The 288,358-nt window shown below is 37.2% G+C and overlaps 4 protein-coding genes and 3 long non-coding RNA genes across 12 annotated transcripts in view; 4 read left to right on the forward strand and 3 right to left on the reverse strand.

Annotated features, from left to right (window-relative positions):
* Window positions 1-39,870: 39,870 nt before the first annotated feature.
* Window positions 39,871-230,165, forward strand: fras1 (Fraser extracellular matrix complex subunit 1; the record flags this gene model as incomplete). The annotated part of the gene is given in 71 exon segments (NM_001130840.1): window positions 39,871-39,978; window positions 42,102-42,194; window positions 42,597-42,756; window positions 45,999-46,132; window positions 48,261-48,344; window positions 53,555-53,656; window positions 54,607-54,798; window positions 57,868-57,906; window positions 60,996-61,143; window positions 67,653-67,799; window positions 70,472-70,606; window positions 87,051-87,188; window positions 89,356-89,496; window positions 92,535-92,675; window positions 95,026-95,193; window positions 104,374-104,511; window positions 105,566-105,709; window positions 108,406-108,561; window positions 114,370-114,516; window positions 115,780-115,926; window positions 126,497-126,637; window positions 128,354-128,494; window positions 128,651-128,791; window positions 130,347-130,617; window positions 133,669-133,753; window positions 138,692-139,012; window positions 154,643-154,802; window positions 154,918-155,093; window positions 158,796-158,912; window positions 160,506-160,620; window positions 161,921-162,058; window positions 162,820-162,852; window positions 166,504-166,635; window positions 168,691-168,819; window positions 169,041-169,288; window positions 169,382-169,533; window positions 173,464-173,626; window positions 173,719-173,851; window positions 174,715-174,899; window positions 177,564-177,720; window positions 178,518-178,781; window positions 181,050-181,238; window positions 181,345-181,464; window positions 181,581-181,760; window positions 186,224-186,348; window positions 191,622-191,762; window positions 194,441-194,668; window positions 198,134-198,247; window positions 198,409-198,559; window positions 200,667-200,826; window positions 200,924-201,092; window positions 201,592-201,838; window positions 203,190-203,534; window positions 205,238-205,398; window positions 205,505-205,652; window positions 206,549-206,754; window positions 207,419-207,575; window positions 210,077-210,277; window positions 210,361-210,548; window positions 210,915-211,190; window positions 213,855-214,087; window positions 215,599-215,759; window positions 216,916-217,130; window positions 219,931-220,081; window positions 220,208-220,315; window positions 223,988-224,147; window positions 224,713-224,829; window positions 226,080-226,246; window positions 226,326-226,531; window positions 228,033-228,179; window positions 228,400-230,165. Coding segments are annotated over 71 exon segments (11,811 nt in total), but the record flags the coding sequence as incomplete, so codon positions are not given.
* On the reverse strand, window positions 119,205-125,638 carry LOC147844076 (uncharacterized). Its single transcript, XR_015491515.1, has 3 exons — window positions 124,881-125,638; window positions 124,231-124,306; window positions 119,205-120,434 (listed from the first exon to the last, which is right to left on the reverse strand). It is a non-coding gene; the product is annotated as an uncharacterized LOC147844076 (long non-coding RNA).
* LOC147844077 (uncharacterized) lies at window positions 120,485-124,058 on the forward strand. Its single transcript, XM_087253824.1, has 3 exons — window positions 120,485-122,004; window positions 122,383-122,506; window positions 122,656-124,058. The coding sequence occupies exons 1-3, from the start codon at window positions 121,504-121,506 to the stop codon at window positions 123,069-123,071; spliced, it is 1,041 nt and encodes a 346-aa protein (XP_087109950.1). The 5' UTR covers window positions 120,485-121,503; the 3' UTR covers window positions 123,072-124,058.
* Window positions 181,761-188,812, reverse strand: LOC141385562 (uncharacterized). Its single transcript, XR_015491500.1, has 4 exons — window positions 188,615-188,812; window positions 186,190-186,331; window positions 183,976-186,105; window positions 181,761-183,925 (listed from the first exon to the last, which is right to left on the reverse strand). It is a non-coding gene; the product is annotated as an uncharacterized LOC141385562 (long non-coding RNA).
* On the reverse strand, window positions 215,619-217,494 carry LOC147844078 (uncharacterized). Its single transcript, XR_015491516.1, has 2 exons — window positions 216,301-217,494; window positions 215,619-215,804 (listed from the first exon to the last, which is right to left on the reverse strand). It is a non-coding gene; the product is annotated as an uncharacterized LOC147844078 (long non-coding RNA).
* Window positions 230,166-230,798: 633 nt separating the features above from the next.
* anxa3a (annexin A3a) lies at window positions 230,799-236,609 on the forward strand (the record flags this gene model as incomplete). Its single annotated transcript, NM_001004632.2, is given in 14 exon segments — window positions 230,799-230,886; window positions 231,235-231,261; window positions 232,291-232,341; window positions 232,451-232,538; window positions 232,681-232,775; window positions 232,859-232,972; window positions 233,401-233,491; window positions 233,579-233,658; window positions 233,750-233,806; window positions 235,582-235,675; window positions 235,759-235,854; window positions 235,933-235,991; window positions 236,075-236,197; window positions 236,367-236,609. Coding segments are annotated over 13 exon segments (1,023 nt in total). The 5' UTR covers window positions 230,799-230,886; window positions 231,235-231,246.
* Window positions 236,610-241,448: 4,839 nt separating this feature from the next.
* bmp2k (BMP2 inducible kinase) overlaps window positions 241,449-288,358 on the forward strand; it is a 65,530-nt gene continuing 18,620 nt past the window's right edge. For 2 of the 6 annotated variants that reach the window (XM_087251835.1, XM_087251836.1), the window contains exons 1-15: window positions 241,449-242,366; window positions 266,869-266,987; window positions 267,071-267,176; window positions 268,865-269,007; window positions 273,291-273,412; window positions 275,793-275,874; window positions 276,706-276,838; window positions 277,874-277,977; window positions 278,117-278,196; window positions 278,285-278,409; window positions 278,525-278,715; window positions 281,907-282,047; window positions 283,484-283,638; window positions 285,206-285,373; window positions 285,504-285,623. In XM_087251835.1, the coding sequence (XP_087107961.1) occupies window positions 242,222-242,366; window positions 266,869-266,987; window positions 267,071-267,176; window positions 268,865-269,007; window positions 273,291-273,412; window positions 275,793-275,874; window positions 276,706-276,838; window positions 277,874-277,977; window positions 278,117-278,196; window positions 278,285-278,409; window positions 278,525-278,715; window positions 281,907-282,047; window positions 283,484-283,638; window positions 285,206-285,373; window positions 285,504-285,623 (1,934 nt within the window). In that variant the 5' untranslated portion in view covers window positions 241,449-242,221. 6 annotated transcript variants of the gene reach the window in all.

A 288,358-nucleotide genomic window follows, 5' to 3' on the forward strand; every position in this document is an offset into this window, starting at 1 on the left:
TGTTGATTCATACATATAACCCTACTTAAAAATTAGGTTTTCTCATAATGTATTTTTATTGTAGTGAAAAACAAAACTGCTTGATATTGTATTTGAATTTTTTTTTCTGTAAAAGGCCTCTCATTGCGTGATCCATTACTCAAGTAGAAGGCAGTTATAGTCCACTGCAGTTGGTCGAAGTCCTAAAACTCTCCTAATCATACACAAAAACACTAGCTGTGTTTTTTATTTTGTAGCTGCAGTGCCGTGTTTGATGTGTTGCCAGTGGATTGTGGTGCTCTTTTGTGTGTCTGGTCTGGGTAAGATGCCTGCAGTTCTCTGGAGGGCAGCCACTTATCCTGCTATGTGTGTCCAGGGACTTACCCAACGTGTGACACATGCTAGGTAGCAACAGCGTTAGTGCTAACACTTGATGCCATGCTTCACTGCCTTTCTCTGGTATTTTTCCCACTTAAATTCCTCATAAAAGGTCACAGGTTGTCTGAGGAAATCCACAGCAACAGTAAAACCTGAGATTGCCTCATGTCAGGGCACCTTCAAAGTGTGGGACTTTACCATTTCGCATTGTGATTTCAGTCTTTATACTTTTATGCCCAGTTCAGTTGAAAATGCTTAGTACAAACACCAAAATACCAATAATATTTTTAAAATGCACACGAAGGGGCTTGCATCTTTACCTGTGGCTACAGCTTTCATTTTATTTTCTGTTTTGAGCCAGTTTCCTTGGGAACACATTATCTGCCATTTATGTAGCAGATAATATGATTTTTATTAGATTTTCTTTGTGCCTGCAACAGTACTTTCATGAAAATCAGTTGCTTTTACATATGTGCCAGTAAAATATGTCAGCAAGTGTCCTGACAACCTGACATCTGCATATTTATATTATCTTGCATGTTTATATTCTCTGCCTTTTCTCAACTTGGATTTCACTCATTATCCAAGCATTCAACAACCTTCTCATATAAAATTAAAACCAAAAGCAGGATAATGTGGCATTGTCTCAGTATTTTACTTTCCGAGTTGTGTTTCACAACTTCTATGGTTAACCAAAATAATCTTGGCTACCATTGTTCAGCATAAATGTGTTTTTTAAGCTTCTATCAGGTTTATACATGCTAAATTGTTAAGAGACAATATTTATGTTACATTAAGCCATACAGGTCTCAAAACCCAGGCTACCATTTGAAATAAAGTTTAACAAAAAACTGAATTACAGTAGTATAAGTACCAAATAAAGTACATCCAGGTAGTTGTAAATGCACAATAAGCCCAAAAGGCTTATCAGCAGCCCAACACAAAACAGGGGCTGTTGTATAAGCCTGAAGGGCTTCTTTCTAGTAAAACAACTGTCTAGACATACTTTATTTCACTGCCCATATTTCATGGCTCCTTGCCATAAAATTACACACAAAACATTGTTCTAAGTCATAATAGTTCATTAAATCTTTGATCAAATGCAAAGCTAAGAGAAGCAAAAATGGATGAATGGAGCATACACTAACCTCTATACTGTTCTGCCACAAGATGGTGCCAAATAAGCAAAGGCAGCTAACATTCATTTACACTGATGAAGGGTAGAGTGTTGCTGAATAACTACTGAGAGATTTCAGCTGCTGTCTGGGTTTTCACTGCCTTTCTATGCCTCCCTTTCTTCATGTGTTCAATACTTTTTCCCTGTGTCATTAATTGTAAACTAATTAGATATCTTTGCATAAATAGATTTTTTTGGTTGTTACCAACATCCGGTAAAAATTTCAAGTCAACTTTTAGAAATATGTTTTCTGAGAAAAAGGGTGACATGATGAAAACTTAATAAACACTATAATTATGAATGCGTATTTACTGGTGTTCAAGATTATTTAAATACATGAGCCAGTGATTTTAGTTCCAGTGGTTGTTACCTGGAAGTAACATACCTTGGAATGTTGTGACTGACTAATCAGAATCAAGTTTTTCTAAGAGCCATGGAATATTGCAAATTTCAAATCAATAACTGAGTAGTAGTGCTGTACAACCTATCAAAACTAAACAGAGGTTGTTAGTGTTTTACTGCCACTACTGTTGATTTTACCAGGCACTTGAGATGAATTCTAACCATAGTTTAATTTTAGTATTTGCAAGTAGCTTTACAGAGATGCACTGTTGGTAAAGGCATGCTATACCACTGAGACTATGTGGGACTTTCAAAAAGTTGAATAGAGATATTTTAGCTATTGAGATACACTCAAACATAGTGAATAGTTCTTTTTCTGTTAATTGCTTCTAATCTACTGTAAATAATATGGCATTTGCGGCAACTTTCAATAACCTTTCCTTTTTGTGTCATAGAAAGATACAGTCCATAGATGCTTTCAATCTTTTTCTTTGTGCACAATCACAGCTATAGAGCAACTGTTCAGAGCTATTTGCAGAACATCAGGTCAGGGAGAGATGTAGTAGCATGTGTTACATTCACTGTTGTCGCTCTCGCAGCAAGCTGATGGACCTGCTTTTTGCGAATGTTTGCTTGTCAGACTGAGTAAGCACAGAATTGAAGACACAGCCTGGAGCCTGTCCATTTCTCTTTTCTCTTCCTGAGGCTCTTTACCCTTAGGTTTTTTTCTGTTTCTATTTGTTTGGGCCTCTTAGTTGTAACAAGCATACTTTTATCACTAGGGACATTGTTAGAAGCAGTGCACGAGAAGGTCAGGTTTTTTTGTATCTTGCAGCATGAGTTACTGCAAACATAAGGTAATTAAGGTGAACTTTGATTAACCAGGCTCAGGGAGGTTAGGGCTCAGATGAACTGCGTACATCTCTGTCTATGAGAGCAGCTTCACTTCCTGGGAACAAGTGCTTTTGAAAACGGCTCCTTGATAGCGCTGTTAGGAACAAGAGTGTTTTAATCTCAAACAGAACTTCAAAGCCTTCCCTTGAGGTCTGACTAGATTAAAAAGTTGGGTGTATTATTAAATCAGAACTTTTTCCATCAGCTTTTGTCCTTCACAGATGTTTGTATACCTGCTTTCAGACATTGACTTGAGCCAGGTGAATTGCATATATGACCCATGCTGAAAAATAAGTAAGAAAGAGCATGATCTAATTACGTGCTAAATTGAGACTAAATTGAGGATTTTTTTGTTGCTGTTTGGAGATTTGATCTGAAGAAAATCTTTACATAACTAAAAAATGCGTTTACTAATTGTTTTGACAAAATCTTTATTACATGTCTTTTTATATTAAAATATTAAATGTATATAAAATTAGTCATTTGGGAAATGTGTAACCATAAGGGAGTTCAAAAGTTCCCTGTGCAGCTTTATTCAGAGTCGTAAGACAGGCAATGGTCAAACACAGGAGTAAACAGGCACATATAAGAAAATCCGAAAGCTTGGTCGGGTCACAGGCAAATACTGGATAAAGGCAGCAGACAATGTAACAAAGAGAACAAGACAAGGGTCAAACACAGAGAGACTAAACCTGGAAAACACTTTGTAATGTTACAGGGTATAAACCAACAAGACTCAGCAATGTGTGTGAGAAAGTGAGCAGTTTATATAGTCTGAGTAATCAGTCCTTGAGCAGCTCCCAACTGTGTTTGTGTAATAAAAGGTAAACTGGAACAGGTGTTAGTGAAGTGCATGACAGGATATGTTTATAAGGTGACAGCATTGTAGTCCGGGTGATACTGAATGTTTTCCTGCGGTCTATAAAGGGTTAGATCGCTAGTTATTGTGACAGTTTTGTTTATTGCCTTGACCTATTTCCAACAGAGGCTCTTTCTGAAAAAGTAGCATTATATACATTTCTGGAGACTCCCAAATACGTCCCAGGAGGTAATTTTTTTTTGCAGTTTTTGCAATCTAGCAATCCAGAAAAAGAAAAGCCCTCGCCTAATTTATTTACCACGTTTTCAGATTTTACCACATTCTCACATTATTTACTTGCTTATTTATTTTTTGGCTTTTGTGTTTGTATTACCCACTTTCTGGAACCGCTCTTTGCTGGAATTTAACTCTGTCATCGTGGTCAACTCATCTCTGCGACTCAAGTCCTCTGAGTCCTCTAAGTCCATACGTACTTCTAGCTACATAATTTGTTATATCCAGAAATGTATATGGGGTACGTTTTTAGAATGAGCCTGTGTTGCTTATTTCCCTATTCCATTTCTTCTGATTAAATCATTTGAATGAATGATTTGTTGACATACTTTATTATCCTGACACAAGAGGATGTACATGTTGCAAATTCTGATGGCTGGAAGGTACACACACACATTACACATTGCAACGGACTCAGTTTATGTAAAAAAACATTCGGATGCAGTGAAATTTGTCACACATTTATGATCTGATAAATTCTGAAGTGATTGAATGTGATGTGATTGCAATTCAAATTCAGATAAATCGACAGATCATGAGCTCATCAACCATTGACTTCATAAGTTCCTCTCACACAGTACAAGTTATGACCATACAAGTTTTCCATGTGACATCTCCCAATGGGAACAAAATCATATACAAGCTCATATGACAGCTTTATGCCCAGCTTTACATGTGCATCAAATAAACACAGGCTGCTCAGGGTTCACACTCGCTTTGCTACCAAGTTGAATCATTGTCTTTTAGGAATTATTCTGTTGGTGTTTTAATCAAGATTGTCATGGTGGTCTTTTATAAACTAATCATTCATAATTAACCTTCCTGGTGGGATTGTTTTGAAACCCCCAGAAAACTTTAACTTGATTGTTCTCAACATTGATACTTCATTTGTTGACTGTCGACAGTTTAGGCCTTTTTTTGACATCTTCCAGCAAAAGCCACATGTAATTTCCATAAAAATATTCATCAGCGTTTGTTTTATGTTTTTATTCCTGCAGCTTTCAATAAAATTTTAATTGCAATTTGGGTCTCTTTAGGCCATATAGACCATGATTTTGCTCTCTGAGACAAATTTTGCAAGTCCTTAAAAGTTCTTCTGATCCTAGACCAAAGTCTTTGCTCTTTGATTACTGGTTTGACATGCTCACCAACATCCAATTGACCATTGCGATCATATTTCACATCCTCTGAAATTCTTTCTGTCAGAAGTTTTAAAGTGTGTTAAGATGTTCAGCCTCAGAACTTCATGAATGAACAAAACAGTTCCTAATGTATTCGTTTTAGAACGGATCTCTTATAGCTTAACCATTGAAAATCTGATGATTAAAATCTTATAAAATTATACTGTATGTGACTTTTTCACTCTCTGTATGAAGCACATTGCATGAAAAATGACTAAGCATGTCCTCTGTCTAGTAAGATTTAATCTGGAGGCCATTTCCCCAAAGCATTGTTTGCAAACTATAATCTCAATTTGCCCACACAGTTTAATGATTTAGTTTTTTCTCAAACCTAACAAAATGACATTACAAAGCTGAGTAAGTGGAACATTATTCCTATTTTTGCTCTACAGAAGAAACAAAAGTCATACGTGTTTAATACAACTAAAGGCTGAGGGGATTCTTTCTCTTTAAGTTTATAGTGAGATGAAATTTCACAGCCCAGAGTGTTAGGGATAATAGAGGTCAGGTTTGTTTGTATAGTCTTAAGTTTGTATTGTGTGTGTGGGGGCTGTTGTTTGCTCAAGCTTTACACATTTACTTATAGTTAAGCTATAATGTCTCCTGTATGGATTTTCGCCTTCTTCCACAGAGCTGCATTGTGTGAGGGCATGGATGACATTTGCAGGAGAAAATTTGCATGAGTTGAGTATTGCTTGAATAGCTTGTTTGATATTGATGCTGGAAGTATGATAGTGAGTGTTTCTCAGACTGCATGTAAGCTCACTCTAGCCTTTGGCTCAGCTCCACCAACACATTCCCATTATTTACATCTTTAGCATTGCTAATGCTGCTTGTTCCTTTTCCCTCAAGTACCTGACTATCTCTGAGGTCTTCGCTCAGGGCAAAGTAGACTGGAAATTATCTTTCAACGTTACCCTGAGATGACTTCTCCTCCGTCGCTGTATTTTCTCCCTGTTTTTTGTTTTTTTTTTCAAAATGATTTCATTTTCTTCTTGCAAGAAAATGCTGTTTCCACATTTAAGATAAATTTCTTTTTTAAAAACTAACAAACTTCTTAAAATACTCCCATTTACCCTCCTGCAGTAGTTTTGTTTTTTTTTTTACAAATTGTGAGCATTTTGTAGAACGCTCGCTTTAAAGTTTCCATGTCAACTCAAGTTTTATCATGTGACTCACTGCATCCTGATGATTTATGTATGTATTTTTTTTTCCACTTTTTTGCAAATATTGACAAACTTTCAAATTATATTGTGAAATATCCAACCTGATCTCATGAGGAAACTTAATGATTCCTCATGTATTATAATTTGATGTTTTGTCAGTTTAGTGGCTAACTCTCACAAATTCCTACAAGTTCAGTCTTAGGAAAATGTGAGATTTTAAAAAGGAGGCGTGGCACTCAACCACGCCCCTAAACCCAACCGTCATTGGGGGATAAGCAAATCATATTAAATTGTACAAATTAGATCAAACAAATTCATACAAACTAGCCACTAAATGCCATGAGATTGTGTTGGACATATCTAATAATATTCTTATTTATTCCAGACTAAAATCATTTAAAGGGCACTTATGATACTTTAAAGGGCACTTATGATAAAATTCATCATTTGTAAGCTGTTTAAACAGAACTGTGTGTAGGTATATAGGTCATATTGGGGATATATATTTAATTTAATTCATCTTTGTTTGTATAGCACTTTTACAATGTAGATTGTGTCAAAGCAGCTTTACATAGAAGATTATAGTGAATTGAAACAGTGTCAGTTTAGTTTTCAGAGTTTTAAATTCAGTTCAGTTTAGTTCAGTTCAGTGTGTTTTAATATTCACTGCTGAGAGCCTAAACACTGAATAGTAATCCATCAATAAAATAAACACAAAAAGTCTCTTTTTAAAAAAATTTTGACGTTAAAATAGGATCCAAATCCCTTCCATTTTGAAGCCCACCACAACATAGTAGTCTGGTTTCCCCTTCCACTGAATTGATCGACAGCTGCTTGTCTCCACCATAACGCATATAATCACCTCAACAAGACAGGACGTGTACAAAGCGACTGGGATTGAAAGATCTGTTGAGCTCTCTGTGATCATCAATCATCATCAAATGTGAATGAGTTTTACTAGTTTAAAACATTTTTAAAACAGTGCATGTTTGTAATGAATTACAGTGATTTTACAGTCTTTACTATATCAACACAGCAGCAAATTGAAACAATTATAATAGAAGACGCTTCAATCCTGGTTTGTGAACGTTAAATAAGGCTTATTTTGTATGTTAACTTAACAAATATCAATACAGCAGTGTTTATTAATGTGTATCCTCTCACATTTGTGTGCAAAAACAGTGCTAAGTTAAAAGCAATTGCTGTGTGTGTGTATCCACTTTGTGTGCATTTGTGAACTTTGTTACGGCATTGTGCATGACTTGTTGCAGAAAGACTTTAATGAACTCCACAACAAATGCATCAAATAATCATTGGGAAAGTTCTTACTGTGGTATTTCTCACAAACGTTACGTGATATCTGCTTCATGTCTGTCACTGTGCTGTTTTTCTGACACAGCTGAGGTGGAGTTTGAGATACACTCTGACTGGCACGTGGGAATAGTGGGCAGGAAAAACTAGCATCAAAGCACAGGCAACTAAAACAGCTACATTGTGTTCAGAGCAGAAAATTATAATATTCACAAAGGTCTAATAAATAATCTGATGGGTGTTTTAAGATGAAACTTTACAGATACATTCTGGAGACACAAAAGACATCTTCAATCTTGAAAAGGTGGTCAAATATGTGCCTTGTAAACAGCTTAATAATGATCATATTAGTTCATCTATTAAACTTGCCACTATATTAGTCTGCACTGCAGGAGAGAGATTAGAGCTGCTGGATTTACAACATGTTATTTCATTCGTCTTCTCCTGAAAAACATAAGTAATTTGATGTACAACTATAAAATAAATATAATTATTTCACTAATACCATTGTACTATTGTTACCACATCTTAATATATTGTTTTGATTATTGCTTTTCAAGGCATTGGACATATTTTGTTTTCAAACTGCTCATGTGTACAGTAATACTTGTTTCTAATGCTGCATTCACACCAGAGGCCGAAGAAGCGTCAAGTGTCAAGCACGAGTAATTTACATGTTGGGTCAATGCAAAGACGTGAATAGACATCCTGCGGCACGAATGATGCGGTACTGGAGAATGACGTAGCGCGAATTGAACATTTTGCGCCTTTGACGTGCGTTTCATGCGAATCACTTAAGTTTGAAAACTGTGTCAGTCATGTTAACAAATGAAGAGCTTGCTCTAGTAGGGGCATGCTTATGACACAGCGCCTGTTGTTGGTGTCCCGGGGGGAAATCCTCCTGCCTTCACTAACAACAGTTCATCAAACTGGGCTCAGCTTAGTCAGAAGCACTACTGAATATTTCCATCATCCAGGCTAAGTTTTGGAGGAGTTTATGACTCCAGACACGGCTCCAAACGAATCGACGCTGTTTTCAGCCTTCATAAAGCACATAAACACAGTTATTTTCTCAATAAAATTCATGTTAGCCATTTAGCGACAAAGCTAGAGTCAACCAGCAGACAGAAGCCCTGCCCATCACACGAATCCGCAACTGTTGTGAAGTGAATTTTACTGCAAAACCTTGGTTTTGGTTTGATGTTTGGCTGTTGCAGGCTGTGAAAAAACTTGACTTATTCAGCATATTGATATGTAACTGTAATCCGGTCAAGAGCTCCCTAAAACTATACTCTAGCTGTGAATTTCTCTAAAAATAATTGACACACATTGTTGACACACATTGACACAAATTACAAAAGCTTGCTATTAGCAAATTATTCATATGCAATTTAAAAATAAACTTCTAATTTGCAGCTTATTAGTAGTCATTCAGGAAATAATAATGTTTAGGCATTGGGTACAAAAAGGGATGTAGAATAAGATAATGCAGAACATGTACTTTATAATAAGCAGCCAATATCTTAATAATGGCATGTTAACAAGTCACTAGTTAATAGTGAGAATTGGTTCTTAAACTCAACTAAAATAATTGTACACTTTACACAGTTAGTTATCCATTGCGAATCAAGCATTCGACAGCCCTGTAATATAAATAAACAACATTCACTTTAGACTGATTTTATATTTGATAAGTCCTAATGTGAACTGATATTTCCCTACGTGCACTTTTTATAGCCCTTCCATGTACGCAATCTCTTATTTAGAAAGGCTGTTTGAAGCAAGCATCCAGCACAGTATTACTGCTGCACTGGGTCCTTTATACAGCACAAGGCATCTGAGGCATATAAGCATTGGCTGTTTTCTTTATGGAGTCACAAATAGCTGGCTCGCAGTATCATATTTGCCTTTCAAATATAGGCCAATCCATGGCGACCTCACTACAGTCATTAGTCTGCTGGCACCCAGCAATCAATGAGAGGAATGCTATACATGCGCCGCTCTCATTCAAAGCAAACGAGTCTCTGGAATGTATTTTATACATTATGGACATGTAATAAAACATGGCCTAACTATAAGAACTCTTTATGTAAAGGGCAGGAATGGGAATGTAGAATTTTTCATATCTTCACATCTTCACCTTATGTACAGTTTTCACAAAAGTTAAAATAGAAACATATTTCCTGCCGTGGCGCCAGGGTCAGCTGTTTTTCCTGATACACTCAAAGCCATGCTAAAATAATCTCCGGATAGTAACAGGAGTATCACAGGGTTTGCTAATTCCGGATAGGACTGAATTAAATATAACAGAACACCTGCTTTAGCAATCCAGAGAGCGTAGGTATTAGGTGAAGCATCGTTCTTGTAGAAAATGCATGAGCTCAGCATGTGCTTTAATGTACCGTAAGAAGTCAATATTACACTGGACTGAATGGAAATTGGTAATATGTTACTGTAGGACTGGTTAGATGTTTTTTGCTTTTCATTTTTTTTCTCACTTGGATTTGGTGTGTGGTATTGATTTTAGCTTGACCTTTTAAAGATTTCGATGGGAGAGAACCAAATGAAATAGCAGCGTTCAGATCGGACGGTAGAGACTCAAATCCATCTTTGAAAACATCACTTTAAATTTGTTAAACCTACCCTTCAGACTTGTAAACTCTGAGAGCATCTGGGCTGTAAGCTATAAACCGTCCCAGAGATACCCGAGTCAGTCTATTCTTACATTTCCAATCTGACACATTGATTGAAACAAAACACTTCTGTGTCCATGAGGCTCTGTGCTTGCAGGATAATGCACTGTAATGGAAAGGAAATGAGTGTGCCATCCAGTGCCAGTCAAACATTTACCTGAGCAATTTTTAACCTTGTATAGTTCTTTGCTCATACAGTATATATAGAGTGCACAGCATATATGAGTACACTTCCCACAAATATCTAATTTAAATGAATAATAATAATAATAACAAAAATAATAATAATAATAATACTACTAATAATAATAATGCTTTACAATATTATATCTGTGCACATACATTAGAATAGTCAGTACTGAAGCCAAATCTGGAGCTAATCTGAGTAATTTATGGTAATGGTTCAAAAATTTGCAGGGAAAAAAATATACATTATTATTATTATTTTTAATTAGTATTAGTTTTTTCTATGCCTGTACCATTTCAATTTTTTTAACATGTTAACGTTCTTTTAAATCTGTTGTTTCTTTGGTGCTTCAAAAACATAGCCCTATGTACATTTCTGGAGATTGCAGATTACAGTATGTAGCCAGATCTGCGTTAGGCTTCATTTCATCTTTAAAATGAACAATATAGTGCGGTGTCACAGATGCAGAGAGTTGAGCACAACAATGGGGTTCGAGTCTGGTAAAGAACAGTTCCAGAAAGCAGGTTTGACAAAAACCAAACCTAAAAAAAATAAACATGTAAATAACAGAGTGGGAATGTGATAAAATCTGAAAATGTAAATATCTTTCCTTTTTCTTGATTGCTTTTTAAAACACTGCCGTTGGGTTTAGGGAAGAGGGTGGATGCTGGTCAGTCTGTGCTTTTTTAAAACACTATTGGTTGGGTTTAGGGAAGGGGAAGGGTGGGGAGAATCGGTTGATTGGTCAGTCATTCAGTCAATTAGTCGGTCGACAGCGGCCTCTGATAAATTTACACTAAAACTGCTGGCAAAAATGGCACTCGCGAGAGAAAATTTGAGATCTGAAAAAGCATACACAGCGGCCTTTGGTGGATTTGCGAAAACAAAAAACTGCAAATAAATGTAGTTCCTGGCATCTTTTTGGTACTCTCCAGAAAAGTATATAGGGGTACATAATCAGAATGAGCCTGGGTTTTATTTATCATATACAAATTGTTGATCGCCCACTTTAATTATGTTCTGTTTTTGCTTTCATATATATCACTGCAGAAAGCAGTTTCGACAAATGAGACACATTCAAACTGATAAACTGATGTATGTGCAATCGAATAGAAAATTAAACGGAAAGAAAATGAAAAGTTTTAATGGCGACCCTGTTGTGTTCACTCAGTGATTCGTTCTTTAATCCATCTGTCTATGATTGCTGGCACAGAATCAGGCTCACTGAAAATCAGCTAACGGAAATGTTTAATTGTGTTTGCGTACCTGAATTCTTCATGACCTGAAGGCACAGCTGTTGTGTCAAATGCACACATACTCTCCTGTCACCGCAAATGCATTTGCCCCATTATGACTGCCATGCTTGTGCAGTCAGGTTGGTGTTTAGGATCCACAAACACAGCAGGAAGGTAAAAGAAAAGGTTCCACAATTATTTTATACCTCCAGGGAGAAATGTAGTTAGAAGAAGAAGAAAAAAACTGATTAAGGGCAAATTCTTTTGCAGAAAAATCACTAGCTCTCTCTGAACACCTACTCAGTTATTTATGAAATTTGCTATACAAACTCTTTCAGGGCAAACAGCAGAAATCTAGAAGTACATGGAACTTTTCTGAGGCAAACATTCAGGCGCTTTCTGTATAAATATTTTATAATTTACACAACGGCATGTGAAAAGTATGTGTTATTTTGAATTTGCATATCTGACCATGCACTGTTGCAGCTATATGTGGACAGTAAAACCAGACTGTAGCAAATGTGGTGCTAGATCAGTCTCAAAAATAATACATTTACAAAATGAAATTCATACATGCACAGCACAATTCACATTTACAAAATCCAATTTGTAAACTGGATTTGTGTATTTTCAAATTGTGTTTTGAATTTATGAATTTGATTTGTGTTTTTGAATCATGTTTTAAATTTATGAATTGGATGTGTATTTTCAAAACCTTTTTGAATTTACGAATTGGATTTGAAAATAACTAATTGGATTTGTGTATTTTTGAATCATGTTTTAAATTTAAGAATTTGATTTGTGTATTTTCGAACCATGTTTTGAATTTAGTAAATTGATTTGTATGTTTATGAATCGTGTTTTTAATTTGCGAATTGGATATGTGCATTTTCTAATTGTGTTTTGAATTTACTAATTGATTTGTGTGTTTGTGAACTGTGCTTTGAATTTACGAATTGGATTTGTGTCACACCTGGGTTCTCTCAGAAAGGCAAAGGATTGCAGGATTTATCAAACATGTAGATTTATTTATAAACACTCACTTGGAAGGACATAAAAAACACAGGAGACTCAGGAACAACACAGGTTGTGGATGACGCACAACCAAGAATACCGGACCACCACTAAACAACACACATGACTATAAATACATAGGACATGATGACTATGATGACACACAGGGGATAAATGCAGGTAAAACTGATGAACATAATGAAATGGCGGGAAACAGAACAAAGGAGCACATGGAGAAGGTCATATGACGAAAACACAGGGGCCTGACAATTTGTGTATTTTCGAATGGTGTTTTGAATTTACTAATTGGATTTGTATGTTTATGAATCATGTTTAACATTTATAAATTGGATTTGTGTATTTTCAAATAGTGTTTTGAGTTTATTATTTGGAATTATTTGTTTATGAATTGTTTTTTTAATGTATGAATTTTGTTTTAAATGTATGAATTGTATTTGTGTATTTTCTAATCATGTTTTGAATTTACGAATAAGATTTGTGTGTTTATAAATCTTGTTTTGAATTTATAATTGGATTTGTATATTTTCGAATTGTGTTTTGTTTTTACAAATTAAATACGAATTGTGTTGTGGACCTATGAATTGTATTTTGTAAATGTATTATTTTTGAGACTGATCTGACTCCATAGTAAATGGCACTATAAATACCCCATATAAGTGAAAACAAAAAGGAGTAACATTAATTTTGAAAATTTGAAACACACATAAGCAAACATAATGTAAATGGGTGAGGGACAAAATACCGTGAAAAAAATGTGGATAGCATAATTCATTGGTCTATTTAAGGCTAAGGAATTAACTGAATGTATTTTTTTTACTCTGTAGATATTACTTTAATTTCATCTGTGTGCAGTTAATATGCAGTGTGCAAACTGCTTTGACTAACATGGTTCTTAGGCATGCTGGGCTGTGATTCCTACAATTTATCAGTTGGTAGTGTTGGTAACTGACTTCAAACTCAAGCTGTGCGTATCATCTTTTATTCATTGAACTCTCAGATTCCAGCCTCTCATATGCAGACAGAATGAGAGGGAAGATGTTGCTTGCCACATATGGTGAGAGAACAGGTCAGTTGCATAATGAAGCTCAATGATAATGTTTGGACTGGTTGATAGGTACAGTAGTTTGCACTATTTTGAAATGGCAGGTCAAGCATCTCAATAAATAGGGATTGTTTTTGTAAGCAGCTATTTTAGATGAGCTTAGTTTTAGTTTTTTGTTCACTTTTGTTAGGTTTTTAATTTACTTAATTTATTTATTTGCTTACTTATTTGTTTGCTTTTGATTGGTGTGATGCATTACCCAAACAGCTATTAATAGCAAACAGTTATTTTAGCTGATGCTAGTTCATGTAGTGTACTTTATTTACTTTTTTAGTATTGGCCTGATTTTGTTTGTTTTTACTTCATTCACTTTGACTTGCTTTTGTTTATTTTTTTGTTTGGCTTACTATTGTTTTGGTCACTTTGGTTTATTTGTTTCGTTTTGGTTGCACCATTGTTTGCATTTGATATTGCTTTATTAAATAGTGCTTTTATTCGCTTTTGTTGTGTCTTTGTTTTTTATTTGTTTTGTTTTTTTTGCTATTTGTTGCTTTTACTTTGCACACGTTGTTTAGTTTGTGTTTTAATTTTTTTTACTTGGTTTGCATGTATATTTTTTTTCTTTTTCGCTTGCTTTTTGCTTTTTTGTCTGATTTTTTTTCTATTTGTGCTTCTGAGTGCTTTGTTTATTTTTTGCTCTTTACATTTGTTTTGTTTGATTTGTTTTTCCATTTATGGCTCATTTTTTTTTGTTTTTTTTGTTGTTGCTTTTTTAGCTTTATGTTTTTTTTTTTGTTTTTTTAGCTTTTTGCAAATTTGAGATTGTGATGTTCTTTGATGCTAAATTGCTTTTAATTGTTTAAATTAAACTTACTGAATTATATTAAAGTGCTGTTTACACCATTTCTGCATTTTAAAATCTCTGCAACAGCTGGAGGTTTGTAGTCCACTGCATGTTACTGCAATGTTTACAGTGATGGTCCTTTACTTCCAGGTTTCTTCCCACCGCAGCCTTGCTTTGGTTCTTTAAAATGGCGGTTGCGTGAAATAAGCGTATAGAGTCCCCATCAATATACTGGGGCATTAGGCCCTACGTAGACCGCAGTTTGAGTGCCCCCTACTGGCCTCACTAACACCACTTCCGGCAACAACCTAGTTGTCCCATGTGGTCTCCCTTCCAGGTACTGACCGGGCGCAACCCTGCCTAGCTTTAGTGGGAATTTAGTTTAGTGGGAACCCTGCTTACCATGTGAGAATTGCAGAGAGCTAACTGCTGGCAAAAATATTGTTTTTGATGAATATGTTTTTTGCTTTTGTTGGTTTGCACAGTTCAATTTTGTTTACATTTGTTTTCTTTGCTTTTTATTTGCTTTTTTGTTTACCTTTTGATTAGTTTTTGAGCAAAGAACACCACAAATGTGTTGCAGACTCATGACTGACAACTTATAAGTTATTTTTTATTAGCACAGATTCTGCTGTATATATACATTTTACACATGATGGCTTTGCCTCTTGGAGAGCTCCTCATTAACAACCTATTCTTGTCAGCATTCTCTCGTGCAAGTTATACTTCAGCCGTGAAAAAGTGAATTGTACCAATGACCTGCAATACCCTTTTTAATCCCAAACATATGCTTATAATCCTCTTAGTACAGGCCTTTTTTTGTCAAATGTCTAGCTCCCTTCCAGTCCCTCCATGAAATCTGCAGGGAGTAGAGATCGCTTCATTGCAGTCGTCCTCCAAGTTTGACATCCATCTGTCTCCAGCTCTCCAGCCCTCGGTGGGGTTTGGCTCAGCCTCAGACCCCTTGAGTCTTGCTCAAAGAGTTCTTGTGATTGACTGCAGTTTTTTCTTTGGAGGAAGCCCGCTTGTGGCCTGCTTTTTCTGATAGGCTACTGCTGACCTTTAAAGCTGTCAAAGCACTGGGCAATTTGTAATCCATACATCCTTATTTTTCACCCCATGGCCCAATTTTGGCCTGGTCTTTTCTCAGGTGCTCCGTTTCTATGGTAATGCATACAATTTGCAGCATCACAGTTTGCACAGGCTAGTCTGGCAAAGATGAAAGATCTCAAATGTGGTTACAGTGTCATTTATATACAAACGCGAAATGCAAGCAACACTTATGACTTCAGAAAACAACCTTTTTCAGAAAGTATTGATTGCTACGGGTGCGAATATGATTTTGTTTTGATTCACAAAAATGCCAGAATGTTTGAAGAAAGGTTGGTGAGAAGTAAATCAATACATACAGTGCTTATTGTTCTTGAGCAGAGCACTGTTTACATAGACTAGTGCACTTTAGTCGATAGTCTGGGGCAGCAGAGGTCCCCAGCAGAGTGTTTGTCAAGCCTTTTGTTTTCATTTTAAAATTTTTGGTTGAATACATAAATAAACAGTTCAGGGTGATGGGGAAGTAGGAGAGTCTATAAAGCTAATATAAAAGTGCTGTTTGTAAACACGTTTTAAACACATTTTAAGAGGTTTCTTGTTTATTATTATATAAAAAAATCTGCTGTTGGCAGATCCAGGATTCAGGACTCAATTCCTAATATACAATGTGTGAATTATACATTGAGGGGGGACAAACTATCTGGGGGAGGGGGGACAAACTATCTGTCTAATTTGACTTTACTTTTAAGCTATATGTAGAAACAATTCAGACTGTTGAATGACTTTTTTCTCAGATAGTGAATACGTTGGGCCCTATCATACACCTGGCATAATAAGGCGCAAGACGTGTTTGCTGTGACGTGTTGCTATTTTCAAACCAGTGCAACACTAATTTTCTCGGTTTCCACCATGTTGTTTAAATAGCAAATCCACTTTGTGGACTCATGGGTGTTAGAAAAGAGGTGTGTTAAGGCGCATTGTTGGCAAGTTGCTATTTTGAGAAACTAAAATAGAGTATGCAATAATCCAGCTGAAAGCAGGTCTAAAGTCCTGCTCAGAGCACGATAATTGTGCGCCTCGCTTACAGATTGCTTAAAACACGCAAGATGTACAGGAATACACAAGAGATTTTCCACTTACAAAGTCCACCATGAAAGGGAATGTGAGATGAGACTCTGATTGGTTTATTCTCAAAACACACCTATAACTCATTAAGAGAATAACCTCAACGCTGTTAGACTATGAGCCACAGCGCAGAGCAAAATTTTTCGTCCTTAAAATAGCAAAAGTGGATTTGGACACGCCATTAATGTTTAATGTTCGCTTTAGACTTTGCACCTAGATCGTTAAAATAGAGCCCACAGACTGATTGGCGCGATTATGCATTCACAATGGTATGAACCATTATAGAGGTGGTCAAATGGATAGCTATTATTGTATTTATTAACATTATCATTTAAAATACAGATCAGAGGGAACTTTTCTCAGTGTCAAAGGGTCATACATCTTGTTTTTATGTTTTTCAGGGAGGTTAAACTTTAATATAATAATTCAACTGCTCAATAACTCAACAACAGTAGTAAACTTTATTAAATCATGCATCATGTATTAATACATTATTTGTATGCTGTTAAAATAAAACTATATTGCAGCTTTATTATTTCAGTTATAATGAAATTGACTCTGCAAGTCATTTCAAATGACATTAAAATATCAAATATGTGATCATAAAGAGACATCTTCCATCCCTAAACATTTGAATGCTAAGGTGGATGTAATTTATTTTTTAAACTACATTTATATTTATGGAGGAAAAAAAACTGAGCAAGATAAGAATGACTGAACTACCTTGCTTATGAATTTGTTAGATCAACCATCCAGCGTATAGATGTTAAAAATTAACAAAAGAAACACTGCCTGCATTCCTCAGGGTCAGAAGCAATACATTTAAAGTGGTTCTTTTCTCCTGGCAAAACTCCTGCATTGTTTGACTGAAACTGCCCTAAGAACGGGTTTGACACAAAGCCTTTTTTTTTGTAAATAATTCACCATCACTCTTTCTTGATCTAAAGGAATGTCTTCACCTGAACCATCTAGAGAGCGTTTTTGTTTACACAGGTAGAGCCCAGGTGAACAGATTTACCTGGCGAGAGTGCAGTGGTGTTGTTTTCCCTGTAGTCTTTCAAGGTTTAATTATTTAGTATGGTGTGTTGAGCGTAAGTGCCTGTTGAGGTGAAGTGAACTTTGGTGTTTTAAATATGTCACAGTTGTTCCCTGGATGGCGGAAATGCCACGTAAGTTTTGTTTTTTGTATTCGTGATGTACACAAAAGTCACAATTATGTAGAAATATTCTGTGAAAGAGGTCATTCACCACATGGACATGATTCTGTCATCATTAATTCATCTTTTTTTTTTTTTTTTTTTTTTAAAGTCCTTGGAACACATAGGCTTTTTCACTGAAAGTTTTGAAACTTCCATTAAGACACCAGTAAATCCATGTGAATCAAGTGGTTTAAATGGTTAGTTCACCTTAAATAATTCTAAATACCTCATCATTTACTCTCACTCATGTGGGTTTTAAAATTCTATGAGTTTCTTTCTTTTGTTAAACATGAAATAAGATGTTTTGATGAATGCTGGTAGCTGGATTCTGCTTCAGTAGTAGCAAAGAGCATAGAATCACGAAGAGGTGACACTCTTGTGCAATTTGGGAAACCGGCCCTTTTGGAATGAAAACTCCAATAGAACAACAGCATATTATAAGTCTGTGAAATAAACTATTAAAAGTGCAGATGATTGTGATTGTAAGTGTTGTATTGTCGTCTTTCAGGTTGTATCTCAGCGTTAATGCGCTTTTTAAATAAATAAATAAAAAAAAAGCAGCTGCTTGCCATCAAGACAGCAATAAGATCCAATGGCCAGCTGATCGCTTTCACTCCAAAATGGCGTAATCCGAGGCTGTAGCTGGACTCTCTTTCATTGAAGTTATCTTACACTACAATCAAGTTAGCTTATTAGTTTTTGCAAATTTAAGTGGATTGAACATAAAACAAGAGACACTTGCTTTATATGGAACATGTTTAGCTTTGGGGCGAGGCAGTGGCGCAGTAGGTTGTACTGTCGCCTCACAGCAAGAAGGTTGCTGGGTTGCTGGTTCGAACCTCAGCTCAGTTGGTGTTTCTGTGTGAAGTTTGCATGTTCTCCCTGCCTTTGCGTGGGTTTCCTCCAGGTGCTCTGGTTTCCCCCACGGTCCAAAGACATGCAGTACAGGTGAATTGGGTAAGCTAAATTGTCCATAGTGTATGAGTGTTTCTGTGAATGTGTGTGTGGATGTTTCCCAGAGATGGGTTGTGGCTGGAAGGGCATCCGCTGCGTAAAAAAACTTGCTGGATAAGTTGGCGTTTCATTCCGCTGTGGCGACCCTGGATTAATAAAGGGACTAAGACGACAAGAAAAGGAATGAATGAATGAATGTTTAGCTTTGGCTTTCATTCTCATGTAAGCATCTATAATCATGACTCACAATGCTATACGATTCACGATTTAGTTTTGATTCTTTTAACAAAATTATTTGAAACAAATTTAAGGTGAAGAGCTCTTTCATTTTTTCTTAAATGCTGTACATTTTTTGCAAGATAATATATTTTCTGCCATAGCTAAATTGCTATTTAAAAATAAAAAATAATTATAATAACACAAACTAAAGAAGACTTAATTAATATAAACACTCTAAAACTGTGACTGTGCTGGGATTTTACTTTTTAAAAAGAAATATCAGCTTGTCTAAGTTTTCTTTTCTTTGCATATTCACAGTGTCCTCTGCTAAAAAAAGCTCTTTCACTGAGGACCGTTTTCTAAAGCAGAGAGTGGTGTGTTGTCAATTGGCCCTTTGCTCCACGGGACTGACCACTGGCATAAATAAACTGATAATAAAATTATTAATTATATAATACCATAGAGACAATAGTAAAGCATGATTAAGAAGGTGAACAATTAATATTACTTGTATAATTAATTAGTATAAGTATCAGATGATACACTTAAGAAGAGATAATCTTTAACAATTTAAATATTCAATAATAATAAGAAACCTATTAAAATACGCATCATCTGATATGTAAAGGTTAGGGTAAAAATAGTTTAATACCTGCTTCTGTAACAGAACAACTTTCTCTTTCAGTCTGGAAAACATCTTCAGGCTTTCGCTATGAAAACACTGATGCACCTTGTGATCTCTGCAGCACTCGGAGCAAGCAGAGGTGTAAATCATACAGTCTGCATGGTTTGGCTTATTATTAGTATTTTTGCATATAGACGTCTGTGACAGTAGTTTTTCATCATATTTGTTGTTTTGTTAGTCTATGTAAACGTCTTTTTGCAGTAACACTTAAGTTTGTGTTCTGTCTGGCGCACTTCACCGCTGTCATTTTACTCTGCCACCCCACCTCTTGCATGTCGCTCATGTGCAGGTAAAGCGAGTTGCGTCTGTAGCCACAGCTACATGTATCGTGACTCAGTAAAATGTATAGTGATTCATTCAACATTTCTTCCAGTTGGAAATGTCACATATTTGATTACATTTTCAACTGGCTCACAGTGAATCGTTACACACATGATAAGCAACTTAAACAAAAGGTCAAACATGCGCGTAATATGCAAAAACAATTGTTATTGGCTCAAACATGCTCATGTGACACAAAAGTGTTATCCTCATTGGGTCTCAAATGACAAACAAGCAGATTTAGCTTTTATGACCAAATGTGAAATGCTATAACCGTTCGACCAAAATGTCCTGAAAAACACGTTCAAAGAAGAGAAAGAAATATCTCAGATTTAATTTGTAAAATTATCACATAATGTTTATTTTGCATTGAACTAACCTTTTACAGTAAACAAAACACTTTTGACAGGGGAAAGCCATGTTGAGTTTCATTAGCGGCACAAATGTTTAAGTATCCTAAAGTCCCCAAGATATCCAACTAACCATATGATTTTGTTACACTGTTAGCTCACATTTTTCAGTTGCTTTATCAGATTACAATTCAGAAATTGGTGATGGCTAACATATTTAACTACACGGCTCCAAATGTCAGTTTTGGCAACAAACAGAAATGGTGAGGAGGAGATGTCTGTTAGCTTGTAATAACACTCCCCAAACAATTTCCCTAATCTTTTCCATAATCCGCTATTGTGTCATTTAATATTTTGATAGGAGCTGTGTCACAAGACGAAATAAATAACGGTCACAGCTTCCAGTTCATGGGGACTTTAAACAAAACTCTTGAGATTTTTCATAATTTTTTCGGATCTGTAAGACATAAAGGGTAAATTACTGAGAATTCTTCATGATGGATTTGATCATGTTGCTTTCCTGCTTAATTTCACCTTTACTTTTATTAAATCATTTTATTGCCACTTGTATGCCCTAATACACACCAACTGTATCAATGGCTTCATAATTCATCTTCTCTTCAGTAAAACTGAAAGCTGCTTTTTTTCTGTAGTCATGTATCCTGTCATTTAAATGCAGTCAACTAAAATGTCCACAGTACATCTGGCAGCTCTATAAATTCTGAATAGCTTTTGAAATACTCTCTTAGTTACGAGACCCTATCCCTATTTTTCTGTAAAGATTGACACTAATGATGAAATCTTGCCATTTAATGAGAGTAATAAGTGTAACTGTCGTGCATTTACGGCTTCAGAACAGTTAAGCGATAATTACTTTGCTCTAGAGGTTTTCAAGTCATCTGCAAAAGGAAATTTCGTAGATGTAAGTGGGAAATAGAGTGAATAAAAAAAGACAGCCTTCTTTTGCCTTTATAAAACCGAGCACATGGAGAAATATATTCAGATGACAATTTAGAGATGAAGGTGATAATCAGATATTCAGCAGGCTAATTATCACATTTGCTTAAAAATATGTTGTATTTGGTGCTGGCTATTAAAATAACAGAGAATTAAATCTACCCTGGGGCATTTCAATTAGTTTTGATAGGAAAAGCAAGCTTAATTAGAACATGCTATGAACAGTAGTTGTAGAATTTCTCCCTTCAACATTTCATTTATGGTGTTTTTTTTTAGTTGCTTTAATTTTCCTAAACAAGATATGATGGTTTGAGCATATCTGTGCAGTGACAAATAGATTTAGACGTCCTTTTTGGCAACCTTTTAGTCTCACCGCTTGCCTTGCAAGAAATTTGCATATAATCATGCTTGGCTGGCATAAGAACGAAGTTGTGTAGAAGGCAATTGAAGTGAAGAGACTGAATATATTTGAATGTATTTGTAGCACAGATTTATTCAAAGTAACATGTTGCTGTCTTCAACACACCAACCTTTCCTGAAACATGTTGCCAGATGTCCCTCATGCATTTTACATCATCCTGTTAGTAAGGAGAGGGTCACTGGAGCTTTTTTTTTACATGTCCACCATGCGCAGGGATTTCAGAGTGATCATGTTCTGTAACAGATCACTAATTAATCTATGTGTAGTTTTGCTGAATGCTTTTTTATTTATTTATTTTTTTTTGGATCACGATGATCCACAATTTTTTGTTTATTAGCACCTCATTCACGTGGTGTGGGGCTTTTTTATTTACATAGTTAAATATGTAGAAGATAGGAGTAGCTTGGGTCAAGTATCCATCCATATACACTAGTGGTTCTCAAAGTGGGAGTCAGAACCCCCAGGGGGGGGGTCGCGAGACAATGAGAGGGGGTCGCTTGGTGATTTCCAAAAGTGTCATATATTTTATTAAACTATTACTATTAGAACTATCATATTTTATCCATAACCTGCAGAATATAAAAATAGTTTTAACTTATACTTAAATATACTTAATATATAATTAATATTCAAAAGTAAAAAAAAAAAAACAAGCAAATAAAAAGTCATTAGCCTTTCATTTTTTTTTTTGGGATTATTATGCTAGATTGACATCACAGCAATAGTGCTAGTTGCAGCAGATTGATTATACGGTACAATATTAAACTATGTCACCTTTATGGCACTCACATACATTAAAAATAAAGGCCACGACTGAACATGGAGGATGATCTTCAAGTGGTTCCAAGTCTCCAAAATTAGACCAAAAAATAGTCTTGTGATATAAACAATGTGCTTATCATTCTCATTAAGATTAATATTAGATTAAACAAATGAATAATAGTTCATAAAAAATAGACTGTTGCACTTTTTTGTGTTGTTAATAAGCTTGTTTTTATAGTTCCTATTGATATGTGTGCACCATTGTGTGCAATATTTGTATGCTTATAACCACTTCTGAGCATAGAGGGGGTCTCGAGTCACTGGTGTTGTTATTTTAGGGGTCGCGGGCTGAAAAGTTTGAGAAGCCCTGCACTGGACATCGCATATTGACCCTAAGCATGCATCAATACAGTCGCCACATTTGTACAGTGCTCCCAGGACCAAAGTCATTAAACCGCACTTAGTCAATCAAGGCTAAAGCCAATCTGAAGATGCTGGACTTCTGTGCTTTGTACAGGTGTAGTAACGAGCTAACAAAGAAAACAAAGCACAAGGGCAGAACATTTCATAGGTACAGTAAGATATGTATATATATTTTTTTTTGTTTGTTTTTGTATGTTACAAACCTTTGTGCTCAACAAGGAACATTATTGATGATAATAATCACTTAATGCACTTATCATGAGGCAAATTAGCACCAACTTGCACTAAATACTAGGCTTATGCTAGTTTTGTTGAATAAAATCAGGAAACAATGTAAATGAAATATGACAACAAGATTGCTACTGCATTGCTAGTAACTCGTATTATTATCGGCTAAGTGAAGTAACAGCTAGTTTTTGAGTGACTTGAGGGTGCCTGATAACATAACAGTGCCTGCACCTCAATGTGCATACTTTCCACAATAAATTATTGAATATTACAAATTTTATATACAGTTTAGATCAGAAAGGTGGATGTGCACATTGAGACGCAGGGATATTGGTGGTTCACACGAGTCATTTATAACAGAAATTCATTTACAAATGAATATCTTCCTCCCTTAGAATTAGAAGTGAAAGCAGGAGAGTGGGTTTGTTTCAGGACATGGATTAGATCAAGTTTAACAGGGAGGGAGGATAATACATTTCCATGCACACTAACACACACACTTTGTTGGCAATACCCATGCTGTCACTTATCCATCCATATAGAAAAAGTGATTATAATTTTTGTAATTTAAAAAAAAGATTTGCATACTGACAATCCCGATCATAGATGTAATTGTTTACATATCTATGACTCCGGATGGCCAGTCCTTAATTGCACCCTTTGTCCCACATTCATTTCAAAGGAGCGCTACCCTGTACTAAAATCTATTGACAAAATCTTTCCAATAGAAAACAACAGCGTAGGCGACATCTGTCCATCATTCGCATCTGTCCATCATTGTTGTTCAAAGTAAATAAAGTATCATGCTTAATGATCTTAGATTTAATATAAAATTTTAGTAAAAATCTAAAAAAATGATTTTTATTTATCAAAAACCATGACACCAGTGTACCAAACCATGAATCCACTGTATCATATTTAAAAAAAAATGCATTTTGCGAACCCCTACACCATGTAAAGGTTTGTAAACAGCAATGAGCATACGTTATACAAATGTAAACAATCAATCTTATGTGCATTTGTGCATGAGTGTGTCTGTTAGTTTGTTGTCCAATAAAATGACGTTTAAACATCAACATCAATGGTAAAAACATTTACCGTATACATTTCTTAATGCACATGAAAAAAGTCACGTGGGGTTACCTCAACGGGTGATGGGATTGGTTTACTGGAAAAACCAGTGGACTGATCTCATCTTAGATGTTGTTCACTGTAAAATATCAGTGAACAACAAATCACTGTTATCCAGTAACTTGCCTAATTACCCTAACCTGCCAAGTTAACCTAATTACCCTAGTTAAGCCTTTAAATGTCACTTTAAGCTGTATAGAAGTATTTAGAAAAATATCTTGTAAAATATTATAAATATTATTTACTGCCATCATGGCAAAGAGAAAATAAATTGGTTGTTAGAAATGAGTTATAAAAACAATTATGTTGAGAAATGTGTTGAAAAAATTTTCTTTCCGTTAAACAGTAATTGAAGAAAATAATAAACAGGGAAGCTAATAATTCAGGGGGCTAATAATTCTGACTTTAACTGTATATACTGATCACATATAGGCATACTTGATTCGAAATGTGTTTCTTTAAGATTTTCACTCACTCGCTCAACTATTCCACTGCGGAATTAACCACCAGTTACTTTGGCATATGTTTTATGCTGTGGAGACCCTTCCAGCCGCAACCCAGCACTAGAAAGGCTGATCTTAAGATCTGTTATTCTGTGGGTCAGGTTGCTGTGGCTGTAACTGTGTCCGTCATCCCCTGCTCTGCTCTAGTGAACTCAATTGGCTAAGGACACGATTTAGCACACTCTCTAATTGAATTAGTCTGTGCAATGGTTCGGTTCTGGCTGATATCTCACTGTCTAAATCAAGGCCAGCTCTATTTGGACTCAATTACCTTCCGCTCGCTTGGCTACCAGACTTTAGTTTACAGAAAGGAAACAGGAACATTTACGCTTCAGTTTTCGGAATTTAAGTTATCAACTTAAACAACGAAGATAGTCGTTTTTAAATTCAACTTTAATCGCCACCATGGTTATTGCTTATTCAGTACAGAGTCATCTGATACTTAAGAATGACACAGACACAGAAGATAAATAGTTTTCTTCTCCATAGACAGTCTTTAATCATCCGGTGCACACAAGAGACCGTTTGTCTGTGGCTAATGGTGTGTATCTGAACTGCACCTGAGTGGCCCACCAAATATGTCCCATTACTTCCCCAGCAGATTCATCAAATCTGTTCTGTCACACAAACTCTAGTGTTTTCTGGAGATTTCGCAGGTACATCTTACCCACAGTGTGCTTTTGTTAGCCAAACATGTCAATTGGACCAGATCCAGACCTAGTTTTAGCTTCACCAACACGTGTCCTTATTTGTCGATTCTTCTCATAAGTAATTTAAAGCAGGACCGGAGTTCATTCAAGCTTACTGTGTGTTTCAGGTAACACAATACATCAACCAAATAGCCTTTTTGACAAGGATAATCACTCTGGCTTTATTTTGGGGAAAAAATGTAAATGCCTGTAAAACGACCTGTTAGTGTTTAGTAATCTGCAGTTTTAAGGACAAACGTATCTGAAATTGGTAAAAACCTTTTGTACCTTTTGTAAGTTGCTTTGTATAAAAAAGCATCTGCTAAATGAATACATGTAAATTTAAAGTTAAAATGAAAATAAAAAATGAGTAAAGTTTATTTGTAAACTAATTTCAAGAGGATCACATGCTTATGATTGACCACAGCTGGTCCCTTACTAGTTATCAAATCATTTATCAATCAGGTGAATCCAAACTTACATAAATAAGCAGATTTCCTTACCCTAGTTGTCTTTGTCTTGAATCCCCCATCCACCCATGCTCCTTCCCCTCTTTCCTAGATTAATCCATACAAGGTGGGAGAGTGGCTCAGTAGTCATTACTATCGCCTTATAGCAAGAAGGTCACTGGTTCGAGTCCTGGCTGGGCCAGTTGGTGTTTATGTGCAGAGTTTACATGTTCTCTCTTTGTTTGCATGTACTCCCACAGTCCAAATACTAACTACATACTTTATATATAACACTATAAGTGAATTGAATAAACCAAATTGGCACAGTATATGAGTGTTTTAGTACAGGGCATTCACCACATATCGTCACCTTAGAATTATAAGGTTCTATATGACATTTTTGTCAAAAATAAGTTATTGAAATATTCTTAATAAATGACAACTTATTTGCATTATGGGATGTTTTTTTTATAAGTTTTTTACATTTTAAGGCTTTTTATTTCAAAAAACAAATGTTACACACAAAGGTGACGCAGTGGCGCAGGTAGTGCTGTCGCCTCACAGCAAGAAGGTTGCTGGTTCGAGCCTCAGCTGGGTCAGTTGGCGTTTCTGTGTGAAGTTTGCATGTTCTCCCTGTGTTCGCGTGGGTTTCCTCTGGGTGCTTCGGTTTCCCTCACAGTCTAAAGACATGTAGTACAGGTGAATTGGGTAGGCTAAATTGTCCGTAGTGTATGAGTGTGATGTTTCCCAAAGATGGGTTGCAGCTAGAAGGGCATCCGCTGCGTAAAACATATGCTGGATAAGTTGCGGTTCATTCCACTGTGGCAACCCCAGATTAATAAAGGGACTAAGCCGAAAAGAAATGAATGAAAGAATGGTACACACATACTGTTTGTTATGGACTGCAAAAACTTTGGAGCTCAATATCGCAAATTCATTCAGAACGCAGATAGAACCATATAATTCCAAGGTGACGATATGCTGGGATAGTTGGCAGTTCATTCCACCCTGAAAACTCCTAATAATCAAGAAATAGGCTGAATGAATTAATTCAAGGGAGCACTCGAGACCTAGCTTAGACTCTCCTCTCTTCCAATGAATGATAATTTATTAATTATCATATCAAATTTTTAATAAAATATTTATGTTAATATAAAACAGTTTAAACTAGATTTTACATTAAAATGGCTGTAAAATAATTATTAAATTAAATCAAAGTGTTATCATCATTAATTCAAAGTGATAAGCTCCAAAATTCTCTTAATACAATTATTTATTTCAGTTGTCTTATTATTGTAAATTTTCCTTTTAAATTCATGTTACTTATTGTTTCAACTTGATTTCAATAAATTTCTTATGATACATGTTGATAAAGTTAGTATTTATTTCATTAATATTTATCATTACAATTAATGAGTATATTGTAAAAGTACTTAACTGTAAAGTACTTTACTGTAAAAATGCTGCAATCTAAAAATATTTAGTTTAATCAAATTAACTTTTCTAATCATCTCAGCTTAGTCAAACTGACTAAAAATATACATTTTAACTGTAACAAAAAAACTTGATTGACTAATTAAAATTAAAGTAACATCAAATTTGTTGTCAGGACCTCATTGATTGACATATAGTTTTTTTAGCAGTATGGAATGAAACCATGACAATGTTAAAGTCACAATATTACAGCAGAAGATTCTTTAATTAAATAAGATTTTATTCAAGTCTTTATTTATTTCAAATTTAGTGTTTTTGATTTTGCCAGTTTATTTATTTATTTATTTATTTATTTATTTATTTATTTTACTTAATTTCATCTTTATATTAACTTCCAAAACAGTTAATAGATTAGGTTTCAGTGCTGCTCCTAGTGGAAATGTGTTGTGACAACTCATATTTAATTTAAAGTCTTAAACGCCACAGCTAACAAATAGCTCAAATATATAATTTCATTAGCTGGATGTCAGTTATAATTTTATTACAAGCACACACTTCTGTGCCCTAATTTGTTCAGCTGACAAAAAAGTCATTATCTTAAATGCATTGCTCGCTCAAAAAATGCTTCAAAATCCTCTCAGTCATTACTGAAACCACTTATTAAAAATGCAGTACTTCAGGGCTTTGCTAACTCGCATAACCCACAATGCAATACGAACATAATGTCAGTGAACAAGAAGCAGAAGCTTAGATTCTAGATGGAAAAGTCCTAAGGTATTTCCACCTAAGGTGCAGAGTTTGTTGACTCAGGCTAATTAAAGTTTGCTGTGTTTTGACTGGTTTGATAAGATTATGATTTATGAAATGTCAGGGAAAAACAGAGGATTTGTGTTAAAGTTTTTTTATTTTTTATTTATGGTTTAGATAAGATTTCACAGCACACTTCTCCTATTTAATTTTGCAGTTCTTCTATCAACACCAGGCTTCATTAATATAGTTTATATCACATTCATGGTATATCTAAAAATATTATAATATGAAGTTATGAACTTAAAAGTTAATTATGATTTTTTTAAATTAGCAGCTTGTCAGATCCAGTGATTAACTTCCTTTTTGTACAAAGTAAATAATAGGCAGAATATATATTTTTTTAAATGTCCTTTTGTTTCACAGAAAGCAAAAAAAAAAAAAATGTTGTAGTAATGTGAGAGGAACGCTGACAGCTGAGGTGCAGATCCAGATGCAGGTTTATTGGTGAAGTACGGTCAGTGAGCAACAGTTAACACAGGGGCAAACTAAAGTATACAGGGAAATCCAGAGTCATGGTCATACAACAGGCAGATGGTCAAAAATGCAGGCAGCAGACAGGAACTAACATGGCATGGCATAGCATAGCAAGGCAAGGCAAGGCAAGGCAAGGCAAGGCAAGGCAAGGCAAGGCAAACACATTGTAAAGTTCTCTTTTCAGTTAAACAAGACTCAGCCCTGATTTGTGTGTGTGTTGGTGTGTGTGTGCGATGTATAAATAGTCCTAATAATCAGTTCATGAGCAGTTCCCAGCCGTGTGTAATCAACCGAATGAGCAACAGGTGCATGTGAACGGTGCATGACTGGATATGTAGTTCTTTAAAGTAGCAGATTTGTAGTTCCCCTTCGGTTGGGGAACTTCAGTGCCATGAATGGGAGGATTCGGATCAGAAGCCGCTTATCTGGAGAGTATTGAACGGGCCAATGAATGAAATTAATTGGCAGCGTAAGCTTGCGCAGGTGTGCGACATCTGCAATCATCTCAGCATATAAGCACACCTGAAGCCAGCAGACGCCATCCTTTTCGCTTCAGATCCTTTCTGAGTGAGTCGATGAGGGTTCCTCTTGCTGATCAGCACTTCAGAGCGAACGAGTGTGTCTCCCGGTCCAGAGTGGGTCTTCGCGGTGGCAGACGGTCGAGCTGGGTTACTCCCTTGCCTGCGGTTCTTTGGGTCCGGTCCTCCAGAGCGGTGCGTATAGTTGCAACTTTCCTAAAAGAGCAACACAGTCGTGCAGCACGTCCTTTTCAGGATGGCGCTCCGACTGTGCGTTTCTGGATGCGGGGGTTTCCTGTCTCCGGATGATGGACACGATCACTGCATTGCATGTTTGGGGGTCCAGCATGTTAATGCGGTGCTCGCGGGCGGTTCATGTCGTCATTGCGATGCCATGACCGTTGCACAGCTAAGATCGCGGCTAACTTTCGCAAGAGAGCAAGCCACCCCAGTTGCCTCCTGTTCTAAAAAAGCAGCGGGCGCTCGGGCAGATCTGAGGGTTTCAGCGGGAGCTAATCCGCCGCCCACGGGCTCGCGGACCTCTCGCTCCTCACGGCGCTCCATCCAAGCTTCGGGTGGTGAGAGTGATCCGTCTAACCAGATGGTAGCTCTCACACTCGCTGACACCGGAGATCAGATGTCCTCCGCGGCATCGGAGGGTGGGCTTTCACTGTCCGACGAAGATCCGGACCCGCTCGCCCCCTCCGGGCAGGTGAGCGCTGTCAAATCGGATCCTGAAGCGGACATGTTAGCCGTGCTTTCCCGGGCTGCTTCGGCCGTGGGGTTGGAGATGGTTTATCCCCCAGCTCCGCGGCCGGACCGACTAGATGGGTGCTACGTAGAGGACCAGAAGGCGAAGCCTTCGAAGCCTCTCGTCCCCTTCTTCCCGGAAGTGCACAGTAGGCTCACGCAGTCCTGGAGGGCACCTTTCTCTGCCCGTGCTGCGAGTGCCTCCGCCCTCACCGCCCTTGACGGCGGAGCTGCCAGGGGGTATGAGGCGATCCCGTCAGTGGAGCGCGCTATCGCGGTCAATCTTTGTCCGCGCGGCGCCTCTACGTGGCGGGGTTTGCCCCGCCTCCCGTCCAAAGCCTGTAGGTTGTCTGCCTCCCTCGGAGCCAGAGCTTATAAGGCTGCGGGCCAGGCTGCTTCTGCTTTGCACGCGATGGCCACCTACCAGCGCTACCAAGCGCAGGCGCTGGCCGAGCTGCACGAGGGCGGGTCCAACCCAAGCTTATTACATGAGCTGCGCACCGCGACCGACTATGCTCTTCGGACTACTAAGTCCGCCGCGTGTGCGCTGGGGAGGACGATGTCCACACTTGTGGTTCAGGAACGCCACCTCTGGCTAAACCTGGCCGATATGCGCGACGTTGACAAAGTTCGCTTTCTTGACTCGCCCATATCCCAGGCTGGCCTGTTCGGCGACACCGTCGGTGAATTCACCCAGGAATTCAAGGCGGTGAAAGAGCAGTCGGATGCGATGGGCAATGTCATCTATCGGCGTGGCCGTAAGCCCGCTCCGCCCGCCGAGCCATCCACCTCCGCTGTTCCTCGCCGAGGGCGCCCGCCAACGAGTGCTGCCCCGCCCCCGCCTGCGCCTCCGGCCAAGCGGGCGCGGCGTTCACCTCGAAAGCAGGCAGCCCCTCCTGCCCAGGGCGCCGTTAAGTCCGGTAAACGGACCGCGAAGCGTCCCTGAGACAGGCCATCCGGAGAAGAGGAAACTTGCTCTTTCCCCGCTGGAGGGCGGGGCCCCGATAACAACGGTACTTTTCAGTGCCACCAAAACATCAGTAAAAGAGCACTTTTTCCCTTCCCCGGATGTGACTGCACGAGTTCTGCCAGTCCGGGACGCGCTGCCTTCCGGCTCGCAGACTCTACGTGCTTCGCCAGTGGCTCACGAGCGCTGGGGGGACGGTCTCCCTTCCCTCAGCCCTCCAGCCCCCTCTCCGGAGTCAGGGTGCGGAGCCAGAGCGAATCGCTCTCCTCCAGCTTTTCCGCGGGACCCTCGTGCTTCCCGGATCAGCACACCCACTCCGCGCTGCCCCACCGCTGGTACGTCAGCGATTGTAGCGATGACTCCATTAGCGAGGGCTCTGCCTGCCTGGTTAGCGCGGGCCAGCCCCTCGCGGTGGCTCATACGCACAATCAGACTCGGTTACGCGATTCAGTTCGCGAAACGGCCCCCCAAGTTTACGGGCGTGTATTTCTCCAGGGTCAACCCCCTGTCCGCCCCTGTCTTGCGAGAGGAGATTGCTGCCCTCCTGGCGAAGGGTGCAATCGAGCCGGTTCCTCCAGCCGAGATGGAGAGTGGGTTTTACAGCCCATACTTCATCGTACCCAAAAAGAGCGGTGGGTCACGGCCAATCCTAGATCTGCGCGTTTTGAACCGCTGTCTGCACAAACTGCCGTTCAGAATGCTCACGCAGAGGCGCATTCTCCAATGCGTTCGTCCTCGGGATTGGTTTGCAGCCATAGACCTGAAGGACGCGTATTTCCATGTCTCCATTCTTCCACGCCACCGCCAATTTCTGCGGTTTGCGTTCGAGGGTCGAGCGTGGCAGTACAAGGTCCTCCCCTTCGGGCTCTCTCTGTCTCCGCGGGTCTTCACCAAACTCGCGGAGGGTGCCCTAGCGCCCCTTCGGCTCGCGGGCATTCGCATACTCAATTATCTCGACGACTGGCTGATTTTAGCCCACTCGCGGGAGCAATTGATTATGCACAGGGACGAGGTGCTTCGGCATCTCCGCCTACTGGGGCTTCAGGTCAACCGAGAAAAGAGCAAACTCGCCCCCGTGCAGAGGATTTCTTTTCTCGGGATGGAGCTGGACTCGATCACCATGGTAGCGCACCTCTCCGAGGAACGCGCTCGCCTGTTGCTGAACTGTCTGAGGGAGCTCGACAGCAAACTAGTGGTCCCACTGAAGTTCTTTCAGAGGCTCCTGGGGCATATGGCATCCGCAGCCGCCGTCACGCCGCTCGGGTTGCTCCATATGAGACCACTTCAGCACTGGCTTCACGATCGGGTCCCCAGACGCGCATGGCACGCGGGCACACACCGGGTCTCGGTTACTGCGCTGTGTCGCCGCGCCCTCAGCCCTTGGAACGACCCCTCGTTCCTACAGGCCGGTGTGCCTCTAGGACAGGCGTCCAGCCATGTTGTTGTTTCAACAGACGCTTCCAACACGGGTTGGGGGGCCGTGTGTCGCGGGCATGCGGCTGCGGGCCTCTGGAAGGGTGCCCAGCTGCATTGGCATATCAATCGCCTAGAGCTGTTGGCAGTGTTCCTCGCTCTCCACCGCTTTTTACCGGTGCTGGAGCGGCAACACGTGCTGGTCAGGACGGACAGTACGGCGGCGGCGGCGTATATCAACCGCATGGGGGGTATGCGCTCTCGCCGCATGTCTCAGCTCGCCCGCCGTCTGCTCCTCTGGAGTCACCCGCGGCTGAAATCGCTGCGCGCCATTCACGTCCCAGGCACGCTCAATCGTGCAGCCGATGCGCTCTCACGACAGCTGTTACGCCCTGGAGAATGGAGACTCCACCCCGAGTCTGTTCAGCTGATATGGGCGCGATTCGGGAAGGCCAGATCGATCTGTTTGCTTCCCCCGAGAACGCTCACTGCCAGTTGTTTTTTTCCCTGACCGAGGGCTCTCTCGGCACGGATGCACTGGCCCACAGCTGGCCTCGGGGCATGCGCAAGTATGCGTTTCCCCCAGTGAGCCTGCTCGCGCAGTTTCTGTGCAAGGTCAGGGAGGACGAGGAACAGGTTCTGCTAGTTGCGCCCCTTTGGCCCAACCGGACCTGGATATCAGAGCTCTCACTCCTCGCGACGGCCCTCCCCTGGCGGATCCCTTTGAGAGAGGACCTACTCTCTCAGGGACAGGGCACCATCTGGCACCCTCGCCCCGATCTTTGGAACCTCCACGTGTGGTCCCTAGACGCGAGGAAGACTTAGGTAACCTACCGACTGCGGTGGTTAATACCATCACTCAGGCTAGAGCCCCCTCCACGAGGCGCCTACGCCCTGAAGTGGAGTCTATTCACTGAATGGTGCGTCTCTCGCAGAGAAGACCCCCGAAATTGCCAGATTAGTGTTGTGCTCTCTTTCCTTCAAGAGAAGTTGGACAGCAGGCTGTCGCCCTCCACTCTCAAGGTTTACGTGGCCGCCATCTCCGCTTATCATAGCGCGGTAGCTGGCGGCACCGTGGGAAAGCATAACCTGGTCATCCAGTTCCTTAGGGGTGCTAGGCGAATTAATCCATCTCGCCCCCCTCTCATGCCCTCTTGGGATCTCGCCCTCGTTCTCACGAGTCTGCGATCCGATCCCTTTGCGAATCAGTATCTCTAAGATTTCTGTCCCTGAAGACAGCTCTGCTGGTTGCGTTGGCCTCCATCAAGAGGGTCGGGGACCTGGAGGCATTTTCGGTCAGTGACTCGTGCCTGGAATTCGGGCCGGATTACTCTCACGTTATCCTGAGACCCCGCCCCGGTTATGTGCCCAAGGTTCCTACCACCCCCTTTAGAGATCAGGTAGTGAACCTGCAAGCGCTGCCCCCGGAGGAGGCAGACCCAGCCCTTTCTTTACTTTGTCCAGTTCGCGCTCTGCGCATTTATGTGGACCGTACTCAGAATTTTAGATCATCTGAGCAGCTCTTTGTCTGTTATGGCGGTCGGCAGCAGGGAAGTGCCGTATCGAAACAAAGATTATCCCACTGGATTGTGGATGCCATTTCACTCGCTTATTCGAGTCGAGGTCAGCCGTGTCCCCCGGGAGTACGTGCACACTCCACTCGGAGCGTTGCATCCTCTTGGGCGCATGCACGCGGCGCCTCTCTAACAGACATCTGTAGAGCTGCGGGCTGGGCGACACCCAACACATTTGCAAGGTTTTACAATCTGCGAGTGGAGCCGGTTTCCTCAAGGGTATTAGGTAACCCTTTGGTGATTGAGGAGACAACTCGGTAGGGTGTTGAAACTCGCTTGCTGCGCCATTCTCCCTAACACGGAGGTACGTGCGCCTTTTTTATCTGTCAGTAAAGTTCCCCGTCAGGTGAGCCCTGCAGATTCCTCCGTGGCCCCCAGCACTGACTCAGCGGAGGAGTCACTTGCTGGCCCACTACGTTGTAGGTCTGCCCGCTGGTCAGCCCGCGTTTTGGGTATAGGTGCCTGCTATGCGTGATCCCCACTAGGCGATCCCATATGCTTATTCCGCCACGGTTAAGTCCCCCCCCTGGGCGGACCCGTGTCTTCCCTCTCCGCTAACCACTCTTTGCTATGCGTACTCCCCCTTTTTAGGGCTAGTCCATAGGTAAATTCTGCCATCTATCCCCCCCTTGGGTAACGGATGGCCTCCGCAGCGTCCTCCCTATCGGGATTGCACGCTTCCCAACGTACTGTCGTATTTCCTAGAATTATCTAGATGCTCACGACTTCCCAAAAAATATATCTAAATCCGTAAAACTTCTGTTGAAGTAGGATAAATTAGGGCCAGGGACACGTTGGAGGACCGCGCCCCCCATGATGTGGGTGCGTCACGCTTGCTTGACTATCTCCTCATCGGGGGTGTTGGTAAGGTGCAGTCATTATGGCGCTTTCCATATTCTCCCATTCATGGCACTGAAGTTCCCCAACCGAAGGGGAACGTTCGAGGTTACAGAAGTAACCCTTCGTTCCCCGAGGAGGGGAACGGAAGTGCCATATTCCGTCGCCATAATGACTGTCCCTTAGCTGTTTGAAAGTCTCTTCAGCTTAAAAGGATGGCGTCTGCTGGCTTCAGGTGTGCTTATATGCTGAGATGATTGCAGATGTCGCACACCTGCGCAAGCTTACGCCGCCAATTAATTTCATTCATTGGCCCGTTCAATACTCTCCAGATAAGCGGCTTCTGATCCGAATCCTCCCATTCATGGCACTTCCGTTCCCCTCCTCGGGGAACGAAGGGTTACTTCTGTAACCTCGAACGTTCTTCAACAATCTGCACAGGCAGTTGTCATATAAATGTTTATTTTTTTTGTAGCCATGTTTTCAGACATTTATATTCATTTTTAGACAACACAATACCAATACCATGCTCTAAATAACAATATTTTTATTTGAAATTTGAAAGAAGTATCATTATACTTATATTAAATAAATTATTATTAAATTATTATTAAATAAATGAAATCCCCAAATAATCCAAAGTAACCACATGATTGATTTTGTTAGCTCACGTTGCTAGTTTTGTGGTGTTCTCTAAACTGCATCACAATATGAAAAAAATAACAGTCACAGCTTTCGTTTCATGGGGACTTTGATATTTTAATCAAACCCCTAACTTATAAATACTAAGAAATGGATGAATTTCAATATCTTTACATGTTTTTTTTTTTATTATTACCACAAATGATGCCATCATTTACTCGTTTCTTCTGTTAAACACAAAAGAAGATATGTTAAAGAAAGTTAAAAAAAATGCATTGACTTCCATAGTATCAATGGCCAATTGTGCTTTTTTCAAAGATATAAAATATCTTAAAATATCTTTTGTTTGTGTTTGACAGAAGAAAAAAACGTATAGTTTAGAACCATTTGAGTGGACTTCTTGGACATACAAAATCCTTCAAAAATCACTATATTATTAATTTATTGATTATTATTATAATTAATAATAATAATAATAATAATAATGGTAAAAGTAATAAAAACAATAATGACTGGAGTAATAACTTTAAACTATAATAAAAAAGCAGTTATTTCAATTTTTTATTTAACAATTTAATGATTTCTTTACATTTCTTACATGCCGCATTGATGAACAGATTAATAATAAAAAGCATGAAAAAAAACCTAACCCCAAACTTTTGACTGGTAGTGTATAAATTGATCTTTACATGTGCATTGTTACATTTTCACATTTTAGCTTAAGGTGTCACATCATGCATCAGAAATCATTTTACAACGCTAAAAACTGAGACTATAACATGATTCTGGACCTCTGGAAACCACCGACTGTTTTCTGAGATTTTGAGTGTGCTCAGATCTCATCAAGACCATTCGGAGCCGCACAGGGGCCATTCGCCATTAAGACATCTGTTGCAAGCGTCACTTCAGAGGTTTGGTGCTGTGCTCAAACGAGCAACCCATCAACACTTGCTCAAAATGTCAGTTTGACATGCTGGCTCCTCAGGATAGCTGTCACTGTGTGTGATTTATAATGCGGCTGTACAGAATTTATGCCCTGAAAGAGCATATTTAAGTTTTGTGGGCATATATCTGTTACATACATAGACTTACTATAATGATAGACTTTGATTTAATAACAGACTTTGATTTAATAACGGAGTTAATTATTTTTTTTTTTTTTGTATGAGTTTCAGAACATATTCTTAAAATCAGACATTGATTTCTTACGGTTAAATTCACTGTAGTGATTTTGATTGAATTGTGTTTATTACAACATAAAAATAGGCTACATTGCATGCATCTCCTCACAGTTGAAGCACTGCTTGTTAGATGATGAATATCAGTGAGGAAAGAGTTTATTTTTAGACTTATATGTTACCTTTAGATAAAACAGGCTTTTTGAAGAGGTGATTTACTGACGCTTTATGAGTGCTATATTGAGCCTGCAGGCTCCAGTTATAATCACCAACACTACAAAGTGCAAAACAGCGTGTAAAATTTGAATAAAATAACTTTATAGCAGATACTATATCTACAAGCAGCTCATTATGATGCAGAATATCAGAGAATATGCCCATTTGTGGTGTTTTTTATGCTTCTGTGGAAGTATATGCTATTTGGACATTTTGATCCAAGATGAAGCAAATACAGTACATGTGTGTGGGCATTTCTCGAATTATTATGAAGATTCAGTGCATAGGAGGTTCAATTTATGTGCAATCCTACACCAAAAAAAAAAATATTATTATTTTAGTAAGGTGCTAGAAGTGTCCTAGAGTATGTCCTTGCACGAACTCTACATTGGTTCCTAATTATCATTTGCTGTCACATTCTGGATGTCTATAACAGGGTGAAACTTTCAACCTACAAGGAAGTCAATGATTAATGTATCTCTGTCTCTCTGACCATAAGAGATAAAACACCTGTTATCATTTATAAGTCATCAGATCACACCAAAAATTTGGCTAATATCATCATGTAGCCTGAAGCAAGCATATAAGTAAAGAGACTACATCGCAGAAATAAGTTTAAAATTGGACACAGTCTGGTATAAACTACTCAACAACTGCCGAACGAATGCAAAGTTGAAGTGAAAATCCCTTTTTAAAAATAGCTGTGTCATATTTTATGATTTAACTGGATGACAAATGGTGTCATGTTTATTGTGTGTACTAGGCAAGACTGACATACACTCCAGTAAGATGACATCTGAATGAATAAACACAAATTTTTACTGTCATGCAATGCTGACTGCTTTTTATAAATACAGACTTGTTCCTATATCCAGGTAGGGACTCTCATAGATGTAATAATGTTCCTGCTATACAAACTGGATGTTCTATCCCTCTACTCCTAAATCCAACCCTCACATATTTTGACAATTTTTTCAATTTAGTCATTGACCATATTAATCTTGGCTTGTGTTAACTAGGCATGGGACGATTTACCATTTACCGTGTTTTGAAAAAGTCTGGATTAAGTGGTTTAAAAGTCTTAAAACCACAAAAATGTTCTGTTATACCAGGGGTGTCAAACTCAATTCCTGGAGGGCCGAAGCCTTGCACAGTTTAGTTCCAACCCTGCTCCAACACACTTACCTGTAGGTTTCAAACAAGCCTGAAGGACTCAATTAGTTTGATCAGGTGTGTTTAATTAGGGTTGGAACTAAACTGTGCAGAGCTGCGGCCCTTTTGGAACTGAGTTTGACACCTGTGTGTTATACCATTCTTAAGGTACATATAGTTTTTTTTTTTTTAAATGTGTTTCTGTGTTATTTAAACTAATAAAGACAGCAAAAGTCAAGGATCTATTTCAATTGTTTAGTCTGACATGTTTACTGTTGCAAATTATTAGTGGGGTTTGCTTCCACTTTTGTTAATCTTCATATTTATTCTTCTTCTTCCTTCTTCTTCTGTGCGTTTTTTGGGCGCGCAACTAGTCCCACAGTTTTCACCACAGACCCTTGAAAGTACCGTCAAATTGTGCGGTTTTATCAGGGATATGTTGACTTTTATAAGGGGTCTGGGTTCCCCCATAGACATAACATAGGGACGAACTTTTGATAAATCACAGCGCCAAGTGTGAATTTCGGGGAATTATGAGATTCACAACATCTTAAATGGGTTGCAGCCTGGGTAAGAACACATTCCGCACGGGGGTATAAGTTTTACTCCTGAGGTGCTAGGATGTCCCAAAGTTTCCCATTGACTTAACATGGGCCATTGAAATCCATTCATCCCATTGACTCCCATTATAAATGTCACACATCAATAGCATTACATAGGATTGTCATACAGTCATAGGGGTGGGCACATTTGACTCAGGCAACTAAACAGGGTCTCAGTATGATAATGAAGCTCTCAAGCCACGCCTCCAAACTGATCCCATAGTCTGCCATTAAAAAAGGTCCGGCTCAAGCCATTGCAAATCATGTTAGCATGATGCTAACCCAATTAGCATGTTGTTAGCATTATGCTAACACAATTAGCATCATGCTAGCTAGCTCCCTGCTAATCATGTTAGCATCATGCTAGCAACTTGATTAGCATGATGTTAGCATAATGCTAACACAATTAGCATATATATTTTACCCTAGCGAATTGTTATGGGAAACCCCACTCACGTTTTCTTTAGGAAATGTACAATTCTAGTTATAAATGTTTCCTAAAATAAAATATACTGTATTTTGTTTAATTGGGAAAAAAAATGTTTTTTTTTTACCCAGAGATTTTAAAATAACTTATTTCAGAGCACTAATCTCAATACCGTGAAACCGGGATATTTTTATTCAATGTTATTATACTGTGAGAAACTTATGTTGACTTGCAAATTTATGTTAATCAATGCAGCACAGTGTTTGATTCATAACATTTTTTTTAAAACTATTTTAAAAGCACTTTGTTTGAGGACCAGTTCAAACTCTCACAGTGTTTTCTGTCTGTTTGTGTGTGCTTAGAGTAGCTCAGTAAAAAGGCTACATTGACTTTAAAAGTATAGGCTCCCGCTCTGTTTTACCTATCTGTTCATCTGATACCCTTTTAAAAGAGTAGGTCCCTCAGGGAAGACTGTTAATACATCTTAAAATGCCAAAACGACCTCTTTTAGTCTTATCTGTTGATGCTCTAACATTTATTGTAGAGAATGAACATGTCTGGGGTTAAATGCAAGATAAATTCAGGCTTTCTAACACACCTAACAAAAAAATCACATCAAATATTGTGATAAGAATTCATTACTGGTCAGATCTGTTTCTGGGTTCTTCATTATATCGGATATATAGACACTGATATCTCTGACTTGTCTTAATGCTGCCGTCTCCATATGTAATGATGTCAAGGCTTGGCTTTTATGGTGTCGTGTCATTCGCAATTCATGCCCCATAAACTGAAAGATGACAGTATTCGGTGTGCATGGATTTATGTCTTTGTACTTTTCTTCCTGTTATAGAATAATACATCATGGAAACCAGACACCTGTCAAGACTGCATCTGCTACAATGATATTGTCATCTGCAAACCCACGCGCTGCCGAAATCCCCAGTGTGACTTTCCGAGGGTAAGAATGAAGTATTTGCTCACAGGCCATTAAAACAGGGCAATAACAGTGCCTGGATAAATGAATGCATTGGAATATACACAGCCAATTAAACATTAATGCTTTCGGTCCAATTAAAAGCAACCAATACTAAGAAGCAAATGGTTCAAACCACGAGGGCTCTATCAAGTATTTCTGTCAGTATTTGTAAACATTATTGATCCCAAAAGGTTTCTAATGGACTTCATTTACAGATACAACAGTTAGTTTTGGTCCTCGGATCGAATCACCTAAATGGTGTTTCAAGAGTGTTTGTATATTTCATTGTCTGGTATAAACATTTGTGTGTGGAAAAAGTAACTGTGAGTTAGTCATTTAAAAATCCATAAATATATTCTGAAAGGATTCTTTATTTGCATTGATGGATCCATAAATAACTTTAACATCTATAGCACATTTCAGCTCCAAGGTTGTTTTTGGTGTAAAAATGTTTTACTAAAATATTATGAGCTGTTCACTGAAACATTTTCAGGGCAATCTCTTCTATGGCTTCACTGCAAAAACATTCTTTTTAAAACTTTATTTTCAAAATTAATGTGCTAAAATGTGCCAATGAATGTGCTAAAATAGTTATGTAAATATACTTATAGGATGTTTTAGGGAATAAACATTGGTCCCTATAGAAGTGTTTATCTTGTGGAGATGTCAAAAACACAATGTAATTAAATTACTGCCATTAGAACAAATGAAAAGTGTGTTTTAAAACATTTTTTTTCTTGTACAGTTCATATGTAACTGTACACAATTGTAAATTTTGTAGTACAAAATAAACAAAAATAGCAATACGACAGACTAATAGAGATCTAGAAAAATACAACTGTGCATAACAAAGTAAACTGTAAATCTAAAAATAAAATCTCATTCAAAATATTAATGAATACTTAAAGGTTACTTTGAAAAAAATACTTAAAATGTATAATATATATTATTAATAATAATATTCACACACACACACACACATATGTTCAGGGCTTGATCTTAACTGGAATGAGTTGCCGTTGTATATTAGCCAAGCCTCTTCCATTATTGTTTTTAAATCTCTTCTTAAAACACATGCATGAGAAGTTGACATTTTATGTTTATTTCTTTATTTTATTTCTTTATGTACTTGCTATGCTTTGTTTTACTCCCTATTGTCAGCACTTTGGTCAACTGTGTTGTTTTAAAGTGCTTTATAAATAAAATTGAATTAACTTATTTGATCACCAGCCAACATTACAAGCCACTCACCATTTCCACTTCGCCACAATTTAGTTCGTTAGGAAAATATATTCTAAATGCAGAACTTTAACTTTGGCATGCTAAAATGACTAATAGATGACTGAAAATGACTTTTTTGAGTTTTCCACATGCCTGCTCGTTCGTTTAACTTTTTTGTGCTGTATATGATCTTGCTCAATGAGCATGAGGAAATGGGTTGTGGTTTTATAGTGTCGCATTCTAATTAGTTTTTTTTTTCAAATGACTTTTTTCTATAGCCACACCAAAAATAAAAAAAAATAAATAAATTAAAAAATATTATATATAATAACACTCGTACGCATCACATCACCTGAAATCAGCCTTGACACCGAAGCCCTTGTCGGTGCATCAGGATTGCCTGTGCACGTGATCATCCTCTCATATGGTATTCACCTGCTTTCTTTTGCTCACGCAAACACAGTTATTATTGTCATCTTTCATGCTAGCCCCTCATTGAGCAATCCTTATTGTTGAACTCTACTTTTAAAGAAAACTACAATTTAAAAATTCTCTTCAACCAGCCAAAGTGGCTTTTGGGAGTGACTGTCTAACCCACTACAGCTAAAATCTACCCATATATCTACCATATTTACCATATAGTCAATGTCAGCAAGGTTACAAACATATAGTTGCTTGAGTGATAAAATGTTGAAGCATATAAAAAATAATATATAAGCATTACTGTTGTTACCGTAGATTCATTATTATTTCCCTTTGGTTCTGAATTAAACCTTTTCTGAAGTGATCAGTAATTTTTGTAAACTCATCATGTGCTTAATATCTTCATTTAAAGCTATATGTTTTGCATGCTAATCCACCTCTCTCTCTGGATGTTTTTCTAGGGTGAGCGTTTAAGAATCCCACCTAACAAGTGTTGTCCTGAATGCTTTGCGCCGTCGCCCGGCATCTGTCACCATGAAGGACTGGTTTATGGGGTAAGCAACGCTGCTTATGATGACACAGCTCCTCCACTGAAAGATGCTAAAAGCCTCATCCTGTCCCTTGGCGAATCTTCCCACTTTTTTTGCTTGAGCACCAGCGGCTCGTTGATTGCTTGATTTTGTGCACAAAAGCGTTCTTGTTTGTGTTCCACTCTTCACAGACAGAGAGAGCTTCTCTTTTTGTCCCAATCACCCCCTTTTTTAAAGAGCCACTTGGTGCTGTGTTTAAAATTCTAGCAGCGTAGCTTCCAAGTCAAGTAGCATTTGCTTTTGGGAGCAAACTGTGTTGGCATTGGGGCTCTGAACAATAAATATTACAGTTTAAAAGTCAAGCCACCAATGATATAAACACGTCGCTTTAACCAGGTATTGATCTACTGCTCGTTCTCTCCTCAGCATGATAGTCAATGGAGTAACTCCAAATGTTCAGTGTGCACATGTGCTCATGGGAAGGTGACCTGTGGGCCACGCGCCTGTCCTCCTCTCAGCTGTGGGAAAGACCAGAGTCCTTTTATCCCAGATGGAGACTGCTGTCCAGTTTGTGCTCATAATGGAGGTACAGTAACTGCAATCACACACACACACACACACACACTCAAACAGACAGCATGAAAGGATACTACATTGTTTTGTGAAAGTGATTGCTCTATTGTTTTTTTTCCAAAATTTGTTAAGTAACAAATTGAAAATAGAAAAAAAAAATGTGAGGTTGTATTTAGCCTGAGACCCAAAATAAAAAATTGACTCATCATGTTTTTACCCTGAAGAGTTTCTACATCTTTATAATTTATTAATATATTTATTTATAAATCTAAATTTTTTTTGATGAAAGCTAAAGACAGTATTTGGAAGAATGTTGGAAACCAGTAGCCATTTTCTTTTTGGTTTAATCCTTTTATTAATCAGGGGTCCCACAGCGGAATGAATCGCCAACTTAATCAGCATATGTTTTACACAGCTGATGCCCTTCCACCCGCAATCCCATTTTATCTGTTCACACACACACACCTGTTCCAGATCACTGATTATGACACAGACAGCTGAAGCTCATCACTGAATCATTAACTGAACCATAGACACCTCTCTATGCAACACACATTGTTGAGTATTGTTTACCCTGCGTAGCACGACAAATCGCTATCCATTGTCTAGTTTTCCCGTGTTTTGATCTTTTTTGTTTGTGTACTGTTTTTTGATTCTTTGCTGCCTCGCCTGACCTTTAGCCTGATTTTTGACATCATTTTTGGATTAATAATAATAATTGTTTTGCTCCTGTGTTGATCATTGCCTGTACGACCTGTCTTTAATAAACTGTACTTGGATTCATGCTTCTGCTGTTAGCATTTGCTTCGTAACAATTAAAATGAAGAAAAATAGATTTTTTAATCAATGATTTACATGCCAAAGTTGACATAAAATTGTTTTTTTTTTTTATTAATCTTACTGAACTTATTATAAACAGTTTGTTTAATGTTTTGTTTTTAACTTTATTCACATTGTCATTTAATCCAGGGGTTCACAAAATTTTCAGCCCGTGCCCCCCAAAATAAAAATGCCAGTGACTCGCGAACCTAACATTTCTTGGAGGTGGTTTCAAATATTCAAACATTGCATGCTCAACATTAGGTCTATGTAAAAACTAGCATATTGACAACACAAAAAATTACAACAGTCTAACAGCCATATCATTTATATAGTAATTTACTAATTTGTTAAATTTAATATTAACCTCACTTAAAGAGACTTGTGGGCACAACGTTTTTTTATTGTTTTTTTTGTTTGTTTTTGTTTTAATTTTGAAGACCACCACTTAGAGATCTTATTTGATTGCCATCAAGGTGTCAGAACAATGGCAGATTGCTTCAAGGGGTGCTCCACTAAAATATCATATTTTAAACTTTAGTTGATGTGTAATGTAGCTGTGTGAACATAAACATCTGTAATGTAAATATCATGTAATACACTCAAAGTTCAATGCAAAGGGAGACATTGGCTTTTACAGAGTTAGCTTAGCTAAGCCTACAGTGAATGATGTTTGGGAACTACAAAAAAAGATCAAGGTTAGTGAGATCACAAGGGCTTACGGTTACGAACATTCACCCAGCACATACACCCCCACAGCAATGGTGTGTGGCCCGAGGCGCTGTTATGTTGTAGCAGAGAAAGCTAAAATGTGGTCCAAACGCTGCTTTTTCCACAAAGCTTCTTCTGTTTCTGTATTTGGCCCTCTAAAGGACACAACACAAAGAGAGATGTGCTTAAAATTAAACTTTAATTATTCCAGAGGATTAAAAAAATAAATATAGCTAGCATTTGACAAAGGAGAGCTTCCAGAATCTATCATAGTACAGTGCTGGATTCGGTTAAAACTCCTCAAAGAAGGAGCAGCTCCAACCATAATAGATGAAGCTGTGGATTGTGACCCCCAACCTGTGAGTGTTTTTCGTTGTAAAAATCAATCCATTACATGCATAGTGTCTAGCGTTAACTGTTTGTTGTAGCAAGGATGTAAACAATGGGAAATGCTGTTTGGCATTGCTAACAATTTATCTACAAATTCATGTATATCCATCCAAACTGGTTTAAACACCCACAATCTTCACCAGCGATGCAGTGTCTCTCTCTGCGCCCGCTTTTCGTGCGTTGCAAAAGATATGTGAATGTTTTATATTAATTACTAATGCGTATTTCGACACTTATTTTAGAGAGCAGGCCTATTTTGTTTTAGAGAGCAGGCGTGAGGTTCAGCTGTGTCCTCTGTGTCATTTTCTGCTTGTTTCAGGCACAAACTGATACTGCTAACAGCTACTCTGACAGTGTTTACACTGTGCAAAAATGCATGCTTTTTGGCGTGTGAAACTTTTCCTAGTGACGTGGAGCTGATCCATATATCATTCATTTATTCATTTTCTTTTCAGCTTAGTCCCTTTTTCAATCTTAGTGGAATGAACCACCAACTTATCCAGCATTTGTTTTCACAGCAGATGCACTTCCAGCTGCAACCCATCTCTGGGAAACATCTACACACACATATTCACACACATACACTACGGACAATTTAGCTTACCCAATTCACCTATACCACATGTCTTTGGACTGTGGGCGAAACCGGAGCACCCAGAGGAAACCCACGCGAACACAGGGAGAACATGCAAACACCACACAGAAACGGCAACTGACCCAGCCGAGGTTCAAACTAGCGACCTTCTTGCGGTGAGGCGATTGTGCTATCCATTGCGCCATCGTTTAGCCCCGATCCATGAATAGCACCGCATTATGTTAGCTGACCAATCAGAGCCTCCTGAGGGCGGGCCTTTTGGAGGAAATAGGAAATATGACAGTTGTTTTCATGTTTGCTGAGTAGCTGTATATAAGAGTAAGATATATATAAAAAAAAAATAACGTAAACAACTGAAGCACACATTGCTTTACATCTTATAAACACAACTCTTAAAAATAAATAAAGACATTTTAAAAACATTTAAATTATGATTTTACAGATGTGTTTGCCGTCACTAGTAGCACAGATATTACACACATCTGCTTATAGGGGAGTTTTAGAGTCATGACGTAAATAGCAATTCACATTGTGCCTCAGATTCAGCTTGCCCCTCTCTCTCTCTCTCTCTCTCTCTTTATGTTTTTCTGATTGCTTTAAAACATTTGCTTTTCTTAGCTATGTTTGTCCCAAAAGGGTTTTATCTGCTTCACACTGTCATAACCCATCATCTGTGTTTTTTTTTTCTTTAGAAATTCCAGAATAATTCTGCTATTAAAATGTTCTTTCTCACTTTACAGTCTCTTGCTCCTGGGAAGGCCGTGAGTACAGAGATGGGTTGGAGTGGACGTCAAGCCCCTGTACAAAGTGCCGGTGCAGAAACGGACACACTGAATGCCTGGTGGCTGAGTGTCAGCCGGTTACATGCAAAGTGGTCAGTAACAACACTGAACTGTCAGCTGGGCCTTGTGTTTTGATCTCTCGGCAACTGCAAAGGCAAAACACAGAGCAGCTTGTCTAGATGTGTAAATTGCTGTTATCTCACACAGCATCTTCGCACTTTAAAGAAAAAAATACACTTAAGATGGCTGCTGTGGTGGCCAGAAGTTTATTATTTAAAAGAATATGATAGCAACATATTTGAATTCGAAAAAAAAGATGTCCAACATGTTTTTAAAGTGTCTTTTTAATAGCTGGAAAATATGTATTTAATTTAACTGGCATACCATTAAAATGTCAATTTCATGAAGGACTAAAATCTGTTTTGCACCATTATGAAAAACAGATCAGCTTAAAAAATGAAAGACCCATTATAAATCAAAGCTTATCATAGCACAGAGGAAATGTCAGTTTAGGGGGAGTTTCAGCAAATTATAAGATGACTTACTTGACTTACTTGATAATGAGAAAGCCACATAATGAGTAAAATCTGATCACAAGTAGCTCACAGAGAACTGAAGGAATGTCAATTTAATTGTTTTCTCTGTGAATTAAAAGACAGGTGATAATAAGAAAGCCACATGATGAATCACATTTAAAAGTAATAGGGTTTATGCACAGCTAGCGTTTCTTCCCATACCAATAAACTTCCACTGAATGGTTAATGTGACTTTTTAAAATTTTATACTGTTCCTTTTACAGCATCGATGGTGTAATGTGATTAAAATACAATCAGTTAAATACACTGCAGCATTCATTTAGTTTTAAATGAAGTTGTAAAACGAGATGAAAAGCCTTTTACACGCACGTGCCATCAGGATCAGCAGTCTATCACAGAAACTCCATTGAAAATACTGGGGTAAAATAAATGTCAATATTTTAAAGGCATGAAACAGGAAAAAAATGTAATTTAATGCAGTGCTTTTTGTACATTTTGAGACCCACTTTATATCATATATCATTCAGGCAGTGAAGATAGCTGATTTTTAAAGAAAACAGACCTTAAAACTGCCGATTTTGTAGCATACAGTTCACCAGAAGCGAGGTTGCTAAAATATTAAAAGTTCTTCTGCACACTTCTGCATAATTATTAACAAAGAATTGAAGGAATGTGAGTTAAACAAACTTTCACTTTAAATGATAAAATTTACAAATTTTTACCTTCATAAATTGCACATTCAACTATAAAGTTACATTGAATTTATATTCATCATCATCATTTAATATAGGAACTTGCCATGAACCAATTAACAGGTGTTTACATTTTTTTTTTCTAGAGTTTTACTCAACTTTTTTTCAACAATTTTAAATATCACAAGTGGAACCGAAGTGTTGTACAAAGAAAGCAAACAGAAAAAAATCAGATGATGAAGACAACTTACAAGACATTTTTTAAAACAACAGAAAGCAAATAAGTTTTTATTGCACTCTGGAATAAAGCCAGTGTTGGAGAAGATTTTAACAGACAGTGGAAGGTCATTGCAGAGTCTAGGAGCTGCAACAGAGAAAGCTCTAACACCTTTATATTTTAGCTGAGAACGCAGAACTGCAAGCACAAAGAGATCAACTGGCTTCTCCATATCTTCAAAAATAAGGATGGATTTGAGTCTAGATATTGATCTAAGGAGGGGAAAAAAGATTCTGAACAAAGTGATAGAAAAAATAGGCCAGTGCATGATTTTGTTTTTTGGGAAGTGATTGAATTGTTTATAAGCATTGCTTACAAATTAAAGGAATATTGACAAATGGGCGAACTTAACGGTAAAAACGATTAGCACAGATACATCATTATTACAAGAACTACTATATACATATAAAATTAAGAAGAGTACATTTTGATTTCATGGCAGCTTTAAGGTCACAGTCAAAGAGTTTCTCACATTAAACAGTTTTTTTCACACCTTATTACTGAATAACATGACTTCTGTTTTATCCTCATTCAGTTGGAGAAAGTTATTTGTCAAGTGACACCTCACCTCTGACAAACTTAAAGAGACCCTTTATGATGTTACAGTCTTTTATTTTATAATTGTGGTCATTTCTCATAGTGTAATTCTGATTTATATGTTGTCAGCTGAAAAGTTGTTTAAACAGCATGCGGTTTGTATTCTTTCTATATGCAGAATGAGAACCTGGTGGTTCATCCAGGACAGTGCTGTCCACAGTGTGAGCCAAATCCCTGCATGGAGGCTGGGAATGAGTACAAGGTAAGCCGGAAAACTGATTAGAGGAAGGTGAAATATACACAGAGATCTGAGGACAGAGGAAGATTGAGAGCGACAGATGTGATAATGCATGTATGTATTATGGAAGACCTTTTGCGAATGGATAGAGTGGGTTAAAGTGCGCTCATCATTCATATTGTGACAGATGAGGAGTTGAAGAAAGAGCTGTGTGTGTGTGCTGTCGTTTCTGCCTTTGCCAATTCCCTTCCTTCCGTAAAGAGTTTCTCTTTACCCTGTATTATCTTTTGATTCTCTTTCAATCATTCACGTTGTATACAGTTGAAGTCAGAATTATTAGCCAGCCACCCTTTGAATTTTTTTTTTTGAAGTATTTCCCAAATTATGTTTTACAGAGCAAGGAAATTTTAACAGTATGTCTGATAATATTTTTGCTTCTGGAAAAAGTCTAATTTGTTTTATTTTGGCTAGAATAAAAGCAATTTCTAATTTTTTAAACACCATTTTAATGACAAAATTATTAGCCCCTTAAGCTATATTTTTCTTAATAGTCTACAGAACAAATCATCATTACACAATAACTTGCCTAATTACCCTAACCTGCCTAGTTAATTAACCTAATTAACTAACCTAACCTAATTATCCTAGTTAAGCCTTTAAATGTCACTTTAAGCTGTATAGAAGTGAACTTGAAAAATATCTAGCAAATATTATTTACTGTCATCACAGAAAAATAAAATAAATCAGTTATTAGAAGTGAGTTATTAAAACTATTATGTTTAGAAATGTGTAGAAAAAAATCTTCTCTCTCTTAAACAGAAATTAGCACAAAAAAATAAACGGGGGCTAATAATTCAGGGGGGCTAATAATTCTGACTTCAACTGTATATTAATCTCTCAACTGACTTTTCATGAGTTTGCTCAACTTGCGGCTTTAGTACAAACAGTGCTTGTAGATCGCTGAAGCATTAACAACGTAGCTGTGAACAATAGTAAGCTGTGTAAAGTAAATTAAAATAACCATAAGTGAATAAATTAACTGTAGTGGGGAATAAAATTAAGTATTTGCTATATTACATAAAACCAATTATGGGCTAAAATATGAAACGCAGAGTTAGAGGAATAGTTCAAGCAAAAATGGAAAAGCCTGGATTATTTACTCACACACTGACTCAGTCACACAATCTCATTATAACGTGAAGCGGGGCACTGAAAAGGGAGGTGTGGATCCAAGCACAGGTTTATTAAGCAGAGATGGTCAGGCAATTATCAACACAGGGGCAAACAGATGTACACAAAAAATCCAGAGTCGTAGACAAAAAGGCAGGCAGCAGACAACGTAAAACAAACAAAACAAGGCAAGGTTAAAACCCAGAAGGCAAGGAAAACATCGTAATGCTCACAGTAAATTTTACAAGACTCAGCCAAGCCTTTGTGTTTGTGTGCTGTATAAATAGTCCAACTAATCAGTCTTTGAGCAGCTTCAGTTGTGTGAGTGTAATTAATAGAGACTTGGAGCGGGTGTGTGTTGCATGACCAGACTTGTAGTCCATATACTGGTGGAATTGTAGTTCTTGTAAATGTGAATGTTCTCCAGCAAGTTTGGGCTGAAATTTGGGTTGTAATACTCCAACATTTATCATTAGTATCTGACTGCAGACTTGCATATTCAAGCTGAAACATTCTGTCTCAGACATGCTGTCTCAGACACAATGCACTCAATGGAGCAAGTGAAGTAACTATGAGGGGTAGGATTAGGGTCGGGGTTAGGTGTGTGCATTAAAGGGTCACAAAACACCAAAACACATTTTTTAAGATGTTGACAGTCATATATGTGTCCCACATTGCCAAAACCTCTATTAAGACACATAAATTTGACAAAAAAAAGTGAAAATTGGTTGTCTTTGCATTATTTTGAGCAAATTCGTTCTTCCGGTTTGAAAATAAATTTTGAAGCTAGGAATTCTAGCGTGGAGACAAAACGTGAAGCCAATCACCTCGGAGTGGACCCACAGAAAAATAATAAACAAAAGATGCACTCTAACCAAACACCCAAATAGAACTACACTAACTACTAACTACACCTAATAAAATAACCGAAATAAAAATACAAAATCTACCTCTACCTTCCTAACTAGTTGTGAAAACAGAAAAAAATATTTACAGAAAAGAAAAACGTGGTGTCCAACCCCTACTGCCTCTTACCTTGTACAATATTTAATATTTACAACCAACAAACAAACAAACAAACCATAAACAAAATAATAGGAGGGGGAAACACGAATGGATATACAACAAAATGTCAAAACTTATACACCAACACGTGAAACACAATCAACAATAACACTTAGCAACAAGCATAGTTTTATCGCACACCAAACTCAAAACAACATGCCAACCAAAAATCACTCTCCCGCCCCATGCCCGTTTTCCCTTTCTAAACGATGCCCTGGGTAACTTCATCCAATCCAATGGCACCTCATCTGCATAACTAGGGCGGGGCCTGCAGATGTAAAGAGAGGGAGAGAGAGAGAGACAGACAGACATAGAGACTCACACACCTGCCAACGCAACAAAAGACATTGCATGCAACTCCACTTGCATCTGCACCTGCTCTGCTTTTAGAACCTTCTGCCTTTTTTTAAAGTGCACACACTTAAATGTCTCTGTAATAAGTGCCAAGCACCAGAGCCAATAAACACTTCTATTAACATGATAGTTAATTCATATCAATGTTTTTAGTGATTATTTTTAAAATGATTTTGTTTGATCCCCTCCGTCCTGATGATGTTGTAACATCTCTGCAATACCAGGAACTCTCTTTAGATACACAGACCGACGTCCCCATAATCTCTCATCAGCATGTCATTTCAGGCTGTTTCTCTTTTGGCGCGTTTGAGCAATCACGTCCCACTCAGCAGAATTCAGCTCTTTTGATCATTGTGAATTGTGTGAAAGCAATGCAAGGATTTTGAGAGGATAACATTCACCAGTCTTTTCATCTCCTACTTGTCTCGTTCTCTACAGCGTCATCTGAATTTGTCATTTATGTTAAATTAATTATGTGCTGTAATGTGTTCTTCTGCTAAAGCTTTGAACAGCTTTGAGATGCCATCTGAATTTTCAAAACTGCACAGAGGCATCAGTGGTGTAGCTAATTTTGTCATTTTACTATATGTATTTTCTGGGAAAGCTCTATATGTTGTCAAGCCATGCCAAACTGCAATAAGGTCAATTAAGGCACACTGGTGTATTCGCTCCATTTTTACAAACATTATAAAAAAGAATTATAGTTCCCTTTTACTCATGTTACAGTAGGAAGGAATTTAAAATATATTAAAATAAATAAAAGTGGCAATCACTATTTACATTTATTAATAAACTCAAGCTTAAAAAAAACCTATACTCTGTTTGCACCTGGTATTTAGATGCTTTTATCAATCTGATCAATCCAAGTGGATGATACTAAATGGAGGTGTAAACCAAGTCTGAAACCACTTTCAGAGGTAATTGAAAATGCTGCATGATGTAAATTGTCATGTGTTTCAGAATCCTTCTTTCTGCTTACAATCTCAGCTCCTAAACATTACAGACATGCACACTAGGTAGGCAGTAGTGTTAGTGCCCTTCTAAAGAAGAAAAAAAACTACCTTGGTCACTGTAATAACTTGAAACTGAAATAAGTAATGATTAATCAAAAATTACTGAAAATTAACAAATGAAAATCAGATATTGCTTTCAAATTGTGTTTTAACAGAAGCCCCGAAAAAGGCAAACTAATGTGGTTAATGTGCGTGACACACTGCGCCACCGTGCCTCCCTAAAAACAATACCTTAACATTTTTATTGTTTAAATTTTTATTAAACAGGCATCACATCAATCACTTTAAATAGTCTATACACGTCATTAACCATAGTTATTACTTTCTAAAACAATGCAATGCACATGAACATGAACAACTGACCTTGTAAAACATTTAGCATCCGTGTACTGCAAAAAACAACAACAACATAATACCTTATAGCAAGTAATTTTCAACCAAGGTTTAATGTAAAAACAATAATAATAATATGAATTATATAATATTTATTTATTTATAATAATATATAAATATAAGTTTATTTATTATTATATGCATCTTTTATAATATCATGCATTATATAATCATATAAATATTATTAAATGTATTAATGTTAATATATTAATATATTATAATAATATATTATGTAATAATAATTTTCCCAGAGATGGGAAAAAAAAACTTGCTGGATAATTTGGCGGTTCATTCCGCTGTGGCGACCCCGGATTAACAAAAGGACTAAGCCGACAAGAAAATGAACCTCAGTTCAAACCTCGGCTCGGTTGGCGTTTCTGTGTGGAGTTTGGATGTTCTCCTTGCCTTCGCGTGGGTTTCCTCCGCTTTCCCCCACAGTCCAAAGACATGCGGTACAGGTAAATTGGGTAGGCTAAATTGTCCGTTGCTGGATAAGTTGGCGGTTCATTCCACTGTGGCGACCCCGGATTAATAAAGGGACTAAGCCAACAAGAAAATGAATGAATGAATTTAGAAATTTTGCACATTAAAGAATATTTAAAAAGCTTTCAAATTTATTATGCTTATATCTGATAATGCTTAAGTTAAGTTTTCTCAGTTCCCTCATCACCATTCTCTACTATTAACATGCTTTAGACACATGACCACTCAAAAGTTGTAAATACATATTACTGTAAGTCAAGATTACTTGAATCTATTAAGTTTAATAACTTTATGTGCAAAAAAGTTGGGATTACTTGTTTAAATATTGTGAGGTAAACAGATTTATTCATAATAAATTAAGTGCATTTTATATTAGTGAGAACAGCTATTGCTCTTTATAGAATAAAAAAGCCAGATTAAAACACCGGCTCTAAACAGGAGCGTGTCTCACTCATCTGCTTGTGATCCAATCACCTAACTTAATACCTTGCATGAAAAGGGCTTAAAAAGGGGGAAATATGCGACATAACGTCTCTCGTGTTCACACTTTGCATGTTTTGCTTGCGCTACGTTAATTACATATTGCATAATTGCATATAAATCTTCTTGTATTGTAAGTCACAACCTGTTCTAGGTGATACAAAAACATTTACTTGTTTTCCAGAAACAGGGCTCATTTGGAAACACACAAGCCATTTGTGTACATATTCCCTAATGTCACTGAATTCCTAAAACTGTCTGCATTTGTGTTTTTAGCATGGCGAGCAGTGGCAGAGGAGCAGCTGTACAACCTGTGTGTGTGATCGTGGTCATTCTCACTGTCAAACTGAGAAGTGTCCTCCTCTCCATTGCGATAAGGTCAGCAGAAATCCATTACATTATAACACTTCAAAGAGAGTCACTTGACCAGTAACAGTACTGAGAAGATGAAGAAGAAGAAAAAAGCTGATCACTAACTGACATGTCTTTCACAGTTTAATGCAATCTCACTTTGATTTTCACGCTTCTTTAGCCTGAAAAGTGGCAGGATTTCATCATCCAAGATTGTTTGCACCATACATTTAATATTTTGTCTGGTGCTCTGGGGTGTTTTCTATCTCAGTCTTTTGCTTTCATATGAAATTTATGATCTTATGTAACTGTGCTTTAGAACAATACTCAGCAGGAACAGACCCTTCATTTTTATATCTTATACCTTAATAAGTATGAATCCTCAAAGAGCGTGAAATTGCCCCATAAATTCAAAATGAGAATTTGATGGCTTTTAGTTCACGACTGTTAGCTAGAATCCATCTATAAGCTAGAAGTTGACAACTTTCACTTGTAGCGGTTACACAGATTTAAAACTTAGTTTTCTTCTTTTAGTCTGCTGGCTGTGTTCCTAAAAAAGGGACAATCTAATTGCTTTTAATTAGCCATTGTGTTCATAAGCTCAACAAAAAGATGTGTGATTGGTTATTATTCTGAGATCTGTAAGAAATCAACTTGCGTAGATTTAAATGTGATACTATAAATTGAGTTTCCATTCATTTTTATTCATCCAATTATTTTCCTTCGGCTTAGTCCCTTTATTCATTAGGGGACCCTTTTTACAAGACTGTATAACACATTTAACGGTCATCATATTCTTAAATCCTTAAAAGTATTTAATATTTGATTTATAAAAACCAAATGATCATATATATTATTTTTTATTTACTTTTATTTTTTAATTATTATTTTTTATTTAATTTGTATTTATTTTATTTTATTTTCTGATAACATATTTATTACATTTTAGAATGCATGATATGTTGTGTTCTCCTCAGGGTCAGACGAAGGTCAAGCGAGCCGGCCAGTGCTGTGAAGACTGTGCCACATCTAAAGGCAGCTGCCTCTATGAGGGCATTGTTCGTTACCATGGCGACATGTGGAACGGCACAGGCTGTGAGTTCTGCATGTGTGAACGGGGTCAGGTGCTGTGCCAACGGGTCGAGTGCTCCAGATCAGAGTGCCCACGGGTATGTGTACACACCTTATAGAGAGCACATTTCAATGCAGAGCCTTCAGCAGGAACACACGTTGATCTATTCAAGCTGAGCTGTTAGATGCCCTATATACCACCATTAAAAAAATATGTTGACAATTAATAGGGCAAAATATACCAGGCCAGTCTGAAATCTTGATCTATGTAGTCATTTGTCCCAGTTATGAGTTATAACTTTATCCAATCAATATATTCACTGCTTCTCAATTAATCATAAGGACCTTTGAAAGCTTGGGCACTGTGGCGGAGATTTATCACTTATTAATTGTATTTCTGGCCTGAATCCAGGATAGTTACTGTAAAGGTTATTCTTTAAAGAAGGAAATTCTGACTTGAAAGAGTTTTTGAAAACATCTCTGGGGTCATGGCAGAAGTTCATAAGTTTATTCATGGGTTTCGGTCACATGAATAGTGCAGAGACCTGGAGGGCCGAATATCTATCGAAATGCAGTACAAACCTGTCAAGTTTCCATTTGTTTCAAGCCACGGATATTTAGATCACCTCTCAAAAAGCAAAAAAAGCTTTGAACGAAAATGCAGGGTTTGGCCCTTTGTGGTCCCTATACAGCATCTGCTGCAGTATTTCAACATCAAAATCCCTGACTCATTTTATTAAGACAGTGATATTAAATGATAGAAGTCACTGGACCCTTTTCACAAGACTGTCATGATACATTTAACGGTCATCAAATCCTTGAAAGTATTTAATATTTGATTTATAATCATGCCTTTTTTTATGTATTACAGTTTTTTTTTACAATTGTTTTGCCACAAATTTCAGAATTAAATTAGAAGTATTTTACATTACTGTATGTAAGAAAGCCCAATCACAGCACCACAACAGACCAATCTTAGGCCTGGATTCACATGGAGCTATTTCTTCTCTTAAAGTTTTTTACAATCGTTTTGTCACAAATTTAAGAACCCTGGTGTCAATTTTCAAAACTCTTGACACAAAATTCACCACTATTACCAGAATTGCACATTTTTGCAAAATCTCTCTTTTTTAAATGCTTGGATATAATACACACAAGTCAAAGATACTGTGTTCATTGAACTAAGATCACCTATTCAATAGAATACAATTAAACATCAAATTGATTCCATTTCAAAATGCAACTCAAACATTATATTTAAAATAAATATGTATTCATTTACTTAACATAATGTTATTATCAACTGATACAAGCATTTAAAATAATAAATAACTGTTGCATTACTCTTGATGTGTAGAAACTGACGTACAACATTACAGATGATGAAAGTTTCAGGATAGATTGAATGACATCAGTTACCACAGAAGATGGCTTAACTGGACTACATTATCTAAAGATTTCATCTTGATTCATTTTTAGTCTATATTGTTTTTTTGTTCCATGTACCACCTTTACAGACAATGTTTTCATATTTTACATTACTGAACTGTATGTAAGAAAGCCCAATCACAGAAGACCAACATCAGGCCTGGATTCACAATGACAGAAGGTTCTTTCCAAGATTTTTGAGTAATGAAAACATTGTGATGTAGAGGAGAACCTGTGACCAAATCCATAAGACCAGACTGATGGAAGCACAGATCCCAAAACAGAAATCTGATGTATAGAAATACATGCAAATGACATATGTGACATAATAGTTCATAAGAATTTTAGATACATAAAATATGTCATACACGTCAAAATATTTAAATTTTCAAAATTTTTGGAATTACATCTGTGCACCCATATGTTAAATGTGTTCGCCATATAAAACAATCAGGCTTTTTTTTTACGTTTAATGCATAACAATATTGGTTACTGGGACTCTTAATAGAAATTATAGAAATTAGAAGTTTGGACTTTTTTGTATTGTGAAGAGTAAAGCTGCAGTCACATTAGAGTTTGAGCTTAAACAAGCCTATTAGGCATTTTAAAAAGCGAGCGATTGCTTCATGTTTTAAATTTATATCCAGAGAGGTCATGTTTTGATCCTCGTTTGGTCTCACGCAGTCAAGTGATGCGGTTTCGCAGGTCAGAGTTCACCCTAGCTTGAACTTTGCACCACTGCACCCTGCGAAACTTGACGCATGACCCTGCGTTTCCGGTCTGACGCATTTGCGTGCGTATGAATGGATGTCTATGGGAGGAAAAGCCCAGTGTGACTGCAGCTTAAATAGTGAAAGAATGTTAATTTTTGGGTTCAATATATCCTTAAGTAAAGTTTCACAAGCTGATTTCAAAAGCAGCACATGATATGATTGAACGCGGCTGGTCTGCCATCCGTAATCATTAGTCAGCCAATCGGATTAATCCAAACTCACTATAAATAGCCCATCTAGCCTTACGCCCTCATATTCGTTCTATGAAGAATTCTCTATTCACCCCATTTTCCCCATTTCCCCTTTTACCAAGAAGAGCTTATGAGAACTACCTGATCTCCTACCCCCTTACATGCTGGTGCCCTGGGCTCAATTATCTCTGAGCTTTTGGTTCTCTTCTGGGACAGCATGCCAAACCTGCTAATAGTATCAAGTGATATCTAAGTGTGAACTCTTTGATTTTTTTTTATTTTTATATAAACTGGTGTATATACTTTAGTTGACTTTTAAATAGTGAATAGTTTCAAGCAGCTGTTTTGGTTAAACTTTTTTGCAGAGTCCTGCATTAATCAAATGCATTAATCAAATGACAGCTGATGTTCACTGAATTCGAAGTAATAGAATGTCTGATTAAACAACAGCGAAGCATAACAGATGCTTCTATGTCATTTTGAAAAACATTGATCAAACCGTCTCTCCCATCTGTAGTTCCATATTTCACTGACATCTGCTGATCTGCATGTAAGACCACCATGACTTTGGCAATTGTTACGCAGAAACCAAAGATTCTCCCATGAATGTAAATGACTATTGATAACAGCCCCCTATAAAGAAGCTCTGAGGTACAATTGGAAATGTGATGTAATTAGAGATTTGTGGCTCTGTGTCAGACAGCTAATCATTCCCCTGGGGCTGTTTTCATGCTGAAATTAAATGAGCTCAAATTTCGCACCTTGTGCCAGGGAGAAAAACTGGTCCATTTGCCTGGAAAGTGCTGCCCAGAGTGTAAGACGACAACCAGTTCCTGTACATATTCACAGCCAGACCAAAAGGTATGAAGCGTTTGTTGTTTTCTTGTCATATATAATGACATTATATATACAACTATGGGAAGAAAAACAGAGATACCTGTTCTGCTTTTCTGGGTTTACTTGATATTTCTTCCAAATCTAAAAAACAAATGTTGCTATTTTGAGCCGTTTTGATGCATGAAATAGCACAAAAATAGGTATGAAATTTACTTTAGAAGTTATTAAAATTTAACCCTGATGTGACATTTCGTCACCTTGGAATTATAAGGTTCTGTCTGTGTTCTGAATGATTTTGAGATTTAGAACTTCAAAGTTTTTGCATTCCATAGCAAACAGTATGTGTGTAACCTTTGTTTTTTAAATAAAAAGTTGTAAAATGTAAACAACTTATAAAAAAAAACATCCCTTAATGTAAATAAGCTGTCATTTAATAAGAATATGTCAATAACTCAATTTTGACAAAAATGTCAGATAGAACCTTATAATTATAAGGTGACGATTTGTTATTCTGACCAATAACAAATGACATTTTCTGAATTGTTCAATAAATAAAATAATTCATTTTGTAAACAAACAAAAAACATTGCCTTTCTATTTGAATGTTGTCATTTTTTAAGTATTCCTCTGGTTCAAAAGCTGAATTTTAGTAGCATTACTCTAGTCTTCAGTGTCACATAATCCTTCAGAAATTATAAAAATGCTAATTAGATGTTTTGGAAACATTTATTATGTTAATCAAGATTAAAAACTATATATAATACTATATACTAATACTATTAAATGCTATATACAACAGTTCTGTCTGGTTTTTTAATCTGATTGGCCGTGAGATATTCTGCAAATAACAGCATTCGTCCAACCTCTCAACCCTTCACCCTTTTGTATTACTCCGCCCACATACAGCGACAAGCAGAGGACACTTTACAGTTTGACAAATATTGCTGCTGTTAGACCATAGATATATACATTAGATGTCGCCTAGAGGAATGCGTCAATAGAGCCGCCATTTTACTACAGGGTAGCGCTCCATTGAAATGAATGCGAGACCAGGGTACAGTGGAGGACTGTGTCCATCCAAAGCCAGAGATATACACATATACACATATATCTACCTGTAAGATCAGGAGTTTTCCTGGATGTTAGTATGCAATTTAATTTTTTTTTTATTACGAAAATTATCATTTTACATCACTTTTCTACATTGATGGATCAGTGATCGCACTGGCATTTCTGACAAAAAGCTTGTGTTTGTGTGTATGGAAATGTACTATCGACCCTCCCTGTTAAATTTGATCTAATCCGTGTCCTGAAACACACCTTCTCTCCTGCTTTCACTTCTCATACTGACGGAGGGTGCGACTCCGTTATGAACAACTCATTCACTAACTGACAATAATACACGTATCTGGCACTGCAGCATCTCGTTGTCATATTTATTTTGCATTGTTTGCTGATTTTATTCAACAAAACTAGCATAAGCCGAGTATTTAGTGCGAGTTGGAGCTTCTTTGCCTTATGGTGAATGCTGTAGTAAGTGACTGTTATCATCAATAACGTTACCTGATTAGCACAAAAGTTCAGAACATACAAAAACGTAAAAAACTTAATCTTACCTATAAAATGTTCTGCCTTTGTGCTTTGTTTTCTTTGTTTGCTCGTTACTACACCTGTAGAAAGTGCTAAAGTCCTGCATCTTCACGTAATAACACTGTCTTGTCTGGTGCGGTTGAATGACATTTGTCCTGGGAGCACTGTACCAATGTGGCGGCGCTATTGACGCATGCTCAGGGTCCCTATGCGATATCTAGTGTATATATCTATGCTGTTAGACAACATAATGTACTTTTGAAGCTTTTAAAGGCAAGAATGTAGTTGTTTAGGTTGCAACTATGCAGTTTATTTAGAAGGATAGTGCCTATTTTAAAATATTTATAATTTCTGAAAGTATGCCAGCGACCATTAGCCTATTTTTGAGCAAAGACGGTTAACGATGTTCATCCACAAGATGGCGACAGAGAGGCATATTTTATTCAAAGATAACAATGCAAATCCAACTCGATCTATTTTGTCAAAGCAAGTCTCCTTGTATAATATATCTACTGAAAGACAAAAAATATCTTTACAAACTGTATTGTAAATAAATCAACATTTTAATGTTACCATTGTTATTATATCACAATAATATTACAGATATTCATTTAAAAACTGAATTAATAAAAATGTACACACTTTCACACAAGTCAATAGATAGACTTAATGATGGGCTAAAAATCTGCGAAAATCTGCAGATTTCTGTTCACGCAGATTCTGTGTGGCCCTTTAGACATTACGCTAGAGAATCATTCAAACACTAGCTCTAAAGTGATGTTAGTGAATGAGCAATGGCTTCTGCTGTTCGGACATCAGCTGCAGATGTGAATGAATGTTGGAAGAAAATAGTTCCTCTTACAAAAGGGTTCTGAGACTTGTGCTTGATTTTCTCTTTTATACACATGATTATTTCAAACTATTGTATAAGTGTGTGTGTGTGTGTGTGTGTGTGTGTGTGTATACACACACACACACATATATATATATATATATATATATATATATATATATATATATATATATATATATATATATATATATATATATATGTGTGTGTGTGTGTGTGTGTGTGTGTGTGTGTGTGTATTATATATATACATATATATATATTTTATGTATACATACAATTATTTTTTAAATATAAAACAATTTTATAATGTCTCATGTCACTTTTGATTAATTAAATGTGTCTTTGTTGATTAAATTAATCAATAATAGTTTCATAAGAAACTCAACACAAGCCTTTGAACTGTAGTGCTTTTGATAGTAATGAAGAGCGCCATGCAAAATCAATACCACAATCAATCAGTCTGACTGTCTTTGTCCATTTAGGGGCAGAAAGCCATCAAGAGTTTTAGACGTCTCTCTGTAAGTAAACATAAACATGGTTTGCAAGATCAATAGACTCTGTTAAATCAGATTTTTGTCTAAGATAAATTGTGTGTTTGTGTTTTTGTCTTTCGTCGTTCTCAGAATCTAGAGATTGTCAGAGAAGGGTTGTGTCGAGAGTGCCAGTGTCAAGAGGGTCACGTGACCTGCTACCAGCACTCCTGTCCCACCTGTCCACTGGGAACACTAACTATACCTCACCGGGAGCAGTGCTGTCCCGACTGCAATCCAGGTGAGGAGACCTGCATCCATGTTTGTGCCTAACAGCAATGATGTAAGAAGCTACCATATTTAGGCAAGGCAAGTTTATTTGTATAGCACATTTCATACACACTAGTAATTTAAAGTGCTTTACATCAACAGGATTAAAGAAGATAGGTATACAAGAAAATAAAAGTGTCAAAAACTATTAAAAGCAGATAAAAGCAGATTAACGTGTGCTAAAACAGATAATAAAAGAAAGAAAGAAAGAAATTTACTTGATCCCAATGATCTGAGTGATCTGTTAGGTTTGTATTCAGTGAGCATATATGTTATGAATTGAGGTGCTGGGCCATTTAGTGATTTATAGATAAGTAATAATACCTTAAAATCTATTCTGAATGTAACTGGGAGCCAGTGTAAAGGCCTGAGGACAGTTGTGATGTGCTCTGATTTTCTGGTTTGGGCCAGAATTCCTGCAGCAGCATTTTGAATGAGCTGTAACTGTCTGTCTCACTTTTTGGGAAGGCCAGTAAGGGGTCCATTACAGTAATCCACTCTACTGGTGATAAAAGCATGAACAAGTTTCTCTATGTCTTCACTGGAAACAAAGCATCTCATTCTTGCTATGTTTTTGAGATGATTGGAAGCTGATTTAGTTACTGCATTGATATGACTACTGAAATTCAAATCCAGAATCACACCAAGATTCTTCACCTTATTTTTTTGATGTTTGACCCATAGAGCCAAGGTATACGTTCACCTTGAGAAACTTTAAAGGAATGATTCATGCCGAAATATAAATTAACTCACATTTACTCATACTCTGTCGGTTCTAAAATGCTTCATGAGTTTCTTTGCTGAACACAAAAATAATTATTTAGATAAATTAAGGCTGGTAAATTTAATTTAATTTAATTTAATTTAATTTAATTTAATTTAATTTAATTTAATTTAATTTAATTTAATTTAATTTAATTTAATTTAATTTAATTTAATTTAATTTAATTTAATTTAATGAAATATTAAGTCTTGTCAATTATTTATATTCTATAACTCTGATGATTTGAAGTGCTTCTTTTATCCTCACTGGTAAGTCACTATGGATAAAAGCATCTGCTATATGATTAAATGTAAACATAAATGTAATGCCTGCCAGTTTTCAACATCCTTGTGTTTAACTGAAGAAGTACAATGTATTTTGCTCCAATAAAATCAGTCAGAAAAATAATACTTAAAATTTACACAAGAAAGTTTAACTTATTTACATCAAAATACATTTAATCATTTAGCAGTTGCTTTTGTAAAAGATGAAAAAGATCATTAAATTACTCTACCTCATTATTATATGGTTTAAAAAATGTATTTCCCTGAAAATCTTTCTTTATCAGCCCCTAAGGAACAATTCCTTGACCATAAAGACAAAACCCAGTTGATCTCAGTGGAAGAGGGCTGAGAGTTATAGTATTAGATTATGTTCTGGTTAGATAACACGGTTCTTTAGCTCTGCAGCACCCATGAGACTCAGATCCGCTGTATCTACTAAATTTCCCCAGTGACTCCAAGAGAGGCTCTGAGAAGAAACATACATCTTACTCTCTTTCTCTTAGAAAAGAAAAAATGTTTATGTTTACATTTTGCCTGCCTATATAGATAAACAGTTTGTTTATATGAAGCGAAAAGAGAAATTGGGCATCTATAAGTGTGTGGGTTGACCGCTTGGCATCTCTGTGTTTATGCTTATGAGATTATGATAATGTGGCTTCTAAATACAGCACTCAAATAGTATAATGTCTTATAAGCTTTGGACAAGAATTAAAAACAAAACACAAGCACATAAACACAGGTTTGTTTTTTGTGAATTGTAGGGACATTCCATCAGCAAAAAGGTTTTTATACTGTACAAACTGTACATTCTAACACCCTACAACAACCCTACAACTAACCGTTACAGGAAAGCTTGTTAATATTTACTTTCTCAAAAAACAGAAAGAAAAAAAACTCATTCTGTTTAATACGTCACATTTTCCTTGTAACGTCTGTGTTATTCCCATACAACTTTGTTTCCTGATACATGTGTGTCACAAACACACACACACACACACACACACACACACACACACACACACACACACACACACACACACACTAGGGCTGTGCAAAATGACAAAATGTAATGTATGAACATAATAAAAAGTCAATTGTTTTATATTATCCTTGTTTATTTTGATATATATATATATATAATTTATTTTGTGATGTTGAAGTATACCAATACACTGGTTATGGTAATATGCATTATTTCTATTTTTTTCGTAATCTTACAAGCATCTATGGGAATGCAGGCATATATGTAAATTACAGCTTGGTAAAAAAGTTATTAAATAATTGTAATTTGGCATTTTTTGCAATATTTTATGCCTGATGTGCAATCATTGGTTTTTGAAAATTGTTTTATATTTTATTACTATTTATTATCTATTTCTACTATTAAACATTTTCTAGTTTTAAATGAACTGAATTTATCAAAGTATATACTTTAAGTTGTAAAAAAAAGAAATAGTCATATGATCAGTGTGTGTGTATATATATGTAAACTTGTGATTGTTTAAATTTATAGAAAATGTACACTCAAATTTACACTCAATAGCAACTTTATAAGGTATACCTTACTAGTACCGAATTTGACCCCTTTTATCCTTCAGAACTGCCTTAAACTATCGTTGCATAGATTCAACAAGGTACTGGAAATATTTCTGAGAGATTTTAGTCCATAATAACATGATAGCATCACGCAGTTGTTGCAGATTTGTCAGTTGCACATCCATGGTGTGAATCTCTTGTTCCACCACATGCCAAAGATGCTCTATTGGATTGAGATCTGGTGACTGTGGGGGCCATTTGAGTACAGTGAACTCATTTTCATGTTCAAGAATCCAGTCTGAGATGATTCGCGCTTCATGACTTAGCTCGTTATCCTCTGTGGTCATAAAGGGATGGACGTGGTCAGCAATAATACTCAGGTAGGCTGTGGCGTTGACACGATGCTCGATTGGTAGTAATGGGCCCAAATTGTGGCAGGAAAATATTGCTCAGGCACACACGCTTCCTATGCAAGTAATTTCATTTACAATCGACACCTGCACCTGTCACGTCATTTGAAATCAACACAAATAAACCAAAAGTAAGTTTCCAGTTCGTTTGCGTTGCCAGTGACGATGTTGTCAAATAATTCTAAGTAGCCTACTTCCATTGTACATGACAGACCCCCCCCTCCTCCGACGCCCCAAAAAGCAGTTAGTATATCATTAGATGATTACATGCTATGCTATGATGTAAATTTACCAAAGCAGGCTACTATTACCATTCATACCAGCAAAGCTTATTATTTATATCAACTAAATATCAGTCTAAATATACACACAAGGTATTCTTCCACAGTTATGAATAAAAAACACCAGGCAAATTTGAATTTTAGTTTTTATTTTAAACATTTCAAAGAGTTGTAGTATTACAACTAACAGATATGCATTATGGACTTACAGCAATGATTCTTGAACGATGAAACTATTCTTTATAACTATTCTTGATAAGTTAGGACGTCTGTGCAGGAGTCTTTACATGATCCTAGCCCAGTTTTATAGGTCCTCTAAACATGTTGAGATCGACTCGATAAGGGAACGTCTCGACTCGGAAAAAAAAGCGACTCAGATGATGTGTAACATTACTGCAGAGCTGTTGTAAGGCAAGCATTCGTGGTTCGTTACGATCTGTTTACGTAACTATAGCAACTGTGGCGCCCGTTGCCATATGTTGCCAGAAACCACAGTGAAACGCTTAGAAAAGAAGGCACTTGAGTAAGGGTGACACATAAGAAGTTTGTTTTAACGATCTTAATGAAATCCGTTATTTCTGAGTATTTTACGCCTCAGATACACCCTAAAGTTAAGTTACTGAAGGACTTTCACCCCGGTGGCGATTGTAAATGACGTCACTTGCAGAGGAAGCGCGGTTGCCTGAGCGTGCAAGTCTGAGCGTGCAAGCCTGGAGGTGCAGGTGCAAATCTGCAGCCAGGCTCTATTGACACCACCACCAGCCTGAACCGTTGTTACAAGGCAGGATGGATCCATGCTTTCATGTTGTTGACGCCAAATTCTGACCCTACCATCCGAATGTTGAAGCAGAAATCAAGACTCATCAGACCAGGCAACGTTTTTCCAATCTTCTATTGTCCAATTTTGGTGAGCCTGTGCGAATTGTAGCCTCAGTTTCCTGTTTTTTAACTGAGAGGAGTGGCACCCAATATGGTCTTCTGCTGCTGTAGGTCATCCGCCTCAAGGTTCGAAGTGTTGTGGGTTCAGAAATGCTCTTCTGCATACCTCAGTTGTAACAAGTGTTATTTGAGTTACTGTTGCCTTTCTGTCAGCTGGAACCAGTCTGGCCATTCTCCTCTGACCTCTGGCATCAGCAAGACATTTGCGCCCACAGAACTGCCGCTCACTGTTAATTTGATCTTTTTCAGACCATCCTCTTTAAACCCCAGAGATGGTTGTGCGTGAAAATGTCAGTAGATCAGCAGTTTCTGAAATACTGAGACCAGCCCATCTGGCACCAACAACCATGCCACGTTCAAAGTCACTTACTGCAAATCACCTCTCTTTCACATTCTAATGCTCGGCTTGAGCTGCAGCAGATCGTCTTGGCCATGTCTACATGCCTGAATGCATTTAGTTGCTGCCATGTGATTGGCCGATTAGAAATTTGCATTAATGAGCAGTTGTATCTAATTAAGTGGCCGGTGAGTGTATATCGTTGTCATTGACTTAGCCCTGACACACACGCACACACACCTTCTATGTTTATAAAAAGCATTATTAATCACATATGGTAAGTAGCAGCTTGAGTGTTGCTATAGCGTGTTAGCTGGTTAATGTCCAGATTTGATCAATACGGCGAAGGCAGTGTGAATGCATTCACAGCCACTTCACCATTTGTTAACTTGACTGCCTGTTGTGCGGAACAGAAGGAGCGCAGCATCACTGTTTTATCAGATACTTTGTCGGAGGCGTAATGACTTGCAGTGCTACTGTGAGAAATGCTGCGATTCAGAGGGATTTACTAGCTAGCGACCTTGTTATAATACATTTGCACTCAAAACAAGTAGATTTTTCAAATCGATAGGAAGTCTCAAAGGTCAAAGCAGTAAAAAATGCTTACTTCAACTGGAAAACGGAGGGCTGGATAGTTTTTCACCAAGAGTTATCGATTCGCACACCAAAGTATTTAATTAAAAGTGATTTATGGGGGGATGTCAGGAAATAATAAAGACTTAGGGCTTTCATTTTCTTCTTACGGATTTGAATCTAGGCTTGTGCTCAAGTCCAGAACTTGTGAATGACCATCAGATAGTCAACAGTGCACCTTTTTGTGTGCTACGCTGCCCTATTTCTATGCCTTATGGATGAAGCCAAACACCTGCAGCCCAAAGTTCTTAGCAAGGGCTTTACCAGCTCATTAGAGACTGTAATTAATGCTTGTGCCAAAGAGTGGTGCCAAAGAGGACTATAGTTAGAGGCGTGAGTTTCATTTGGACCATGTGGAGATGCTATGAGTGCCTTATTAGTATCAATGGCTGGGTGGGAGATAGAGTGGTTCATTTGCATCACTATGGATGAACTTATAATCATGTCAAGCAAGCAGTGGATATGAAAAATTATTGAAGAAATCATGTTGACAGTAGGCATATATCAAACACAAATAAATGAATGATATTTGTTATGTTACATAGGATTTCTGTTTAAAAAAAATTAAATGTTATTTTTTAAAATTTTCTTTTGGTGTTTAAAAAAAGGTTGATTATTAGTTTTTCATACCAAACCTTGATACATTTTATTCAAAATAAAACAAAATTTTAAGCAAAACAAAGAGAGAGTCAGCAAAAAATATATGATGCAAAAAATATTTTACAGCACAACTGTTTTATATAACAATAGCTAAGAGCATAAATGTAAACATGTAAATTAGAAGTTTAAAATTATAATACTTTACAATAGCAGTGCTAATTTTATTAAGTAAATGTAACCATAAAAACAATGTGTACATGGTTGATAATAAATAATTAATGCAATGCATTTCCAGACAATCCACAAAACACAATTTTAACACTCAAACAACATTTGATAAAACAAATAGTTGCACTTTTAACAGGTTATTAGCTGTTCAGTATTCTCTAATTGCCTAAAACACTTTCTTAATTGGCAAAATGAATCAAAGTATTCACAATAAATATTGTATTCCTAATTTTAATAGGTGAATTAAGTCATTTTTGACATTTGGTTTTGTGCGATGCTTTAGTAAAACACAAATTTATTATCACAGCTGCGAGTCAGTTGATTCTTTCGCATTAGAGCAGAGCTGATGATAATGATTGGCGAAGTCTGTGAATGATGGTAATTAGTCGAAATGAGTGTTTGTAAACAGTTGCTTGATGTGTCCTCAGAGGAGTTTACAATGTGTGTGTGTGTGTGTGTGTGTCTGCAGAAGTAAAGTGCCACGAGGACTGTCTGACATGCTCTGGCACACCGGATCACTGTGCCAGCTGTCGAGACCCTTCTGCCCTGCTAATGAACGGACGCTGTCTGCAGGCCTGTCCTCAAGGCTTTTTCGCTCAGGGCAAGGTTTGTGCAGGTAGAGACACACTTTTCTTTTTGTATTTTGCAGGTGTACTCCTGCAACCCTTGCTCCATTTTGTTTAATAAATTGTTGTTCAACTTGTGGTTTATTTAAGTGGAGAATTAGAGCTCACGCAGGAAAAATACACATTTAAAAAAAACGTCATAAAAAATAAGTTTTGTAATTCAAATCTATAGACACAAATTAATACTAAAAGATAAAGTATGACCATAGACCATTGGATATTTTCTTTCCATTGGGCTGAACAAACGCTTGTTTTTAAGCCTAAAAAGGCCAATTTATTTGTCATTCCAAAGCATCTTTACAAAATGTTCACATTATTACGTTATAGTCGAAGTCAGAAAGGTGTTGAGTATACATTGGACAGTAAATCGGTCAAGCATATACATAGTTAACCTGCATTTATGTATTTTTTTTAATGAAATCATCTGATCAAAGCCTCTAAATCCACAAATGCATACAAATGTTTTTGTCTGTAGCATATTCATTCATTCATTCATTCATTAAGTCATGTTAGCGTAGCCTCTAAATACGGAAGTCAGATTGCAAATAGTATCTTCTATTACATTTTGAACTGAAATTCTTCAAACTAAAAACTGTTTATGTTTATGTTATGTACCTGTCTATGTTTATCATATGCATTATTATTCACATATTAGCAATTTGCGTGTAGATAGTGCTAGCTGTTCACTGGCTAATTTCCAGATTTGATCAATGAGTACGTTCACATAGACACCAATAATCCGATTTTAATGTGATCAAGACAATATTCTGATTAGAGTCTACCATTTAAACAGTGATTTTTGCTTAATTTAATGCGATTAAGGTTATAATCGGACTAAACAGAAATTGAATTAATACATGTGAAGTAGGCCAGTTTTAGACGCATTCATGAAGTACAGTAAACACCTTAATCAAACTAGTGTACCACCATTGTGTAGGATTTTCACCAAATTTTGCGACAGGATAGTATATACACATGAGGCTGTACACCGCGAAATGTGAAGGTTTTTTTTTCCAGCAGTTCATACTCGCATCTATTATCTCATTTGTCACGGGGGCATGCGTGAAATGTTTCTGAATGAAAGTGAAAGCTCCAAACTGCAGTCACATTTGACAAATGAAAAAACTCCCCAAATCACATAAAATTCCGGAGGTAATGTGGATAGCGTGCTTACGCAATAACATTAATCTATCTATGTGCTATAACTTGTAAAACGGAATCATGAAAGGAGCATTTAAAAAGCAACTCATGTAAACACCATCATATTATTGTCTTGTTCAGATTAAGGCAAATAATTCAATTACTGATGTAAATGTAAATGTAGTCACTGTCTAAAGGATTCACAGCCACTTCACCATTTATGAATGAACAGATGCAGTCTTTAGTGTTTTCTTTTTCTCACAGGGCATAGTTTGTGCAAATACAAACAAACTTTTTTATTTATTTTTTTAAATGTATTTTGCAGTTGTACTTCTGCAGCCCACGCATGTGTTCTTGAATGAACTGCCATTCACTTTATCCTCCTCATTCCTTTTTTCTACTAGACACTTAATTTTTACACCATGGTATTTGAAATCCTCAAAACGCCCTCTGCTTTGGGTTAAGTCCTTAAATAGCTAATCCTATAGCTTTGTTGGCATATGTGTCAGTGTTTATTCTCGCTCTATATGTGGATGTGCATATACATGCATATGAGTAATGTTTGTCACAGCGATTTCAACAAGTCAAAACACAGACCTAGGATCCTACACTGGAATTCCCCCCTTATACTTTAGCTGGCTGCAGCATCATTGAACGAATTTCTTATAGTCAGTTATTTAGGTCAAGATACTGCAGATGGAATAGTGTTAAAAATAAGAATTGTGGTTCTAAATCTGAAAACATGAGCATTGCTTGATTTCAGGATCTTGTTTAAACAAATTTATTTTAGACATATTAAGGTGTCACTGTTTTTTTCTTTTCTTTTTTTTTCAAACAGACAGAAAAATAATACATTTGCACATTTATCTTAGCATAATTGGACAAATTTCTTATAGTTACTTTTATGGCAAAATACTGCAAATGGTGAAATTAATATACAAATAATTGGCTAATTTGCATATATTTCTAGCACAGAAATCTGAACCTTGTATGAATTCAGGTTATTTTTTTTACATTAAAATAAGTCATATTTTGGGTGGAATTTTATTTTATCTCTTCATAATGCTAACAGAGAGAACAAAAAACATTGACAATCAACATTTGTTGTAGGATGAAAGGTTGTATACAATCAGGCAAATTATGTGTGAACAATCATTCAGAACACAGATATGACTAAAACCGTGAAGTTTGGTGTATTTAAATGCTTCTGAAGAGATTTAAAGTTCAGTGTAAGAGAAAACAATCATTATGAGAAAACAGCCTTTGAAATATGCTCTGTAATTGAAATCTACACAAACAAATTGATAAAGAGCAACAGAGGAGTATTTTGAAAGCTTTCTTTCAATTTAAATCATTTGCAAAAAGCCCAAAAATGTCAAATTGACAGGCGCATGTTTCGCCTTGAACTCTTACACATGATTTCATGTTTTTGTGTTCTGCTTTTTCATATTATTTTAGTATTACAGTCACAAACTGTATCCCCCCAACCCGTATCACCCTTGTGTTTCTGTTTTTCTGCCAGCCTGCCAGCCGTCATGTGCCACCTGTGAGAATGACTTTGAATGCACAGCGTGCGGTGGGTCGTTTCTGCTCAGTGGCAGGCAGTGTGTGGCCACCTGTGAGAGAGGTCTGTTTCAGGCCCACACACACTGCCTCAGTAAGTCAACTGCTGTTTACACTTCATTCCCTTTTATTGTCTTGACTTTCTGTGATGCTGTTTACTTCTGCTGCTTTGTTGTTGTTTACATACCAGTGTTAAAGAAAGTGCATCTACAGTGTTGTGACAGCAGGTAGCTGAACAGAAAAGATGGCAGTAATGCTTTGACAACATGGTTTCAATGCTTTTGTGGAGCTACTATAAATAAATGTTGCGCCAAAATCTGTAATGTCTATTGTACAAATATAAAATGTTCTATGGCAAGTATATACTGTACAGTGCATCCGGAAAATATTCATAGTGCTTTTTATGTTACAGCCTTATTCCAAAATGGATTAAATTCATTTATTTCCTCACAGTTCCTTACACAATACCCCATAATGACAATGTGAAAAAAAGTTTTTGAAATTGTTGCAAATTTATTAAAAATAAAAAAAAACTAAAAAATCACATGTACATAAGTATTCACAGCCTTTGCCGTGAAGCTCTACATCGAGCTCAGGTACATTCTGTTTCCACAAATCATTGTTGAAATGTTTCAGCAGCTTAATTGGAGTTCACCTGTGGTAAATTCAGTTGATTGGACATGATTTGAAAAGGCATACATCTGTCTATACAAGGTCCCGGGGTTGACAGTGCATGCCAAAGCACAAACCAAGCATGAAGACAAAGGAATTGTATGTAGACCTCAGAGACAGGGTTGTCACGAGGCACAAGACCGGAGAAGGTTACAGAAACATTTCTGCTGCTCTGAAAGTTCCAATAACCACACTGGCCTCCATCATCTGTAATTGGAAGATGTTTGGAACCACCATGACTCTTCCTAGAGCTGGCCGGCCATCTAAGCTGAGTGATTGGGGGAGAAAGTCCTTAGTCAGGGAGGTGATCAATAACCCGATGGTTACTATGTCTGAGCTCTTCTGTGAAGAGAGGAGAACCTTACAGAAGGACAACTATCTGTGCAGCAATCTACTAATCAGACCTGTATTGTTTGAGTGGCCAAACGGAAGCTGCTCCCCACCTGGAATTTGCCAAAAGGAAGGACTCTCAGACCTACTGAAACAAAGTTCTCTGGTCTGATGAGGCATTGGTGTTGGAAGCATCATGCTGTAGGGATGTTTTTCAGCTGCAGGAACTGGAAGACAAGTCAGGATAGGGGGAAAGATGAAGACAGCAATGCCTGCTTCAGAGTGCTCTTGACCACAGACTGGGGCGATGGTTCATACACCAGCAGGAGGATGACCCAAAACACACTGCCAAAATATCAATGGAGTGGTTTCACAACAACTCGGTGAATGACCTTAAGTGGCCCAGCCAGAGCCCAGACCTAAATCCTATTAAACATCTCTGGAGAGATCTAAATATGGCTGTACACCTTTGCTTCCCATCCAACCTGATAAATCTTGAGAGGTACTGCAAAGAGGAATGGGCGAAAATTCCCAAACACAGGTGTGCCAAGCTTGTGGCATCATATTCAAAAAGACTTGAGGTTGTAATTGCTGCTAAATGTGCATCAAAAAAGTATTGAGTACTTGAGTACTGATGGTGTTTAACCATCTAATTATGTACAAATTGGACGATTTACTCATGCAAGGCATGTCCGATGTGAAGGCCCAATATATAATGCCCAATTATTAGTTAATTAGTGAGACTAATAGTGGATGTCTATGTAGATCCCAGTATGCAAATGGGAAAACTATGTAAAAAAGCACTGTTGTTTGGATGAGAGATTAAGGCAAAAGTTCTGACTCTCTGTGGTCAATATAAATGGCCTCTTAATAATCCCCATTCTTCGAATGGCTCTGCCACCCTCTATATGCTGTGGTGAATCTGCTGGAGCCTTTGTGCTGTGACTACCATCACATTATCAAAGTGGATTCTGTAGTGAATTACAAACCTGTTTAAATTCCTCATTCATCAATTCTTTCAGATTAAGCTTCATTTACTTCCCTGGTAACCAAAAGTGCCACAGATTACATTTAGATTTTTAATTCCTGTTGTACAACATTTTGCGTAACTCTAAAAGGTCAATTTGGCCTTTGCTATTAAAGCCAGATGGAGCATTATTGCACCTGCAGTGCTTTCACTCCTTGCATAAGAATCAACCTTAAGACGTGTGTACCTGGTGCCTTGTCAAGCCTCCTGACTCTAGCAATCCAATCTGGAGGGAATCACGCATTAGTGGCCTGCTAACTGGTCTGTGACTGGGAGCACTAGACTATACGGCAATTACTGCAGTCCCCGCTCTCATTCAATTTCACACTTTAATAAGCCTCTCCCACAGATTGGACAGTATTGTTCTACAAGAGACAAGATGGAGACCAAATATCCAGCTTAGATTGAGCATGTTATGGTGGATTTATCAAGAATGAGTCTTAGTGGGCGACTGAATGTGGATAGCTTTAATTTGGTCAAGTTGTTTTGTTTTACATTCTGACTGAGTACAAATGCAAACCTGTTGAAGTTAATACTGTTTGTTAGCTAGAAATGTGGGAGGCCTTAAGATGTTCCTTTATCCTCAAAGTGGCCCTTGATTATGATTTCACTTTTTTAACTTTACTTTATAATGTTGCTGTTTGAGCCTATAACATCTGCAAATGGTACAATGCTCAAGGTTCAGTTCAAATGTAGATATTTTATATTACAGAAAGGGATAGTTCAACCAAACGTAAAATTCTGTCTTCATTTCCTCAATCTTCGCTTGTCACAAACCTGTTTAATTTTTTTTTCTGTTGAACACAAAACAGTTATTTCAAGTTATTTTGGAAAAATTCTGAAAACCTTCTGCCATCGACTTCTATAGTGTTTGTCAATGGAAGCAAAGAGCATAGAATCACCAAGAGGTGACACTCTAGTGCAATTTGTGAAACCGCCACTAGATGGCGCGGCGCGCATTTTGGAATGAAAACTCTGATAGAACAACAGCATATTATAAGTCTGTAAAATAAACTGTTAAAAGTGCTGCAAATTGTGATAGTAAGTGTTTTGTCATCTTTCAGGTTGTATCTCAGCTTTAATGTGCTTTTTAGATAAATAAATTAAAAACAAAGCAGCTGCTTGCCATCACGACAGCAATAAGATATAATGGACAGTCGATCACTTTCATTCCAAAATGGCGGAATCCGGGGCTGTTGCTGGGTGCTGCTTTTGCAATGTAACATTCTATTGAGTGTCACCTCTTGGTCATTCTATAAGGTCTTTGATGGAAGTCAATGGTTACAGTTTAAAAAAAGCCTTTTTCAAAACATCTTATTTTGAGTTCAACAGAAAAAAGTAAAGTTATAAAGTTATGGAACCATTCGAGAGAGAGAGTAGAATGAATAAATGTTCATTTTTGGATGAACTATCCCTTTAAAGCCAACCGCACAACAAACATGGGTACTGTAGGGACTAAAAAGAGCTTCTTCCTGAGTTTAGCTGATTAAAATGTCACTATGATCTGCTTATAAAGATATATCATGCTGTAGCACGCACCAGTTGTAATTCTGGCTCCTTTCTTTTAATATAATGTACAACTCGACATATATTTACATCAAATATTAACTCAGTGGTAAAGTTATGCTCATGAGATACCTCACTTGTTCATTAGAAAAAAAGTACAATAGTGTCATATGCTTTAAAGCCTTGCTGGTTAAACATTATATTCATGTGTTGCTATGCACTTTTTTTTCTGAGTCCACTTCTTATTGTTCTATAATTGTCAAAACCACATGAGATATACATATAATCACATTTGGTTATTGTGTCTAAAGTGAAGGTAATCAGTAAAGAGTACCAATCTTAAAGTGACAGCAGATTAATGAATAAACATGCTGCCTTTGTGGAATAAATCACCTAAAAAATGTATTCAGTCAATATTTCCTCACTCTGATGATGTCCCAGATCTGTATTAATTACTTAATGAACGCTAAGGAAGACATATTGAAGAATGTGAGACCAAAAAGTTGCTACCTGTAGTAGAAAAAAATACTGTGCAAGTCAGTGGGGAGCAGCAACTATTGGGTTTCCCGGTACTATTCATTTATTCATTTACTTTTTGGCTTAGTCCCTTTATTAATCTGGGGTCGCCACAGGGGAATAAACCGCCAACTTATCCAGCATATGTTTTACGCTGCGGATGCCCTTCAAGCAACCCATCCCTGGGAAACATCCATACACATTTTTTCGCACTCATACACTACGGAAAATTTAGCATACCCAATTCACCTGTACCGCATGCCTTTGGACTGTGCGGGAAACCGGAGCATCCTGAGGAAACCCATGCAAATGCAAGGAGAACATGCTAATTCTACACAGAAACGCCAACTGACCCAGAAACGCCAACAGGCTCGAATCAGCAACCTTTTTGCTGTGGGGCCACTGTGTTGCCCTCCCAGTACCATATTATTATTTAAAATATCTTATGTTTAGTATAAGGAAAAAAAACTCATTCAGGTTTAAAACAACTTTTTAGTGAGCAAATGATGACTTATTTATTTATTTATTTTTTTGATCAACTCTCCTTTTAATGTTAGTAAAACAACACACCATTTATTTTTTTTTGTTTATTAAATGCTCCTAAATACACCCACTGTACCTAAAATATAAACAGCTGTTTATTTTATTTGTATAGTATATGTGTTTGTAATGTGAATCGTTGTTCTTTATTTTATCTTTATTATTTAAAAAATATATGATAAAGATATTAATCTTTGCCCATTTTGACCTGAATGTCTGCCATTCTTTTTTTATTATTTATTTTGTTACTGAATTTGTTTTTAAAATAAGAAAATTTGTTTGGCTGTAGGTGGTACAGTGGCTCAGTGGTTAGCCTCACAGCAAAAAGTTTGCTGGTTCAAGTCCAGACTGGCTCAGTTGGCATTTCTATGGGAAGTTTATGTTCTCCCTGTGTTTGTGTGGGTTTCTTCTGGATGCTCCAATTTCCCCCATAGTCCAAAGACATGTGCCATAAGTGAATTAGGTAAAGCAAAATAGCCTGTAGTGTGTGTGTGTGTGTGTGTGTGTGTGTGTGTGTGTGTGTGTGTGTGTGTGTGTGTGTGGGTGTGTCTGTATGGGTTTTTTCCAGTACTGGGTTGCAGCTGGAAGGGCATCTGCTGCGTAAAAAAACATATTGCCAAAATAGTTGGCGGTCCATTCCGCTGTGGCGACCCCTGATAAAAGGGACTAAGCCCAAGGAAAATGAATAAATGAGTTTGGCTGTACTGCTCAGACAATTTTAAAATAGTAAAACCAATATCACAAGCAATCAAGATAATAATTGTGAATTGGGATGTTCATGACAAACATTGTAATCTCCTATTTTAGCCATATCACCAACACACAATTTACATAAACCTTCCTCACAAGCATTATATTTCCTCTAAAATGACTACACAGTGTGTCAATTAGAAGACTCATGACCAACTGACCAATCAAAGCCTATTGTGCATTTCTGAGGGAGCAGGTTCAGGGAAAGGGAGGAGAAACAGTGAGAATAAAGGTAAAATAATTGAGAAAAAAAAAAAATAAAAAAAAAAAAAAAAATATATATATATATATATATATATATATATATATATATATATATATATATATATATATATATATATATATATATATATGAACATGTTACAATGCAACCCATAAACACAATCAACCCCCCAAAATAGCACCCCTCTGCCATTTTTTTTTTTTTCTAATTTCCAAAGGCATTATAATTGCATGTTTTGTTTATTATATCTTATATAACACTTTCATTACTATATTCATTGTACATGACACTACTTGGCTATCTTGAAATGTATACTTTCACATCAGCACCTATCAAGAATTCTTGCAAAACTTTAAAGAGTTTTGCTGACAGACGTTCCCAAGTGTGCTGTCACAAATTTTTCTCGTACACAGAGCTTTTCCAAACCCACTAGACATGGTTACCTACGTCTCTTGTTCACACTTTGTTGTTGGCTGTCAAAATATTTGGTCCTATTCCAGCTTCTCAGGGTTCTGGGCCAGTTTGGTGCCAGTTTGTGTGAGAGTTTGTGGAGAGGTGCCATGTAGAAGCGTGAATGTTGTACAGCGGGCGTCGTGCCCAGACTCCTGCTTTAATCCCGAGCACTAGATTCACAAAAAGAATGTGAGAAGGTGTCTTGTGACCTCATTGCTGCACAGCATAATTAGAGACTGCTTTAACAGATTCACAGGTGTTCATTGCAACTTAAATTGTACTGAAACTGTTATGTGTGAACTGTTTATCATTGCACAGTGCCCAGTATAAAGGAGTACACCATGACATTTTCCCCTAAAGAAATTAAATGAATTCTTTCTAAAAACTTGATAGTTGGTTTCACATTACATTAGTCAGTGCTAAAGGCAAAATTAGAATGATTCTAACAAAATATTTTAAGATCATAGTGCAAAAGTAAGTACACCTACAATAGCATAGAACATTGAATAAAATTGTATTTCTTGCCTTACTGCAAGAAGATCGCTGGTTTGATTCTCGGCTGGGTCAGTTGGCGTTTCTGTGTGGAGTTTGCATGTTCTCCCCATGTTGGCGTGGGTTTCCTCCGGTTGCTCTGGTTTCCCCCACAAGTCCAAAGACATGTGGTATTGGTGAATTACGTAAGCTACATTGTCCATAGTGTATGTGTGAGAATGAGAGTGTATGGATATTTCCTGGTACTGGGTTGCTGCTGGAAGGGCATCCGCTAAAACATATGCTGAATAAGTTGGCAGTCCATTCTGTTGTGGCGACCCCAGATTAATAACGGGACTAAGCCGAAAATGATTGAATGAATGACTGAATAAAAGCATGAATAAAAAAATAAATGCAAACAAAATATTACATGTTAGCTGGGACTAATTTCAGAGGCTGCATCCTCTTAAAGATGCATATGAAGGGCTTTTTTTTTTTTAAATCGAAGGATCTTTAAATGCAGGCTAAAAATTTGTAATCCTTTCCCAGGTAATGAAAGACACAACCGGTGGATCCGTTGTGACCTCGAACATCCCAAAACTCATTGTGTGCTGCTAACGGCTGGACGTTTTTTAAAAGAAAACTCAGGATTAAATGAATTAGGTTTTGTTTTACTTAAATATCTAAACACATGTTGAAAAACAAAAAGAAAATGACATACAGTCTTACTTAAAAGGAATTTTACAGACAGTTTACATTTTTATGTGTACATGTATGGATCGAAGGAAAGCTTTTGTAAGCCTTGTTTTGCCTTCAGATCACTTAAAATAAGTTTTAAAATCACTTTAAAAAAAAAACCATTACAATTTTTTTACCACTTATTAACAGCAGCTGTTACAGTTGCTAGATGATGAGATCTTACCTCTGTAGGCTGGATCATCTTATTTCAAAATGCTCGATTCGGCCTGTGTGGAGTTTGAAGGTCTTTGAAGTCTGCATCCTTCTGAGGCAGCTTTAGTTGTAGGGTGTAAAAAAAATTATATGAATTAATATAAATATTTATATTACCACGTCTTTTGAAATGTGGTGTACTATGGGCTCTATTTTAATTGTAATAATCTAAATGCAAAGTCTATAGCGCATAGCGCAAAATCATTAAGATCGTGTCTGAATCCACTTTTGCTATTTTAATAAAAATAGGAAAAATAGGCTCTGCATATTTTAGTTGTGTTGCACCACGGCACATTTGGTATTTACAAGGCGGACTTTGTACATGGAAAAACGGAACCATTTACTAGCCAGAAAACAGTTAAACAGACCATCTGCAGCATGAGGTTAAAGAACAAGCCTCCTCCATTCGGCCTCTTTACTTTCTCTTTACTTTACTTTTAACTTTACTCCTTTTGTGAATAAGGAAGCTGTACGCTGTAAGCTGAAGTGTTGCACGCACTCCACTAAAGACATCCATTAGCCTACATATTTAATTTCGTTTGTTAAGTGCGAAGATTTGTTTCAAAACTATTTCTAAATTCAGTTCTAATTTCCCGCAAACAAATAAATGATCAGTAATAATGAAGTGTGGTCAAAAAACACACATTCTCCAAAAAACAACAGATGAACAAATCTAAACTTGTTTTTATGAAACAAATATAAATATGCATATAATAAAAAATACTGCTAATAATAATAGTATTATAATAAATGTGAAGGCATGGAGGTAGTGGTTTTTATATTTATGTAGAAAATAATATTTTTTGTAACATTTTAATCCTTTAATTATTTTTTTCATATATTTGTGTATTGCTGTACATCCTGTGTGTATTAAGCAATGTGTGTTTTGGACCTGCATAGATAGTGCTCTGCACTGAACTTTAGACCAGCTTTCAGTTGTTCAACGGCGCGGCCTATTTAATTTAATTTCATTTTTGTGTCGGCTTAGTCCCTTTATTAATCCGGGGTCGCCACAGCGGAATGAACCGCCAACTTATCCAGCAAGTTTTTATGCAGCGGATACCCTTCCAGCCGCAACCCATCTCTGGGAAACATCCACACACACATTCACACACACACTACGGACAATTTAGCCTAACCAATTCACCTGTACCGCATGTCTTTGGACTGTGGGGGAAACCAGAGCACCCGGACGAAACCCACGCGAAGGCAGGGAGAACATGCAAACTCCACACAGAAACACCAACTGAGCCAAGGTTCGACCCAGCGACTTTCTTGCTGTGAGGCGACAGCACTTCCTACTGCGCCACTGCCTCGCCGGCGGTCTATTTCATTTTCAACGCACCAGCAATGCACCTTAACACACCTCCTTTTTAGAACGGAACACCCACAAGTCTACAAAGTGGTGCAAATGGATTTGCTATTTAAACAACATGGCGCAAAACCTGAAAATTAGGGTTGCACTGGTCACAACAAAGGTAACAATGTAACAAAGGTAACAACAAATCACGCCAAACAGGTCTTGCGCCTTTTTGCGCCAGATGTATAATAGGACCCTAGTTGTTTTAATATAGAATAACAACATAGAGTAACGTTCGAGGTTACAGAAGTAACCCTTCGTTCCCCGAGGAGGGGAACGGAAGTGCCATGAATGGGAGGATTCGGATCAGAAGCCGCTTATCTGGAGAGTATTGAACGGGCCAATGAATGAAATTAATTGGCAGCGTAAGCTTGCGCAGGTGTGCGACATCTGCAATTATCTCAGCATATAAGCACACCTGAAGCCAGCAGACGCCATCCTTTTAAGCTGAAGAGACTTTCAAACAGCTAAGGGACAGTCATCATGGCGACGGAATATGGCACTTCCGTTCCCCTCCTCGGGGAACGAAGGGTTACTTCTGTAACCTCGAACGTTCCCCTTCGGTTGGGGAACTTCAGTGCCATGAATGGGAGAATATGGAAAGCGCCATAATGACTGCACCTTACCAACACCCCCGATGAGGAGATAGTCAAGCAAGCGTGACGCACCCACATCATGGGGGGCGCGGTCCTCCAACGTGTCCCTGGCCCTAATTTATCCTACTTCAATAGAAGTTTTACGGATTTAGATATATTTTTTGGGAAGTCGTGAGCATCTAGATAATTCTAGGAAATACGACAGTACGTTGGGAAGCGTGCAATCCCGATAGGGAGGTCGCTGCGGAGGCCATCCGTTACCCAAGGGGGGGATAGATGGCAGAATTTACCTATGGACTAGCCCTAAAAAGGGGGAGTACGCATAGCAAAAGAGTGGTTAGCGGAGAGGGAAGACACGGGTCCACCCAGGGGGGGGACTTAACCGTGGCAGAATAAGCATATGGGATCGCCTAGTGGGGATCACGCATAGCAGGCACCTATACCCAAAACGCGGGCTGACCAGCGGGCAGACCTACAACGTAGTGGGCCAGCAAGTGACTCATCCGCTGAGTCAGTGCTGGGGGCCACGGAGGAATCTGCAGGGCTCACCTGACGGGGAACTTTACTGACAGATAAAAAAGGCGCACGTACCTCCGTGTTAGGGAGAATGGCGCCGCAAGCGTGTTTCAACACCCTACCGAGTTGTCTCCTCAATCACCAAAGGGTTACCTAATACCCTTGAGGAAACCGGCTCCACTCGCAGATTGTAAAACCTTGCAAATGTGTTGGGTGTCGCCCAGCCCGCAGCTCTACAGATGTCTGTTAGAGAGGCGCCGCGTGCACACGCCCAAGAGGATGCAACGCTCCGAGTGGAGTGTGCACGAACTCCCGGGGGACACGGCTGCCCTGCTGCCGACCGCCATAACAGACAAAGAGCTGCTCAGATGATCTAAAATTCTGAGTACGGTCCACATAAATGCGCAGAGCGCGAACTGGACAAATTAAAGAAAGGGCTGGGTCTGCCTCCTCCGGGGGCAGCGCTTGCAGGTTCACTACCTGATCTCTAAAGGGGGTGGTAGGAACCTTGGGCACATAACCGGGGCGGGGTCTCAGGATGACGTGAGAGTAATCCGGCCCGAATTCCAGGCACGAGTCACTGACCGAAAATGCCTCCAGGTCCCCGACCCTCTTGATGGAGGCCAACGCAACCAGCAGAGCTGTCTTCAGGGACAGAAATCTTAGAGATACTGATTCGAGTGGCTCAAAGGGATCGGATCGCAGACTCGTGAGAACGAGGGCGAGATCCCAAGAGGGCATGAGAGGGGGGCGAGATGGATTAATTCGCCTAGCACCCCTAAGGAACTGGATGACCAGGTTATGCTTTCCCACGGTGCCGCCAGCTACCGCGCTATGATAAGCGGAGATGGCGGCCACGTAAACCTTGAGAGTGGAGGGCGACAGCCTGCTGTCCAACTTCTCTTGAAGGAAAGAGAGCACAACACTAATCTGGCAATTTCGGGGGTCTTCTCTGCGAGAGACGCACCATTCAGTGAATAGACTCCACTTCAGGGCGTAGGCGCGCCTCGTGGAGGGGGCTCTAGCCTGAGTGATGGTATTAACCACCGCAGTCGGTAGGTTACCTAAGTCTTCCTCGCGTCTAGGGACCACACGTGGAGGTTCCAAAGATCGGGGCGAGGGTGCCAGATGGTGCCCTGTCCCTGAGAGAGTAAGTCCTCTCTCAAAGGGATCCGCCAGGGGAGGGCCGTCGCGAGGAGTGAGAGCTCTGATATCCAGGTCCGGTTGGGCCAAAGGGGCGCAACTAGCAGAACCTGTTCCTCGTCCTCCCTGACCTTGCACAGAAACTGCGCGAGCAGGCTCACTGGGGGAAACGCATACTTGCGCATGCCCCGAGGCCAGCTGTGGGCCAGTGCATCCGTGCCGAGAGAGCCCTCGGTCAGGGAAAAAAACAACTGGCAGTAAGCGTTCTCGGGGGAAGCAAACAGATCGATCTGGGCCCCCCCGAATCGCGCCCATATCAGCTGAACAGACTCGGGGTGGAGTCTCCATTCTCCAGGGCGTAACAGCTGTCGTGAGAGCGCATCGGCTGCACGATTGAGCGTGCCTGGGACGTGAATGGCGCGCAGCGATTTCAGCCGCGGGTGACTCCAGAGGAGCAGACGGCGGGCGAGCTGAGACATGCGGCGAGAGCGCATACCCCCCATGCGGTTGATATACGCCGCCGCCGCCATACTGTCCGTCCTGACCAGCACGTGTTGCCGCTCCAGCACCGGTAAAAAGCGGTGGAGAGCGAGGAACACTGCCAACAGCTCTAGGCGATTGATATGCCAATGCAGCTGGGCACCCTTCCAGAGGCCCGCAGCCGCATGCCCGCGACACACGGCCCCCCCAACCCGTGTTGGAAGCGTCTGTTGAAACAACAACATGGCTGGACGCCTGTCCTAGAGGCACACCGGCCTGTAGGAACGAGGGGTCGTTCCAAGGGCTGAGGGCGCGGCGACACAGCGCAGTAACCGAGACCCGGTGTGTGCCCGCGTGCCATGCGCGTCTGGGGACCCGATCGTGAAGCCAGTGCTGAAGTGGTCTCATATGGAGCAACCCGAGCGGCGTGACGGCGGCTGCGGATGCCATATGCCCCAGGAGCCTCTGAAAGAACTTCAGTGGGACCACTAGTTTGCTGTCGAGCTCCCTCAGACAGTTCAGCAACAGGCGAGCGTGTTCCTCGGAGAGGTGCGCTATCATGGTGATCGAGTCCAGCTCCATCCCGAGAAAAGAAATCCTCTGCACGGGGGCGAGTTTGCTCTTTTCTCGGTTGACCTGAAGCCCCAGTAGGCGGAGATGCCGAAGCACCTTGTCCCTGTGCATAATCAATTGCTCCCGCGAGTGGGCTAAAATCAGCCAGTCGTCGAGATAATTGAGTATGCGAATGCCCGCGAGCCGAAGGGGCGCTAGGGCACCCTCCGCGAGTTTGGTGAAGACCCGCGGAGACAGAGAGAGCCCGAAGGGGAGGACCTTGTACTGCCACGCTCGACCCTCGAACGCAAACCGCAGAAATTGGCGGTGGCGTGGAAGAATGGAGACATGGAAATACGCGTCCTTCAGGTCTATGGCTGCAAACCAATCCCGAGGACGAACGCATTGGAGAATGCGCCTCTGCGTGAGCATTCTGAACTGCAGCTTGTGCAGACAGCGGTTCAAAACGCGCAGATCTAGGATTGGCCGTGACCCACCGCTCTTTTTGGGTACGATGAAGTATGGGCTGTAAAACCCACTCTCCATCTCGGCTGGAGGAACCGGCTCGATTGCACCCTTCGCCAGGAGGGCAGCAATCTCCTCTCGCAAGACAGGGGCGGACAGGGGGTTGACCCTGGAGAAATACACGCCCGTAAACTTGGGGGGCCGTTTCGCGAACTGAATCGCGTAACCGAGTCTGATTGTGCGTATGAGCCACCGCGAGGGGCTGGCCCGCGCTAACCAGGCAGGCAGAGCCCTCGCTAATGGAGTCATCGCTACAATCGCTGACGTACCAGCGGTGGGGCAGCGCGGAGTGGGTGTGCTGATCCGGGAAGCACGAGGGTCCCGCGGAAGAGCTGGAGGAGAGCGATTCGCTCTGGCTCCGCACCCTGACTCCGGAGAGGGGGCTGGAGGGCTGAGGAAAGGGAGACCGTCCCCCCAGCGCTCGTGAGCCACTGGCGAAGCACGTAGAGTCTGCGAGCCGGAAGGCAGCGCGTCCCGGACTGGCAGAACTCGTGCAGTCACATCCGGGGAAGGGAAAAAGTGCTCTTTTACTGATGTTTTGGTGGCACTGAAAAGTACCGTTGTTATCGGGGCCCCGCCCTCCAGCGGGGAAAGAGCAAGTTTCCTCTTCTCCGGATGGCCTGTCTCAGGGACGCTTCGCGGTCCGTTTACCGGACTTAACGGCGCCCTGGGCAGGAGGGGCTGCCTGCTTTCGAGGTGAACGCCGCGCCCGCTTGGCCGGAGGCGCAGGCGGGGGCGGGGCAGCACTCGTTGGCGGGCGCCCTCGGCGAGGAACAGCGGAGGTGGATGGCTCGGCGGGCGGAGCGGGCTTACGGCCACGCCGATAGATGACATTGCCCATCGCATCCGACTGCTCTTTCACCGCCTTGAATTCCTGGGTGAATTCACCGACGGTGTCGCCGAACAGGCCAGCCTGGGATATGGGCGAGTCAAGAAAGCGAACTTTGTCAACGTCGCGCATATCGGCCAGGTTTAGCCAGAGGTGGCGTTCCTGAACCACAAGTGTGGACATCGTCCTCCCCAGCGCACACGCGGCGGACTTAGTAGTCCGAAGAGCATAGTCGGTCGCGGTGCGCAGCTCATGTAATAAGCTTGGGTTGGACCCGCCCTCGTGCAGCTCGGCCAGCGCCTGCGCTTGGTAGCGCTGGTAGGTGGCCATCGCGTGCAAAGCAGAAGCAGCCTGGCCCGCAGCCTTATAAGCTCTGGCTCCGAGGGAGGCAGACAACCTACAGGCTTTGGACGGGAGGCGGGGCAAACCCCGCCACGTAGAGGCGCCGCGCGGACAAAGATTGACCGCGATAGCGCGCTCCACTGACGGGATCGCCTCATACCCCCTGGCAGCTCCGCCGTCAAGGGCGGTGAGGGCGGAGGCACTCGCAGCACGGGCAGAGAAAGGTGCCCTCCAGGACTGCGTGAGCCTACTGTGCACTTCCGGGAAGAAGGGGACGAGAGGCTTCGAAGGCTTCGCCTTCTGGTCCTCTACGTAGCACCCATCTAGTCGGTCCGGCCGCGGAGCTGGGGGATAAACCATCTCCAACCCCACGGCCGAAGCAGCCCGGGAAAGCACGGCTAACATGTCCGCTTCAGGATCCGATTTGACAGCGCTCACCTGCCCGGAGGGGGCGAGCGGGTCCGGATCTTCGTCGGACAGTGAAAGCCCACCCTCCGATGCCGCGGAGGACATCTGATCTCCGGTGTCAGCGAGTGTGAGAACTACCATCTGGTTAGACGGATCACTCTCACCACCCGAAGCTTGGATGGAGCGCCGTGAGGAGCGAGAGGTCCGCGAGCCCGTGGGCGGCGGATTAGCTCCCGCTGAAACCCTCAGATCTGCCCGAGCGCCCGCTGCTTTTTTAGAGCAGGAGGCAACTGGGGTGGCTCGCTCTCTTGCGAAAGTTAGCCGCGATCTTAGCTGTGCAACGGTCATGGCATCGCAATGACGACATGAACCGCCCGCGAGCACCGCATTAACATGCTGGACCCCCAAACATGCAATGCAGTGATCGTGTCCATCATCCGGAGACAGGAAACCCCCGCATCCAGAAACGCACAGTCGGAGCGCCATCCTGAAAAGGACGTGCTGCACGACAGTGTTGCTCTTTTAGGAAAGTTGCAACTATACGCACCGCTCTGGAGGACCGGACCCAAAGAACCGCAGGCAAGGGAGTAACCCAGCTCGACCGTCTGCCACCGCGAAGACCCACTCTGGACCGGGAGACACACTCGTTCGCTCTGAAGTGCTGATCAGCAAGAGGAACCCTCATCGACTCACTCAGAAAGGATCTGAAGCGAAAAGGATGGCGTCTGCTGGCTTCAGGTGTGCTTATATGCTGAGATAATTGCAGATGTCGCACACCTGCGCAAGCTTACGCTGCCAATTAATTTCATTCATTGGCCCGTTCAATACTCTCCAGATAAGCGGCTTCTGATCCGAATCCTCCCATTCATGGCACTGAAGTTCCCCAACCGAAGGGGAACAATTCTTGTAAGACAAATGTATCACATAAAATAAATCAGTAGATATAAAGCTTTCGGTTTTTAAAAAGGAAATCATCACAGTTTTCTCATACTTATGCTTTGACATGAGTAATTTTTCCTCATTTTAAAGGTTTGCTGTGGACACGAGCTTGAATTATGCAAGAACTGTAATATTGAGAAATGGTATAGCAATTTGAAACAACTGTTTCCTCTTTGAATATATTTTAACGTGTCATTTATTTCTGTGGTGGTAAAGATGGTGAATTTTTAGCGTCCATAAACATCAGTGTCACAGCATGCTTTAGAAATCATTTTAATATGCAGATCTGCAGCTCAAGAAACATTTGTTATCTCTGTAAAAACTTACATGATTATTGGATGATGATTTATGTTAAAACCCCCTTTTTCAGGACGTTTTAAGGGAACAGAAAGTTCAAAAGAACATAATGGTAAAATAGATATAATATTGTATATAGAATTTATATGCACATTTTTAATAACAATAACAAATGCTTTACTTTGACCTTAAAACAGTTTAAAAATGAATACCTTTCTAACATCAAATCTAGAAAATGTTACTTAATAATGCCAGACATCAGGTTTTGTTCAGAAATGTAGTATAATACACTTTATTTTGCTGCTTGACAGGATCATAGAAAAATGTTTGTCTCACAGTTAGGTGATTTTGAAGGTGTGCTCAGCTTTTAACCTTTCCTTCATCTTCCTCTCTTCATCTCTCTCAGTTTCTTGCTCTCTTTTTTGTCTAAAGGAGAGATAGCAGACTGATTAGATTTTCAGACTCCTGAGATAAATTTATATAGAGCAGTTCAGTAAATTTGCCTAAGAGAGATTGAGCTTGTGCCTAGGCTATCCAAATTTAGGTCACTTATTTCATCAAGCAAATACACAGATAGGAAAAACTAAGGGAATAACTCTGCATATTTACCCAAAGTCCAATCAAGCCTTTCTGAATGCCTTTGAAATTCATGGCCGGCTGCATTCGAAAACAAATACAGGTATAATTATGAGCAAGGGTTTGCGTTTGGTGTATAATCATCGCTGTATAAAGCATGATATTGTTTGAACAGATCTGAGTGGGTGATTATAGAAAAAGGTTATTATTGGGCTTGTGTTATTTTGTTTGGATGCACATATGTAGCATCTGCTATATGTTTTTGTGTCCTTTAAACAATGGGATTTTATATATGTAAGCGAGTTCTTCAGGCTTTTTCTGTACCTTTTACAAGCTCCCTCAGAAAGGTCATCTTTTGTTCTTGTCTGAATGACATGTTTTCTCTCGCTGCCAAAGCAACGTCACTTTTATTCCTCAAAGAAAAGCCAAACAAGGACAGAACTGAAAGTAACCTTGTAAAGCCTACGTAGGCTGCTTCTTTAGTTTTCTGCAATCACTTTAGTTTTCAACATGTTATTTAATTCTTTCCTTTTTAGGTTGCCATGACTCATGCTCATCTTGTCAGGGGGCGGGGCCTCAGGATTGTTTGACATGCTCAGACTCCTCCCACTTACTGAAGGATGGATACTGTGTTTCAGACTGCGGCCCAGGCTTTTACACAAGTCAAGGCAACTGTTACGGTATGATGAGACAAATTCTGTTAGTTATTTATTGATTTTGTGTGAGTTTCATTTTCTGTTGGTCAGAAGTGAAATTAAGCATGTTTATACATTTTGGTTTATAGAGGTGTTATTTGAAATGGCATGTTTTGGGTTTTATCATATGCTGTTGAATATAATATATGACTTTTCCTTACATTTTCTCCATGCAGTTGTTGTTAACTGTGGTAGTTGTTGCTTTCACATTTCATCTTTAAGTGTGTATTAGTTCAAACAGAGCTGAAAAATATCACATTTAAAACACATTTCCTTGTCAGACGTCTCCTAGCCTTTAGGAACATTCAGATCCTCAAACATTTAGGCCACATACACACTTTAAAGTTTGACAACGACATTTATATATGGGATTTAATTTCCTTGACTGTCTCTCTAACGCTGTTGTCACTGCAATATCATTTCTACTATTTTTGACCAGTTTAACGGTACCAAACATAACTGTTAGGTTTGGAAGACTGCTTCAAAGAGTTCAGTCTTGCAGTGTTGCTAAGGCTTGCATGACTCATAAATCAGTCAACATCTAAATATACATTTATTTATTTAGGAGATGCTTTTACTTACAAATGGAAATTAAAGAAGCTCTTCAAACCATTAGAGAGCAGCAATACATACAGTATATGCCATGACAAGTGTTAGTTTACTTAGTTTAGCAGTTTTATTATTATTATTTTTATTATTATTTTTGTTGTTATTAGTAATATTATTATTAGTAGTAGTAATAGTAGTTGTAGGGTGTTTCTTTTTTCTCTAAAAAAACCTTTTTGCAGTTATACGTCTTTTTAAAATTTAATTATGAGACTTAAATACTGCATTTTATTGGCATTTTATGCACTATTTTTAGCTGAATTAGCTTGTCGTATGGTCATAATAACCACACCTTTTGATGTACCAAAAATATTTCTTACTTCCTTTACCCATAGTTACCCATATTACTTTCTGCAGTTATTTTTGTTGACTTAATTAAAAGAGACACATCTCTGATGTTTAAATATGTCACTAACAACTAGTTGTTTAGTTTAGTTCTACTGTACACATAAAGTAGAATATTTGCGTATGCAATTTTCAGGTGTAAACCAGAATTTAAATTTGCTGATATATTTTTTTCTGATATATATGCTGATATATTATATTTGTCATCCAAGATGTTCATTTTTTTGTAAAAAGGGATTGTGTGAAGCCCTTTGAAAACTGCAATTTGGACTTTCAACCTCCACTATATGTAGAAACATCCAGGAGCTTTTTTCTTCAAAAACCTTCATTACTTTTTGACTGAAGAAAGATAGACATGAACATTTCGCATGGCATGGGAAAGAATAAGTTGTCTGTAAATGTTCATCCTAAAGTTTAACTATCTTTAAAAATCAGGTGTTTGCTTTTGTCACTTTTGAGAATTACAATGTGTATTTGTACAGAAGAGGATTAAGCTCTAAAACTGACAACCAAATCTAGCTGCAAAGTGTATGTGACCTTACTAAATATAATATGTAAGCCATTTTAAAATCTGTTTGCTTGTCAAGTTTGTGTCATGTTGTCCACCGGCACTCAGTGTTTTTTGTAGTTCATTGTATTTGATTATATTGAGTAAGCATTTTGATTGGCTTGACTGGTTATGGCATTTTAATGACCTTTTTCATTGTTTGTTGATGATAACACCATTCCTTGTACTGTAATGACAAAGCCTGCTTCCCAAACATCCCCCTGTCAACACGACAGCAAATGCAGAATGACACTCTACATGTCTTCTTTATAGTGGAGAACTTAAGCTGCCACACATCCAGCTTGTCTGTTTATCAGAAGTAGAAGTGTGCCGATGGGAGTTTGTTGGGTTTCTGACTGTGGGTAAAAATAGCTTGTGGTTTGAGCATTTATACTGTATTTTGTATTGATATGCTGACTTGAAGGTTCTTAGGCTTTTCTATATTTGTTTGCTCTATTTTTAATTGAGGTTTCTCATAAGTGTTTCTCACAAAACCTCAAATTATTTTAGTCATATGAGGTTATACTAAATTAAAAAATAAAGAAATCTTGTAAAACGTGTTTCTATAAAAATAAAAGTGCGTTTTATTTACAGCATTGCAGTGTAGCTGTTTTATTTATATCAGATATTTGATTTATTTATTTGTAGCTTGTGACCCTTCCTGTGCAACCTGCCAACCTGACAGCCCCAGCTGTATGAGCTGCCCTGCAGAACATGCACTGCATCATGGGAAATGTGCACCACAATGTCCAGCGCAGTATTACAAGGATGACCACGGCCGATGCCAAGGTGAAAAATGATCTATTACTGTTTTTATATTTTGTGCAACACGTAGGCTTACTGGCAACCAGAGGCTCATAAATCTCTTTTGTAGCGAATTGAAAACATATTCTTCATTCTGAAACCCATTTTCTCTGCCAGAGATGCTGTTTGGAAAGTTTCCCTGTCATTTGGACTCGATCCGTTGAAATGTCTTACCTTGGTTTTTTCCGCAAAACCGCAGGGCCTAGAATATGATCATTGTAGTGCTATGCTCGATTAATTTTAAAATTACATTTAATACCCTGTCAAAACCTAATCCTGTGGTGTTTAGTCAATTAGCATTTTTTTTTGCCAGGCACCTTTATCTTTCTAGCTGATAAAAACAGCATAGAGTGCAGTAGCTAGAAAAATGCAATCAATTGTTTTGAAGACGTTCGAAAGGTGAGCTGTGGTTGTATTCACTGAGAGTGAAGGTGATTTGATGTTTCCCGATGAGCCTGTGTTACTCAACGGTTGTTAGCGTGGAATGACATACCTTGGAATGTTGTGACTGACCAATCTGAATTGAGAATTCCAGATAGCAGTGTAAAAGGTAAGGGATGAAGTACACCCATGTGTTTGTTATCTCAGAATAAAGACCATATGCTAATTTTAACATTGGGCTGTTATATAAGACTGAAGGACTTCTGCGAAAACAACCACCTGGATATACTTTATCCCACGTATTACACGGTTACATGCCACAAAACATAAAAATTAGACATTGTTCTGAGCCAGTTTATTAATTCTTTAATTAAAGGTTAAGTTTACAAAAAATAATTGGCTGAATGGAACATACACTAACCTACATACAATTCAGTCACAAGATGGCGCCAAAAAATTAAAACAGCCGTGAAACAGACATAATAGTATCTAACGGCAGACTTGCATCGAGTAATTGGCGTGACCCACAGCAATTACTTTGCGTAGTCGTAAGTTGTTACTTCTGCGTACTGTTTGTGTTGCTCTGCAGTAACACTTCCAAAACGCTATCTGGCAGATAGGCGTTTATGTTCCACTGTGTCAAGATTCTTCGCGTGTGTTTTGTTTTTTCCGAATGCTACTTTAACGTACAAGTAGCTAAAACTCGTTCATTCTGAGGCGGGAGCCGACGGACTTGCAACATCATTAATCATATGGTAAACACAAAACAACAGTTTCCATCTGGAGCTACTTCACAGGACTCAACACTTGTTCCAACGGGTTCACGCGGCTCTCAGTCCCGCTCACACTGGTCACAGTTACCCAAGCCGACCATTCACAGAGCTTGCGCTATGTGTCGTTGCAATGTGTAGTTACTTTTTTGAGAGTTGCACTTGATGCAGAAGTATAAATCAGCCCTAAGACTTACAGTCTCAGACATGCAATCTATGACACAATGCACTCAATGGAGCGAGTGACGTCACTGTGAGGGATAGGGACGGGGTTAGGTGTGCACAGTAAAATCATTTCATTTCATATTCATATATCTGAGATTACATTGTGTCTGCATTCAGAACCTTCTCAAAGACAAGCATATACATGGACAGTTGAAGTCTTAATAATTAGTCCCCCTGAATTATTACCCCCCCCCACCCTCCCGTTTTTTTTTTTATTATTTCTTTTTAATGGAGAGATATTTTTTTCAACATATTTCTAAACATAACAAAACTAAACTAATAACTGATTTCTAATAACTAATTTAGTTTTATCCTTGCCTTGATGACAGTAAATAATATTTGACTAAATGTTTTTCAAGACACTTCTATACAGCTTAAAGTGACATTTAAAGGCCTAACTAGGTTAATTAGGTTAACTTGGCAGGTTAGGGTAATTAGGCAAGTTTTTGTATAATGATGGTTTGTTCTGTGGACTATCAAAAAATCTGGCTTAAAGGGGCTTATAATTTTGACCTTAAAATGTCATTATGTTAAAATGATATTATGTGAGATACTGTGAAAATTTCATTGCTCTGTTAAACATCATTCAAGAAATATATATATTTTTTTAATTAAAGGGGGGGCTAATAATTCTGACTTTAAATGTAGATATATTATTGAAAATGCTGCTCTAATTTTATTGAAATATTTTAGATTATTATTAGATATTTTATTCTTCAAATTGTTTTCATCAGACAATTTTTAACTGTCATATTACAATCTGTCACCTATCTCAAAGCAATTCGTAACTTTAATTTCGTGGCTAATTCCCATTCATTTGTATGATATCATTCATACATATTAGATTTGATCATCTCCAATGATGGTAGGATAGGGGTGGGACTTGGGGGCATGCCTCCTTTTAAAAATTGTACTCATTCATGTGAATTAGCTCTTTTCTGACAATACAGTGCTCAGCATATATAAGTACACCCCTCACAAATCTCATTTAAATTCATATATTAATTGAAAGCTTTACAATATTATATTTGTGCCTATGCATTAGATTGGTCAGTACCGGAGCCAAATCTGGAGCTGATCTAACAAGATAATTTAACAGTCCAAAAACCAGTACACCCAAATCTATATGTTATAGAAAAATAATAAATATAAATTTATATAAGAGTAAAAATCAAGAGAAGCAAAATGAGGTGTACTCAGTTATGCTGAGCACTGTATATAACATGGTTACATTTACTTATTAACATCCACTAGATAAATGCACATATCTGCACTAGACAAGTCACTCACACTTTTTCAGCTTAGCCCCTGATTTATCTGGGGTCGCCACAGCAGAATGAACCGCTAATTATTCTGGCATATATATATTTTTTTTATGTAGCTGATGCCCTTTCCAGCCGCACAATAGACAAGTGTGAAATCAATTTAAAAACATATTACACTATGAACCTCACGAGAATTTAAACAAACTAAGAAGCTCCATAAGTGTTATGGCTCTCCCCTACTCAAGAACTCATACAGTTTTTAATGAAATTGCCCCTGACAGGTTATATGTCAGAAGAGGTCCATGGTGCTTTATTTCCACTTCGGTCTTGTTAGCTGTTTTGTAAATCGCTGTGCTGATTGATTCGTCTGTTGTTTCTCCAGCTTGCCACAGTTCGTGTGCGTCCTGCTCGGGGCCTGCTGTGTCTCACTGCACCTCCTGCTCAAAGGCTCTGATCTTGAACCAGGGCCAGTGTGTGGAGTCCTGTGGAGAGGGCCTGTTCTCCAGAGCGGGACACTGTCACAGTACGACTGCATTTATTCAACTCTTACATCATAACGTTCTGAAAACTGGGTCAGGATAAAACAAGATAGATCACAGATGCGCTGTTCTAAGGAGTTTAGATGGCTTATTACTAAACAGCGCATCTGATTTGACCACTCGCTAAATGATGCAACACATCATTAAATATGAATTTTAAATTTGGGTAGAGAACACACAGTTTATAGTTGAATATAGACAGACAAACAGACAGACAGTACAGAAGTTGGGGAGTTTTTAGTTCAGTAGTGGTTTAGTGTGTTACCTGTAGTCATTAAGTATGGTTGTCCCCTGCCCCAGTGTGTCAATCACTGCTGCATTGCGGGTGAGTGTGTGTGTGTCCTGAATACAGATAACTTACACTGCCTCAGTGTCTAGATTTAGACCATTTGTTCATAAAAGTATAAGTTTTGTAGAATGGATATAAAATGAGGCTGTAGATAGCACAAAACCTAATTAGTACTGTTCAAAAGTTTGATATTGGTGCATTTTTTAAGAAATGTATACTTATATTAAGCAAGGTTAAATTAAATTGATGAATTGGATTTGATTGACTGATTGACATTGATTGATTGATTGATTGATTGATTGATTGATTGATTGATTGATTGATTGATTGATTGATTGATTGATTGATTGATTGATTGATTGATTGATTGATTGATTGGCGATTACTCATGTGAGGGTTAATTTTAGAATTTGTAATTTTAGGAAATAATATTTCATTGAAATACATATAGGATTTTATTTACTCAATAAACACTAAGCCTGGAAATACTAATGTTTCTTGAATTTAAGTGTGGAGAAGAGGTTGATAGATAAAAATGAGGGGAAAACAAACATGCATTGTAAAAAAAACTTATTCTTATTCACTCAACTTTTGAAAACGTCAGCTGCACTGACCTAAAATTATTTGTCAAGAATAAAAAAAAAACATTTAGTTGGCTTAACATAAGATTATTTATTAGTTTTCTGGAGAGGTGAACTACTCAGTAACAGAACTTTTTAAGTTGTGCCAACTGAACTTTTTTTGTCCGCAGAACTGGAATGTCTGAAATTGAGTGAACAAATAACAATCTCTATTTCCTTTTGTTTTTTCTCTTTGCACGAAACAAAAATTTCTAAAGTGAACAAAAAAGAAATATTTTGCAAATTGGTACTTTAAAATAATACGTTATAAGAACAAACAAACATAGTTTATCAAAAAAAAAACCTAGACACAATTAGAATTATAAACAGGACAGAAGGCAAAACAATAACAACAGTAAACAAGAACAAGAGAAGGATCAAAACATGGCAGAACAAACAGGGGAAATGCTTTTTAATGCTTCACATGGAAAAAACAAGACTCAGCAAAGAGTCTGTGTGAATGAGGTGTAAACTCTAGTCCCAGTAATCAGTCCATCATGAGCTTCCAGCTGTGTGTGTGGATAATCAGAAGGAACCAGAAACTGATTCCTCCATTTGAATTATAGTTTGAGCATTTTATTTGGCATTTAATTATTACAGGATTGTACTGAGTTGTTCATGAAAATTATATATCAAATACATTCATTTCATTTCTCAATTGAGAATGCATTTTGATTTATTATTTAATTGAGATTAACTCACCTTAAAACTAACAGATTGGCAGGAGCCTTTTTTGGCTTTCTTTGGCTTTCTTTTTAGCTTAATGAAGACCGTTTTGATTTAGGTTAAGTAAACAATTTTAAATGTAGTTGTACAGATATTTTTACTGATTACCATGATTTAAATTTAAAAGTAATTTAAACTGTTTTCCAGTTGCATTTTTTACAGTGTATGGATGCTTGCATGAAATCTGAATATTATTAGTTATCTAGATGTAGTCTAAGATCACCTTAACAAAGCAGCTATAAAATGTATGAGATTTAAATTAAAAATCATATAATTGTATCAGTGCATCAGTCTAAAGTGATTATGTTAATGCAAAATCAGTTAAATGTACAGTTTAGTTCACCTAAAACTGAACATTCTGTCATCATTTGCGCAGCATTTGCTTGTTCCAAATCTGTTTGCCTTTCTTTTTTCCATTTGACACACAAAATAAGATGTTTTAAAGACAGCTGGAATCCTGTAATCATTGACTTCTATAGTATTTGCTTCTCCTACTAGGATTACAGGTTTTCAGCTTTTTTCAAAATATCTTATTTTCTGCTCTGCAAAATAAAAAACTCATCAAGGTTTGGATGCACTTGAGGGCGAGTAAATAGGGAGAACATTTTTATGTTTGCCTGAATTATCACTTTAAAGACATACAATATTTCCATCTCGATACTAACCTGTATTTGTGTGCATGAACTTCTTTCTGCGCAGGTTGTCATTCGTCCTGTAGGGTCTGTGTGGGTCCAGACTCCTCAGACTGCACACAGTGTGTCAAAATGGAAGAGGTGCTGCAGCCTCAAAATGGACATGTCTCTCACGGGTCCTGCATGTCCGCCTGCAGGCCACAGCATTACCTTGAAACAGATCGGACCTGCAGAGGTGAGCAAACAACTTCCTTTTATTTTTAATCTGAAGATAAATAGGCCAGGCATAGAGTAGATAAACCTTTTATTTCAACAAACTGTAATTAGTTTTTTTCTGAAAAAATGTCTGTAAAAAAATCAATGATAATGGTTAGCTTTGATGTCTGTCTACGGGTTTCAGAAATATTCAGCCAATGGTAAGCTTAAAAAAGAGCAAATAAAAACTTATAGCTCCACTCTGTTAACATTTTGTGAATTGAATTGAATTTTATTTAACAGATTTTAGACAAGCTGTACAAAAATACAAGTATCCCATAAATTAAAAAAAAAAAAACTGTTGAAGATAAAAACACAATAAAGCCCTGGGCTTGTTTCCATTGCGGTCCTCGCTGTTAAATAAAACAATGTATGGCTTCAATATACCAGTGATGCATAAAACAAACAGTATCTCCAAATTTTAAAACAGGAACAAAATAATTCACAAATGCATTCCTTCATTCATTCATTTTTCTTTTCGGCATAGTCCCTCTATCAACCAGGGGTCGCCACAGCAAAATGAACCGTCAACTTATCCAGCATATGTTGTACACAGCGAAGGGCCTTTCAGCTGCAACCCTATTCACGATCAAGTAACATATAAAATAAAACATCATCGTCCACCATGCAAACTAAATATCCTCCTCAAACAACCATCTTTTGATCACTTTTTTTGAACCTCCTTAAATCTTTTATTCTCTTGATTGATTTGGTAATTTCTTCCACATGATTGCACCTGTATATAATAAAATTGTTTTTTTCCACTAGATCTCTAAATTTAAATAAACAAATATTAAAATCCCAACCCCTAGTACTGTTTGAATGCTGTTGCCTCACTTTTTTACCAGATAACTAGGATCCACATTATTACACATTTTACGTACCATTCCCAGATAAAAAAAAAAAAAAACATACTCTATTACACACAGTTTGCGGGGTTTTTTTGGACTGGAAGCAGAAATACAGAAATGCACTGCAGAGAGAAATAAGTTGACTTTAATTTAAATAGGTGTGTAAACACATTGCTTATAAACCGATTAGATGACTTTAACAAAAAAAAAGAAGTAAACTGTTGCCATAAAACAATTAAGTAAACAAACTATGTGCATAATTACATAAGGTTACAACGTGTTTACTCACTTTTTAAACAAGTAAATAAGTAAATAATTTTCTTTACTCAAGAAGCACTACACCTGAAAATACTTTTTAGGTAGAGTTTAGGAGTTTTTTAGTTTAGCATTTAAGCTATCCTTAATACCCTTTGCATAGCACTTCATTATTTAAAACTGAGATTTTGGTCAAATGTACTTGAGGTAAGTGGATGAAGATGTAATGTAGTGCACTTACTGTCTTATATGTGGTTGTCCTAATGATTTAATGATATCTCCAACACTAACGGCTCAAAAACCTTTTAACTGTATGTTAGTTTGCAGTTGGTGAAATATTAATGGCACAATGGCAAGCACATTGTGACAACTTTGAAAATGTATGTTTTTTTAAGAATATAAAGAGCATTTTTCCCATTTCTTGAAACGTGATATGATTGCAGATTCTCTGTTGCTTCCTGATCATGATGTGATGCAAGATAAATGCAGAGAGAAATTGCATTGACTTGTTTTGAGTGACACACGGAAGCTTGTTTGCACTAGTTTTTCTCAATGTCTTCATGCTTGATGACTGAAGATGTACAGTTTACTCCAGATACACTGTTGTACACGATGAAATTCATTGAAAATTTAGATTCTGACCGAATCCTGTCAAAATGCATTTGAAATGACATTTCTGGAGTGCTAAAAGACTAAAGAGTAAATCTCGAAGGAAGTGTGGTGTAGGCTGTCATACAGGAGCACAGAAATTAATTACAGTAATGACAGCATCTGCTGGTAGTATAATTATCAAGATCGGCAGACTTTTTATAGTTCTTCCACTGCTTACTCTCATAGCACTGCATAACATTTACAGCTGCTATTACAGTCACGTTGAATGGTGTCTGAATTTTTCACAGTGAATCATTTCTGTATTTTTGATGTTTGCACACGCTGTGAGCTTCACAGGGATCGGTTTTTGGCTAGAGTGTGAGTCGAATACATTGAATGAAACTGACCTTCACATGCTCAGAACTTTAAATATCAATTATAACTAATAAAATGTATTAAAAAATAAGTACAATAGTAAGCATAAACAAACAAACAAACATACAAAAACTAAATAAAGTTAAAATAATAAATCATTAATTTTAAGATTAAAAAGGAATAAAAATGAAGGAACTTTATAATGTATTAGTTAGTTTAGAAGCCTGACACTGAAGGTAGTGATTAAGTGGCCAGCGGGGTGTTCATTCAATGGGTCCACTGTCATGAAGCTCACTGCAATAATAATGTGCAAGTGCCTCTTTCTTCAATGAAGACCTTTGTGTCAAGCCAGCATGGAGAGACAAATGTTGAGCTTCCTCAGGGCTACTTGTCTGGAGTGTGTGTGTGTGTGCATGTGTGTGTGTGTGTGTGCATGTGTGTGGATGTGCTGATGGATCAGATATCACACAGAGGAAATTCCAATCTGTAAATCCCTCTAGAGTCAGTCTTTCTGCAGACCTATACGTGTCTGTATGTCTTGTTTGATAGTGTGACAAGAACCATAAATAATTACTTTGGAACGTGGCTTCTTTTGATCTGAAAGCAAGAGCAAATTTGATTCACTTTCAATCTATTTTTGGCTGTGGGCAACCATTAAGACATCATTAATTGCAATAATTATTTCTTTCTAAAATGATTTGCAGATCATACTTAATATGTTTTCAAATGCTTAGCAATGTCTTGGTATTTTTAAATATTTCGATTAATTTGTATCTTTGACCCCATTATGATGCTGTTTGAATTGTTATGATACTGTTTGAATTGACCTTATTCTAAAATGCGTAAGTGCGCCTGTTTTCGCGATTGTTTTAAAACTTTCAATTCAGTGGCCTATAGGAGAAATGACTAGGAATAATAAATGGCAGAAAACGGTCAAACTACTTGCTCTACAAACAAATGTTTGCATGACTTTACAGACCAAGGAAAATAATATAATAAGAAAATATCAGTCTGCAACATCAAACAGCGAAACGAGCAGTTTATAATGTCTAAAAATAAATGGAAGTGAATGAGACCGGTAGTCTCGAGCCAAAAAGATTTAAATGGCTGCGCCCGCTCGTCGGCAAAGAATAAGGTGAATAGGCAAAATTGTAAATCTAGATTAAACACCCACTGGTATTATTGGCTAACTGTTATTTGCATATACATTTACGTTTTCCGAAGGATAGCTGTTAGCACTGACGTAAACTTGTGCATGTATGCTTGCCAGGCTGCTGTGATTTACACTTTTAAAAACCTCATAAAGAGTCAATACTTATTAAACGATATGTAATAACAGACATAGCAATAGTAAACATGTAATGAAAACAGTTACTCAGAAAAGTTTATTGCGATGCTACTGCCGAATCCAATAGTCAATACAGAATTGTTTTTTAGTTTAAGTCTTTTTGAAAATCTACCACTGAGTTGTGCCTTTGTAAACAAATGTGCTATTAAGTGAAGTGAACAAAGGGTCAGGTACTTATTCCAAGGGCTGTAATTTAAGATTAAACTTCATCCAGTCTTTCATAATGTTGAGATAAGAAAGAATGTGATAGCAAAAAATGTTTTACATAACTTGGCACTTAACTGCATCTTGTTGTCTTGAGAGCTGTCTTCATCATTTTGTAGCGGTGTGTCTCTCTTTTGCTAAACAGACAGTGGTGTGGAAGCAGGCGTTGATCTAAACAGGATTTTAGCCACGCTATTACATAATAAATTGCAATGTTCACAACCTGTTGTTTAGAGACCGGCTTCATCAAAGCCTGTCTTGATCCTATAGGCATGTGCATGTTCGTTTAAATGGCAACAACTTTTTTGTGACCGAGAGCACATAAATCTAATTCTATGTGGAAGTTCTTGAAAGCACTGACATTGTCATGTCATGTAAACACCCGAAAACGGGAGCCTTTTAAAATAATGATGTCATGTGCGTGCATACAGTAGTTTGTGTTAAGGGATGTGTACATGTAAGGTAAGTGCGAAGACAACAGTAAACAACTAAAATTCACACTTTGCCGATAAATCGTTAGCAAACTCTACCATGTACTCTGTGTACATGGTAAAGTTTGCTAATGCTTTATGGGCAAGTGTAAATTTACTTCACATTACAACCAACAGCAAATTTCACATACACATTAATGTCAAGGCTTTATTTACTATCAAGGTGACAGTGCCAAATACTGACCTGGCATACAGTATGTAATACAGCAATTTTGGCCATTTTCGTGGATGTATAAACTTGTGTTATTTTGAAAACATTTTATGTAAACATTAAACTTGTAAAAAACCCATGGCAAATACTCTTTTGTTTTTGGCTATATCTTTATGTGGACATTACGTTTGTCAGTGTCGATCTCGGGTGCGTTTCCCAAACCACAACATAACTCGCGGCTCAGCTATCATAGTACGATGCATCGTTTGGGAAAAGAATGATGTATTGACAAGTGTTACAGCCAAAACATAACTTTGTGTGCATATTATAGGCTTTGCATAAAGTGTTGTGCTCCACCCTGCTCTCTCTCTATCTCCTCTCTCTCTCTCTCCTCTCTCTCTCCCTCTCTCACCCCGACTCAGGTTAATTAGCTCCCAGCTGCTAATCGTAAAACCCCAGCTTGGTTGGTTGGTTGGTTGGTTGGTTGGTTGGTTGGTTGGTTGGTCTTTGTGATATTGTTCACTTGTAGTTTTATTGTGTGGTGATATTGTTCACAAGTGTTTATTGAATATTTATTGTTTTGTGTACTTCAAAGTGTGCCTTTTAAGTTTACTTTGTGTATATATATATATATATATATATATATATATATATATATATATATATATATATATAATTTTTTTTATTTATTTATTTTTTTTTTTTTTTGCCTGTTTATGGTTGAGAGAGGAAGCTCAGGGAAGTTTGTGTTGTTGATTTTCATCTTTGATTTTTGCATTAGGTAAGCTAGTCCTCTGAACTTTAGTTAGCTCATTTCTGTTTGTTGTTTTAGGCTTTACTCACTCAGTTTTGACCTAGTTTCTGTTAAATCTCTATATTTGTATTAAATAAATCCTTATGATTATGTTTTCTAAACTTTTGTGTTGACTCTTCACTCTGGGGCTGAGGATTGAAGTGTGTTCTCCTCGTTTGTTTGTTTTTAAATTAGTTCTAATTCAATATTATTTACCAAATTTTGGTCTTTGTTACATCTTTTTAGCAAAAACCCCTAAACTTTTATAAGTTGGTAAAAAATTGGGGGCTCGTTCACTTTTTTTTTGGGGTTTTTTTTTTTTGAGAGGGAAGGAAAGTCTGTGGTGATGGAGTTTGATCTAATTGAGTTTACTCTCGCTCCCACTGCAGAAACTTTTGAACGCTGTAGAAAAACAGATTTATTGTTGATTGCTGACTTTTTTAATATTAATGTGACCAGAGAGGCAGCAAAACGAGTTATTAAACAAGAATTGCATGATAGGCTCATTGAAAATGGGATTCTTCCAGATTACACAGTTGATGAGAAGGGGAATGTGTTACCTGATGCAGCAGTTGGAGCAATGTCAGCTAGCAGTCCTCACACTGGCTGTTTCTCAATTCCAAGAACGCAGAGAACGGACTTGCGTTCTTGTGGAGATCGGTCTTGCCAGGTGTCCTCGGAAGAACGAACTCAGGAGACCACGAGGACAAAGAACGCGTCCTTTGAGAAATGGGATGCTGCGTTCTTCCTGATGGTCATGTGACCTTCACGCGTTTTAAATGGAAATTATTTAAACATTACAGCACTCAAACAATGATTTATTGTTTCCCCCCTCTTCAAAATATATACTTTGCATAAAAACATTATAAATATACTCTGCACAATATAAATAAAACAGATTTTAATAAGAATTTCAGCAAACAAACAACTCTTAATGTGTTTATTCGTTTATTAAAATGTTCATGTTAATGTTTACTTTCACCGTTTCATTTAGGGAAACTCCTGAGGTAAATAAGTGATATCTCTGAACTTTAATAATAAATCTAAATAAAATGCTGTGCTTCCCACCTCCAGTCGCAATGACTTCTGGGACTTCCAGAGCGAGTTCGGTGCTCAAGTCTGCATCGGTGCGTCCTCGATATCAAGAACACATCTGGGACGTTTCACGCGTCCTCCGTACTTGCGGTCTTGAGTATTGGAACTGAACTTAGGCAGCTGATGATGACGTTGCACGAGAACACGAGGACGCAAGACCGCTGAAGAACGCATATTGAGAAACAGCCACTGTCTTTGAGTCTCCTCTTGACCCTGTTTTAGCCATTAAGATGAAAGAGCTTGATCTTGAAATTAAAAAGCAGGAACGTGAGACAATTGCAATTCTTAAATAGTTGCTATTAGATCATCAGATATATTTTCCTGGGTGGGAAAAGCCTTTTCCTCTCACACAGGCACTTTCATTTTAGTCGACTGCCGTCTGCAGTCTGTTCATGCACAGTTTTTTGGTCCAGACAAAACCAGATGTAAACCAACAAAAGCTGACAACACATTAGATTTTCGCCAGCACTAGTTGTTTGGTCTTTGGTTTGTTATGTCCCGGTGCTTTACATATTCTTAGATTAACAAGAATACATTGAGTTCTATAACTTACATATTGTTGTTATAATGCATTTAACCCAGTACTGGGAAAAACCCATACAATCTCGAATTCAAACACACACATACACTTCAGCCAATTTTGTTTACTCACTTCACTTATAGCACATGTCTTTGAACTATAGGGAAAACTGAACATGCAAACTCCATTGAGAATTGTCAACCTTTTTGTTGTGAGGCAACAGGGATAACCACTGAGCCACCGTGCTGCCATTGTTATAATACAATGACATCTTAATGTCAAAAGATCAAGGGAATTTTAATTTCCCAATGCATGACAGGAGAAAGAGTTTCTGGTCTTAAGTGTAAGTAAAGACAACTACCAAGCACCAATTCAGCGGTATCTTGTCTCCGACTCTTAAACTATGATGCGTGTTTCAAAATCGATTAAGAGTGCATTAAAGTATTCATCCCATCACTGCGAACGCTCAGCTCAAGACTGATGCTCCATTCACATCTTCCTGGTTTCATTTCAAAACACTCCCCATGGGCTGAAATGTCATTTAAAAGAAGAATGATCAATATGTGAGGCCTCCAGGCATGTTTATTGCGTGTCTGAATTGCATTAAAAGAAAGCTTAGCCCTGTCTCCTATTCACTGGCTAGAATACAGATTGCCTGGGTTAGTATTTAGCACACCTACAGTTTTTTTCTTTGGGGAACATACTGAAGAACGTATGGGGGCAGATAAGCTCCTTTGTTCTGATTGACAATGAAACCTGGCTGAACTGACAAATAATTTCAAGTCAAGCCAGATGACTTGGGCCTTAATGAGGGGTGGATGTTGACACCTGTGTCCTAAGGGCTTTACTCCAAATCAAGAAGATTGTCCTGGGCCTCTGCGTGTTTGTGTTTTCCAGTGATTGTGTGTGTGTGTGTGTGTGTGTGTGTGTGTGTGTGTGTGTGTGTGTGTGTGTGTGTGTGTGTGTGTGTGTGTGTGTGTGTGTGTGTGTGTGTGTGTGTGTCTCAGCCAAATGTCTTTCACGTTTAATCTGGTGTAGTAGTGAAGGCGAGTCCAGACAGGCTTTCTTTTTAGAGCCCACTTATTCCATTGAGCCGAGAGCACATGGCTTGATTGACAGTGTGTTTGGAGGAAATGCGTTTTGTCAGTATATACAGCTTAAAGGCTGATCAAGCATCGTGCCTACAAAACAGATGTCCTGAGCGAAGTGAATGGGGTTGTTTACTTTTTTACAGTATATATGAGAGCGCACACCTATAAAATTGTATTTATATCAGTATATACGTTTTTTTTTTTTTAGTTTATATTTAAAATGGAAACTGTAAAACATTTGATTTTGTGAAAAGATAAATTTATATTGTATTACCAAACTTATTATTAGAACTTATTATTAGTACAGCTTGTTTGTACAGTATGTTTGTTATTTTTTACAATTATATTATTGTTGAATACAAAAAAAATCTATAAATAGAAACAGTGATGCATTTTTATTAAGGGTCTTGATTGCAGGAAAGTTTGGTGATTAAGGAAATACTTCTTATTTTTTGATTGAATTCATTTTCATGTGCCTTTAAAAGTCTTTCCTATCTCCTAAACAGTTGCCCATGCTGAATAAAAAATTTCAGTATTAATTAATTGTAAAAAGCTAAGAAATTATGATAAAATTATTTTGAGTTTACAAGATAAATATATAAGTACATATAAATATTTAATAAATATTTAATATTTAATAAATATTTAACTTTAGTGAAGCAAGTGTAGGTGTTACATAATACGGGTGTGATAAAGTAGCTTTTAACTTAAGAGCCCTTTAGACCATGTGCTAGGCCGTTTCTCTATGTTCGGTAATGTCTTTAAATAAATAATTATTTAGGCCTATTTATTTATTTATTTATTTATTTATTTATTTATTTATTTATTTATTTTATTGTTTATATATAATAATTAAGATATAAAATTAGAAAAATGTAACCAACAAATAAAATGTCAATGAAAACTGTAAATGAAAAGGCCTTTTTATTAACTGTCTTAGTTCTATCACTTTAAAATAACAAACACTGTACATCTCTCTATATTTAGGCTAAAATGTTGCTTTATTTATTTATTTATTTATTTATTTGTGTGTGTATGTTTGTCCTTTCATTTTAGTTGTCTTTTATTTTTTAATTTTACTTTCCCAAATTATTATTATCATTATTAATAAAGGAATTGAATTGCTTTGTTTCTTTATTTCATCTTCATTTACAAGTAGCAGGGTATTTACAGCTAGTGTGTATTTCTGTCCGTTCGCGTCTCGTCTTTATGTTCCCCCTGGCACCAAAGTCACAAACTACCGTTATACCTAAAAACACTAATCACTCAGTGCTCCGACGGTGCGTCACGCTGTGCTAATGGTCCTTTTGAAGTGTCACCCACTGTATTAGTGTTAATATAAGTCAATATAATATTCCACCAATAATTTCCTCAATGTTTTGTTTTCTCTCTCAGAATGCCACAGCTCATGTTCAGGCTGCATTGGTGGAAGTTTTCAGAACTGTACCTCCTGTTTGCGACCCGGTGTCCTTCATCAAGGGCAGTGCCTCAGCAAATGTCCCAATGGCTTCTTCCACATTCAGGACCTCACTTGTCAAGGTCTCTCCTTTGTTCTCCAAACAAAAGAAGCTTATTTCCCTGTGGATTAATACACTACCTGACACAAATCTTGTCGCCTATCCATGTTTAAGGAACAACTGATAACAACTTGACTTCTAGTTGATAATTTGGTATCAGAAGTGGCCTATGTGAAAGGCAAAGGCCTCTAGATTACGCTTATTTTACCAAAATAAAATATGATCATGCCTTGATTTTAAAAATTTGAATTAGGACAGTAAGGTCTGACTTTGCTTAGACAAAAGTCTTGAGACTTAACAGAAATAATGTTCAGTATAATATAAAGTCATGGTGCAGTGGGAAAATAATTAATATAATATTGTATGACTCTTATGAGCTTAGATGACTGCATCCATACATCTCTGCAATGACTCAAATAACTTATTAATGAAATCATCTGGAATGCCAAAGAAAGCGTTCTTGCAGGACTCCCTGAGTTCATCGAAAATCTTAGGATTTATCATCAATGGCTCCTCCTTCTTACCCTAGACATGCTCAATAATGGTCATGTATGGTGACCAGGCTGGCCAATCCTGGAGCACCTTGACCTTTTTTGCTTTTAGGAACTGCAATGTAGAGACTGAAGCATAAGAAGGAGTACTATTCTGCTGAAGAATTTCCCCTCTCTTGTAGTTTGTAATGTAATAGGCAGCACAAATGTCTTGATACCTCAAGCTGTTGTTGTTGCTATCCCTTCTGCATATCTCTCGCATGCTCCTATGCTGAATGTAACCCTAAACCATGATTTTACCCTTCACCAAACTTGACTGATTTCTATTAGAATCTTATCCATGTGGGTTCCAGTAGGTCTTCTGTAGTATTTGTGATGATTGGGATGCAGTTCAACAGATGATTCATCAGAAAAATCTACCTTCTGCCACTTTTCCAAATGATCAACTAGAAGTCAAGTTATTATTTGTTGCTATTAAAACTGGAATAGATGGCAAGACTTTTGTCAGGTAGTGTACAGTATAAATTGATTATTTTGTGAATCTAAAGTTGTACCCATTATTATCTTCTCTCCCTTCAGCTTGTCATCCATCATGTAAGGAGTGCACTGGCACATCTCAGGCCGACTGTTCTGCCTGTCCCGCTCATGCCAGTCTTCATAACGGTTACTGCCGAACCAGCTGCCCCGAGGGCCAGTACCTCAATTCTGTGGGTTTCTGCGATGGTGAGTGAAAATCGGTTTTTCAGATTTTCCAGACCCTCACCACAACATTGTTGAAAACTTCCAGATTACACCTTTGATCTCAAGTCAGTGCACCTGCTCGGGTTTAAGGGTGTCAAATGGGCACATTTTGCCTTCAAGGGAGGATTTTGTGTTCAAAGGGCATGTCTGTATTGTTGTAAAGTCAATGCCAAGAGTGTGGAATTGGGGAAGTATGCTCATTCTTTTGTCGAATGTGCTCTGAGGCTCTTTAATTCCTGAAACTAATTACGGTACCCTGTTTTTTGGCTCCTAATAAACTTTGGTTAAATTACCAGTCTGTGTCTCATAAAGAAAGGAAATTTTGTGTAATAAACATGAGGAAACAAATCAAAAGAAGCAGTATATGCTTCAGAATGTCTGAGATAAATGGGACTATTAGTTGAAAATAGACATGGTTGTAAAATACAAAGAACAGACTGTGGTATAAAGTATTTACCAATAAATGCATTTTCATTAATTACATTTTAGTTTAGAACTGAGGGCAGTTATTTCTTACACCGAGTGCTGGATTTTGTTGCCATTTAAAAAGTGAGACTTTCAGAAAGGTTCAAGTAAACTTTTTCTGTTAAGACAAGTGAATCCCAAATTCCCTCAAGCTCTAGCAAGGGCAGGAGATTAAAATAAAAACACTTAATATATTATTTATTCCTCATCTTTCTCAGTGACAGTTCAGAGTTCTGGGGGAAACAAGTCTCTTATGCTCACCAAAATTCAGTAAAACACTAATGTTATAAAATGTATAGAATTTTCAGCTTCATCATAATCTAGTTTTCAGAGTCTTATGTTTTTTTGTTTTTTTTTTTTTGCTGAAATCATTGTAAAATGCTGAAATCATTGTTTGCTTCTCAATGAACAAACAATAGTTGAATAATTATTATTATTATATTAGTATTATTAATGTAAAACAGTTGTGTTGTGTTTTATTTTTTCCTCAATATTTTCTGACAGTCTAAGATCATAAATATCCTTACTCTGACTTTGACCAGTTCAACTAGGCCTAAACAAATGATAGTATAGATGAAGTTGATAAATCAACAGATATTCCACATCAGTATTTTACATTTTCTTTGTAAAACGTTTTAAAATTAATTTTATGCAAATGCTTTTTTTTTTAGTCAATGTGGTCCATTAAGGGCCCTATCATACACCTGGTGCAATAAGGCACAAGACGTGTTTTGCATAATTTGTTGTTATTTTCAGACCAGCGCAACCCTATTATCCTGTTTTTTAAATAGCAAGTCCATTTGTGTCACTTTGTGGACTCATGGGTGTGCCAGTCTATAGAAATGGTGTGTTAAGGCACATTGTTGGCACGTTGCTTTTTTGAGAAACTGAAATTGACCACAGTAATGACATTTTGCGTTTGTATAATGCTATTATTAGTTGCAGTATTATTTATTATATGCATATTAATATTTGTTTCAATAAAAACAAGTTTAGATTTGTCCATCTGTCGGAGTTTGTAGATATACTGTATGCATAACCATATGGGGCATAAGAACAGGACGTGTGAATATAATTCCCAGGTTTTTTGACCCCACTTTGTTGTTAATATTCATTTATTGAACAAGAATTAGAGCTGAATTTAGAAATAGTTTTAAACACAAATCTTTGCGCTTAACAAATGTAATTAGATATGTAGGCTAATAGCTGTCTTCACTGGAATGCACACAACACCATTTCCTTATCCAAGTAAAGGAGTAAAGTAAAGAGTAAAAGTTAAGTAAAGAAAGTAAAGAGGCCGATTTTGGACACGCCCTGAATGCTTTTACGGCATGCGCTTTAGACTTTGTGCCTAGATCGTTAGAATAGAGCCCTAAATGTCTAAATAAATGTCTAATATGAAAACCTTTTGGAATGGTTGTAAACCAGACTTTTTGTTAGAGATTAAGCTGACCAGTATGATAAATGTAGCAGTAAATGGCTCCAAAATGAAAGCTGGTGGATTAATGCTGAAATGATTGGACGAGTTTACAAATAGTTGGACGAGTATTGCAAATATGTCCTTGTTGTTGTTAAACAGCTTATGGAATCATTCAGACTTTGGCATTGAAATCTGAAAATATGTATGAATTATGAAAAAAAAACATAACTCACAAATAACACCTCACTAGGACTTATTGTCAAAATCCACTGTTAAAACATTCAGCATGTTTACTGTATAACAAATTCATATTTTGATAGGATAATTGAAATGACTTTTATTTTTATTACACACTGAAGGTGACAGCGGCACATTTTAATAATTGTGTAATTGCTTTTCCTCAGAAACTTTCCACAGACCTCCTTTTCTAGTTAGATCTTGTTACAAGAGTCAGTAAAGCATGAACTCTATGTATAATTTAAAGAATCTACCGGTGTCTCATAGTGTCTGCACAATATCAAGCAACCTGAGAAATAAGAGCTTTTGGCTGGCTGATTTGCATCGCTTTATTATCAGCGCCCTCAGCGAGTCCGTGGCAGTGATACCAGTCTATTCCCACAGCTGATAAACACTGAGAGAGGATACGCAGATAAAACACTGTTTACTTTTACACCTTGAGAACATTTTTAAGATAATGATCTGATAAGATGTTCTTCCTCTGCTCAGTCGGGGATGCTTTTATGGATCTGCATAATAATAATGCGTGTCGTCTGTCTGTTTGTTTCTTTGTCAGAGTGCGAGGAGGGATGCCAGCGCTGTGTCGCAGACCTGCAGTCTGGCTCTGGCACTGTGTGTTTGTGGTGTAAAGTTCCCAGAATGCTTCTGCTGGGCAATCACTGTGTTCCCGAGTGCCCACACAAACACTATCGCTGGCATGGAGCCTGCAAAAGTAAGTTAAAGTGGAGGGCTTTCTGGATACATACAGTTCTGGGAAGTAACTAATCACATGTAGTCTGGATTACATAATCAGATTCCAAAAAATAGGTGGTTAATAGATTATATTAAATTATTTACTATCACAATACACTTATTACTGATTTATAGATTTGTCTTCATCGTATCCAGTGGCAATTATGGATTCTGAAAATATTGAAAACCTCATATTTTAAATCTAGTTTGTCAATGGACGTCCATGTCATGCTGGGAAGCCCAAAATTAGTTTGTTAGGTCAAAGCCCTTGATTGAAAAAATCTTACCCATTAAATTTTAATTAAAATCTCAATAATTTCGGTCAACTTAAAATAAATTTGGGGTCTCTGATGGTCACATTAAGATAACTAAGTAAAAAATGTGTCCAAACTATTTATTTTGGTTTATTGAAATTTTACACCAATAATAATATTGGAACAATAATCATCAATTCACAAAACCCCAGAAGCTCCTTCACAAAACTGTGATGTAATAAGTAGCTGCATCCGAAATCGAGTACTTCCATACTAAACAGTACGCTAAAAACAGGATGTATGCCAAGTAGTATGTGCAAATTCATAGAATTCGAAAAACGTTAGCTGCGTTTAAAAACTGCATACTTCCATACTATATAGTACTCTAAAATCAGTATGCGAGCTAAGTAGTATTTCCGAATTCATAGAATTTGAAAAACAGTATGTAAGAAGTACTAGGATGACCTACTACCTCTGGCAAGATTCTGAAATGCGTTTTGCATCGACGCTACGATATTCTATGATTCACCGTGAGGGATGCGTCCCTGACACAGGTAGGTCACATGATGATGACAAAATGGCTGATATAGTATGTGTGAGTTCCGTTTATACTACAGACAATTATAGAATGTACTTTTGTAACAACCGAGTAGTATGTTCAAATTCAAATGCTGTACCTACTGAGTAGTAGGCAATTTCGGCCACGGCCATTGTTTCTCAACCACGTTTCTGGAGGACCACCAGCTCTGCACATTTTGCATGTTTTTTTTAATCAAACACACTTGATTCAGATCATCAGCTCATTTGCAGAAAGTGCATCCCAAATCGCATACTTATGCACTATTCTACGTCATTTTTAATATAAATAGTGTAAGTAGTGAGTTTACACTGAAAACTCTAAAAATAATAAGTGCACTTTAATTTCCCGGATGATGCACTCATTTGACTAAAATGAAGTGTGTAATGATGGACACACACTTAAAGACCGCAGTTTTGCTGACATAGTGGACGGGGCGGAGCTAATGGCCGATGTGTTGGATTACTTCATTTATTTTGGATTATGAAAGTAAAATTCTCCTATGAGAGGGATTATAGCGCCTCCCGATGGAGAATGAGGCAGTAGTCATAGCAGGTATTATTTGGTACTTTGTTTATTTATTTCACTAATTTGACAACCGTCAAACGTCATCTGGGAAGCGGGTTAAATTTCCGATTTGTAAAAAATCATTAGTGTTCCATTTGTGACGACACTATATACATATACTATGCTATTGAGTGGGTAAGTGCATAAGTACATGGTGCATAAGTGCATAGTGTGCCATTTGGGACGCAGCTAGAGACTGAAAGACCTGTAATGGGTGTGACAGACAAAGGAGAGATCCAAAACATGCAGTGTTGGTGGTCCTCCAGGGACATGGTTGAGAAACACTGATGTACATGATATTTAATCTACTTCATCATGATAATGACAAAAAATAGAATGTATTTAAAAATAATCAAATCTATGATAAATAATTTTATATTCTAGATTGTTACTTGTAACTGTTTGTCATTTGTAGTCAGTAACAGACCCAGATTTCTAAGTAATCAAGTAATCACCAAGCACAGTTTTTTTTAGAGGTACATTTTGAGACAAAAATAGATCTGCTTGAACTCTGCAACATATTTATGAACACATAGTATAGGTGCAAATATAGAATGTAAGAAAGTTTTAAAAGAGCACAGTAGTTTGTCTAAAAATAAAAATGCTGTCATTGTTTAGTCATCCTCCACTTGTTTAAATCCATTTTTTTTCTTCTTTTGAACACAAATATTATATTCGAAAAGACTGTTGCAAACCTGTAGCCATTCACTCCCATTGTATTGTTTTGGCTTCCGGTTCCCAACATTCTTCTTTTATGTTTAACAGAAGTAGAACAAGCACACTACCAATACTTGATAAAAAATGTATTTAATGTAAATGTAATGTTTCAATCTCACATCCTTCATCTGACCTACAGTATATACATAATTAATGCATACAATGTGTGGGATAGCTTGTTCTCCTTTTGTACATTTTTCCTACACACATATCGTTGCTTCAGGTGTGTGCTGAGTTTGACTTGATTGAATGTTCAACAGAAGGAAAATAACTCAAAGCAGGCTTAAAAACAACCGAAGCAAATTTTCATTTTGTTTTTGGATGTCTTAAATGACATAACAAAGATTTAAACTTTCATTTTGAAAGGTGTTAAATGTGTGGATGGGTAAACAGGAATTATGCTATAATTAAACTTTAGAAAGGCTGGTAAATTAAATTGATGCGAGCACTGCACTTTCAATTTGAAAAAATGTTGTGTTGTTGCATCTTAAACAAGCGTGCGGTTTCAGGATATTTTATAATCAATTATGTTAGTGTAATATTCCAAGCAGTTGCTGGTAATTGACTGATGAGGAATTATGACAGTGCTGCTTTGTGATGTTTGTACTGTAATAGTTTAGACCATTGTAAAAGTGCATATTTGATCTCCCTCATATTTTTTGAACAGCCATATATAGTAATGCATAAACCTTTTTAAAATATGATTTTGGGGTTATTTCAGGCTTGATTATAACTTAAAATCCCACAGGATACATAACAGTATTGTTTCTTGGTTAGTATTGGTTGCTAAGTCTTATTTAGTTATATAGGGTTGTGTTCAAGTTGTAAATTATACATTGATGATCGGGTAATATGCTTCAGTGAATCAAATTTGTATATTTAATTCAAGACATTGATTAATCAAACTTATCATTAAGTTTTTAGTTTTTTGAAGGATATTGAGTGGTTCTTGGAGACATTTGTCATATTAAACAAACAGTGACAATTTTGCATTCCTGCACCAATAAATGAATGACCATGACAGACTGCACTTACAGTATTTATTATTTTACTGTTTAACTTCCATGCACGAGCAATTGCATAATAAAAATACAAACAATGCATCTAATTTGATGTTACTTTTAGGCTACATGTTGATACAAACACCTATTTTACAAGAAAACATTTCGTGAAATCTTACGCTGTCTGTCGGTGCTCAAGATTTACTACTTTCAAATGGCTGAATTGTTATTTTTCATGCATTCACAATGGTATAAACCATTTTAGGTCTGTGGTCAAATGTATGTTTGAGTTTTCTATTATTTTAATTATTAATATTATTATAATTATGAAATCTGAAATATTATGAGAAATATGTAATTAATAATTCTTAACTACTGAATTGAAAAACACATTGCTTGATCACTTTTCATTGTGCTCCTTTAATGCACCGTATGTAGATTCTAATGTTATCAATCGATTGAATGGACATTATCAGTGGTTATCAGCTGATAGATATAGGCCAGCAGGGGCTTTCTGTGCTTAGAAGTAGGCCTAGAAAACTGTTATCATCCATCCAAATTGTTAATCAGCTATAGATCACATATGTCTGCGTCCAGAAATGAAAAAAAAAACTATATATATTATTTATTACATTTCCCATTAATTGTATTTTATCAATCCCCAACCTTACCCCAACCCTAAACCCAACCTTCACGGTAATGTAAAAACATATCTGGATCTGGAGTCTTCTCTATTAGTATAGCTGATTAAACGCAATAATTATTTATATTATTTATTCAATTTATCCATTACCAGTATTTTATTAACGTCTACCCCAACCCTAAACCCAACCATCACAGTAATGTAAAAATAGACCTAGATCTGGAGTCTTCTCTATTAGTATAGCTGATTAGACATGTGGATGGGTGATAACAGCCTTGTAAGCCTACCAGTAGGCGCAGAAGGCCCCTGGAGGCCCATGTCTATCAGCTGATAACCACTGATAACGGCCATTCAATCGAGTGATAACATTCAAAGCGGTTGAATGCACTCCATTACCATGTGCTTTTTGCCCAAAAAAGTAAGCACTGAGCCCTGTGTTTTGTATAGATTATAATAATAATGCATTTTAATACAACTGTGAGCTAATGCAGTGCCAAAAGTACAAACTATCACAAGTTTTGCTTATTTTTAGGTTATAACTAACAATTTACTCATGCTAAATGGAATCTAGAACATCTATATAAGCAAATAATGTGAGAAGTGAAAATTTGCCTGCCCTTTTTTACCTAACTGCCCTTACGTATTCTGCAGATGTTTTATAGACCTTTTCCATATGGTGATGTTACTGGCCCATAAACATTTCCTGCTTGTAGTCAAACTATTTCATTTCTGTAACAAGAGGTGATTCAATCATAGCTTGAATTTATAACAGCTATTGTAACAAGATTTATCAATATCTTGAACTTTTTGGACTCTCAGAAGCTGTGTAAATTTAAAATGTAAAACAGGAAATACATCAGGACCATTGTTTTTGTTTACATCCCTCAAAATGATCTATATGCATTTTTATATTCATTTTTATTTGTAGTCATAAATGATTAAGCAGTCCTTCTAAACAAAGTATTAACTGTTATACACATTTCTAGTTTTTGGAAAAGAAAAAGCCCAAGGTTGTACCATTGCAAACCTGTTGATGATCTTGTCACAATATGCTCATGCACAAACCTAATATGCATCACACAATAATGACAATTCATCTTGTCTTCCACTGAGAAAGGCCCTCTGCTGCCTTACAGTATTTCCAGCATGGAGTTTCATTATGTAAATTGAACATCAGTCACATACAGCTTCTCCTCCCAACACCAGCATTCCTCTTTATGCACTGATTTGTCATTCTACATGATCTCTCAATGTAATATAGCCAGTGCCTCTGTTTCCATAACCCTGATGCAATTACCTGTGATGCTTCAAAAGTGGCCCCTCTGCTGACAGTGTGGATGAGACGGTGCATTTGTTTTTATTAGGGAGCGTGATGCAGTGCTTGGCTTTAATGCGGAATCTTTTAAGATGCTGATGTAATCTATAAACTATTATGGCCTTCTTTAATTGCCTGGCTTTGAAGCGATGTCATGGGAGTGTACATGAATGTGCGCGAATACATTTATATGCACTAGTCTGAATAGGATCTATGTGCATTAAAGTCAAAACAAACACTTATTGGAATTTACTTTCACTTACCTAGCATTTCAAGCATCTATACCCTGTTTCAAGGTAATATGTCAAGTTGACAGAAATCTGACCATCCTTTGTAAATAAACATTTTAGTTCAGGATGTGAATAGTTTTCCTTTTAAGCGTCTTATTTCTTTATTACACTGAAATGTGAACGTCCTTGGCAACATTGCTTATTAAAATGTCAAAATGCAGTGGATCTACTTTTTAAGATTGAAAGATTTTAATGGCATTATCTGCTATCGCTGAGTGTGGTCTGAATCAGTCATACTGTATACATCTGGACATATTATATTCATCAAAGGTTTACAGATCATTATGGTATGTTTATCTGATTCATAGGTCTAATTCAGGTCACACTATTTTTTTTTTTTTAGATATCTTGGCTTTATTCTTATTGTCCTGCTCATCATCTTAATAATCAGCTCGTCATTCTGTTATGTGCTTGTGTCCTCCAGAATGTCACTCTTCCTGTGAGGAGTGCAGTGCTGATGGTCCTCTTTCCTGTACCTCTTGTTTGGCCCCTGAAGTTTTGGCCCCATCAGGACTCTGTAGTCCACGCTGTCCGACTGGATATTATGCTGATGAAAACCGAGTTTGCCAAAGTAAGTCTGTCAATTAAGGGTGTAATTGATGTTGTTGTTTTATTTTATTTTATTCCATTTTAATTCATTTTATTTTATTTATTAAAGCTAAGATCATCAATTATGACTTTTTGTTTTAATTTGAACAATGATGGAGCTATACATGACCCATCTTCTCAGAATCAGAATTGGTTTTATTGCCAAGCGTTTTGGCTACAGAAGCTTCCAGTGTACGTAAAGTGACAAGTGACAACACAAAATAAATATGAGAAAATACAACATTAAACAGAAATACAATTAGACAAAAAGCTATGGGTGTTAAATTGTATTTACAGATTTGTTTGTACAAATGCGTGGGAGAAAATATTGCATTGTATATTGTTATATGGTGCCGTGTACAAGTGCGTTTGAGAAAGTATTGCACATGTTTATTGCACAGTAGGGGAATATTTAACTGTTCATGAGGTAGATGCCTAAACCTAAACCTAAAACCAACCTAAAATCAACCAAATATCAACGTTTAATGATTTAACAGCTTGATGTTGTGTGGACTATGATTTCTATCAGATGTTGGATGTTGGTTGCCATACCTGACGAATAAATGTCAGCATTTGACGTCAATATGATGTTGGTTTAAGATGTTGGCTCGATGTTGGATCTTAGTCACTTTTCTAACTCAACCTAAAATCAACCAAATATCAACGTTATTTGAAGTCATTATTGGACATCAAAATAACGTTGTCTATAGATGCTGGCTAGACATTGAATTTTGGTCACTTGACATCACAACCTAAATCTTACCTAATTTTACTGTATTATGACATGTGCCTGCTGGGCAATAACGAAATGCACTACAGAATGTTACGTTTACACACATTCACAAATTACATGTAAATGCATCAGCTTTCCACAGCGTAATACGCACTACTCACTACTCTTGAGTACTTTTGAAAAGTCTACTTTTTACTCATACTTTGAGTAATATTTACTATATTAAAAATATACAAATATTTTACAGATACTTTTACTCTACTTGCACTACATTTTAGGCAAGTAATGATACTTTAAGTATGATTTTGCAGTACTCTATCCACCACTGTATATAAAATAATTATTGATTGAAGTAGGCAGGTTTGTTTTAAAAAAATCTGTCATTGCTGCTATATAAGGGATTCTTCTTTAATTTCTTATTAATATTTTGTATTTGCAATGCCAATCATATGTTGTGTGCACTTCTTATTTCATACTGTAAATTAATTGATTATGACTGTGTGTGTGTTTTAGAGTGTGATTCTCAGTGTCTGAGCTGTGAGATGGCAGGCGTGTGCTCATCCTGTAGAGATCCAGCTAAAGTGCTTCTGTTTGGGGAGTGTCAGTATGAGAGCTGTGCTCATCAGTATTACCTCAACACCAGCACACGCACATGCAGAGGTGAGTCTCAGCCCGCTTACGGCGCACAGCATCTGTCAAACATAGAATAATCACAGAGAAATATTCATTTAGACCAGAAACTTTCCTGCTTTTACTTCTGGATCAATTCACGCATTTTTAAAATTGAATTATTTTAAGTTATGGATCCTGCAAGATTGAACTGAGTTTTGTGTTTTTGCGTCATAAGGACTACACTACCTGACAAAAGTCTTGTCGTTGATCCCAGTTGTAAGAGCAACAGATAATAACTTCTAGTTGATCTTTTGGAAAAGTGGCAGAAGGTAGATTTTTTTGATCAATCATCTGTTGAACTGCATCCCAATCATCACAAATACTGCAGAAGACCTACCGGAACCCGCATGGACCCAAGATTCTCACAGAAATCAGTCAAGTTTGGTGAAGTAAAAATCATAGTTGTGGGTTACATTCAGTATGGTCATGTATGAAAGATCTGTAGATTGGATGGTAACATAAACAACCTGAGGTATCAAGACATTTGTGTTGCCCATTACATTACAAACCACAGAAGAGGGCAAATTCTTCATCAAGATAGTGCTCCTTCTCATACTTCAGCCTCTACATCAAAGTTCCTGAAAGCAAAGAAGGTCAAGGTGCTCCAGTACTGGCCAGCACAGTCACCATATATGAACATTATTGAGCATGTATGGGGTGAGAGATGAAAGAGGCATTGAAGATAAATCCAAAGAATCTTGATAAATTCGATGACTTTATTAATAAGTTATTTGAGTCATTGCAGTGATGTATGGATGCAGTCGATCAAACACATGGAAGCCAGACTCAATAATAATTATTTTTCCACTGCACCATGACTTTATATTCTATACTGTACATTATTTCTGTTAAGTTACAAGATGTTTGTCTCAGTGAAGACCTTACTGTCCTAATAATTAAAAATCAAAAAGTTAAATTAAAAATTAAAAAGGCATGATCATGTTCTGTTATGGTAAAATAATCATAATCTAGAGGCCTTTGCCTTTCATATAAGCCACTTCTGATGCTAAATGATCAACTAGAAGTCAAGTTATTGTTTGATGTTCCTAAAACTTTTATAAACAAGAAGACTTTTGTCTGGTAGTGTATTATAGTCATTTTTGGTCTTGTTAATAGAGAACATTTATTACACAAAAAAGTGTCATATAAAGGCTGAATACACTACAATTTTTGTTTGGGAAGTCGGCTCTAAAATGTCTTTAGCTTCAAAACGTCTGATATTATTAGCAGATTTTAGAACTTTTTTTAGTGTTGTGTGTCTCTTAGCAACTAGGCAACGTGTTTCTCTATGACTGTGTTGTGTGATTTGAAGGTTTGTTAGTGAGAGATTGTCGGTCTGATGCCCAGTTTTTCTTTGTAACTATTTACAAATTCAGCTCGTGTATATTGCTTGTGGCGTTTTAATTTGTGTTCAGTTTTTAAAAGTAGTGTATTCCGGCCTTAAAGAAATATTCTTCCAGTCCATTATATATAATATATAGACTTAAATACCAACAGAGAGCAGTTAGGGAAAAGCGGATGCATCTTTCATCCATAGCAATTAAGGTCAAATATATTTCACAGAGGCTCATCATGAAGTAGCAAGAATAATTGCAGAGAAGATTGTTATTTTGTAATAATTGTGAGCATGTTCAGATCTTAATGCGATGTGGTTTGGGATTTGGATGTGGAACAGACCCCATACAGTGAGACCTTTATTTCATTTTGATGGGATTTACAGAGAAGATCAAAAGGAGACAGAGATTAGTTTTTGTCCCTTGAGTATTTTGGTGTGTGTATATACGTGTGTTTGTGTGAGTGAGTGAGTGTGAACAAAATAGAAAGAGAGACAATTACAAAGCTTGCAGGTATGTAAAGCGGTTTACCTCTGCAGTACAATAAATGAAGGTTACCTTGACAGTATTTGGAGGGAGCACTACAGAAATTCAGGATGTCATTCAGTTCGGGTCTGTGGATGGAAATGTGAAAGACAGTCTAAATGTCATATTCAAATGTGCTGCTTTTGAAGCTATACATATGGACATCACCAGTGACGTTTAAATAGGAAATAGAGTTAGATGAAGTTAGCCAGTGTGCTTTTCAGATGTACATTTGAAATGTTTAGGCTGGGAGGGTGGTTTTGGAGAATGAGGGCAGAGATGATGAGGTTATGTGGGTGAAGCGATGACAGAAAGAGCATGATGGGACTTTTTAATGAGCTGAGCTGATTTAGAGAGCGGGGGTCTGCTGGTGTGTTATCAAATGGTTGGCTAGTGCTCTCTATAATAGATGATTGTAGAACTGAAACATTGTCTCTCTCGCTCTCTCTCTCTCTATCTCTCTCTCTCTCTGTTTCTCATTGTAAGTCAAGCAGCGTTTCAAAATGCCTTGTATTACTTTTTGTTCTGGCACTATTCAAATTTAGTTTTACAGGTATTTTCAACTGTCTTATTTGTGTTTGTAAGAGTTTTAGATTATAAAAATGTAGACTTTAACAAAATCTTCATGAAATGTATGTAAATGACTAATGAAATGTATGGTTTTCATGCTTTTTAATTGGTCATACAGCGTACCTACCATGTTAAATTAAAGAATTAAGTCCCAAGAAGCTATTGTTTATGATACATTTAGAGCATTGCTATAAATGTTTTACCACAGTTTAATCATATGGAGAAAACAATGATATTTACTCACACATCTGCTTATCTCTGGACAGAATATTCTTACGGTGCACAAAAAATTGCATCTCTACTTCCCTACGATATTATGTGAAAGTACTATGTCCACATTCATAGAATTACAAAAAGGGCAAGATGACTTAATTCTACTGCTGAGATTCCGAAGTGCACATCCAGTGGAAACTTTATTATGTCATGCCATGCCATCAAGAATTTATGAATTCTGAGATTGTGAAATAAGTTAAAATTCATATGTAGCTAGACATGGGCCAGAAATAAGTTTCTGACCGTGTGATAATCTTGGATAAAAATATCACGGTATCAAGGTATTTTATTAGTGTTCTAAAAAGTTTTATGTCTGGGTAAAAATAGTACAACTTTTTTCCCCATTGAACACAATATATTTTATTTCAGAAAACACTTATAATATTTTGGAACAGTAAACATGCCAGGCTAAATAAATTAAAATAAATAAATAAATTCAATAATTTATAAATTTATATATAATAATAATAAATTAATTAGAATAAATAATTGACTTCTGCTGTCTGTGTTAGTTTCAAAACACAGATTTATTTACAACACATAAAAAAAAATCTTACATGTACCTTATAGTAACGGTATAACAGAATTTTTTTGTGGTTTTAAAACCTTGACTTTTCTAAAGCACGGTAAACCTTGAAACCGGTTATCTTCCCATGACTATATGAAGCACATTTTCTGACAAAATGCAATTTTAGATGTGCTGATAGTTTAAGATTGCTACATTAAACAGTTTAACTCCAAAAACAGTACCTTTCTTGAAACAAAACACATTTAAATAACTTTTCTTTTGCATTTCAAAAACAGTGAACTTTCACAAACACGTGCTAACATCAGCAAATTTTCTTGCTAAAATATACTCCTCTGTCAGAGATGCATGTGATAGGTGTAAGTCATCACCAGCGGATCTAATACATATGTTGTGGTAATGCACTAAATTATTTGATCATTGGGCTAAAATATTTAAAACTTTGAAAGATGCAATCGACATAGACTTCAGGCCATTTTTGGGTTTGCAATAGATGCTAACCTTTTAGTAATGGTCTGCAAGGCTTTAGCTTTTACTACTTTGCTAGCAAGACATCTCTTCCTGTTAAAGTGGAAACATGTTTCTCAACCCTTTATTATACATTAAATTGAAAAGAATTAGACTTTCACTTATTGGTTCTTTAAAGACCTTTCACAAATTGTGGCGCCCTTTTTTGATTATCTGCTTGCTAACTCTTGATTCTTAAGCTGAGCAAAAAATATTTCTTAGTTTTTTCAATGGGAAGTTAGGGGCTGTAAAGGATGGAAAGTGTTTATTTGGGGTCGTGTTAACAACATCATGGAAGGATAATTATAGAATGAATGTTGTAATTGATATTCCATATAGAAAACCTAATAAAAGAACTTAAAATAAATAAATAAATAAATAAACTTTGTCCCCTTAATCAATTGAATTGATTAGAAAAAATCCTGGAAGCCACCTACAACAATCCTTTTTTTTCTTTAAACAAATTCTGATCTTTTTTTGTTTTTATTGAAATGTCATCTTCTATCAGCACAATAGCCTCGTGGGCAGTGCAGCAACATGTAGCACAACTTTACTTAGAGCAGCCTGAGTTTGAATCCTGGTTCTCTAACTTTTCCCAATTCCATGCTCGCTCTTTCTCTTTACAAATTTGCTTCCAAAAATCTTTCCAATCAAAATAAAGGCAAAAAAACGTGAAAAATAATTCTTAAAGAAAAACTCATTATTTCATTTCATTGATATGACAGACTTCTCTCTGATCTCTCTGATTAATTTAGCTAAAACTGTCAGGGTGGGTGCGGGGAAATGGGGAAAAAGGAGCGAGGACTCAAGTGCAGGATAAATGGGAATTTATTAAATAATAAAAATAAAATAAAATGCAAAATAAACTACCCCGAGGGGGAAAACATTAACAAAACAAAAGCATACACATACAAACAGGACTGGGCAGGCTGGCAAGAATGAGGACTGGAAACACGACAGGACTAGACTTCAAACGACGAAATGTGATGACGAACTGACACAGGACAGCAAAAGTGAGGGGTATATAAACTGTAGAAGATTAACACACAAACAGGTGAACACAATTAACTAATAATGGGTTAACAAGGAGGGTGGGACAAGACAATAGACGGGAGAGCGCATGACACAGAGAGACAATACAAGCCATGCGCTCACATAACACAACAAGAACATGCAGCCAATGAGAGAACTCATTAACCGCATGTTCATGACAACAAACACAACACTGAAGCACACGACAAAAGCACGTGACCACAATGTAAACACCGAGCCACGTGCTTTGACAAGAGACGCAAGACACGAGCACACGATGAATGAAAACTCACCATGCGCTCACATATGCAGCATGCATGCTTCATCCCAGCGCCGACCAAAACCGAAACCAACAAGACTGAGACGCTGGGAATGAAACACCATGCTGCTGACAGACGAAAACACAAACACGAGTACAAGAGCGCACGCGTCTGAGGGACGCAGAGCGCGCACGCGGCCACGTCAAGCAGGAGCGCGCACTCTGCGTACACCCACGACGGCGCGCGCACACAGAGACAGAAACAGGACCAGACATGAGTAGTGTCAAAGATCTGCCACCAAAACAAGAATTTACAAGATCAGAGTGGCAGAACCCTGACACTACCCCCCCCCCCAAAAGGGACGCCACCTGGCGTCCCTAAAGGGAACATCCAACAAGGTACAAGACAGACAAGAAACACCACAAGACAACAAAACAGGCAACATCAACAAACACAAGACAGGGAGGTGAACAGGCAAGACATAAAGGGGGGGAGGGAGGGGAGCCAAGTCAGACCCAACACGACAAACAAGGGAGGGATGGGAGGGCAAGACAAGGGAGGATCAGTCCAGGGTGGGACCGGAGGAACTGTCCAGGGTGGGTCCAGCGGGTCGAGAGCCCTAGCAGGGAACCAGGGTGGAGCCAGAGGGTCCGTCCAGGGTGGAGGAAAGGAACACCAGGGAGGGGCAGGAGGGACGACCCAGGGAGTGTCTATGAGGGGAAACAAGACCAGAGGTCTGTGGGGGGCCGGCAGGGCAAGGAGCCGGGCTGGGACCGGCAGGGCTAGACGTCTGGTAGGTGCCGGCAGGGAAAGGAGCCGGGCTGGGGACGGCAGGGCTAGACGTCTGGGTGGTGCCGGCAGGGCAAGGAGCCGGGCTGGGGCCGGCAGGGCAAGACGTCTGGTTGGGGCCGGCAGGGCAAAAAGCAGGGCTGGGGCCGGCAGGGCTAAACGTCTGGTAGGTGCCGGCAGAAAAGGAGCCGGGCTGGGGCCGGCAGGGCTAGACGTCTGGGTGGTGCCGGCAGGGAAAGACGTCTGGGTGGTGCCGGCAGGGCAAGGAGCCGGGCTGGGGCCGGCTGGGCAAGACGTCTGGGTGGTGCCGGCAGGGCAAGGAGCCGGGCTGGGGCCGGCAGGGCTAAACGTCTGGTAGGTGCCGGCAGGGCAAGGAGCCGGGCTGGGGCCGGCAGGGTTAAACGTCTGGTAGGTGCCGGCAGGGAAAGGAGCCGGGGTGGGGCCGGCAGGGCTAAACGTCTGGTAGGTGCCGGCAGGGCAAGGAGCCGGGCTGGGGCCGGCAGGGCTAAACGTCTGGTAGGTGCCGGCAGGGCAAGGAGCCGGGCTGGGGCCGGCAGGGCTAAACGTCTGGTAGGTGCCGGCAGGGCAAGGAGCCGGGCTGGGGCCGGCAGGGTTAAACGTCTGGTAGGTGCCGGCAGGGAAAGGAGCCGGGGTGGGGCCGGCAGGGCTAGACGTCTGGGTGGTGCCGGCAGGGAAAGACGTCTGGGTGGTGCCGGCAGGGCAAGGAGCCGGACTGGGACCGGCACTGAGCGGTGCTCAGGGGCTGGAGCCGACACTGGAGGGCGCTCAGGGGCTGGAGCCGACACTGGAGGGCGCTCAGGGGCTGGAGCCGACACTGGAGGGCGCTCAGGGGCTGGAGCCGACACTGGAGGGCGCTCAGGGGCTGGAGCCGACACTGGAGGGCGCTCAGGGGCTGGAGCCGACACTGGAGGGCGCTCAGGGGCTGGAGCCGACACTGGAGGGCGCTCAGGGGCTGGAGCCGACACTGGAGGGCGCTCAGGGGCTGGAGCCGACACTGGAGGGCGCTCAGGGGCTGGAGCCGACACTGGAGGGCGCTCAGGGGCTGGAGCCGACACTGGAGGGCGCTCAGGGGCTGGAGCCGACACTGGAGGGCGCTCAGGGGCTGGAGCCGACACTGGAGGGCGCTCAGGGGCTGGAGCAACCCTCGCAGAAGAGGCCTTTCTCTTCCGCCTCCGCTTTTGGGTGCGGGTTAACCCTTGGGGGCTGGACATGGACCAGGAGATGGTGCTGGTGGTGGTGGTGAGAGGGGTCCATTCCCCCTCCAGGATCTCCCTCTCCATCCTCAGACAGGAATAGTCCACCACCTCCCAAAACGTCCATGTCCTGATGTCACCCAGCTCCTCCCAATCGAATGGCTCATCCAATCCAGCCAGAAAGATGTGGATGAGGGTGGTCTCACTGAACCCAAGCCCCCGGACTGCCTCAAGAAGATCTTCGGCGTAGATGCCAAAGGGGCGATGGTTCTGCCTGTGAGACAGTCCTCTGGCTGGGGGTTGGTCGATGGGTCCTTCTTGCTGGGAGCAAGCTGGGCGCAGAAATAGTCCCATTTCCGCTGAGTCCTCTTTTTGGTCAGTTCGTACTGTCAGGGTGGGTGCGGGGAAATGGGGAAAAAGGAGCGAGGACTCAAGTGCAGGATAAATGGGAATTTATTAAATAATAAAAATAAAATAAAATGCAAAATAAACTACCCCGAGGGGGAAAACATTAACAAAACAAAAGCATACACATACAAACAGGACTGGGCAGGCTGGCAAGGATGAGGACTGGAAACACGACAGGACTAGACTTCAAACGACGAAATGTGATGACGAACTGACACAGGACAGCAAAAGTGAGGGGTATATAAACTGTAGAAGATTAACACACAAACAGGTGAACACAATTAACTAATAATGGGTTAACAAGGAGGGTGGGACAAGACAATAGACGGGAGAGCGCATGACACAGAGAGACAATACAAGCCATGCGCTCACATAACACAACAAGAACATGCAGCCAATGAGAGAACTCATTAACCGCATGTTCATGACAACAAACACAACACTGAAGCACACGACAAAAGCACGTGACCACAATGTAAACACCGAGCCACGTGCTTTGACAAGAGACGCAAGACACGAGCACACGATGAATGAAAACTCACCATGCGCTCACATATGCAGCATGCATGCTTCATCCCAGCGCCGACCAAAACCGAAACCAACAAGACTGAGACGCTGGGAATGAAACACCATGCTGCTGACAGACGAAAACACAAACACGAGTACAAGAGCGCACGCGTCTGAGGGACGCAGAGCGCGCACGCGGCCACGTCAAGCAGGAGCGCGCACTCTGCGTACACCCACGACGGCGCGCGCACACAGAGACAGAAACAGGACCAGACATGAGAAGTGTCAGAGCTCTGCCACCAAAACAAGAATTTACAAGATCAGAGTGGCAGAACCCTGACAAAAACCTCAAGCTGACATTCAGAACTGCTCAATGGCATAGGTTTGCTCCTGACATTGGTGGGGACCTGTGAAATTGACATGCTAGTGTGGAAATATAAATTTATATCATCTAATTCCAAATGAACAATAATCTACGTATAACTGAAAAGTTATATTCTTTGGTTTTTAATTATATAATTTCATTAACATCCCATCTAGGAGGGACATTTAACCTTTATCTCTCTGACTACAGGCTAAGCCAGTGATGCAAATGCTTTAAACGACTCTGTCTTTGTCTTTGGGTGTTGCTTTTATGCTACAGAAACCCTATGTTGATTTACTTGTGTGGTCAGTAGCTGGGCCGTTTTTTAACACCTATGCCATGCTGACTCCAACTCTTAATTTACTTTGTTTAGCCATATCCCCTCCTCCTAAGAACACAATATAGACATGAAATCTTTGTCTTAATTCAGACTATTTGCTGACTTGTGAGAGACTTGTGAAAGAACTTGCAGACTGCGGACCTCTAGTAGGCTCTTGCAGACACATGGAAATCTAAAAGACGCTGTATGACTGCAGATTAACCAACACGTCTCAATAAAGGAATTCTGCTTGTTTCGAGTCTCCTGGACTGGGTTCTCTCTTCTTTTCACTCATTTATTTTTTTTTACAACACTAGCTTATTCTGAGAGAGTAGGAAAGCTGACAGGGATCATATTATTTATACTTTTACGTTAAGCAGATTATTGTGCAGTTAGTTTTCAGACCATATTGTTCACAGACTATATCAGCGTGCTATAATGTTAGATTGTATGTCAAAGTGGGGGAAAAACACTACCTTTTTTATTGTTACCATTATTATGATAGACAGTGTAATCCAGTAGCAAACTTAAGTGTATGTGACTTACACTTAAAAAAAAAAAAGTCCTCCTTATTCTTTTTTTGTTGTTGTTTTTAACCATCCTTACTTGCGTGTCACACACCTCACACACCTTATTCTTGCACGACAAAATTTTCAATTGTGTTTTGGCGGTCTGACTCGAGTAGAGAATGTAATTTAACCCTTTCTGGATGTCTAGGTTAATTTTTACAAGTGCAATTTTTTAAAGGTGAATTAAGAGAAGTTTATTTATATAGTAATTTCGACAGGATCACATGCTTCTCATGAAACACAGCTAGTCATGCATTAGCCAATTCATCATTCACCAATCAGACAATTCCTAGGTCACTATAAATACCCTAAGTTCCATATAACTGCCATCTTCATTTTGAAGAATCCCCCTTCTATCCCTGCTCCTCCTCCTTTGCTAGATGGGTGACACAGTGGCCCAGTAGTTAGCAATGTTGCCTCACAGCAAGAATGTCACAGGTTCTACTCCTTACCAAGCCAGCCGACGTTACTATGTTGAGTTTACACATTTTCCCCGTGCTCACGTTTTGGTTTTAAAACATAAAAACATGCAGTAAGTTAATTGACTAATCCAAATCCGCACCATAGACATGCTCCTAGTTGGTAGTTATCTCTTAAGACCAATCACTATCGGCTCTTTATCTACTACAGCGGAGGAGTTTTGAGATCTACCTGAGCTCAAACTCCCCTCTCATCCTGCCATGAGAGGGAGCCCTGGGCTCGAGGATCTTAAGAGCCCAGTGTTCTCTCCTGGGACAGCATGCTGAACACTCTTTATAATTAATCATCAGCTAAGTGTGAACTCTTGAACTTATTGGTGAGGACATTTCAGTAGTCAATGGATCTTAGTGGGTACACGTCCCCTTCGTCCATGCCAATTCTATGCCCCTGGATCTGCTGCCATTCACTTAAAAACATAAAAAGTCTCCATCCCACAATTCCTCAATATTCAATCCAAGCGTACATCACAGTACAGAAAAATCCGACACTATCTATGCCAAATCACAACTTTGTGGGATGTTTAAGCGCTTTATTCAGAGCACTCTTTACTTACAGTACAATCACACAGCCTCTCTTGGCGTGTGGCTTCACTAATTAGCATGTCTAGGAAGTTCTTCATTCCTGCAGGCAGTAATGCTGTTGAAATTTGCATGCTGAATTGAAAGTGATTGGGCTTTATCATGGATTGCCTTGAAAGCACTGGTATTTTCTTCAATAAATGCAAATCAAGTTTCTTTCATGCTCTCTCATCGCTGTTTCTTGGCCTTGTTTTGTTTTTAATTTGCTCTCCTTTTACTCTCTTCTTCAGCCACACTTCAATTTGTCATATTTTCCTGTTATATCCCTCCCACCCACTCTGTCTTTTGCTGTGTTTTTGTCAGAATGCGACTGGAGCTGTAATGCGTGCCGTGGACCTCTGCGCAGTGACTGCCTGCAGTGCATGGAGGGATACGTCCTGCAGGATGGCATTTGTGTGCCGGGTTGCTCACCGGGATTCTACCAGGATGCAGAGAGATGTCTGAGTCAGTCATCAAGAAAAATAACAACCTTCATTATGATTCTAACCAATCAATTTTCCAGCTCAATAAGCTTTGACATTTCAATCTCTCAGTCAGTTGTCACAGTCGGGGAAGCGAGGGAGGGCCACTAATGTCTGGTGGATAGTGCCAACATCAGCCGCTGTGCAATAGCCAAGGTTTAATGGCACTTTAATGGATCAATTTCAAATTAGACTGAAAGACGAGTCTATCAGAGCCGCTGTAGTTATGAACCAGATTAAAGAAGCTCCTGACTCTCATTTAGAATTCACTTTCTTCAGACTTTGATTGATAGTATCCTGCATCATTCAGCAATGGTAGCAGATGCTATAGATGCTATTAAACCTGCTGAATCACTTAATCAAAATGCAGCATAGGACCTGAAGTTTATTTTTAATTTTACTTTTTTTTGTTAGTTTTAATTATATAATAAATGAATAGTATTAATAATATATTATGTTATTATGTTTTCAATCAAATATGGGGTCAGTAAGTTTTTTTTTTCAAGAATTTAGTACTTTTGCTCATTAATTATGTATTGAATTAATAAAAAATATCATTAAAGTCATTTCTAAAGTGAAAAAAAAAACCAGGCTCATTCTGAAAAAGTACCTTTATATACATTTCTGGAGAGTGCCAAATATGTCCCAGGAGCTAAATTTTTTGCAGTTTTGTTTTTGCGAATCCATTAGAGGGCCCAGAGGTGTACGCTTTTTTTGCCATTTGTGCCTGCTGTTCTCACGTGAGTCCACCAGAGGCTGCTGTTGACTGACTGACTGACTGACCAACTGACCGATAAGCCCACCCACCCCCTTCCCTGAAGCCAACCAATAGTGTTTTTAAAAAGGCTCCGATTGACCCGCCCACTCCGTTCCCTAAACCTAAGAGCAGTGTTTTCAAAAGCAATCCAGAAAAGGAAAAGCCCTTACGACAGCCTGATTTTTACTACTTTTCATTTTGAGCTTATCAGCTGACCCCGTACATCGACAGACTTGAGACACAGAGATCAGTTGACCACGACTAGAGGGTTTAAGTCTAGCAAAGTATTCCAAAGGTTCCAAAATGCGGGTAAGACAAAAACAAAAGGCAAAAAATAAAATAAACAGATAAATAACAGGGTGAGAATGTGGTAAAATCTGAAAATGTGGTAAAAATTAGTGGGCTTTATTTTCTAGATTTTTTTATTTTTTTTTTGGAAACTTTCGTTTGGGTTTATGGAAGGAGGAGGGTGGGTCAAATGATCGTTCAGTCAGTCTTGGATTTATGCGAGAACATGCGCAAATGACACTCGCAAGAGAAATTTGAAATCTGAGAAAGCATACACAACGGACTCTGGTAGATTTTTTAAAACAAAAACTGCAAAAAATAGTAGCTCCTGAAACATATTTGGTGTTTTCCAAAAATGTATATTGGGCTATGTTTTTAGAGTAAGCCTGGGTTGAGTAAAAAAGCTTTGCTCTCGGAAAAACAAAAATAAAATATATAAAAATGAATTGTTTTAAACTTTTGTGGTTTTTCAAAACCTCATACTTCTTAATGTAGTTCTATTATTTTTAATCAAATAAATCCAGCCTTGATGAATTTGAGAGACTTTCAAAAGTTTTGCTAACCCCAAAAATATGTGAACTGATCATCTCATTTAAATTGTAAATCAGTTTTTGTAACTTTAGTCTCTCTCTGCCTTTGTCTTTCTATGAACAGGCTGTGAAGAGCACTGTGAGCAGTGCCAGGCTCATGGTCAGTGCCAGCGGTGCCAGTTGCCGTATGCCTCATTTAACGGACATTGTGTGCTGGAATGCAGAAAGCACTACTTTCTAGATGACTCGACTCGACAGTGCACCGGTGAGAGCTGTGAATCTGGTCTGAGATAGGGATTGTGACTGCCTAGATTGCCAATTTTGGCCTGCTAATTTTAGAGGAGCTCAGTATAGTGTGGCACAGTTCTCTCTCGTGTCCTATCTGAGTCTAATGGCAGATTGTTTTTCTGTTATTTCCCAGCATGCTCAGCAGGTTGTGTGGAGTGTGTGAGTGCAGGCGAGTGTCGCGTCTGTGCTGAAAACACCTTCCTGAAGGATGGCAGATGCATCCCAGACTGTGGTCATGGATATTATGCTGACCTAAAAACAAGAGCTTGTCATGGTAATCTTGACTTATTACTTTGCATATTTGATAGAACAATAATTTCTATAGAGTAAAAGAAATCATTAAGGCCTGTTCTCATCAAGAACGATGACTATAAAGAATAATTACAATTGTAAATGTTGTATTTTGATGATCTCCTTAAGACATTCTGACTGTAGGTAACTTGTCATGTCAACTAGTAGTCATTATAGTAGAGAGACTGTTATCTTAATATCAACATTTTCAAGGGTCTTCCAACTAACATTTTACTGACTAGGTTAACGTTGTACATCTACTAACAGCCTGATGAAAGTTAGTTGACAGATATTTGCAAGTTTAATTTTTTTAAGAATATCTAAAGAGTACAGTCAAAATGAAGTGAAACCAGATAGCAGTAATACCGTTCACATCAGCTCATGCAAATTTTCTTGTGGCGATTTGTTCTTATGCTTATGATTCTTTCCTATGTTGTGTTTCTTTACTTTTTGTCAGTGTTTGTTCCTGTTGTTTCTGTGATTAGTTTTCTTCTATGGTCACTCAACAGTTAATTGTCTATGTTCACTTGTGTCCGGTTTGGTTCCTCATGTAACCATAGTTTTAAGCCCTCTTGATTAGTTGCATACAAGCCAGCTTATATTTGATCTTATTCTCTGGTCTGTTGAAACTCTTGATTGTGATTGGCTGGAAAGTGTACAATAAAATCCTTTAAATAATAAATAATATAGTTAAATCATCGGTTTTGATCACAGTTATCAAAGAAATAAATGCACACACAATCTCTCTCTCATGCATGCTTCCTCTGTGCCTGTCACAGATTTAAAGCGGGGACTAGGGGATATACCATGTCATGTAACTGCCAAATATGTTGTCAAATATTACACTTCAAAGAGCAAAACTATTTTTAACTTGTCTATAACTTGGCAAATGACCAGGGAAAAAGCTTCACGTTAAGCAATGTTTTGCCTCTGCATCGTACATTTATAATTCTTTATTTCACAAAAATCTATTTCTAATCCATCTATTTCTAATATCACCATGTGGATCCATGGGTGATTTTAGATGTGAAATCTCTGCCCTAAGTAAAAGTGCATATGTCTGTTTAGAATATGACATGATGCTTTGTGCTTTCACACCATTTTATAGATCTGAACACTGGTGTAGATATTAGCCTTTGCAGACTCTAAGAGAAAATCTGTGTGTTTGTGTGTTTTAAATTATTAATGATACAACAAGTGAGTTAAATGCTTTATAAAGCTGGATGGTAACTCTGCTGTCAATGCTGAAAAAATTCAGATGTTCTCAAACTGATTCCAGTAGTATTATTCAAAGGTGCGTTAATGCTGATTGTATTTTTTCAGTACTGTTGAACAATTAAAGAAAATACTTCTTTACAATTATCGTTTTTGGTGTGAACTGGCCTTTAGACTTGGTAGTTTTGTAGTTTGCAGTAAATATATATATATATATATATATATATATATATATATATATATATTTTTTTTTTTTTTTTTTTTTTTTTTTTTTTCAAATTTCTTACCCTATTATTACAATGTAATGTCCTTTTGTTCTACAGCAAATAGTCGTGCTCCTTCTCTTTACATCAATGGCTCTCTGCTGGTTCCTATTGGTGGAGTTAAGCCTCTGGATCCAGCACTACTGTCAATTAAGGATGCAGATAGCCAATCAGAGAGCATGTTGCTTCAGCTCCTTCAGCCGCCCAGTAATGGCCACCTCAGGCTGCTGGAGAATGACAGAGAGAGATCGCTGGGCAAAGATGACACTTTCACCTATACTCAGCTCAAACGCAGAGCGGTGCGCTTCATTCACGACAAAGAGCAGACCAAGTGAGTTTTTCTGTGTGGAGGAATTAATCCATGTTATTGATGTACAATGAAAACCATTTCCCATGTAAAACAATTTTGCGGTAAAGATGCTATGCTATGGATTGATACATTGTGTTAAATTATCCTCTGATATCTACATGCAAAAAAACTTACATGTTTTACATGTCCAATTACAACTAGGACTTGCTCCTATGATAAAGCACACAAACTGTTTTCCATGCTGAGCCATGTATGTAGGTAAGTCTAGAAGGGATACAGCTACAGATTTTTGGGATTCTTTGCTGTGAGGGGTAAGTTTAGCATTGGGGTAGGGGTAGATGCAATTTATCAGGTAATATAATACTTACTTACTCCCAGGGCCATTTATATCAAAGTTTATATTTAGATGCACCATGTTGGTGTTTCAAAACATCAAATTTTGTGTGTCGTTTGCCCAACACTCAACTCCCTAACCTGGAGGACCAGGACATACACACATACACTACAGACAATTTAGCTTACCCAATTCACCTAACGCATGTCTTTGGACATGTCTTGGTAAACCGGAGCACCCGGAGGAAGCCGGGTAGAACCAAGGAAACATACAAACTCCACACAGAAATGCCAACTGATCCATCTTGGGTTCGAACAAGCGACCTTCTTTCTGTGAGTTGACAGCGCTAACCACTGCGCCACTAACATTTCCCGGTGGCCTGGCGGTCAATCTGGCCTGCCACTGTGGCTCTGGCCTGCTGCCTAAAACCAACACTGTTCAATGTTCAATTTAGTTCAGTTTAAACAGAAATGGCTTAACCAGTCAAGAATTGGCTATAAAATAACTACTTACGGCTTGTGCTGTTGGACCATAATGACTATATAGTAGGAAATTGCCCCCCTTTTCAAAATCGAATTTTCGGCATAGCTTAAAAATCAATCTCGACTGTGTGGTCACAGTTAGGATTAGAATAAGGGTCGGGGTTATGATACTGTATGTCAGGATATGTATGTAGCTTATGATTAACCTATAAACTCACCGGCCACTTTATTAGGTACACCTGTCTAACTGCCCATTAATGGAAATTTCCAATCAGCCAATCACATGGCAGCAACTCAATGCCTTTAGGCATGTAGACATAGTCGAGACGATCAGCTACAGTTCAAACCGAGCATCAGAATGGAGAAAAAACGGGATTTAAGTGACTTTGAACATTGCATGGTTGTTGATGCCAGACGGGCTGGTCTATGTATCTCTATGTAAACCATTTCCAGGGTTTACAGAGAATGGTCAGAAAAAGAGAAAATATCCAGTGAGCGGCAGTTCTGTGGACACAAATGCCTTGTTTATGCCAGAGGTCAGAGAATGGCCAAACTGGTTTCAGCTGATAGAAAGGCAACAGTAACTCAAATAACCACTTCTGACAACCGAGGCATGCAAAAGAGCATCTCATAATGCACAAAACCTTGAGGCGGATGGGCTACAGCAGCAGAAGACCACACCGGGTGCCACTCCTGTCTAAGAACAGGAAACTGAGGCTACACACAGGCTTAGCAAAACTGGACAATAGAAGATTGGGAAACGTTGCCTGGTCTGATGAGTCTCGATTTGTGCTGTGACATTCGGATGGTAGGGTCAGAATTTGGCGTCAAAAATATTACAGCATAGATCCATCCTGCCTTGTATCAACAGTTCAGGCTGGTGGTGCTGGTGTAATGGTGTGAGGATTTTTTTCTTGGCACACTTTGGACACATTACTTCCAATTGAGCATTGTGTCAATGCCACAGCCTACCTGAGTGTTGTTGCTGACCATGTCCATCCCTTCTGATGGCTACTTCCAGCAGGATAATGCACCATGTCATAAAGCATGAATCATCTCAGACTGGTTTCTTGAACATGACAATGAGCTCACTGTTGAACCCAGTCACCAGAACCCAATCCAATAGAGCACCTTTGGGATGGGGTGGAACAGGAGATTTGCATCATGCAATGTACAGCCAACAAATCTGCAGGAACTGCCTGATGCTATCATTCCAATATGGACCTAAGTCTCTGAAGAATATTTCCAGTACATTGTTGAATCTATGCCACGAAGGATTTAGGCATTTCTGAAGGAAAAAGGGGGTACTAGTACTAGTAGGGCGTACCTAATAAAGTGACCAGTGAGTGTATGTTCTGATTCACCAGCTTTTCAGTGGTCTTCTACTCAAACATGATTTACATAAGAAGGAGGAAAGAATAGTGTTGTTTCACAGAATGTCATTTTCATGGACTGAACTCTTATTATTCAACTCTGCACAGGTATATACAGTATAGTTTTTCCATTTTATGGCATCTTTAAAGCTGGCGGATGTTGAGTGAGTAGTGCGCACAGTCATTAGCTTTAATTACCTTTGTAAAGTTGCTGAGGCATTTGACAGGACACACACACTCCACTGTGCTCATAAGCCACAACATTTTTGTGAATCACATGCAGCGGTCACTAAGTCTGACTGACTGCCGACCTTCAGTTTTCTCTAAACTTTCTCACAGTTTATCTCTTTAATGGCTCCTCTCACTCCCTTCAGGTCTATGGTTTAATTAACAAGTGCCCTCATACACTCACTCCTGTTTTATTCTTCATCCCTTTTTTTCCTCAATGCATCACTTCTCCAGTCTTTATCATTTCTCTTTAAAAGCCTCTCAGTCTTTTTCTCATTTTGGTTTCTGCCTTTAGCTTCTTTGAGTTTCTTATTTATTGTGTCTTTTTCTTTTGCTTTCTTCCACTTTCTACACAGACACAAGTTTGTTTTTATGGCACAGTGTGAAATGGAAACTATTACTTCCCATTGACTTGCGGTGTTGGGATACGGAGCTGATTTTTTTCAATAGGACATTGTTTGGGTTGGTTATTTCAGCAGTGTGACATTATTTAGTATGTTTACCAAGCTGTTTTCATTGTGTGGACTGTTAGCTGGCCTTCACAATATTTCTGAGGTTATTAGCAAAATGTAGGCAAACACTGACTCACCCACATTATTTATATCCTTAAATCTGTTTACAGTAGTGCAATGTCGACTTGTTTTTTTTTTTTCAGAAGTGGGCAGTTCACGTTAAGGGCAGCAGATCCTCAACTGTTCTCTCAGCCTCAGACTGTTACTGTGCAGGCTCTCTCTCAGCAGGTAAACACACATACCATCACCCACACATATCTAGTGCAAGAACGCTGAGTAATAGAGCTCCGTTCTGCATTCACATACTAAGTAAAACAAAAAGAGACAGTGGACACGATTGCTCTCTTTCATTAATAATTACATGAATTATTTGAACACACATGAGAAATTGCCATAGACGGTGTACAACTAATTCAAGACACATGCAGTGGATTTCTTCTTATCCTTGTTCTAATATAAATTATTAAATTATTAACAGCTCACCCAAGATTAATCATTTGCAAGCAATCCAACTAAACCATATTCAGGTTTTCATAAAGGCTTTTCTTTACAGACACTCTGATAGCATATTGTTTTAATGTGTGTGTATGCGTGTGTGTGTGCGTGTGTGTGTTTTGTGAATTATGTCTTGTTTGTGAGAACATTGTAAATAGGCTTCACACACAAATGTATGCATTAGATTTTTGGCCGTTATAATATCATTTGGCTTATTTTAGCACATTATTTCAGAACCTTTGTCCACATTGTTGGAAAAATGAGAACCCTGACCTTAAGACTCGTTACAAGCAGAATTGTTTATTGAGACGTGTTGGTTGTTCTGCAGTCAAACAGCATCTTCACAAGAAGTCCACATAACTCTAACCCAAGTCTAGCAAGTCTAAAACGAGTCTGATTTGAGACAGATTTGTCCTTTCTGTATGTTTTAGGAAGGACAGTGTATAGAAAATGGGCATGACAAATTTAGTTGAAAATCTTGTTTCAGGTTCTTGACTAAATCCTGAGGTTTCGCCTGCACTGACTAGCTTGAAAGTCGGTCATTAAGTCATTGGGACCCTTGCTTTAGCATTAGCATCATTTGGGCAAATGCTAGCCAGTAGCCAGTGCTTAGGAAGCAAAATGTTAACTTTTCAGTTATTGCTAATTTGGAATTAGATTATATAAATTTTGGTAAGACTTGGTTTTGATGGTCCCTATTGAACATATTGTTGACTAAAAGCATTGCAACTGCTTGCCAATTATTTCACATTTGAGTATTAGTAGACTGTCTGCTTAGCATCTGCTGATACTGCTCCTTCAACAGACATTTAATTCACTTTAGAAACTTTGCAAGTACAAGTCAATTCACACTAATCCTAACCCCAAACTAATGGTCTACTTACAATCTTTTGAAAATTATTTGGAATGTAGATGCAATGTAACTTTGAAAATTCAACAAAATGCGTTAAAGCGAGCATCAAAAAAAATTGATACCTAAATTTTAAATTCTACAACATCTTATTTTGATTTTTGTTTTTGCTGCTGTTGTTGTTGTTGTTTTTGTTGTTAATAAGCCAACCTATTGATCTGCATATAGAAAATGCATTAAGAAGCCACTTTCTCATTTATCAGTTTTTCTGTGTTTGCTGGATGTATTAGGCACAGGTTTGAATAAAATGTTTATAAATGTTTTATTCCATAAAGCATGTCTGATATCATTTCCTCCAAATTTCTGATTGCTTCCAAATCTAAATGATCATTTATAGATTTTTTGGACAGAATAACAAATGGTTTTATTTGTTGTGGTTAAAAATGTAGGTTAATAAACCAAATAATAATTTCTTTACTTTTCTTAAGTTGAATTCATATTGTGTTGTATTAAATGAATATAAACATCTAAAACGCATGAAAACTTTTTGTTAGCTCGTTTTCTGCAAAAATGCTCTCATGACCACATTTTCATTTTACATTTGGAAAAGATCTCATCAGTAGTCTACAAAACTACTTTTTAAAATTGTAAACATACTGTGGAAAACATCATTTGTCAGGTTTTAATCTAGAACAGGGCTGCCCAAACTTTTTCTCACGAAGGGCCAAAAGCCAAACTTGATTGAGCGGGATAAGCTAAAGCTAAATATACCAAACCAAAAATAAATAGGAAAAAATGCTTCAATCATATTAATAATTATGTTTTTTTTTTTAACACAATGGTGTTCAATGCTAAATACACAAGTCAAGTTCAACCTGCCTTTGCCTTGATTTTCTTGGTAATGTCTTGTGTATTGTCCTCTACCTTCGAGTGACAGTATTTACATTTTTAAAAATCTGATTCATGCACAAAATTAAATTAAAACATTTAAATTCATTTGACTGTTTTGTAACTCAACAATTAAACAAACAAAAGGTTAGGTTAAATAAGGAATGATGATCTGTGTTGAAGGCATTTGCCTCAACCTTTATTCTAATTCTTCTCAGATGGGACGGCCAGCCAAATGAAAGGATACCATGGGCCTCTACTTTTGGGCATGTCTGATCTAGAGGATAACCTAGAGTCTATAGGACAAAGTCCCTAAGAGGCAGATCGGTTTACAGAACACCATTTTATTCCTCCAGTCCCCATATTGAGTGTTACAATACCCATGAAGGTGATTGGCACCACTGCTGTTCAACTACAAAGTGGGACCTCAGCCCTCAACTGAAACGTATGCTTTTTTTGTCCATATAAAATATGAATGTGTACGTGGACTGTATACAGTCTCTTCTTACACCCATAGTCCACATCATTAGCATAGATTGACTGTCCATTATCCTCACACTAGGAGAGCATTATGGCTCACATTGAGCCAGTATGTCTTTTCTCTCCCTCTCTGTCTCTCTCTGTCTCTGATGCTCATTCCTCTGCAGCATTTTGTTACACCACACAGATACAGTCTCAGGAGAACTGCCTGTGTATTAATGTCTGACCTCCAGCAGCCCAACAGACTTCCCATAGACATAATGATTTTTTATACTGCACAGGCTATATTATATCCCCCTACACCTAAACCCAGTTTATACTGTAGAACAATCTGCATTTTTACATTTTCTCCCTGAATGCTTAATTCGGTGTGACTCATGAACCATTTGCCTCATGAGGACAAAAAAAAATTCCCCACAGGGTCAAAATTTACTGCCATTGCTTTACTTGTGGGGTCATTTGGTGCCCTCAATTTGAGGAATAAAGGTACACACACACACACACACACACACACACACAGAAAGAGAGAGAGAAACCTGAGCTCCCCAACAGAATTGTAATGGATTGCAACAAATAACACCCAAAATAAATTCCTGCCCCACATTGACTGATAACAGAAGCTTAAGAAGTCTTCCTTCTGTTGAGTGAGCAGTTATAGCTGAAATGTACAGGCTGCATGGCAAAGCGAGAAGAGAGAGAGAGAGAGATAGGGAAGTGAATGAGAGAGAGATATAGGCCACTGAATGTAGTCCTATGAGAAGGAAAGTAAAAAAAAAAAAAGTGTAAAAAAAATACAATAATCCCTCCCGGGGGGAAAGATTGTCTTTTTTAAACAAACCGTTTACTCTTTTCTTTCCTGTACGGTAGTAAACAAAAGTGGCCTGATTTTCTCCACGGCTCTGTGTAACAGCAACCTAATGAATGTTCATTAGGGTGAATTGCTTTATAGAAAAGGGGTATTGTGTATGAAATGCTTTGCTGGTCATGTGGACAACACAAGTTCAAATGCTGCCTGCTAAATCTATATCTCATTTATTTCTTTGCTTAAAAAAATTACCAAAACTTTATTAGAGAAAATTAAGTTGTGATAGATTAAGTGAAATTGAATGCTGGAGGGCACTAGAACACAAATATGGACTTTAAACAATCTGACCGAGAGCAACGTCCAGTATTTTTTATCCATTTATATCTGTGTTTGTCATTCTTCAAAAGCAAAAAATTTGCTATTTTTCATGCATCTTGTCATTGAATTGAAAGTACCTGTAAAATGAAAATGAAAGTTTTTTTAGGTGTTAGTATTGATATGTTAGTCTTAAAGAAGTAGCTCTCTTTAAAATAATCCGCTTATCTTCCACTTGTTCCAATAATATACTGTATACACTCATTGGCCACTTTATTAGGTACACCTGTCCAACTGCTCGTTGACACAAATTTCTAATCAGCCGATCACATGGCTGCAACTCAATGCATTTAGGCATGTAGACATTGTCAAGACGATCTGCTGCAGTTCAAACCGAGCATCAGAATGAAGAAGAAAGGTGATTTAAGTGACTTTGACACCCATCTCTAGGGCTTTACAGAGAATGGTCTGAAAAAGAGAAAATATCCAGTGAGCGGCAGGTTTTGGGTGCAAATTCCTTGTTGATGCCAGAGGTCAGAGGAGAATGACCAGAATGGTTCAAGCTGATAGAAGAGAACCAGTGACTCAAATAACCCCACTCGTTACAATCGAAGTATGCAGAAGAGCATTTCTGAACACACGACACATCGAACCTTGAGGCAGATGGGCAACAGCAGCAGAAGATCAAACCCGGTGCCACTGCAGTCAGCTATGAACAGGAAACTGAGGCTACAATTCACACAGGCCCAGATTGGTTTCTTGAACATAGCAATGATTTCACTGTACTCAAATGGCCTCCACAGTCACCAATCTCTATACAATAGAGCACCTTTGGGATGTGGTGGAATGGGAGATTGGCATCATGGATGTGCAGCTGACAAATCTACAGTAACTATGTGATGCTGTAGATTTGTATCATGTCATTATGGATCAATATCTCTGAGGAATATTTCCAATACCTTGTTGAATCTTTGCCACAAAGGATTAAGGCATTTCTGAAGGCAAAAGGGGTTCAACCCTGTACTAGTAAGGTGTACCTAATCAAGTGGCCAGTGAGTGTATAAATAAATATATCAGACAGTTGTGATACAGACTAAATGCTATTGGCTGTTTTTGAAATGGGGATGAGCTACTATGTCCCACCTTGTTGTCTTGTTTCAGTTGTGATAATGTCAAACATCAAATAAAACAGAATTCATATTCTCCTCTCTGTACACCATAAAAATCTAAAATATGCTGATGTAAAAGAACATAGAATAAGGGCATTCAATAATAAACGTATAGATACTTTTTTTCTGAGTATTGTCCTGTAATTTGTTTACTCTTTCCACAGCCACCCACTGTAATCACCAACCAAATCCTGTACATTAACTCTGGCGAGACAGCTGTCATCAGCAGATCTATTCTACACATCAGCGACCTTGACAATCCTCAGGACGTGTTCATCACGGTTCTGGATCCACCTCAGCACGGTCACCTGACATACATGCACAGTGATACGCAGGTCACCCATTTTAAACTGGAAGAGCTAGATGGCGAGCAGCTGCAGTATGTTCATGATCGTTCAGATGGAGACCAGGACAGACTTCTGCTGCAGGTCAATGACGGACACAGCTACCAGAACGTCCTGTTCCACATCAGCATTGAACAGAAGGTATGACATGACAGCTTTGAGTCTGAAAAAAAAACTTAATGAATAACTGATTAAAATTAAATTTATATGAAACTGTTTTTATCAGCCTTTTGTGAGGTGTTATTCTGTCCTGGTTAAATTCTTTGAAATGCTAATTGCTTTGTTTTTGAAATGTTCCCCTAATTGATCATGTATAATTATTCATCTGATTAGGAGTAATTGATTTGTTCTTTAAAAGTCAAATTTTTTATCTGTTAGCTATACATTAGATGCCTTATGATAATTTATAGGTCTATCAATCTGTCATGTACATTCACATTGATGTAAAAAATGTGAAGTGTGAGAAACAGCATGATCTCATCTGAATTTTGGATTTAGATCAAGGTTTTTTATTATTATTATTGGCTAATTATGGATTCCTGCACTTCGCCTGATTCTGAAGAGCCTTGATGATTGAGCCTCAGGCTGCCGATGGATTATGTTGTGATTTATGTGTTTCATGTCCACTGTCATAATGAAATAACTTAAGGCTTAAACACTGTCAGATGAAAAAACGAGTAGACAAGGAATTAGAAAGCATAGTGCTGTATAGATCTACATGTAAATACATTTAGGGTTTTTTAAACTATAGTTTGGGGAATTCCTAGAGACTGAAAGTGTCTGAGGAACTTTAAGATTAAGGTCCAGATTTACAAAACAGGGCAAATTAGAGCAAGAGCACAATCCCATAAAAGCACAGATGGAAGTGTACAGATCTTTCAAGGGAACTGTTGACAGTGCAAAAAAAAATAAAGTATGTGGACCCAGCAGCTCATTTCTGCTATGTCTAACTTAAAAACCAAGGCAAACAGAGCCACAAACATGCAGTCAATGATGATTAGTAAGGGCGCTAAGAAGGGTAATACCATTTTTTTTTATTATAAATTATTTTTTCTCTCTCTCCCTTTTGAAATTTATTTTAATTAATTAACTTTAATTATATATTTTATTATATTACGTATATATTACATTATAAATATAAACAAAAACTAAAATGCCATGTGTATAATTTTATTGCAATATTTTGCCCTTGCTGTATACAGTGTATATATATCGACTCTTCAGATTTGGAGGCCGATAGTCGATATATATAGGCTGATAAATAGAAATATTTCAAAATATTAAATTTTTACAGTGAAAAACTGTTTTTATTTTAAAAGCTTCATAAAAGTTTGAACTGCTCTTATAAACTGATTAGTCTATACTCAAAGCAAAAAAAGCTATAATTAAAAAATTGCAAGGTGATTATATAGAACTATATTCACAATTTCACATAAATTAGCATGCAAAAAATCTATTATTTCCTTTTTTCTTCACATTGCAAATTAACATGCAACTTAACTGTTGCATAAAATAATAGGTTAAACAACAAAATGGGATTTAATTAACAATCAAGTTAAATAAACTTTAAATTAAATAAAAATGAAAAAGATAGGGTCTAAAACCAGCTCAAATGGTCTTGAATAAAAGGTGTTACAGTAATGTGCATTGGTACAAATATGCAATGTCCAAGAAAAAAGCCTTTTGAGAGGTTTTTGAGAGTTCAGAGACACCGTACAGGCGAAAAGCTGAATACAGATAGAATGTTTTGCTGTAGAAAATGTGGCATGAAGTCATCCTATTTGGCTTTTTCGATTCTTTTAAACACATGTAGGTGCTGCTTTTTCCTGAGGCAATTTAAACCAAAATACAATCACACTCTATCAAACATATCTACAATGATAAAGAATGTGTTTACTTACTGAGTTAACGCACATCCGCAAAACATCCACAATCGATTAAGCAGTTCTCTCGTTTACCCGTTTCGATCTGTGTGCATGAGACCTGTCAACACTCCCACAGGCAGCCTCACATGCTCTGCAGAGACCCACAGAGATGCACTTTTTTGGACTTAAAAATTTTTGCTTCCTAAAGCTGAGGTTAGTCATATGGGTTTTTTATTACCTTTTTACTTAAGCCTACTTTCTCTTGGCTTTGCAGCTGACTGAGAGCAAGAAAAGTGATGAATAATTTATTCTTTAATCTAAACGACTACAACAATCTTTACTACTGTATGTACTCGAAGAGGATGAAATGACCAGTCTTAACTGGCCGCAAAATAAATATATACACCATTAGTAACGTTCGAGGTTACTAAAGTAACCCTTCGTTCCCCGAGGAGGGGAACGGAAGCACTATAAGTGGATTTGATTGTAAAATCCACGCATTGGGAGGTTCGGTTCAGAAGCTACTCGTCTGAAAGAGTATTGAACGGGCCAATTAAGAATGAATTGGCAGCGCAAGCCTGCGCAGGTGAGCGGCATAAGCAATCAACTGCGTATATAAGCTCACCTGGCGCAGCAGACGCTATCCTTTTTAAGCTGAAGAGACTTTCAACAGCTAAGGGACAGTCATTATGGCGACGGAGTATAGTGCTTCCGTTCCCCTCCTCGGGGAACGAAGGGTTACTTTAGTAACCTCGAACGTTCCCCTTCGGGGGGAACTTCAGCACTATAAGTGGATTTGATTGTAAAATCCACGCATTGGGAGCCCATTGAAAGCGCCATAATGACTGCACCTTACCAACACCCCCGATGAGGAGATAGTCAAGCAAGCGTGACGCACCCACATCATGGGGGGCGCGGTCCTCCAACGTGTCCCTGGCCCTAATTTATCCTACTTCAACAGAAGTTTTACGGATTTATATATATTTTTTGGGAAGTCGTGAGCATCTAGATAATTCTAGGAAAATACGACAGTACGTTGGGAAGCGTGCAATCCCGATAGGGAGGACGCTGCGGAGGCCATCCGTTACCCAAGGGGGGATAGATGGCAGAATTTACATATGGACTAGCCCTAAAAAGGGGGAGTACGCATAGCAAAAGAGTGGTTAGCGGGGAGGGAAGACACGGGTCCGCCCAGGGGGGGGGGGACTTAACCGTGGCTGAATAAGCATATGGGATCGCCTAGTGGGGACCACGCATAGCAGGCACCTTTACCCAAAACGCGGGCTGACCAGCGGGCAGACCTACAACGTAGTGGGCCAGCAAGTGACTCCTCCGCTGAGTCAGTGCTGGGGGCCACGGAGGAATCTGCAGGGCTCACCTGACGGGGAACTTTACTGACAGATAAAAAGGCGCACGTATCTCCGTGTTAGGGAAAATGGCGCAGCAAGCGTGTTTCAACACCCTACCGAATTGTTTCCTCAATCACCAAGGGTTACCTAATACCCTTGAGGAAACCGGCTCCACTCGCAGATTGTAAAACCTTGCAAATGTGTTGGGTGTCACCCAGCCCGCAGCTCTACAGATGTCTGTTAGAGGGGCGCCGCGTGCGCGTGCTCGAGAGGATGCGAAGCTCCGAGTGGAGTGCGCACGCGCTCTCGGGGGACGCGGCTCATCTCGGCTCTGATAGTGAAAGAAAGGCATCCACAATCTAGTGGGAACTTATTCCGGTACGGCACTTCCCTGCTGCCGACCGCTATAACAGACGAAGAGCTGCTCAGATGATCTAAACTCTGAGTGCGGTCCGGATAATACGCAAAACGCGAACTGGACAATAAATAAGGGCTGGGTCTGCCTCCTCCGAGGGCAGCGCTTGCAGGCTCACTACCTCGTATTAAAACGGAGTGGTAGGAACCTTGGGCACATATCGCGGGCGGGGTCTCATACGTGAGAGAAGCCAGCCCAATTACAGGCACGAGTCACTGACCGAAAAATGCCTCCGGGTCCCCGACCCTCTAATCGATATCAACGCGACCAGCAGAGCTGTCTTCAGGGACAGAAAATACTGAGTCGAGGATCGAAGGGATCTGACGCGGCTTGTGTAGCGAGGGCGAGATCCTAAGAGGGCATGAGAGGGGGCGGGGTGGATTAATTCGCTTAACGCCCCTGAGGAACCGGATGATGAGGTTATGCGTTCCCACGGTGCTGCCAGCCACCGCGTTATGAGAGCGGAGATGGCAGCCACGTAACCTTGAGTGTGGAGGGCGACAGCCTGCTCTCCAACTTCTCTCGGCGTAAAGAAAGCACAACGCTGATCTGGCAAATTACGGGGGTCTTCTCAGCGAGAGACACACCATTCAGTGAATAGACTTCACGTCAGGGCATAGGCGCGCTCGGGGAGGGGGCTCTAGCCCGAGTGACGGTATTAGCCACCGCAATCGGAGGTTACCTAAGTCTTCCTCGCGTCTAAAAATCTCTTCAAAGATCGGCGAGGGTGCCAGGTGGTGCCCTGTCCCTGAGAGAGTAGGTGCTCTCTCGAAGGGACTGCCAGGGGAGGGCTATCGCGAGGGAGAGCTCTGACATCCAGGTCCGGTTGAGCCAGAGGGGCGCAACCAGCAACCTGTTCCTCGTCCTCCCTGACCATGCACAGTAACTGCGCGAGCAGGCTCACTGGGGGAAACGCGTATTGCGCGTGCCCCGAGGCCAGCTGTAAGCCAGTGCATCCGTGCCGAGAGCACTCGGTCAGGGAAAGAACAACTGGCAATGAGCGATCTCGGGGGAAGCAACAGATCGATCTGGGCTTCCCCGAATCGCGCCCATATCAGCTGAACAGACTCGGGGTGGAGTCTCCATTCTCCAGGACGCAAGGCTGCCGTGAGAGCGCATCGGCTGCACGGTTGAGCTTGCCTGAATATGAATGGCGTGCAGCGATTTCAGCCGCGGATGACTCCAGAGGAGCAGACGGCGGGCGAGCTGAGACATGCGGCGAGAGCGCATACCCCCTATACGGCTGATATACGCCACCGCCGCCGTACTGTCCGTCCTGACCAGCACGTGTTGCCGCTCCAACACCGGAAAAAAACGGTGGAGAGCGGGGAACACTGCCAACAGCTCCAGGCGATATGCCAATGCAACTGGGTACCTTTCCACAGGTCCGCAGCCGCATGCCCGCAACGCACAGCCCCCCAGCCCGTGTTGGAAGCGTCTGCTGAAACGACAACAAGACTGGACGCCTGTTCTAGAGACACCCAGGCCTGTAGGAACGAGGGGTCGCTCCAAGGGCTGAGGGCGCGGCGACACAGCGCAGTAACAGAGACTCGGTGTGCGCGCGCGTGCCATGCGCGTCTGGGGACTCGATCGTGAAGCCAGTGCTGAAGTGGTCTCATATAGAATAATCCGAGCGGCATGAAGCGGCTGCGGATGCCATATGCCCCAGGAGCCTCTGAAATTGTTTCAGTGGGACCACTATTTTACTGTCGAGCTCTCTCAGACAGTACAGCATCAGCTGAGCGCGCTCTCCGGAGAGGCGCGCTGCCATGGTGACCGAGTCCAGCTCCAGCCCGAGAGAAGAGATCCTCTGCACGGGGGCGAGTTTGCTCTTTTCTCGGTTGACCTGAAACCCCCACAGGTGGAAGTGCCAGAGCACTTTGTCTCTGTGCATAATCAACTCTGTGCATAATCAAAAGAGAGGGCAATTCAGCCAGTCGTAAAGAAATTGAGTATGCAGATGCCCGCGAGCCGAAGGGGCGCTGAGGCACCCTCCGCGGGCTTGGTGAGGACCCGCGGAGACAGAGAGAGCCCGAAGGGGAGGGCTTTGTATTGCCAAGCTCGACCTTCAAACGCAAACCGCAGAAACTGTCGGTGGCGAGGAAGAGTGGAGACATGGAAATACGCGTCCATCAGGTCTAATGCTGCAGACCAACCCAGAGGACGAACGCACCGGAGGATGCGCTTCTGCGTGAGCATTCTGAACGGCAGCTTGTGCAGGCAGCGGTTCAAAACGCGCAGATCTAGGATTGGCCGTGACCCACCGCTCTTTTTGGGCACGATGAAGCGTGGGCTGTAAAACCCGCTCTCCATCTCGGCTGGAGGGAGCGGCTCGATTGCATCCTTCGCCAGGAGGACAGCAATCTCCTCTCGCAAGACAGGGGCGGACAGGGGGCTGACCCTGGTGAATACACACCCGTGACTTGGGGGGCCGTTTCGCGAACTGAATCGCATAGCCGAGTCTGATTGTGCGTATGAGCCACCGCGAAGAGCTGGCCCGCGCTAACCAGGCAGGCAGAGCTCTCGCTAATGGACTCATCGCTACAATCGCTGACGTACCAGCAGTGGGGCAGCGCGGAGTGGGTGTGCTGATCCGGGAAGCTCGCGGGTCCCACGGAAAAGCTGGAGGTGAGATATTTGCTCTCACTCCAAACCCGAGCTCCGGAGGGGAGGCTCGAGGGGTGGGAGAAAGGAGACCGTCCTCCCAGCGCTCGTGAGCCACTGGCGAAACGCACCGAATCTGCAAGCTAGAAAGCATAGCGTCCCAGACTGGCAGATTTCGGGCTGTCACATCTGGGGAAGTGAAAAGTGCCCTTTCATAATGTTTTCATGGCAGTAAAAAGTGCCGTTGGAATGGGGCCCCGCCCTCCAGCGGGGAAAGAGCAAGTTCCCTCTTCTCCAGATGGCCTGTCCCAGGGGCGCTTCGCGGTCCGTTGCCGGACTTAGCGGCGTTCTGGGCAGGGGGGCTGCCTGCTTCCGAGGTGCCCGACGCGCTCGCTTCGCCTTAGGCGTGTGCGGGGGCGGAGCAGCTCTCGTAGGCGGGCGCCTTCGGCGAGGAGCAGGTATGAATGGCACGGCGGGCGGAGCGGGCTACGGACCGCCGATAAGACATCACCCACCAACTGCTCTCTCACCGCCTTGAATTCCTGGGTGAATTCACAGACAGTGTCGCCGAACCTGGCTGGGGATATGGGGAAGTCAAGAAAGCGGACTTTGTCGACTTTGCGCATATCAGCCAGGGGTGGCGCTCCTGGACCACTAATGTGGACATCGTCCTCCCCAACGCACACGCAGCGGACTCAGTAGTCCGAAGAGCTAAGTCGGCGGCGGTGCGAAGCTCGTAAGCCTGGGTTGGACCCACCCTCGTGCAGCTCGGCCAGCGCCTGCGCTTGGTAGCGCTGGTAGGTGGCTATCGCATGCAAGGCGGAAGCAGCCTGGCCCGCAGCTATGTAAGCTCTAGCTCCGAGGGAGGTAGATAACTTACAGGCTTTGGATGGGAGACGAGGCGGACCCCGCCAAGAAGAGGCGCCGCGCGGATTTACCGCCATCGCGCACTCAACCTGAGGAATCGCCACATACCCCCTGGCTGTTTCACCGTCAAGAGTGGTTAGGGTGGAGGAACACGCAGCACGAGCAGAAAAAAGTGCTTTACAAGACCGCGTGAGCCTACTGTGCACCTCCGGGAAGAAGGGAACGCCCCTCTAGTCGGTCCGGCCGCGGAGCTGGGGGATAAACCATCTCCAACCCACGGCCGAAGCAGCCCGGGAAAGCACGGCTAACATGTCCGTTTCAGGATCCGTAGTGACAGCGCTCACCAGCCCGAAGGGGGCGAGCGGGTCTGGATCATCATCGGACAATGAAAGCCCACCCTCCGATGCCGCGGTGGACATCTGGTCTCCGGTGTCATCGGGCGTAAGGGCTACCATCTGTTAGACGGATCGCTTCCTCCGCCCGAAGCTTGGATGGAGCGCTTAGAGGAGCGGGAGGTCCGCGGGCCCGTGGGCGACGGATTATCTCTCGCTGAAACCCTCAGATCTGCCCGAGTGCCCGCTGCAGAGCAGGGGACAACTGGGGTGGTTCGCCTTTTTGCAAAGGCTAACCGCGATCTTGCGCAACAGTCATGGCATCGCGATGACGACATGAACTGCCCGCGAGCAGCGCATTAACATGCTGGACCCCCAGACATGTAACACAGTGCCCGCGCCCATCATCCGAGGACAGGAAACCACCGCATCCAGAAACGCACAGTCGGAGCGCCGTCCTGATAAGGACGTGCTGCACGACTGTGTTGCTCTTTCTGTGAAGTTTGCAACTTTATACGCACCGCTCTGGAGGACCGGACCCAAAGAACGCCAGGCAAGGGAGAAACCCAGCTCGACCGTCTGCCACTGCGTGTACACACTCTGGACCGGGAGAATGCTCTCGTTCGCTCAGAATCGCTGGTCACAGCAGGAGGAACCCTCATCGACTCGATCAGAAAGTCTCTGAAGCGAAAAGGATAGCGTCTGCTGCGCCAGGTGAGCTTATATACGCAGTTGATTGCTTATGCCGCTCACCTGCGCAGGCTTGCGCTGCCAATTCATTCTTAATTGGCCCGTTCAATACTCTTTCAGACGAGTAGCTTCTGAACCGAACCTCCCAATGCGTGGATTTTACAATCAAATCCACTTATAGTGCTGAAGTTCCCCCCGAAGGGGAACAGTTAATACATGAATATACCGTATTTAAATAACCTACACATTTTAATCTTGTAATTATTATAAATTTTAGAGATATTGTTTGTTTTATTCTTTTTCTGTCTTTAATTTCTCATTTGCTGTATTTTTTATTAATCTGATAATGTGATTAGGCCATATTACATAGGCTATTTGAGATATATATAAAATGCGTTAGCATTCAAGTTTGCTTTGAACTTTAAAGAGAGAGAAGCAGATTTGAACTGTCAGTATGTGCACATGGCTCCTGAATAGCATAAAAGTGAAAAAAGAAAAATTTACATTAACCCATTGAAAAAAAAGTTTATAGCAGTGTCATAATACATTAAATTATTGTTAAAAATTAAATTATGTTTTGTTTGTTGCATAAAATTAACTATTTATGTGATGTGCGTAAATGGTGTGTTTGAATCCGACTACTTCTGCAAGTATATTTCAAACCTGTGGGAGGCACTGAATTGTAATATCTATTTTCTTATATCTGTATCAACACCAAATAATAGCTTTGTTAGTACTGATATATTGATATTGCAGAATTGATGCACCCATTCTTATTAGAGAAACAGATGGAAGGACTAGATGGTTGAAATAAAAATATTAAAAAAAATAAAATTAAATAATAATAATAATAATTAATAAAACACAGCTGCCATTACAATTTTAAAAAAGAAAGCTGAACTTGGGGTAAATATTGGTTTAAAATTGGGGGTTAGTTGTTAAGTGGTTTTAAACTACAAGATACATTGAAACCAAGATACAAAAATAGTAGAACAATATTTATATTTATCCTTAAGATGTAGCCAATTTCAAATGCAAAGGATGAATTCTTTGTTTAGAATTAGAAAGTTTTATTGTCTCATACTAGTGTACAAAAATTTTTGGCCCCAGTAAAAAAAGGAAACACAAACAATTATACTGCATAACAAGTTCGTGAAAATTTAACTGTCATAATAAAACACTAGTATCTCATACCTCTCCCACCAAATCCACACAAATACAATCATCACTACCCTTTTTACGCTTGAAATCACCCCTTCCTGACTATTTGGCATGTTCACAGCCTGCTGATGTCTAGACAGATTGCAGCACTTTGTTTGCTCTTTCAGTCCTCCACACACACTTATCCACACATCTCTCTGTAGTGTCATCCGATTACACCTGCCTTGTTCCCTGCTGTAGCCTGTTATCTCCCATCCTTAGCAGCTTTTGACTAATGGAAGCCCTGTTTCTGGCTAAGCGCTCTGTTTTCAGATCAATAGCACATTGCCTCTATATGTAGTATCGCAGCTAGTTTTATCAGGCGCAATCGCATCAAGGTCCATTGCTCTTATACAACTAGTATCGAGTGGAAAGGTCAAGTTACGTCTGCAGCACGAGTCATTGAATGCATTAGGGCGACGGATGTGTAGGTTAATAACCTGTTCATTGGTTGTAGCTTGGACTTCAGGAGCAAGGTCTCCGCTCTCAAAAAAATCTGCAGTATGTGGAATTCTGCAGTCAAGACAAAGGAGGATAAAAGAGGACGCTGACTTTCAATTAGCCTTTTGCAGAGAAGTCGTTTGCCGTTTGTAGACTTTGATTTATATAAATGGTCAGCACTGGTGAATGATCTTTGGTTTAATGTGTTCTCTGGAGACACACAGTGCCCGCATTCTCCACCACATTCATCTCTAAATCTAAAGATCTTTGTATGAAGAAAGAAACTTTGCCTTGGAACAGCTTCTCTGTAAGAGATGTTTTGTCATGTTTCTTTCAAATGAACTGGTCAGATGATATGTACAGTGCTGGGTAAGTTACTTCAGATAAGTAATCAATTGCTAATTACATAATTACTACTGTATTTCAATTACTTTTAACTTACTTTGTCTAAAAAAGTAACTTACTCAGTAATTGAATTGCCTAAATACAAAAAATCCACATAAATCTCAACTCCTATAGAACACAAAATTACCCATTATGCTTTGCGTGTATGCGTAAGCAAGATGCTTCAAATTTCCTGTCGACAGCTGGAGGGCCGGTGTCCCTGCATGGTTTAGCTCCAACTTGCCTCAACACACCCGCCTGGGTGTTTCAAGTATACCTATTAAGACCTTGATTAGCTTGTTCAGGTGTGTTTGATTAGGGTTGGAGGTAAAACTTGCAGGACACCGGACCTCCAGGAACAAGTTTAGTAACCCCTGGTATAAAGAGTCATAATTGGACAGCTTTGAAACGATAGTTTTAATCTATTTTACTTGTGTCTTAGACCTTATATGGATGTTGATCAGTGCCACTTCCTGGACTAATCATTTAAAAAATGTGATCTAATGGGAATGAAAACAACTGCTGCCAGGCATTTACTCTTACCATCAGATGGCATCTTCTGCCATTTAATTGAAGCACCAACATTGCTAAAATGAACGTTTTCTCTTTTTTTCTCCAATATAAAACCAACCTGGCGGTACGATGGCACAGTGGGTATTGCTGTCACCTCACAGTAAGGAGGTCACTGGTTCAAGCCCTGGCTGGGTCAGTTGGCATTTCTGTGTGGAGTTTGCATGTTCTTCCTGTGTTTGCGTGGGTGACGCTTTCCCCCACAAGTCCAAAGACATGTGCTATAGGTGAATTGGGTAAGCTAAATTGTCTGTAATGTATATGTGTGTTTGTCCTGGTCGTCAAGGTCGGGGGTTGAGCATTGAGCTAACAACCCACCTCGTAAAAATTAGATGTTACAAAACACCAATATGGTGCGGCTAAATAACTTTGATATATGGAATTATTAGCCCCCCCCTGTTTATTTATTTCCCCAATTTCTGTTTAACGGATTTTTTTCAGCCCATTTTTAAACATAATAGTTTTAATAACTCATTTCTAATAACTGATTTATTTTATCTTTGCCATGATGACAGTAAATAATATTTGACTAGATATTTTTCAAGATACTTCAATTCAGCTTAAAGTGACATTTAAAGGCTTACCTAGGTTAACTAGGCAGGTTAGGGTAATTAGGCAAGTTAATGTATAATGATGGTAAGTGTAAGTGAGTATATAACCAACCCAAACAAATGTAATTCACCAAAATGTTTTACACACACACGTGCTGTCCCAGCAACACATTGATGAAAAGAGGGGCACAAAGTGAAAATAAAGTTGCATTTTAAAATGACAGAAATAACATGCTAAATTAAATGAAACATAATCAACTCCCAATAAGAATCAACATACAATTCACCCAGCAAAGTATCAGTAATGTACTTTTATTGGTAATTTTTGGAAATTGTATGGCTTACATACCTGTTAAAATTCATGCCAGTAATATGGAATATATGTGTGTGTGTGGCCCACTGAGCACAGTGTAACAGCTGACAATTCGGTCCAACTGACTCTATCTTTCAACACCCTATCTGACGGCAGTCACTGAATTAGGAGAACGTTATTTCTCTTACGCTTGAACCACATCTGACAGAAGTATAACGGCTTTAACACACATCTTTCAAAGTAAAGTTGTGCATCACAAAAACACTCAGTAAGCCACTCAAAACATTACTTTCAGACCGATAATTACCAGTTCAGAAATGTTGTAAAAGGAAAATCTAAGCATCCTAGCAGAAGACGCTGGTCACTATGTCATCCTTCATGCAACAACAAAGAAAAAGGTCTATAACGTAAACTCTTAATTCTTTAAATTTGAGTGAAATAGGACCTTTAGTTTTTTGTTTGTTTTTTACTAATACATACATTCATACGTACAGTGTATTGATATCAATTTCTAAATCATTTAATTTCTTTCTTAAGAATGTGTAGTTGTCAGATAAATAAAACATTTTAGTTGAAAAATTAAGCTACAGTATGTAAAATGTATGAAAAACAAATATATATATATATATATATATATATATATATATATATATGTATACAATTACTCTGCTTCTCTGAATTTATACATTGTAGTCATTAACTTTTTCTCATTGTTGACTGATAAATAATAAATGTTTTTTCTTTAGTTGAAAAATAGAATTATTCTGCAAAATATATACATTACTCTGCTTTAATGAATTAATATAGAACGGTTGAATGTATGTACAATATGTACTGTAATTAAATGACCTAAAAATGAAAAATAATCCCTTACTGTGTCAGTGGAAAAGTAATTTAATTACATGAACTATTACTTTTTATAGCTAATTACACCCTACACTGGTTATGTAACATCAATACATTATGAACACATCAACTTTAGTTCAGGTTGCACCAGCGGAAATCAGATAAGATACAGTAAGTTCACAAAATTAAAGCTAGCTAAACTTTCAAGTTAGTTGAGACTATAGAGGACATAGATGAACATTTTGACCTATGTGTGAACTCTCGCATAAACACCTTGCCTTATGAATCTGTCGCGCTCTCTGAGAGGTGATCAGGATCAGCAGGAATGTGCTGGAAATCTGCCACAGCGTTTCCTCTGTGAATCGCAGCTTTCATCTCCCCACATCCTTGAAAGTCTTTTGATTATCGTTGTGTCAGGTGATCTTTTTCTCCACAATGAGCTCCTCAACCAGCATTGGAATGTTCAGAGGACCGTAAGGATCTAAAGATTCCTGGTATAGCAATAGTGGAGTATTTTTTTTGTTATTCGTAACCTTGATGTTTTTCAATGTGAAACGCAAGAAAGATATGTTCTTTTGTGCGTTCATAAGGATGAAACCATTTCAAAAACAGCAAAACTTTCATCCTAATAGTTAATTTATGATATCATTATTTTTATTTTTATTAAGCAAATAGTAAATGGATCCAATATAACAGTAAAGACTCCTATTGATATTTAATTGATAATAATAATGTATGCTAATGTATGTAACACCAAAACAGCAATCATGGGAATCTCCATGCCCAACTCCTTGGGAAAAATATGGAACTGATTCTTCGCAAAGTCCCACCCCCTTCTCACTGTCCAACATGCTTTCAGTTTCAGCCATGGCCTTCCACTATCAATTTGTGCACTCCCAGGGAAATCATGAATAATTTCAGTACAAATTACACACTGATTTCAGACGAAAGCATGACATGAGCATATATGAAAACAAAATAAAGACTGCAGCTATAGTCTACAAGTATAATGATGGGAAGTTTGGATCATTTGAATACCATTAAAATGTTACAAATAGATTCACAAGCACATTCTGAAATAGACAATAATGGATCTATAAATATGTAAGAGACAGTAAAGGTCAATTCTTTGTTTAGCCTGTGTCTCCAGGCTATGCGGCTTAGCTAATTTCACCTCACCTCATATGCTCAGACAGTTTACTGGTTATTGTCATGTCACATATCCATAGACAAAAGTTTTTGTTGGCTATCCAATAACAGAAAAGTTTAGTTAATCAATCTCAATCTAACAAGGGACAGCACTATTGACTGATAGTTGATAGTGAGGCCATTCACATAAACTTGTTCAATCTCTTCTCTAGGTTTCAGGAAAAGATCAAATGTATTCTCAAAAAATAAAAAACCTAATGTCTGCGTTGTAAGAACATTTTCATGTTAATCGCCAATGTTTTTTTTTTACTACTGTATACATGGTTAGTCTGTCTGTTCTGCTTGTCAGAGAAAGGGGCACAGTATATCTGCTTTATGACTGGTCAGATTGCCTGTCAATCAAACAACAGCAAAAGGTCAATTAACAACATTGTTTGTTTTCCCATGGACTCGGGCTACTTTAACACGGTTGCAGAGGGAGGTTTTATTATGCATTTTTAACCCATTTGGGATCATTTTGATTAACTGTTGGAAGGCTTTTGTTAACTTACACATTAACTTCAATACGTCTACCAATCATTGTTGAACTAATAAATGCTTAAATGCAGCAAATAACTTCTGTTTTAATAGACCGGCTAATTGCTGAGATTACTCAGATGATACCCTATCAAAGCACAAAAGGGTATATGCACAGCTTGTGTTTCTTCCCATACTGATAAACTTCCAGTAAATGGTTAATGTGACTTTTTTTCAATTTTAGACGGTTCCTTTTACAGCATCAGTGTTTTAATGTAATTAAAAAATAATCAGTTAAATAGACTTTAGCATTCATTTAGTTGTTCAAGTGTAAAACGAGATGAAAAGCTGTTTACGCAAATGTTCCGTCAGGATCAGCAGGTTAGCGCAGAAACGCCATTGACATGACATGCCACAGAAAAAAATGTAATTTAATGCAGTGCTTCTAAGACCCACTTTATATTGTATATCTATCAGGCAGTAAGGATAGTTGATTTGTAAAGAAAACAGACATTAAACGCGCCAATTTTGTAACGGCATACAGTTCACCGGAATCGCTTTACCCTGGTTACTGAAGTCCTTACTTCTGTATATACCCTTTACAACTGATAACCCTAACAATACTTCATCAGATACAGGAGAAGCTTGTTAAATTTATTAAATGAAATGTATAATCAATATGTTATTCATCTATTTATTTACAGCATCAACGTGTAGCAGTTTAGTAGGTTTTGTTACACTGACCTGACAACTCTTTCAGCATATTAAAATGCTTTATTTTCCTTTTTTTTCGATTTTACGTGACACTAAACAGAAGTAACGGCAGCTGAAGAATTTGCTTTGCCATCAATAATGTATACATCAACAATAGTAAACTTTTAAACTTGTTAAAAGAAATACAAAAAGTAATTAATTTTTTTTTATCTCTCAGCGGTTTTACAATACAATACAAAATATTTTTAGAAAGCACATTTAAAAACAACCAAAGTTGACCAAAGTGCTTTACATACACTGTCAAAGTATTTGTACATTAGCAGTTTGTGTATTTTGTGATTCACGTTTTTTTTTTTTTTTTTTAACCATTTATTTATGCTTTTGAATTTAAATATGCGGCATTGAACTTTCATCCAACAACATTTAACCTTAACAAAAGCTTTTAAAAAGTTTTTTTTTTTCTTAACATATTTAATAGTTTATATGATATATAGTCTGGGGGTGTTGTTATCACGGTATAAAAACCTTGTAATAAGCTGCCAGTACTTATTTTTTATGTATTATTTCTTTCTGAATTATATTATTTCAAACTAAAATGTCAATAAAAGTCACTTTGTTAAACTGTAGAGTTGAATTTTCCACATCAGATGTCGACAGAGCAGAGATCAAGGTGCCGTAATGCAATTCACAATCGAAAATAAACTGCAGATTTTTTGTAAATCACATAAAAACCCAGAAACTGTCAGTTAACAGATATTTTTTACAGTGTAGGGGTACTAAGAAAATAAAAGGTATAAAGAAAAACAAGACTACCAGATTAATCAGTAAAAGCAATAATAGAACTAGTAATTAAAGAGTATTAAAAGCGAGAGGAAAACGATTGGTCATTAACAATAGATAGGTCTTTTACACTGACATAGACGCAGCATTAATAATGATGATGATGTTTTATGCTTTCTCTGTAGGTTGGATTGACTCCGCACCTGCGTTCAGTGCCCAAAACTTGGGTGAAGGAGGGAGGAATGGTGCAGCTTTCTAAAAAGTGTCTCAATGCTCAATTCAAAGGAGCCAGTGACTCTGAGATCCTGTACAGCATCCATTCTGAGAGCGGACAGCCCAAATACGGTAACCTCAGCATATTCTACCTTTATTATTTCTCACACATTATCTGCCTTTTGTTCTGAACTCATTTTAGTGCAATGAACTAGGCAAAATGTTTCTTGTGTTTGTGTGTGTCTAGGAGAGATTGTGCTGGTGTCTATGCCCGCTGACGGTCCTGTGGAAGCGTGGCAAGCCTTTTCTGATGGTCAAGACTCTACACCCACCAGCTCATTTACACAGCAAGATGTAAATGAAGGCACTGTCTGGTACCGACACTATGGATCTGGAACACAGAGAGACACTTTTCAGTTTCAGGTGAGACATGAATAGATTTAACCCAAGGCAAATACTGTCACTTCAGCACGAGCCCAGAGGCTCTGTGTGTAGAGCTAAAGGTGCCACTTAACGTTTGACTTGTTAAAACATGTCTACTCCTATAGCTCTTTGTTTTTTTATTGATTTGGTACTTAATTGGAGCAATACTAACTTAAACGCTCATCATAAACACATCGAGTAATTACTGTTAAACTTTTTGCCATGCTCAAAGGAGCAGATTCTTCTGGCTTCTGCTTTGTGTTCTGCCAAAATAATGCTCCTGACAAAACATGACACTTCGGCAGATAATATAAAAGGGTAGATTGCAACTACTTTGACTTGTTTTTTTAGTTCAAATTAGCAATGATCTAACATATGATACATTACTTATTAAACATTTACTATTTAATGCCTAGTAATGTGGCTGCAAGAAATGAATACTTTAATACTTTCTTTTCTATGATTTATTAATCTAATAAAAAAATAATTTTTGAGATCAGGAGTAAATTGCACTTTAAAATATGTTAAAATAAAACAGAATTATTTTAATTGTTAATACTATTTCACAATATTTAACAAAATTACTGTTAATTTGGATCAAGTTATTATTTGCTTAATACTTGCTAGATATAAAAATATATTTTTCTAAACTAAATGAAGGCTCAAATATTTAATTATACTGTATATACAGTGCACACATAAATGAGTACAGCCTTTTTGAAAATGTTTATTTTTCTAATTAACAGTTTATAAACAATACCTGACAAGAGTCTTGTCATGGATCCCAGTTGTAAGAGCAACAAATAATAACTTGACTTCTAGTTGAACATTAGGAAAAGTGGCAGAAGGTAGATTTTTCTGATGAATCATCTCTTGATTTGCATCCCAATCATCCCAAATACTGCAGAAGACCTAGCGGAACCCACATGGACCCAAGATTCTAATAGAAATGAGTCAAGTTTGATGAAGGAAAAATCATGGTTTGGGGTTAAATTGAGTATGGGGGTGTGTGAGAGATCTGTGGATGGCAACATCAACAGCCTTAGGTATCAAGACATTTGTGCTGCCCATTACATTACAAACCACAGGAGAGGGCAAATTCTTCATTAGGATAGCTCTCCTTTTAATACTTCAGCCTCCACATCAACATGAACATTATTAAGAATGTCTGGGCTAAGATGGAGGAGGCATTAAAGATAATCCAAAGAATCTTGATGAACTCTGGGAGTCCTGCTAGAACACTTTCTTTGCCATTTAAAGTTGTTGGAGTCATTGCAGAGATGTATGGATGCAGTCTTCCAAATTCATGCAAGTCATACACAATATTTTTCCACTGCACCATGACTTTATATTCTATACAGTTCATTATTTCTGTTAAGTGACAAGACTTTTTTCTAAGCAAAGTCAGACCTTACTGTCCTAATTAAAGAACTAAAAATCAAGGCATGATTATATTTTTTTTAGTGAAATAATTGTAATCTAGAGGCCTTTGCCTTTCATATAAGCCACTTCTGATACTAAATGATCAACTAAAAGTCAAGGTATTATTTGTTGCTCCTAAAACTTGGATAGGCAACAAGACTTTTTCAGGTAGTATATATATATACACACACACACATATACATAAAACATTTTTTTTGCCAAATATATTTATTAACATTTTGTGCAGATAAAATATCATATACATACAAAAATAAGTAATATTCTGTTCTGCTTTTTCACAACTAAGAGCCTAATAAAATAAGAGCCTAAAACTAATGACCATAAAAACAATATACAGTAGTTATTAAAAAAGCAGTAAATGTAAAAAATTAAATTAAATAATAAAATAAATATAAACAACAACAACCAAAAAAAAACAATAAAAGCTATAAATTAATCATTATAATAATAATAATAATAATAAAATAAGCTTTATTCCTCTTTTGCCCCAAGATCAATAGTGTCAATATAATTCAACAAAGGTTTCCATGTTTTGTAAAAGCATTTTAAAGACCCTCTTAATAAAAACCTAATTTTTCCAACTTTAAACACAGAAAAATCATATGAAGGTGGAGATGATTGTTTCCTCTTAAGGAGAATAAGCCTCCTAGCCAATAATGTAGTAAAAGCCACACCCTTCTGTGTTGTTGAAGGCAAATTTGTCTCAAAAGGAATTCCAAATAGTGCTGTTAGAGGGTTTGGAGTGGCTGATATGTTAAAAGTTTTTTCAAATGTATTGAATATTTTAGACTAAAACACTGTCAATCTTAGACAAGGCCAAATGTGGCACATGTGTGTGCGATTTGCTGGAGAAAGTTGCCACCTATTACAAGTATTACTTTTATTTGTGTATAGTTTGGCTAATTTGGCATTAGTATAGTGTGCTCTGTGTAAAATCTTGCATTGCATTAAACTGTGTCGGGCACAAATAGAAGAACTGTACAAGATTGAGTATATATTCTAGTTCTATTTCACTGATGGTGATCCCCAGCTCATGTTCCCAGGTATTCTTAGGTAGTTCAGAGGAATCAGAATTTAAAGAATTTATTGACAGATAGATGATAGAGAACCATACCTTTTCTGTCTGGGTTAAAAGAAAGAAATATGTCCATTTTTGAATCAGGAGGAAGATTAGGAAACTGAGTAAACTGATTTTGTAGAAAATGTTTTGTCTGAAAGAAACGAAAAAGATGAGTTGTGGGAAGATGAAACTTTTCAGACAAATCTGAAAATGACCAAAATATTATCAAACTTTAAGTCCTTAATGGTATCTAAAGACCCCTTGAAGACTAGTCACGAAAAACAGAATCAGAACACGATGGTAAAAAAATACATTTAGTATAGGTGCTAGTGTGGATGGACTTATTAGCCCAAAGTGTTTTCTAAAAGTAACCCATATTTTAATATTATTTGTCACCACTAAACTGTCTGAGACAAGTCCATAAAACATTTAAAAAAAAAATACAACAGATTTTAAGGTTTTAAGGTCAGTGTATCATGTAAGTGACGGCAAAACAAACAGAGACCATTAAGGGATGTAAACACATTGTTACTATCTCCTGCCCTAGTGGATTGTTTTCTCCATTTCACTTCAGCTCTGCTCCACTCTTAGACCAATTTGTCCATCTGTCCTACTTCTCCTTCAGCAGCCTCACTGCATTATGTGAGCATAAATGAGCTAATTTGTCTTCAAATCCAGTTTCAAATCCGTATAAGCAGCATTAAAGGACATTCAGTCACATTTAATTCATCAGCTTAAAGCCCTAATGATTCTTGACACAACAGTTTTTTGTCCTCCACCAGAAAATTGCTTTCCTTTCTAGTTTGTTCTGTTCAGTTCTCATCTTGCCTAAAGCTGCACTCTGTGTTGCAGACTTCATTAAATAAGATTTGAGTTTTAATGGTTCGACACGGTTAATTTATGTCCTCTGGGGTGTGTTTGTGACCAAGTGTTTCAATGTATTTGTAGGTTCCTGCTCAATATCAACATGGAAATAAATTTGTATTGACAACAGAGTGAAGTAAATTGAGTCACGTATTAAGTTGAGTTTGATTTTTATAATTATGTGATTCATTAATGATTAGCAATTATTGTCTGAGAATTGTTATTGTCTGAGAAGTTTGCGGCAGCTCTGTCTGAATGGTTTATATTTTCTCGTGGAATATGTATATGTGCACACTGTGGTATTTGTTTATTAATGCTTGAGCTTTTGTTGACAGGTTTCAAGTGAGATCTATCCAGAGACTCTGAGCGATACACAGACCTTCACTATAGGAGTGATGCCTCAGAGCCCTGGCATGCCTCAGCTTTCACCTGGAGTCGATCTGCAGATCACTGTAAGATTCAGACAGCAGGACTTAAAATATATATTTTAAAAGCTATGCTTTCATTTTAGACAATATTTAGTTCATACTGTTACTGTTTAGATACAAGTGCTTTTTTATTATTATTCTTGAAATACATTCGCAGGTAAATAGTGAGTAATGTTTGACATCAGTATGATTTTAAGCAAGGACAAGTTGAAAACCTTTACTCTGTTACAAAAATGTCAGTTGTTCTAAATGTTAAACTCTTCATTCATGAAGTACCCTGAAAAAACTGTATCCTAGTTTTTACAGAACTTTTAAGCAGCACAGCCGTTCTCTATTGTGACAATAAATAGTTTTCTTGAGCACCAGATTAGCATATTCAAATGATCACAAGAACATTACATTAAACAATGAAGATTCAGACGACGCAGTGGTGCATTAGGTAGTGCTGTCGCCTCACAGCAAGAAGGTCGCTGATTCGAGCCTCGGCTGTGTCAGTTGGCTATTTTGTGGAGTTTGCATGTTCTCCCTGTGTTCACGTGGGTTTCCTCTGGATGCTCCGGTTTCCCCCACAATCTAAAGACTTGTGCAGGTGAATTGGGTACTCTAAAAAATGTCCGTAGTGTATGTGTGTGAATGAGTGTGTTTGGATGTTTCCCAGAGATGGGTTGCAGCTGGAAGGTCGACCTCTGCTCATGTGCTGGATAAGTTGGCAGTTCATTCCACTGTGGTGACCCCAGATTAACAAAGGGACTAAGCCCACAAGAAAATGAATGAATGAATGAGGATGAAGATTCAGGATAATTTATGAAATTTTAAAATCTAGTTGTGGCCAAATTGAAGTCTGCAAAATTGAAAATAACACATAGAATAATAGATACAGATATGGCAAAGACAAAATAATATATTTTTCAAAGATATGTTGACAAAATAAAAACTTTTGTCTTTAAAGGAATCTTAAGTTATTTATAAAATTATTTGTTGAAAATAGGAGACTGCAGCTTATCATTGAGCGTGGATTTTATCATATTATGAATAATTATAATGCATGCAAAACAAACAAGCAGCCGTCTTCCAAAACTTTTTTTTTTTTATATTTCAATTGTAATAAGATTAAACACACTTTCCTATCAAAATACTTTGAAAATCTACATCAACATTGCTCTCGTCGCTGTTTGAATGAAGGCCAATGATATAAATTTTCCTATAGGCAGGACCTCCTTTTTGTCACTACTCTATACGTAAATATAAATAAGTCTATGATATAAATAAGTATACACTTGACCATCAGCAGCATATCATCTCCATTAATATCATATCCATACATAATCGTCTTTATTAATGCAGATGTTTTTGGCTCTCTTTCTCTGTGTATTGGTTTTATCCGGATGCAAATCCATATACTGTCAAGGGTATGACCTACAGTGGGTATTTTATGGTAACATGTCTTCTGACCTCATAAATCAAAACGTTTCAAAATCATAATTAACAGGGTCAATTGACATTCAACATATCTGTGTGCGTGGCATTTAGGCCTAGAGTTTTTACAGTATAAAATACATTATGCCTGTGGATTATGCCTCATAATCACTAAAAACCAATGTGTGTGTGTGTGTGTAGGCGCTGGAAGATCGCGTGACTGTGATCTCTCCATCTGCTCTCTCCTTCACTGACTCTGAGACACCCAGCGACAAGCTTGTCTACAACATCACCAAAGTGCTCACCTCAGGCCACGGTAACTAAACCTCCATTATTGTCATAGGGGTGAGGGGAAGGGCACTCACAGGCATAATAGAAGCCTGATAGTTTTGTTTTCTTCTCCTGCTTGTACCATTATATAGAGAGTATGGGATTTCAAAGGTGAAACTTGCTGAGACTGTAATGGAGGGATGCATTTCATGTCTAGGAATATTGTGAGAAGCTTCAAATGCGGTTCTTTATGTTTCATATATACTTTTGTGGATGCAATTTTTTTATCTGGGTTAAATGACAATGTTTATAACCTTGGGTGTAACTTGTGGAAAAGAGGGCTTAATTAACAAATTGTAACAATTAATAATTATTGTAAATAATACATTGGAAACTATAATTATAATAATAATTGGGAATTACCTCCAAAATGACAAATTAAGCAATTATTACAATGTGAACATGGTTTATTATAATTATAATTTTACCTTTGACTACAGTGGTCAGGATCTTTTATTTATTTATTTTTTTTTATTTATTTGTTTTTTACTTTCGTTTATTAAGTTTAATTATCTAATAACCATTTATTGCAGATCCAAATCAGGTTATTTACAAAATAAAATACAAAATCCAAAAAAAAATAATAATAATAATTAAATAATTATCTAAAAAAGAAACTACTAACAAATCTTAAATGAGTAAATAATTGAGTTGTTTATATATATATATATATATATATATATATATATATATATACACATACATATAAATAAATATATATATATATATATATATATACACACACACACATACATATAAATAAATAAATATATATATATATATATATATATATATATATATATATATATATATATATATATGTAAAAATATTTGTGTAATTAAGCATTTGGAGTGTATAGGCGCATAACTAACGCGTTCCGTGCTGGACTTTTGCTTGGTCAATGATGCAGTCAATTTTAGTTTCTCAAAATAGCAACGCTCCAACAATGCGCCAACAAAGTGGCGCAAAACATGAAAATTTGCACAGGTCTGAAATTAGCAACAAATTGCACCAAACACATCTTGAGCCTTATTGCGCCGGGTGTACGATAGGGCTCATAGCCATTATTACGTGTTAATCAGAAATGCACAGAATGCTCTGGCTTTAAAAGGTAATATTTTGTTGGCAAAACTAAGCAGAAAATTATAATATTGTAAACTATTGGAATTATTTTTTATTTTTTCAACCTCATATTTATGTAACCCCATTGTAGGAGACCATTTGAAAAAAATAGCAAAATACGGCACATTCAGTTAAACATGATGATGTCGCTCGTCATTTTCAGGTGTGCTGGAGCACAAGGACAGACCTTATCATCATGTGCGTCTCTTCACCCAGGCTGACGTAGATTCTGGCAAAATTAGCTACAGACCCCCACAGGCCCCATCTCATCTTCAGGAGCTTTATCAATACTCATTTACAGGTTAGTCTTTACTTCACTACATAATCCATGTTTCTTGAGCACCAAATCAGGATGATTTCTGAATGACCATGTGACATTGAAAACTGGAATAGTAATAAAAATAATGCATTTTATTTGCAATGCGCTTTTCTTAAACCCAAAGCGCTAGAACAAACTGATAACTTAAAATCTAGAAATAACTTTTTAAATAAAAAAATGTAAATAAAAAATGATGACCGGAGAAGTGGAGCCACAAACATCAGCGTCCTCTCCAAACAGGAAATTGATGTATAGACCATACTATATTTACATTCATAATTGCATTTGATATTTTAATAATATTCCACAATATATTTTCTTTGTCTCTGCATTTTTGATACAATGAATGCATCTTTGGTGTTCATAAGAGACTTGTAAAAAATAAATAAATACAAAATTAAATACAAAAATGCAGCCATTCAAATGTATTTATCTTTTTTATTCTATCAAGAACTGTGATTCCCCAAACATCTTTGCTGTTCTGTGTAATAATTGTAAACAATAGTAGCACACAATCATGATGCGTAGGCTTTGTGTGGGAAGGTAATTAGCAAACATGCCAGCGCACTGTTGATTTAGTACTAATCTGATCTTTTTTCGGAGCAGTCGAACCCAGCAGCTGAGGTATTGTTAGCGATACAACTGTTAATATATGAAATAATGTCTCACTCTGCTCGCTAATTATCACGATTTGCCAGCAGCCGATTGTGAAAGTAACCACCAACACTATTTCATTCCTGCAGGTCTGCCAGAATCAGTGAGCGTCCATTTCACAGGTATATAATCACTTTTGGCCTCTGCAAACCCCTGCGACTCTGCTTTCTTTTCCTCTCTTTCCTTACACACTTCCAGCATACCAAGAATTCATTTCTTCCTCTCAAACTCCATAGACAGATCCCTCTGTGACTCTGATGCTGCATTCCCTGGTGTGTTGTCGTTATTTATTTATGGGACCTTCTCTCCTCTAAGAGGGAGTATAATTCCCTCTCTCTTTCTGATGTCCATCCATACGCTTTATTCCGCCTGACAGCAGGATACGATTGTGCATCCATCTTCTTCTTGCGGTGCCCATGAATCAGAGCTGTGACTGCTCGTATGCCCTTCTGTGTCTGCATGGAAACAGGGCACTGCAGGGCAGAGAAACTGCTTTTAGTGATGTTAGAAATAGATGAAGGGTATATCGCTAAGAACAGCCGCGTCAGGAGTCTTTTTTTTTTTCTTATATATACATGCATTTTCAACTAAAGGAAAGCAACACACACTCTGTCATAAAACTTTGAGACTCTTGGCTCATCCACTGATATATCTTATTCTGTTTACATTTCATTATTTTATTTCATTGTTCTGACAGGATCAAGGTCTTTTTTATTTGCACTAGATATATGTAAATTGTGGCTTTGGTGCAGGAAAAAAAATCATAATTACACAATTTTGTTAGTACTGTTGAATGATGATAATTCATACGAGTTATCTTTTTTATGACAGTGATGTGAAATATCAAATCTTCAACGTTCTGTTGCAGTAGAACAAAAAAAGATTTCCATTTCCTCTTTTGGGAAAAGTAAAAGCATTCTGCAGTTGTTTTGACACTCAAACCATGTTTTTTTTATTCGGATGCACACAAGAATCACATAAAAACAACAACAATAAAAGCAAGATGGATAAAAATAAATATATATTGCCATGCAAAGATGCAATAAAGGCTACACCATTCACAATTCAAAATGCTAACAATTTTCAATTATCTTTACTGTAATGTCATTGTGAATAGAAATCAGTGAACGATAACTCATTTATAATTTAAACTTTAATCTTTACAAATGCAAAAACCAACACAGGCTCATTGTGAAAACGGACCCCAGCATATATTTATGGAGAGTGCGAATTATGTAGCCAGGGCTACGTATGGCTGCATTTTGTCTTTAAAAGGAATGCTTTTAAAGAGGCAGCATAAAGCCGCCGATGGCTTCTGTTTTTTTTTGTTTTTTTGCACTACCAGCTGACCAATTCCCTCCATGTGGACAACTTTTCCACTGTTACCAGTTTGTCCTGTAGCTCGCCATGTACGTCGGCAGATTAGAAAAGAGTTGACCACAATGACAGGGTTTGATAACTGTGAAAAACGGTTCCAGAAACTGGTAAAACACAAACAAAAGGCAAAAAATTAAAATATAAAAAAAATAACACGGTGAGAAATTGTTAAGATCTGAAAATGTGGTAAAAATCAGGCAGCTGCAAGGGCTTTTCTTTTTTGGATTGCTTTTTAAAAACACTGTCAGTTGGGTTTAGGGAAGGCGGTGGGCAGGTTCATCCTTGCTTTTGAAAACACTATCGATTTGGTTTAGGGAAGAGGGTCAGTGGAAGGATTAGTCGGTCGGTCAGTCAGTCAGTCGGTCAGTAGAAGGCGGTCTCTGGTGGAATTTTGTAAGAAGAGCAAGCGTGAATGGCACTCGCAAGAGAAATTTGAGATCTAAAAAAGCGTACACAGCGGCCTCTGGTGCATTCGCAAATACAAAAACTGCAACAAAAAAAAAAAAAAAAAACTCCTGAGACGTATTTCATGATCTCTAGAAATGTATAGAGGTGTACATATTCATAATGAGCCTGGGTTGCCAAAAACAGTATGTACACATTTTTTGTTATCGTCTAAAATACAGAAATTTTGATTTTGCCTCACGGGTCTTTTGTTACTAACCTGTAACATGGGGATTTTTATCATCTGTCTCAGTGCCTAAAATGTCTTGCCAAAAATCCACAAATGACACTTATAAATGATGAAATTTGAATAAATTTGTCATGTTTGATTGTATGTTAAAAATGTAAAAATTATATAATTACAATAAGTTTTAACAATGGCAAAAGCAGAACTATTTTGAAACTTGATTGCCGCATGTGTGTAGGAACAGCTGACAGTGGCCATAGCAATGACAAACGGTAGTGGATCGCAAGCTCACAAACGCATTTAAATCCGTAAACAAAGTGGCATGCGTCACATTTTCAACGTGGTTTTAGATGCATATGAGAATATAAAGAGTTAACCAGATACAGTACAAGCCATGTGAAGCGGTTACAAGTAACATAACACAATTACATACACATCGCTGACGCATAGCTCTTCGCCGTGGCCGTCGGCGTTGCTGACGTGCACCTCTCAAAAATTGTAACTACACGTCGCAACGACGTGTAGCGCAAGCTCTGTGATTGGTCGGCTTGGTAGCGCTGACGAGTCTGGGCGGGACCGAGAGCCTTGCGAATGGCGCGAGCTGGACGCAAGCCCAATGCAGCGATTGTTTACAAGTGTAGAGTCCCGTAAAGGAGCTCCTGATGGAAAGTTTTGTTTTGTGTTTACCTCATAACTAAAGTTGTTGCACGTCCGCCTGTTCCTGCCTCAAAATGAGCGAGTTTGAGCCACTTGTACATCCAGGAAGTGTTCAGGAAAAGCAAAACAGCAGAGAAGAAACTCGACACAGAGGAACATAAACACCTCACTGCTCACTAGCATTTCGGAAGTGTTAATTCAGACCAACAGAGACAGCGCGCAGAAGTATAAATGCACAGCAACATGCGTTGCATGCGCCGTGGGTCACGCCGGTCACTTGACTCTGAAGTATAAACCAGGCTTAACTTTCCCCTTACACTTCAGAGAACAGCGTCTTCATGACACGATTCAACCAGGATCTGGTTCTATAGTGTTTGTGGGTGGGGCCGGCGGTTTCAATTTTCCCCTTCACTGCACGTGCAACAAATGGACGGGGCTTGAGTTCCTTATCGACGTCACATCGTCACAGACTCATTACAGCGGCAGTTTATTCGAACCGCTCTAAGTTGACTCTTATAGATGAATCAATCATTTTAAACACGGTGCACTTTCAGATTTAAGCCTTAGCTGGATATTTCACTTCACTTAAAGCTGTGTTACACACTGCATGGAAGGTCATTTTCAAACACCCATAATAGGGGCTCTTTAATACTTAAAGACAGAGGCTTGGTTATTCATTTTTAGTTATGGCAATAATCAAGACACTGTAAATATTCACGTACAGATTTACAACTTTTGGAGTCCTCAAGTTCACAGTGTCTAAAAAACTAATAAAACCTTCAGTGATGGCATTATATATATATATATATATATATATATATATATATATATATATATATATATATATATATATATAAATAAACCTTATTAAGACTGTTAAATAAGAGTCCCAAGTTGCCCTTTAGTTCACATCTTATGTTTAGTGTCTGAAGGTAGAGTTTTTTTTACGGACTTCATTTCCTTTCACTCTTTCCATTTATCTGTTTCATACTTGCTGCGTTCATTCATCTGCACTGTATTGAGCTGAAATGCAGAAGACAGAACTGGCCTGAAGGTTAACAGTGTTCTTGTGCGTGTGTGACTGACTCTGACTCATTCTCTTCTGCAGTGTCTGATGGAGAACACACCACCCCAGAGATGGACTTTGCCATCCTGCTTTTGGTCAATCATCAGCAGCCACCAGTCTTTCAGATCCTGGACCCAGTGCTGGAGGTCAGCCTTGGCGGCAGGGCACCAGTGGGTGAGGACACGTGTATTGGCTTAAGTGCTACAAAGTAATTAGAGTGGAGGAATAAGTATTTAAAAGGTTTGCTCAGTATGCTATTTTTCCCCCTCATTAAAAAGTTTTACACCTCATTAAAAAGTTTTGCGCATAAAAAAACTAATAGTTCCTATGAGAAATGTTTCAAATCATGTTCACTCTTGATTAAGACTCAAAGCCTGTCTGTAGCTTATTAAAAGCTGTTTTGTATTACATGTATAATCAGGTGCGGTTAATCTGCTAACAACACAGGCACAAAATGGGTTAAGACATGTTTTTGGGGGCATTAAATAATGCTAGAAAAATGAGTAAATTGACTCCTGCAAAGCTTACTAGTACTCTGCTAGTATTAATTGAATAAATAAATTTTGATTTAGAACAAGTTTACCTGATGCTCAATTGGTACTAATGGGCCCAAAGTCTGCCAAGAAAATATCCCTCACAACATTACACCACCAGCAGCCTGAATTGTTGATACATGGCAGGATGGATCCATTTTTTCATGTTGTTGATGCCAAATTCTGACCCTAGCATCTGAATGTCGCCGTAGAAATCGAGACCCATCAGACCAGGAAACGTTTTTCCAATCTTCTTTTGTCCAATTTTGGTAAGCCTGTGTAATACTCAGACCAGTCCACCTGGCACCAACAATCATGCCACGTTCAAAGTCACTTAAATCTCCTTTCTTTCCCAATCTGACCATGTCTAAATGCCTACATGCATTAAGTTGCTGCCATGTGATTGGCTGATTTGAAATTTGCATGAACAAGCAGTTGGCAACTGTACCTAACAAGTGGCCAGTGAGTGTATTTACTCTGCCAATTTCAAACACAGATGAAGAAATGCAGTATCCCAACCTTTAAATCAAGACCAACCTTTGGTCTATGTTCCATGAAACTTAAAGGTAGATTAAAAGTTTTTAACCAAAGTTTACTGTAGAGAAAAGGTATTCTACTTTTTGATTAGTTTTTATGCAAAAAAATGTTTTTAATATGAATGAATGAATGAATGAATGAATGAATGAATAATTAAAATGGGTTTTTTTGTTTCATTATCAATTCACAAATCATTTTATTTCAGCCACAATATCACTTTTATCACACAGTAGACACTGTGAAGAAACCAATTAAGAAACTAAAATAAAGAAACCAATAGATTATTAAAATAGAATGTAATATGAATGTTGACACTATTTAATCATGCCTTAGTGTGTTAATGCTGTTTTCTGTTTTAATTTTATTTATGAAGGTTCTTTAAAATAAATCAGCATAAACTCTATTCCAGGGGTCACCAACCCTGTACCTGGAGAGCTACCTACCTGCACATTTCAGTTGCAACCCTGACCAAACACACCTGTTTGTAATTATGAAGTGCTGCTTTAGGTACTATTAATTGGTTCAGGTGTGTATGATCAGGGTCGGGACTGAATTCCACAGGAAGGTAGCTCTCCAGGAACAGGGTTGGTGACCCCTGCTCTATTCTAACTGCATTCAATTATTTGGCTAATTAAACATATTATATTAATAAATATATTAATTTCAGCAAAGCTACCATCAGTAACGATGTTTCATCCAACATGCCTGAAATGTTTTCTCAAAGACATTTTCCAAAATCTAATCTTTTTACACATAATTACAACTTTATGGTGCCATTTGTGTGCTTTCAGCTCATAAATAGTGTCTGCCTGACATATATTTAAAGCCTCATAAATCTATGAAGGACATGAAGTGACAACAGTCATGGCCGCAATATTAGTGTCAAAGGGTCCAAATTGAAGTGCTCAAATCTGGCCACTTCTTGAGACCATTCAGATTGAAGAATTTCAAAAGTAATGGATGCTTTTCCCTCCCATGACTCTGTACGCATGTTTAATTTGTGATGTGCCTTCCAAGAAACAGTTTTATTTTGGTCCCCTGCACCCTTTGAAGTTCCCACTTTAAAGCATAAACCATTTGAAGGGATTAGGGAATAGGGATGAGGTCTTCCGAATCCGATTCCGGAGCACAGTTATAGACTTGTCTCCATACTGTGTAGGTGTGCAACAGTTGGCAGTAACAGATTCAGACACGGCCCCTGAAGAGCTGGAGTTTGAGGTGGTGGAGGGACCACTACATGGGACGCTCCTGAAAGTGGACCTTGGATCCCAGGTCCAGATGGTCAATGGTAAATGCAACATTTTTTGTCTTCTTTGTCATACTTTCTATTAGGTTACTTTTTAGGTAGATATACTGTACATCTTTGTTGCATGATTTACCATATTTTAGCTGCTAAGGTACTTGCTGTATAAACTTTACTCTCTTGAAAAAAGAGATAACATGTCTCAAGATGTTTTCCTGGTAAAATGAGGTTGAAATAAAATAATAAAAAACTGTTTTCCACCTCAGGGGACACCTTTACCTCCAGTGATGTCACCAGAAACATCCTGCAGTATGAACATGCAGGGCTCACCACTGAAGAGGACTCCATGACCTTCTCAGTGACTGACGGGATCTCTATGACCTCCATCGCGGTGCAGGTTTTGGTGTCAGAGGTCAAAGGCGACGCACCCAAGCGTGACCCAAAGGCTTTTCTTTCCATGGAAGTTGCAGAGAAGAGCAGCAGCATCATTAGACCTTCACATTTAGCTTATATGGTGAGGAAATACATGTTTTGACAGCAAAAAAAAATAATGGAAAATGCTGGTTATTTCCAATATGCATAAGGGCATGTTGTCATTGTGTTTTAGGATGATGCATCTCCAGATGAGAGGATTTTTGTGCAGTTAGTCTCTGTGCCAATGTATGGGATCCTTACAAAAAATAAAGCTGGAGCAGACTATGAGGAGCTTAGTGAATATTCTTCCTTTACAATGGAGGACATCAACAACCACAAAATAAGGTATTTAGTGCCCCCGTGTCAGCAAGCTTGGCCTGTCCTGTGGCCCCCCTAAATTTGTAATTGCAGAATAATGGAAGAGTGAAAACTGCAGTTTTACTAAAGCTGCATGAAGTTTGTATTTAACCAGACTGAACAACAAGCAATTTGGGATGTGTTTAATCTCATCTGTATGTTCACATTTACCAACTGCACAGAGCAAAAAATAACTGTGAAAGAGGAACAAACGGTGATTTGTTCGTCTTGAGAAATCTTGATGGGAAAAAAACAGCAAACAAGAACAAGTCCATAATAAATTGAGAAAAATCTAAATACTTTATAAAAAAAAATAATACTAATACAGCATATTTCTATTTACATCTGACCAAACCTTAAAAACTGTAATAAATTTGCTAAATTTTTGAGGGAAACTTAAAGAACAAGCCCACAGACGCTTAGATTAAGTGGACGTGGCAACACTACAGATGCTCAAAAACTACAATACATTTCATTCATTCATTTATTCATTCATTTTCTTTTCGGCTTAGTTCCTTTATTTATAAACTTATTCAGCATGTGTTTTACGCAGCAGAAGCCCTTCCAGCTGCAACCCATCACTGGGAAACGTTCATACACACTCACTCACACTCATACACTACGGACAATTTAGCTTACCCAATTCACCTATACCGCATGTCTGTGGACTGTGGGGGAAACCGGAGAACCCAAGGGAAACCATGTGAACATGGGGAGAACATGCAAACTCCACTCAGAAACGCCAACTGACACAGCCGAGGCTCGAACCAGCGACCTTCTTGCTGTGAGGTGATCGTGCTGCCCACTGCGCCACTGTGCAGCCCCACCATACATTTGTTGTCAGTTTTTCTGTTGTAATATTAAATTGGACGAAGATAGCGAATACTAAACATTACCCATCCGGGTTCAATGTGTTAAACACACTGAAAAATTTTGAGAATTTATTAGCTGGTGTTAAATGTATCAGCCTTTCCTGAAGCATTGAAAGTGTGTATGTTGCGTAAAGTATTCAGTTGTCTGCTTATATAAGTCCTTACATTTATACAGTGCTTTTACACATTTTTGGGGGGAATCTCCTCATTCACCACCAGTGGGCAGCCTTATTGCGCCAGACCGCACCAGCTGATTGGTGGAGAGGAGGCAGAGTAATAAAGTAATAAAGCCAATTATACTATGGGGATAGTTAGGAGGCCATGATGGATAGGGGCCACTGGGTAACTTTCACAGGATGCTGGGGTTAAACCCCTTCCCTTTTTCTTCAAAGATTTTTAATGAAGACAGAGTCAGGACATCTCATCAAAAAGCAGTGGTTCTAAAACTGTAGTACATGTACCAAAAGTGGTACGCAGGCTTCCTTCTACTGGTACGTGGAGAAATCGCTGAATAATTAAAAAAAAAAATGAACACACTATTAACCCTTCGCATATGATAACAACGATGTGATCAGGAAATTGATTTTATTAGGCTAAATTTTTTATTAAAATTTTTTTAATGTTTGTTATGTATTCTGTCATTTCAGGTTATTTTCCTTCCCATACTTGTAACAGTTGTTGCGGGCTTATCTTGTTTTTTTTATATCCCAATGTTGACGGGTATAGTTTAATCACTTGCTTCTCTGACACACTTAGCCTACTCTAACGAGCAGTCATAGATATATACACTAGATGTCGCCTGGCCTATTGTTGTCTATTGGACGGAATGCGTCAATAGCGCCGCCATCTTGCTACAGGGTAGCGCTCCTTTGAAATGAATGCGGGACCAATGTACAGTGGAGGACTGTGGCCATCCAAAGCCAGAGATATACACATATACACATATATCTATGATCGGGAGTTTTCCTGGATGTTAGTATGTAATTTTTTTTTTTCTAATTACAAAAATTATAATTTTACATAACTTTTTTACATTGATGGATCAGTGACCGCACGGGCATTTCTGACAAAAAGCATGTGTTTGTGTGTACAGAAATTTACTATTCACCCTCCCTGTTAAATTTGATCTAATCATGTCGTGAAACACAGCTCCTCTCCTGCTTTCACTTCTCATACTGACGGAGGGAGCGATTAGTTTGTGAATGAATCCCCCGAACGACTCTCACTAATGTTAGCCGACAATAATAAGTTTCTGGCAGCGCAACATCTCGTTGTCATATTTCTTTTGCATTGTTTGCTGATTTTATTCAACAAAACTAGCATAAGCCGAGTATTTAGTGCGAGTTGGAGCTTCTTTGCCTTATGGTGAATGCTGTAGTAAGTGACTGTTATCATCAATAACGTTACCTGATTAGCACAAAAGTTCAGAACATACAAAAACAGAAAAAAACTTAATATTACCTATGAAATGTTCTGCCTTTGTGCTTTGATTTCTTTGTTTGCTCGTTTCTACACCCGTAGACAGAGCTAAAGTACCCCATCTTCACGTAATAACACTGTCTTGACTAGTGCGGTTGAATGACATTTGTCTTGGGAGCACTGTAGCAATGTGGCGGCGCTATTGACGCATGCTCAGGGTCCCTATGCGATATCTAGTGTATATATCTATGACGAGCAGTAAGGAGATCTAATTTCTAATTTAAATATGTAAATCCAATTCATACATTTAAAATACAAGTTAACGTTTAGATTTTAAAGATGAACAAATAAGTCATATACAAATGCATCATATATTTCAAAATTTATCAAACAGAGTTATATATGAATGTTGACATACTGTATAACCTGTATTTATGAGGTCCAAAAGCATTAGCAGGTTTTGATGAATAGGCTACTATATGATAATACTTTACATTTAAGTACAGCAGTTTTCTTTTAACTTTTTATGTACAGTGCCATGTTTGATTAACTTTTAAAATCACATTTTAATTTAAATGTTGACGTTTTATTTAACTTTTTTTTTTTACCTGTCTGTTATTATTCAAACTTCGTATTATGTTTAAAGTGGATGACAATAATAAATATTCATAATAATAAGAATTAATCTGCCATGTTTGGGAACTGTGCAGAGCTGTAGCCGCTTAATTAGGCCTACTCTGTATTTCAATACCAGTCATTATGGTGGTACTTGGAGAGACAATTTTTTCTGAGGTGGTACTTAGTGGAAAAAAGTTTGAGAAAAACAGTACTAGAGCATTAGGACCCACAAAGACTGCAGGTTGAGCGCCCCCTGCTGGTCTCACTAACACCACTTCCGGCAGCAATCTAGCTTTTCCATGCGATCTCCCATCCAGGATCTGACCAGGCACAGCCCTGCTTGGCTTTAGTGGGCATCCACGGAAGAGTTGCTAAGAGCTAGCTACCAGCAGCTTTCTAATTAATTAATGATTTTAAGATTAGCCCCCCCTGTTACTGTGGTCTAAAACCACCACTGACATACAGCCAATGATATTTTAATGTTTTAATGTTTTAGTTTTGTTGTTAGCAGCTCTGTTGAATTCATGCATTTTACTATAATTGAACTTGGAATATAATGTTCTTTCATTTTTACCACAAGAATGCAGCATATTCATGTTGTTTTGAATATGTGATTCTTGTTAATGTATTTTTCAGATCATTACACTAATAATGTGTCATTCCTAGTCCAGCTTATGTTAATATTAGACTCCCTAAATGAGGCGTGTAAAATGTTTGGCAAGCTGTAATGCTTGGGGAAGTTTAACATGCATTACAACACAAGCTTCCTTAATTGCTTTAAATTGTCCAGTCCCACTGAGAATTTATGAAATATAAAACAACTCTCTCAGGCGATCATGTCTTTGCCCATATTTGACTGCTATCCTCCAGAGGGTTGCTTTTTAAGCAGATGGAATACTTTCTGCACTTTTCTGAAACATTTTTGTGTCCCGGCTCAGTTTCTTTTAGACTTTGCGAAAGAAGATGGAAAATATTGTGATATCTTGTTTCTCTCTCTCTCTTCGAATAGGTATGTTACGTCCTTTGAAACTGGGAACCAGCCTGTGACTGACATTTTCCACTTCGTCGTCTATGATGGTGATAACAATCGTCTGGAAAACCAGATGTTCACTATCACTATCACCACTACCCAGAGGCAGCCACCTGTTGTCAGCGTCCGCAGTGGCATTAAAGTGAGCACAGTCCCAAATTCCCTATTTAAGTAGCTTTGAATGTCATTTTTTTCTTGTGTTTCTGAACTTTTTATGGTGTTTTCCATGGACAGGTTCAGGAAGGAGGGAGAGTCCAGCTCTCAACCAATCACATTATTGCATCTGACCCAGACACACCCAGAAAGGACCTGCTGGTTTGGCTGATCAGACCACCTAAATTTGGCTTCATTGAGAACACAAAGCAAGGTGAATCACTCAGCTGTCTCCGCATAGCATTATATGCTAGCTTCCATTTCTTAGTGACTGAGGGCAGATGTTTTTGTTTGCTAACGGTGTAGTTTTATTCATGAGCAGAGCACTTGTTTACTGTAATAAAGAGTTGTAGATGTGCAAAACTCAGATTGAAGCTGCCTTCCTGTTTGAGGGGGAAGATGAAAGGAAAAACAGATCATGGAGGAACAAAAACACCTAACGACAGTTGTACAAAATTTAGCTCTTCCATCTAATACACATACGCAAAACTCTGATGTCTGCTTTTGATGTTTCTACTTTACGAACACACACAATTTATTGATGTTTTTGATTTTTGTTTTTGTTCCTCAAAGCCATTTACTCATAAATATTATCATGTTGTTGTCTTCCAGCCGACAGTCTCTCTCTTTTGTTTTGTCTAGAAAGACGCTTGGTTGTTGTTGATTTCTAAGATCAGTTCTTGATTCAATATTAGGCACAGAAAAGTTGTTCCCAGTAAAATGCAGCCTTTAGAACTATGAAATTAAAGGGTTAGTTCTTCTGAAAACGTACATTTACTATATTTACTCACCCTCGGGTGGTCCTAAAGTTTTATGAGTTTCTTTTTTTTTCAGCTGAACACAAAATAAGATATTTGAAAAATGTTGAAAACTGGTAATGACTGGCATATATAGCAGGAAAAAATAAATAGGTATGGCGGTCAATGGCTACCAGTTTCTAATATTTTTCAAAATATCTTCTTTTATTTTTACACAAAACAGAAGAAAGAAGCCGGGGGAGAGTAAATGACAGAATTTTTTTTCTTTTAAACTTTTGAAAGTTTTTTTAACACATTGATGTCTGTTATTTGTGTCCAGCAGTGGTTGGTGAATCTCGCGTGATCAGCACTGATGTCCCCTTCACTATTGAAGACCTCAATTCAGACCATATCTTCTACGTGCAAAACATTCGCCAATCCAATATTCGACAGGATGTCTTCAGCTTTTATATCAGTGATGGATCAAGTCAAACTGAGGCTTTTGATGTCATTATAGATATTCAGGTATTACATTTAGCCCATAATATTTAATTTTAGTTTGTGTAATTAGTGAACAGCTAACATGCGGCCTTTAAAAGGATGGGATTATAGGCAACCAACACTTGCAATACTAATTTTTATCCTTGCTCTTGCTATTAAACATGTACATTTTCTTGTCAACTGTGGTGGCTGTTTGTAGTTAGCTAGCCGTTTGCCGTTGTTTTTTTTTTTTTTTTGTTTTTTTTTAGTAAGAATGGCTTTAGTCAATTTGTCGACGTCATAAAAAAAAGATATATCCATTTTGAAAAATATTGGTTATCTGACATTATTATTTAAGACATCAACAGTCAAGTTCATTCACAATTTTTATACATTAAACTATTACTTGAGCTCAGTGAAGGCCAGGAACTTAACATTTTTAAATCCGGGATATTTTTTATTAAATTTTATGTCAATAAATAGTTCATAAATAAGTCAAAAACCATGCCAAAATGTAACATATTAATCTTAACATTGTCAAACATCTTAAATTGGTTAAAAAAATCATCATCGTCAAATCAAAAAATCATCATATTTAATTAATTATTTCACTGTAATAACAATAATAATAATAGCTTATTTATTGGTTGTTGTCAAAAAGCAAAACCGTTTATTTTTCTCCATAACAACCTGTGCCCTTTATGTTCCCTTATACTAAATTAACTACAAAAAGAATTAACGTGAGGTTTTAGGCTATAAATAATAGGTGCAACCGCATAAATAAATCTTCAAATAGGCTTCTCAGCTTCATGTAAGAAGTTATTTAAAAAATAAACTTACAAAGGACACTTAGAAATGTCGCCTCTTAGACAGGTATCTTGTGATAGGGAGGAGTGCAGGAAAAAAGGCACTTCCTGGCCTTCATCTTAATTGACATCAAGGGAGACTCGTTCCCTGCTGCATTTGCATGTTGTTGACAGACGTATTTTATTCTGATCCACTTTTGTAGCGTTTTGTTAATTTTTCTGAAGTTGAAGGCTTCATCTTCTATCACTAAATCAATGAGCAAACTCGGAACACTTCACCGGTGGCGACTCTCTTCCCAGTGGATGCTGAGCTCGCGCAGCATCCTGAACGTTCTATAACTGTTATATTACACTTTGTAAAGAAACTGTTCTGGCGGATATCACGTTTTGTGAAAAAAAAATTTTTTACTAGGTCTAAAATGTGCATTCTTAAATGTTATTAATGGCAGCAATTCACACATAGATTAGGGTACATCTGAACAGTCATTTCCAATAATAAAGTCCAAATGTCAAAAAATGGCGTTTATCGCATTTTGCAACCAAACTCTTCAAATGTGATTAGAAATATTGGTCTGTGCAACACACATACTAGGCTCTATTTTAACGATCTAGGCTCAAAGTCTAAAGAACTGAATGCTTGACTAGAGAGAAAATAGTTTAACAGACCATCTACAGCAGGGGTCACCAATCCTGGTCCTGGAGGGCCGGTGTCCCTACAGGGTTTCGCTCCAACTTGCCTCAACACACCTGCCTGGATGTTTCAAGTATACCAAGTAAGACCTTGATTAGCTTGTTCAGGTGTGTTTGATTAGGGTTGGAGCTAAAATCTGCAGGACACCGGCCCTCCAGGAACAAGTTTGGTGACCACTGATCTACAGCAAAGATTAAGAATGAGCCTCCTCCATTCGACTTTCGAATTTACTTTCTCTTTACTTTCTCTTTACTTTGCTCCTTTACTTTTGTAGAGTAAGGAAAGTGTGTTGTACACACTCCACTGAAGACATTCATTAGCCTATATATTTAATTTGTGTGTTAAACGCAAAGATTTGTTTAAAAACTATTTCTAAATGTAGTTTTAATTTCCAGCAAACAAATAAATGAACAATAATTACGAAGTGTGGTCAAATATATAACAGTTACTGTATATCCAAACATGTCCTATTCTTATGTCCCATATAGTGACACATACGTCTTTAAAACCCAACAGGTGGACAAATCTACACTTGTTTATATTGAAACAAAAATAAGTATGTGTATTATAAATAATACTGCTAATAATAATATTATAACAAAAACTGTCATGAATTTACTGAAAAAAGGCCCCACGGATATGAAGAAGGCATGTAGGTAGTGTTTTTTTGCATCTGAACATACATATTTTATTATTATATATTATATTATTTTAAATAATTTGTATATATTTTATTGTAAATAATAGCACACGTGAAAATTAGGGTTCCGCTGGTCTGAAAATAGCAAAAAATCGCGCCAAACACGTCTTGCGGCTTATTGTGCCAGGTGTAGGATAGAGCCCACAATGTTCATGACAACATTGACAGTGCCCCTATTTTTTGGAATATGCCATGGGTATCTAAATCTGCAGAGTTAAAATGCCTGAACCATCTAATCAAAGTTTTATTTTCACTAAAAACATCTAGTCAAGTGTTTTGGCATTCAAATCTGCCTTCTATGAACACATTTCAAGAGTGCCCCTTCGAAGAAATCATTTTGCGAGTCTATTTTGATCTTACTTGCAGGAAGATTTTCTTTATTTAGCAGTCTCTTAAAAGCAGTTAATTAATTGTTAAAGCTGGTCTGTGTCATGTCTCCATTCCTTCTCTTTGTGGTCTCTCTTTACTGACTTCTCATACTTATCTCTATATGTTTTTTCAATTTTTTATAGCACACCAAAGAGGACCTAGTTCCAATTATCTCTGTAAATAGCATCCACGTGGAGGAGAACTCTGGTGTGGTCATTACCAACTCCTCCCTTAACGTACTGGACCGGGACACACCAGAGAATGAGCTTTTGCTTACCATCATCAAGAAGCCTTCATACGGTCAGAGCCTCATTTTTTCTGTATTTCCCTTCATATACCTCTACTCCATTCCCCAGTCTGTCACTCATTCATGGCCAGCCTTCAGCAAACATCCATTATTTGCCACATTACCGCTCCGTCCGGTACCTGTGCGGCTGATTGATGTTCTTGTCATTGTGCCTCTGCCGCTGACTGTAGAGCCGGTGGAAAGGCCGCGACCCACAAGGCTTCGTTGGTTAAACTTTTATGGATGGATGTCAAGGTGTTCACAGTGGTTTTATTAGGAGTCACAAGTGAGAAATGGAGCTGACAAAACTGAAATACAGTCCCCGTGTCAGAGTGTTATGACAGCAGTGCAGGCAGCACGAAAAATCACAGAGTGAACATTAGAGGTCAAGTGCACATTCATTTGAAAATGTGAAGAAAAGTGATGTATGTTTATATTATAGATGTGTTTGATGAGAGAACAAAATTATTATGGATCGAGAAGTTGGTCCAAAATGAAACTTTATTCTCTATTTACTCACCCTCGATTGGTTCCAAAACTTTATACGTTTTTTTTTTCTTCTGTTGAACACTAAAGATATTTTGAAGAAAGCTGAAAACCTGTAATTGACTTCTATAGTAGAATAAAAAAATGTGAAAGTCAATTCAGGTTTCCAGTTTTCTTCAAAATAATATTATTTTGTGTTTAACAGAAGAAAGAAACTCTTAAAAGGTTGAAACAATAAATGATGACATATTTTTCTTTTTTGAGTGAACCAGCTATCAATTTAATGTCAATTTATGTGCAATGTTTTCTGTATGTCGCACCACAGGGAAGATACGCAGAAGGCAGTTTTACTCAGACCCTTTAGAGAATGGCAGGATTCTTCAGCAGGGATCCACCTTCACCTACCAGGACATTCTTGATGAGCTGCTGGTCTACACTCCAGACGGACGTGGCTCTGGGACTGATGAGATCCAGTTTTCAGTAACAGACGGCATATACACGGAGACGGGCCGTTTGGAGTTCAGTATGGATATTAGGAAGAGAGAAGGCCCTAGAGTAACAATCAACAGAGGACTGCAGCTCGCAGCAGGTTAGGAGACAGTTACATTAGCTTGGCATCTGCTTACTGATTGATTGTGATGCTTACTTTAAAGAAAAGTTGTATCAAATATAAATAAAAAAAGCTTAATTTACTTACCCTCAGGCCATACAAGAATCCATTGTCCTTGGTGATGAAAAATGCAAATCGGTATACATAAAAGTCTGTTACTTTTTTCCAGCATGTTTTCATCTTTCATCTTTATTTCTATACGATTGTGTTAAAGCAGCTTAACATAGGAGATCATAGTAAATTGAAACAGTGTCAGTCCAGTTTTCAGAGTTGAATTTCTGTTTAGTTCAGTTCAGTGTGGTTTAATTTTCACTGCTGAAAGTCCAAACACTGAAGAGCAAATCCATCGATGTGCAGCTCCACAAATCCCGAACCATGCAAGCCAGTGGCGACAGTGGCGAGGAACCAACTTCACCAATTGATGAAAGTAAAGTGGAAAAAAAATCTTGAGAGAAATCATGCTTAAGTTGGGAACGACCATTTCTCCTCTGGCCAAACTTCTTGTGTAGAGCTGCAGTCTAGGGGCTGGAGGCTGAAGAACGCTGAACGTCAATTGTGGAGAAGCTGCAGGAGGAGAGGTCACCAGCTGGTGTACAGGCTCGCCCTTCAGGATCAATACGAAGACTCGTCTGTCCCTGTGGTCTTTCGATATTAGTGCTCATGCTCTCCACTCCTCCATCATCATAACAGCAGCTACTCACGATACGGCCTGGTCCAGGAGTATGGAAACCTCAGGAATGATTAAAAAAAATGAGATTAAGATTAAGAATGAGCCTCCTCCATTCGACTTTCGAATTTACTTTCTCTTTCTCTTTACTTTGCTCCTTTACTTTTGAAGAGTAAGGAAAGTGTGTTGTACACACTCCACTGAAGACATTCATTAACCTATATATTTAATTTTGTGTGTTAAACGCAAAGATTTGTTTAAAAACTATTTCTAAATGTAGTTTTAATTTCCAGCAAACAAATAAATGAACAATAATTACGAAGTGTGGTCAAATATATAACAGTTACTGTATATCCAAACATGTCCTATTCTTATGTCCCATATAGTGACACTCACGATACGGCCTGGTCCAGGAGTATGGAAACCTCAGGAATGATTAAAAAAAGACTTACATAAGTGCAGATGCCGTTCAAATTATAATGTCTTTAGGGAAGTGTTCCCGGCTCCGGTTGCCCAAAATAATTAAGACTTACAATTCTTTAGAGGGTTTTGATTTCAAAAGCATTTGTGCTTTATGTGTACGCTAATACAAAGAGTTGTGTCTTTTACCTAGTTTTAAACTGACAGAGTGTGTCTGTTTACCGAACTGTGCTAGCAAAGCTGTTTCAGAGTTTAGGTGCCAGATATGAAAAAGATCTACAGTTGATTTTGATATTCTGCAAATATCAATCAAAGGAATGAGCAAGGTTTCAAAAATGTAAGCAGCTAAAGTAATTAGGAGCCATTGTATTGTATAATATTATTGTTAGTATATATTATAATATATTATATTATATTATATTATATTATATTATATTATATTATATTATATTATATTATATTATATTATATTATATTATATTATATACATTTTTGTGTAATATTATTTCATTTTTTCAGTTAAGCTTTTTTTCTCACATTTAATTTAATGACAAGAGCAGCTGTAGTGAAGAATAAAACAAATTGAAAATTACTTAAGTTGGTTCCGTTTACTCTGCTGTGTTGAATTATAAAACTTTTTTTTTTTTTTGCCAGTAGACCAGAGTTGTTGTTACATTTTCTTTGGCTTTGTTGCAAAAACCTCTTAATTAAAGAAAATGGCTATTAAAATATCCCCCCAAAATGCTTTAAACAATGATACCACATTTCAGCAGCAATAATAGGAAAACAGTTCACCCATTCATTATTAACTCACCCTCGTTTCCTGTATTTTTAGTCTGTGGTGCACAAAAGGAGATAAAAAGGACGCACATAAAAGTCTTCTGAAGCCATTAAAACAGCTTTGTGGAAAAACCAGACCAAAATTATAACATTATGCAATAGTAATCTCTCTCTGCCAGACTTCTTAGTGAAAAGTGCCGCATGCTGAGAATCACTGCAGTAATCCAGTCCAGGCAGATCTCGCTTCACTATGATGCACCCATTGAATCATTTGATGTGAATAATTGAGGCTCATATCTAGATAGACTGAGCTGATGTTAATAAATAACTTAAATGCCCCTGTCATTCTCTTTCTTACCATTGCTCATTCCTCCCGGCAGGTTCTTCATCTAAAATCACGGAGCAGCATCTGAAAGGAACGGACATAGATTCAGATAACCTAAAGCTGAGGTTCACCCTCACCAAAGACCTAAGTGTGGGCTCCCTGATGCTGAAAACAGGCAGAAACAAGGCTCGCGTATCCGTGAAAGGACCCGTCACCAGCTTCACCCAGGATGACATCAACAAAGGTTTTTTTCTTCTTCTCTCTATTTTGAACTCTCTCTAATACTCATCCATAGGGAATTTCTAAGCAGGGATGCATTGCCTCATGTGGTTTTGTGCCTCATCTGTCAGGACATGTGGAATACATTCATGAAAAAGGAGAGAGCGGAGGAAGCTTCTCTTTTAAGTTCAACCTAGAAGATCCTGAGGGAAACAGAGTCATTGACCAGTCTTTCTTCATTAGTGTTCTGGGTGAGCTGAGAAGTTATTTTGAGACACTGAAAGTGAGTGTTCTGGAATGATGGAAGAAAGATATATTAATACATCACGGTTTCTTTTCTTTTTTTATCTCTCTCTCTCTTTCTTAGAGGACAGACTTCCTCCCACAGTGGTGGTTAATAAGGGCTTAGTTTTGGATGAGAACTCCTTGAAGAAGATCACAACTCTGCAGCTCTCCTCTACTGATCAGGACAGTGAACCTGATGAACTCGTTTACCGAATCACTAAACAGCCCCAGCTTGGTCATCTAGAACATTCTAACAAACCAGGTACATGAAACAGACAAATTAACTCTATACTTAGTATGTCTAATTCATGTCCTTCAGTGCAATGTGATTTATACCTTGCTTACACCCTTTTTTATTGGTACCACACTTAATATATCTGAGATAATTAATTCAGTGTGTTAGTTAAGGAATTCATCAAAATAAACAGCAAAAATCAGTCCAAGTCCCTCAAAAAATGTTGAAAAAATATAAAAAATTCCAGAACTTGCAAACTGTGTTCAATGAACTGTAGTTTAACCAGTTAACTTAAAAAAGAAGTGATTCTTCTTCACTTGAAAGATTGTAGGTCTTAGTCTGAACAGCTTATTAAAAAGATGGTTGAAGCGATAGTTTACCCAAAAAAGTGTTTCCAAACCTTTTTGGAATTTTCTTTTTGTGTTGAATTTAAAAAATATATATTTAAAAATTTTTTGAAAACCTGTGACTTGAAGCCAATAGTTACAGGTCTCATCTCAACTCAATTCCATCTACTTATCCGGGGTCGAAGCCGGGTCATGGAGGCAGCAGTCCTAGGAGAAATCTCCAGACCTCCCTCTCCCCAGACACTTCTTCCAGCTCCTCCGGGGGGATCCTGAGGCGTTCCCAGGCCAGCCGAGAGACATAGTCCCTCCGGAGTGTCCTGGGTCTTCCCCTTTCGGTCATGACCCAAAGCTCATGACCATAGGTGAGAGTAGGAGTGTAGATTTACCGGTAAGTTGGAAGCTTTGCCTTTTGGCTCAGCTCCTTCTTTACCACAACAGACTGGTACATGGACCGCATTACTGCTGCCGTTGCACCAATCTGCCTGTCAATCTCACATGCTAACCTTCCCTCACTCGTATATAAAACCCCAAGATACTTAAACTCCACCTGGGCTAATGACTCCTTTAACCTGGGAATTTTTTTTTCAGCAGAGAAGTCAGTGTACTGTTCTAGTAACTGAATATCTCGGGATGTTGTTTTATTTTGTGTCAGAGGGCATATTCAGTATGTTAAAAAGTAAGTAATTAAGTACTTACTGAAGACGCAAACCATTTTATGACAACTCCTTTTAATTTAATGAACTGGTTCGAGTGATTCACTTAGAAAATTGGGTTAAAATAAATGATTCATTCCAGAATAGCCTGTCACCACTACAGATAGTCAGAAACAGAAACTATAGCAGGCCCAAGACTTATATTTTTGCTATGTATTTTTGGTATTTTGACCTCATCGAAGAAAAGAAATGGATTGATGTTAAGTGTAGATTATGTGTGAATAAAACTCTTGACAACTGCAAAAAAAAAAAAAGCACTACAATCGCACCCCACCTCCAGCTAAACAACAAATGACTGACATCAGTTTAGGTTCTCCAGGTAAAAGAATTTATTTGACTAAGCAAAAAACAACAAAAAAAAAATGGTTATTGCTTTTATTGTTGAGGGGATGCAGCCATTGTCTAATGTTGAAGTAATTAATATAGTACATTTTTTTTCTCTTTTGGGAAACCATGTCCACATTTGTGAGGCCTTGTGAAACAATTTAATCAATGTATAAAGCTCAAAGAATTATTTTGATTAGGGGATTTGTTTATTAATCATTAATGTTTATTTTTTTATTAAACATTTTAAAGGCTTAAAATCTGTTTTGCCCTAATATAAGTTATTTCATGTCAGTGCTCTTGGGCGATATTGCAATCTTTATCTCAATGGATAGTCAATTTACTTAACTAATAACAGAAAACGTACAAAAGTAGCAAACCCATTACTTTACATGCTGTCATTAATGTGTATATACAGCACGTATAGCTTTGGGCTAAGAAAGTTCTCAAAATATAATTTTATCCTAGATTTTTTAAAGGAATATGAAGGTGTGGGTTATATTGGTGGTTGTTAAATGCAGTGCTTCTCTATAACAAAATGTTGAAAAAAAAACATCTGCAAGTTCTGGAAGAGATCAAACCTCAGCCAGGTAAGAAAAAGTAATGCAAAAGTAACTCAAAATTAATGTAACATTACTATGCATAAAAGTAACTAAATAACACATAAATAATTAGTTATTTTTTGGGGGGGAGTAACTCAATATTGTAATGTACTATTTTCAAAAGTAACTTTCCCCAACACTGACCACGACATTGTATAGTTTAGAACTTAACTTTTCTTTACTTTATGTTTTTTCTCCGAGCCACACTCATGCCAAAGTTGCATGAGCCTATTTACTTGCTATAGACCCTTTTCACATTTCCGGGTTTCTCAGTAGCAGAAGGCATCATAGCCGGGTAAACACAGAGCATTTACAATCCTATTTGCTCAAGTAATTTAAAAAAAACTCCATGATGGGGTTATCAAGACTTTCAGAAAAAGCTAAATAAATTGTGTGAGACTGATGACAGCAGCTAGAGGAGAGAATAACCTAAGTTCCTATAAGCCACTAATTGGTCGTGTAAACATTATAAAAATGAGTATACTACCTAAAATATTATATTTGTTTCAAAATATCCCTCTCAGCCCTTGGTTTTCCTTTTTTTACAACACTTCGGAAATTATAAACAGATTTCATCTTGTATAAGGTTATCACTATTATACTTACCTTATAATAAAGGTGGTCTCCACTTTCCCAATCTACAATGGAACTACTAGACAGCACAGTTATGATCTACTTTATACTATTTCTCTTCTAAATCTTCTACACCTTGGATGGATATGGAATCCCTTTTTATAAAATCTAAATTACTTTTTTATCTCTATCTTTACTCAGCAGACATTAGATCTTTTAGAGAAGACAAAAATATTGTATCTTCTAATCCTATTTTAATGAATACCATTAATGTCTGGTGTGATAAGTATGTGGTGTTTATAAGTATGTAGATCAGTGCAGTATCATCTTATTATGCTTTACTCCAGTATGGGGAAACTAGTGTTTTAAACCAGCTAAATCTGACCCAGCGTTTAATATGTGGTTTGACAAAGGGCTGCAAAAAAATGGAGATTTATATAAAGAAAATGATCTAATGTCTTTTGCAGAAATTGTAACTTAATTGTAATTAAATATTCCCACAAAACATTTCTTTAAATTCCTTCAGTTAAGGAGCTATCTTTCTTCTTATCAAGGGGCTAAGCTTACAAAACCTAACAAAGTTAATCTAAGCCCCTTAGACACTGCATTAGAAACACCTCGCATAAGTGGTAAATTGTTTTTTTGTAATTTGATGCAAAAATGATATAATACATTCATAAATGCACATAAATGTTCATACATTTAAAAAAAAAATCTAAATATTAAAAACATTCAAGGATTTAAGATTATGGTGACCCATAAACATCTCATAACAGTCTTGTGAAAGGGGTCCATTCAATTCACACACATAATAATACAATTTTAGGTAAAGAGAACTACTGGCACTGCTACCTACAAAACAAAAAACAAAATAATAACAAAATAACGAACTTGAGTGGAATATTCTACATAGCTAACAACACACAATTGAAAACGTTTATAATAATTATCTTATCAATGATCTATAGGATAAACAACCACGTCTCTAGCACCATATCTAGTTCACATTTTTTATTTTAGTCCTGTGTACCAGTTATGTGCACCTATGAGTATAAGGTAATCTCTACTGCCACTGACAAAGATTTACAATATGGGATTTTTATTAAAATATTTTACTTGTGTCTCAGGTATGCATGCACTGGTTACACATTTAAAATGATGTAGCCCCCTTAAGTAGTTTTAGTGCCGTTATGTACTTTTCATTTGCAGCTAATATTTTATAGTGTAACTTGGATACAGAGACATTGTAGCTCTGCAGAAAATGCTTTGAAAAGATGTCTGTAGTGTGTAGAGAGCCATTTAAGTTGATCTGTGGGGTATTTATAATGGTGGCAGATGACTTTACATCATTATTTAAAGGCAACTTCTGTAGATGTGCTGTAAATGTCGGGCTGCCGGGTCACTGGGGAAGTTTCACTCAAATTACATATAGCCATAATTCCAAGACTCACAAATCTGTCATATACAAGAAAACACCTACATGCACAAGCATAACATCATTGCTATTCTGCTCTCTATTGAAGATTTAATCTCTAGAGCGTTATAGATCATAATATATATTTATAGTTTGTGGTCCTGGTGCATTTATAAAAGCTGGCCACAATTGCCAGGCAATGTTCGTGACCTACAGAACTCATGGCAGAACTCATTAGTTGGGAACCTGCCTATAGATCTCTATCAAGGTGTCAGATAAGGTAGTTTCATGGGCGAAGAGCAGTTTTTATTTTCCGCTCTGTCCCTCTTGGTGTTTCATGGATTGCACTCAATGGGATTTCCGGAGCAGCGCATGTTTTATTCATCAATTTCAGTTGACCTGTGGGATATTTTAATGGTGGCAAGTGAGTTTACATTATTATTTCATACCGAGTGGAGTGTATTGTATGAAATGGTAGCCTGCCTGGAGAGTTGCACAATATGTGATGTTGTTGCAGGAACACGGATCAGCTCGTTTACCCAGGCTGACCTGGCCTCTCGCAGCATTCAGTATGTGCACACCAGTGAAGACGAGATTCACTCCGATGACTTCACCTTCACTGTATCTGATGGAGGAAACGAGGTGCGCACACACACACACAGATACAGACACACATGGATGCACATACATTAACTGTTGGGCACAAATGTCTAGCGACATAAAAAAAATATGGGAGTAAAAATCAAGTTTAATCTCGAAATAAGAATAAATAAGGAAAATAAATGTCATTAAAATGATATTATTCAATACTGATCATCTGACTGTATAGAACAGGGGTCATCAATCTCGGTCCTGGAGGGCCGGTGTCCCTGCAGGGTTTAGCTCCAAATTGCCTCAACACACCTGCCTGAATGCTTCAAGTATACCTAGAAAGACCTTGATTAGCTTGTTCAGGTGTGTTTGATTAGGGTTGGAGCTAAAATCTGCAGGACACCGGCCCTCCAGGAACAAGTTTGGTGACAGCTGGTATAGAAGGTCAGCTGGTTTCTGTGGACTAATGTTAAATCATGCATGTTAATGTTAAACAATGTTAAAAAAAAATTTTTCTTTAAACTAAAATAAAATATTCACAAAAAATAAAAAGCTAAATTTTATCTGCTGTGTAAAACATGTGCCGGACAAGTACACTACCTAACAAAAATCTTGTTGTTAATCCTAGTTGTAAGAGCAACAAATAATAACTTGACCTCGAGTTGATCATTTGGAAAAGTGGCAGAATAGTTTTTTTTTTTTTTTTTTGATGAATCATCTGTTGAACTGCATCCCAATCATCACAAAAACTGCTGAAATTGGAACCCGCATGTATTCTCACGAAATCAGTCAAGTTTAGTGAAGGAAAAATCATGATTTTGGATTACAATCAGTATGGGGGCGTGCGAGAGATCTGCAGAGTGGATGGCAACATTAACAGCCTGAGGTATCAAGACAATTGTGCTGCCCATTACATTACAAACCACAGGAGAGGGCAAACTCTTAAGCAGGATAGCGCTCCTTGTCATACTTCAGCCTCCACAGGCATTGAAGATGAATCCAAACAATCTTGATGAGCTCTGGGAGTCCTGCAAGAAAGCTTTCTTTGCCATTCCAGATGACATTATTAATCAGTTATTTGAGTCATTGCAGATATGTTTGGATGCAGTCCTCCAAACCCAGAGTCATACACTATATATTCTTTTTTTACTTCACCATGACTTTATATTATACTATACACTATTTCTGTTAAGTGACAAGACTTTTGTTTCAGTGAAGACCTTACTGTCCTAATTAAATAATCAAAATCAATGTCTTTAAATATTTAGCATTGCAAAAAGGAAAAATATATGGGGAGTAAGTATAAAAACAGAAATTTTAGTGGCATTTATATAGACATTTTTTAATTATTTAGAAAAATTACTTAACAATATTTTGGAATGGAAATGCACTATACAAACACCCACATGTCTGTCTCATTCAGCTTAAATCCAAATGTGTATACACAAATTTCACTCATAAACACTCATACACACTTTTTTTTTTTTTTTACAAAAAAAGAACACTTCCAACCCGTAGCCAGCCTATTAAAACGGGTGTTTCTTTTTTCTTAAAAAGTGTACCTTTTTCGCAGTCATTCGCCTCATTTTATATTAAATTGTAAAGTTCAAATACTGCATTTTAGTGAGTTTTTAAGCACTAAATTTAACTTGTCAGAGGGTGATCATTACCACACTTTTTGATGCAACACAAATATTTTCTACATTTACATTCTACATTATTTTCTGCTTACCATACTATTTTATCTTTACAAAAATTTATGTGTATTACGTTATTACAGTTTTATAAATAATGTGATGAGATTATAATTTTAAATAAATTTTAACAAAGCAATATGAAAAAAATATTATCATTCATCATTTAAAAAATAATTAGGAATCTGTTGAAACTTGTTTTAAATTAAAGACTGTAGCCTAAAGACAAATAACAAGCTACCCAGCTAATTTCTTCAGTCAAATTTGTCCATTTTAATAATAATTGATAATTAAATTTGTTTTAAAACTTTCTTTTATCGGTTATTTCAACTATTTATAATGGCATAGTGTCCAAAATGGAACAAATGAGCTCAAATAGAGGCCAAATTCTAGACTTTGTCAGTAGAGGGATGTGTTTTTCAAACCACCCAAACCTCCTTTGGCTACGGCCCTGCACTTCCTCTCACAACAATCTCAATCCTCTCTCTTGCCTTTTCATACTCTCCTCCTTTTCACCTCTGTTCTTTTTATTATGAAAACACACACGCCCACACACACACTAATTAGGGCCGAAAGAGCTTGAATAAACACTGCATAGAGAGTGCCTGAAGAGATTAACATACCGAAGCATTCAAGTTATCCCACAATGACCACTTCTCTCAGTGGGAAACACTCCTCGGCCGTTTTGAATGGGAAATGATTTCCAATTATACTCTGTGTTTGTATTGTGCTGCTCAATTTAAGAAGCATTTTTATTTTGTCAATGGCACACTAGATCATATGGCAGTGCTCTTTTGACTGACGCTGACACCTAGTGGCGTGGATGCAAAACTGATCATTTCTAATTATTATTTCGGAAACACTTCAGACACAGTAAACCAAATGTGAAGCAAAACGAGTAGATGTTATTTGTTAATGTGACTTTCAGCTCTGTGTGAAATAAAGCAGCTTTTATTAGACTATTGGAATTTCTAAAGAATTCATCGTTTGTGATATATTGCTTTCGTTTCAATCACGAATTTAATCATGTTGGTCCTAAAGGTCTTGAGAGGAAATCATTTTTTTATGTATAGTCAATATTCCTATGGGTCATGGAATTTTGGGAATATCATGGAATTTTTAAAGGTCCATTTCAGATATTAATATTTTATTTATTTATTTATTTATTATGTTATTTATTTATTTATTTATTATGTGCTTTTTTGTCATATTAATTTTTATTTTTAATTAATCTTTTAAAATTTTTTTATTTAAGTAAAATTCAGTCACCAGACTGTCATACAGGTCTTGTGAACAAAAACTGTAATGTAGCTATAATGTTACACTGTAAAATAAAAAAAATATATAAAAAACTTTTAAAAAATGTAATTTTCTGCCAGCAGGGGCGTCTCGTATACATATTAGTAAAATAAGCATTTTATAGTTTACAGTGCATGCATTATATGCAGCCTACAAACAATAGGTTATTATTTGATTATTAACCTCACTTCAATCCTCATTTGATAACTATCTTCAATAGTACAAAAAAAATTGACTGAATTTATGTTTCTGTATTTTTACAGGAATAATCTGTAAATAAAAATCTAAAATTATGTGTTACTCTCTGAAAATACAGAAAATTTCCTTTAAATAAACTGAAAAAAAAACATAATACCAAAATAAAAACAATAAGAATAAATTTAATGTTAGAATGTTTTATTACATAAAATATCTGTAAAACAACACTGTATAATGGAAAAAAAAATCTGTAAAAAAAATATAAAATACAGACAATTACCTGTAAAATAGTGTAGCTAACTAGAATATTACAAATTATTTAAACGTGCAGTCTAAATTAGATCGCATAAGTGCTCCCTGACAGAATTGCAAACACAACTTATTAGGTTGTGTGTAATTTCCGGTTGTTTTGATAATTGTTTAGCCTCTGCAACCATTATTTAATCATTAATTTAAAGTTTTGGATTTGTGTAATTTAATCATTATTTAATGGATAAATCTGTTGTTATGAGAAATGTTAAATTCAATTAAATTCATCTTTATTTCTATAGCACATACAATCTAGATTGTGTCAAAGCAGCTTAACGCAGATGAAGTTCTAGTAAACTGAAACTGCTTCAGTCAGTTTTCACAGTTGATGTTCAGTTTAGTTCAGTTCAGTGTATTGTAAATGTCTCTGCTGAAAGCTGAAACACTAAAGAGCAAATCCAACCACGAAAACTGAAAAGAACAAGCTCCTTGAATGAAATAAGGCAAATCAATCTAAATTGGTCACTGTATCCTTATCAGATGTGATGTGACATCACACAATAAAAGATATCTAGTTTTTTCCTTTATAAAAAGGAATCAGACTCTTTCCTTTTATCCTTGCAGTGCTTCATGAGATCATGAAAATTCTGATTTTTAGTCAGTGAAACTCAGGGAAAAGTCAGAGAATCTGAAAGTTAGCTACCAATAGTAGTAAAATAGATCCATGCAAAAAAGGGGGAATACGGTAAAGGTTCAGTACAAAAAAAAAGCAACACAATTTTGCCAAATTTATGCTATTGGAAATAACAAAGCCAAAATGATCACAGAAAAAATTAAATAAAATAAAAATGTCGATATGAATGCAAAGGTTTTAACAGACTGTTAAATGTCAGATTGATTGGAGTTTGAATTGAATTGAATATTTATTTGACATATTTTAGACAAACTGTACAAAAAACAAGTATTCCATACATTTTGAAATAAAACCATCGAGGATAAAAACACAATAAAACCCTGGGCTTGTTTCCATTGTGGTTCTTGCTGAAAACAAAAACAAAACATGGCTGCAAAATACAGTTAATACATAAACCAAACAGTACCTCCATATTTTAAAACAGGAACAAAATTATTTACAATACAATAACATATGAAAAAACATCATCATCCACCATGCAAACAACTATCCTCATCAAACTTCCATCTTTTATCTTTGTGACATATATTTTGAAAAAGCATTCTTTATTTCTTATTCATTCATTTTTTTCAGCTTAGTCCCTCTATTAATCCAGGGTCGCCACAGCGGAATGAATTGCCAACTCATCCAGCACATGTTATATGCAGTGAATGCCCTTCCGGCTGCAACCCATCACTGGGAAACATCCATACACTCTCATTTACACTCATACATTAACGACAGTTTAGCCTTCCCAAGTCACCTGTACCACATGTCTTTGGATTGTGGGGGAAACCGGAGCACCTGGAGGAAATCCACAAGAATGCTGGGAGAACATGCAAACTCCACTCAGACACGCCAACTGACCCAGCTGAGGCTCGAACCAGTGATCTTCTTGCTGTGAGGCGACAGCACTACCCACTTCGCCACTGTGTCACCATTATTATTTCTTTATAACTGAATTATTTGTAATAAAAATAGTCTAACTCTAATGTACACTTTTTACTTCACTGCAGCTGTCGGTGGTCTAAATCCAATTCTCTTTATGGTCTCTGTTTCTCTACACTTATCTCTCATTTGATAATGCCATAAATTTAATCAGCAGGAAATTTGATTGTGTGCTGCAGAACAATTGAGCTCATATCTAGATTGAATTACGGAGCGCTGTGTGCGTTTAATTAATTCATTAGCGTTGTGCTTCTGTCCTCCAGGTCTCACAGACATTCTACATCACCATCCGGCCGGTGGACGATGCTCTGCCTGTGTTGCAGGTGCCTGGCATGAGGGTGCAGGAGGGCGTGAGGAAGACCATCACTGAGTTTGAGCTCAAGGCCACCGATGCTGACACTGAGGTACAATTTTAGCATAGACTGCGCTTGCAATTCTTCTGTGCTTTAAAAGTATTTACATTAAAAACAATTGTGTGAAGTTTGAATGCTGTGTGTTATTTTTTTTAAAGAGCTGCATGATTAATGTTACTGTAAGGCAATTTTGTGTAAACATAGAGATGCAAAAAAGATATTGCATTCCATGTGGAAGTGGAGAATAGAATTGCATAGTTTTGCCTGGAGCATTTTAGTTTGTTTATTTATTTATTTATTTATTTATTTATTTATTTATTTATTTATTTATTTATTTATTTATTTATTGTCATAAAAAACAATGGAGTTGGTCAAATGTTACTGCAGAAGCTTTTTTTGCAGAATAATCAAAGCAGTGTTGTTTTATGAAGAGACACTAGAAAGTTGCATGATGAACAGATTTAATTGATCCATTTATTCCTAAAAAAACAGTGACTTTGATCTCTGTATGATTATTTAAATTGGTTTTTTTTGGTACATATTTGAGAGAGTCCTGACACTTAATAATACATTAATGATCAATAAAACGTGTACCACTGTAGTGACACTTTTAATAAGACATTTTTATGTCAAATTTATTTTGTTCCACTGGGAAAAAGTGGCCTCATAACACTCATGTTGATGACAGATTTATGACAAGTTATGTTGTCTTGGTAATGTCAGGTTGTCACGTATTGTAAGTTTTGATGTATTTGTTTATGACAATATGTCATTTTTGCATTTAAAATGACATGAGTGAATGATACTTAATAAAGTTGTCATAAGCATGCATACAGTCTCATTCATATTTATGTCATGATAATGACATAATCATAATGATTAAGGTTTCATACACTAAAAAAATCCTGGTTGCCTTAATTTTTTTAAGCTAAATCAAATTATGAGCCAATTAAATTTATATTATGTTAAACTGACTTATGGCGACACAGTGGCGCCTCACAGCAAGAAGGTCACTGGTTTGAGCCCTGGCTGGGTCAGTTGGCGTTTCGGTGTGGAGTTTGCATGTTCTGCTCCAGTTTACCCCACAGGTCCAAAGACATGCGGTAGAGGTGAATTGGGTATGCGTAGTGTATGTGTGTGAATGAGTGTGTATGGGTGTTCCCCAGTGATGGGTTGCAGCTGGAAGGGCATCCGCTGCGTAAAATATATGCTGCATAAGTTGGCGGTTCTTTCCGCTGTGGCGACCCTTGATAAATAAAGGGACTAATCCGAAAAGAAAATAAATGAATGAATGAGACTTTAAACAGCTTGTGTAACTTATAAAATTAGGTTAGACCATGATTAACTTAGTAAGTAATTTTAATAAGTTACAAATATCTAAAAACATTTGCTGTCAGGACTAATAGATCATATAATTTTATGAACACCTCATTTGAGTAGAATGTTACCTTTTATTCTTAATCCTATGAAAATTCTTCAACACTCTTTAAAAGTACAAAAAAATACTCATTATACACAAATGTGTTTTCATTGTTCATATACTTTGAAAATGTAATATACAGTTGAAGTCAGAATTATTAGCCCCTCTGAATTATTAGACCGTTAGTTTATTTTTCCCCCAATTTCTGTTTAATGGAGAGAAGATTTTTATAACACATTTCTAAACATAATAGTTTTAATAACTCATTGCTAATACCTGATTTATTTTATCTTTACCATGATGACAGTAAATAATATTTGACTAAATATTTTTCAAGACACTTCTGTACAGCTTAACGTGACATTTAAAGGCTTAACTAGGTTAATTAGGTTAACTAGGCAGGTTAGGGTCATTAGGCAAGTTATTGCATAACATTGGTTTGTTCTGTAGACTATCGAAAAAAAATTTGCTTAAAGTGGCTAATAATTTGGACCTTAAAATCATTCTTAAAAAAATCAAAACTGCTTTTATTCTACTCGAAATAAAACAAATAAGACTTTCACCAGAAGAATAAATATTATCAGACATACTGTGAAAATTTACTTGCTCTGTTAAACATCATTTGTAAAATATAAAAAAAAATAATAATAATAATTTAAAGGTGGGCTAATAATTCTGACTTCAACTGTATGTCAGTGCTGATAGCCTCGGGGCAAGATGTAGTGCCATTGCGCTTCTGACCTTTTACAGTCCCATCTTTTCTATCTCTCTCTCTCTCTAAAACATACTGTCCAATTATAATAAAGGCCAAAATGTCAAAAAGATTCATATAAATGGCAAAAATACATTAAACAAAATTTTTGCTATCAAATACTTCAGTTTTCACTGTCATATGGTCCTTCGGAAATAATTCTGACCTAATGCTGATATGTTCTCGAAAATCATGTATTTCCTATTATTAATGCTAAAAAACAGGCCCACTGCTTAGTAGTTTTGTGGAAATCTTGCTATATTTTTCTTCAATGAATAGAAAGATAAATAAAACATTACTGGCTGAAGCGTCTTTGATGCTGTAGACAAAATTATGCGCAATCATGTCATACTAATGTGGGAAGTGGGCGAAGAGCGGATGGAAATGGAAAACATTTTTAGCAGAGTTGAAATTACTGTCACCCTGCTTGACATATGCTAAGTCTTTTACACCTGACATCTGTCGCACTAAACCTCATTTACTTCTTTTGTTAATTTTATTTCACACCTGTTTGACTTTCTCTCTCACTCTCTCTCTTTCTCTGCAATTTTCTGTCAGGAGGACTCTGTCACTTTCACCATTGTTCAGGCACCTCGTCATGGGACCATCGAGCGCACCAGTAATGGTCAGCATTATCGTCAGACAAACACCTTCACTATGGACGACGTCTACCAGAACCGCATCAGTTACAACCATGATGGCAGTAACTCCCTCAAAGATCGATTCACCTTCACTGTCGGTGACGGCACCAACATGTTCTTCATCATCGAGGAGGGTGGAAAAGAGGTTGGTTCGACTTCATGTAACCCCTTGTATTTTTTAATTATCATTTTATACTGTGAAGTGCATCAATATAAACTAGAATTTAAAATCATGACAATATTTCACAATATTAGCAATCAATTAAATAAATGCAGCCTCAGTAATCTTACATTTATTCAATTGTCTTTGATATTATGCATGTGGCCAGTTGTTGTAATTTCCTTTCCTTCGGCTTAGTCCCTTTATTCATTAGGGGTCTTCACAGTGGAATGAACCGCCAACTTATCCGCCATATGTTTTACACAGCAGATGCCCTTTCAGCTGCAACCCAGATCTGGGAAACACCCATCCACCCTCATTCACACGCGCTCACACACATACACACACACACACACACACACACACTCATTCACTACAGCATACCTGTCAAGTTCCAACACTCCCATTTTTTTCCGGGAGTCATACCATTTCACCACCCCCACCCCCCTGTACTCAGCTTTTTGGTACAATCTATATCACCCCCGGATCGCCGACTTTGGTATAAAATCCGATTGCAGCAGCTGCCCGAAACCCAGTGCATAGTACAAACACCTAGACATCCCCTCTACTCTGCCAAACGAACCAGTGACCTTCTTGCTGTGCCGCCCAATTGTTGTCAGTGTTTCATTAATAAAAGGGCATATGTTCTCTTGAATATAGTAACAACTCAAAGAGATGATTTAAATAGACTAATGGGCTGTTGTGAAACACCTTGAGGATTTTTAATGATATCAGATGACCTCAGATTATCATATCATCTGAAGGACTGTGCCTTTTTAAAGCGTAGTTGCCCCGTCATTGTACTGCAGCATTAGAACCCATGCAGAGCACAGGATGAGTGCCTCCTGCTGACATCACTTACATATTTTTTATAAAAACCTCAGCCTTTTTTTGTTTAGCATTGGAGGACAACCACGTGAGAGCTGCAAGGTGATCTTCTTGTGGGAGTTGTTTGTGCTTTATCTCTCTCTCGCTCTCTAGTAATGAGACTGTAAATTCAGATTTAAAAAGAAGAGTAGATAAAATGGTGTTAGTAATAGATTTTAGATATTGAATAATATTTGTATTTTATACTATAGAATATGTTAAAATAGGAAATGACGTTTTAAATTGTTATTATGTTCTCAGTATTAAAATATTTACAATAATTTTGATGAAATAAACTAGAGCTGCACAATATATTGTTTATGCGTCAATATTACAAAGTGCACATCCACAGCAGTCACATCGGAAGATATGCAATGTTGAGTGTTAATTTATAGTTGACCAGGAGCTATATTATTGTATTTATTAATTGTATTGAACTACTGTATTTAAAATATTTTTTTCTTTTTGTCTTGTTTCTAATCCAAATATCTACATATTAATGCAAAAACAAGATGATTTTACTTACCCCATTGAAACACAATTTAGCTTGTATTAAGAAAAAACTCTTCATTTTGACAAATTCGCACAACTTTTTTAACTTCTGAAGGTGCAAATTGTGAAGGTGAAAGAAGTTTTAGATATTGGCACTAGAAACGAGACCAAACAAAGTGAGAAAATCAGTTTTTGCATTGTGATTATTCAATTTCTGCAACTTAACACTGTTGGACTGGCCAGAAAACCATCGATTACAGCTATTCAAACCATCTTGTGAAACTGTATTCATATCGCAATATTTATCACAGAAGAATAAAATATCGCAATATCAGATTTTTCCAATATAGCGCAACCTAAAATTAACCCATCATCGGTAGGCACAATAAACATAAGAGAGAAAACAAATAGCAGTGCATGCATACAGCGTTTTTTTTCTTCAGTAATATACTGAAAATCTGTTTAGCTTTTTTTTTTACTTTTTTGTTGTTTTTCAAGTTTATAAAAAGAAAATAAATAACCATATATTTCACCTATTGAGTCCATTTGTTTAACGTAGCCATTTGGGCAGCATGTCAGCTCTCAGTCTCTTTCGCTCCATCATAATAACTCTATCCATCAGCAGTGGTGTTTTCCTCTGGCTGCGTCAGCTGCCTGTCAGGCATTCAGGGAGGTAAATGGTCTCCCGGTGGGCATTGAAAAAGGACCACCTCATCTTGTCATAAGATGAAAAAATAACAGCCCTGTGACAGTGTTTAATGGTGTCTGGGAAACCATTATTCAGCACTTCAGATGGCCAAAGCTTATATTACAATTAAAATAGGTTTGATCTGATATCAAATGGATGTTAAAGTGAGTGCTGAAGGTAAATGCAAAAGAGTTACTTTTTATGGAAATACTAGGGCAGGCCAGGATGAATTTAATTTTTCTTTTCAAGAAAGTCAACACCTACAATACAGAATTATGTACAAGAGAACTTTCAGAATACTGTAATTGTTACAAAACCTGAATGTAATACAATATTAAGTAAATGAAAGGAAATGAGAGAAAAAAAAATAATAAAAGATTAACAAAAACATCAGTGGAAGGAACAATATAATGGTGGCCTTGCATTGTTACATTGGATGTAACCATACTGAAATATATTACATATCTATTTTAATTATCACAGTCCAACAATTATTTTCACTTACTCCATAAAATACCCCTTTATGCAATTTGTATTTGTTTTAAAGTGAAAGCAAGGGTTTTCATCTTCCCAATTTCCATTGCAATTACTTTCCATTCAAACCCAGGCTCATTCTGAAAACGTACCGCCTTATACGTTTCTGGAGAGTGCCAAATACATCTCAGGAGGTACATTTTATTGCAGTTTTGTTTTCACAAATCTACTAGAGGCTGCTGTGTATGCTTTTTCAGATCTTAATTTTCTTTCGAAAGTGCCATTCGCACCTGCTGTTCTTATGTAAATCCACCAGAGGTCGTTGTTGTCTGACTGACTGACTAATTAAATAACCTACCCTCCACTTTCCCTCAAACCAACCAATAGTGTTTTCAAAAACTAAGATTGACCAGCGCCCACCCACTTCCCTAAACCCCAAAAAAATCAATCCAGAAAAAGTAAAGCTCTCGTCAGATTTTTACCACATTTTCGGATTTTACCACCATCTCACTCTGTTTTTTTACTTGTTTAATTTATTTTTTGGTGTCTGTTATTGTCTTACCTGCCTTTTGGAATCGTCCTTCGTCAGACTTGAACCCCATTGTCGTGGTCAACTCCCCTCTGCATCTTAAGTCCACCTACATATATGTCAAGCTACTGGACAAACTGGTAACAGTGGGAATGCGTCCATAAGGAAGTAAGCAGTCAGCTGGTAAACACAAAAGGGAACGGCGTTATACCATCCCGTATCGTTCGTTTTAAAGATGAAATGCAACCATACATACTTCTGGCTGAATAATTTGCGATCTCCAGAAATGTATAAGGGGAATGCTTTCAAAACGAACCATGTTGTACCATTCTTTTAGACTTTGACAAAGCAGATTTTCAATGTGTGTGTGTGAATGTCTAAAAACGATTGTCTGTAACAGGTTGTCACCGCTGCTCCTCAAAAGTTTAAAATTGACATTTTACCTGTTGATGACGGGACCCCTCGTATTGTTACCAACCTGGGCCTGCAGTGGCTGGAGTACATGGAAAATAAGGTCACCTCAGTAACACTGCTTTGTATTTATTATTACAAAAGTGTTTTGCAATCACAAACAGCACACATCTGCCTCCTACAGCCTATTTCATTAGAATTCTACCATTTAATTCGCTTAAACCAAAGTATTGAATAATGTTTTGCTGTGAAATGTAATTTTAGGCCACTAATCTGATCTCCAAGAAGGAGCTTCTCACTATCGATCCAGACACAGATGATGGACAGCTGACTTATGAAATCACTACAGAAGCTAAGCACGGCTACCTGGAGAGTAAACTCAATCCTGGCAAACCTATCACCTCTTTCACACAAGGTATTACTGACACCATTACTGAATAGTCAAAAGCTCTGTGACTAAATTCTGGACAACAGCCAGAGAGAGACATCCTCTGTTTAATCTGCAATAAATTAGATGTGCAGTTCTTCCTGTCTTTGGTCCACTTATGTCTCTCCAAAACAAGTGTTGATGCCTTTCTCCATATTGATTGCTGAGCATTTTTGGGGAATTTAATGTTTGAGAATGAATTAGCACTCTTAATCTCCTTTTTTACCTAAAAATGTAATTTCAATCATATAAGACCTTTATAACATCCAGGGCTTGACATTAACTTTTTTGACCACCAGCCACTGTGGCTAGTGGTTTTACAACGTTACTAGCCACTTGCCATTTTCACTCGCCACAATTTTGTTGTTGGGAAAATATGTTTTATATGCATAAATGTGACTTAAAAATAGCTCATTTTTAAATTTTGTGTATGTCCACATACCTCCTTATTAATTTAGCTTTTTTATTTTTTTATTTCACATGACTTTTTAGATCTCAACAATGGGGATTTACTTTTTTTTTTTCTCTGGCCACATTAAACTAATGATTTCCTTGCCAAAAATTAAGAAACATGTGTCAAAACAAATGTAGCTGTGTACATACACTTTTTAAACTCATATATATTTATACTCTCACTTTTATACTTTTCTTCATACTTTAAAGAATAAAAAACTGTTGACTTAAAAAAAATATATTCTCATGGATCTAAAACTATAGACCAGGGGTGGCCTACCCTGTTCCTGGAGAGCCACCTTCCTGCAGATTTCAGTTGCAACCCTTATCAAACACACCTGAACCAATTAATTAGGACCTGAACACCACGTGATAATTACAGGCAGGTGTGTTTGATATGGGTTGCAACTGAAATCTGCAGGAAGGTGGCTCTCCAGGAACAGGGTTGGCCACCCCTGCTAAAGACAGTGGTCTGTCCTGGCTAAAGGTCCCAGATCACCTGTTGACTACACATAAATGGAGAGTTAATCTCCTATTAAAGCAATGTTATTGTAAAGGATAACTAAACCATATTAACGAAAATAACTATAAGCAAAGGAAAGCAGGTGAAAAACATTCTGAGTGGGACAGTGAAAGGATGATCGTGTGCGCACGATTAACTTTAGGCGAAAAATCTAGAGATCTCTTGAAAGCAGCAGGACTGTGGACACACAAGTGTCCCTTTTTCCGATCTATTTCAAAGGAAATAATCACACCAATTGCGTTTCCAGGCACGGTAGTTTTGCGCAAAGAAACAGGAGCATTTAAGCACTGGCGCGCTTTACATCAGCTGTGCCTCGCTCACAACGTCAGTGAGTGAGGATCGCCTGTCTCACCATGCACCTGGTCATCCTCTCATTCGGTATTCACCTGCTTTCTTTTGCTCACGCAAACAGTTATCAATCCTGCTGCTTCTCAATCCTAAGAGCACATTTGCATGCATATTGACACATTGTCTTAAACTAAAATTCTAATCTATAGGGACAAGGCAACTTTGGCAACTTAAAGTATTTTCAGTCAGCCAAAGTGGCTAGTGGGGGTCTGTCTAACTCGCCACAGCTGAAATCTACCTGCATTTGGCAAGTTGGCGGGTATTAATGTCAAGCCCTGATAACATCAATTAAAATGTTATGATGAAATCCTGTCCTTCCATTGACGGCCTATTCAAACATTCATAACCAATTTATCTGTATATGAATCAAGAAGTTTAATCTAAGCAGTTCAAAGCCTTCTGAAGAGACACGATCATTTGATATGATGAAGAGATTTAACTTAGCCATTTATTCACATTGGAACAGTGATTTTGATCTTATTTTGAATGTTTAGAAGTGTCTAATGTTTAAATGAGCCTCTACAGTGAACAGACTTTCAATGGAAGCACAGTCTTAGGATTGATTAAACTTCTTCATTGATTAAACTTCTTCAATCATCTTCATTTGTGCTTCTTTTGGGTTTGGATTGACAAGTAATCGAACAATGTAATTGTGTGCAAGCTGACAAGCTTCAGTCCTATTGTATTCACTTGTCATTATGTACTAAATACAGTATATCCCCATCACATTCTTCTGTTGTAGAATCTCACTTACTTTTCTCTGTCTGGTAGCTGACATAAACCTTGGCCTTATCCGATACGTTCTAAGCGAGGACAATGTTCAGGAGACCATGGACAACTTCAAGTTCCTTGTAAAGGACAGCAAACCTAACATAGTCAGTGACAATGTGTTCCACATCCAGTGGTCTCTGATCAGCTTTGAACACAAGAGGTGCGTCTGCCTTCAGTTTTTTGTACTAGGTGAAGCAACCAACCTGTTTACTTCATGAATTAATGACATTGTTCTCAATTATGTATTTTCCTGCTAGTTTTAACGTGAGTGAGAAGGATGGAATGGTGGCGGTCACAGTGAAGAGGACTGGTAATCTGAACCAGTATGCTATTGTGCTGTGTCGAACTGAGCAGGGCACTGCCACCTCCACCTCCAGCATGGGCTCTCGGGCCGGACAGCAGGATTATGTTGAATACGCCGGACAGGTATGTTTTAGTGCTATTATTTGAATACTCAAAAATATTTAAACCCTTTAAGACTTGCCATTAAACAAGTCAATCAGGGTGTATCTTAGTAGTTTTACATGCGGTGCTGTCAAATGCCATATATCAATAAAATCCTTACATTCCTAATTTGAAGCAATGCATCGGGAACTTTCTCATATAATGGGCAGCTAGGCTTTTCATGGATTTGAAAGTAATCAATTGGATTTAATAATGTATTCAATGTTAACATTCTATCTGCGGCATTTTGAGCCAGCTGAAGTTTATTCATTAGGCCTACAGGGCAACTATTTGGTAACTTACTACAATAATCTAGTCACAAATTCATAAAAGCATTTCTGTATTAAACATCGACAGCATATGTCGTAGTCTGGCAATATTTTTAAGAAAACAGTATTGCAGATTCTTGAGGCCTGGTTGTCATCAAATAGCACTCATCAACATCATTCTCATAAAATGCTCTGTTAATGTGGTTCTGCAGGTTCAGTTTGATGAGAGAGAAGACACCAAGGTGTGCACCATTGTGATCAACGATGACCAGGTGTTTGAGAACATCGAGAGCTTTAATGTGGAGCTGAGTATGCCGGTGTATGCCCTCCTGGGCTCAGTGACCCGAGCTAAAGTCAATATCAATGACACGGAGGATGAGCCCACTCTGCAGTTTGATAAGAAAACCTACCACGTCAATGAGAGCACTGGTTTCATCTTTGCTCCTGTTGAGAGAAAAGGTCAGTGAAAACAAAAACAAAAAAAGAGAGACATTTTTTTTTAATTCTTTGTGGTACTCATTTTGTTATTGACAATGATGCCCAAGATACTAGATAATCTTTAAGATTAAGGAAAACATTTCATACTATATATTACATATCCTAATTTGAAATGTATCAGTCAATGTTAAATATTTAGTTATGTTTTTTCCTAATTTAATTTGGTTCCACTAAATGCTCAGGTAACACTTTACAATAAGGTTCATTAGTTAATGCATTTACTAATATGAACTAATCATGAACAGCACTTATACAGCATTTATTAATCATAATTGAACATTTACTAATGCATTATTAACATTCAGTTAATGCACCATGAGTTAACATGAACTAACAATGAACTACTGTATTTTCATTAACTAACGTTAACTAACACGAACAAATACAGTAGTAGATGTATTGTTCACAGTTTGTTTATGTTAGTAAATGCATTAATTAACATTAACTAATGACCCTTGTTATAAAGTGTGACCAATGGTCAATTAACAATACAATTTAAAAACACTGCTACTTATTAGAAATTAAAGCAAATATTAGTTTATATCATTATGTTATTATGCAGTGTATTATGTAAGCTGACTATTTGATGGTATCAGCCATAAAAAAAACATTAGCTTTTTTTTTGGCAGAATTGTGTTTATTAAATTATTTAGACAATGTACTATAGTAATAATTATTTAAATATTTAGTTTTTTTATTTACATTGTTTATGTTATTTGCAAGTTACTGGGATTTACCTTTTTACCAAAATATTTTTATAACAAGTAGTTTAAATATTATCTATAACTTTTTTGTTATAAGCAATAACATTAAAATAATTATTAATTAATACTGTTTTTTTTTTTTTTGAATATTTAACCTTCAGCTTTCATGTAGCATCATTTAGCATGGCACAACTATAACATAATATAAATATAAATCAATAAAAAAAGGATTTATTTATGTTTATGTACACACACTACTATAAATATAGTACTATACTTATTGAAAGTAATTAATAGTACTAAACTGTACAACAAAGTTGACTCAAATAAAAATTTTAAGGCAACAAACTTTAGGACATTTTTGAGTTTACTCAACTTAAATCGAGTCAAGTGAAGTAATTGGGTTGAAAGTTAAGTCAACTCAAAAATGTCCTGAATATTGTTGCCTTCAATTTTAACTTTTAAACTTTGTTTTTGTTTTTTTTTACAGTGTGCAAAAAATCCCTTTTAAAAAAGTCATTTGTCATCTTGTCAAATAAGGTTAAGGCTAAGGTTCATCTTCGTGTTTTATTCAATTGTTTTTCTAAACTCTCTTTTGTTTGGTTTAGGTGACACCAGCAGCACAGTTTCTGCCCTGTGCTACACTGTGCCTAAATCAGCTCGGGGCAGCAGTCTTCACGCTCTCGAGTCCGGCTCAGACTACAAGACCCGTGGCATGAGTGGCGACAACAGACTCATCTTTGGTCCAGGAGTGAGCATGTCCACCTGTGACGTCAAGCTGATCGATGACAGCGAGTATGAACTCTCTGAGGAGTTTGAGCTGGTGCTGTCAGACGCCTCAGATAATGCAAGGATGGGCGATGTCTCTGTGGCCAAAGTCATCATCGACGGGCCCAACGACGCCTCGACTGTGTTTCTGGGAAACGCATCATTCACCTTCAGTGAAGATGCAGGTTGGTGGAGTTGTGTGTCATGTGCATCATATTTTTGCTTTAAAAATTGTCGTTGATTTAGTAAATCATGAGATTGAAAATATTTATCTGAAGTTAAGTTGAAAGATTAGTTCACTCAAAAATGAAAATTCTATTGTTAATTATTCTTGCTCATGTCATTCCTAACCCCTGTTCATCTTCAGAACTCAAATGAAGATAATTTATATGAAATCTAAGAGACCGTTTGTAAACAGCAACGGTCCCTGAGACATACCAGAAAAGGTCTAAATGAAGTTCAGAAAAGAAATAAAAACTATGTCAAAATATTCAGTGTGACTTTAGTGGTTCAACTGTAAATATATGAAGCTCCAAGAACACTTTTTAGCTGCAAAAAACTACACATTTACTAGAGACAGTACGACATATTGCCATTTAGTCAGCAGTGCAACACACAAGCATGTAGTAAAGTATTACCTGCAGTAAAAGTAAACTCTAATCTGATGTTTTAGACTTTAAAGTCAATGTGAAAACTAAATTTGCAATATTTATTTTGCTTGCTCACATTGTTATTATTTGGATAAACAATTAACAAAAAATTAATAAAACAAAATTTTATCTTGTATTCGCTTTGAAATAAGTTTATTTTGACTACTCCATTGGCAGAATATTCCGCTTGTTTTGACTTATTAATTCTGAAATCAAGGCAATATTTTTTGCTTGTTGTTACACGCCGTGTGGCTCAGAGAATGAAAAGAGCTAAACATAATAATGACAACACAATATATTTTTTAATTCCTCTGAGACGTTAACTGTTATTGATTGACACAGACAACGGACGTGGCAAAAAGTGGTTCCCTTTATTTAAAATAAAAAAAAGAAAGAAAATAATATTACCCAAAGTATATTTATAAATGTGTACAATAAATGCAAAATAAGCCAAGAAATCAATTGAAAAAAACCTGATAGAGGGAAGGAAAAGCAGCGGTGTCAAATCAAAGAAAATAACAAATTAACCACCCCCTACCTAAACTCTCCCTATCTCTAAATAACTAAAGAGAAATCTGAAATAGAAGAAAAAAAACATCTTCGACGTCTCACGCTCCTCACTGAACTCCACTCGCTGGAAAAAAACATACAAAGGGTAGCACCTGCTTTTGACCTAAACAGAGAATCAACTATGTGTGTGTAAAATACAAGTCATGTGGCGTACTTCACTTTCACTTCCCTTTTAAGAGATTTGAGCAATCTAGTTTGAACGTTCTTAATAGATCTACAACTCAAAAAGAAGACTAAAGCGAACCAGAGAACAGGACAGGCACACAGAAAGACAGAGCAGTGTCAAGAGACAAAGAACCCCGCCCCCTAGTCCGAGTCGTCACTGGAGCACTTAAATAACCCCATCCTCTCCTGATTGTTCTACTCGTAAAAACTCTGCGAGTCTATCAGAACACCTAGATTTTAGAAGAACAGCAGACAGCAAATAAAAACGTAAAGGAAAGGAGGGAACAAAGTCATCTAGAAAATAATTTTTAGATTTTTGGACTAGAAACAACACAAAGCATTTTTTTCTAGATTATTTTAATGAAGTAGTACCATTTATTTGGAAAAAAAAAACACTTTTGATCAGTTAAATGCACCCTTGATAACCTAAATTTTTTGTGTGTTAGTTTATACTCAGCATTTTTTAGTATGTAATACAACACCTATGCAATATCCTCCCACAGGCACCATTGAAATCCCTGTTCTGCGGCAGGGCAGTGACCTTTCATCAGTCACCTCAGTGTGGTGCGCCACACGTCCTGCAGAACAAGATTCAGCCACGCCTGGAGTCGACTACATCCCCAGCTCCAAAAAAGTAGAGTTCAAACCAGGCAAGACCGAGGAGGTAATAAAATCAAACTACTGTTCTGATATACTGTGAACTATATTGTATCTCATTTTAAGGTGTTTTTCCACCAAATCATGTGCCTCAATTGTTTACTCTTTTCTAGACATGCAGTTTGACCATAATGGATGACATCCAGAACCCAACAATAGAAGGGAAAGAATCCTTCATTGTGTTTCTTAGCTCTGCTAATGGAGCGGTCCTGACTGAACCCTATGAAGCCTCTGTCTACATCACTGACACCACTCAAGACAGTGCGTTCTCTTATCATTTTAGTCACTGAGATTTAACCCTTTGGGCCTCTTCAGTCAGAAATGACGGAAAATGTTGTGTGTTGAGAATATACATTTCTTTGCTTCATTGGATGACACTTGGTAACTTTGGCTGGATTCGAAATCTCAAAACACAAACATACACACACTCTCACACACACACAAAACAGTGACACAATTGGCTACTTCACAGTCACAAATAATAAACAGTAAATGACTAAAAAATCTGTAAAAAAGAGGAAAAACTTACAAAAATATTGTTTTGGTGTGCAGAACTATGCAGAAAAAAACATTATTTGATTATTAAAAAGTTATATACGTATGATTTGTATTTTATTAATTAGACCTAAATGCAAAACCTAACAAAAGTAAGAGTTTAAATTAAACAAGGGTAATCTAAAAGACTAAATATTTATATTTATAGCTATACTGGTGTACACATTATACATTTTAAACACCTCTAGATGGCACTGTTCTAACTATAAAAATGTATAAAAAAATAAATAAATACAAACATAAATAAATCTAACTCAGAGCAATAGCTTAAAATGTTTTAAAGTAAAATCACATGATCAAATCCCCTCAAAATTACCAAGATTACAGTAATTTTAAATAATAAGCAAAAACATTCATTCATTCATCATTCATTTTCTTTTTGGCTTTCGGCAGTCCCTTTATTAATCCAGGGTTGCCACAGCGAAATGGACTGCCAATTTATCCAGCATATGTTTTACATAGCGGATGCCCTTCCAGCAGCCACCCAGTACTGGGAAACACCTATACACACTCAAATTCACACTCTTAAGCAAAGGGGCCAGAGGGTTACACATATAGACACTTATATAAATACTTATTGAGTCTGTGCTTTCTTCTTACAGTCCCAAGCATGCAGTTTGACAAGCTGGCATATACAGTAAAGGAAAAAGATGGCGTCCTGCACATCCCTATTTTTAGGACAGGAGATCTGTCCTATAAGTCTTCTGTCCGCTGTTTCACCCGCACAATGTCTGCAATGGTTATGGATGACTTTGAGGAGAGGAGAAATGCAGATGATTCGAGAATCACCTTTCAGAAAGGGGAGAAGGTATGATTTTTTTTTCTTTAATAATCACGTTTGACATCAGACTATGGGTCAACAAAAGTGTTTTATGAAATGGCTGTGGTTTCATGTGAACATTGTGTTGATGTTTAAAGGTCCTGAGAAATTAAAATCAAGTTTTTTTATATTAGTATGCTAGTTTTAAGGATATCTACAGTATGAGCTAATGACCGAATAAAACCGTGACAAAATGGACATTTTGAACCTGATATAAACCAATAAAGTTTGCAGTTTGTCACTTTGGGGATCTTGCAGTTTTCTGATCCTAAATTGATTAATGATTTTTTGACATCACTTCATTCTCTTCAGATTCTTTTCAAATCTTCTGACCAATCTCTATCATCTGACCAGCTCTATATAATCTTCTGACCAGCTCTATATAATATCTAACATGTCCCGCCCCCTTCAAAGTCCTTTTCATTTGATGCAATCTCAACCACTCTCACTGGCAAAGCTGTGATAAAATTAAACGCTATTGGCTGTTTTATATAAAGGGGAAGAGCTACTGTATGACCTGACCTGTCCTCTTTTTCAGTTTAGATCAAAACAAATTTTGAATACAAAAAAAGCTCATTCCAAAGCACTTCAAGGGACCTTTATACACAATAGTAAGCAAAGACATTTTAAAAGCTTTGATTTTGATCGGCAGGTGAAGAATTGTACAGTACTGATCCAGGATGACTCCGTGTTTGAGCCTGAAGAGGAGTTCCAGGTCCACCTTGGAAGCCCACAGGGTGACCATTGGATTGGAGCCATGATTGGAGTCAACGACATTGTGACTGTGACCATCACAAATGATGAAGATGGTGAGTAGGTAGTGTGTTGTGTACTAATAAACAACACAATCCTAAACCACAAAATGAAAGTATGCTTATTAACATTTTCACTTGTGGAACATTCAACAACAACAGCTTCAAATTCTCACGTTTATCCAAATTTGTCTGCATATGCTGACTGTGTTTAAAGTTATAAACTTTCAGAAATAAAGGCACGTGAGCTGTCACTAGAGTTGTACCTTTTCAAAAGGTACAAATGTGTACCTTAAAGCTCCATAATAATACCTCAATAATACATATTAGTACCTAAAAAGTAAAAAAAAAAAAAATTTTTTAGGTACTAATACAGTATATACATTTGAGGTACCAATATGGACCCTTCAAGTACAAATGTGTACCTTTGGAAAAGGTACCACTTCAGTGACAGCTCGCGTACCTTTATTTCTAACTTTCATTCAAAAAAAAAAAAAAAAACTGGAACAAATTATTTTGTGGAATAAGATTGTGCTACAAATGGGATGCATAATATATTGTTTCAGCATTAATATCGCAGTGTGTGCATTCTCAGTAGTCACATTACAGCATCTGCAATGTGGAGTTGAGATTATTATTGTTGATCAGCAATAAAAAGTGTACAGTGTTTACACTTCACACTACATTTGATAATTCAATAAGGGCAGGACAAAATAGAGATATGCTTGAGGTGCTGCTTCTCATTATGGCGGATCGAACATACAACATTGTTGTAATTCTAAGAAATATATAGGTCTCAGCATAATTGAGCACACCCTATTTGGAAAATGAATATTTGTATCCATTTCTCAGTGAGGCAATGTATAGGCAATGTATTTTGGTGTGTTTAAACAAAACAGATTTATTAAACAGATATATTTATTAAAAATAATATTTTAGCCACATATTTAGAAATTGAAAGATAACACAAATAAATTCAAGCTAAATATTGCACACAAAAAACTTATACCGTCAAAATTTCAATTAAATTTCTCAAGGTTTTTGCTTCTCTTTATTTTTACTTTTTTTTTTTTTTGTATTTAATATATAATACATATACATTTGGGTGTACTGGTTTTTGGACTGTTATCGTAAGTTGTTTTAGTAGATAAGCTCCAGCTTTGGCTTCAGTAATGACTAATCAAATGTATATGCCCAAATATAATATTGTATAGCTTCCTATTAAAAATATTAATTTAAAAGAAAGACTTGGGAGGGGTGTTTGCATATATGCTGAGGACTGTAGGGGATGTTAATAAAAGAAATACATCTTGTAACTTTTTGGGGCATTTTTACATCTTTATTTCCAAATATCATAATACATTGTGGATGGTTTTCTTGTGATATATCGCTGATATTGTGATCTATCATTATCAGGGGCAAAATATCATGATAATGTCTTATCGTATTACTTCACCTGAATATCTGCCTACTTATTTCACTTTTATCTTATTTATTTATTCTTGCAATTTCATTGAATCACTCCTTTACACAATATTTCCAATCAATCAAAGTTAATGATTTCATTCTAAATAAAGTTATTCAGGTCATCTTCAGGTCATTGTATACATATCGCAATATAAATCACAGCATAATAAAATATCGCAGTGTCATATTTTTACAATATTGTGCAGCCCTACTACAAATGATCTATATCCATATTAAAAACTGACTGTTAAGCATTGTGCCTTTTTATCATTAAAACAAAAGCAAATCTGTGGCCAAAGCTCTTTTGGTCACACTTTACAATAAGGTTCATTAGTTAATGTTAATTAATGCATTTACTAACATGAACAAACAATGAACAATACATTTACTTCTGTATTTGTTCATGTCAGTTAACGTTAGTTAATGAAAATACAGTAGTTCATTGTTAGTTCATGTTAACTCATGGTGCATTAACTAATGTTAACAAGCATGGACTTGGATGTTAATAATGCATTAGTAAATGTTCAATTATGATTAATAAAGGCTGTACATGTGATGTTCATGATTAGTTCATGTTAGTAATTGCATTAACTAATGAACCTTATTGTAAAGAGTTACCGCTCTTTTGAATTGCCATTTTTGTTTTTTCAGATATTTTTTTTTCTTTGTTGTCCCTAATTACAGTATTATTTAAGACACCCATAATGATTGTTTACAGTTTAATGCAAGTTACTGCCATAATTCACACAAAGCATCATGGGGTGTAGGAATAACAGAGATAAAAGGAAGAGTTCAGATGCAAAAGCTTGTAAGTGCTATCTGAAATGTTCTAAAATGAGAATTTTTCTTATGCTCATGTTTCTATGCAGTTATTTCAATTTAAAGTCAATAATGAAAAAAAAAATATCAATGGCCATAAAAGTGAAATAAATGATTCAAGACACAGGACTCTTACAGAAATGCTAAATTTTAGAGGGAAATTTCAGATAGACTTTTGCATTTGAAGTCTTCAAACATATAGCCTGAATAGATTGAAAGTCAATTTTCATTAAACATATGAATGTAAAAACAGTGCATGTCCTGCTTTTCAGCACCTACGATCGAGTTTGAACAAGCCACATATCAAGTTCGTGAGCCACCTGGTCCCGATGGCATTGAGGTTTTGAATATCAAGGTAATTCGTAAAGGAGACCTCGACCGCACCTCCAAAATTCGATGCAGCACGAGGGATGGATCGGCCCAGTCAGGTGTGGACTATAACCCAAAGAGTCGAGTGCTAAAGTACAGCCCTGGTAAGTTGTGTTGATTTACTTTCATTTATTTTACATTTGTAAACAAGAGCTTTGTTCTAATCTATGACTAATGTGTTGAAAAGGTGTGGACCACATCATGTTTAAGGTGGAGATTCTGTCCAATGAGGACAGAGAGTGGCATGAGTCTTTCTCTTTGGTCCTTGGTCCTGACGACCCAGTTGAAGCTGTTCTTGGAGAGATCACCATTGCAACAGTCACTATTCTGGATCAGGAGGCTGCAGGAAGTCTTATCCTTCCAGCTCCACCCATTGTAAGAATCGTACACTAGAAAAAACAAGAAATACTTTATATTTCATTTATATTTTTTGCTCTTAGTTTATGTTGGAATTAAGTAAAATTAGCATGTGTGTTATGTGAAAGTAAAATTTTTAGTGATGTCATTTTATACTTTTGAGACATTAGCATACAAATTGGATTACAAACATGACTTTCATGAGATTTTTATTGTATTATAACATCAACTTTTTCACATCTAATAAAAAATACTAATACAAAATAATCAAAAAATGTTCATCTTCAGTACTCCTAAATCATTTTAAAAGCACATGAGAGTTGTGAAATGTCTCACCATGTTGTTTAAATGTGATCTCATGTGTTCTTTTTGTTTTGCTCACAGGTGGTGTCTCTATCAGATTATGACTACGTTCAGGAGGTCACTAAAGAGGGCAGCAAGAAGTCTCCGTCTCCTGGATATCCGCTGGTGTGTGTGACCCCCTGTGACCCCCACTACCCCAAATACTCCGTCATGAAGGAGCGCTGTGAGGAGGCAGGCATCAACCAGACTTCTCTACACTTCAGCTGGGAGGTGGCAACTCCTACAGACACCAGCGGAGCAAGATCTCCCTTCGAGACTGTGACCGACAACACACCCTACACCACAATCAACCACATGGTTCGTCTCATACACTCAAAAAAAATAATTAATAAAAATACTTATTTACAGTGAGCTAAACACAATTTTTGAGATGTGGGTAAACTTTAATGTTTTATGTTTAATCCACGTAAATTTTGTCAACTTAGAAATATAAGGTTCTATCTGACATTTTTGTCAATATTGAGTTATTGACATTCTTATTAAATGACAACTTATTTATATTATGGGATGTTTATTTATAAGTTGTTTACATTTTAAGACTTTTTATTTAAAAACAAATGTTACACACATACTGTTTGCTATGGAATGCAAAAACTTTGAAGCTCAATATGTCAAAATCATTCAGAACACAGATAGAACCTTATAATTCCAAGGTGACAATTTGTCAAAACCAATAACCTTTATTTAATTGATTTGTGTTGGGACAACCTGAATGAGATGTGTTGAACCCTGCATTTTTTACAGTGTACACTTGAAAAAAATATGTTAACATGTGTTCAATTTTTACAAAAAATTTAATTTAGTAATGTTCAACTTATTTTTTTATTTGTTTAAATTCAAGTGTTAGTGAGGCCAGCAGGGCGTGCCCAACCGGGACTCTATACTGCTCAGTAAATGCCGTCTTTCGGATGAGACGTTAAATCGATGTCCTGATGCTCTGTGGTTGGTAAAAAATCCCAGGATATCCATCGAAAAGAATAGGGGTTTCACCCTGGCATCCTGGCCAAATTTGCTAACTGGCTAATTTGCTAATTGGTGTCATCACTCTCCTCTCCACCAATCAGCTGGTGTGTGGTATGTGGTCTGGCGCAATATGACTACCATCGTGTCATCCAGGTGGATGCTGCACACTGGTGGTGGATGAGGAGTCCCCCCCACATCCCCACCTACATTGTGTAAAGCGCTTTGAGTGTCCAGAAAATCGCTATCTAACTGTATGGAATTATTATTATTAGTTATGGTAACTAAAGTGACTTGTTAACAAAAAAGCAGTAACTATATATTACTCTTTTTATGTCTATTACATTTAACAATCAAATGTTATATAAATGAGTTTTGTCATGATACTGGAATTTTAAAATGATACTTCACTACTCAATAACATATCCAATACCAAGGGGAAATATTATCAGATCATTAAAATTGCAATATTTACTTTAAAGTATGTCTTAATTTACACATTTACCAGAGATTTAACCCCAAGCATAGCTCAATGCTAAAATTGTTTCACTTCAACATAATGAACATATATTTTACTTAAACAATGTTTAATCGCCTCAATGATGATAATAATACAGAATAAATATGGTAAATTTACCATTTTCACATTCTAATTTTACTATTTAAGAAGACACTTATAACCTAACTAAAAGACAGAACTGTCAGTAATAAACAATTTATAAGTGATTTAAGGAAAAGTTCACCCACAAATTAAAATGTACTTATTTGCAAGTGGTTCTAATGCTTAATGAGTTACCTTATTTCTGCTGAACACAAATAAAGGTATTTTGAAGAATAATGGAAGCCAATTTTTTCATAGTTGGTAAGAAAAATAGTATAAATGTTAATGGTTTCAGATATTATTTAAAACATTTCTTAGTGATAAGCAGAGAAGTAAACTTAATCAGGTTTGAAACCTGTGGATGGTTAAAATAAAGGTTATATATTTATGAACATTATTTAGCTAGGTCTAAAGGTGGTTTTTAACTGTTTTGATTAATGCTAGTGACTGCTATCACTTTAACACATTTCCTCCTTAACTGTTTACTTCCACTTGAATTTGAACCCTTGTGCTATGTTGGGGACATTTTCATCCACTATGGGGTGCTGCCGAGTCACAACTTTCTCTGTTTCAGCAAATGGAATGATTTTTGATGGGAAAAAAAACTATTTTGAAACTTACTTTGGGAAAATGCTTTGAAATTATTCAAATACTCAACAACCTACTGTGGGCAAATTTACTACACTTTTGTTATGTTTGTGGCCTCTTTCACTTCCATTATAACAACTTTTTTAATTGCAAAGCCATGTCACCACATAATTATGAATCTTTGATTTCTGGTGGTGGTTTTCCTATTGTAAAAATTACACATTTTACCTTTTCCCAACATGGAAAACCCCCAACTATCAAGAATGCATAATTATATATGTCATGGCTTTGCAATCAAAACATGTCTTTATAATAGATGTCAATGGGGCAAAAACAGCAACAAACAGAGAATGAGGGAGAAAAAAATCTAAATTTAATGCTGCACAAAAACTAACAATCCACAATTACCGTTGATATTAAAAATAAGCGTTTCCTCCCAAATCAGTGACTTGATGAAATTGGTAACGAAAGTCAAAAAAAAAAACATTTATTAGTTTTGATCAGGACTGACTGATGCTGATTAACAGATTTATGCCAACAAAAACTGAAACAAATATTTATCTGCTACATTTTTACAGCAGTTCAATTCAGTGAATGTTTTCATCCTGAGCATAATCAAAGGGTTGTAATTTTGAACAACACACAAGGACTATGGGTTTCCTGATGCTCGTTGATATTCAATATGTTTAGCTGTTGAAGCAGAAGAGGATGTAAAGGACTTAGTGTTTGAGTGTCTGGAGTCATGTTATTTTGATCTGGAAGCCATCTTTGAGTTATAGGGAATCCAGTAAATAAATGCTTTTCCTCCACAGGTCCTGGACAGCATTTATTTCAGCAGGCGCTTCCATGTGCGCTGTGTAGCCCAAGCCAGAGATAAAGCCGGACACCTGGGAACTCCACTGAGGAGCAACATTGTCACCATTGGCACTGAGGGATCAATATGCCACACTCCAGTCACCACAGGGACCGCTCGAGGCTTCCAAGCCCAGTCCTTTATCGCCACTCTAAAATACCTGGATGTCAAACACAAAGAGCATCCAAACAGGTAAAGGGACACTTTTGTGTAGGCAAATGATTGAGGGTAGACGACTTTTATTCCAGACAGATCCCAGTAGAGTTGTGAGGAGGAGGAATTAAAATCATACTTCGACTGAAATGCAGCTGTAAGGTTTGCCGAGTACTGCATCATTTTTTTTTATTTTGCCTCTGGGCTAAGCAAGATCAAAATGAATTTATACGTTTGAAGGAACAAGACAAATAAACAGTGTTAGACAACTGCAGATCCAAAACTATTTCCCAACCTATGTTGAGTACTTCAAAGAAGAAAATGATATGTTGAAAAATGAGAGGCTGAGTAATGGTAGCTAAAAATGACAGTTTGGTATGATTGTTTGTAACAAAGATCACTAACAGGTTAAGTAATGTATTGGATGTGTAGGTTAATGCCATGCATATAAATTCATTAGTGTATTTAACTAACAAGCTGTGGACATTGAAAGGATAGTGTGAGTTAAATTGAATGCTATCTCCAAATTGTTATTGTTTTACTGACATGCATGCACTGACTGGGTAATTACATGGGATGTGAGATGATTATTTGTGTTTTTTGTGATATAAATGAGGCTGTTCAAGCTTTTAAATGCTACAGATCCATATATGAAGAACCCCCATTCAACTGTGTTAAAGTGACACTAAATATGAAGTTATGTAGTAGTAGTAGTAGTAGAAGTAGTAGTAAAACTTGACAGGAAATTTGTTATGGGCATCACCATATTGCTGCAGACTTTCTATAAAAACAAACAACAAAAACAATACAAAATAGAGCAGTTATAATAATTATAATTCTTATTAAGATAAACTCTTGTTAAGTAAACCCACTGAAACTGGTAGAAAGGTCTCCTTATATCGGTTCAACCTACACTTAGGGACTCTATATCTCCTACAAGAGGGAAACCATTCATAATGTGGAAACTTGATCTTTCAGAATCATTTTTTAAATCCACCTGATTAAGGACACAATTCTCATATAAAACTTGAGGATTAAATTATTCATCATGTCCAACAATTTTCCATCCTGTCTTCAAGAGATGCATCAACTTAGATTTACACTGTACAGATAGGTTACCAAACCACACTGTGATAACATGTCTTACAATGCTTTCAAGAAAAGCTTTATAAAACAACATCATCAGCTTCTTGTGTAAATCCAAAAAGATGTAACCTTCATAAAAAATACAATCTCTGGTGTAAACGAGAACAAATCCACTCTATGTATGTTTTCCATGTGAAATGTCAATACTTTTTTACTTGTCATTATGGTGCTGCATTCATTCATTTAGTTTTTCTTTGCTAATTTGTTTAAATCAATTTGTTATTAGTCTATAATTGATGTCATGTACAGTATATTGAAACTAAAACGATTGAAACTAAAACGAAACTGAAATGATTTTATCATCAATATTTTAATCATCAAAGTTTTGTTTTGTTAAAATGGAGATATTTGAAACTTGAAAGAATGAAAAATTATAAAGTGTTAAGTGTGTTTTATCTCAACAGGATCCACATTTCAGTTCAGATTCCCCATCAGGATGGGATGCTTCCACTGGTGTCCACCATGCCTCTGCATAACCTGCACTTCCTGCTCTCTGAGTCCATTTACCGTCAGCAACATGTCTGCTCCAACCTGGTCACACTTAAAGACCTGCAGGGTATCTCTGGTAAGAGAACCCACCCACTTTATTGGATCAGATCAGATCAATCCGCTTGTTAAGTGTGACGTCACACGAAGCGGCTTCCGGGTCCAAGTGCTCTATTCAACTGAATAGGGAGACTCATGAAATGGTAATAATAAACGTTTACAAAGCGATTTAAGGCTTTCGAAAATCACGATCGCAGTATATGTATATATATTTATGTATGTATATATATATATATATATATATATATATATATATATATATATATATATATATATATATATATATATATATATATATATATATATATATATATATATATGTGCATGCCTAATATCCGATGGCCAGCAAGTGATTATTTTTTTATAAATTGTTAAAATTTTGGTATTTGTTATGCAGCAAGCCCAGGGATTGTTGTGTACACTATGATTTTATATAAAATTAACTTTAATGTGTGATAGGAATAAAACGTGATCATAAACGCATGATTTCTCCACTCAAATGAATGGCGGCTTGGACCCGGAAACAGTATACATACGTCACAAACACGTCAGCACTTAACAAGCGGATAAAGAGGCCGCAGCTCCAGATCTTGTCCACACTATTTTAAATATAAGCCTTCTTTATGCACCAGCTTCATCTCCGTTCATTTGTACTAAAAGTTTGTTACACATCATTCAAATCAAAAGAAAATGCTTTTATCATATTACTTCAATTTGTTTAGAATGATTTTAAATGTAAATCATGATTCTTTAGAGTTTTAATTGTAAGTTTAGAAAAATCTAAGTTATGGTAGGTTTTAAAATGAAAATTTAGATCCAAGTCATTATTAGGGGTCCAATTATACACTCGATTTTCTACATATCTCCATATTGAACTCACAATACTATAATCCTAATACTGAATGTTAGAAAAAGAGTGTGTATATATTCCAAAAAATAAATCATTGTTGTTATAGTTATCATTTTTAGTGAACGTGCCTTTAGTTTTGTAGTTATTTCTACATAAAACGCATATTGAGTTGGAAGTCTTCACCTTAAATAGTTCACCTATTCCTTGAAAAATAAGGTGGATATTTACCTGAATTAATAGCATTTTTTAAACTTTTGGATCTAAACATATTTGTCCTAATTTTTTTAATCTTTTCAACCTGGAAAAACATTGATTCTCCCCCCAGAGACCGGCTTCTTGGATGACGTATCATATGACAGCATATCCCTGGGTCCTGGATATGACCGGCCATATCAGTTCAACCCCAATGTTCGAGAACCCAGAACCATACAGCTGTACAAGCATCTCAATCTGAAGAGCTGCATCTGGACATTCGATGCGTATTATGATATGACAGAGCTTATAGATGTTTGCGGAGGATCAGTAACTGCCGACTTTCAGGTTAGTATGAATGCATCCCATCATAAATACAGTGCTCTCCACTAATACTGAACCCATCGGCATGTATGAGCAAAGAAAGCTGTAAAAATGTGTCTTTGTTGTTTAACATTTTGATCTTTTGCTCCGAATATTAACCAAAAAGACACTTGAGTTTGTTGGATAAGGTTAAAAGTATTTTTTAAACACTTTATTGCAAATTTGATATTTAGACCTAACTAACTTCTGCAATTCTTTGTGATTGGTGGAGATTTTTTAGCCACTCTAACATCTTCCTAACATTGTATTAAAAAGATGATAACATACTTTTGCACACTGATTGATAACACTTCCAGTTGATTGTATTTCTTAATATCTGAGTGTTTTTGCTATTGTGTTATTGCAGATTCCCATATTATGAAGCTTAACAGCATTTTGCAATAAATTACAGTTTTGTTTTTTGGTTTTATCCATTGTGATCATTGGTTGTATCTGAAATTGCCCTTTATACCCTCATTCACTATTACCCACATTAATCCACTAATATAGTCCACTTAAAGGAGTGAATGAAAATGAGCGAGTGACTCCAGAAGAGATGCTGTTTTGTTTGTGCTTTTCTTTTTAAATAAATCCCTAAGGGTGACGTAGTGGCGCAGTAGGTAGTGCTGTCGCCTCACAGCAAGAAGGTCGCTGGTTCGAACCTCGGCTCAGATGGTGTTTCTGTGTGAAGTTTGCATGTTCTCCCTGCGTTCGCGTGGGTTTCCTCCGGGTGCTCTGGTTTCCCCCACAGTACAAAGACATGCGGTACAGGTGAATTGGGTAGGCTAAATTGTCCATAGTGTATGAGTGTGTGTGGATGTTTCCCAGAGATGGGTTGCGGCTGGAAGGGCATCCGCTGCGTAAAAACTTGCTAGATAAGTTGGCGGTTCATTCTGCTGTGGTGACCCTGGATTAATAAAGGGACTAAGCTGACAAGAAAATGAATGCATGAATGAATAAATAAATCCCTAAGGTGGATTAGATTTCCTGGTCAGACCCTGTTAAAGTTATTTCATACATTACAATTAACAAAAGCTATTTTCCGGAGTTGTTCCCTTATTTATTCGGAAAACTTACATTGCTAATTAATTTTGAAACTTACACTGATAGGATTCCACTGTGGAAGCCATCTTGTGGTTAGATGTGGAAATTCATTTAGTGCACAAACAGTGCATTATATGTATTCTCTAACCATTGTGTATATTGGTAGTGCAGTGCTCCGCATATATGCGTACACCCCTCACAAACAAATCTTTTCAATTCATATTTTTAATAGGAAGCTATGCAATATTATATTTGTGCATATACATTAGATTAGTCAGTACTGAAGCCAAATATAGAGCTTATCTAACAAAACAACTTACGATAACGGTCCAAAAACGAATACACCCGAATTTATGTTATAGAAAAATATTAAATGCAAATTTAAAAAAGGGGGGAAAATCAAGAGAAGCAAAAAATAGTTTTTTTTTTTAATTTACTTGTTTGCAATATTTACTTGCAATATTTAGCTTGAATTTAATTGTATTTAAAGTCACTTTTTATTATGGGGCATTGTGGGATTGATTGAATGAACTTCTGAATGTCCACTTTGCTTTTGAAAACCTTTACAAATGACAGCTCTCTCAAATTATGGCTGCAAAATGTGTTGTTTTTGCATCTATATTATAAGGTGCGCATCGGCAATAGTCACATGGCAAGATATACAATGGGTCACTGCTAAGTTAAACCATAACAGAGTGAAGGTTTATCAATTGCGTGTGTTTTTATGACCTGTGACTAAGCATTTCAAAAGGTCTCAAAACATTTGGCTACAAAAACTCATATTTAACTATTTTTACAATGTATGCAAAATAATTTTTGTCTTGTTTCTAGTCCAAATATCTACATTTCAAAGCAAAACAAGATTATTTTACTTAATCTAATGGCAGATGATTTTCTTGTTTTGAGGCAAAACTCTTATTTTTCAGTTATGTCTTCTGAAGGTGAATATAATACAATATTATTTATGGTCTAAGATTTTTTTCCAATATTTTGACAAGAAATCAGAAATCTTTTGTTGCATTGTTATTACTCTACCTGAATAATGTTAGACAAATAGAGCTATTCATCTTGTGAAACTGTATTTTTACCCCAGTGATCCAGGACACCTTCGTTTATCAATTTCCTGTTTTTAGTTACCATGGTGCAGCAAAAATGTCGCATTTCCATGAGAATAAACTTCAAAAATACCTTTTTTAACGAATTTATAGAATTGCCAAAATACCCACAAAAACTTTACAAAAATATTTGTTTTTTTGATAAAAACTGTTGTGTTTGCAGTTGTTTGTTCTCAATCAAAGCATTTTTTGTAAATGATTCATGTACAAGATGCATTTATTCATTCATTCATTGTCTTTTTAGCTCAGTCTCTTTATTAATCAGGGGTTATCAACTTATCCAGCATATGTTTTACGCATCACTGGGAAACAACCGTACACTCTCATTCACACACATTCTATGGCCAGTTTATTTAGCTAACCAAATTCACCTTTAGTGCATATTTTTGGACTTGTGTGGGAAACTAGACCCTCTGGAGGAAACCCACGACAACACAGGGAGAACATGCAAAACCACCGCGCCACCTCGTTAAGCACAAGATCAAAAAGTAAAACAATTAAAACATTTAGGCATGGCAGTATTAGTAGAGAGCACTGTATTCTTATCTAAACTAAATCTGATGTGGCAGATTTAGTCCATACTCCATTTAAATGTGTGTGTGGCTGTATTCAATTTTAATTTGTAGGTCAGAGACTCGGCTCAGTCCTTCCTGACAGTCCAGGTTCCGCTCTATGTGTCCTACATCTACGTGACGGCTCCTCGTGGATGGGCGTCTCTGGAGCACCACACAGAAATGGAGTTCTCCTTCTTCTACGACACTGTCTTATGGAGAACAGGTACACGTAGTTTAATAACCTGACCCGAGGACATATTCCAGCTCAATCTGTGTTGTGTATTGTATTGTCATCATCTTGCTTTCTTAATGTTGACTGATTGCTGATGATCGTTTTCTTTCCTACCAGGCATTCAGACAGACAGCGTGCTTTCGGCCAGATTACAGATCATTCGGATCTTCATTAAGGATGACGGACGACTGGTGATTGAGTTTAAAACCCACGCCAAGTTCAGAGGTCTGTATCTTCTATTTTCAACTGTTCATAGTGATGTCATCATATTTCGGTATTGCCCATAGTTTTGCTTAAACTCACAGGGCATAGGGTGCTTTGAGTAAATATGTCCATAGGGGTTTGGCTTGCAACTAAGTTTTGGAAACCACCATTGGTGTAGCACAAACTGTGTAGGCCCCCAACAAGAGTCTTAGATTTAAACTACCCATAACAAGCTTGTGAAAGAATCCAATAAGCATAACTTCTCTATCATTAATCAGTTTCCAGCACAAAGTTGATCATATCTGAAATACCTATCTGACATGCATTGTAGTTTTTAGTGCTGAGAAGAGCAAGTTTGGAAAGCCTGTTTTTTGCTCATTGTTCACAAATAACTGATACGTACCAGTACAATGAACGATTTTGTCCCTAACAGTGAAAAGAGTTTAAGATGGGCTATTCCTGTAATTTTGGTCATGCAGATAAAACATTGGGGCCTAGACATGTTTTGCATGATTTGTTGCTATTTTCAGACCAGCGCAACCATAATTTTCATATTTTGCACCACGTCATTTAAATAGCAAATCCATTTGAGCCACTTTGTGGACTTATGGGTGTACCGAAGTAGAAAGGAGGTGTGGTAACGCGCATTGTTGGCAAATATAAAAGACCGCGCCTTTGATCATCTAAAAGCTGGTCTAAAGTCCAGTGCAAAGCATGTTAGTTTTCGCCTGTGCGTCCAAACGCTTACACATTGCTTAATACACACAGGATGTACGGCAATACACAAATATCTTAACAAATGAAAAAAAATTAAAGGATTAAAATGTTTAAAAATTAAAATAAATTTAAATTATTATTTTCAACATAAATATTAAACCCACTGCCTCCGTGCCTTTATATCTTGCAGTATTATTTATTATATACATATTTGTATTTGTTTTATTAAAAACGAGTTTAGATTTGTCCATCTGTCGGGTTTTGGAGACATACATCATATGAGACAAGAATAGGATGTGTGTTTGGATATAATTCTCTTCAATAATATTGTTCATTTATTTGTTTGCTGGAAATTAGAACTGAATTTAGAAATAGTTTTGAACAAATCTTTGCGCTTAACAAATTAAATTAAATATGTTGGCTAATGGATGTCTTCGGTGGAGTGACTTTAAATTACTCCACGAAAGTAAAGGAGTAAAGCAGAGAGTTTATCATTCTTTATCCTCGTGCCATAGCACGACGCAACTGACAGAACATGAGATGAGACTCTGATTGGTTTAATGCACGTTATGCTCAAAACACACCCATTAAGAGAATTAGCACAACCCTGTTAGACCATGCGCTGGGGCGCAAAATGTATTTTTTCATCCTTAAAACAGCAAAATTTGATTCGGATACGCCTTTAATGCTTTTGAACCATGTGCTTTCACCTTGATCAGGGGTGGGGAATGTCCGGCCTCTGGGCTGTATGCAACCCGCAAGACCATTTGATCAATTCAAAATCACCCCGCAGGAAAAAAAAATAAAATAAATTTCTGGATAGAAAGTGACAACTGTACACATTTGTTGCTCTGCAAAACTCAGTTTCACATGAAAAGGACTAAAAACATGTGCTGTAATGTAACGTTTGCAGCACGGGATGTGCATTATTCATTGATGTACGTTCGAATATTCATATTTTTAATAGCGCGAACGAGACCGCATGGCATGCTTGTGTGTGATTGCGCGCTCTTAGCCTCGGAGACAAGCAGAGCACACACATCTAACGCCATCTTAATGTGTGCGATTTAATGGTCAAATACATGCACATTTCTGTCAGAGCGCAGTGTTAAGTGATTATTTATATTAACCTTCATTTGTCTAATAAACAAGGTGAGAATCAAAAGACATGTAAAAGAGAAACCATATCAGAGCTGCACTATCCTTAAAGAGACAGCGTGCAATATCCCTGCTGCTGACTGTCTTTATTAATAATCAAACAATGAAAGGAGAAAATCACTCACTGCTCTTGACTGAAGGACTTTGTAGCTGAAGTTTTTTTCTTACAGTGAAGATGCTTAAAGCACAGTTTGTTTCATATTTTTATTCTATTGTATTTATTTCCCTTTTCTTATTTACAGGGAGGAAATAACTGTGCATATATAAAGATTTATTTGCCCTCCTGAATTATTAGCGACCCTTTCCCCCAATTTCTGTTTAATGGAAAGATATATTTTGAACCCATTTCTAAACATAACTGATTTAATAACTCATTTCTAATAACTGATTTATTTTATCTTTGCTATGATGACGTACATTATATTTTACTAGATATTTTTCAAGATACTAGTATTCAGCTTAAATTGACATTCAAAGGCTTAATTAGTGTAATTAAAGTCATTGTATAACAGTAGTTTCTTCTGCAGACAATCAAAAATATATATTGCTTAAAGGGGCTAATAATATTGACCTTAAAATAGGTTTTAAAATATTAAGAACTGCTTTTATTCTTGCTGAAATAAAACAAATAAGCCTTTCTCCTGAAGAAAAAATATTATTGGAAATACTGTGAAAAATTCCTCTGTTAAACATAATTTGGGAAATATTTATATATAAAAAAACTAAATTCACAGGAACTTCAACTGATAATCGTTTTGAATAATCGTGATTACAATTATGACCAAAATAATTGCGATTATGATTTTTCCCATAATCGAGCAGCCCTATAATTTAGTATGGCCCCTAAACAATGTTACAAAAATGTAAATGGCCCTTGATAGAAAAAAAGGTTCCCCACCCCTGACCTAGATCATTAAAATAGAGCCCATTATGTCTTGACAACTCTCTAAGATATTTAGTTTGGTAATAAATAGGTATATAGTTATGTTTATGTGTTTGTTTTTGGCAGCATAGGTCTGCTACACTGATGCTGCTTTAATTATCGGCACAGAGCAAGTACTTAGGGGCTTGCTACTTCCAGCGTATTCACAGATATGCTGTCAGAGAATATAACACACTGCTGCAAACATAACATTCCTGTAACCTCCAAAGCAAATCTACACACAGGTTGGGTTGAAGGAGGAATCCAAAAATGCAAACAACAGTGAGGCATGTTGAGAAGCAAGTACATTGGCTGCTGAAGTGACAGCAACCAATCACCTGCACCAAGAGTTGATGAAGTAGTAGGATCAGATTTGATATGAACCATCAGCTTGAGTACCCAATGGAATTTAATAACAGATCTTTGTATTTATTTCAAACCATAATTATTTCACTTTTATTTAACGAAACAGTTTCCCTCATGAGAAAGAGGGAACAAATAGGGTGTGCTTTGAGGTGCAGGTGTCACACAGTTCTTAATTTAAATTTGGTTTTGTTCATGTATAAAATACATTTCGTGTATCGGATTTAATGGATTATGCTATTTTAATGGTCATAAAATTGAATTGAACAACGGATCTGTTATATTATTGATCAAGCTAATGATTAACAAGCATCTGTTCATCAAGAAAATTACCTTTTTCGGTGACCCACCACATTGCGTGCCCTGCATGCTTGTCTGCTAAGCGGCTGGAAACTACTGCATTACACAACCATGCAACCATGTGGCATTTTGTGGTGTGGCAATTGTGTCCAAATACATGTTGAATCCATTTTATGTAGATTAAATCTTTTTTTGAATCATAAGTGTGTGATAAAACTTTAATCTCCCTCTAGGTCAGTTTGTCCCAGAGCATCACACCCTCCCTGGACAGAAGTCTCATCTGATGGCTCCAGATCACTTAGGAGGCATGGAGTTCGACCTACAGCTGGTGTGGAGCGCACAGTCTTTTGATTCACCGTATCAGCTCTGGAGAGCCACAAGCTCCTACAGCAGGTGAGCAGGCGATGCCTAAAGCCGCAGTCACACTAAAGTTTGAGCGTCCAAAATTCTATCGTACGGCAGTATGAAAAGGGGCGAGATTGAACAAGACAATTGGACATTTTTAAAATAGCAAGCGATTCGTCCATATTTCTGCACACCTAGATCATGCTTTGATCTTCTATAGGTCTCACGCAGTCACTTGATGTGATTTAGCTGGTCAGAGTTCATCAAGCTTGAACTTTGAAATGTAGCGAACTGCAAAACTTGTTGCATGAGCTTGTGTTTCCGGTCTGTCGTATTCGCTTGCATATGAATGGAAGTCAATGGTGCGAAAAAGTGAAGGATGACCACGGTTTAACAAAGTCACATCAAGAAACCTTGGGGTTCATCTCCAACTCTGATCAAACACAACTAAACCAACTATGTAGGATCTGAAGAAACACTTTGTAATTAAAGACAGGTGTGTTTGGTTGGATCAAGGTTGCAGCTGAATTCTTCAGGAAGGTAGATCTCTGGGAAGAGGATAGTGCACTGTTGCCTTAATCCCACTGACCAAATGCTTTCTGTTGTTCTCCAGGAAAGACTATTCAGGGGAGTACACCGTCTTCCTCATTCCCTGCACGGTACAGCCAACACAGGCATGGGTGGACTCTGGGGACAAGCCTCTATCCTGCACAGCACATGCACCAGAGAAGTATGTTACTATAGAGCTTTTCCACTGATAGCTCCTTGAGGATTTCTAAATGACTTAAATGCAGAGTCAGCAGGGTTGAATGCAGGAGCACGTGCCCCAGTAAAAATATGCTGTGCCCTTGTAAAACTTGCCTGTGAAAGCAATGTAGTTTCATCAAAAACAAACCGATGCATGCAGAAATCCATGCCTGTGTACGTCTGTGTTTAACTGTGAGGTGGCAGCATGTAGCTAAGGCTGACCTTACCCACAGAGGTCTAGGACAGGAATGCATTTGAGGAGGGCTGTTAAAAAAAAATATTAAACCTATGCTCGAAGTGGGCTGGTACACATCTGTACACTGTAGCAACACTTTTGAACACTTTTGAATTTTCCGCACCAACCACTGAAGGTGATTTCCATCACTCATTGGGTGGATACTGGCAGTTTTGTATTTCCACTTTAACAAGTGTCCGAAGGGTCTTAAAAAGTCTTAAAATGTTTTCAATTTCAAACACTGAATTTTATGCCTTAAAAAGTCCTAAATTCACAGAAATATTGTTTTTGAGTTTTGTTTGTTTAGCTCTGAAATAATTTTAAACAGGTCATAGTTTTGGTTTGTCCAAGTAAAGCCATACTCAATTGGACCGCCAACCATTCAATGACCAATAAAACCTTATTTTATATATTTACGTTTTTTTTATTGCAAAGAGATACAATTCACAGCAGCTGTTAGACATGTTTACAGCAAATTCAACAAATTAAGTTCCCTAATTAGGAAAAAATTATAACTTCTCATGATAATACCAGAAAAAAATCTTAACCCTGCATAAGTCTTAAATTTCATTTTTTTAATGGTCTTAAAAGGGTTTTTTAAAGTCTTAAATGTGACTTAATGAAACCTGCAGAAACCCTGTTCAAGGACCAGACAAAGCTAAGGTAATGTAATATGATTAAATTTTTTGACTAAACTTTTCTGGTTACTGTAGATGGAAATTTTTATATGAAGCAGAAAGTAGTGATAATGAGTAAGGACTTTAAAAACTTAAGGACTTAATGAACTTAATCTCGGCCATGAGAGTCAGTGTCTGAGTACAGGAAGGCTGTGGCCCAGTAGAGAGCTTTATGTCTAGCAACACCCCTGCTTGAATGGCTTTGCTGTTGTCATTGACTTTCAGTGGACTTGTTTTACTCGTTTCATCAGATTGTTTGTGTGAATCAGCAAGAGTATTTATAATATCCAAGGACTGCTAACAATCTCTTTCAATCAATAGATTCCTGCTGCCCATCGCCTTCCAGCAGACCAACCGCCCTGTCCCTGTAGTCTACTCTCTGAATACTGAGTTCCAGCTTTGTAATAATGAGAAAGTTTTTCTAATGGATCCTGCTCTCGCAGACATGTCTGTGGCTGAGATGGATTACAAAGGAGCCTTTTCAATGGGTAAAATGAGCAAATTAGTGAAAATGATGAGATGCGTCACTATTGTGCTTTTGTTCATTCAATGTTTGATGTTATGCAGGTCAAACCCTGTATGGCAGAGTCCTGTGGAATCCTGACCAGAACCTGAATTCAGCCTACAAGCTGCAGCTGGAGAAAGTGTATTTGTGTACGGGACGGGATGGATATGTTCCCTTCTTTGACCCTACAGGCACACTGTATAATGAGGGCCCTCAGTATGGCTGCATTCAACCAAACAAGCACCTCAAACACAGGTTCTTACTTCTGGTAGGTGCCTATTGTAACAAGTCCAGACCAGTTTAACTGGCCAAACAAGGTCGGCTTGATGTGGTTAAGTTTTAACTGCAATACTTTTGTGGAGTGGAATTTTTCAGTGGGCACTGCAAAGATCAAGCTGGTTTTGTTTACCTTGAAAAAATATCAAATTTAATTCTTGTTTATTTCTGTAGTGTTTTTTACAATGTAGATTGTGTCAAAGCAGCTTAACATAGTTTTAGTAAAGTCCAGATTTTAGTGTTGAAGTTTAGTTAAGTTCAGTGTGGTTTAAGTTTCACTGCTGAAAGTTCAAACACTGACAAGCAAATCCGAGAAAAGCAATGCAATATAATATGCAGTTTTTAATAGAAAGGTTTTTTAATAATTGTTATACTTAAGTGATTTCAATCTTCTGAGAGAATTAGAATGTGACAGCTCAACGCAAAATCAGTTTGCTGAATTTAAATGTCGATAACTATGAAGTGGAAAGAATCTGCATTAAAGCTCTTCACAGTGCTGGGATGACCTTTCATTTTATTATGACAGGTGGCCTAATAAATTCTAAATGTTAAACAACTTTGTTTATATACATCATGTGTACATACAGTTGAAGTCAGAATGATTAGCCCCCCTGAATTATTTGCCCCCATTTATTTTTTCCCCAATTTCTGTTTAATGGAGAGAAGATTTTTTTCAACATATTTCTAAGTGAAGTTTCATAAACTAATTTCGAGAGGAGCACGTGATATGATTGTGCACCGCTGGCCTCTCATCCGTAATCAGTAATAATCCAATCAGAATGATCCTAGCTTAATATACATCGATCACTTTCAGCTTATTGCTCTATCTTCTTTTTGGAAGAATCCCCCCTTCCACCCCATCTCCTCCTTTTTCTCCCCTTCTAAAGGGGGAGCGATCGAGACCCACCTGATCTTGGTTCTCCTAATATGCTTCTAGACCAGGCGGGAGCCCTGAGCTCAAATATCTCTGAGCTCAGGGTTCTCTCCCGGGACATCATGCCAAACCAGCTATAAATGCCAAGCATATCTAAGTGGGAACTCTTGAAACATAATAGTGTTAATAACTTATTCTAATAACTGATTCATTTTATCTTTGCCATGATGACAGTAAATAATATTTGACTAGATATATTTCTGGACACTTCTTTACAGCTTAAAGTGACATTTAAAGGCTTAACTAGGTTAATTAGGTTAACTAGGCAGGTTAGGGTAATTAGGCAAGTTATTGTATAATGATGGTTTGTTCTGTAGACTATCAAGAAAAAAATATATATAGCTTAAAGAGGCTTATAATTTTAACCTCAAAATGGTTTTTTAAAAAAAATAAAAATTAGCGAAAATAAAAAAAGACTTTCGCCAGAAAATATTATCAGACATACAGTGAAAATTTCCTTGCTCTGTTAAGCACCATTTGGGGAAATATTAAAAAAGAAAAAAAAATCCAAGGGGGGCTAATAATTCTGACTTCAACTGTATTTATGTGTGTTACCTAGGACCGAAAGCAGCCTGATGTATGTGATCGCTACTTCCATGATGTTCCCTTTGAGGCCAGCTTTGCATCTGACATTCCTGACCTCCTGTCTTTGTCTGCGATGCCCGGTGTAGACGGATTCACAATGAAGGTTGATGCCCTTTATAAGGTCAGTGACTTCAACACCCAGATAGTCAGACGTTCTAACTGAAACATGCTCCAAATCCTGGCATATGCCAGTGCCAAAGCATTTCAGATGTACCCTTCAAGCAATTGCCTAGATCTGTTTGTTTAAGAAAAGATGCCAGACTAACAGTCTGCCATGACTATAGGCAGCTTGGGGGAGCACTTTTGTTGGCATCTCATTCGGTGTGTTTGCTCTTCTTTAGGTTGAAGCAGGGCACCAATGGTACCTCCAGGTCATCTACGTTATTGGACCCGAGTCTATTTCGTCTCCCAGAATCCAGCGCTCAGTGACTTATGAGCTGAAGCGAAGCCGCCGAGATCTAGTAGACCGATCAGGTCGCCTAATGCTTGATGAATCATTGATCTACGACAATGAAGGTGACCAGGTGAAGAATGGCACCAACATGAAGACCTTGAAGCTTGAGATGGAACCATCAGGCACCTTCAATCCCCAAATGGGAGGATCCATCGGGGGTGGCGTGGCAGCCATCCTCCTGCTTTTCTTAATCCTTCTAGCGTTCTGTTTCATGGTCAGGAAGTGCCGCAGGGTTGTCAAAAAGAGGCCTTCAAAGACTGTGGAGGATTATCCTCTGAACACAAAGGTGGAGGTCTGCATTGAACGTCTGGAGAAAAACCTCAACAGCAAGCACTGCTCTGTAAGAAACGTCAACGTTCTCAACAAGAACCCCGAGATCTACAAAGTCAATGGGGTGAAAGTCAAACAGGTCAATCTGGAGGTCAAACTCCACAACAATCTAAATGACGGCACTGAAGTCTGACCTTCTAGAGTATTTAATGAGAAAAAGAAACATTTTCTATGACTATTTGTAATAATGACATATGTTTAATGTATTTTTGTATGACCACGAGGACAAAAGGGAAAGTACGCTTGCCAGCTATGCAGTGTAAATCATTTCACAACTGAGCTACCTCAAACACATAACGGTGTCATCAGATCTTATTTTCTTCCGATCTCAGTTTGGTATCATCACTCTGTATATGAGAATTGTTCAACAGCTCAGTGGTAGCTCAGCCACTTGGAGAGTTTGTATCGCTGCGCCTGCTATTTTATCATATCTGTAAACTAAAAGCACATGAAAGTATTAAAGGAAGGATGAGTGCCAACGCTTTGGACCGGATGAGTGATGTAAATACGTTTATTAAGTGCAATTATCGGATGACATGGTCGTCCCTGTATTTTGATCTGGTTTCGATGCTCTGCCTCATCGTGTACTTTACTTTTGGCCTGATCACCGGTGTGCCATGCTGATATATTTGTCAAGTGCGATTTATTTAATTCCAAATCCGAATAACTGCCCAAAGTGATGCATTTAATTCGTGTAAACTGTCAGTACATGCGGACGAGAAACCGATGTGTTTTGATGAACTGTATGACTCTATAGATATGATAACCACTATTAATTTCCTGTCAGTCTGCTGTAGCAACACTGGACAACAAAATGTTTCTTTGTTTTGTTTTGTTTTGTTTATATTACTGCTGTCTGTGCTGATATAACCAAACACTACCAAATATCTTCACACGGATTGTTTGAGGTTATCCACCTTATGCTATACTTTATACTGCATTATTTAGTCTTGTATTATCGTCGCATCATGTATTAAGGCTTTTGTATTTGATTTTGTTCTTTCTATTCTTTGCTAAATGTTTATTAATGTTGTGTTAAGTTGTCACATGACACATGGTGCTGGTTTGCTCAAGAAAATTCAGAAAACCCACCTGGGTGTAGTGTGGGAATGCTATAATTATTATTTTACAGTTGGTCAATTCTCTCTTTTACTCTTGCTTCTCTTTTTTCTGCATTTGGAATTTAATTTTTCAAGTGTCAAAGTGAGTGCCTATCAAACAGGAACATTTTGGTGATTTCAGTTTTTGGTGCTATCATTTATGGTAAATTAATCAACATGATGCCTGTTCTTGTGCCTTTTTAACAATAAAATAAATGAAAATTAATTAACATGTTCCTAATGTGTGGCTTGCTTTACTCAAATTATACATTACAGTAGTAGTGGTAATAAATTTGGTTGCATCTTAATGCATTGCAGAGGAGTACAGATTAAAAAGGTAGAGTTTTCTTTCTAGGTACCATGATTTATTAATAAAGGCAGTGGCTCAGTAAGAATGCATACCTTTCAAGACATCATGTCAATCACACCCTAAGAAAACAGGCGAGGCGTTAAACCGGACAGAGGGCTTTGCCATTTAGTGCTTTGTAACAATGGGTGAACTAGAAGTAGCCCTTATTTTAAATGTTTCTTTTTTAACTAGGATATATTCATATCAGAAATCTACCAATCACAAATACAAGATATAGAAACACACATCAATCATTCGCCATTTTGATCGCAATTAACGTCTTTAAATTGATACCTCTTGAAGTTATGCACCTGTATTCCTGTATTGCTGTCATATTATATTGTATATGACCTAATTAGTCCAAATTCGTTTCTCTAAAACTTAGAGAGAGAGAGTAATAGGGAAAGAGAGAGAGAGAGACCTAAAGAAAAGTGGAGATTTTTTTAAACAAGGGAGAGGCTAGGTGTGTTTTTGTGTGTGTGTGTGTGTGTGTATGTTTGTGAACGTGACATTAGTCAGTGACGCCTCAAGGAAGCAAGACAGAAGTTAAATAAACCAGGCAGAATTTCGTTGAGCGCAGATTTTTAACGCAAAGGTAAGTACAAACTACAAACTAAATCATAAAAGTTAGTAGAAAGAAAGAAAGAAAGAAAGAAAGAAAGAAAGAAAGAAAGAAAGAAAGAAAGAAAGAAAGAAAGAAAGAAAGAAAGAAAAAGAAATAAAAACGTAGGAAACCCAGTGTAAAATCTTTGTTTGAATGAATGTGAGTGCATGTCAATCAAAAATCACTGTAATAACATTTTGCTATTTGGTTAAGCTTATTCTTCTGTTGCCTATAAATGAGTAGTTTACCGTTGCTTTTTATGTAGTTCAAAAACACAACTGAAAACAATATGGTCATAATATATTCTGAATTGTAAATGTGAATTGTTTATCACTCTAGAGTCCAACAAAAATGGCTGACTTATGGGTGAGTAAAATAGTAAATATATTTACACACTTGTCTCTGAAGGTGACGTTTAACATGGAGCCAGATCGGTCTCAAAAATAATGTTTGCAAATATAAATTTTTGTGAATTCACAATTAAAAATTTGAAATATATCGCCAACTGAATTAAGTTTGTGGGCTTGTGAATTGTGTTTTGAATTTACGAATTGGATTTGAGTATTCAGTGGGTGGCACAATCGCTTCACAACAAGATCGTGTGTTTGAGCCTCGGCTGGGTCAGTTGGTGTTTCTGTGTAGAGTTTGCATGTTCTCCCTGTGTATGCGTGGGTTTCCTTCAGGTGCTCCGGTTTCCCCCACAGTCCAAAGACATGCGCTATAGGTAAATTGAGTAAGCTAAATTGTGAATAGTGTATGTGTGTGAATGAGTGTGTATGGATGTTTCCCAATGATGGGTTGCAGCTGGAAGGGCATCCACTGCATAAAACAAATGCTGGATAAGTTGGCGGTTCATTCCGCTGTGGCGATCCCGGATTAATAAAGGGACTAAGCCTAAAAGAAAATGAATGAATGAATGAATAAATGCTTTGCACATTTACAAATATATATATATTTACGAACTGGATTTGTGTATTTACGAATTGTTTTTTTTTTTTAACTTTTTTTTTTATTAATTGTTAACAAAACATACAGGCTGGAAAAAAACTATATAATGAAACATATCAATTTAAATTCCTCCACCCTCCTCCCCTGCGGTTTCTTGAAACTGGGGTATCCAATGAATAGATGTTAACACAAAAACAAAAACAGAATAAAGTTTCAAATAAAATGCAAATTGGTTTTTAATGTGCAAATTAGATTTTGTCTTTTTTGAATTGTGTTTTGAACTGACGAATTGGATTTGTGCATTTACGAATTTCGTTTAGAATTTACAAATTGAATTTTGTAAATATGAATTGGAATGTATTGTTTTTTTAGACTAGTCTGGCTCCATATTTAAGTAAATAGTAAGATATACATCTGAAGAGTAAATGTTTTCTTTTTGTGTTGTAGGAAGATTTGCAAAGTGTAGCGAATGCTGCTCCCACTTCATTCGCAGCCACAGTAAAATTTGACTTATTTTGTTCATTTTAATTACATAAGCTTAAGTCAGTAGCTTAATAGGAACACATTGCTTTAATATTCTTTTATTGGTTGGTTAATCCTTCTTTAGCCAGGTGAGAGGGGCACCATTAAGGCCAAAGCTAACTTCAACGTCAGTGAAGATGTTGCAGCTCTCCGCAAAGCGATTGAAGGCTTTGGTAGGCCATAATCTACATATCTGTAGTGTATTACTGTCGGCCTTTAATGTTTTATGTACAAATATTTTTATAATGTCATGAGGCGACATTTTCTTTGTAGTTTGAAGGATTAATGAGTTGTATCACCAAAATCTCTTACCAGGTACAAATGAGAAGACACTGATAGAAATTCTGACCCAAAGAAGCAGCAGTCAGAAGCAGGAGATTGCAAAAGCATACCGAGAAACCACAAAGAGGGTGAATCTGTGTTCTTTTGCTCAAAGCCTATTATTTGTGTTCTGTGCTACTTGACAACTTAAATTTGTCTGTCTGGACCACAGATCTTAGTAAATGACCTGAAAGGCGAGACCCATGGCGACTTTGAAAAAGTTCTTGTTGGGCTGGCAAGACCTCTGGCAGTCAATGATGCTGAGTGGTTGCTCAAAGCAATGAAAGTCAGTAACTGTTTCTTAGTTTTTGCCTTTCTGTGTATATTGGACAATTAATATTTAGAAACAATCTGAGACAGAAGTCCAACTGTAAACATATTTTGCATGTTATTTACCAATGTGCTTTTTTATCTTTCAGCTTTCCTTTCATTTAAAAAAAAATCTGTAATTTTATGGTTTATTTCCGGCAACTGGGAAAACGAGAAAAAAAAAGTAAAATAACGGCTATTAAATTACAGAAATTTACTGTAAAATAGTGGACATTAAACTACAGAAATTTACTTAAATTTTCATTTCTAGTAAATTTCTGTGACTTAATGTCCATTATTTTACAGTAAATTTCTGTAATTTAATGGCCTTTTTTCCGGCACCCCAGCTGCCAGAAATAAACCGAAAAGCTATGGATTTTTTACAATGCATAATTTCATTTCCAGGGGGCTGGAACAGATGACAAAATACTGATAGAAATACTTGCCTCACGGACAAATAAACAAATCAAGGAGCTGTCGGCAGCATTTGCTGAAGGTGAGATTGTGATGAAAAGACTATTTTAGAAGAAGAGAAAATTAGATTAAAGCAAAAAATAATAATTTTCCCCATTGCCCTGTACAGAAACAAAGAAAACCCTCACACAGGTCCTTAAAACAGAGGTTTCAGGGCATTATGGCAAAGCCATCATTCTACTTGCTGAGGTAATTAAATACACAACCCTAACACTTTATTCTAATAAATGCAGATGATATTTTAAAATATAAATGTATTCAATCTGTCTTTTATAATAAGGGTGCGAGAGATGAAAACCCCAGTGTGAATGTAAGCAAGGCTAAAGAGGATGCACAGGTACAGAAAACTAAAACCTTTATGTTTTCTGTTGTATATCAGGAGCAGTTTTCATTTAATGCCTAAGAAATTATATTTGTCTGTTATAGTGATCATTCTGCCAGATTATGTCATTTTGACTCTTGTTGAGCCACGAATGGCCATTCAACATGCCAAAGTTGCTTCCCGAACATTGATCACTTGTCCTCTTTTCTGTGATGTCAGTGAAAAGGGGAAACTAGTGACCAAATCGTGACCTTGGAATTATAAGGTTCTATCTGCGTTCTGAATGATTTTGAGATATTGAGCTTCAAAGTTTTTGCACTCCATATAGCAGACAGTATGTAACATTTGTTTTTTAAATAAACGGTTTTAAAATGTAAACAACCTATAAAAAAAACATCCCATTATGTAAATAAGTTGTTGTTTAATAGGAATATGTCAATAACTCAATTTCAACAAAAATGTCAAATAGAACCTTATAATTCTAAGGTGACCAGATGTCAAAAAATAAGATCATAAACAAACAATCCTACTGAAGGTTTTTTTTTGTATCGAATGTCATAAAGGAAGGAATATTGTTTTCATAGCTCATGAACCTTTTCTCCGCTGTAATATCACTTCTCCACGAGTACCATTGTCCCTTTTTTGTTTCAACATGTTTAAAAACTGTAAATGAATGAGCATTTTTGCTTCTCTAGTCAACCTGAACCAAATAAAACCTTCTTCTGTTTTTGTGGGATGTCTTAAAGTGTCGCAGATGCAGCACTGAATATCATCCACTACACCACACTATACAAAGACACTTTTGATACAATAGCAAATGATTTGTGTGTCCCAGCTGCCATTGTTGTACATGAATTACCATGACAACTTACATCAAACAGATTGCAGCAAGATCTGGCATATATCATGGACACTCTAAGAAAATACCGGGTTGTTGCAGGCTGCATTTAGTTGACATGAATATTAGACATGCAAGTTCAACCATCATTTATTTTAAATGAAATTTTGGTCCCACTTTATAATAAGTGGTCTTAACTACTATGTTCTTACATCAAAATATAAACACAATGTATTTAATGTGTTCATCATGTGTTGCAGAACACTTCTGGTGCTATTGAGGATATGGATAGAATAAAGGGACAGGTTTGGTGTTAGGCAGGGATGTCTAAGCTCGGTCCTGAAGGGCTGGTGTTCTGGAGAGTTTAGCTCCAACTCTACTCACACACAATGAAACCAGCTAATCAAGCTCATACTTGATATACTAGAAACTTCCTGACAGGTTTGTTGAAGCAAGTTGGAGCTAAGCTCAGCAGGACACCGGCCCTCCAGGACTAAGTTTGGACACCCCTGGTTTAAGGGATAGGTCAACAGTGAAATTCTACACTTAAAAAAATGACTTTTGCTGCTTGTTTAAACTACTTATGTGATGTGAGTTGAACCAACACAATTCTTAAGTTTTTTTGGTGGACAACCTAATCAATTTGTGTTAGGGCAACATGAAGTAATTGTGTTAAACCCAGTCTTTTTTACAGTGTACATGTAATTACAGAAAATAATTACAGATGTAACTACATGTACTTACACATTAAGTACATTGTAACGAATTATTAATATCAGTGTAATTACATAATAGTTAAAGACAATTAATTTAAAGTGAACCAAAGTTTTTAACCCAGAATTTGGGTTTGTCCGTATTTGATTCAAATATTATAAAGTCTATTCACCTTTATCTGTGTCAAAGATTATATTGTATTAGATGTGAGCATCTGACTTGTCTTTTTTCCCTATAGGCCCTCTATCAGGCAGGCGAGAAGAGACTTGGAACTGATGAGTCCAAGTTCATTGAGATCCTCTGTAAACGGAGCTTACCTCAACTGAGACAAAGTACCAACATAATCATCTATATAAACTCAAGCATTCGACGTACAGTTGGAATTGTGTTTTAAAGCGGATTTTTCTTGTTCCAGCAACATTGGAATATAAAAACTTCAGTAAAAATACTTTGCAGAAGAGCATTGAGAAAGAAATGTCCGGAAACCTGGAAGAACTCCTAGTTTCCATTGGTAAGTTTATAATTTCTGCATGCAAATAGACAGTAAAATAATTGCTTTACTATTTTAATCAACTTGTTTTCATTATAGTAAAGTGTGCAATAAGTACTCCTGCATACTTTGCTGAAAAGCTCAACAAAAGCATGAAGGTACTGATTGATATACACTAGTCTCACTCTCTGTATTTGTAAGGTAGTAATGTTTTAATTGTTGTATATTTGTGAATCTGCAGGGAGCAGGTACAGATGAAACCACTCTGACCAGAGTAATGGTCAGCCGTGGGGAGGTTGACATGCTGGACATCAGAGCTGAATACAAGACGCTTTATAAGCGCTCACTTTACAAGGCAATAAGTGTAAGTATTCTGCACTCAACTTCAGCTCAGGCCATCTGATATATTTCAATGCAAGTAATACTTATTAACTGCTGACAACTGAGAGTTTTACCATTTGTTCTTAAATCTAATGTAATGGTACAGTCTGTACTGATAATGACTGCTGATAACTTTGCTCTTTTCATTTCAGTCTGATGTGTCTGGCTATTATGCTGACTGCCTAAAGATGATTTGCGGAGGAGACGACTAATCCAGATGCAATCCACTGTGTCCTTTATGAAAGCAAGCCATGTGTTCAGCTGTCAATTTGAATAAAAAGGTTTTCTTTTAAGGATTTTAACACGTTTTTGGAAAAACTCATTTATATATCTTAATCACAGCTGGTAAAGGTGGGGAATGGCAGCTGTAAAAACTTAACTTTTTAACACTTAAAGGTTCAGGACACCCTGGATAACTTTTTTTTATATTAACAGATTTGTGTGTGTTGAGCATCAGTTAAGACAATGTTAGCACCTGTCAGCTTTAATTGTGGTGAAAACTGGATAATTTTGAGCTTTTTGTCAGCTAATTTCAGCTTCCGGTTTTAAAATGATTTTTGGGGCGGGATCAAAATCGGCGACGTAGCGCAGTACTGCAAGTGCAATGATGACGCGTCGGTTTCTCATTATTATTCATAGCGGAGTTTTCTTATCCTATGAGAAGAGCTGGCTGCTTAATTATTCATGAGACCTGCCAGACCTGGCAGAGTCAAGCCCAAGCTGTGTCACGGACCCACGGGCACACAGTATTTAGCCGTTCATGAAGGCTCATATGCGTTTGTTTCAATGATCCACGGGGTTTGTTGCATGTTTTCCCCCGCGATCTTGTCAGGGCCGATCATACAGCAAAGCTATGTGCGTGCTGATAGCATTTTTGTCGGGAGAGCAGCACGAGAATTAGAGAATGGCGGACGCTGTCTTTATTCAGGAGTTCATTTACATTCAGACACATCACTGTGCTGCTGTGTTTGCCTAAATCCTCCAGATTACCAGCAGGGCTAATGGTTAAAATAGACAGGTCAGGAGACCTGCTGCACTGAGTCTGCTGGATACGGGGATTGAGGGAGAAGTCCTCATTTATAGTGTTTACATGAACACACTTATCTTTATAATGATATAAATTGTGGTTATGTGTATATGAAATTACGAATAACAAATGTAGCAGGGCATCAAATCACTGTTTATTTCTTTGCAGTTTAACTTTGTAAACTATAAACTCATGCGTCTCCTCACGGTTTGTCTCATTTTGTGAGCTAGCTTCGTTCGCTCACGTTCTCCCCTGCTGGCCACGCCCACACTCCTGCCCGATGCTCGCGAAGCTCCACGCCCATTAATCATGCATCTTTTGAAAAAATTCTGAAGTAGACTTTAATCGAAAGTGGGGGGTGAAACCCCTCTGCAGTTATTACTCTTTCTTGGCATTTTTTGCTGTTCCTATGTGACGTGGATTCTCTTTATGTTGTTTAATATGATTTATAGTCATTATCTGAGTCACTGGACTAAATGCCACTCTGTTGTTCTGTCCCTGTCTGTTTCTGCCTCTGTCATTTTATTTAATTGACCTTCCACACTTTAATTACCTCAGAGCCAGCATTGATGGCAGTTTGCCAAACCTAAAATGTCATGAAGGAAAATGTATTGATTGCCTGTTGCTCATCAGTAGTTTTTTTTTTTTTTTTTTTTTACATTATTTTGTACCTTTTAATTGGATTTTCTCGTTCCACATGGTTCCTGCTTGAGATTTTGAACATTCGCCTTTTGATTTGACTTATTTTAGTTTATATTGCAGCCAGACTTTCTTGCAGAGTGTAGATCTACTAGTTACATAATATATGTGTGTGTGTGTGTATATATATATATATATATATATATATATATATATATATATACACACACACACACACACATACATACACACACACACACACAGTTGAATATTTTTTTCTCTGGAAAAAGTCTTGTTTTATTTTGGCTAGAATTTTTTTAAACACCAATATAAGGACAAAGTTATTAGCCCCTTTATGCTATATTTTTTCTCGATAATTATACAGAACAAACCATCTTTATACAATAACTTGCCTAATTACCCTTAACCTACCTGGTTAACCTAATTAACCTAGTTAAGCCTTTAAATGTCACTTTAGTCTGTATAGAAGTGTCTTGAAAAATATCTCAAATATTATTTACTGTCTTCAAAGTAAAGATAAAATAAATCCATTATTAGAAATGAGTTATTAAAACTATATTGTTTAGAAATGTGTTGAAAAAAATCTTCTCTCTGTTAAACAGAAATTGGGGAAAAAATAAACAAGCGGTCTAATAATTGAGGGGGACTAATAATTCTGACTGCAACTGTGAATATATATATATATATATATATATATATATATATATATATATATATATATATATATATATATATACATATATATACATATATATATATTATATATATATATATATACATATATATATATATATATATATATACACATTATATATATATATATATATATATATATATATATATATATATATATATATATATATATATATATATATTGTATATATATACACACATTATATATATTATACATATATATATATAACATTAGCTTCTGTATTTGAAATATGATAATACTTAAGCTGAAGCACAAGTCTCTAAAGGGGTACAACAGTCAACAAAGCATGTTAAAAAATCCTAACTGCACACTTGAGGATAAAGCTAGGCGTTCTTGTAATGTGCCGAACGTTGAGTCATCTGTTCAGGGAGCTGCTGCTGCTGATGAAACTGCACACAGTCAGGGGAGATGATCTGTATTGAGGTAGTGAAGCGCTCGAGGGAACAGCAGATCCTCATTAATCCCATGTAATAATCCCAGACACCAATTTGGTCCTGTACTTCTCCATCGACCTACATCTCTTGCTATTATCAGATAGCTGTCACATTTGTAGAAGCATTTTATGCATACAGCTTTACAGCCATTGACATTTTTCTTTGCCGAATATTACAATTTAAATATGAGCTTTCTCATGCAGAAAGTGTGTTTTCTGTACTTTAAACATTGAATCTAAAATCTGAATATAAAAAATATAGGGAGAGTGCTCAGCATATATGAGTACACCGCTCACAAATCTCTCGATTAATTTCATATTTTTCTATAGGAAGCATTACAATATTATATATACAGAAGTTTAGTCGTACTGAAGCCAATTCTGGAGCTAATTTAACACAATAACTTACAATAATAGTTTAAAAAAAGCCCAAAATGTACATATGTTAGGAAAACATTATTCATTACAATTTTCAAAATAAAGCAAAAATCAAGAGAAACAAATGTGTTTTAAATTTTGTTGAAATGTTGTAGTTTGTATATTTTTGCATGAATTTAATTGCATTATCCTTCTAGTTCTAAATATGTTCTATGACTAAAATAATATTTTAATAAATATATCTGTTTAATAAATCTGTTTTGTTTGAATGCACCAATATGTTACCCAAATTCATTGAGAAATGGATAAAAATGTTTGTTTTAAAAATGGGATGTACTCATTCACTGAGCACTATATATATGTGTGTGTATGAAGAACCTACACATTTTACAGTGTTTGTCTATTAGAGGGCAGGACAATTTAACAATCTGAGTAACAGATGTACCTGAAGATCCTCAAAGGGTCTTATGTTGTCTGCTCAGACTGGTTATTATCACGTGGCTGTCTCAATCTGATGTAATCTCTGTCAACATTGTGTTAAATATTATTTGTGAATTTTCCCCCAAAACTAATTTGAAAATGAAAACAATAGCCATCTTTAATCTTTTCTTAAATTAGTAAAACATTGACAGTTAAAGGAGGTGCTTATATATTATTTCACAATAACAGACATTAATAAATATATTGAAAATAAACTGAAATGTAATAAAGATGCGGAATGAATCAATGAATTAACATTTACACTAAATACGATTTTACTCAGTAGAGGCCATGGGACAAAAAGGCTTGCTTATTAATTAGTTTGCTTTCTATTAATTATTCATTCATTTTCTATTCGGCTTAGTCCCTTTATTAATCCGGGGTCGCCACAGCAGAATGAACCGTCAACTTATCCAGCATATGTTTTACACAGCGGATGCCCTTTCAGCTGCAACCCATCCGAGGGGAATACTATTAAGTATTGTATTGTTTCCATTTAATTAATTAGCTTTTGATTATAATAATAATATTAATACATTTTATTTATAACACGCTTTTTTAAAACCCAGAGTGCTTACAAGAAAGTAAAAACAATAAAAAAAACCACAAAAAAACACAGTAAGAATAAAAGAGATATCACTAATTAAAAACAGTCCTAAAAAGACCAGTTTTAAGTAGCTTAAAACAGTCCAAGTAGCCAGTATTCCAAATTCCTTTTAATTTAAACGTTCGAAACTACAGGACAATTTATTTAATACAGTGGTTCTCAAACTGTGTACCACTAGTGGTACGCATGCTTCCTTCTAGTGGTACGCGGAGGAATGAAATATGTCATGTACATGCTACACACATTTCAAAGTTTACCAAAAATGATGTATATAATATGCCATATATGACATATAGCCTATATATTTCTAAGGTAATCTGCCATGATTTTTTTAACTGTGTAGAGTTGTAGCTGCTTTACTGGGCCTACTACGCTACTGTATTTCAATACTACTCATTTTGGTGGTACTTAGAGAGACAAATTTTTTTCTGAGGTGGTACTTGATGGAAAAAGTTTGAGAACCACTGATTTAATATTTAAAAATATATATATATTGTCATGCAACCAAACAGTAAAGGACCATTTGAACTGTAAATTTACCATTTTAGTAATGCCTTCAGAGATGTTAATTGATGTGTAATTTCTGTTTACATTAAATCCCCGTTTTAAGAACAATCTGTTTTTAATATTAGATAGAAATCTATCCAATCATTCTAAAAAAAACACACTAGGACACAAAAGAGGAAAGTGGCAGTCAGCTCTCCACACTCTCCCAAACCACCCATTCACATCTTTCACCGACTGCACGATCTTCAAACTGCTGAACAAAACGCAGGCAGAGACAGTCACCCGGGCCGCCCCATCAGAGCAGAGCATCTGCAGGACGCGCCTCTCTCACACCAATCATGACAATGGGAAGGAAACGGACAAAAGCAAAGTTAGGTTGTCAGACAGGCGGATTGGGCAATAACAAACCTCCCACTAAATCTACGGCGAGTCACGAGAGTTCCAACTTTATCAGTGTGACGGGGGACTTCCAGAACACGAGGAAGAAGCGCGCCGCCCGCCCGCCGTGCACACGGTAACCGACGCTACCCGCGAAAACACCCCGAACGCGCTGCTGCGCCGAGGACTGCGGGATTATTTTTGCAGTCGCGTGCTTTACTATGAAACGCGGTGTCCTCCTCAAGCAGATAGAGGAAGCCAGTCAGCTAGCGAGCTGGCTAACTGAACTATCCAAAGGGGAAGTGGCAGCAACCATCGTTTAAGAGTTTCGCTAGCGTAGCTTCCGCCCAACACACCCACTTTCAGTCTGCTTGTTGTTCGCGTTGGTTTCAAATAACCGGGACTTTAACCAACTTCGGCTTTCCACATAAAGCATGCTTGTGCTGAACGGAGCGTTTCGCTGTTGTTAGCCAGCTAGCGAGGCAAATGGTCTCTCTGGCTCTCGCAAAGGCTCGCTAGCCAGCCGAGACTGGAGTCGGCCTGGAAACACAGCGGTCGTGCTCGTGTTGTTGTCACTCATTAACGACAAAACGCTTTACTTCTATGCTGTTGCTTCGCCTGGCTTTTGGGGGAAATAAGGAAGCATTCAGCGACGCCTTTCTGCGTCCCTCGAGCGCTGAAGTGCCTGGCGCATCTCGGGAGAGCAGATCTCTCAGCATGCTGGACAAAAGAGCTGAGATCATGAGCAGACTGGAGTTTTAATCGTCTTTGGCTCGTTTGGAACTGTCCGTTTTGGGGAAGGCGGGAAAATTAGAGGCAAGAATGAAGAAGTTTTCGCGAATGCCGAAGTCTGAGAGCGGAAGTCTCGGGGGTGGGTCTGGATCTGGTACTGGAAGCAGCAACTACATTGGGAAGGTGTTTGCTGTCGGTCGATACCAAGTGACTGTGGAGGAGCTTATCGCTGAAGGTAAATGCATGCACTGGATTTAGGCCAAAGAAAAGATTATGGTCAGACTTTTGCTACTGATGAAATTTGTAGGAGCCCCTCGGATATTTTCCATAGCATCATAAGCAGTTCAAGAGGGGCTAGATGTATATGCAAACATGATGTTTACAATAGGTTGCAGCTCATCATCACATCAACAATGATCTTTCTCATAAAGTACTTCCCTAAATCTAATGTCATTTGTTGTCTGTGTCACTGTTAATAATCACATGGTTTTGGATCAGGAGGTCTGGGCTCTTCCTGAACTTGATCTCATGTTTGTCAAACCAAAAAAAAAAGAAATCCTGTGTCTTTTATCTTGTCCTCACTATAGATTTAGTAAAACCTCAGGCCTTTTTCAAAGATTAAATAGTTTTATTGCCTTGCGATTACTACTCTTGGCCTTGGCACAGGTAGTAAAACAGTTTATCATCACACATACAGTTAAAGTCAGAATTGTTAGCCACCCTGTTTATTTTTTCCCAATTTTACGGAGAGAAGATTTTTTAGAAACACATTTGTAAACATAGCTTTAATAACTCATCTCTAGTAACTGATTTATTTTATCTTTGCCATGATGACAGTACATAATATCTTATTAGATATTTTTCAAGACACTTCTATACAGCTTTAAGTGACATTTAAAAGATTAACTAACTTGTTCTGTAGACTATCGGGAAAAAATTGGTTAAAGGGGCTAATAATTTTGACCTTAAAATGGTGTTTTAAAAAATTAAAAACTGCTTTTATTCTAGCCGAAATAAAACAAATAAGACTTTCTCCAGAAGAAAAAAATATTATCAACCATACTGTGAAAATTTCCAGAATCTGTTCTTCATCATTTGTGTAATATTAAAAAAATAAATAAATTAAAGGAGGGCTAATAATTTTGACTCCAACTGAAAGCCATGTTATCCCCATACAATTCAGAGAACTGCTTCTTTTTGATTTAACAGTTGCTCACTTAGCAGATTGAAGCAGCTTATTTTGATGATAAACTCTACTGAAGAGTTATAAACATTGTAAGAACCAACTTGGTACACACTTTATGAAATGACACTTTTAAGTAGTCCAGTATATCCCCGTCTTTAGTGTATTTTAGTGTTTTATTTATGTGTGTGCCATCTAAAACACTCATAATTCTGTCATCTATTGTGTTTTAAAATACTAGTGTGTTTGTTTGTTTCCTGTGCAAATGTTTTTAGTTCTGCGAGTTTCACTGAACAGCAACTTGGCAGTCATCAACTTGCTGACTGGACACAATTATTTAATTTGCCATGAGTGCAAAAGTTCGCCCTCACAAACAACTGTTGGTTTTGAAAAAATGTTTTTATTCTTTTCCTTGTTTTGGGGTTATTCATTGTTTATTGAGCTAAATGGTTTTGATCACTTTTTGGTAATTTAACAGTGTTTCATGTAATTTAAAGGAAAGAAAATATCTTAAAATATATAATATTATACAAAAACATGTTGTCTTCATGTTCCAGCAATGATTACTGCCCAAATATACTTTATTTGTTGCATATTTTAAGTTTGTGTACAGATATATTTAAAGCTAGGTTTGTTTGTTTTCTGATTATAATGATAATTTGACACTTCTAAAGAGATTTACCCCAAAATCTAAATTCTGTCATTCACTCGCTCTCATTTCATTTAAACTCGCTTTAAAAATAAATTTAGAATTTACACTTCGATGACGCAGTGGCGCAGTAGGTAGTGCTGTCGCCTCACAGCAAGAAGGTCGCTGGTTCGAGTCTTGGCTGGGTCAGTTGGCATTTCTGTGTGTAGTTTGCATGTTCTCTTTTTACCATCTACGACTTGTGGCAAAAGTAAAGTCGTTTCTCTCTTTTAATGACCTTGAGAAGGTGATCCATGCTTTTATTTTGGAAAGACTTGACTATTGTAATTCTCTGTATGTGGGTATTAGTCAAAATGCCCTAAACAGATTGCAATTAGTACAAAATGCAGCTGCGAGACTTCTGACAGGGACTCGCAAGTTTGAGCACATATCCCCAGTTCTTTCCTCTCTGGGCTGGCTGCCTGTTAGGTCAAGAATTGATTTTAAACTATTAATCTTTGTTTTTAAATCCTTAAACAATCTGGCACCATCATACTTATCAGACCTGCTACACGTATACAATCCAGGTAGGTCACTGAGGTCTTCTGATGAATTTATTCTATCTGTACCAAGGTCCCGGTGTAAGCGAAGTGGGGATCGGGCTTTTGCTGTTGTCGCCCCAAAACTCTGGAACGGGCTTCGGCCCCACATCAGACATGCTCCAACTCTACCTGTTTTTAAAAAGCGTTTGAAACACCATCTTTGTTCCTTAGTATTTGAGCCTTTTTAATGTTGGGGGATTTGCCTTATGTTTTAATTGTTATTTATGTGATGTAGATTTCATGTTTAGTATTGATTGTGTTCAGCAGTTTGGGCAACGTTGTGTTGTAAAAAATGTGCTATATAAATAAACTAAACTAAACTAAACTCCAGGTGCTACGGTTTCACTCACAGTCCAAAGACGTGGTATAGGTGAATCGGGAATGCTAAAATTGTCTGTAGTGTATGAGTGTAAATAGATGTTTCCCAGAGATGGGTTGCGACTGGAAGGGCATCCGCTGCATAAAACGTGCTGGATAAGTTGGCAGTTCATTCCACTGTGGCGACCCCGGATTAATAAAGGAACTAAGCCAAAAAGAAAATGAATAAATGAATGAATGAATGAATTTACAATTCTATTAAACATGGAAATCTGTGACCTCAAAGCACACAAACTAACTTCTTCTAAGTTACCTAGCTCAAAGATTAAGTTAGCTTATGTTTTTTATACACAATTTCAAACATGTTATTAATTACGATTTAATAAATTTCTAATTTCCCAGAGATGGGTTGCAGCAGTAAATCTGCTGCATAAAACATTAAACTGGATAAGTTGGCGGTTCATTCTGCTGTGGCGACCCCGGATTAATAAAGGGGCTAAATCGAAAAGAAAATGAATGAATGAATAAATAAACTACTACAGATTAACTCATTTATGGTAATGGTCATGTGCTAGTTAGCCACCACAACACATTAATATGTGCTAATCTAACTACAGAAGAGACTTGCATGTGTTTTTTTAAGCAACATGCAGTATTTAGTCTTGAAATTTGACTAGTCATCCTTGACAAAACCACAGGCTCTACTGTTTACCACAGTGGTAACCCATCAAAACATCACATAACAGAACATTCAACTCTAACATCTGTTCCTGAATTAAACTAGAGTAAAATTACAAACTAATACTTTTTTTTTTTTTTTTTTTTTTTTTTTACATCTATTCTTATTGTGCAATCTGCTGCAATGCTCATGGAACGATGCTGTCAGATTTAGTTCACATTTTGAGTCCATGTAACTTTCATATTTTATTTATTAAGTACAAAAACAAAGATTGATATTTTAATGTAAAAAACCAATAAATTGGGCGGCAGTGCTGTTGCCTCAGCAATAAGGTCACTGGTTTGAGCCTTGGCTGGGTCAGTTGGCATTTCTATGTGGAGTTTGCATGTTCTCCCTGTGTTTGCGTGGGTATTCTTCTGGGTGCTTCGGTTTCCCCCACAATCCAAAGACATGCGCTATAGGTGAATTGCATAAGCTAAATTGTCCGTAGTGTATGTGTGTGAATGAGAACGTATGGATGTTTCCCAAAAATGGGTTGCAGCTGGAAGGGCATACGCTGTGTAAAACATATGCTGGATAAGTTGGCAGTTCATTCCTCTGTGGCGACCCCTGATTAATAAAGGGACTAAGACGAAAATAAAAATGAATGCATAAGGGTATAAAATGTGTTTTGTTCAGTTGCATCACAAGTAGACGAGGGAGACACATTTCTAGGTACAAAAGATTTTTAATCCTTCTGTTTTTTTAACAATATTAAAGCAGTCCGGTCAAATACATTTTCTTGCACCTCTGGAGGTGGTTGAAAGTTGGTCTCACAAAATTTGTGAGTCATTTACTTTTGTTCTTAGTCTCATCTACTTGTGCTTGGATTTACATGCACAATTAAACACACAGTTGTAAATAGCGCCTGTGTCACACCTCCATTTGTGTATCAAAAAGGACAGTAAAACAACTAAATTCTGGAAAAAGTCATATACTTTTGAAACAAGTAAATGAAATTTTTTTTTTTTTTTTTAGAAACTCTGGTTTCTGTGGCCATTTTGATGTTATTTAACAGCCTGTTAGAAGTAATAGAAGTTGCTTCCTCTATGTTTGCTGACTTTGCTCCTTTTGCATGATTACCATGCTATCTTTTTGTTATTCCAGTGAATTATTTCAGGCAACTCATTAGAGACCACTGTGGCGGACGAAAGGGGCGAGGTTGGCATTTGGGTTAGGGACTACAATTGTTAATGTGAAGATAGTTAGTTCTATCATTAGCCCATTCACAGTAGCTCTCCAAGAACTTATCCACATGATTGCAAAGTAATGAGATGATTTCTAGGGCATTTAAATGAAGACACTTTCAGTCTTGCTATTGTGCTGAGGAAAAATCTGCAGTGAAATACAGTAACTGGTCTTCCCCTGTCAGTATAGAATAAAGATCTTTTCTGTCTGGAAAATTAATTGTGGTCGTTCATGGTTTTCTATGAGAATTAAAAGCAAAATGTGTCAGCAGGCTTTATGTGGAAACTTAATGGCTGGCCACCTGCTCGCATTTCTGTCAACAAACCCTGTGAGGACTACTCTCTTTTGTCAACAAACTTCGTCTTTTGCCATCTTTCACTTCTTCTGTTTTGACTGACAGAATTTGTTTGATCTTTCACTAAAACAATACCCGCTACAGTCATTTGTCACCAGACCAGTTTAGAGCGGTTCCTATAAGGACATTGCACTGCAGTTTGATTGGAGCGTCACTGGTCTGACCTTGAATAAGTCGTGTGCGGAGGTGTTACCCCATAAACTGAGCATGTGCTGTGCTAAGAGCCACTCTGATTTCCTTATCTCCTTAGCCACTATTCAGCCTCTCTGTCCTGTTGACAGGTAAAGGAGAGTTTGGTAATTTGTCAACCCTGAGACTTTTTCATTGACCATACATCGGCGTTATGGCTTCTGTTTTGTTTAGTCATTAGGTAATGTTTCCCAGCACTACATGTGTTTGTTCACATGGATAAACATCTGTCAGTGTAAAAATAGGCCTAAAAAGTCTCTGTAAATGTTTTATCTTCTGGCCTTCTTTCATTTGTCACACAGACATTGTAATTTAAAAAGCAGTAACACTTTTTGATCACTTTGATAGAACTGCCAAATGTGTTTTGATGTCATTGCAAAGCACGTTGTGTTACAAGACATCACAACTCAAATTGGATATGATGTAATGTAAATTGTCTGTGAACAAGAAGTGTTTGTGAACGTGAAACATTTTACAGCTCTTGTGGCAGTCCAAAATAATTTGACTGAATTGCTAAACAGTAGGCCACATGTATACATAATCATTTTGACTGTGACTCATTTGTTTTACCCATCATTCACCCTGTTTTGCTCCTGTTGTTTGCTGCTGTGTAATTGATTTGCTTGCCATGCATATCAGTTCAGATTCAGTCGCATCTTGAATGAATTGTTGCAGAGTAAATTAGCAGCAAATTTTTATTTTTATCAGAACAATCTCTGTCAAATTAATTCCTCAGCCTGTGATTCTCCAAATTAGAACTGAATATGCTATAAATCTATTATATATCTATATCTATTAGGGCTGCATGGTATTGAAAAAATCAGACTTTTTTTTCTGTGAGATGTTTCTATACGAACAAATTTGTTATGAAATGAACCATTTTTTCCCCCATTTTTGTTCAGTCCAAAGTGGCCGTGATATATCCCATTTCGAATGTCACCCGGAGGGCTGCAGCTCTGCACCGATTAGCTTTAACCCTAATTAAACACACCTGATCAAACAAAGCGAGTCCTTCAGGCTTGCTTGAATCCTACAGGTAAGTGTGTTGAAATAGGGTTGGAACTCAACTTTGCAGGTCTGCGGCTCTCTAGGAACTGAGTTTGACCCCTACAATAGTGCATAGATAAAAGTGAAACAAAAAAACTGCTATTTGGTTTTCTTGAAATGTAAACCGTATTCAGGATCAAAAATTAAACAATAAAATGTCAAATAACACTTAATTGTCTTTATTGGATAAATGATCCAATAAACGTGATCTTTATTAAAGGTAAAATGTATTGTGCCAGAATCAACTCTCTTGTATTGCTCACTCAATCACAGGCCTTAAAAACACATACAAATGAAAAACTTTCACTCTGTTACAGTTAAACTCCTCAGTCACTCCACAAATCTCACATGTTTTGAACTATGGATCCTGATTAACTATAGTTCCGATTAGGGCTGGGCGATATTGCCAAACAATTTCATATCAAAACATTTAGGAATATTAGGATTTTTTTATTGAACCACTTTAATTTACCAACATTACAAAAGCAAATAGTAAAAAAAAATTTAAACAAAATATATGATCTCTTTATAATAAAATAAACATAAGTGTTAGAGACTCTTATACTTGATGAATAAAAATATTACAAAGTGTGTACTGGTTAAGTATAAATGCTTAACAAACTTTTAAGGTGTGCTTAATAATGATACAGAAAACCTCAAACTCTGTTAACAACATATTATGATAATCAAATTTGACCTTTCAAGTAAAGGAACCATCAATCATTATTCAAATAAATACTGAATATTACAAATTGTTGAATGACTACATTACCCTCTATGCTAAAAAAAACTTTCAGATGGGGAACTAGTGGCTGGGATGTACTAGAAAAGAAACCAAAAAGCCACTCTGGCGACATCCTTACAACCTTTTTATTTACAATCTCCTCACTGCTGCTATATGGCACTCATTTTCGCATGTGTTGCTATTCTGACCTGAAGTGACAAGCGCGAGTGTGTAGTATCCTTCACCATTTTTAATGCGCTTTGCACTTGCGCTCCCCTGGCGTCTCTTGTAACTAGGCAACCATCAACCGTTTTCTTAGAGGATGACAAATAGACAAGTCATTGCTGCAGCTTCGAAACAAGTTTATGGAGAAAAGTAAAAAGCATCTCCGTGTTTGGGTGTGCTGTGTTTGTCTCAGGTAATTAGTCTATTGTTATTACAGAAATGTGTATATTCCATACATGAAGCAGATTGGTTAGTTCTACTTGCATGAATCGTGGTGCATTCGCAGCATTCAGAAAAGTTCCAATGTTTTTCAAAGAGGTGTACCTTGACAGTATGTGCGCTGCTTGCATACTACATGTGAACCGCTTGCACACTATGTACGTATCGCTCCCATGTGCATGTCATGAAGTTGTGAAAATGACAAAATTCCAAAAGTGCTCAGCAGCCACGTTTTAATTAAACTATAACGTTTCATAGTGAAAATTCATATCAAACTTTTGTTTTTATTAAATGTTATTGACAATAGTGTTCGGTCAATAAATACCAATACCGATTTTATCACCCAGCCCTAGTTCCGATCTATATAAATCCTAATCTTGCTATGAAGATGCACGTTGTGATCTCGATGTTGAAACATGAAAAGGCTTTATGGTGGCACATGATTTACTCCTAGGAAAAAATATTATGAATCCATGTGTCTTGCATCTTTTTCAGAAACTAAATGTTATGCTATGGTTTCTCTTTGGCATGTTACCTCCCTTTTGTTATATCTGTGTCATCTTCAGATGACATAACAATTAGCACAGTCCTCCAGTGGCAGCATGCCAGTGTACGACAACAGTCACTCATTTAAAGGAGCTTGCCAAGATGAGGATTTGAAACCAGGGACTCCGTATGCAGGCAAGACCCACAGTGGTGTGTCCTTTTTTCCTATTAAACCACTCTTTGCTACATCCTACAAATCTTATGGTAATATTGATCACATTTTGTATGATTTTTCTTTTTAAATTTTTGTGGCCTGACTGCATTTGGCACAAGCCGATATTCTCCCAATGGCACTTTTTAGTGGAGACAGTTTTCCACACTCTTCCGTAAAACTCTTTCTGTCTTTAACATTTCAGATGTACCACGCACACACACACACAGTTCTTACACTGCTTTGAGAAAAATAGGTCACTCAAGCTTTGTGAGTCAGAGTAGGGTTGGCATCTCACACCATGTGTTGGCTCAAAAGAGTTCCTTAAGCAATACTCTGTCAAAACACTAGTACTCTGAGATTATCTAACTGTGATTTAGCTCTAATCCTTTTGTCTAAATCAGTATGTTGCGTGTGTTGAATGGTCTTTGGCAACTGTTTTGTTGTGTCTGGCAGCTGACCATATCCACCATATCTGCGAAGACATAACTCGATAAATGTATAATAACAGATGTTTAAAAGATTCATTTGTACTTTGGAGATCTTAAATTCATGTTAAAATGAGGAATTAATGAGGAATTAGTCTTATCATAATGTAAAAGGCATAAATTCCATGGATAGACAAGTGGTTTTAAAAATAGAGAGGTTCCATGCTTGTGCTGTGCAGTGCATTGGGTGTGTGTGTGTAGCTGTTGATGTCATAATTTGGGAACCCTGCTCTGGAATGTAGGAGCAAATGATCACACATTCTTAAAGGAAGAAGGAGCCACAGAGTGTATGAGAGACCACTTGTATCTAAATAGTAAAGAGATATTGAAAGAGCAGTTGGCACTGGCTTGTGATATCTACAAGCCTCTAATTTGTTAGAAAATTTGACAACGGTCCAAAATCTTTTGTTCTGTCATAGCTCAAATATTATATATAAATTTGACCATTCCAAAATATCTTGCTGCCAGTTTGCTACTTCTCAACCGACAAGCTCTTTATTTTTAAGACACTGTCATGTAAATTTTTATTCTTGACTCTTGACACCAAACAGTCGAAACAGTTTATGTACTGTTTTAGCAAAAAAATAAATAAATAACTAAAAACTACCACTGTGTCCAGTGTAAAATCACTTTAAAACTATCGGTGTAATATTACATCAATGCCACGATTCAGTTCGGTTTAAGGTATTGGTTAAGGTATGTTATGGTTCAGTTCAGTTTGTTGAGGAGGCGGGGTTTGCTGTGGCACCAGCAATTTTATTGATAACTACATTTACATTTTTGAACCCCTTTTTGCCTTCAAAACTGCCTTAATGCTTTGTGGCAAAGATTTAACGAGGTACTGTAAATATTCCTCAGATTTTGCTCCTAATTGACATGATAGCATCACACAGTTTATGCAGTTTGTCGGCTGCGCATCCATGATATGAATCTCTCATTCCACCACAACTCAAAGGTGCTCTATTGGATTGAGATCTGGTGACTATGGAGGATATTTGAGCACAGTGAACTTATTATCATGTTCAAGAAACCAGTCTGAGAGGATTCGAGCTTTATGACATGGCGTGTTATCCTGCTGTAAGTAGCCATCAGAAGATGGGTACACTGTGGTCATAAAAAGATGGACGTAGTCAGCAACAATACTCAGGAAGACCGTTTCATTGAGAGATGCTCTTCTGCATACCTCGGTTGTGAAGAGTGGTTATTTGAGTTACTGTTACCTATTAGCTTGAAGCAGCCTGTCAGTCTGGCCAATCTCCACTGACCTCTTGCATCAACAAGGCATATGCACCCACAGAAACATCGCTCGCTGGATATTTTCTCTTTCAGACTATTCTCTGTAAACCCTAGAGATGGTTGTGCATGAAAATCCGAGTAGATCAGCAGTTTCTGAAATACTCATACATACGTTTAGCACCAACAACCATGCCACGTTCAAATTCACTTAAATCACCTTTCTTCCCCATTCTGGTGTTCAGTTTGATCTGCAGCAGTTTGTCTTGACCTTGTCTAAATGCGTAAATGCAATGAGTTGCTGCCATGTGATTGGCTGATTAGAAATTTGCATTAACGAGCAGTTGGACCTAATAAGTATCTAATAAAGTGGCCGGTGAATGTATGTGCGTTTTAGAGATGTAACATTTTTACCAAATTACCAAGCAACTGACAAGCTAATCTACTTAGCATTTCTTATCTGCAGCTGTTTTAAGAGTCAAGCTCAAAATGATTTAAGTGGTAAAAAAGGAGAAGATTTTACTAAAGTAATTTGGGAAAGTAGTATGTCAGTCTTATAATAGTTCTTCACAAAATACTGCTTTACTGGTTGTAAAATTTAGCTGAGTGAGATTTCTCCAGGGTGGAAGCTTTTGCTAAAAATATGCAGCACATCGAAGCGAACGTTTTGTTGTATTCATCAAGTCTGTGAGAAAGAAAATGAAGATCATCTGTAAAGTCTAAAAAAAGAATGAAAAGTCAACCTTGCTCTGACATCAAAGCTGTGGTCGCATAGTGCAGAAACTTTTAGCTTCTCACCAAAAGCAGGCATGTGTCTATTTTTAGAGGGTCAGTATGTACTGGAGATAAATTTTGTGAACATCATTGTGGTGTAACTTGGAGGACTCAAGGGAAACTGATTAGGCACTGTTCTTTAACAGATATTTGTGAGCTGCATGTGGGCCGTTGATGTTTAATGAAAGATTCCTCTGTTAGAGTAAGATATGACATTCAGATCTGTGGGATGTCAGGCAGATGTAAAAAGGAAAAGCAAAGATGACATTTAAGCAGAGTTATTTGTAAGAATTACTGTATACTAAGGAGCATAAATGTATATTTAAAACACACTTATTTGCACAGAGATTTATATAATTTACTGTATTCCAGAGGTTGTTAAATAAATGGCCAATTTAAGCCATTGCAAAGCAACCATTGCACCAATTTCAAGATTTAACAGTGTGTTGTGATGCTCAAGATGAAAAACAATAAAATAATGCTGAAACATGAACACATTACTGGTCTAGCGGTGTACTGAATTTATTAGCAACATAAAACAGTGAGAGATTTACCAACACAGAAATTCATAACTTTTTTGATTTAGTGGCTAATTCCTATGAATTCATATGATCTTATTTGTACTGTTTAGAATGAATTGCTTATCCCCAATGAAGGTTGGTTTTTGGGATGGGGTTGGGTGCCATGTCTCCTTTTTAAAACCGTATATTTTTATGATTGAACGAATTTGCCACTAAACTGACAAAATATAAAATACTTAAATTTTCTCATGAGATTTACTGTTATGAAAGCATGTTTATTTCAAATACAGTGTGCCACTTGTTTCTTTACATCCACTTTACATCCAGTATGTTGTGAGAATGCTGTTTATGGATTACAGCTCAGCATTCAACACTGTAGTGCCTGCCAAGCTGGTGGTGAAGCTCCAGGATCTGGTTCTACACGGCTCTCTGTGCAACTAGATCCTGCTGGACTTCCTGTCAAGCAGATGCCAGGTGGTCAGAATGAACAACATTACTTCGTCCACACTGATCCTCAACACTGGTGCTCCACAGGGCTGTGTTCTCAGCCCACTCCTGTAGTCCCTGTACACACATGACTGTACAGACAAACACAGCTCCAACCTCATCGTTAAATTTGCAACGGTGGTGGGCCTAATCACTGATAATGATGAGACGGCCTACAGAGAGGAGCTTCACACTCTGACGCAGTGGTGTGAGGAAAACCACCTGGATTTCAGGGGAGAGAGGAGAGATCACACCCCCATTACCATCAACGAGACACCAGTGGAAAGAGTCAGCACTTTCAAGTTTCTTACACATCGCTGAGGATTTGACATGGACTGCTCACACAGACGCAGTGCTGAGGAAGGCACAACAAGGCCTCTTCTTCCTCGGGCGTCTCAGGAGGTTTGGAATGAGCCATCACATCCTCTGCTCAATCTACACCTGCACTGTGGAGAGCATCCTATCTGGCTGTATCACCACCTGGTATGGAAATAGCACCAGCAGCAATCACAAAGGCCTACATAGGATTGTGCGAACTGCTGGACGCGTAGTAGGAGGTGAGCTTCCCTCCCTCCAGGACATCTACACCAGGCGGTGCATGAGGAAAGCCAAGAGAATTATTAGCGACTCCACCCACCCAAGCCATAGACTTTTCTCTGCTACCCTCAGGCAGACGGTTCCGCAGCATCTGGTCACGCACCAGCTGGCTGAAGGAAAGTTTCTTCCCTCAGACTATCAGGCTGATGAACACTTAACAAACCCCACATAGACTCTTCCATACCCTCACTGCACACCATCAATATATAGCATGCACTGCACTTTAACCAATCCATACTTCAAACAATACTGCCTACAACTATGTGGACACTTATTCATTTTACAGATCGCTGTCAATTTTACATTGTCCGTTTTTTGTTTATTTATTTATTTTTATTTTTTTAGGAGTATGCTGTTGTATTTTGCACTGTCGTTGTATTTGCACTGTTGTTGTATTTGCACCATCTGTATTTTTTACTGTCTGGAGCCAGCACCTTAGCTTTTCACTCATCATAGCACACATGCTGCTAATGATGTGACAATAAAAGGGATTTGATTTGATAATGAAAAATATCAGAATTTGCTCTTAGGCCCTGGTCCAACAAGACCCTGAATAAGTTTTTTGTGTTGAGGCACTTTACCAGCAAGGGTTTTGCATGCTGTTTATGTGCCCTGGTTGCCTTGTGTTCTAACCCCCTGCTGCGCCTCACATTTTTGACAGATCGCTCTGTGCACTTGCAGTAGAACAAGTACCCAACATTATACGATCCAGCAGCAATACTGTTGATACAGTGGTTGCCTAGCAACATAACAATCTCAGTGCACTGCTCCTTTCTAAAGTCAACAAAAAAAGTAGTGTGATGTGCCTCACCGACTCGTACTCTACATGTTTTTCCAACGGCTTTATCTCTTTTTAATTGTAGGTTAAAAGTGCAGTAGGTGATCTGCCTAAATGCTAACCACTTATATATTATCCACAGCATATTATCTTTGGACGGCAGGGAGGGACTGTGATTCAGAGCCACGCCTCTTGAAATCGCGAACCTGCGCACAGCGTCACAACAGCAGACAACCCACTAGTTCATGTCATTTGCCAATTAGTTGATGTTTGGCCGGCGACGTGCAGAAATGACATTTATTACTAAGCCACACTTACATGCTATTTCAGAGGGAATAATCAGAGTAGCATGGTAAACAGTATAGGAAGGCTGTCATTGTTCAAAAATGAACCAATGTGAATATAAAAGCAACTTCAGCACAGTAAAGCAGGCTAGGCAGAATAGGGCTATTTACTGATGTGTTGTTGTTAAACTAAATGAGAAAATACATTATCGATGCTGTAAAAGGTCTCTTATGAAACTGAAAATAGTTCAATCTTTCGCTGGGAGATTTCAGTGGCTGAACAACACGTCTGTACATATCATAGACTGTAAAATATAGGTGCATAAGCCATTCATAACAACACATTCTAACATAAGCTTAGCCTGACTAAAATGGTTTTAAAACAGAACATTACCTAACAGTAATACTTCAGCTACGGTGTCGTCCTTCCTCCAGCATGCAAAAGTAACTCCAATATTAATTTGGTATTTTTAAAAGTTTCAATTCAGCATTTGATTTCACCGCGTCTGCGTGAAAAGAGATGCGCAGGAGTCCAAATCTCCATTTGCTGACAGTTTGAGCTACTTATCTGAATAATGGGAGGTGTCGGCCCGACAATATTTTATTTGAAGAACATTTTTTAGTTTATGCCTTATAAAAGAATATAAAAATAAATATAAACACATTTAGATCATTCACTTTAATTATTACTATTGGACTAAAGAGACCTTTAACCAGCACAACAAAAAATTTTTCCGAAGACAATCACCTACTGCACCTTTAAGTATAACAAAAGATCTTGATCATGTCAAGGCATGTTAAGTAATCATGAAATCACAATTCTACAAATTTCAAATGCAGGCATTTTATAAATGTCAAATGGAAGGATTCATTATTTTAAAATCAGAAGTTTTTTGAATTCTGAAACTTGCAGTATGTGTTTACTGTAAAGTAACCTCTTATGTATATATCAAGAGCGTTTAAATTCTTCATTACATGACCCCTTATTAGGTACTAGTTCCGCCAGCTAGCTCTAATCTGGAATCATGACTATTTTCAGTGTTGTAGTACGAAATGACCCAGAACAATCAGGCAAATGTCCTCTGTTTGCCCTCTCATGCACACCAGAATCAACATTTGTGATCGTCAGCACATCAGGCTGCCGGCGGGGGGGATTCCATTTCTGGCTCCATTACTGCAGTGGAGAATCTACTTGGGCTAGATTTGCAGGAACATCACTGTGGAACAATACCATTTCTTAGGGTACTACTTGTACTTCCACATTTGAGATTCCTCTGAATTCTTCCAAGATGATGTTTTGAAGAAGTAAATGCAGAAGTGACTTTTTTTGAGACTCTGCATGCTATTGCGCCAGTGAGCCTGTCTTTTGTATAAATGTTCCTGCATTCAAATATTTCATGCTGCTTGATATGGTTACAAAAATCTGCACTGATAATATTTTGAACATTTCAAAACATTCTTTAAGTTGATACCCTCATGTTTGCTAACTCAAACCCTCGCTGAGCCTTGGGGAATTGAAGCCTTTTATTTGCATCCTGTTGGCTTTCATCCTGTTCGTCATCCTGTTCATTTCTTCATTTCCATTCTGTTTCATCCTGTTCATTTTCTTGCCAACCATATAATTAACTAACTGCCTGAGCTTCACTAGAGCATATTTCTTAAAAGGCTCCTATTTTGTCATTTTTACAAGATGTAAACAGTTTTTTTGTGTCTCCAGAATGTGTCTTTGAAGTTTCGAAATACCCATCAGATCATTTATTATACCCAATTGAAAATGTCAAATATTGGGTCAGGGTGGATTTTAGCTGTTTTAGTTCTCTTTGTCCAATCAAAGTAGGTTCTCTTTACTTTTTCTTTGGTCAGAAAAAGAAAACCAGGGTTGACTACTACTGATCCTGATCTACATAAAATATACATTTACTGTTATCAAACACTTATTAGGCAATTCAGTTTTTTGAACATTTGCTCTTTTTTTAATGAAAATAATTTGTTATGTGCTATGAGATTGAGAAAGTGAGAAGAGCAAGCTCGACAAAAGCTGGAACTTTTTAAGTGTGTGTTTTGTTCTGATCACTACTGCCTACTTTACTGCCTTCATTTCTAAAATGGTTAAACACTAGTGTTGAATTTAACCTTGTATGAAATTTTAAAAGATACTCTAAATGTGTAACTTAGTAATTGACATTCCAATGTTTTCTATTAATATTAAGAATATTTTAACCACACTGGCAGATATTTTGTATTTAAATTGCCCTTAGATGCTCCCAGGAAAGAAAATAAAAGGACTAATACAATTTTCTGACAAAGAAATCTTGATTTTATGAACTTTCTAATATTTGTACTTGAAATACGAAAAAAAAAAAAAAAAAAAAAAAACACTGCTAAGTTGTGTACATAATGGTGCGGTGGGCCTCAGTATTACTGGGATATAACTCAAAATTGCACATTCTGTGATGTGACTATTGCCGATGCCATATTGATGCTGAAACGGTATATTGTGCAGACATAGCCAAGACAAAAATGAAAACTGTATTCGTTATTAATCGGTTTATTTATTAAGTATAGTGTTGTTTTATTCTTCTATATGCTTTCACTCAGGGGTTTTCTAACTTTTAGCCCGCGACCTCCAAAATAACAACTCCAGTGACTCGCAACCCCCATTATCGTCAGAGACTGTTTTAAACATACAAACATTGCACACAACGGTGCACTCACACCAATAGGAACTATATAAACACAAGCATATTGACAACACAAAAAAGTGCAATATTACTACCATATAATTTTTATAGTCATCGAAATTTGTTTAATTTAATATTAAACTCGCATAAATAGACTGGTGGGTGCAATGTTAATAGCATAAGACCATTCTTGGTTTGTTTTTGGAGAACGCCACTTGGAGATCATCCTCCTTTATTTTTAATGTATGCGAGTACTGTAAAGGTGTCAAAGTTAAACATTGTGTCGTAAAATCAATCTGCTGCAAATAACTCTATTGCTGTGTTGTTAATATAGCATATAACCTTAAATAATATGCATAATATATTATAATATATTACAGCGAATAACCCTGCAATCCAATGCAAAAAAAATGGATAGGCTGATGGATTTTTATTTAAAGATGTTGTTTTTTTATTGAACTAATAAATACTAATTAGATTTTTTTGTAGATCATGGATAAAATATGCTAATTCTAATAGATTAATAACATCATTGCCCATCATTGTTTCGCGACACCCCCTAGGGGATCTCGACCCTCAATTTGGGAACCACTGTTTTAAATAACCAAAAAAAAAACATGAGAACAATAGTGTAACAAATCAAGCCCACAGTCTTGCAGATTAGCTTGATAGAAACACCAATGCTAACAACCCACAAAATTTGGGCATCAACACCATTTGCATTTTTTGTATGTGAACAGAATGATACATTATCAGTGTCATGCCTCGGTTTCAGATCACAGGAACAAACAACTGACAAGTATGTCAGAAGAGCACCTGACCTATATCTGTAAAAATCTAGTGTAATTTAGGCCAGTCATTTGTGTTACAAATAGGATTTTATGGCATGACTGAACTTCCTGTCTCTCATTGAAAAAAAAAAAAAACTGCTTGCTTACATTTCACATTTTTATCAGTGTCAGCACCATTTTATCCGATTTAGTTTTTACTTTATTGTCCTTTTTGCACATAATATCAACAAATATGACTATTTTCTGTGATGTTGTTACAAACTTGAAATGTCAATGATTTGTTTTCTCTTTGTGTCCATACAATGGAAACCAGTGATAAAATAGTATTTAAATATAATATATAAACTAAAACAGACACTTAAGCAAAGACAAACAAGCATATTTTTGTACCTTTAGTAGCACTGTGCAACCACTGTAGATATGCTTGCTGGTGTGAGACCGAGCTGTTTCTTGTCTGTATTAGTCATCAGCAGTAAGCAACTGCTTCCCTTGCTCAATGACAGGGTGAACCCTGACACACTTTCTGAGCAGCTTCTAAGATCCCTATTCTTTGCACTTTGTTCATTTCTTTGTGCCTGCAAATTAGTTACACCGTGGAAAGATGTCATGCTGCCTGTGCAGTTCTTTGTGAACTGGCAGTAACTAGTTAAAGTCTTCCTTTACAATCATGTTGCCTGAGATTACCTTTTTTTCTTTCCTAAATTGAAGAGTGAAGGATTTTACACAAAGCTCTGTAACAGAGCAGGAGGAAGGCCTATGCAAAGGGAGGATCAGACAGTTATCTGTTTAATAGCAGCTTTGTTTAGTTCCTTTTTTACCTCTATGTTGAGCACAATAGAGATGTGGCACATTGTATGTTTTTGTTTGCATTTTATATTCCTTATTTGTCAGCTGCATTAGATGAAATGGTTTACAAAATGCATAAATGTTAGTGTATGTTACTCAAAAAGAAAAAAGAAGTGACATACATGGTTTAGTCCAGTCTGGAATTCTTGTTTAGTCGGTCGATTGTTATACATTAATTATAACTAGGGTTGCAAAGAACTGGAAACTGTTTCAATGGAAATTAATGGGAATCTATTAGGGATGCTCCGATCAGGATTTTTGCAGCCGATACAGAGTACTGATTCTGATGCTTCAAGGTTTATAAGGCATTAAGCACATTTTCCCTCCAAATATGAACCTTAAGGGAAGATCTCGCCTCACCTAAAGGAATAAATAAAGGATGTTGCTTATAATCCCTTAAACACATTTCTTACAACCATTTAGGTTTGAACGTCATCATGGCCTGAAGCAGCTTTACAGAAAATAATTCATTAATTCATTTTACTTCGGCTTAGGCTATGTATAAAATACAGGATCGCTTCTGCATTATCCTCTGCTTGTAAACTAATAAGCAAACACCTTCTATCGGTTCACGAGATCAGCCATATTGGTGAGTACCGTTCCGGTCATGAAATACGATTATCGGCAGATACTAATATTTGGCCAATCAATCAGAGCATCTCTAGAATCTGTGGTCTATATATTAATATGGAATATAAAGTCACTTAAGGAGGAATTCCCCCTATTCCCCCATTTTAATGTCACAAGAATATTGAAGCCACATATCTTCATTTGAACCCAAATGCTACATCAATTCAAGTAAGTTGGACATTATTTGGGTAAGGGTAGTGAACAGCAAACATAAGGGAATATGTTTTCTTCAATTCAACACTTATGCCATGGTTTCCGCTACATTCATTCTGCCATGTCGGGGCGCCACACTAAAATTCTTCCCGCTATGGCTACATCACAGCTTCTCATTCAAAACGTTCAGTAGAGGTGGTTGTTGTTTTTTTAATAGCAGGTTATAATCACACTAAAACATATTAAAAGGTAAGTGAATCATAACAGCGCAAACCTCTAGTTAGTAGTGTTGTGCGTCATTTGTTTAACCCTTTAAGGTGACATGCTGACGGGCTGACTGATGCGTGAGGCTAGCAAACACGACGTAGCTTTGAGTTACAAACACAGTCTCCATAATTTTACTTTATTTATAGATATAGGTCTATGGCTCTGCATACAATAACTTTATCTTGCTGGAGTTTATGGCTGTTTCACTTTACTTCAGGATGCATTATTGCCGCTCTGTAGGTTATTGGATACTTTAATAAATATTCCTAGCCAATCTAATAAAAGTTGGAGACATACTCACTACATAAACACGCTAAATTGCACTTCAGCAGCATTTATTTGAGAGCGCACAAGAAGATCTGCGCTTGAGCAGCATATATTTGAGGGCGTGCAAGAAGTTTTGTGCACGAACGGATGAAATCGGGGCGCAAGCTAAGAGATTCGCATGCTCGTATTGCATAAATGCGATCTCGACTTGGAATACTTTTTAACACTTGCATGTTAGCTTATAAACAACATGTTTAGGTTTGTCTATAGAGTTAATACATTTCTTTAAATGTGGAAGTTAAATTAGTTCTCATAAATTCCTGTATTGTTTCCAAATTGGAATATTTCCAAAATTCTAGCGACGTAGTTTACATGATAATTTTGCGGAAATTTGCCTAAAATTTTTTGCCCCTTTGCAACCCTAATTCTAACTTTATTCCAAATCAAAACATCTCAGCCATGCAGAAGATTAGCTCTGATTTTATCCCCATCCACAATTATTCCTACTTAATATTTTATTTTCATTTTACTTTTTGAAAGGTTTACTACTTGAAGGTTGTACAACGTTCTTTATTATAAAACAAATTTTAAAGAAAGCTGACATGATTCATCAACTAAATTATTGTTGGTCAAGTAATAGTTTCACAATATGATCACTTAAGATAGATTTGCAAGTTTCTGTAGTCATGTATGCATATTACAATTTTTGTGTTGATTTTATCTGCAAACTGTTTTTCTTCACCTTCCAAAGGTCCTGATTAGTGGGTCTTCCATACAAATACATTTTAAATTCAGGGCAGCTGAACAAGCATGAGTTTGTTAGGCAACAAGTGCAGCATTGTGGGTCCTCCTTTGTGTCAGAGCCCTCTCTTTTTGCCGACCGCTCCGTGACTCAGCAGGCTGTTAATGAGAGAAGGCTTGCCAGTCATACGTTGCCAGGATTCATTCACCCTGGAACTGATGGGAGAAGTGTTGTGGAGGCATGGCGCCCTTAATGTTGGTTCAAAGCTCCTTGCCACTGTGTAGGCAGTCAGTGCTCGCATTCATTGAGTTTCAGTAAAGCCACACAGAGGTATTTTTACCACTTTTGATTCTCATCATTTTGAATGAGAAGCATTTTTACAGTTAAAAAAGACATGATGCTTTATCATGTGATCCTTATCCATTAGTGTCTATGATTTACAAATCTTCTATTGTCCCACAAAAATATTTTTTATTTTATTTTGCATAAAATACATTGATATAAGTTCAGATATTATTTGAAAATGTCTACATCATGATATGATACAATTTTGTTGCCATGTCAGGGAGCTATATTGACATGCACACTCGTAATACAACTTCCGGGATTTTGACAATATTCGGTTTAAAATGCAATACCTGCATCAAGTGAATGCAAAAATATATAGCCTTGTCATATTAGGAATGGGCTGGTAAAAGATTCTAATAGTATGATAACCTTAAATAAAAATTTCACGGTATTGTGATTTACTGCTCTAAAATATGTTCTTTTTAAATGTGTGTGTTAAAAAACTAAAAAAAAAATTCTCGATGAACACAATATAATTTATTTTGAGAAACATTTAAAATATTTTGGAACAGTAAACATGTCAGACTAAATAATTCAACTGAATCACAGATTTCTTTACAATTTAAAAACGCATCTTTGGATATGTTTTCTGCTAGAGATACTGTTGTCCTAAAAAAATATAAAAAGAAAAACATGCATATACAGTAGGAACTTTACAGTTTTACAGTACATTTTGGTTGTTTTAAAACCTTTACTTTTTTCAAACCACGGTATATCTTGAAAACAATTATCGTATCATGCCTAGTTTATATATTTAGAATTTATATTTAACTCTCAATAAAGAGTTAAAAAGAGTCTTTATTAAATATGTCTTTTATTGTTATCGTAAGGAATTTATATTTCTAATACATGCTTGAGGTTTGGCTAATCACAGTGAACTGGGTGATAATTGGCGGTTTTAAGGTCTGTTTTCTTTAAAAATCAGCAATCTTCGCTGCTTGATTGATACACGATATGAAGTGGATCTCAGAATGTACTAGAAGCACTGCATAAAATTTTTTTTTTTCCACGCCATGTCTTTAAAATATGAAAATTTATTTCACCCAGTATTTTCAATCCAGTTTCTGCATTAGACTGCTGATCCTGACGGGTACGTGCATGTAAATGGCTTTTCATCTCGTTTTACACTTGAACAACTAAATAAATGCTGAAGTCCCTTTAACTGATTATATTTCAATTACATTACAACATTGATGCTGTAAAAGGAACAGTCTAAAATTGAATGAAATCACATCAGCCGTTCATCCAAAAGTTTAGCGCTATGGGAAGAAACACTAGCTGTGCTCTATTCTAGTACACTCATTAAGCAAAAGAATGCACATTATGGCCTCTTTTACTTCACTCTGAAGCTGCTGCTGTTGTTCCATCTGGAATCATTTTAATACCCTTTATTGTTTTTCACTGTTTACAAATTTTTAGTATCACTCTGACTTAACAGAGTATGCTTAGGGCTTAACAGCCCTATTATGGAAAAAAGCAGTGTCATCTTTTGTGTTTTGCTAAAGAAGGAAAAAAAACTCTTATGGGTGCGGAACAATTTGATCTTGATTAAGTATGTCAGAGTTTAATTTTCAGGTGAACCAACCTTATAAGGTTGTATTTCTCCTAAGGCTAACTTTGTACACAAGTGACTGCCAACAGTGAGCCCATCCCTAACTTAGCTAAAAACTGCCTCCATCATGCTTTCCTTTTGAATATGCATGCAATGTTTGGAGCAACTGAACAATATCACAGATCTCATACCTGCGTTAAACATGAACAAAAGTCACAGGAGGTCACTATAATCCCTGAACCCATTTCAAGTTGATACAAAGTTCAGCTTCTGTCCTTTAAGATCCGTTCACTCGTTCAGCATGGAATCACAAGTTTTCCAGCTACAGATGAGAGAATAAAAACGAAAAGAACTCCATTTACTGAAGGTGTCTTCCATGCTTTCCTGAAATGAGACGTGGGCAGTTGTAATGGGTTTTAAATTGTTCATTTCCAGCTCTCATTTCTGTTGCACAGTGCTACCCACACCTGTCTCTGTTTAAATGGCAGTGATATCGGCCATTTTGTTTCTTTCAGATACTCACCATCTCTACAAAGTGCAAACTCAAACATGACACACTTTAAGTTTTGCTTTGTTTTCCAACCAAATTCAACATTCACACTTTGATATTTTGATATTGTCACAATCTCTGTGATGTTCAACTTTGAAATCCTTTGTTTGCAAATTCTGTGTTTTAAAAGTGATTGTGCATTTATTTCTTTGTACATCTTTGGCATGTCGACATAAACACCTCACAGTTTGAATTGCTTAAAGGGTCATCCACTGTGATATCAGCCGTGTAAACAAACAACATCTCTGAATGTAATACACTCAAAGTTCAATGCAAAGGGAGACATTGGCTTTTACAGAGTTAGCTTAGCAAAGCCTACAGTGAATGAAGTTTGGGGACTACAAAAAATACATTCAGGCTAGTGAGATCATAAACCCTTTGTTACGTGCATATGTCAGGCGCATACACCCTGTTCAGCAAATGGACGTGGCCAGAGGCACTGTAATGTTATAGCTAAAATGTCTGTTTCCACAGAGCTCTTTCTGTTTCTGTATTTGGGCTTACAAAGGACATGACACAAAGAGAGACGTGCTTACAATTTAGTTTTAATTATGTTCCATAGAATTATAAAAAAAGATATAGTTCTAGCATTTGACAAAGGACAGTTTCCAGAATCTCTCCCAGTTCAGTATTGATTTGGCTAAAATCTCCTCAAAGAAGGAGCAGCTCTAACCATAATAGACGAAGCTGTGGAATGTCACAACCTGTGAGTATTTTCATTTGTTAAAATTGATTTATTACATGTAGGGCTGCACGATTCTGGCTAAAATGTGAGTCACAATCAAGATCATAATTCTTTCTCACAATTCTTTAGATGTAAAATAAAGGGTAATATGAGTAGTCTATTATTATTGTTAATCTTCAAACATATCGTCACCTTGGAATTATAAGGTTCTATCAGCGCTCTGAATGAATTTGAAATAATGAGCTTCAAAGTTTTTGCAATCCATATAGCAAACCATATGTGTGCAACATTTTTTTAAGTCTTAATGTAAACATTAAGTTTTTATTTAATAAGAATGACAATAACTCAATTTTGATAAAATTGTCAGATAGAACCTTATAATTCCCAAGTGACGATATGATAAAACAACAATTGATAATACAAATAATAATATTAGGCTTATGTGTTGGTCTACTGTTGCTTAAAATGCTACAGTACATTTTCTACAGTCATTATGGTGGACTTGAACAGACTTTCAATATGTCCTGTTTGTTAATTCACAGTAAAATGATGACATCAGAATATAACTATTTATAATTATAAAATTGATTTATTATGTTTAAGACATGTGCTTGTCATTTGTCATTGACAGCATTATTAGACCATTTGTTTTCACTGGTGATTTACTGTGATAAAACACACACACATTCAATTAATTCTTTCAGTTCGGTTCTCAAACGATCGCTCTGTGCAACAAACTGAATGTTATTTACAACTTTATTACTTGTTATTCACAGCCTATGCAGGTTCTGTTCACTAAAGTAGCCATCATTGGCATTCTGCGTGCACGTGCACGTTCTTGCTAGCTCGTGGTCAGCTCATGTTTGATTTTTCATGGCCGCAAATACATCATTACATGAAGACAGAAATGACATTTCTGAGTGAATTGTACCTTATAAATACAGTATGTTACACTTTTAAAGCCATTTGAAGGTGTTCATGTACCTGTGAAGACTTGTGCTTCTCTCCGGATCTTGAAAATATATTGGCTGAATCGTAGAAAAGCTGTATTAAGATCGTTTGTAGGGTCGAATCGAGATTGTGAACTTTTTTTGATTAATCGTGCAGCCCTAATTACATGCATAGTTTCTAGCTTTAATAGTATGTTGTAGAAAGGACGTAAACCAAGGGAAATGCTGTTTTTGCACCGCTAACATTTTAGCTACAAATTCATATTTATCCATCACTCCGCTGTAAACACCCACAATCTTCAGCAGCTCTGCATTGTCTCTTTATGTGGCCACTTTCCGTGAGTTATACTTCTCAAATAACAAATTGCAAATGATATGTGAACGTTTCTGATTACTTATACATGATTATTGCGAATATATATGAAAGACACTTGTCAAGTCTGATTTTAGAGAGCAGGCATGAGGTTCAGCTGTGTCCTCTTCATTTTCTGTCTGATTCAGGCTCAAACTGATAGGGCTAACAGCTACTCTGACAGACAGTTTTTACACAATGGCAAAGCGCATGGTTGTAGAGGTGTGGCGCATCCTGGTGACATGTAGCCGATCAATGAATCACAGCACATTATGTTAGCTGACCAGTCAGAGCCTCTTGAGGGTGGGCTTTCAGAGGAACTAGGAAATATGACACTTTCGTTTTCATGTTAGCTGAGTAACTGTATATAATCAAAGTAAGATAGATGAAAAAATAATTTGATTTATATATATATATATATATATATATATATATATATATATATATATATATATATATATATAAACGAAGCATGAGCACACATTGCTTTGCATCTTATAAACACAACCACACTCTTTAATGTAAAATAAAGATTTTACAACACACTGTGGACCACCCATTTAATGCTTCAATTGCTTGTAAAACTGATTGTTAATATGTGTTGATTGCTGATATGATGGACTTCTGAACTAACCCGTGAAATATATATATGTGGGTTTGTTTATCCAGGAGGTTTTTCCATGGTGTTTCTGGCCCGCACACATAGTGGAGTAAGATGTGCCCTGAAAAGGATGTACGTGAACAATGTCCACGATCTGAACATCTTCAGACGGGAGATCACTATCATGGTGAGTCAAGCTGGGATGTGTTGTTGATGTGTAAGTGCGTCAGTACATCACGTTACTGAATCGTTTTGTTTTCATCTCCTTAGAAAGAGTTGTCGGGCCACAAGAACATTGTGCGGTATCTGGACTCTACAACTAACGCAGTGGGAGACAGTGTATGGGAGGTTCTGATACTGATGGAGTATTGCAAGGGTAATGCAGCTTTAATGTAAAGTACACTATAATAGAAACATTATGCATTTTAAGCATTGTGTGCGTGCGTGCATGTGTGTCATTTTTTTAAATTCCTGAAATACAAGCTCATACTTGCATCACAGTACATTCGCTGACTGTAAACACATTTAGGTTGTTTCACTTTTATTATAGCCTTAATGTGTCTTGACAAAATAATAATATGAACAGAACAATTTTAAATATGGATAAATAAATGTTTTTGTGACCATTTTAAGAGAACAATTGATGCCTTGAGGCAAAGAACAATATGAGTCAATATTTTCAACATTTTAAATACTAAGAATTTTTTATTTGGATTGGGAACATTATATTATATATTTTTATTTAGCTTGAAGATAGACAAAAAAGCTTCTTAATTCTAAGTATAATTTAGCGTTTTTCAGTGTCACTATTAAAAAAACCTAAAGCTATTGTAATTTTTATATTTTTTAAATGTGGAAGAACGGTATATGTCAGGATAGTGTGGAATAACATTATAACTCCAATTCATCATATCACTTTTTCAACTTTATTTTTATTATTATTATTTAAAAGCAGAAAATATAGTATGAACAATGTACAATGCATAGACCTTCTTACAGTACAGGCAATAACAATAATTTATTAACAATAAATAAATAAATACATAAAATGCAGACATCATCACTAAATATTGTCATTTATTTTGAAATATACACAGGTACGCTTTGTAGTATATACTACAAACTGTTCTCGCGCTCTGGCATCTCAAGACATAAATAAATGTATAAACAAATAAACACTGCTTGCCGTAGTTTACACAGGACTGGCTGGAAATCTGCATTGATACAGCTTTATTAAATATGGAATGTGGTTTATTTTGATAGGCTAACTGTTGTTCTGCTGTTTAACGCTCCTCAGCGCATTCAGAGAGAGAGAGAGAGAGAGATCACATCACATATACGGTTCTTCCACTCACCTCTTTCGGTGGATTTTCCCATTTCTTGTTCTCCTTTTTAATTCAAATATCATCTAGGCTCTTTTTTTTTTTTTTGCAGAGGATTTACCTTTTAATGTCCGAAGCAGACATGACAGCAAGCGGCATCTCTATTCTTCCTTGTGGACATAAAGGCTTTTGTTTTTTTCGTGTGAGACTATATTAATGTTTAAAATGCAGACTCTTGGTCGTGCCAAAATATCCCCAGTACAATTAATGTCACATGGTTATTTAATTTTTTATTTATTTTGGCTTATATGGTTTTTCGTCGCACACTTAATTAACAACTGTACAAAGTGAAATTTCTGATTTTTTTTTTTTTTTATAAAAATTTTTGTTCATTAAAATAAAGGTTACAAATTGCATGTAAACTTGTATATAGTCAATGAAAAGCTGAAAATAAAAAAAAATTATAATAGAAATGAAATTAAATAAAAGTTTAGGTGCCAAAGTTTCTAAACTTAAAAAAACAAGCTTAATAGAAATGTTTAGCAAACTTGCTACAACTTACACTAAAATAAAAACAAAAAAAGGCTCAAGCAGTTAATAAATACAAAGAATATTATATAAACACCACAATATTAACACAGAACAAAATGGATTTAATTGATTTTATCAAGGCCATCTGAAACCGAAATACCCAAAGAGATTCTGCTTATTTTTTGACTATAAATGTTTTTGTGCCATGTAGCTGGTCAGGTGGTGAAGCAGATGAACCAGCGGCTGCACATTGGATTCACTGAAGCAGAGGTGCTCAACATATTCTGTGATGCCTGTGAAGCTGTTGCCAGACTCCACCAGTGTAAAACTCCAATTATCCACAGGGACCTGAAGGTACAGTATAGAAATAGCTTAGAAATAGAAAGTTTGATGCTACTTATAAACAGCTCCAGATGGATTGAAAAGATCAGCATATTACAAATCGTTCCAAACTATTGAAATAGTTCACTTTAGGTGTGAAGCTGTATACACAAGCACTGACCTGTCTGTGCTTTCATCTGTGCCGTTTCATAAATGTTGGAGAGCAAGTATGAGACTCTGGTTGATCACTGATTCTCTTTCCTTTTTCTTTCTTTTTTTTTTGGCTGGGTAAATTTAGGACACTCATTGTCAGTTTAAGGAACCATGTCTTGTTCATTCCAGTTCCACACAATGAGACCAGACATGATCTCTCAAACCAATTACTCTACTCACAAACATTATTAGTGGCAAGCATTAGCAAAGACGGGCATGCTACGCTGTTTCTGTGAAAAACAGCAGTGCTGAATGAAGTAAGGCCGCCCTTTTGGCAGAGAAGTGTGGGAACAGGCCAATGGTGCCATTCAAACAAACACTTTTTCCCACCAGTCAAGACCAATCACACTCAAAATAATTGGGAAATTATTGAACACTGGAGTGGAAAAAATGTGTGCCTTGTTTGTCATCGAGGGAACGAGAAAGATTAGAATATTCCAAACAAAGTGCTCATGCAAGGCTTATAATATGTGTGACAGCCCTAGTGGAGGCTTCTTTTGCAGAGTAATCATGTTGAGATACAAATATAGTGTGCAGAATTTCACACTTGTAACTTCAAGGCAACGAAAGTTGTTTTATAAATGCTTACTCGGGGTGTTGCAACTTGTTTTCTTGCTCTTTTACTCTTATCTTTACCTCTTTTATTTTAAGTATTAGTCTTTTTCTATGGTGGCCAAAAGAGCTCTGCAATTTAGGAAAACGCATGCGATTACTAACTAAAAAACTAACAAATTAAAAAAAGATCTTCATCAGTTTGACAGCATAGGTGTTGAAAATTCACACAAAGCTAACAAATGAAGAAAAGGCGTTGCATTTTTCTTACAATGCAAACAAATTAAGAATACGTGCTGCATTTTCTCACAACACATGCACATAGCACGGAATTAGTGGTGTAACAAATCACAAATCTGCAATTCGAATCACACTTTGGTTTTTGAGTCAGACAAGTTCAGACAATTATTCGAATCAGCAAAAAAGGAGACAAATGTCATTTGCTTTCCATTTAAACGAAAGTATTGGTGCAAAAAACATTGCTTTTAACAAACAGAACTTCGAACCTGTAATTTTAATAAAAATAGAAAATCAAGATACCAGCTGAAAAAAGAAAAGTATTCAATATGAAATATGATCTTTGCTACTGTTGCTGATAATGCTAAATATAGAAATCTACAATCTTGTACAACGTATCTTTAATTTCAATTAATGATTCAACAATTCACACATAAAACTTCGTTTTATTATAGGTGTATTATTTTTGAAAACCTATTCAGTGACATAATTTTGATAGTTGTTTGTCGCAATCTGTTGGTAATTGCTTTCACCAGCGTCATGTTTCATTTAATGGTGATTTTAATCTTTACCGTAAACATTAGTGTTTATATCTGAACTATAAACTGTTCTCCCAATACTTCTGTGTTATTTAATTATTTGTAACTAACTGAAAAAGTGTAAACTGGATGTCTCTCGATTCAGATTTGAATGCAATGCTTCGAAGGATTAATAAATATTTGCAAATTTATCTTTCCTGTTGCGCAGGTTTGAATTGACCCTTCGCTAAGCCCTGCCCTCCTTAGTTACTGTTGCTATGCCTGTCAAGCTTTCGTGCCTGGCTCGTCTATTACAATGTGTAAGCGCTAGTTTCAGTCGTTGCCAGGGATATAATTAGATATTTTTGGTGAACAGGTGAGATATCCAAAAAAGCCAGACAAAAAAGGACTGCAGTAAGCATTACTAGGGTATATTCACCACTCAATAGGCAAGCGATTGGAGAATAATTAAATCAAAATTGAAGCCAGGTTAGCCTAGCCGCCTCATTTGCTGACCATTCAACAGCTTAGTTCATACACAGCAGGAGAGGCGACATTTAAAAATAATCTAATAATAACAAATTAAACAGTGATTTCTCTTTTTTTAGCCAAAAAGCCTGATAGATTAATTTAGTGCAATAAAATATAGTGTTACTAACAGACCAGGAAACACGCATGGACAGTTCTTCTACATCATTCATTCATAGAAAGAGCAGCCAGAAAGGGGGAATTAATGAATTTGTGCCAAATATTAGCTTCATTGACCCATAACAATGTAAATTAACTATAACTGTGTGTATGTTTGTGTGCTCTTTATCCAGTTTCCATTCTAATTTGGAGTTAAGTGGAAGAAAAAAATGAATAAATTGAAGTGCAAATCAAAGTATAAATAGCAGAAGTGAACAGATTTTCCCTACCAGCAAATATTAATCAGACACCAAATATAAAAGCAGACACTATCCTGCTATAACATTATCACCAATGAATACATCTCCAAAAGACTGCTGAAAACATCAGTGATTTGTAGATCCATCATGGATGTTGTCATCGAGGCTTATAAAATACTGAAAAACCGCTGCGGATGAACTATATTGACTGCAAGTGCTCAGTTTGTGATCAGATCTCTGTTTTGTTCTGTTGATATGTAATTTCAAATATTCGTAGCTTGAAACGGATGGAAATATGATTGCTATTAGGATGACTACTATGGCGAGGGCTTAAACGGAGCAGTGCTCATAATATCGAGTGAAAAAAGAAACAAGACAGCTGTGAAACATAACCTGCTTTGTATTTTTCCAGGAAAACAGTTTAGATCTGTTTAGGGTAAAAAGTGTGTGAGTTATTGCCATCTATGACTGTTAGGAATATCGAAACAAAACCAACTTAACTCTGCTCCTTTAGCACCCCTCACAGAGTTTGATCCACGTTGGCGTCTCTCCTCTTGGGTTTTTGGTTTTAAAAAGGGAAAAAATTGCACCACCCTGTCCAAACCTTTAGGATACCGGGTTCATATCAAATTTGCACAATCCATTTGCACATCGCTTTGGCTTGTGTCGAAAGCTTGACAGAGCCCCTGCACGTAGCTACGGTTGCTAAGCCATGATTGGTGGGTGGCTTTTTTTGGGTGTGGCTTAGCGAAGGGTCAATTGAGATCACAATTTTTTAATGTCTAATTGTGCTGTTTTACACCTGAATGCATTAATGCAGACTAAACAAACAGTGACAGAAAACTCTTTAAATTAATACCCTTAGAAAGCATTTAGGTCCCACCACACTTTTCTGTCATCATTATATTTTACAGGGAAGCCAAAATGCTTTCATACGCGTGATTTGAATGACTCAGGAGGCAATTATTATAAATGTTGGATTAACCTACAAGTATAAAAAAGTTATTAATGCACTGGTCACGTGACTTCCGAACCAAGTTGTGGCTTTAAGATGTTTAGTTTTCTCTTTCAAAAATGATGTTAATGTTTAAAGTGGTGGTCCAGATTGTGTTTTTAAGGCTTGGTTGTGTTTATAAGATGCAAAGCAATGTGTGCTCATGCTTCATTTATTAAAAATATAATAATAATAATAATAATAAATTAATAAATCACATTATTTGTTTATCTATCTTACTTTGATTATATATAGCTACTCAGCTAACATGAAAATGACTGTCATATTTCCTAGTTTCTTTGAAAGCCTGCCCCCAAGAGGCTCTGATTGGTCAGCTAACATAATGTGCAGTGATTCGCAGATCGGCTCCATGTCACCTGGAAAAGCGTCTACGAATCATGCCATTAAATTCAGTCAGAGCAGCGGTTAGCTACTCCCCAAGCGATGCCCCTTGGCTGCGCGGGGTGTATGTGTGTGGTGAATGCGCCTGGTTAATGCATGTAACATGAAGGGTTTATGATTTCATTAACCCGGATGTATTTGTTTTGTAGTCCCCAAACTTTGTTTACTGTAGGCTTTGCTAAGCTAACTCTGTTAAAGCCAATGTCTCTCTTTGCATTGAACTTTGAGTGTATTACATTCAGAGATGTTGTTTGTGGTTACACAGCAACATTACACATCAACTGAAGTTTTAAATATGATATCGTAGTGGGCCACCCCTTTAAGATGTCAGGAAGTCATTGGTGCACAGCACGTTCTCTGTTGTGCAGAAGGAACACCATTACCAAAAATAACACCATTTAGCTCTTCATTATTAATTTTTGTTCCTCTTCTGCTTCTGTCTCTTGAGTGTTGGAAGTTTACTGTATTTGGACCTAAAGTGCTCTCATATGTCACTAATGTGTGTGTTTACAGGTAGAAAACATCCTCCTAAATGACCAGGGAAACTATGTTTTGTGTGACTTTGGAAGTGCCACACACAAAGTTCTGCTTCCACATAAAGATGGAATTACCGCTGTGGAGGATGAGATCAAGAAGTAAGGCTTGCTGCAGAGGGGAATTCTGAATCACAGCGGGAATTTACAAATCGTACTTTCACTTTTTTTGCCAACACTTACAATAGTTCTATTAATAAGTGTTAGCTAATTTATTTAATAACATGAAAAAACATGTATTAAAGTATTTATTCATATGTGTTAACATTGATTAATGAAAACGCATAGTTTAAACTTTAACTCAACGAATCAAAGACTAGAATACATGTATTAAGATAAACTACTGTATTTTGATTAATAAATATTAACAATTGAATAAATACTGTAATAAATGTATTGTTAGTGGAACCTTTTTGTAAATGTTGGCAAAGATGAAGTTAAGGCCTTAAATGGACTTCAAATGAACTAATGTTAACAAACACAAGTAACATTTCACTGCGGTTAATAAATGCTGTACACGTTGGATTTATTAGTTTGTTTCGTAAATACATTAGTAAATGTAATATATATATATATATTTCAGTTGAAGTCAGAATAGCCCCCAATTTCTGTTTAACAGAGATAACTTTTTTTCAACACATTTCTAAACATAATAGTTTTAATAACACACTTTTAATAACTAATTTATTTTGTCTTTGCCATAATGACAGTAAATATTTTACTAAATAACTTTCAAGACACTTCTATACAGCTTAAAGTTTACATTTAAAGGCTTAATTAGGTTAACTAGGCAGGTTAGGGTAATTAGGCAAGTTATTGTTTAACGAGGGTTTGTTCTGTAGACTATCGAAAAAAAATAGCTTAAAGAGGCTAATAATTATGTCCCTAAAATGTTTTTTAAAAAGTTTAAAACTGCTTTTATTCTAGCCAAAATAACACAAATAAGACTTTCTCCAGAAGAAAAAATAATATCAGATATACTGTGAAAGTTTCCTTGCTCTGTTGAACATCATTTGGGAAATATTTAAAAAAGAAAAACTAATTCAAAGGGAGGCTAATAATTCTGACTTCAAATGTGTGTGTGTGTCTATATAATTTTTTTTATTGGACAGTATGTGTATGTTTGTTAGTTTTACTTCGAACTGATGTACAATTTGGTAAAATATTAAATAAGTACAATATATATTTTTTTCTTATTCTTATGATGATTACAACGCTCTGCAGGGTAAAATATATGGTTCCACTTTATATTAAGTGTCCTTAACTTCTAGGTACTTGCATAAAATAAACAATATGTACAATAAGGTGGAATATGGGTCAGGTTAGGGACAGGTTTGGTGTTGTGGGTAAGTCAGAGTATGTACTTGGTAAGTGCATTGTACCAACTGATTAATTTAAAGGCAAGTACAGTGATTGTAATTAGGGACACGTAATACATGTACACTATGAGTCAAAAGTTTGGGGTCTGTTTTTTTAAATTATTATTATTATTAATTTTATTTAATCATTTAAATAAAATGATTCTGTTCATCAAGGCGGCATTTATTAAATGTAAAAAAAATCAATTGCTAAATACTTTTTAATTAACTATTAATTTATAACTTATTGTATGTAGTTTCAAATGGAATGATTAGTCCAGTCATTATTGCTTTTATTACTATTACCAATAATAATAATAACAACAACAACATTAATAATTTATATTAGAGTGATTTCTAAAGGGTCATGTGTCTGAAGACTGGAGTAATGAAGCTGAAAATTAATCTTTAAAATCAATAAATGCAATAAATGATTAAATTAAATGATAAACTACTTTTGATCAGTTATTTTATAGTGCAATAACATTTCACAATTGGTACTGTATTTTTGATTAAATAAATGCAGCCTTAGTGAGCAGGAGAAGCTAATGTTAAAACATTTAAAAATCATACTAGCCCCAAACTTTTGACCAGTAGTGTATGTTTAAAAGAAATTTACTCTTGTGCAAAGTTTTGTCTTCAGCATCATAACCTTAAAGTATCGTGATCCTTTTAGAAATTATTTTTGTGCTTTATTTATGCTTAGCTGGTGCTCAGCATATCATATTAATTATCAGTGTTGAAAAGTTATTTTGATTCGAGTAAAAGGTAATACCTTTTTCATTTTGAATGTTTAAAATAACAGCATTTAATTAATTATTTTGTCAAATTGTACATTTCTTTTAGAATCACAGTGGGTTTGACTGAATGATTGGCATTGTAGTTTCAGAGGGTATCACAATTAAGCCGATTGTGGTAGACAAAATAGAAGAATATGGGTGTTGCCTCAGGGCAGTGGTGGATTTGCTGTCCTGAAGCTGGTAGTTTAAGCAGAATTACAATTCCTCTGCAATATAAAGGAATTTACAAAATGTGTTCGGATTGTCTAGATGATGTAATATTTTGTTAGTAGTTGTGCTGCCAGGGAGTTTTTTAACTCATTGTTTTCATTCCTTTCTGCTTAGGTACACGACTCTGTCATACCGTGCCCCAGAGATGATTAACTTGTACCAAGGGAAAGCCATCACCACAAAGGCTGATATCTGGGTAAGCAATGAACACACACACATATTCTCCTCAGTCTCCCTCTCCTCCACCCACTCATTCTCTTTCACTCCCTCTCCATTCTCCAACACTCGGACTAGCTGGAGAGCTGGTTTGGTCAGACTGACACAGTAGATGCAAATGCCAAACCGGTTTCCTCCCATAAACTCTCAAGGGTGTACTTTACAGCCATCCTTGAAATCCAGGCTTTGCTTCGGAGTTAATCCTTTTGTTGATTCTGATTTGTTTTCTTTTTGTGCATTGAGAAGTCAGGGTACTGGTGTAGAAATGAGCAGATTGCATTTTTATTTATCAAGTTATTCAGCAAGAAGATGTAATGAGAAGTGTTTACTAAAGCTTGTGAGCCTGATGGAAAGCAGTAAAGTAAAGAAAAGAGCTTCCTGATTTCTGGAAGTGTTGTAAAGACAGGAATGAGGCCCTCATGAAGGCAGACTTCCTCTTTTATATTGACATGCTGTGAAAGGTAGGTAGCTTAGCCTCGTCTTACAGCTGCATTTCCTTCCAAACAAATGCTGGACGTAAGAGAAGAAAGAACAAAACAAAAAAACAAGCAGTTTTGCCATCACAGATGGTAGAAGTTCATGGTCATCGTGTCAGAACTTGCAGGCTAGGAAGAGGAAATGTATGACAGTACTTCCTGTCCATTTGCTTGGTCCCAAAATAGATACATTCTCTGAATTTGTCACAGTGTGAAAAGCAGCTGTCAGCCATTATACGTATTGTCACTGTGCAGTATTTACATAAGCAGTGAAACCCGATCTGTTGAATGTTGTGATGAATTCTAGTTTCTGGTTTTCTCTCTCTCTTCCACAGGCGCTTGGATGCTTGTTGTACAAGCTGTGTTTCTTCACACTTCCATTTGGGGAGAGTCAGGTTGCCATATGTGATGGAACCTTTGCTGTTCCGGACGGTTCCAAATTCTCCTCAAAGTTGCACGGTTTAATCAGTAAGCATCTTTCAGATATTCCCAAGCGGTTTGAGATTATTTCCTGATAGACTGTGGGAGTGTTTTGAAATTAAAGTTAAACAATAGCTCCATCCTCTGGTCATATGGAGGTACTTCTTGCTGTTTTCCTTCTCTTAAAAAATTGTTCAGCAGAAAATTACAGTGGTCATAATTTACTCATTTTACTCACTTTTATGTTGTTCCAAACCTGTTTGACTTAACATAAACAAATATAAAAGACTTAAGATAAAAGAAAAATATTTTGAGAAACGCCTCACCGTTTTTAGACTTTATAACAGATCTCAACACATTTATCTCTGAAATTCTACAGAAAATCTCAAACAGGTTAGGAATGACATGAGCGTGAGTCAATGAAAATGTTAAACTACATTAGAATAAAAATATGTACAGAATTAACAGAGCTATGTAACACTTTACAATAAGGTTGAATTAATAATCGTTAAAATATTTACTATCGTGAAGAATCATTGAACAATGCATTTATTACAGTATTTATTCATCTTTTGGTATTATCGTTATTCATTTTTAGTTGATTTTAAATACAAAAGCACATAAGAAATAATGCTATAACAAGCAAGAATTTGGATTTAAATAATGTGTTCATAAATGTTGAACTATGATTAATAAATGCTGTACAATTATTGTTCATTATTAGTTCATGTTTGTAAATATATTAACTGACATTAACGGGAACCTATTTGTAGTGTGACCAAAAACAATATATTAAAATATATTTTTTTTAAAGAATTTTTACTTAAATTATATAACTTTATATTTTTTCAGGCATCTTGATACTTCTATGTAAACCTTGTGTGTGTGTGTGTGTGTTTTTTTTATATGCATGCATTTTTTTGTGCTGTTCCTAATATCACATTAGTTTCATTGTCACATAATTTGTATGCAATCACTCTTAACTGTAAGCTAAAAAAAACACACACATACATACATACATACATATACATACATACATACATACTTTCATTTTATGTATTTTATTTACCTTTTTTCTCACAGGATACATGTTGGAGCCTGATCAAGAAAAGAGACCTGACATCTATCAGGTTTCTTACTTTGCCTTTCGGTTAGCTGGAAAGGAGTGTCCAGTGCCAAATCTTTTTGTAAGTTATCTAAATCATAGACTACAGAAATTAACAAGCATTAATTTTATTTCATTTAGAATTATTGCAATTTATTTATTTATTTATTTATTTATTTATTTATATATTTATTTATATTATTATTTTTTCTGCCACACAGAATTCTCCCCTTCCCACCTCATTGCCAGAGCCCTTTACTGCTAGTGATATTGCTGCTAAGAAGAGCCTGACAAAAGCCCGGTAACATTTTAGCACTTTGTTTGTAATTTTCACATTCTTTGAATGCAACACCATTAAAATAGCCTCCTTTTACCATTTATTTTATTAGAATAACTGATTCGGTTGGACCAACGGAAACGTCAATTGCACCCAGACAAAGGCCTAAAGCTGCAAATAGCAATGTTCTGCCTTTGTCCAGCTCAGTAACTCCTGTGAAAATGACTGTAACCACAGGTACATTAGGCCAAAAAGCTATCCGTGTTTTTCTTAAATATTGTTGCTGTTCTGTGTTTTTGCCCTATTGGAGGAATTAGTTTGACTGTATTCTTTGTGTTTGTGCTTGTTTCAGCTTCTGGAAATGGGCAGCAGTCAGCAGCACAGATGCCGAACAGCAGTCAACAGAACAGAGTATTACAGCAGCTGCAGCCTGGAGACCTGCGACTGCAACAGCTACATCATCAACAACAGCAGCAGCAGCAGCACCACAATATCCAACATCAACAGCAAATCGCCGCACAGCAGCTACAGTACATGCAACAGGTATTGAGGGGCTTGGGATCAGGACAAGTGTCCAGCAGGTTTAAGACTTTACTGCTTTTTTGTAGATTTTCAATATCAAGTTTCTATTTTTGAAAGACCTTTTATAAATGATTGTATTTAGGAACAGGTGCAGTTTCAATAGTTCATATCTACAGGAAATACAAGTGATGATTTGTTTTTAATAGCCTAGTTGGGTAACTGTGGGAAATCACAGTGGTGTAAATTGTGTGTGTGTTGTGAGAGACAGTTGCTTCTTGTTTGGACTGGACATTGTGGTCTGCTGATGAGCACATGATGACTGCATTGTTCACACATAATAAATGACCCACATTATATGGGACTGTTTGCATTGTGCAACTTAAGTTCTTATGCAAATCTTAATCCATGTCAAAAGAACATTGTTTGTTGACATCTTATCTTTAAGACTTTAATAATACATTTAATGGTATTGTGTATTACACCTCTACACATACAGGTGGTGTTGCATCTTTTTAATTACACAGTTGCTGGTTCAACGGGTGATTTTCTCTCGAAGTCAAAGTGCACCGAAAGTGGTGACAGATCTTTTATTCCATGTTGTGATGTGTTTTATAGTGACAAAGATAACTGAGGAAAATTTAATTTATAAGATAAAGAACATATATATATATGTATATATATATATATATATATATATATATATATATATATATATATATATATATATATATATGTACACACACACAAAATTATTAGCCCCCCCAACCTGAATTATTAGCCCCTCTGTTTTTTTTTTCCCCAATTTCTGTTTAATGGAGAGCAGTTTTTCAACACATTTCTAAACATAATAGTTTTAATAACTCATTTCTATTAACTGATTTATTTCATCTTTGCCATGATGACAGTAAATATAATCTATACAGCTTTACGTGACAATTAAAGGCTTAACTAGGTTAATTAGATTAACTAGGCAGGATAGGGTAATTAGGCATGGTGTTTTATAGCGATAGTTTGTTCTATAGACTATCGAAAAAAAAAAAAAATATATATATATATATATATATATATATATATATATATATATATATATATATATATCTTAGAGGGGCTAATAATTTTGACAGTTTTTTTTTTATTTATTAAAAACTGCTTTTATTCTAGCCAAAATAAAACAAATAAAACTTTCTTCAGAAGAAAAAATATTATCAGACGTACTGTGAACATTTTCTTGCTCTGTTAAACATCATTTGGGAAATATTAAAAAAAGAAAAAAAAATCAAAGGGGGGCTAATAATTCTGACTTCAATTCTTAAATGAAATTATAAAAGATAAGTTAGCATATTTTTTCTGACCCTGGACCACAAAACCAGTCATAAATGTTGATTTTTATTGATTGATTGATTGATTAAGATTTATCAATAAAAACTGAATAAACTTTTCATTGGTGTATGGTTTGCTAGGACAATATTTGAATGAGATGTGAATATTGAACAAATCTAAGTCTGAGAGTTACAAGCAATTTAAATGTTTGGAAAATTGCCTTTTAACATTGCTAAAATTAAAGTGTTTGCCAGTCCAAATTGCAAATCAGAAATCAGTTTTGATGTATATATGGTAGTAATTGTACAAAATATCTTCATGAACATTTTTCAAGATTGTATATGTGTATATATATATATATATATATATATATATATATATATATATATATATATATATATATATTTTTTTTTTTTTTTTGCATTAATTAAAAGGTAGTTTTGAATGTATTGCCATTTGCGACACAAATATACTCGTGAAACAAAAGAAACTGTTTTGCAGTCCAGTGTCACATGTAAATGAAAGGGTACAATCTTTCTCTATATTACAGAGTTTCCAGTCCATGTTTCTTGAAAGTATTTGAATTTCAGACATATAGATTTAAAGCCTGGAAAGTATTTAAAAACAAACATACGTCCATGAAAGTGCTTAAATTTTATTTGAAGTGAAATTTGCTTATGGTGTTATTTCAACAAATGTACTGAGCTGCTGTCAAAAACAGAACAAAAAACAGAGAAATTCTTGATTATCTTGTACAATAACACTGACAAACAATGCACATTTGATCTATTTTTCAGAAACTGCATTTAAATTAATATTCAAATGCAGTTTCTGAAAAAATAGATCAAATGTGCATTGTTTGTCAGTATTAAATTTAACAAATTTCATTAACGTTTGAACATGACTGTTTAAAAAGGTCAACTACTTTAACATTTTAATGTTTTTTTTTTTTTACTTTAAGTGAAAGGTTAAGTACAGTTAAGACTTTCATGGCACATGCTGGGGTATGAGTTACAAAGATGCTTGATTTAAAATAGATTGTGCTTTTAAAGTAATTTAAAGTCCTTGAAACTGGTGTCCATGACAGTGTGGGAACCCTGTTGTGACCTGCCCCACAATAATGTGTTTATTGACGGGGACTCCACTGAAAGATACACAATGCATATTTTTGCACCATTCCATCATATAGAAAAATTTTTCTGTATAATTTATTTTGATGGTCCCTATAACACATTTTGTTGATTTTAATTTACATTTCATCTACATGCCATCTAATTCTCAATAGATTATAAGTAAACCGTTAGTGTAAGTTGACATGTACTTGCATGTACCGGGTTAGTGTAAGTTGATATGTACTTGCAAAGTTTCTTATAGTTAGTTATTGTTTGTTGAAGGAGCAATATCAGCAGATATTAAGCAGACAGTCTACTAATACTCAAATGTGAAGTAATTGGCGTGCAGATGCAATGCAACTTTTAGTCAACAAAATGCAATAGGGGCCATCAAAATTGAGTCTTACAGAATTTTCAAATTAAAAGCCCATCTTGTCAGAGATGAATTACCCTTTTTATTATTAATAGATTATGAAATTAAATATGCTGTTTAGATCAAGACATTGTGCTTGTTTGGTTGTTCCAGTAATATGAAAGTAAAACATGTCACATTTGATCAATCTTTAGTCATGTTTTAAACATTGCTTAAAATCTGTAGTTCAAGCCTGCTGGGCAAAATTTGAAATGTATGTGGCTTTAGGTTCATATCATGTGAAGACATAGACCTTGATGACAAGACTGATACTGAACATATTGAGAAGCATAAATTGAACACCCACGCTCATCACGACTGTGCACTGACATCTCTGTCTGTTTACTGTCTCTCTCCATCATTTGCAGTATCATCAGGCCATGCAACAGAGTCTTCAGATGCAGCAGCACCAGCATATGCTTCAGCAGCAGCAGCAACAGATGATGATGCAGCAGCAGCCCATATATCAATCCCAGCAGCAGCAACAGCAGGCTCACTACACTGCCCTGGTGAGACGCCTCACACACCTGGAGCATTAGTGGCAGGGCCATCGCTTTACTCCTCAGAGGAGTTTTGCCAGATTTGAAATGGATGCCGTCCTAATATCAAAGAGGCGTATTTATAAATGAACATCAAGAAGCTTTGAGGAGGATGGTGTTTTTTATTCTCCATTATCCATATGTCAGTAGGTTATTTTGTATATTGAATTTAATTAATATTATTTCATAAATGTCTGAATTTAGACCATCTTTGCCTTAAATACTCATTTGGCCCCACTCACTGAAGCAGCTTTTGTGCCAAACTGTTTTTCTATCCAAGTGAATTCGCCCAATCATAACCGTCAATAATTCCTTTGAATTGTATTTACGCTAAAAGAGGAAATGTTGCTAACTGACTTTCGCTAAATAGATAATGTTAAGGCGGAGCAATTTTTAGCTCATTTTCCACCGAATGGTTACCATCTGTTTAATTTCAGATGCAATCTGCTCCATGCAGAACCATCAGGGGATTGAATGGGGTGGTGAAATCGACCGATTCTCTGTGTTAAATCGTAACATATGAGGCAATTACACTGTAGGGAAATTCAAAGGCCTCTCCGGCGCTCTTTCTGTCTGTGTGTCTTTCCATCTTTCTGTGTCCTCATGGTCATTTGTAATGTACAAAGCACTGTTTGCCATATAAAGTGGAAAGTAATGGATAATGATAATATTAATAATAATGTTTTATTTCTATAGCGCCTTTCCTGAGCTCAAGGACATTTTACAAAGAATGTATCAAAAAGCGATAGTACAGGCAGACATTAAAAGAAACCGTAAACAAGTAGAGATAACTTTAGGTACACAAACATACATGAAGTCAAAAAATAACTAACTGGAAACACAAAACAAGACCTAAGAGAAAAATATGCAGAGTACAGGTGGATCAAATAAAGTAGTCAGATCAGAAGTGAAGCATGATACATGGCCATCTATATAGTCAGTGTCTCAGAATATCCCAGATGACCAGGACTTCATCTCCTTGACCTTTTTTGCAGTAATGTTTATATTCCATTTAAGTCTTTATCTAGAAAGAGTATTCATGCCAAAAATATATCAAATAAATGTAAGAATTAATTTTATGATGATAAGAAAATAGATACTGGCAGGAATTGAAGGTAGAGAGAGAGAGATAAAAAGATGGGATCAGGAAAAACTGTGGATTTAAACTTGCTATTTGTTGGTTTAAGGCTGGACAATATGAATATTTTGTATGGGCAAATGAAAAAGTCTATCATTTCATATTTTGCTCTTTATTTTGTGGTGTCACAATTCAGAAAACATGCCATTTGCGTGGATGTAGACAGAAACATAAGTAACGGCCCTATAGGAAAGTTGCAGTCATGACAGTACAATGTTCAACTATTAATGATTGAATTTACAGAAATGTTATTTTTGTCTCCTTACAGATGCAGCAGTACCAGCAGGCTTTTGTTCAGCAGCAGCAGCAGTGTGCTCCAGTCCACCAGGTGCCCTATATCTCCCCTCTAGAGTTCCAGACCTCTGTGGGCTCCTATAATCCTGCCGGACCTTCTCCAGTAGAGACTCCCTTCACCAACATCAGGCAAGACTCATGTCCTTTTCCAGTTTAAATGTCATACGACATGAACTTAGTTTTGCAGCTGTCACAGGGTGTCCACAGGGTCTTAAAAATTCCTAAAATGTCTTAAATCTCAGAAACAATTTTTTTTGTGTGTTGTAAGTCTTAAATCTTTTTAAATAGTTCCTTTTTTTCCTACCCAGTCTGGCCAACCTCAACAATCCATTTTTACTTTATTCACCATAATTGTTCAATTATTTTCTTTACAATAACATTTGTTTAAAAGTTATCCATGTATATACTACTGACCTGGACAGACTAGTTTGGATAGATAGTTTATAAAATCTTAGATACTTTAGATTAAACCTTTTTTATTTTTATTGCTTGATTTGAAACACTATTTAAAATATTTTGCTCAGAATGAACTAAAATATATGTATTTTTAATAATTAAATTATAATTATTGTATTATTAAATTTTAAAAAGTTTGATTGGGCAAATATAAATCCAACTGGGCCAATCAAAAAACTCCATAGCGTTTAGCCCTGTATGAGTCTTAAGTTTCATTCAGAATGGTCTTAAAATGTCTTAGTCTTAAATTTAACTTGCTGAATCCTGCAGAAACCCACTGTCAGTAGAATGTGTTTTAGGGTCTTAAAGCTTATTTGTATTATTTAATGACATTTCCTTTAATAGTGTTTTTTGTATATGTTAAAGTATTGCACAGGATACATTTATTTTGGTCAACAGTGTGTTAAAAAACCTTGTTAATTAAATTTGTAAAATTTTTAAAAACTTGAATTTTAGGCAAAAATTGCTGTAGTGCTGAGATATTTCTGTGATGTTAACAAATTATATCCTGCAATGAATGTGTTTTACAATGATAATTATAATCTTTTTTTTTTTTTTTTTTTACACTTGCTGACACTGGCTGGTTTAGGTCTTTTATGGATAAATACAGCACAAATATTTGCCAGTCGGTTACAGCAAGTGCCCATTTTAATATGTCATAATTTAATAATTCTGTCAAAGTTCAAAATGACTGATTCGTTTAGAAATGAAGCAGGTAATTGTCTTTGAACAGATAATTGAATCACTGACTCAAATGACGCAAATCGATTCCATAAGGAATTAACATAGCTGTAGCTTTGTCTGTAACGTTCTTTTCTTGGCAAAACAAAATTCAATATTCTGTCTAAAATGTATGCTCAATATTGCCTTAAATTATGAATAAATACATAAATATTTATTTCTATAGCACTTTAACAATGTAGATTGTGTCAAAGCAGCTTTAATATAGAAGATTCTAGTAAAGTGAAACAGTGTCAGTGCAGTTTTCAGAGTTGAAGTTCAGTGTGGTTTAATTTTCACCGCTGAAGTCCAAACACTGAAGAGAAAATCTATCGATGTGCAGCTCCACCAGTCCCAATCAAATGCTGATATTCTGGAAAACATCACTCACAATTTTGTGATTAATACTTAACTATTAACCTTATTAACTGCACAAGTTCTAAAAAGTCTTGATTTTCTTTTATAAAAAAGCACTAATATTCACCCATTAAAGTATGTCTATTTAAATCTGCTGTTTCAGTTGCAGTAGAAATCCAGTGTCTGCTGTGGATGTCATGAGCCCCCCTCCACAGACCGTCAGCAACCCTCCTGATATGTCAAGCTGGAACCCCTTTGGAGAAGATAATTTCTCTAAACTCACCGAAGAGGAGCTTCTCGATCGAGAATTCGACCTTCTTAGAGCAAGCAAGTGTCTCTGTTTATTTCTGCACAACCTGACCACTCTCTCTCTCTCCTCTACTAGTAATCTTCACCCTCTCCAGCAGAGGGCATATGCGACCTGCTTTATTCCTACACTAACATATTCGTCTTGCCCACAGAAAAGCCAGTGGAGCGATCAGTCAGCATGGAGGCCAGCAGCGTAGACAGACAGCAGCCGGTCCTGCAGCCCTCACTCCCCGAGGATCCATTTGGCTCTGTGCCCTTCCTGGCCAACGCAGGCAAGTTCTAGCAGCCGGCTCTCAAAGGACCCTCACCAAAGTTCCCTGTGTATCGTCCTCTTCCTCTCTCCTCCATGTGCTCCCTTTATTCCTGCTCTTCCCGAACCCCCTCTCTGTCTCTGTGCTGCCGGATGTGGCCGCTCTGCAACACATATCACATCTGGAGCCCGGAGACTACCACCATTTATTCCTTTAACCATTTTAAGTAGATGACAACAGTAGAGTCGTCATTTCAGGCTTTGTCTTAGAAAACTGCTCTATTTCTCACTATTCATAAGGTGTAAGACTTCAATAAGACATTATATATATATCTGGTACATGTATAGATTTAGATGGCATCTTCCCCCAAAGGCTGGAACTAGTAGTAAACGCAAGTATAGAAATAAAGCATATTTATCAGTTAGAACTATAAGCGATAATAAGAGTTATAGATGCAGATGATATGTTGTTTTAGGTGTTTATGTTTGTTTTAGGGATTAATGGTTCACAAAACCACAGCTTTACAGCACCTCTATGCTTCTTGCTGGTGCCTTGTACGTTTTTTATTTCGGCTCCTAATCTTTTGTTTGTCTTTGCACCTGCAATAGTAAATGTGTGCTGTGCTCTTTCTTTTTACATCTGCGATTTTTAAATAACAACTTAATAGGTTTACTTTTAATACTTTGGGCTAACTCTTTTATAGAAATGTTTGTCTATGTCTAATCTCATATGTCAGTGTGAATTATTCACTTTTATTTTCTCAGGACTAACATTTTCATTTTGAAATTGTCAACTTTTAAGGGATTTTCTTTCTTTCCTTTGGCATTTGCATGTTTTGTTAAAGCCATCAGGTTGGCATGATAGAATAGATTTTCAGATTCTTGAGCAACCTCATTTATTTCCACTTCCTAGATTTTTCTTTAGACCTACTTAGCTACATTTTGTGCTTGATAGCAACAGCGAGTGCCAAAAGTTCTCAGGTACAATTTCTATGGACCTCAAACCATAGAAAAACTCCAGCGATCCTCATATTCACTTTGTTTACTTGTAAACATGCCAATTTTTCATGGGAGTTGAACACAAGTCTCTCTCTCCTCCAGCGTTGAGTTGGCTTTAAATTCCTCATTGAGACTTGTTTTTCCTTTCTGTAAATTACTGTGAAGATACTTTAAGTTGCCAATTTAGGGAACATTGGCAGGTTAACTTGGAAGTGAGGTTAGCCGAATAATCAGAAACTGTTGCATCTACAGAAGCAACTAAGAGTTGGCAGCCCCCCTCTTTTTTTTGTGCATAATTTGATGTCTTATTATTATGTAGCCTACGCTAGAACTCTTTTTCTGGTCGCAGATGATGTTTTCCATAGAAAACGCTATGTCTATGAATGTATGAGCCTTTTTACATGTTAGTAACCACAACACAGACATATCACGTCATTGGTTGCCGTCTCATTATAATGGCAGCAGTGAGCCTTAAGTAATGGCAAATGTTTTCCTTGTCTGCATGTGCATTTAGAGGTACTTGCTCAGAGCATTTATGAATAGTTTACATAAGGGCTTACCATAATGTTTACCGAACCTTTATGTTTATCCTCAACGGTAAGTTTATCCTAAAGTAAACCATTTTAATGTGTTCATTCATCTCATCCCCCACTCAAGTTACTTTGCTTTATCTGGTGACATGTTATGCTTTATTTATAAACTCTAATGTGTTTGTTACCATTTTTGTTTCGTATCAGATAAAGACAGCCATTTATTTAGAGACATCTTGATGGAGTGGGATATCGGTGGACAGTTAAAACTGAACACAAAGCTTTTGTTTGAAATCTATGTTGAGCCATATTGAGCAAGTCTAATCTGAAGATTTGGTCTACATTCACTTGCATATAAATTGGAGTTGTAGGTTACTGTTTTGTTATTGTTGGTTATCATTAGCGCTAAATACTAAGTGCACTGTAACATCTTTTATTTTAAGACTGGTGTTGCCCTGTAGACCACAGTACGGGTGTCAAAGTCTTAGCTCGTTTCTTCCTGTAGATGACAGAAGTTCATGGCTTCACCATCCTCAGCGACTGCTTTCATCTGTACATACATACATGCATACGTACATACTGCATCAGTTGCATAAGCTGTTAATGTCTGCGATTAACAAACTGATGTAAATACCCATGTATCATAATGTATAACTGAATGTTTCTTTATACAATGCTAATTATTAATAAAGCTTATTCAAAAGCAGTGCTATACTTTGTTGATTTCTGTTATCAGGAGAGTTTGACTGATGAGTATATGAAGTGCTGATGTTTTCCACCTTTATACCACAAGACCAAGATGTTTCTCTTCTTGTCATATTAAAAGCATGGCTGTCTTTGTCTACCAATTTTATTTGAGATTATTTAGTTTTTAGTTTGGTAAAGCATAAGGGATAATGAATACATGTAAAAAAAATACATTCAAATTAGTATCCAAAGCTAGTTACAGGTTAAATTCTACTTAAATGCTAACGTTAAATGCACATTTATATTAGTCAGGCATGTCCAAACTCGTGTCCTGCAAAGTTTAGTTTCAACCCCAATCAGACACACCTGGGCTAGCTAATCAAGCTCTTACTAGGCTTTCTAGAAACATCCTTGCAGGTGTGTTTAGACAAGTTGGAGCTCAAATCTGCTGGACACCGGCCCTCCAGAACCGAGTTTGGACACCCTTTGTATAAGTTATAAAGGAGTATGCAGAATAAATACATTGAAAACAGCATAAAGT

The sequence above is a fragment of the Danio rerio genome, chromosome 5, assembly GCF_052040795.2.
Source record: "Danio rerio strain M-AB ecotype USA chromosome 5, GRCz13ab, whole genome shotgun sequence".
Classification (NCBI taxonomy): domain Eukaryota; kingdom Metazoa; phylum Chordata; class Actinopteri; order Cypriniformes; family Danionidae; genus Danio; species Danio rerio.

What these genes read in the sequence shown, in the direction of transcription:
- LOC147844077 (XM_087253824.1), top strand. Translation starts at nt 121,504, where the DNA reads ATGGGAGGGCAAGACAAGGGAGGATCAGTCCAGGGTGGGACCGGAGGA. An exon ending in CAGGGAAAGACGTCTGGGTG is followed by an intron (nt 122,005 to 122,382) that starts GTGCCGGCAGGG and finishes AACGTCTGGTAG; the next exon opens with GTGCCGGCAGGGAAAGGAGC. An exon ending in ACTGGGACCGGCACTGAGCG is followed by an intron (nt 122,507 to 122,655) that starts GTGCTCAGGGGC and finishes CCGACACTGGAG; the next exon opens with GGCGCTCAGGGGCTGGAGCC.